The sequence below is a fragment of the Lissotriton vulgaris genome, chromosome 10 (assembly GCF_964263255.1).
Source record: "Lissotriton vulgaris chromosome 10, aLisVul1.2, whole genome shotgun sequence".
Classification (NCBI taxonomy): Eukaryota; Metazoa; Chordata; class Amphibia; order Caudata; family Salamandridae; genus Lissotriton; species Lissotriton vulgaris.
The window spans coordinates 768,771,599-769,059,956 of record NC_141698.1 but is presented as its reverse complement, the minus strand read 5'-3'; the positions used below and the strand labels follow the sequence as shown (position 1 = coordinate 769,059,956).

Here is a 288,358-nt window from a genome sequence, read left to right as displayed (position 1 = left end):
TGAAAGAAAAACGGGCTAATGTTAACCCCTTCCATGCTCATGACGAGGCTCGTCATGAGGCACACTGCTCGTGTGCTGATGACGAGCTGAGCTTGTCATGACCACACCCGTTTCTATTGACCTTCAGCACAGCAGGCAAATATCTCAAGCAGTCAAGGTGTTAAAACAGTTGAGAAACATTAAACGCATTAGAAGACTAATATATAAGCATAATTCCACTATTTTCATAGCATAGTCTAATCATATTTCATTAATAAACAGACAGCTTCTCCTTGCAGGTTCAGGGTTACATTTACAAAAACATAGCAAATCTCATTTCAATAGAGCATCCTTTCAAATCATTCATTCATTCATTGAGTCTTTATTTCGACAATTTCAGTCATAAAAGATTACAGTAAAAACATTTGTATAAAACCGAGAATAGATAAAATTATCACTGGGCGCTAGAGGGCGCACTGCGGAATGGCCGCACTGTCGTGAGGCTCCTGCTGCCCGGAGCTATTATCCGCCTAGGTATCCTGATTACCATCGCTGCGCCCTGAACTGACCCCACGGTTCGGTTGGGATATCGGCTGTCCACCCACGGTCCAACTCCTGAGCCATTCGAAGGTTGCTGGCCGAAGTTACGAGGGTCCCAAGTTTCTCCGACTCGTGCTCTGGAAGTCCGATGCCCTCTTGCCCGGCGTCACTGTTCATGCCAGTCCGGGGCTCTGCACGTGGGGTGTAGGCCTAGCTCCGCCCTTCTCCGCCAGTCCCGATCGCTGGCCGGGCGAGACGCTTGGCTCTTCCTTGTTGTCGGACTTATCTCTCGGCTCTCCCATCTGCCTGTCCAGATACCATCGCCCACGGAGGCGCAACGGATTTTATACTTGGATTCTGAGGGTTTGCCCCCTTGGGCTGGGAACGAAGACGGCCATTACTCGTCGTTGGGAGTGGCGGGGCGTGCTGGCCTGCTCGTGCCCCCACGATTCGAGCTGCTTTCTGCTTGGCCGGGTCCCTTGTCCGACCTGTATCCTGACTCCCATTTGCCTCGTTCCCCTACTGTACCACCGTTATGGGGAAGCCGGACACTAAACAGTCCAAACTGTCCTTTGACTCTGGAGGGGCCAGGCGTGGGGCGCGTTTGCTCCAGGAGGCTGGGACTTCGCGGTCCCCCCCCCCGAATGTCGCTGAGAGTGTCCCGCACCCACCTCCACCGGACTTCGCCCAAATGATGCAGGAGATGAGGCAGGGGTTCGCCACTATAGTGGACAAAGTGGACAAGATATCGTCGCGCATGGATGCGGTCGTTCAGAAATTGGACGTGCATGAGGAGCGCTTGACGGCGGCAGAACAGCGCATTTCGGACCATGATGACACGGCGGCCACCCATACCACCCAACTGGCGAGGATGGACAATATCTTGCGTGTCATTGCCGCCAAGAATGAGGAGTTGGAGGCGAGGAGTAGGCGCAACAACGTGCGCATTGTAGGTGTACCGGAGTCCACGAATGTGGGCAAAATGGAGACTTATGTGGAGAGGCTACTGGTGGGCGCCATTGGGACGGAAGTTTTCTCGTCCCAGTTCATCATCGAGAGAGCGCATCGGACGTTGGGACCTCGTCCGGCCTCTGGGGCTGCACCGCGTCCCATCATTGCGCGCCTCTTGAATTATCGTGATCGAGACGCTGCTCTTCAGGCTGCCCGCACTAACAGGGCTCTCTCCTTCGAAGGGGTGACTTTCACCATGTACCCCGACTTCACACCGATGGTGCAGGACCAGCGTCGGAAGTTCTTGGGGGTGAAAAGGAAGCTTCGGGACCTTCAAGTGGACTACGCCTTGCTTTATCTGGCTAAACTTAGAGTGACGCATCAGGCTAAACAACATTTTTTCACCAACCCACAGCATGCTGAGGACTTTGCGAAGCGCCTCCAGCGCGAGCGCGCTGCTGCGGATCGTGGTGACGATCGAGATCCGGAGGGTGAACATTCGGCTGCTGAGGAGGAGGTCGCTTGATTCTGGTGACTTTGGACTTTGTCTATCTTCTTTCCGGTTTTTGGAGCATTGTGGACATGTATCTTTTGTATTGAGACCTGCTGGCTTCCTTCTCAGTGTTTGCGGCCTAGCTATTGTCCGTTTTTGATTTTTTTGCTGATGCGTGGGTCGTGTCTGTATTGTGATGAGTGAGTGCGTTTTGCTATTTTTGTGGGGTTGGGGTGGCACCGCAGGATGGTGTTATGGGATGTCGCGCTCTGGGCACCCACCCCCCCGCGCTGCGCCTGGGGCCGCCTGATACTCGTTGGCGCGGACACTGGCGTGGCGTGAGGGAGTGGCGTCGTGCACCTCTGGAAGGTTCCCCGGAGGGTGTGCCCCATGTTTACCTTTTGTTTGGATTCTAGTCCTATGTTGGTTGACTGGATGTGTGTTGAGGGATGGGGGGGGGGTGTACGTGGCCTGATAGTTGGGGTGGTGTCAGGTGGGTGGATGGGGGGGGGATGAAGCTGTCCATGTCTGTTTGCCTGGGACTTCTGGTTCGCTTTAGTAGCTGCTACTGTTGTTTGAGTGCACGGAAATGTCGTGGCGCCCGCTATCCAGGCTGTTCCATTTTCCTATCTTACGGGACGGGTTCTGGGATCCGTGCTCCCGTCCATTTTGGGCCCGAGTGCGCCGGCCGCCATTTTAGGCTGCCACGTGCCGGGGCGCACTCTGCGAGCGTAGCACGTGTGCGAGATGTGGGCCGTGTGGGATGGCTTGGCGGCGCGTGGCGCGTAGTCTGTCCTGAGTGCTTGCTGCATGGATGGGTCGGCTGGGGGGGAGTTGTTGTGTTCTTGTTTGGTTGTTTTGGAGATGACTGGGAAATGTATGGAGTGTATGTGGGGGTCTGCCCGTGCCCTGGGGCGTGGACCTATCGTTGGCTGTTGCTGGTAGTTGGATGCCCTGTACTTGGTTATAGGGTCCCGAGGGGCCCTTACTTTCTGTGATGTCGACTGCTGTTGTAGATCAGATCTCGATTTTGTCCTGGAATGTACGGGGCCTTAATGATGCCAGGAAGTGTCGCAGTGTGATCCAGTATTTGGACAGGCATGCTATTCATGTTGCTTTTCTCCAGGAGACGCATCTGCGCCCCGCTCCCTCCCCCACTTTCGGCGGAAGGTGGGCTGCGGCCAGGGGGTTTGCTTCATATTCTTCTTATGCTCGTGGGGTTGTCGTCCTTGTTAAGAGGTCGCTTGCATTTCAGGAACTTGGATCTATGGGGGACCCTGAGGGGCGCTATGTGCTGCTGTGGGGACGGCTTGGGCAGAACACTATACTGTTTGTTAATTGCTATGCTCCCAATGTTGATACGCCAATCTTTTTTGTCACTCTGTGGGGTCATGTCCTTGCAGTGGATGCTACTCACATTGTGTGGGGGGGTGATTTTAATTTTGCATTTCAGGCCCAGTTGGACAGATCGGAGGGTAGCCCTCAGTACAATGTACAGGCTAGGGATGTGCTGCGGGGGATAGTGGAGGAGGCTGGGATGGTTGACAGCTGGAGGTTCACCCACCCTGCCACTAGGGAGGGCACTCATTACACCACACATGCTCGCTCATGGGCAAGACTGGACTATGTATTTCTCTCTAGAGGGTTGATGGCTGGCCTAAGGGGGGCTACACATTTGGCTCGGACGTATTCAGATCACTGTCCGGTGAAGGTTGATTTGTCCGTCCCCGGGTTACACAGGCCGCGCCCGCCTTGGCGTTTGTTTCCGACTGCTTTGCTTGACCCGGTGTTCAAGGAGGAACTCGGTGCGGAGGTGGAGGCGTTCTTCCCTAGAAACAAGGGCTCTGTGGAAAGCATTGAGGTCATTTGGGAGGCATTCAAGGTTACGATCCGGGGAGTCACTATTTCTAAAAGTTGTGGAGTACTCCGTCTGATTGTTCGGAACCTCGAGAGGTTGGAGGCTGATTTGCGAGACTTGGAGCGCAGGATGCAGGTGAATTCGGACCCCGCTCTTTTGGCACAGTTCCGCACTAAGCTCTCCGAGTATGAGGAGGAGGCTGCTCGAGAGGCTAAGCACAGGGGGAAATACTGGACGTCGAGGCGATACTGCGAAGGGGAGCGACCCGGTAAGGTCCTCGCTGCCCTTACTAGACATCCTAGGCATGGGTCGGACGTGTTGGAATTGGTGTCTCCGGATGGCACTCGCTGTCGAGACACTTCGGAGATTCAGCGCACTTTTATTGATCACTATGCACACCTTTACACGACACAGCAGACGGGTGAGACTCGATACGGTGGCTTCCTCGATGAGTTGGCGCTTTGTTGGCTATCGGATGGTCATCGGGAGTTCTTAGGCAGGCCCCTAGAGGTTGAGGAGGTCAGGAATGCCATCATGTCTCTTTCTAATGGGAAGGCCGCCGGGCTGGATGGCCTTCCTGCTGAATTTTATAAGTGTTATGTTGACATCATGGCCCCTGTGCTCCGTGAGGTGTTTGAGGAGTCTCTGGAGGAGGGACGCCTACCGGGCTCCATGCGGGAGGTCGCCATCACGTCGCTGCTCAAGCCGGGTAAGGATCCACTGGATGTGGGCTCCTACAGGCCCCTCTCATTGCTCAACTGCGATGTTAAAATTCTCGCGAAGGTCTTGGCGGTGAGATTAGCCGAACTCATGCCCGTTATCGTGTTGCCTGATCAGTCGGGATTTGTGCCCGGCCGCGCCACCTCTCACAATCTTCGCACTTTGTTTTCGCTTGTGTCGACCATCGATCCCACTGTCCCGGTTGCCGCTATCTTTCTTCATGCCACTAAGGCGTTTGACTCTGTCGAGTGGGGCTACCTTATTGATGTTCTTTGTCGGATGGGTTTCCCCAGGATTTTCATCTCTTGGGTTAAGCTTTTATATACTGATCCGGTGGCGAGGGTAGTGGTGAATGGGGTGCTGTCCCCCTCGTTCCCTCTCACGAGAGGGACCCGACAGGGTTGCCCCCTCTCACCCCTCTTGTTTGCTATCGCCATTGAGCCGCTAGCCTGTAGGATACGTCAGTTTCATCAGCAGAGTGCCTTTAATTGTCTTCAGCGGCAGGTCGGCATTTCTTTATACGCCGATGATGTCACACTCTATGTCAAGGACCCTGAGAACAACCTTAATTCGCTCCTGCGGGAGCTGGTCGCTTTTGGAGGTGTCTCCGGGGTTCATATCAACTGGCGGAAATCTCAATTTTTCCCCCTCACAGCTGCGGTGGCCAGGTTTCCCCTTGACTACCCTCTGGAATGGTGTGACTCGGAGTTGCGATATCTCGGTATTGTCGTATCCTTGGATAGGGGAGACGCGGTTCGGCTCAACTATGGTGTGGCCATTACTAAACTGGCGGATGATGTCACCAGGTGGATGTCTTTACCTCTCCCCATGGCCGGTAGGGCGTCTCTTATCAAGATGGTAGTTCTGCCCCGCTTTCTTTATCTCTTTCAAAACCTCCCATATCATCCTGGTGCTTATTTCTTTCGTAGACTTCGTTTTGAGCTTCTGCGATTGTTCTGGGGGGGCAAGCAGCCACGGGTGGCCTGGGCTACCCTTACGTTGCCTTATGCTGATGGCGGTTTCGACGTCCCTGACTTTGAACTTTATTATCTCAGCGCTCAGGCGCATTATGCCTATCATTGGATGCGCCCCACGCCGTTCATGCCCCAGATTGCTGCTGAGCATTGGGTCGCCCACCCGCTCCCACTGGAGGGGATGGTTTTGGGCAAGGTGTCAGATGTGGAAACGCCCCGCACGACGGTGACATGCACGGTGGATGCTTGGAAGCGGATGGCTCATTTGCTAGGCGTTTCCTTTCTCTACTCGCCGGCCTTGCCTCTGTCTTATCATCCGGATCTGTCGCTGTTGTTGGAGACGGGGTTTCAGCGAATGTGCAAGCGGCTAGGTATCCTCACGTGGGGCGACTCGTTTCATGAAGGTGCCTTCCGTACGCAGGCTCATTTCTTCGGTTCGGCTGCTTGCTCCCCTCTAGACCTGTTCTACTTTGTCCGCCTGCGGCAGGGCATGCGTGCTCTGCTACCGGACTACCCTTCGGAGCCTGGGGTAACCCTCCCCCTCCATGTGCTGCTGGTTTCAGATGGGCGACACCTGGTGTCGAAGTTATACGGGGCTATTCGCCGACAGCGATCGGTCCCGACCAATCGGGTCCGCGAGCAGTGGGTTGCCGAATTGGGTGCTCCTATTACAGACGAGCAGTGGAAATATTGTTGCGGGCTCACGGCCAATGTCTCTTCTAGTTGTCGCCTTAAAATTATCCATTACAAGTTTGTTCAGAGGTACTACTATACCCCGGCGAGGAAACTGCGGTTTCATCTGGCGGAGGATGATAGGTGTGCTAGGTGTCGGGCGGAAGGCGCTGACTTTTTGCATTTGGCTTGGAGCTGTGCGGGGGTTTTGGAATATTGGACTCAGGTTCATGAAGCCCTGCAGGTTATGGCGGAGGATGGGGTGGCGTTTGACCCCTTAGTGATGTTACTTGGCTTCTCTAAGGACGTACCTGCCTCTCACCGTAGATTTGTTGACGTGGCCCTGTTGTTGGCTAAGCGTAGGGTTGCTTGTTGCTGGGGTCGTGGTAGGGTGCCGCGCGTTCAAGACTGGGTGACTGACCTCATTTACTGTCAGGATCAGTATAATATCTATTCTGACTTGATGCCTGTTCGATGCAGACCAAAGGATTTTTGGAGTCCGCTCCAGGTGTACCTCCTGACCAGGGCTGCGCGGGACTCTGATTCTGAACCTGAGGACCGTGAGGGGATAGGTTGATGACAACGTGATGGGCTGGGATTTTACACGACACCTGCTGTTCTTCCGATATCGGGGGGGGGCTGACTGTCTCCTTTTCCTGCGAGCTATTGGGGGGTGGGAGTCTCCCTTCGGACAGGTATTTTATCGGGAATCCAGATTGTATCCCTATGCGGCACCCTTCTTTCCTGTGCTCCTCATACTTGTGTCCCCTCTGGCTCACGTGTTCTCCGCTAATGTACTGTATTCATATTGCACTGTCTTATTGGCTCGCCTGCCCATGCTGGATCATTGTATTTTATTATCTCCTGCACATTTCGTTGTTGCTCCTTGTATTGACTGATGCCCTGCCCTGTACTTCCTCGTGTCTCCTTATTTCTTTTTCGTATGCTTTCTAGGCTCTGACGTACCACTGTAATGGCCGAATGTGATTGTATGTTTTGAATGTACACTTCCCTTGTACCTGCTTGTCTCCAAATAAAGGTTTAAAAAAAAAAATAGATAAAATTATCACTTCATAAAAACAGATTTCATAGGAGAGGTTTAGCAGACAGGTTAACAATCACAGTGTAAAATCACCCCTGGGTAGCGCTCTGATGAGGGAACATCTTTTGGACCACATTGCTAAAAGAAACTTTGAGAGTGCAAAAACTATATGTGGATATGTATCCGTCTTTAAGACTTTCATTGCAACAGAGCATTTGTCAAATCCCATATTCTTACATAGGGGTACCAGCCAGTACTTTCTAGCTTTCTGTAAACAGGGCAAAAGAGGAGCATGTGCAATTCATCCTCCGTGAGCGCACCACACCCAAGACAGGATTTGCGTATTGAAGTCGACCACTTGCCTGCGAATGCCCCTAGTGGTAATGTTCCATGCCTCCATTGGATATATAACTTTCTTGCTCCTACTGGGTAAATAACATCCAGAAACTCCTCAAAGGCATAAGTGTGTTTAAATGTTAAAAAAGTTGTTGTCAAGGAGCCAGCTTTGGAGTCATGCAACCATATGTTCTGTTTGTGATCCATAAAGGACTTTGCAAGCATTTTGCCGGAGACACCACTGCATGCCTGTTCTGGATCATACCAGAGGTCCAATAGTCCCATTTTCCTTAGCTCGTTTTTTACGAATACAAGCCAGGGGATTTGTGCTGCACTAGCATGGCTCAGCACATCCTTTAATTCAGACCTGTAATTGAACAGTTCTTGGGTTATCCATAGCCTACGCCAAAACCTTAGGGGTTTCAGAGCTAGCTCATCCTGGATAGAGCTCAGTCCTAGGTCCAGTCTCAAAGAGAGGAGAGGAGTACTTTGAGGGAGTGCAAGTAACTGTCTCATGAACTTGTGCTCCACATTTGCAATTTCAGGCCGACAGGAATGTCCCCAGAGTTCCCCACCGTAAAGGGCCGTTGCTCTCACCTTAACTTTATAAATCTCCAGTGCAGGACTCACTGGTTTAAATGTAGATGAATTTGACATTTTGAGGATGCCACCCACTAGTTGGGAGAGTTTGAGTTGAGATTTGACCTGTTGGGGACCCCAGGAGAGATTTTCGTTAATCGTCACTCCAGGTATTGAAAAGTCTGTACCCTCTCCAATCTGACCTTGCCCAGAAGCGGTGTTGGGCGGGTATGTGCCAAAGGACTGAAAATCATAAATTTAGTCTTCTCTGCGTTGATTTCCAGTCCACGACAGCGGCAAAAGTTGATAAAGCCATCGAGCACTCGCTGGATCCCCATAGGGTATTTGGGTAGCAGGAGGGTGTCATCGGCAAACATTATCGCTGGCACCCTCCTGCCTGCCAATCTGGGTGCGTCGTTATTGGGAACCGCGTCCAAGTGTGATATGACACCATTCACATAGAGGAAGAACAGAGTTGGTGCCAGGACGCAACCCTGCCTGACCCCCCTGGAAACTGGGAACATGGACGACAGCACCCCGTCCCTCTCACATCTAACCTGTGCATAGTTATGTGCATGCAACCTCATCAGGGCCAGCAGTATTACCTTTGGGATACCCATATCCGAGAGCACCGCCCACAATTTGCCCCTGGGTACTAGGTCAAACGCAGACCGGAGGTCCACGAAGACCATGTAGAGGCTGCCACCCTCCAGTATAGTTGTCTTCCAGAATAACATTATGAGACGGAAAATCTGGTCCATGGTTGATGTTTTTTTCCTAAATCCTGCCTGGTAGGGACTGAGGATATCATACTCCTCAATCCACTCTAGGAAACGGTCCAGAATTAGTCGGGAGAAGATTTTTTGAGGGACGTCTATGAGGCTAATGGGCCGGTAATTGGTTGGGAGCAGAGGAGAACCCTTCTTAAAGATTGGCACAATCTCCGCTTCCAACCAAGTACCTGGTATCTCCATACCTCCCAAAATCGCGTTGAAGAGTACGCAGAGGTAAGGAGCCCAAATCATCGGTTGATCCCTAAATAAATCACCGGGAAGCCTATCTAGGCCTGGGGCCTTACCCGAGGCCAACTTCCCTATAGCAATATAGACTTCCTCAACGGAGAATTGCAGCTCATCATCATCCCCCAGTCTGGGTGTATGTATTAGCGGACTTTCTGCACCTACTGGTGCTGCATAAAGGGTCTTAAAATGGAGCTCCCAGACCCCGCCTCTATATTGGGTTCAATTGCAGATATAGGCTCACCTGACCCTGTACTGACTATGGCCCAGAATCTACGTGCATCTCTAGAGTCTAATGAGGAGGAGAGATTAGACCATTTGTCCATATCCCAATCCATCCTAGCATGGTTCATTGTTTCTTTGTATTGCAATCTTAGGGAGCGAATATTTATTTTATCTCTCCCATCTTTAATGGCCCGATAAGCTCTGATGTTACCTTCCTACATGAGGCTTTGTACCACGTGGATACGGGCATACTACGCTTCCTGTTCGGGCCCGGTGGATTAAGGAATTCTCCTAGACAGGCTACCAGATCCTGATGCCCACGCAGCAGATTATCATTAAAGTCTGGTCCCGTGTGCTGTGTAATTAAAGAGCCCACCTTCTCAAGGATGGGTACAATGGCACTATGTAATTTAGGCAGTGCATCCCGTGCTACAACCAGTTTATCCCACTTAACACTGCGCCTGTTGTTTGTTAGGACCAACCCTTCTGCCACATCCAGGCCAGAGTTCTTTCCATTTGTCCTTGGCCAAGGGCACTCTATCCTCAGCTCAGAGCATTGTGATCACTGTCCACCCTAGGCAATACCTCAAAGTCAACGACCTTTGGCCATAGACATACCTCCACCATAATATAGTCCAGTCTGGATTCTTAGCCCCTTTTTGTTGAAGGTACACTTGGATGGGGTGTCGGATGGCATGCGACCGTTGCAAGCCCTTATAGAATTATTCCGAGTTAGGGTCGTGATCTGGATGGCCAAGAGAGACCAGGACTTTGGATGTGGAGACTGGGGGATGGAATTCCCCAGTGTTCATCCTCGCCCGTCAGTACTCCCTCATTTAAGCCATGGAGTGGCTCATAATGACAGTTTAAGTCCCCGGCAACCAAATAATGTGTGTCCTTACTTAGGGAGCCAAGAAAAGATGACAAATCTTCAATGGTTTTGGACTCGTTTGCCACACTTGTCGGCCATGAATAAACATTCACAATGGCGAGTTTGTAGGGGTTAGGCCAGGACAGGAGAACACACTGAACGTCATCAGAGTGGGTCGGAATGATCTCGCCCGAACAGCCCAGGTGTAGGCCTACCCAAATTGTAAGGCCTCCCGAAGGGCGTCCTTTTCCCCCCCACCGTGCGACAATATTATATGATGCAAAACCCACTCTATGTTGATCCTCCCGGGCCCAGGTTTCTTGGAATAAACATATGTCGCTACCGTCCACAAAGGTGCCGCATTCTGGGCAGGCCAATTTATTAGGTAAGCCTGCCACGTTCCATGATAGAACTGACATACAATTTGTGCTCCCCCTGCTAGGCTGTGTGCGATTAGGCGCACTATTAGCTTTCCCCATTATGTTTTCAGCGCTAGTAGTAGGTAGGGATAATACTGGTAAGTGGATAAGGTCTGCCCTATCCAGTACATACGTGTTACCACTCCGAGGACTCCCTATTGGGGAGTTCTGGGCTCTTGGCAGCTCGCAAGCCTGGTCATTCTCCTCCATAATCTGGCCGTCCTCGACAACCACACGGTGGGTCTGAACCTCATCCTGTATATCTTGGTCGACCCTCATCAGTCAGTCGACCTGGTCCAGGCCACTGAACCTGTTATAGCATGGAATCTGGTTCTGGGCAAATGGTTGGTGGCCCGCCCAATTCTTCCCTCCCCTCCCCTCTCGATGGTGGGATACAAGGGACCATCCCTCATCTGGGTTTCTCAGTTGTTTACTGGGATAAAAATAAGAAAGTGATCTAACTTCAATCTTTGTGCCTACGCTAGCTAGATTCCAATTACGTATGTAGTCTTACATGTGTGGATCCCTGAAGTTGACCAGAACACAATCGCCAGTTAGGGTTTTAGGAGTACGCCCTACCCATCCCACCCTCCGAACCATAGATATTTCGGTGCTCATGTAAGGAGGAAGGGGTCTGTGCGCATTGAGCCACTGAATAACTTTATTTTTTAGAGTTGAATAGGATTCAACATTTGGCTTACTAATTTCTGGGACCCCTGTTAGAATGAGTATATAGGGACTGACATCAGGAGGGAGGTCCACCTGGGGTTCGGTTCGCGATTTCCTCTTTACCCCTAGATCCGAAGTGGCCCGCCCATCATAGGAAGTAGCGTGAATCCGTGCCCCTCCTACACCAGTGGGCACTGTGTGCTGGCCTCCCTCCCAGATTATTTAACAATGCATTTGCTCCCCCCGTGGATCATATTTTGCTAAAAACCCACCAACTGCATTGTTGTTTTTCACATTATTATTATATTAACATATTAGTAGTTTTTCTCTCTCTTATCGTATATGTCGCCACTTCACCAGTTTGAGACTTTTTAAGCAGGCTTTTACAATACAGTTTAAAAACTCTCCTTGTGCAACGAGATGGAATGTTCGTAAAAAAAATGTTACGTTGGTTTTAGTAATTCACACGCAATGAGCAGAATTTGACCAAGCAAATTCATTCTTAAATAATCATGCTCTATCAGTCCCTCCTCTGATGGCGAATCAAGCCATAACCCAATCTCCATTAATCTGATTACAATCTGATTACCTTAGAATGCACTTGTTTTCGTCTATTTCAATCTAACACCTTCTACATCCCTTAGCACATCATAATAAGCACCATTTCTATCTTCTAATTCTATCTCGTCCATTTTTCTACCTTTTCGTTTTGTCTCTTTTACTTTGCGTTTACAACATCTATATATCAGTACTACAATTATTATGCTAAGAGCAACAGCATTTATTGGTGTTAGTATTTGCCCTACTAAGCTGTCACCCTATGCTGCACACCAATTTCCCACGGAGGAAAAATCCTTGCCAAGTTTCTCCTATGCACTGTCAACTTTTAGTTCTGTGTAATCACTACGCAAATGAGTAATGCTACTGCTTTTGTAAGGGATATAGTGCAACATTGTTGATTGTTCAGCATGCTACAGACTCCGCCCTCTTTTGCCAATAATACGTCAAGTGCGAGATGGTTTTGTAAACCATTGATCTAATAGCAACAATTTCAGTATTGATTACTAAAAACCCACCAGTAGTATCCGTTGATAAATAATCATCCACTGTAGACAATTTTCTAATTTTATGTGAGTTCAGAATACCTCCCACTGAAGGTATTAATGCACCAAAAATTTCACCTACAATTTCTGCAGCACCTATTCCCTTTTACTCTATGGTTTTCTTTTTTTGGGTGGGATTTCACCACACTGGCAATGCCAGCTCTTTTTTAAAAAAAAATTCAAAAACCTTTATTGACAAAGTTACATAGACAAATTACATTCTTGAGTCAAAGCGCCTCGTACATGAGCACAATTGAAAGTCGCAGAGAAAACCATAGCACAGCACATCATATCACGACAGCGTAGCAAATGTTAAACAGGCACGTTTGGACAATGAGCAGTCAGTGGTGTAAGACTCACAGGTCTCGGGGGAGAGGGGAGGGCAGGCCCTGCTAAGAAGAAGAGGGGATAGGGAGGGGAGGCTGTTACCTAACCAACACCGGCGACCGCATTGGGAGGAGTGCCGGCAGGGAGTGCGGGAGAGGGAGCTTGGGGCTGGGGGGAACGAGCAAGGAGGTATGACACTAGGAGTCCCCATATGTCAAGTGGGCGAGATCTAGCTGGCATGAGGTCCCAAAATTCAGATAAGAGTGTCAGGCAGCACAATGCATCCTCGAGCCACTGAGCGAATTTGGGTGCAGTTTGCGGCCCCAACACATGTCAACCCTGCGCTGTGTGAGGACGAGCAGCATTGCAATTAGGCGGCGGGAAGCGTCTGGCAGAATTTAACACAACCGAGGAGGCAGAGCGGAGGGTCGGGCTGAACCGATCTGAAAGTGATCTCCTATATAGCGGAGCAGACCTCGCACCAGTAAGTGGAGACTGTGGGGCACAACGAGGCAAGATGTGAGAAGTCCACCACAGGACCTTAACAGCGCAGACATCTGTCGCTTGAGATATGTCCTAGATTGTCCAACTGAACGGGAGTGCGATAGATTCTATGCAAGTATTTAAAGTGGATAAGGTGCAAGCGATAATTAGGGGTCAAGCACCTAGTCTGGTTGCAACAGTAAAGCCAGTCGGCTTGGGAGATCTCAATACCAAGGTCCATGCCACATGGACACAATCAGTGGAGATAGGGGTGGCTGCCAGCGTGCGGGCGTAAAGTTTGGTTACCAATTTCCACGGAGAGGAAGACGAATATAGGAACTCAAGAGCGGTCATCAAGGGAAGAGGCGAAGGGGACGTGGAATGTAGTGCCCTGCAGATTTCCCGTAACTGATAAAAAAGCAGAGTATCCATGGGGCCGGAATCATCAGCAGGAGAATAGAATGTGTTTCCCGCCATGGTGTTCAACCCCAAATGGGTGTCATGTTTAACCATACCGGAGGGTTGAAAAGGAGGGAAAGCAGGGTGGCGAACCTTTTACTCCATGTTAGTTTCTTTTATTTGTTTTCATGATCATCTACATGATACATTTTTGGAAAAACAATTCCCACAAAACAAAACCCATACCAATGTTGAGGCAATGTATAATAAGCATTTTTACCACACTCAAAATAAACTCCAGGGACAACTGGATCTGTACCCCCCTCTTAACCCCAAACCCCCCGTAATTTGAAAAGTGTGTTCACACTCACTAGAACCAATGAAATCATTATTATATTCAGTCTTTTGTCTTAGTAAGCAACACTTTCTCTTGTGATGCCAATCCAGACTCATTGCAGCATATGTCTCACCCTTCTTGTAATCACCCTCCCTATGAGTCCATGGAGGTATTCTAGATTTCTGCTCTGCAGATTTTCTCTTAAATTATTGCCGTCTATCCTCTACAGTATTTATAAACTCTATTTCTACACTGCGTAAACTACATGTTAAGTTATATCTGTGTACGTATACAATATCAATAGGCTTAGTGGTATGAAAAACTTCTCCCATATATTCAGCATTCTTTGAATAAACCACTATATTCATGTTCTTTTTAACAGAAACTTCCGAAAAAACTAAATCATAGTTAGAATAAAAATATTGACACTGCCCTTTGCCATAGTACAAACTTGTTAGTACACTATATGAAATTCTATATGTTAAAGGAAGATGATGATGATAAGTCACCCCTTCCGAGACAGACAAAGGTAATTGCATGTACACATAACGATCTCTTGCATCCATAGTATCAACATATTAACACAAAAGTTTAGTAAAAACATTTAACAAAAAGTCATTATTAGATTTATCTTGGTGTAAGTCATTTACTGTTAGTTTTTTTTATATCTATCTCTGTATCCTCTTTTTGGACTTTTGTTATTTCTGTGGTTGTACCCACATATTCTTTAGTAAGTTTAGCAGGAAATATGAAATAAGTCACTATTAGTATTAACACCAACAAGACAAGTAGTAATACAAGGACACAAATAAAACAGGTGTTAAAACACTTTCGTCTTTAATAACTTCAATTTTGATTTTCAGTCTCAAAACTATCCATTTTAAAGAAAAATTAAATTTCAAAGTAATATTCAATCTTCCATCAGCTAAATTAGCAAGGTTTATGTATCCCACACTATCCAAGCTTCAGGTCATGGCCTTATTTTCAATCTCCACTATTGTTTTTTCTTCAGCACCCTCTTTTCTCAGACACAGTTCGTTTAGGGTGGCTCATATGCTGCTTGTCTTTCGAACAAAACGCAATGGATTCTATTTCCCAATCACTTGTGGCAGCCAAATATGTCCATTCAGCTGCTGCATATTTTTTACTTGGAACTCGTGCTCTTTTTGTTCTGCGTACTATGTTTTCGTCTCCGTCTATATCACTTTGTTCAGATTGACTAGGAATTTCAACTATAGTTGTTGGTATCCTTCTGCCCAAAGTATCTTTCAACTGCTCTGTTCTTCCAGGCCATTTATTACCTTTCCTTACTCATTTTCCAGGTACACTCTCTATTCCATTTGTTTCAGTACTTCACTTAGCTGATTCCCTTTTTCTCTTCCTCTGTCACTTTCAGTGACCAACTCTATTCCAGTTTCGACAGTGTCAGTATTACAAGACCCACTAAATTGTGCCCACTCTACCTAATTCTCAGTCTGTTCAGGCTATCTTTGTTCTCTTTGTTCACCTTCAACTGACTCTGTACTTTCAAGTGGACATAGGACTCGACGAGTATGTGCGGCATGCACCCAATTAGGCAGACCACCACGTTTAACTGCTGTTGTTGGCACCAGAATCACTAGATATGACTCACCTCAATGAGGTTCCAAACAAGACTTTCTCACGTGTTTTTTCATGAGTACGCCGTCACCTGGGCATAAATTGTGTGCTTGTTCTTATTGGACAGTAGTTGCGACTTCGCCAACCTGGTGAGACAGAACGCACGCGCGGGCCATATGAATCAAGATACCAATTAGCGATTCTGTAATAGCGATTTTAAAAAAATCGCTATTTCATAATCGCTAATTGGTATGTATCAAGAAAATCGCAATTTTTTAGCGATTTCTTGATATTCCTTAATTGCGAATTCGCAAATTGCGAATTCGCAGTTAAGGAATACTTTCCCATTCATTTCTATGGGCCTCCTGACCCATAGGAAGGAATGGGAAATTATTCTCAATTTGCGATTCGCAATTTGCGAATCGCAAATTGAGGATAATTTCAAGGGTGCAGGGGTGTCCAAAGGACACCCTGTTGCACCACCCCTGAAATAAGTATGGGTGTACATGTGGTGCACATACATGCCCTAAGGGCATGTATGTGCGTCACATGCCACTTTGAAAAATGCTGAAATGTGCAATTTTCAAGGAAATCGCAACTTACCACCAACTAGAAGTTGGTGGTAATTTGCGATTCCTTAAGGGCATTTTGGATTTTTTTTTGCTAAATACATTGCATTTAAGGAATCTCAAAATTTGCGATTCCTTAAATGCAAACGCAAAATAAGGAATCGCAAATTTTGCGATTCCTTATTTTGTACCCAAATTCTTTCATACATACCATTTTGAGAAAATGAGTTCGCAAACGCTGAAACTCTGCAAATTTCGGCATTTGTGAACCCAATTGGCCTTGATACATATGACCCTACGTCACCTAATCCTTTACAATAATCGAGCACTTAATCATCAGATATGTTCACAAGCTGATTTGTTAGGACTGTTGGCTGTCTCATAGCCTTCCCCATAACAATTTCACGAGGGGACCATCCTGTTCTTCTGTCTGGGATTCTTTTGAAACTCATCAAAACCAATGGTAAAGCATCAGGCCATTTTAGTGTTGTGGATGCACAAACCTTAGCCAATCAGGATTTATTGTGTCATTTACTTGCTAGATCATGCCTGATGCTTCAGGTCGATAAGCACAATGTAATTATTGCTCAATTTGTAAGGCAGCACATAGCAAATGCACTACTTCATTATTAAATTGCTTTCCTCTATCTGATTCCAACAAGACTATGAATCCAAATGTCGGTATCAATTCTTTAAGCAGCAATATAGCAACAGTTAGATTGTCATTACGTCTTGTTGGGTATGCCTTAACCCAACGTGAAAACAGACAACACAATTACCAGGACATATTTTAACCCATTGCAAGGAGGCATATCAATAAAGTCTAACTGCATATGCGTAAATGACCCTTCAATCAATCGATCAATCAATCATATTATTTGTAAGGCGCACTACTCACCCGTGAAGGTCTCAAGGCGCTGGGGTGGGGAATGCTGCTACTGCTTGAAAAGCCAGGTCTTGAGGAGTTTTCTGAAGGTCAGCAGGTCTTGGGTCTGCCGTAGGTGGATGGGGAGGGTGTTCCTGGTCTTGGCGGCAAGGTGGGAGAACGATCTGCTGCCGGAGGTCGCTCTTCGGAAGCGGGGACTAGGGCGAGGGCGGCAGAGCGGAGCTGGCGGGTGGGGGTGTAGAAGCTGAGTCGTGCTGAATTGCGCTCTTCCAATTTGACCCAAACTGACAGCTGTTTTTCTCCCTGCATTCTGTTGCTGAAATGTCACACATCTTTGACACAGACTCTCTGCAAAGACTCTGAATTGGCATTGTACCATGACTGTTTAAAAAGCCTTATCATAGCATCTCCGCCTACATGAGTAGGAGCATGGCAGACTCTCGCCATTGGTGGCAATGGACTATCTGGCAACACAGGTCTTCCATCTGTGTAAACCCACACATCTTCATCTGGTCTGCATGTACATCCTGCTGTGATCCACCCTTCTCTTGCTGCCTCAGTAACTGCATCTTGTAATTCTCTAATCTCTTCCAAAGTTTCAACAATTAAAAACATTAGTCTGCATTCTGTTTCATCAGATTGTGTTTGCAAATGTTCCCCATTGACAATATATGAATTTTGAGCACAAAAACGCGCATTTTCGTCGGCATATCTATTGCCAACGGTAACAGTCACAACCAGATTTATGTGCTGAACATTTTACCACTGCAATTTGGGCTGGAAATTGTAGTGCCATCAGTAGGTTCCTTATGTAGTGAAGGCAGGGCCCTGCTTCTACACATTGCTATGTTAGCATAGGCTTATTAGAAGTTTAAACGCCATTTTACCTTTTTGCAGATTTTGCACACAACACTGCATGTAACTGTTGTTGTAAGTTAGGCTGATTGAATTTCTTCCCATGAGAATGGCTTGTTTTCTACATCCCTAGACATACATTGTGACCTTAGTCTGCACAGTGAGTGCTGAAGCCTCCAAGGTTATCATAACAATGTTAGCTGTTATTGAGGCTGATCGGCTTACACTCTAGACACAACATGCACACAGCTGCAGCTAACTGAAGTTCTAGTGCCTTTAATATTGCACTGCATGCATGATTAAGATACTTGGAGAAAATCAGTTTCTAGAGAGAGAGAGCTTTTGCAGATCCTGATGTGATTCATCTCTACTGATCTTGGAGGTATGGGGTTCCCCATTCAAGCCTAAGAGACCTTCTATTATTATATAAAACCTAGTTCCTAGCAAGAGAGGGTGGTACACGAGGCACTATAGGACCTGTTTCCAATATCATTATAATATGATTTCTCTTTTTGTGTTTTATGTAATTATAGCAATGCTGATCGTATTATTTTTAATCATATGCCTGCTTATGTTAGCAAAAATACTGCATCTTGGAGCACATTGTTAAAATAAACATTTTAAACTTTTCTGTGTCTCTATTTACTCACGTTGGGGACTGGTATGAGAATAACAAACAAAAGAGTGTTCTTGATTCCCACCATTCCTGAGAGTAACCTAAGTTGCATGTTCTGGGTTGTCTAATCATTGGTACCTTTGCTATAGGATGAAGAGCTAATGAGACTCTGATGCTAGTCGGTTAGGGGTTCTAGGTGAGTTTTTTGGTCCACCACAATTTACTGAGATCCTGGGTCTCTGTGCACAGTTCTGTGTATGAGCAGAATCCCGCAACATGGCGCACCTAACGATGTGGTCTTATTTTGAGACTCTCGAGTAGTGCTTAAATAAGTCCACGACACTCTCACTACTGTTTCCGGTTGACGGTAGTGATGGATTAACCTACCTATATTTACATAGGTTTATTCAAGCTTGAAATTTAAAAAAAGGTTCTTACTTTTAATTACAACCCGTTTGTGCTACGATTCTTTTGCATTGTACTTGTTCTCTACTGTGTCCTTATGGCTGACGTTGAGATCCCACCGCGTAGTAGGGTGGCCGTCTGCAATCATTTGCAGACGTATGGTGTCACCTTGGAAGCATGGCAGTTGTTTTTGTGGTGAGTGCTGAAGCTGCGTACCCGTTTGAGCTTTTCCACTCATGGGTTACCTTTCCTGCAGTTAATGCAGGTACTGGTATGTTTCACATTCATACTCCCACGGTCGTGCCTATGGACTACACTCCATATAGGACACTAGGGATTCCTATTACTGCCTGCAGCATTGAGCTTGATTTATCTGAAAGAAACAGGTTGGTGTTAGATTTCTTACCATAGAATATCCCCAGGCGTAAAAAAAAAAAAAAAAAAATAGAATATCCCCAGGCGTCAGACTGGATCCGGAAAGTTTTGCGTAGCAGTACCCTTGTGTGCCGGTTGGCGTCGTCCGCGGCTCTGCGTCCGTCGTCGGCGTAGTTGGCACCGTGATGACGCCGTCAGAGTACTTCGACGCCTCCCTCGCGCGCTGACGTCAGTTCTTCTTATTTTTTCTGCGCCGGCAAGCGTAGATCCGGAAAAAGCAGTACTTTAGTCACTTTTTGACTAAACTTTTTTTGATCCTTTAGGATCTCTCTTCGAGTCTTTACGACTCTCGATGCCGGTAGGGATGCCTGGGTTCAAGCCCTGTACCGATTGCCTCCGACTCATCTTGGTTATCGATTCCCACCGCCGGTGCCTCTATTGCAGGGGTCTTCAAACTGTGGGGCGCGACCCCCAAGGGGGTCGTGGAGCGATGCACAGGGGGTCGCGCCTTCACAGTCATAGTTCTTCCCAGGCCGAAGGGCTTCAGGCCCCCTTCTCCCTCGCGTTGTCTCTCAGCCCGGCTGCTGCTGCAGTGTAACTCGAGCTGTGGGCTGGGCTGGGCAGTGTCTGGAGTCATCTCCAACACGCCCGAGTTTTTCACAGGTCTTTAAGGACTATTTGCACATTTACATGCCTTTGTAAACTGATTACAGAGGCTTAGTTTTTTTTCTGGTTTCAGTACCCCCTGGGCCCCCACTGTGCGTGTTCCTTACATTTGTATTTTACAATTACTGCTGTAGTGTGAAAATGTATTTAATGAAAAGGAATATAAAGTAGGGTTTGCCAAAAGAAAAATGCCTGCCTGTTTTGTTTAAAGAGCCTGCAAAGATCTCCTCTTGGCACTAAATAGACTTTTAAATTCAAAAGTATCTATGCATTAGTTATGTGACTTTTCTGTCTTTTTTCTCTTTGTCAGCCAGGGATCTTTGAGGCAGCCCTAGAACACAATTAAAAGTGCTTTCCATTTATATTTTTTGTTCGAAGTATGCACAGATAAGTGCTTATTTTTGTACCGACTGGGCCATCAAAATAATCTGCTGGCAACCCTAACCATAGGACTGTAAGTTTGTTGCAGGATCAGCACATTATTTGTTTCCTCCACCCTCGAGCCCTGATTAATGCTGCAGTAGTTTTACTTAGATCTTAAACCCTATGCCGCTGTCAAAAACATGCTGAGTTACTTCAAGTATATGGAAATGTACCCTGCATTCAGACAACTCGCTCCTCATTCTCGCCCTGCACTCACACTGATCACCATGCACTCACACTGATCACCATGCACTCACACCATTCACCCTGCACTCACAGTAATCACAATGCACTCACACTGATCACCATGCACTCACACCATTCACCTGCTCACCCTGCACTCACAGTGATCACTCTGCACTCACAATGCACTTGCGCTGTTTACCCTATACCTCACCCTGCAGTCACACGAGTACACTACTCATCTTGCACTCATTTTTTTTTGTAAATATATTTTTATTGCAGCAAAACAGGTAGTACAGACAGATCATATGTGCCAATCCAGTTGTTACCCAGTGTATATATGGTTCTCCATTGCGTCTATCACACAGCCATTTAGCTCACACCCCGGAGGTCGAGCAGCGCAATAGCGTAGAAACTTCTGTGCTGGGGAATACAGCGTGAATCAACGACAACCGGTTGTCTGGAAGATGGCAGGGCTGCTTTTCGGTCCTAACATTCCCCCCCATATTTGCAATGCTATAACAATTCCAACCAACCTTCTTCGCCATCCCCGAACAAACCCCCACTCTCGCCCAACCCTCTCACCCCCCCTAGTCCTACCCCTCCCCCCAACCCTCCCCTCTCCCCTCTCCCCGCCCCCCACCCTCCCAGGCGTGTCAGAGTACCACTAATGCGAGTTTGCATCCCACTCGACTAACCCAGACCCGAGGCAGAACATCAGGAGTAATCAACTAAAACTGTCAGTCATCACGTAGGAAGCAGGGAAACAAGGGAGGGAGGCTAGGCCACCACCACCTCGGGCGGCTATTCCACCGGAGCAGGGCTATGCACGGGGGTGTCTTCATCATCTAGGTCCAAGAGTGTGAGGTGGAGGACCAACCGCTCCCATGCTCTGGCCCTCTCCAGAGCTGCGTCATTGCCCGCCGTGAGCGCGGACTGCATGCGGAGCTCCCGCTCACACCGGGCCCATTTATGTAGCTCAGCCTTCCATCTCTCTACAGTGGGGCCCCTACTCGCCTTCCATTGGGATGTTATGGCACGCTTCGCTAAAAGTAGTCCTAGGTCCAGAAACTTGCTAGTGATTTTGTTCTTTGACATGTGTGGGAACCAGTGTAGGATGCAGTGTGCCATGGTAAATTGCAAGTCCCTCTCCGTAACCTCCCCCAGGGTATCCACTACCTCCCGCCAAAAGGAACGCAACTCTGGGCAGGACCAGAACATGTGCTGGAAGTCAGCCACGTCCGCCGGGCACCGCGGACAGGCCGCCGGATGGGTCGGGAAATATTTATGCAATTTGTTGGGGGTCAGGTAGGCCCTGTGCAGGACGTAGAGGTGCACCAGCTGGAACCTAGCGTTGCGCGTCCCGTTCCGGGCCCGTTCCACTATGCTAGACCATGCCTCCTCAGGAATCTGCGTCGTCAGGTCAGCCTCCCATCTCGCCTTCAGAGACAGCAGTGGGGTGATAGTCTCCGAGACCATGCGTCTATATAGGCACGTGACAGCCTTGACCGTCCCCGCCATCATCACTACGTATTGGCAGCCCAGCAACAGTGGTGTTCCGACATGCCCGTCTTCCAATACTTGCGGATCGCCGTCGTCAGCGCCGCATGGAGGAGGAAGTCCCCCCCCCCCGCCAGTTCAAAGCGGTCTCACAAGAGGTCAAAAGGCAGCAGCACTCCGTTCTCATAGAGGTCTCCCATGGACGCCAGCCCCTGCAGCCCCCAGCTCTCAAGTCGGTGCCATGAGCCTCCATGCGGGAGCGCCCCGAACAGCTTTAGCGGGATCTCAGGTGCAAATGGGACTGTGATACGGCCCCTCCATCGATATCTATTCCAGAATTTCCGTGCCGTCGCAAATTCCTGGGTGAGGTGGAAATCTCCCATCGGAAGTCCCAGGACAATCCGGGATAACACCTGAACCGGTCCCGCCGGCTCCCCTGATCCGTCATCCTCTCTCCTGGCTCTCGCGACCCATTGCGTCAGCCATTGCAGCTGAGCCGCCAGGTAGTATAGTTCATAGTCTGGCACCGCTAGCCCTCCTTCCGCTCTAGGACGGAGAAGTGTATTGTGCGCCACGCTGCGTCTGCCCACCCCCCATAGAAAGCCGATCACCATCGACCTCAGCTTCCGGAAGTAGCTCACCGGGATCCAGATCGGGAGGGTCCCGAAGAAATAAAGCAGTCGCGGCAGGGTCACCATCTTAAGGAGCACCACTCTCCTCATTATTGACAATGGGAGCGTGCTCCAGAAGTCGAAGTTCACCTTAGTGAGCCTTATTGCCGACCCAATGTTGCCCTCGAGGATGTCTGCCTTATCATGAAAGATCGAGGTGCCTAGGTAGCGAAGACTCCTCTCTTCCCATGTCACCCCATCCGTGGACTGAGAACAAAGTCTGCACCATCAGGATTCAAGCAAGCCGGGCCGAAGACGGCTGAAATGCCAGAAACCGGTCCCCGGTAGCTTGTTTCCTTCCCAGTGTAAGAATTGGCTTTTGTAGTTTGGTTTGCCCTGTTCCCATCATGCACTGGGACAGGAACAGACTAATTTGCATACAGCCAGGTTCTGAAACTGGGATGGTGCAGTGAGCTAAAAAACGGTGTTGGATCTAGCCCTGATCTCTTGACTGGGTGAGAGTATTCTGTTTAATTCAGAGACTCTGTCCCTCACCACCCCTTGTTGTAAATATTTTTGTCCACCCTAAGCGTGGAAGGGTATACTCAGATGTGAGTCCCTTGCTCATTGCACCATCAGGATTCAAGCAAGCCGGGCCGAAGACGGCTGAAATGCCAGAAACCGGTCCCCGGTAGCTTGTTTCCTTCCCAGTGTAAGAATTGGCTTTTGTAGTTTGGTTTGCCCTGTTCCCATCATGCACTGGGACAGGAACAGACTAATTTGCATACAGCCAGGTTCTGAAACTGGGATGGTGCAGTGAGCTAAAAAACGGTGTTGGATCTAGCCCTGATCTCTTGACTGGGTGAGAGTATTCTGTTTAATTCAGAGACTCTGTCCCTCACCACCCCTTGTTGTAAATATACAAAGTCTGCGTGGGCGGGTCGGGAACAGGTAGGACTTCGTCCAGTTCACCCGGAGGCCCGACACCCTGCTCAAAGATTGTAGGAGGGACTTGGCCCCACGCAAGGAGGCTGCCGAGTTCGCTAAGAACATCAGCAGATCGTCGGCATACAAGGCGATGTGGTGTACTTGTCCATAGACATCCAGCCCCTGATATGCCTGTCCCTGCCTGGCTCGCACCGCTAGGGGTTCGACCGCTATGGCAAATAATAGGGGGGAGAGAGGACATCCCTGGCGGGTGCCCCTGCACACCACACACACCTCAGAGATTATTCTTCCAGTTCTGACCCTTGCTGTTGCGTTCCGGTAGAGTAGCGTTGTCCAATCCACGAATCCCTCGCCTAGTCCCAGCGTGCGCATGACATGGAAAAGGTTCGCCCATTCCAGGCTGTCAAAGGCCTTCTCCCTGTCGACTGCGAACACCGTCGCCTCATCACCATCGTAGGTGTCAGCTTTCAAGACATGTAGGAGCCGTCGTATATTAAGCGCTGTGTTGCGGGTCGGGATAAACCCGGATTGGTCTGCGTGGATCAGCGTGGACATATGAGGGAGCAATTGCGTCGCCAGGATTTTACTCAAGATCTTATAGTCCAGATTGAGCATGGACAGTGGCCGATACGCCGCCCTGTCCCATGGCTGTTTGCCCGGTTTCAATAACGGGACGATAAGCGCTTCACCAGTGGTCACCGGTAGGCTGCCCAGCCGCTTCGCCTCATTGTAAAGCCACGTTAGGCGGGGCGCAAGGAGGTCAACGTAGGTGAGATAGAATTCCGTAGGGAGCCCGTCGGAGCCCGGCGTCTTATTTCTCGCCATGCTCTTGATGGCGACTCTCACCTCCCTCCCCTCAATTTGCCCCCGAGCAGCTTTGCGTCTTCCTCCACCAGCTCCGGCAAGTCTAGACCCTCCAGGAAACCCCGGAATTCGTCCACCGACGGCAGGACCCTGCTACGGTAAAGCTCCGTGTAGTAATCATAGAATATCTCATTAATCCCCTGCTGGTCAAACCGCGCCGCTCCCGAGTGATCTCTGAGCTCAAGGATGACCGAGCTCCGGCGTGCCGGATTGGTCAGCCATGCCAAGAGAGCTCCTGTCTTGTCACGCTCCGAGTTTGCCCGTGTGAGATAGGCCTTGTAGTCGAAGCACCGGAGGCGCTCCACCGTCGCCGCCACCAGCTCCCGCGCCTCCAGTAGGGCCTCATGGGTGTCTGGTCGCTCAGGTCTTGCTCTCTCCAGAACCCGGAGTTTCTCGTCCTCCCGTGTAATGTCTTCCAGCAGGGTCTTTCTAACACCCGATGCTGTTGCGATGCATTACCCCCGCACTACTGATTTAAAGGTGTCCCATTCAATCGCGGCTGAGCCCGCGGTGCCCGCATTGACCTGAAAGTACTCCTCGATGTTTGAGGCTATTGTGGTTCGGAAGAGCTGATCATCCAGCACCTCTGGGCGCAGCTTCCAGGCAGGGACTCGGCGGCGGCATTGCGACCAGCGCAGTTGCACTAGTAGCGGGTTATGATCGGAGATTGTGCGTGTGAGATACTCACTGTGGCACACCTCCGCATGCACGTCCTGGGAACACAGGAAAGCATCAATGCGAACGTGTAAGTCATGAAGGGTGGAAAAGAATGAGTAGTCCCTATCTGACGGATGGCCAGCTCTCCACGAGTCGACCAGATCCCATTGGGATTACCAGGCAGAACGCGCAAACGCCAGTTTGCCAGCCGGTGCATTCGATCTGTCCAGCGTAGTGTCAGTAACGCTATTAAAAGTCCCCACCGAGGAGCAAGGGTTCCACTAAGAAAGGGGCCAGCTTGTTGGACAGCAAGGAGAGAAAGGCCATTTGTTCCACATTCGGGGCGTATAGACAACCCAATGTCAGGTCCCTCCCATCTAGTTTGCCTCGCACCATAACATACCTCCCCTCTGGATCAATTAATTGCTGTGTTCATTGGAATGGTACCCCCGCCCGTATCCAAATAGCCACCCCCCTAGCATATGCAGAGTAGCCAGTATGATAGACTTGCCCTCTCCATCTCCTTTGCAGCGCCTTCCCCTCCTTAGCTAACAGGTGTGTTTCCTGGAGGAAGGCGAAGTGAATGCCTCGTCTAACTAGATAGGAGTGGATCTTGTGTTGTCTGTGCATAGTGTGCATCCCCCTTACATTCCACGTGAGACATTTGTAGCCTAGGTCGGGTCCCATTGCAGTACCCCTCGTGCTTCATACATCCTCCCAGCGACCCCCCGACACGCCCAGGTCCAACCCCCAGCCCCCCCCCCCAACCAAGCCAAGTAAACCCCCCCAACTCAAGCTCCCCAGGACAGACAACCAATGTGGAATCCCCATCCAAACTCTAGTAAAGTGAGTGTATCTCAACAAAAGAGGGCTAGGGTGGCCAGGACGCCGACCCAAACAGGTCCGAAGCCCCCCGCTCCCACCCCCCCCCCCCTCTGGAACATTCAGGAGGCCCCCCCACGGCTCGCCCCCCCCCCCCCCACAGTGCAGTGATAAGTCTCAGGAGGCATTTGCATCACACCGCTCAGCTTCTGGAGGCAGCCTCAACTCACAGCCCAGTACCTTATAAACGTGCCCAGTGTCCCCCAGGCCACATCAGCCAAGGATTCCGTCTGCTGATTGAGGAGAGAGATCTTGTACACTACTGGACCCAGGACTGAGAGCACTATTCTTTGACTGCTCCGACACACTACTGGAAGGGCTGGCGTCTCCCTGGCTGATGGCCACCACTGCCAGCACCGCCTTAGCTCTTTCCTGCTGCCATCCCGACGGGGAGCCAGATCTCCTCGTCGGCGTCGTTTCTGCAGAGCGCCTCCCAGGCGAGGTCGCCAGGGGGGCATCTGTGCCTGACTCCCCCCTAGTATCCAGCCAGCTCCAAGCCTGCTGCGGCGTGAGAAAAAAGTGAGTGTGTCCCCCAGCGATGACCCTCAGCCGGGCCGGGAACAACATGACATATGGCAGCTGCCCCGTTGTCTTTGTACGTCTCTTGTGAAGTCTGGGAAGACCATGACCTTGCTGTTGTCAATTCGCAGGTCCGGCAGGTTCCTGGCCCTCTGGAGAATACAGTCTCGATCTCGGAAGTGTAGGAGGCGCATCACTATCGGTCGCGGCGGACCACCAGGTTTGGGCGGTCGCGCTGGGACTCTGTGGGCGCGCTCTAGGGCAAAGAACGGGGAAAGTCCTTCTGGAGCCACCTCAGTCCGCAACCATCCCTCCAAGTAGGAGACCGCATCCTGGCCCTCCACTTTTTCTGGGACTCCCACGAGGCGGAGGTTGTTACGCCTTGAGCGCCCTTCGCTGTCCTCGGCCCTGAGCTCCAGCACCCGGACCCTCTGCGCCACCTCTGCCAACAATGCTCTCAGAGTAGCCACGTCTCCAAGCAGGTCTTTCAGGGTTACCTCCGAGGTCGCCACTCGCTCCTTCAACTTCCTGTGGTCGTCCTTCAGGAGGGACAGGTCTGAGCCGATGGTGTCCATTCGCTTTTCAAGAGCTTCCCGCGACGCTACAATCGCCTGCCATATGTCACCCAAGGATGGATCTCGCGGGCGGGTCGAGGCCCCCGGGCCAGGTGCCGGCGCATCTTCCTCCACGAGATGGCCCGGGTCATCCAGTTTCAGTGCGTCAAAGCCCTTCTTTCTGCCGCCTCGCACCATTCTGCCGAGTGCCAAGACTGGTGTGCGTCTGTTGCGGCCCCCAGTGATCCAAGGCACCGCTGTTCGCCGCTCCGGCCTTGCCGCAGGTGCTCGGCCCCTCTGCGCCTCCACGCTCCTCACCAGGTAGAGCACCAGCCCGCCAGCCAATCCAGGGAGCATGCCCCGCTCCACCAGGTCAGTGGGGTCCACGGGTTCTCCTCTCCAGACGTGGGGCGAGTTCCCCCCTCTCCGGGATGTCGCAGTCTTTTCCCGCGCCTCTGGGTGCGAGGCCTAGGTCGACCTCTGGTACGCGGGCGCCTAGCAGTTCGTCGCCCCTGGTCAGGGAGCCGACTCTCGTCGCTGACAGCCCGGGCCCCTCTTTGAAGTGAATGGGAGATCCTGTCGCCTCCGCGTGCCCCCCCACTCAAGTCCGCTCACCACCGACCTGTAGTGAAGGCAGGTGTCGCTCTTCTCAGGGCGCGGGACACCGGGGTCTTCGCCTCAGCAGCGGGGTAGACCCACCACGCAACGAGGCCCCGGGATCACCGCCGCCAATATAGCCAGGACAGCCCCCGGCACACGGGCGGCGCCAACTTGGGGTCAGGCAGTCTGCTACGTCCTCGCCCTCCGATCTCAGCGACGCCGCGATGTCAGGCGATGTCCTTTACCTCCCCCGGCGTCGGGGGGCCTCCGCCGCGATGTGGGCGAGTCTTCTCGCTCTCCTGGGTTCCCCGACTCCACTAGCGCCCCACCATCAGGCCGAGCAGGCATGGACAGCAGCCGCCATTTTGGGCGCTCCGCACTCGGGGTGTCCCACCTCGGGGTCGCTCACCTCTGATCTGCAGATGATGCGGGTGCCGGTCCTCCCAGGGCGAGGGGCATCAGGGTCTCTGCCACAGTAGCAGGGCGGAGCCGCCACTCAGCGAGGCCTCGCCGCCGATGGAGCCCGGGCCGGCTCCGTCATAATGGGGGCGCCATCTTGGGGTCAGGCAGCTTGCTGCTGCATCGTCCGCCGATCTCACCAGCGCCGTGTTGTTAGGCGAAGCCCCCTACTTCCCTCGGCGCCGGGGGGCCTCCACTGCAGTGTGGGCGATTGTCTCCGCTCTCCTGGGCTCCCCGCCGCTCACAGGATCCTGCCGTCAGGCGGAGCAGACAGGGACAGCAGCTGCCATTTTGGGCGCTCGCTGCTCCGGGCGCTCCTCTGTGTTTAAAAACGCTCGTTGCAGGCTGCTACAGGGACTCCAGGGCCGCTAAGTTCATCCCCTGTGCCCTCCAGACCCTCCCATGTGTGCCTGGGGGTCCGAGGTCCGAGCTGGGGGTCAGGATATACTTCGGAGAGAGGCAGGAGCGGAGGAGCTCCGGAGTCCCACTTCCACCTACATTGGTGCTTAAGCCACGCCCCCCCTCATCTTGCACTCATGTGACACTTCACTCACCTGACCTCCTCACTGCTCAATAAGCAACTCACTCAACCAAGCCCATCACTAATCATACATTTGTTCGGCCCATTCTGAACTTGCATCCACACCCAAATTCATAGGCCACCTCACTCACCCTGCAGTCACTTCTCTTACCCTACTCTCGCACTGTTGCATCGCTCACCGTACACTCACATGGGCACTCTTGTCACCCGCACAGTGTGCAGAGGTTTAATGTGCCTGATACAAAGAACTGAGTGTGAGTAAACTATGAGTATCGCTATAAAAAAATGAAATGTTTGTCAGAAAGGTGCTATAGAGCGATGAGGTGCATTGTCAAAGTGAGAGGTTGAATGGGGAGAGTTCAGATGTTGTAAAAAAGGGGTGAAAGAAAATGGCCTGCAAAGTGAGAGAAGGATCCGGGGTTAGGAGAGGAGAGAGGGATGGAAGGGAGGGGTGAGAGGAATGCTACATTGGTAAACTGCTTAACTCTGCACAAAACCGCCTATGTTTTTAGGGCCAGGCGAGCTTCTAATGTGGCAGCACGTATTCCTGCGGAGTGGAAGGCCCTTCTCAAAGGTTGACTAGAAATCTTTCTGATGTTAATTGATGTATTTTGGTAATAAACGGGTACTGATGGAGTGAAATCTTTCCCCAGTGTTACTGTGTGTAAAAAATGTCAAAATAATGAAGCAATGCTATCCTAAAATACGCGGCATCACATAACATTACTTACATTTTCTTCCCACACAATTTAGTCAAGCCTGTCGCGTAATTTGGTCCTCACTTGCCTCATAAATCTAATAGCCCAACCTACAGGTTTAGAAATTTTTGTCAGGAGGGGGTCCTTACACCTCAAAATGTTGACAGGGGGGGTCTCGGCATCCAAAAGTTTGAAGACCTCTGCTCTATTGCCTTGTGGCCGGCGAAGACAACAAGTTGTGCCCCGACTGCCAGGTTCTGACGTCAAAGGCTAGGCGGTCCCGTAAGCGCCTCGAGATCCGGCTGTCGGCCCCGCGCCGCTCACGGTCCCGGTCGAGGAGGGGGTCAAGGGACCGGTCGCGGGGCCACAGTCGTCGAAGCTCGGTGAGTCGTCACCATTCGTGGCGCTCCAAGTACTCAGGTAAGAGGCACAAGAAGCCGAATAGGCGACATCGCTCTTCCAAACCCCCCCCGACACTCGCGCTAAGCGGCCAGAGGTTCGGGCGACACCGCCCGAGCCGCAGGTGTCGCAGCCTGCCTCAAACCCGCCGGTCCCTGGGCCGAACGCGACGCCGGAGGAGATCGATGCTTTCTTCATGACCATGAGGTCGCTCTCTCCTCCGTCTGGTTCTGCGGTGCCTTTGGGCCCCACGGTCCCGGCTGGGAGCCCAAGCGGGCCCGGTGCTCCGGACCCGGCGCCGTCGGGTGCTTCGGCCCTGGCGTCGTTGGCGACTTCGGACCTGGCACCGCAGTGCCCCGCTGGATCTGGTTCCGGATCCGGGTCGCCGCTGGTCGACCTGAAGACTCCGCCGGCGTTGACCCCTCAGGTGTCGCCCCTGGCGCCGTCCCCGGACGGCGCCGTCCCTGGTTCTTCCCTCGGTCCATATTCGGCGTCGCTCAACGCTGCATTCGACGCCGGCAGAAGAGAAATTCTTCTATGATCCGGCTCCATACTTTGCACCTGATTTTCAGGAGATGGAGGGCGAGGGTGACTGGGAGGGGTCTGAGGACCCTCTGACACAGGCGTGTCAGTCATTTCAGGACTGGACAGACGAGCTAGGGGAAGCCAGTGGTCTCAACGCTTCACCTGACACTGGCTTTGTCTCCCCTTTGACCGTGGCTACAGAGGTGGGGGCTGCTTATAGTGTGTTGCTGATGAGGGCGGCCAAGGCCTTGGCTCTTGAGCTCCCCGCCGCGACTGTGAGGTCTAACATCCTCTTTGAGGTTCTTAAACCGCAGGCAGGCTCTCCGGAGCGTCTACTGCCGTTTAATGAGGCTCTCACAGACGTCCTGTTGGGCACCTGGTCCAGGCCCGCTACAGTTTCCCCTGTAGATACGAACGTCGCCAGGCGCCACCGCCCAGCTCCGGGTGACCCTAGTTTTCTGTCCATCCACCCCAGAGAGCCTGGTCATCCAGGCCTCTACTTCCCAGTCCGCATTCCCGACTGCACCTCCAGATCAGGAATCCAAAAGGTATGAACAGTTTGGCAAGAAACTGTTCTCCTCCCTCAGTTTGGAGTTGCGGTCAGTCAACACAGCTTGCCTTTTGGACCATTACACCCACTCTCCGTGGGATACGGTTGTGGCTGTGCTGCCGGAGTACCCGGAGGGGGCCTGGGCAAAGCTCGCTCAAGCCCTTGCGGAGGGACAAGACGCAGCGCGGTATTCCATTCGATGTGGGCTGGATACCACGGACTCGCTGGGCAGGTGATGTCAACGATGGTGACGGTTCGCCGCCACGCCTGGCTGAAGTCCGCTAACTTCTCGGCTGATGTTCAGAACACCCTCATGGACATGCCGTTCGATGGCAGCCACCTCTTTGGTGGCAAGGCAGATCATTTGCTTGAACGCTTCAAGGACTCCAGGGCTATGGCCAAGTCCTTGGGCCTGTCGGGCCAGCGTTAGCCATCTTCTGCCTTTCGCTCCTTTCGTGGCCAAGGAAGGGGCGCCCCTTCACGTCCTGCCAGCCATGGGCCACAGTCCAACATCCAGCGCGGCGGCGGACGTGATAACCGCTGTGGCGGTGCCAGGGGACAATGGCGAGGCCAGTCCACATCCACCCCTGCAGCACCTGCCTCAAAGCCCTCCCAGTCAGAGCTTTCAGGCCCATTTCACACCAGTGGGGGGCAGGGTCCGCCATCACCTCCTCAACTGGCGCGACCTCGCAGTACCACTGCGTGTCAGGGGATCACTTGCAACTTCTGCAAGAGGAAGTATCGGCCCTCTTGGCCAAGGGGGACATCAAGCGCGTTCGTGGGCCAGAAGTAGGGTGTGGTTGCTATTCTCACTACTTTTTGGTTCCCAAGAAGGGCAAAGGGGGCCTGCGCCCTATCTTGGACCTGTGGAACGTCAGCGGCTTCCTCCGGAAAGAGAAGTTTAAGATGCTGACTTTGGCTCAGGTCTTAGCTGCCCTGGACCCCGGAGACTGGATGGTAGCGTTGGACTTGCAGGACGCTTATTTCCACATCCCCGTCCTGCTGGCCCACCGGCGTTACCTGCGGTTCACAGTAGGCTAAGAGCACTTTAAGTTCACCGTTCCCCCCTTTGGCCTTACCAGCACCCCATGGGTGTTCACGAAAGTGATGGCGGTGGTCGCAGATCATCTGCGCAGATTAGGGGTGCCAATGTTCCCCTATCTCGACGTCTGGTTGTTAAAGGCGGGCTCCAGACAGTCATCAGCCACCTCCAGACTACGGCCGACTTCCTGCACTTGCTGGGGTTTTTCATCATTGTGCCGAAGTCACACCTGTGTCTCAAAAGCTCCTCTTCATCGGAGCGGTTCTGGATTCGGCGCAGTTTCGGGTTTATCTTCCCGAACAGCGGGTTCGGGATATTCAGGCTCTGATTCCGATCTTTCAGCCTTTATCCCGGGTCACGGTCAGGTTGACGCTGCGGCTTCTGGGGCTGATGGGCTCCTGCATCCTTCTGGTGCATCACGCCAGGTGGCGGATGCGGACTCTGCAGTGGGACCTGAAGTTTCAGTGGGCCCAGCATCAGGGCAACCTGTCCGACCATGTCCTGATCTCGGAGGGCACTGCGAGACAGTTGCAGTGGTGGCTCACGGACCACGATTGGGTCAGTCGCAGATTCCTCTCCCTACCCCAACCGGAGCACGTAGTTGTGACGGATGCGTCCCTCCTGGGCTGGGGGGCCACATGGGAGAGGCAGAGATCAGAGGCCTCTGGTCTCCGGCGGAGTCCCGGTTCCACATCAATCTTCTGGAGCTGCGGGCGATTCGGTTTGCACTGAAGGCATTCTTTCCCTCTGTCCGGGGAACTGTGGTGCAGGTGTTCACAGACAACACCACCGCCATGTGGTACTGCAAAAAACAGGGCGGGGTTGGGTCGTGGACCTTTTGCCAGGAGGCTCTGTGCCTCTGGCAATGGCTGGAACACCAGGGCGTCACCCTGGTGGTTCAACACCTGGCAGGTTCCCTGAACGCCAGGGTGGACGAACTCAGCCGTCGGTGCATGATGATCTCGAATGGCGCCTGAACTCGGACGTGGTGCAAGGTCTCTTTTGGCAGTGGGGAGAGCCTTGGCTAGATCTATTCGCCACAGAAGAGAACACGCAATGTCAACAGTCCCACTCGTTGGAATTTCCAAGGCGACACTCGCTCGGCAAAGCTTTTCGGCACGAGTGGAGTTGCGATCTGTTGTACCCCTTTCCACCTATACCACTTCTGCCCAGAGTGCTGAAGAAGATCAGACGCGACCGGGCCAAAGTCATCCTTGTGGCCCCTGACTGGGCACGAAGATACTGGTATCCCGAGCTACTCAGCATGTCAGTCGATCCCCCGATTCGTCTGGCTCTTCAGGAGGACCTTCTGTCGCAGCAGGAGGGGACGGTCCTCCACCCAAACCTGTCCAGCCTCCACCTCCATGCGTGGAGATTGAGCGGCGGCAGTTGAGGCCATTTGACTTGCCTCCTGAAGTCTGTGATGTCATTCTGGCAGCCAGGCCTCCCTCCACAAAAATGGTATCCGTCTGCAGGTGGAACAGATTTGTGGCATGGTGCACAGCAAAGGCTGTGGATCCCCTTTCTGCCCCTCTTTCAGAGGTTCTCTTCTTTCTTCTTTCTCTTGCCCAGCAGGGCTCTGCTCTGGGCACTATCAAAGGCTACCTCTCTGCCATTTCAGCCTTCTTAAGACTTCCTGATCAACCTTCTCTTTTCAAGTCCCCTGTTGTAAGATTCTTGAAGGGCATCACTCACTTGTTTCCTCCTGTTCCTTTTGTGATGCCTCAGTGGGACTTGAACCTTTTTCTAACTTATTTGATGTGCGCTCCCTTTGAGCCACTTCACAATTGTCCTCTCCGTCTTCTTACTCTTAAGACTGCATTCCTGGTTGCCATCACCTCTGCCAGGAGGGTGAGTAAGCTACAGGCTCATTCTTCTAAGCCTCCTTTCCTTTCTGTCTATCCGGGCAAAGTTGTCTTAAAGACACATTCCTCTTTCCTGCCCAAGGTTGTTACAGCCTTCCACATCGGGCAATCCATCACCTTGCCCACCTTCTTTCCGCCTCCGCATCCCTCAAAAGAGGAAGAGAGGCTCCACTGTCTGGACCCAAAACGTGTGCTCTAATTTTATTTGAACCGCACACGCCAATTCCGGGTGGACGGCCAGCTCTTTGTTGATTACGTGGGCGCTAAGAAGGGACGGGCTGTGCACAAACACATCATTTCTCGATGGGTCATTTTGGGCATTAAGGCCTGTTATTCTCTGGCTAAGAAGGAGCCTCTGGTGGGGCTGCGTGCCCACTCCACTTGGGCCACGGCGGCTACTACTGCCCTGGGTCGGGGAGTCCCCTTGCAGGACATCTGTCAGCCTCGCTGCACACGTTCGCTAGACACTACTGCCTGGACAGCCAAGTCCGGAGAGATGGCTTCTTTGGACGTTCCGTGATCCAGGACTTTCTGGTCTGATCTTGGTTCACAGACCCACCATCAGGGTTGGTATTGCTGGGGTATCTATTCTTATGTAAGGAATCTACCACTAACCTGTTTCTTTCAGATGCGCAAGTTACTTACCTTCGGTAATGATATATCTGTAAGAAACAGTAGTTAGTGTTAGAATCCTTACTGCCCCACCAATCCTCCCCGTTTTGCGAACCGATATTTAGGGTAAAGGTCATTCCTTTGAGGGCCCTAGTTTCATGGCACCAGTGTTGGTTTTTATCATGGCTCTGCGTTTCAGGCGCGGAAAAGCTATGTATAAGAACTGACGTCAGCACGCGAGGGCGGTGTCTAAGTTCTACGACGACGGCATCACGGTGCCAACGACGCCGACGACGGACGTGGAGCCATGGACGACGCCTACCGACGTGCAAGGGTACTGCTACCCAAAACTTTCCGGATCCAGTCTGACACCTAGGGATATTCTAAGGTAAGGAATCTAACACTAACTACTGTTTCTTACAGATATATCGTTACCGAAGGTAAGTAACTTGTGCAATGGTGCCCTTCCCCAATCGGTAACGGCGGTTCGGTTAGGCCCCTTGTCTATTCATGGGGACACGTGGCCGGTTTTGGCCGGTTACACACCAGATCTGCGTTATCTCCAAGTCACTATAGCTGAGTTACGTGTACTCTACGCCTCCTTGGTTGGAGTGCTCCGGGCTTTAGTGCAATATGTTTCATGCAACGCCCAGGTGGGGGCACCTAGTGCTGCAGCGCAACCAGTTGGGACGGGCGGGATGAAAATGAATTCCGTCATGGTGAATTTGGTTATGGGCAAGCGCCCCCAAGATAAGGATGTTATGTCTTTCTGGCTTGCTGAGAAATTTGACCAATTGGAAGTAGTGTTTCCTAACACGACTCCTGTTGAAAAACACAGCGTTCTGACCATTAGTTTGCAGAAAGACTTAATACAAGAGGTACCAGATTGTGAGACCCGGGGTAGGATATTTGAGGAAGTATATGCTAAGGGTTTCGGCACTCCGTCCATGGCTGTCCTGCCTTCCGTAATTGAGCGTGTGCAAGATGAACAAGGTGCGGAGGCGGCTGTTGAATTGGGAATGAGACTCGTTGGAGTGTTTGACGTAGTTTCCGATCTCGTCCTTGCTAATGTGAAGGGAGATGCGGTAAACTTCCAGGTGTCTAATGCTTTACCCAATGTCCCAGCTGATGATAAACCCCGGCAGTTACCGAAAATCATTGCGGAGGCTTTTAAGACCATTGGCCGCAATAGTTTGGGTGTTAAGCCTTTTGCTTAAACCACAGCACAGAAGCAAACAGAGGCAGCAAAATCTTCTAATGATGATCGCCCAAATTTTCCAAAAAAGAATTGGAATAATAAAAATCAGGGGATACAGCAACAAAAACAGGGGTCACGTCCTGCATCACCAATACCTGTGTCTACTGAGCGCACATATGATTTCCGCGACCGTGCTAATATAAAGTCACCTGATCGTTTTCAGGTTCCTGACCAGCGTTCTGCTCACTCTGTCCAGGATTTATCGGTCTCACCAACTGGTGGAGGAGACCGCGGCAGAGGTCAGGGTGCCCAACAAAGCTGTGAGCAGCACCGCCAGATGGAGGGTAAAGGCAAGCAAGACGACTATCCACCTCAGAAGTAGAAAGTTGCTGCTTTAACAGCGAGGTATGCCACGGATACTGAGAACACAGCTTCGGAACCTGACATGGGCGCTGACGCTGCTAGACAGCGCGGTGGAAATTACAGTATTTTTTATATTTTTGCATATTTTATATAGCGCGAACTCGACCCGAAGGTAGTGGAGCGCTTTACATGAGCACCGTATTTACATTACACATTAAGGCACGGGGAGATTAAGTGATTTGCCCAGAATCACAGGATGTGGACGCGACCTCGAGGCATCCGTATCTGAAGGCGACAGCAACTGACACATTTGTTCCTGTTGAGAAAGCTGACACTAAAGTGGCTCCCCCTGACAGACGCTTTGAAATAGTCTTTTTAATTGAAGGTGATGTACAGCGTACTATAAAAGGGATATTTTGGGAAAATCTGACCTCTACTTATGATATTGTGTTGGCGGAGGCAGATTGGCCCCCACCCTTCTTTCTGGCTGCTCTGATAGGGGAGGAGGTAATCCTCCCTAGTTTTGCACACACTGTGCCGAAAGAGCAGGCGCTGAATTTTGCAGAAGAGTGGGCTAAGGTGCTTGCACCGGCTTTGTATCATACTCAATGTGGATGGGACAAATTTTCCCCCCCGACATGACATACCTTTCGGTCTATGCCACAGCCTCAAACCCAATATGTCATTCGACGTGAAGCGAAAGCTCCTGTGACGGAAATCCTTGACCAATTGGAATATCAAGGTGTAATTGAAACATATGTGTCTCCGATGAATAATTACTGTGACCAAGCCTGATGGCTTGTACCGTTTGGTATTGGATTACCTGCACTTGAACTCTCATTGTCAGACCTGCGCGGTACAAAATACTCACAGCTCTGCCCTTGTGGATAGCCTTGTGCGTAAACGGTTTAAGACCACACTTGACATATCCAATGGCTTTTTAGCCATAACCTGTCCTCTATTAGTAGTCAATGGACAGCTTTCACCTGTGGCGGCAAACAAAAACAGTTCACAAGATTAGCGATGGGCTATAAGAACAGTCCAGGCATCTTTTCCGCTCGCATAGTCTCTCTTTTGGAGGGGCTCGACCCTGATGTGTGCTCCTACGTTGTTTACATTTATCTCACAGGCGCCGAATTGTAGACAAATCTGTGTCGCGTTTACCGCATCATTTGCATGTTTGCGGGCTTCGGTTACAAATTTAACTTTGCAAAATCACACATTGCAGAGTACACAGTGTTGTTCCTGGGCTATGAGCTCAACAATGAAGGTCGAGGGTTTGCACCTCACTTCCTGGAGAAATGCGCACAGCTGCGCACTCCTACAACTCTGAAAAAACTACAATCTTTACTGTTTTTTTTTACTTTGGGCGTACTTACATTTCCGAATATTCCCAGCGTATCATGTCTCTTTATGCTTTGATACAACCTCCTTTTACCAAATCTTGCTAGCTGCCTGAACATTGTGCCATTTTGATATCTTTGGAGGCTGATCTTCTAGAATCTAAGTTCTTACTGACTCTTGACAACCACCCCAACCTAGAAATAAGAATTGTGCCTGGGGCGGTGGGTTTCACGTACCTGACTTTTAATGAGGGTGACACACTCCCTATTGCTTACAAGTCACATTTGTACACTTCAGCTGAAATGTGTTTTTCCACTGTCGAGAAAGTCTTGACTGCAGTGCACATGGTGATTCTAAAGGAATAAGCACTGTCGCAGGGGAAACACATGGTGGTTGTTACACCGTATCCTGCCCAGAATGCAGTGACGAAAGCCAGTGTACCTAATTCAAAAGCTTTGCATCCCCGTTGGATACAATGGGCCACATCCTTGACATCTACGGATGTCACGTTTATCTTTGATTCCTCTTTGCAAACTCAGGAGTACTTGCAGTATGAATTTGTTCATCGTGCTCCTTTGTCCTTGCAACCACTGGAGGATTTCCATTGTATCATTTACACTGACGGTTCGACACAACCAGCGGCGGTTTCAAGGCATGCTTATTCAGCAGCCTGCGCAACTATGGTGAATGGAGACTTCAAGTCTGATGTCGTGCATACACAGACATTAGAGGGCTGTACAGCCCGGTTGGCAGAGCTCTGTGCTCTGGTGCTTGCACTGGAGTATGCTGACCCTTGTTTGACTACTCTTATTGTGAGTGACTCTTACTCTGTGTTCAGTCCTAAAATGACAATTTATTCTTTTGGACTCAAAATAATATCGTGATTCCAAAGGTAGCACAATCAAACACAAAATGCTATGGGTTTGAGTGGCGGAGCTTAAAGAACGGCTGCCACTCGTGTTTGTAATTCATACTCCTGGCCATCAGCGTGTAGGGGTACACGCTGTTCGTAACAGTCTTGCTGATGAAGCAGCAAAGACAGCAGTAGCGACATATGTAGTAGCAGCTGTTACACATTCCAAAAGTGAGACTGATGATGACATCTTGGCAGCCATTGCTGCAACAGAGAAGGGAGGTAATTACCTTAGAGGTTTCCCTTCCAGATAAGCTTATCATTTAAGTCCTGATAAAGTTCCATATCAGAAAATTAACGACGTTGGTGACAGATTGATTCCCAAAGTGGACCGCAGGTCATCCTTGATAACTCCCGCTCACAAGGGTATGGCCTCGGCTCATGCCAGTGTTTCTGCAACAGTATCTCTTCTACAACAGCGTTACTGGTGGTGCAGATTGTACAAATAAACACATAATTATGTCCTATGTTGTGACATTTTCCAGCAGATAAAACCTTCAACTGCTGCGCGGCTGCCCCAGATATAGTTGTACATATCTAATAAACCACTTGGGTGTGTTTATTTAGATCACTGCGGTCCTTTCTTCTAAGATACTGCATATAAGTACATCTTAGTTGCAGTGGATTGGTGCACACGCTTTAATCGATTCTGGCTGCAACGAAGTGCTGATGCCCGAACTCCATAAGGGATTTGCGTGTCTTTGTGGGAATTTTTGCATGTGGCACCCTTCATTCGGACCAGGGTCCAGCGTTCGCTTCTAAGGCGTACAAGGATGCCATGCGTTCATTGGGGTCTAAGTCAAATTTTCGTCTCCATACAGACCTGAGGGTAATAGTGTTGTGGAGCGGATGTACCTTGACTTAAAGCAATCCTTGTCAGCTAGGGTTTTAGGAACTGGCAGATATTGGCTAGCCCATCTATATAGCGTTCAACGTGCACTTAATAATCTCCCTAGAAGATCTCTGGGTGGGCGGACCCCATACAAAATGCTCTTTGCATCAAAATGTTTGTTTGTGACCTTGAGGGTCTAGACCTAGTGGCGTCTGCCGCACCCTCTGACGTAGATGATCATTCTACTCAGTGCTTACTTTGTAAAATATGAAGTGCAGGTGCTCACATGTTTGTCGGAGGCCACGCCTACTTTTCTCTGGCTCCACCCACATAGTCAACTGCCACTGCTAAAGGTCAGATGTAATATATACCTGATCTGAATTTCTGCAAGGGAGCCTTCTCATAGTAAGGTTTTGATAGGAGTTTACTCTGTCCTGTGAACATTTTGATAAAGATTAAATCAAAAGTGCATGTAAAGCACAATTTTGGAATAAATTAGCTAAAATCACTAATGCAGTGAAAATGTACAATTTCAGTGCTGTATGTGCTGATCTGGTACAAGGACAATACTGGGCTAGGGTATGCCATTTTTTTACAGAGTCTATGAGTTCAAAGGTACAACTTTTACATAGCTTATGTGGCAAAATAAACCAAAATGTTGTGAAAACACTCTAAACAGATAAAGTGAATAAAATCATGCAATACACTTGAATGAGTCAGTCACAGTCACTTCCAGTGGCCAAAGGGGTATGGGGTTCGGATATTCAGTATAGTAGAGTATTTCGTAGGCAGTGGCATGAAAAGTCAAAAGGCGGCCTGTGTCATCAAATGCTCAGGTGGTGGCTGGGGCGCGTTACAGATTGCTTTGAAGTTCAAATTAAATTCATTGAGGACACTGAGAGGGTCATGGCTGACCTACTTCTGTCAGTTTTTTTGCACATCATCTCTTTAATACATATTACATCATGCTACTACTACCATGCGGTGACGTGACCTGCTGCGACCGGCGTCATGCCACCATCAACCTGCACATTATGCAATATTCCTGCCCTTCGCAAAAGGTTACTTCACTCATGGCCGGCTTTAAAACTGGTGGCGGTGTTGCGCCCTGTGCGACGTTGGCGCTCCCAATGACCACACCTCACACACATTACCTCAGTACAACCCTTTAACACTGCCCTTCAAGTCTCCATAACATAACCACTGTCTCTCAGACTAATTTAGTTTCATGGCGTCTCTCAAACCAGTGTAAAGTGTCAGAGCACTTTGCATCATACACACATTGCATGGATACAAATATTACGTGTGTAAATCAGTATATAGGGAATTTTACATTAGACAGGACTACAAGGTATACGAGTCACATGTCATCCATGATTGTCATTGTGCAATATAGTTTAAGAGTTCTAAGTCCGGAAAAGCGCTAATTCAGAATATAAAACATAACAGCATTTTTAGGGGCTCTCTCCAATAAGAATTGATTTCTACCCAAATGAACCCTTTTTGCAAGATTAGGATAATGAAAGATTGGGCAAAAAAAACATATAGCTGTAATATATAACTTGCAGTTTGCATGCAGGTCTTTGATGACACAGACTAGTTAATAGCTTGCTGTTCTATGATAGGATTTTAACTTACAAACTGCAAGTAACAAAAGGATCTCTCTGATAGAAGCAGTAACACACTGACCTACTTTACATTTATATGCATTTTTTGATCTGCATGGTAAACGTTAAAAGCAGCAGGTACATTAACCATTTGTACGACCTTACAAGCAGTCACAACTTCCCCCAAACAAAACTCCTCTCTCTTTCTAGGAAGATGATTAATCAGCAGATTTATCTTGACATTTTAATTTATACCTGAATATTACTGAGACCCAGGAAGGAACTTGGCAGAACTGCAGCGGTGCTTTTAAAACAAGAATATATTGGCAAACTGACACCCCACAGTGTTACACGAAAGAATGAAACAGAGCTGAGTTACAATGTCAATGCACGCAGTATAATGATGACTGGACCCTGCAGTGCTCAGCCTGCTGACACCTTCCTTTGCCCTTCACTGTCCCCTCAGTCTGTGTGTCAGCCATGGAAGGAAGGGTCAAACTTAAAGCCCCCTCTTCCTTAAAAAAAACAGCAAACTGAGTTTCAAACCTGTCCTCCCTCCCAGGCAAGGCTAAATGACTTGAACGGCCGGGCCGTACACAGGAGCCCCGTTGTGTCCTTTGAACTGCCAGGCCGCCGCATACCTGTATTGTTGACCCCCAGGGCTACGGCACACACACTGACTCACACACTGCACAATAGATATTGCTGTGAACTAATTGTGATGTGCAGAGCTATATATGGTGAACAGGTGAAGGATGGTTAAATGACACTGAGCATATGCTGATGTGATGACGTAAGTGTAGCTGACAATAACGGAGAGTGTGTGCCGGCCTCTCAGGCCTCCACTGCCATTTGGGCTGGTCATTTTATCTCTTGGCCTGACTGAGGCGCTTTCTTCGCACTTGAGGATAGAGTGAAATGCCGCCCTGTGCATTTCTGTAGGGGGTGGGGGGATATGCTCCGTGTTATGTACTCTTGACGCTACTGCAGTGTCTAGAGTGAGAGTCTGAATCTGAGGTGTTCAGCGGCGCCTCTGTAGTATTAGCCCGGTGGGGCGGGCTGAATGAGCACGGGATTTATGAGGACTATCCTCACTTCCATGCCAGGATGAAGGCGCACAGGGGCTGTCTGTATGCTAATGCACAAAGGGAACTCCCTCTGCCAGGCTTCAGAGATTCCAGACAAAAGCGGGTGGCAGTGCCTTCATCCTACAGTGGGTTATTTAAACGCCAATATGAAAGGTTATTCGTATAGCACGTAGAGGCCACTAGAGCTTCCTCGAAGCGCTCGCTCCGAGCCTTTCGAGGCATGCAGGAGAATGCCAGTGTGGATGGGACGACAAGGAGCAATGCCAATTCTAGGAATAAACTGCTACTGTAAATACCCCTATGTGGGACTCGAGACAGTACTGGTGGGAAGGTGGCCCTGTCAGGATAGGCCATTAATGTGCATGGAGTGATGGAGGTAATGCTCAGGGATGTTTTTTTTTTATTATCAAGGGAGTCCGTGTAGCTGAGGGCTGTCGCAGGAGGTTGCATTCTACAGTCCCCTGTTGCTTGCCCCCATAGACGTAGGTAGCGTGCAGTGCACCGCCTGGGTGGGCAGTTGTACTTATGTACTGTAACTACTGTAGTGTCTACTTACTACTCCTCAATTCGGCTAACCCACTATCGTCCAGATCGCGCTGCCTGCCTCTCTCGTTCAGGGACTTTGAAAAGTGGCGGCTGTGATCCACTCCAGATCCACGATGACTCAGTGAGGTCAGGTGCGGCCGGGTATGCTGGGGCGTGGCAAAAAGCAGCGAATGCGTGCCTATTGCAATGATAGTCTGCGCACGCTCACGCTGCCGTGCACAGCCCCAACCCCCGCAGAAGACCAAAGCCCTGCCCAGGCCCCAGTTACTAGGCAACTTACTCAGTGTGTGCAACTCCCTCCCAGACCAGAACTAACTTGAACTTATGACTCGTGACTCTAACTGGTGAGAAAAGTAAACAGAATCGGAGTAGGAAAGAAACACACAGTAAGGTATTTTACTTTAATTTCTTCAACATCACTCAGTCATCAATAACACACTGCATACTGCAAGCAACCAGTACGTAACACTCATAACTAAACAGCAGCACTTACGGAACAGCAGAACTCAATCTGTGCCACCAATTACTATTAAATAAATTACGTGCACTAAATGCGTGTAGACCCGGCCCTGATAATTAAGTGCCGGTGCTAAGCACCGGCACAAATTAAGCACTGATTCTACTGTGTTACAGAACCTACAAAAGACTTCTGACAGTCTTGCAAAGGAACACTTGCCCTCCCTAAACTGATGCTGCGCTTCAGATTCCGGTAGTTGGCTGGCTACCCCGAGTTGGAGACCTCATCAGAGAAGGTGGAGAACAAGAAGGAGTTCGGCCCCTCATATCGTGCACCAGTGCCTGTGCTTGGGGATCAGGGTACAAGAACAGCCATTTTACCTCCACCTCCTGGTCGCAAGGAAAACAGCTACATCTCCATTGACAATGTCAAACTACATCAAGTGGCCGATTCTTCTTAGTATGACACCTTTGGTCTCTTGTCCAGCAATGCTGAGAAATTCTGTTTTGGCTCCAGCAACTACCAACGCACCGGACGTGGCCGTCGAGCTGGCTACAGTTACTAATTCTTTGTTGAATCCACCGGCTGGTGATCCCCTTGATGATACTGAGTATACTTACCCCACAGATTTGTCGATGCCTGATTTGTGAACAAGTGCAGTTAACCAGTCACGCTTTTCATTTGACACTGACTCTACCACGCCAAAATCCCCATCAAAAGTTTCTATTTTTGCTGTTTGGTTTAAAAGACATTTTTTGATCACCCCTTGGACTTACATTTGGCTGGTGCATTTTTCAATTTTTTTGTTCATGGCAATTCGATTTGTGGTTTATTTTTTCAGTTTTGTAAATGGACATTATGTTAAAGAAAGAACTTCAATTAGACTAATTGATGGAACTTTGGCACCCCACTCCTCATCACAAATCATGAAGAGGGATCAAAATTTTGTAAATATCACAGCTTCGTCTGGCTTAGATGGGGTTGTGTAGGATACTGTCAAATTTAAAATCCCCTACCCTACAGAGGTTATAAATGTTCACAATGTACTTCGTGTATCAATGGGGGATGTTGTAAAACAAAATATACACTCTGATGATTGGGATGTCCGAGCCGTAGAGGCTCTGTTTTCTGATTTAAAATATTATGCTGCCTTTGATGCTGAAGATTTGTACTTAGACTTAGCCAGCTATGCAAATTTATTCTGCTACCAACATTGTGGCAATCAACTTCTGCACACGGCAAACACATTTAGAAATGTGGTTAATTATACACAATGGGAACATTGTCCAGTACCAGTTGAGGGCAGCTCAAAAACTCTTTTGAAAAAGTTCACTTACTTTACTGATTTTAATCAATACAATCCTAATCCATTTTATTTTAAGAGGACTGCTAAGTCCTCTTCCAAAGTTAGACTCCCCCACACTAAATTACTATATTCGAAGTCCTTTATCGACCAATTAGCAATAGGGGGCTATGAGCTGTGGAGAGTTACTATTGATCTCAAATCTGTTTGGGGTTCAAAGAGCTGGTAAATGCAGGGCACTGAGGCTTTCCATCATGCATTTCTCATCCTGAACCATATGTTGTTTTTGAATTCGATTATTTCACAAACCACTTGCTTTGGATTGGCTAAGTCTATAAAATTAAATGCTCCTTCTCCTGCTTTGGGATAATACCTTACGTGGTACAATCACACCGATAGGTTCCTTAATGAATTACAGTCCTTGTCACTAATTTCCTACTTTAATATTTCCAGCTTGGATTCCCAAGGTTGGTTATTATGTCAAAAAATGTCAGATTCATGCCAACATCGTGTTCTGGGTGTGGCCCCTGGCTATACACAGGTTAGGGTCGATCCCCATTTTGAAAGCGACCATTCTATCACTACCTATTCAGTAAGCAAGTTATGCCAGAATTGGCTCAAACATTCCACTTTAGCGTGAGTCAAGTTCCATTTGTCCAAATTAACTGACAATGTTGATTTGAATGAATTTGTGAAAGGTCCTGCTGCGGGCAGGTAAAAAAGATGGATATATGCTATTTACAAAGTTTGGAAACTGTCTCAAATTGAAGCTGCTTCTAGATTAAGAGCTATTGATCAATCTAATTTAGAAAAAGTGCTTGCAGTTGTCGATAATAGCATTAATACCATGATACCATGGTCAAAATCAATTACGTTCCATTATGCAGTTTGCTTGGACATTACAAACCTTAAAGGCTGGTAAAGTGCCTTGGGACTATATGAATACCTCTTCTCTATTTTTACCATTTAATTTGACTGTAAAGCAACAATTTATGTCTATGAAGGATGCTGCTTATTCACTTTTGCATATTGAAAAGATAGAACCTTTACCATTTCCTGTGGCCGAAACAAATTCAGCAGTTTGGCTCATTCATGGGTTAATAACACTGCCCTTCCCCTTATTTACATTTGATTCATGTATGCAACACTATGCCATAGGTAGATATGAACCTTTGGGTTTGCCTATCTCCATGAAGTTTGGTCTCTGCCGTTTACCTATAGATGCCTGAGGGAGGGTAAAGAGGTTTATTTAAAAGGTGAAGATTGCACTTCAACACCCAATCACTCATTGGTTTGTAGGAACATACAATTGCATGGCTCATGTAACACTAACGCTCCGAATTTGGCCTGCATTTAAAAGGGAAATCCCGTCCCAGTAATAACACCTACTTTCACGTTACTGGCTAACGGTTGTTATTTACTTTTGAATAATGAAGATTGCTGTGGTATGCTGGCAGGGATTCCACACATTGTGACTGTCTTCCCAACGTGTAGTCTGTCGTAAAAATGTGCTGTTCCCGCCTCCGCATGGGAAGCTCGATGTGTCCATCTGGCCTTCCATTCCGACCTTGAAAGCAGAGTTCAACAAGATGAGTCGAATAAGGGCTCTATTGTCTCAGAAAGAAGTTGCCCTTACTTCTTCCAGTGAAACATTTGTCCTTCACGTGGCAAACACTTGCACCGAGGTGCATGCCCTTTTGAATACTGATCTCCCCCTGCATTTCAGTGCTTTCATTCACACTATATTCAATGCCTCGTCGACCCCAGGCTTGGCACACTTTTTTAAAGTCGTAAGTTCTGGCATTGTGACTTTATTCCAAACTATATTCGGTGTGATACCGGCATTTTTTCATTTTTTTTTCCAGCCTCTTCAGCGGTTTACCGTTAATTTTCACCTTGGCTGCTCGTGTACTGCTGTTAATTTGCGTGCTCAAAAATGGCTGCACAATCTTTGTCACACAACAACCTGCCCTGCCTGCTTCTACTTCGCAACCGAATACATGAATACTATGGAATGTGACCTCTGGCTACATCGAGTGTGACGTATGGATTATCTTTCCGGTTTTCATACTTTACATGCATGCAGCCTGTCTTCCATTGCCTGGATTGCTTTTTTGAATGGGCTCTGGATTTGTGTCTCTGCAATACGGTGTCTCCTAACCGGGATTATGATCAGCTGATGAGCCCCCTCGTTGCTCATGAGTTGTAATGTTCTGGCATCAGGATTATGGCCTGCGCAGCGGCACAAGGGGTCCTAGGAAATTGGAATATTTGTGCAGCGGCACATGACATCCTGGCACGCAGTTATATTGAAGAATACCTGAGTTGTCCTCTCATGGTGCTAGAGGCTCCGGCTATTAGGGGACATGTATGTTCCTTCCCGTTAGTGAATTGGATGGCTGAAATGTTTGCCGATAAGAACAACAACTTCCTCTTGGAGACAGTTGCAACGTACTGTGCCTACACGCTGTTGGATTGAAGTGGCATTGATCTGACTTCAAGGCGTACTGGACTAATAATTTTTCATTTATTTTGTTTCCTCCCTTCTCATTCCAGTGATGGACACAGTACAGCCCCTGTTTGGGTTTTACATTTTTTTGTGGTTACTGATTGGGAATTTTTACTCCCAATTATCACATTTGGCAAATTTTTAACTTGGTTCTGTCTCACTCGAACTTAAACTCTGCATTCCTAAATTGTCTCCCTTCTTGTGCGTGTTCTGATCAAGGAGGGTGTAGTGAAGGCAGGGACCTCCTTGCGCACATTGCAATATTAGCATAGGTTTATTAGAAGTTTTAACACCATTTTACCTTATTGCAGCTTTTGCACACAACACTGCATTTGACTGTTGTTGTAAGTTAGGCTGCTTGAATTTCTTCACATGAGAATGGCTTGTTTTCAACAACCCTAGACTTACATTGCGACCTTAGTCTGCACAGTGAGTGCTGAAGCCTCCAAGGTTATCATAACAATGTTAGCTGTTATTCAGGCTGATCGGCCCACTCTCTAGACACAACATGTACGCAACTGCAGCTAACTGGAATTCTAGCGCCTTTAATATTGCACTGCATGCATGATTAAGACACTTGGAGAAAATCCGTTTCCAGAGAGAGAGAGCTTTTGCAGATCCTGATGTGATTCATCTCTACTGATCTTGGAGGTATGGGGTTCCCCATGCAAGCCTAAGAGACCTTCTATTACTATAGAAAACCTACTTCCTAGCAAGGAGGGTGGTACACGAGGCACTACAGGACCTGTTTCCACTATCATTATAATATGATTTATCCTTTGTGTTTTATGGAATTGTAAAAATGCTGATCATATTATTTTTAATCATATGCTTGTTTATGTTAGCAGCAGTTTCTGCGGGGACTTTGTGTTTGTTGCCTGATTGATGGGACTGCGAGGACAAGCAGCCCGTGCCTGGTTCCACCTGTGTCCTCTTCCCGCCCTTTGCTGATACTTCAAATACTGATCGCGGCCACCGCTCCGCGGGAGCCGCTCGCAGCAGTTTCTGCTGGGACTTTGTGTTTGTTGCCTGATTGACGGGACTGCGAGGACCAGCAGTTCGTGCCTGTTTCCACCTGTGTCCTCTTCCCGCCCTCTGATGTTTGGTATTTACTTGTGCATACCACCCGATTTGCAGGACACGTGCGTACACGCGCCGGGCGAAGCCCGGGCCAAGGGCGGGCCCGTTTAAGCCCGTTGTAGCCCCGTGGAGACCGGACCGGGCCATCCCTCTAACGCCTGGTGAATATACTGAAGGCGCATTGTGACTGTAAGTACCTGTCCCACTTACTTACATCTGTACTAGGGTATTGGCAGGGCGCGAAAGCAGAGCAAAAAAACTACAATGGGAGGTCATGCTGCAGGGACCCTGGACGGTTTTATCTTGAGGGCGAATACACTATTGGACCATGAGATAACCCTGTTTGAGCGCCGGATCTCACAAGATATTGCCCTCACAAAGAGATCCTCGCTGGGTCACTGTGGAAGTGCGGGTCTAATATACAGGCGAGGAGGCTGAATGAGTTTGCGAACAGGCAAAGTTTTATTTTGAACAAGAGTAGGGTCAGGTAACACAAATGTTCGGGCGTCACAATAGTCCTCTTCCTGTGAGTCTTTTTCTTTATCTAGGGGTGCACAGGGCGATGGTCCAGGCTCCTTGTCTTCGGAGTCGAAGGGTGTTCCCCGGAGGCTCATAAAAGAGGAAAGAGAGGGAGCCGTCAGAACACTAGTTACCTTTTTATCAAGGAAGTTTTAACCCGTCACCGCCCCTCGGTTGTGTTCAGTACTAGGCAGATTTGGGTGTGAAGTCAGTGATTAAGCCAAAGTAGGGAATCAGTGAGGGTAAGGAATCATGGGAGGGGACAGGAGTCAAGGAATAATCAATAATCCAGTGAGGAGCCCATGCCTTACAGAAATGCCTTTAAACTTATTAAACATAGGTTCGGGTCAGCACATGAGATCAATAACCACTATCACGGGTCACAGCGAAGTTAGCGGAGGTATTCAATCAACAATACATGCGGTCCTTCTTTACACTCCTCTCGCCACCCTCTGGTACCTTCCCACCACCCTCCGGTTCTTTTCCCCCACTCTCAGGTCCACTTGGTAACCCCTCACTCACCGGCCCCTGCCGCAAACTCTCAGGAGTCCACGGCTGCTCTTGAGCGTCCTTCGGTGGGATCCACCACTCCTCACTCCAGGGCTCGTCCGATTCTTCGTCCTGGGTCTCTCTGCTCCTGGGCTTCTCCACGCAGTCTCCTCCGTACGGTTTCTCTTCTTGCGCCGCTCCTCCCGACGTCTTCTCCCGCTCTCCTGCTTCGTCTGGATGCCCGCCCCTGTCCTCGCAGTCCGCTGATTTCATTGGTCTCCTTTGACCATTTCCGGGGTTGCCGCCGTCCTCTTCCGGGTCCTGCCTCCCGGCTCTCTGTAGGGAGAGGAAAAGACGGCATGGATCCGGATTGGGAGTTGCTGTATCGGGAGTCCGCTCATGAGGGTTATCGGCCCACGGGACCGCATCGGTGAGTACTTCCTCACATCCCCTTTTCCTTGCTGTCCTTCTACTCGGGGTTGGATCCTGGGGAAATCTAGATAAAAAGTCCACGTTTCCTTGTTCACTTCCTTTCCTATGTTTGGTATGAAATCGGTATGGTTGTAGTGAAAGGAACCATCTGAGCACTCTCTCGTTGTGGCCCTTATTCCTAGCTAACCATTCTAGAGGGGCATGATCTGTATACAAAGTGAACTCCCTGCCTTCAAGATAGTATCTTAAGGTTTCTATTGCCCATTTGATGGCTAATGCTTCCTTTTCTATAGTGGCATACTTCTTTTCACAGGGAAACAATTTACGACTGATATACAATATGGGCTTCTCTCCCTGAGAAGTTTCTTGTGATAATACCGCCCCTAAACCCTGATCTGAAGCATCAGTTTGTAGGACAAAAGGAAGGGTATAGTCAGGGCTGGTTAACACAGAGTCAGATGTCAGGGAGTGTTTCAGGGTTTCGAATGCTTGTACTATCTCTTTGGAGGGGTATTGTAACAGCTCTTCTGTCTTGCAGTTTTTTTGGAGCAAGTCTGTTAAAGGGGCAGCCGTCTGGGAAAACTGGGGAATGAATCTCCTGTAATATCCAAGTAAACCCAGAAAGGCTCGTAAGTCCTTTTTAGTACGGGGTAAAGGAATCTGTGATATGGCTGTCAGCTTGGAAGCCTGTGGTCTGATTACACCTCCCCCTAACAAATAGCCCAAGTACTTAACAGTTTGAGCGGCTAGATGGCTTTTCGGAAGATTAATCCTTAAGCCATATTGTCCTAGAGCTTGTACTACATTGGAGAGATGACAGAGATGTTGTTCCCAAGTCTCGCTATTTATGACTATGTCGTCAATGTAAGCACCAGCATATGTCTCATAGGGCCTTAAGATTATATTCATAGCTCTCTGGAAAGTTGCTGGAGCTCCATGCAAGCCAAAGGGTAAAACCTTAAACTGGTATAGCCCATCAGGAGTGGAAAACACAGTTTTTTCTCTGTCTTCGGGTCTGAGGGGAATTTGCCAGTATCCCTCACACAAATCGAGGGTACTGATATATTTGGCTTGTCCTATTCTTTCTACCATTTCATCAACCCGTGGAAGGGGATAGGTGTCAAACTCTGAAATCTTATTGACTTCCCTGAAGTCGATGCAAAATACGCACCGACCCGTCTGGTTTTGGAACCAAGACTATTGGCGAATTCCACTCGCTTATGGAGGGATCTATAATGTCCATCTGCAACATTTTTTGGACTTCTTCCCGTATGGTTTGTCTCCGGGCTTCGGGAATTTGATAGGGTCGAAGTCTCACCTTCTACCCGGGAGCAGTCTTTATCGCATGTTCCATAAACGTGGTTCTACCAGGTTTGGTGGAAAAGGTATCTTGTACAGGTTTCAAAACCTGTGATAGGCTTTCTCTCAGGGCTTCAGGCAACCCAGGGTCTATACACTGACCAAATGGGGCTGACTAACTTTGGGCCATGTTTACATTTGTTGGAACAGGACCTTCCCATTTCTTTAGTAAGTTAAGATGATATACCTGGGATGTATGCTTAACTGGATCTAACTCAAGTCGATAGGTCAATTCTTCTGGCTGAGACCCACTTTCCTAGTATGAGTCCTGCGAAGTTTATGCCGTTCTTCAGGGCTTTGTATTTTATGGAAAAAGTGCAACGTGCTATTCACCATGGTCTGATAGGTATCTTTCTGAAGAATGAACATAGGCTAAACGATTTTTCATTAGATCAATGCATCCTATCTTTCGGCTAAACATTTTACTTTCAACAGGGTTTACTTGCAACAAGTTCTTTCATTTTTGACTTAATTCTAACTTCGCAAACATTATTCTAAATTCTACATAGTTTCTTACAACCTGGCTACTTTATTAAAAAACTCGGGGCTTGCGATGACTATTCAACTCATCCCTGGGGTGAGTGAGGTCTAATGGAAAATAACTAGGAATATAGCGAACTGGGGCAAGGGACATTTTTCAAACTCTCGTCCAGGGCAGCTGACAAAAAACTGGGGGCATTCTGGGAAAACGGGGATGTCTCGATCACTTTTACTGTTTGGGTATTGAGATAATTTCGGGACGGGGAAGGTCGCTTTTACCAGAGACATTTTATCATGGATGCCACTGACAAGTAGTTCCCTCAAAATGGGTCAGATTAGAGAACCTTAGTCGTCTTACCTGTCCCTTTCTTTTCAGCCAATCTAGGTTTCATCAACATTTAGCAGAAAGGGAGAGGTAGTAACGTGGTATTGATGTAATTTTTGTTTAAGACAAATTTGTGCAAATACCTGTGGTATTCGGAGCAAATCAGGTGGTGCACCAGGGGTAGTGGTTCGCCAATTAGGTGCCAGGCGCTAGGAAGAGTGAAAGTGTGGAGGAGAGGGAGAGAGAGAGAGAGAGAGAGAAAGATAGAGAGAGACAGATAGAGAGAGACAGAGATCAACAGTAGGCTAAATAGTACACGTGTGACATGAAGAGTGACCGTGTGCTATTTAGGCTATTCAGTGCATTACCCAACATGAGACATTTCGGGTCTGTGCTAGAACGTAGAAAGCATGCAGTTTGGGACAGAAGAGCATTAGGCCGGGTACATAAGGACATGCATTGAGTTGGGTATCTTTAGGTGCCATCTTGCAGTGTAGGTCCGTTTCATGTATCGGACGTGACGTTGCTCCAGATCTGTACTATACCCTAGTCGTGATTCCAATGTAACCTGTAGAGGGAGAAAAAGGAAGAAAGGGAGGGGGAACAACATTCAAGCATATCAAATGTACGGGCACAAAAGTTCTTTACTTACCACATACTCGTCTTATCTCCTCGAGATATAACCCCTAGGGTCTTGGTTTCTGAAGTCAAGGGGGGGGAGCGGGCAGTGTGATAGGTTGTTCATGGGGGGGGGGGGTTCGAGGGTGGCATTATAGATCGTGTGTAAGGAAACGCTAAAAAAGGGGGGAGAGAGAGATCAGAGGCGCCTAGCGCGAGGTATCTGGTTTGTAGATGTATCTAGCTATCGGGATCCTTAAATCATTCCCAACGCTATGATGTTCTAAGGTATATCAGTTCTTTGGCCAACCCTGTTCCTTAGTACCTTCGAGTACCCTACCTTTATAACATTCTAACATTCACACCGCTTCTCTTTACCCATTCTCAGAAGTCGAAGTCCTTCTTCATGCGTTAGTTCCTGAGCTTAGTCGCACATTTGGAGGCAGCGCATCATACCTTAGATTCGATCATCAATCCGGGGCCGAACAACCATTTTCTAATAACCTTAAAAAGAGAGCAAAAACGGTTGCACACAGAATAGCCCTCCCGCCAATTCCCACATTTACAAAAGTATGCGATACCTGTTCATAGTTTGGAAAACCTTTATTTGCATAATCGTTCAGTAAGTAAATATGTGAGTGCAATCGTATTTGGCCGGATACGGCGATGGCTGAAGCACATACAGTAGGGGGCTCTTTTGCAGCATTTTAAAAACATTGAAAAACGTCTACTTAGTTATTTGCGAGAAACTAAAAATGTCTATTAATAATTGAGGGATCAGAGGGTATTTATTTCATAAATTGAAACACAGTCAGACTAATTGTAATCACATTTCCTAGATGTATACCGTGGGCGTGCGTCATATGCTACGTTATGTATCGGTTACAATAAATATCATAATAAATCGTACATTGAAATCAACATTTTAACGGGATCCTTTCAAATGTTCGCCAAGTGAACCCTCCTCCCTTTTTCGTCAAGTGTACAAAGGTTCACATACATATCTCAGAACATCAAGTCTTGTTAGCTAAAGAACACCACGCGGTGTTCGTAAGTTCCTATTGATACCGGCGCCATTTTGGGCGATGTCGGGTTGGTTGCACCAGAATCCCTTTCGGCAGTTCAAAAACCTGTGCTAACAGAGGGGCTGGTAATGTGGACCGTCAATCAAAAGGGGAGGGAGGTAGAATCTTCCTTACCGGGTCACGTTGAGGTTCAGCCGGAACTTACTCGAATCCGTTAGCCCACAATATTTTTGGATGATTCAGACTGGAGCTGGTGCTGACACGAGAGCACCACCATCTTGTGGCTATGTCGTAGTCATTTCATTAGTGATCAAGGCAGTTGTTCCCCACCGGAAGCCTGTAGGGGCCGAGGGCTTCTGGGACTCTGGTAGAATCTTCAAAGCTGTGGGGATGTTGTCGGAGGTGGGGGCTCGTGCCCAGGCGGGCAAGCGCCCGAGTTGCAATACCGGACAAAGTTACTCCAGCGGCCTAGACCCGCCTTCCAGGGGGCCCAGACGCCATTTTGAGACCCTGCAGCAGCCGCCCTTCGTCGCGTCTTCAAGAGTGGAAGAGACTTCTTTGGGGCGAAAAAAATGGAACACCGTGCCGTTGGAGCAGGACATTTGGCTCAGGGCGTTAGGGTGCAGCTGTGGCGCCTCTACCTGGGGAGGTGAGGGAGGCTCGTTCACGCCGCCTCCCTCTCCCAGTGCACCCCACGCCGCTCCTTCGAATCAGGGGTGCACATGATGACCACCCTACACCCCTGACTCCGCGAGTACTCGCCGCTCCTTCGAATCAGGGGCGCACATGATGACCACCCTACACCCCTGACTCTGCGAGTACTCTGGAGGACCATTGTATGTCCGGTGCTGCGCAAGTATGCCCGTCGGACATTGTATGTTCTGTGCTGCGCAAATAGATCCGTCGGACATTGTATGTTCTGTGTTGCACAAGTAGGTCCGTCGGACATTGCATGTTCTGTGCTGGGCAGGTATGCCCGTTGCCCGGCTGGAGGGTTTTGGCGCCGGGCCGGGGCTGGGAAACCTCCTACCTGTGGAGGTGGAAGAGGCTCGTCCGCGTCACCTCTTCCTCCCAGCCCACCCTGCACCAGTTCAGCGGAGGAATTTGCGATGGCCGGACCAGGAGATACGAGGGAGGGGGTCATCTGCATCCGCCCCCTCCCTACTCGTGGCCCGGGCTGCGGCGGAGAAAACCAGGAATCTCAACCGCTAGACCATATGGGAGAAGAGGATGGGAAGACCATTTCATGCCGGGCCCGTGGAGCCTCCTGTACATTCTCGCCGGCGGCCTCTTTGGTCTATGGCTATCGGCAGGCCCCGCCCCACACGTGCTGTGTGTTTCACCTTCCGGATGGGCGGGACCGTTGACCTGTTACATTTTGGGGACTTCCGGGGTGAGCGTAATATGTTTTGTATTGCTCCTATTAGTACAGTTTTACTTTAAAGAATGTTTACTAGTTTTTTCTATTTATCGTTGGTTGTGTGTTATCTTTACCGTAATTAAATCTTAACTTATATAACAGAGATTTGGCTTCCTTGAGTCCTTTTTCTAACGGGGCGTTGTCTACGCAGGCCTGTAATTGCTTTTGTTTTTCAGAGTGGGGGGGAGTAATCAGTCCCAGAACTCAAACATGTCGTTGAAATTGGTCTGACGAAATCTGTGGCATCGGGCATAATCAAACGTGGTGGTTCTATCTGTCCTGTCCGTGTTAGTCTGATTCGTCTTTGTCTCGCGCCTTTTCCCTTTCTGGCGGCCTGTTATTTCTGTCGGCCCTCCGCTCTTACCTATGTTCCGTAGAGTCGGGCATTGGGCTTTCCAGTGCCCGAGTCTTTTACAAAAAGCACATTGGTTTTGCCTTAAGTCTGTTCGCCCTGCGCGTAGTGTCGGGGGGTTACTTTCGGGTCGTTGTGTCTCGGGGTTGTCCTGTCGGTACGTCCCTTTACACTGTTCCCTTTTTGTGCCTAATCCTTGGAACTGTGTCGTCGCTGCCCCTTTCTTTTGCCTACCAGACGCTTGGTAGGTCATCTGTCGCGTTTCTTTACCTACTCTGACTTCGTCTCTTTCCTTTCGTTGCATTGCTTCTTTGCGCCACATACCGAGACTGTCGAGCATAATAGGCGTTGTCTTGCTACGAAGGGCTATTTCTAGCGTCTCTATTTTGTCCAGATCGAAGGATCCTACCAGTGGCCACTGTTTCTCTTGATTTGCTTTGGTATACTTGTGCCATAGCTTACTATAGGCTATGGTAATTAATCCATACTTTGTGAACATTTCTTTATTAGGGGTGCCTTCCAGCGGAGCTAGATGGTCCACCTCTAATAAACGGTCCGGGCTGAACCAGCTATCTATCAGTGGGGAGAAGACAGGCATGACGGGTCACAATGGGGACAATAGTCAGCACTACCTATCTTATCACTGTGTGCAAAGACTAGACAGAATATTTCTATTCTACGTTGTTTGCAGGCAGTGAATACCTCAAGAACCAATATCAATCAAACAAAAATGGTCAATAAAATGGTCAATAAAATGGTCAATGGGGAGAATAAGTAGGCCCGCAAAGGTCTGCGTTACCTACCCTTTCACTATCTGCAAAGAGGGAACCTATTATTTCCTGTTTGCAGACAGAGAATCTCCAGAAAACAATCCGTAACAGTTAATCAATGGGGAGGGGCAATTGATCAGTGGGGGAGAAAGATAGGCACGACGGGTGCGTTACCTATCCTTCACTGTTTGCAAAGGGAGAGCCGGTTGTTTCTCCGTTTGCCGACAGTGAAACTCCAAATAAATTAACAAAGAGTAATACTAGTATTTTTTCAATCAATCAAACAATTTCTTAATTCGTCGTGTCTACACGACCTTACCCGGACCGCATGGACAGTTTCTTGTCTTCCGAATCCAGCACCCGATCGTCCTCTTTTCTTCGTAATCCTCGCGGCACTCCTGATGGTTCCCAGTCAGGACCGTAGATCACTCGAGAGAGGTCTGTTCGGAACCAGTGAAGTTCGGATGATCGGCTGTCAGACGAGGGTCTATCGGACAGGGTACCTCCCGATCCTTGCAGTCGTTCACTCTGTCGTCAAGACCTCTCCCACTGGATCCACGAGTCGCTGATGGGCCCCACATTTGGGACGCCAATTGTAAAAGGGTGGCTAGACAACCCGTGACCAAAGACCCTTTTGTGTTGCCCGGCGGTGTCGCCTCTATTACCCACAAAATATTAATCAATGAAGAAGCAGGCGCTGGAGACTGAAAGGCAGGAAACGAGGGTTTATTCTCTCCGGAGGAGAACACATCAATTCGGACAGCAAGTATCGTCACGAGGTGCTCTAACCTCATCTCTGAGGCCTGGCCTCTTATACCCAGGTTTATTGCTTTATTACATGAAACACATATTTGTCAATACTTTGATGTACGGAAAAGCATCTTAGGAATCCCCGCTTCAAGCCCGTTCCCACACGTTTACAGTTGAAATCCCCACCCCGGTCACAACAGGTGATGATTATCGCGCAGCTGGACATTCCGCCGATTCACGGAATGTGTGGAGTTGATCGGATCTCATGGGGTGAAGGGTGTTCGATCGACTCGAGGGTCCTTTGATAGGGGGAAGCTTCCTACTGTACGGGGGTGTGATAAACAGTATCCGCAGGGCCAGGTGGCGGCCTGGGAACAAGGGAGACAAACGGGCACACAGGAAAAGGGGGTTTGTATCAAAGGACTTGGGACCATGAAAGGGATGAAGGGAGGTGTCGCGCTGGGAACAGGATGGGATTCCGAGGCAGAGCTGCACTGAAGAGGGGTTTATGACCCAAGGCATGTGAGAGCGGGAGGGGGTTGTCAGCGTGCGGGGGGATGCCTGGGAGGTTAGGAGAGAGAGAGAGAGAGACGCGCTGGCTATCAGCAAGGGCAGGGAGGCCATGGTGCTTAAAATGGCTGCCGCTTACGCGCAAGGCATCTGGGAGCGGGAGTGCGAGGGCAGGGGGTGTTTGTGAGGGCGAAGAGCCGTGCTGGGGGTCAGGGGTGTGCAGAGGATGGTTCTGGTCAAGGCAGCTGAAATGGCGGGGGTGTACGATAAAAAGTGTGGCATCGGGGCAAAGGGAAGATGGCGCAGATAATGTTCACCAAACCGTATTAATTTTCCACACCTTAATGGTCCAAGAAGCAGTGCCACCAATCCAAATCCCATTATCAAGGACGTAGATCCTCCAGAGGTAGAGGAGCACAACAATCCTCTACAACAGCCAAAAACACCGCTAAACAATGAGTTTCCACTTCCTCTGATGCCGTGGCCCACTCCAGTGGGAGGAAGTATCTCCGAACATGTAGAAGAGTGGCACAACATAACCAAAGATCAGTGGGTGCCAAATATACTAAAGAATGGGTATGGACTACTTTTCCGTGCATCCCCAAAGAACATTCCTCCAAATCTTCACCAACTAAAATGTTTGCGTCTGGAGGTTTCTATCTTTCTACAGAAATTGGCCATAGAAAAGGTTCCTCCATCACAACGAGGAAAAGGGGTATACTCCAGCTACTTCCTAGTTCCAAAGAAGGATCAAAAACAAAGTTTCAGGCCTATTCTGGATCTTCGCTTACTGAACAAGGTCATCCAGAATGAAAAATGTTGTATGTTTGCGCTTCAACAAATATACCCACATTGTCAGAAAAGGGGTTGGATGTGTTCGATAGATCTCCAAGATGCAAACTTCCACGTCTCGATTGCACCATGACACCGGACGTTTCTGCACTTCATGGTGGGCTCCAAACATTATCAATACAGAGTTCTGCCATTCTGCCTGAAATCTGCACCGCGAGTATTCACAAAATGCATGGCAGTGGTAGCTTTACATCGCCAAGGCCTATTTGTATATCCATATCTAGAAGAGTAGCTTGTAAAAGGTTTGTCTCCCCAAATGGTGAAGAACCACTAACGGATCTGCCTGAACTTACTGCGTCGCTTGGGCCTTCATGTAAATATGGAGAAACGGTCCATCATCCCACTCAAAGAATTCATTACCTAGGGGCTACCCTGGACTTCAGCGCAGGAAAAGTGTTTCCTTCGAAGGAGAGAGTGTTATCAATCAAACGGAAATGCAATCTCCTCCTTCAAGAGCATCAACCATCAGTTCGACAAGTGGCATCACTTCTAGGGTTGATACCATCTTGCATTTTTCTTGTCCCCAACTCCAGGTTGAGAACGAGACCTCTACAGCAGGATTTGGAAGACAAATGGGACCAATCCTCAGGACGTTGGAAGGATCGGATTCTTCTTTCCCAATCAGCGAGAACGTCCATTCTCTGGTGGACTTGCCCGAAAAATCTCCTAGTGGGAGTCCCTTTCCATCAACCTCTTCTAACACAATCCTTGATCACGGATGCCTCACTTCAAGGATGGGGGGGGCACACATGGGTTGTCTACAGACTGAGGGCAAGTGGTCAAGCAAAGAACAAACCTATCATATAAACATGCTGGAACTGCGGGCAGTTCATCTAGCTCTCAAAGCGTTCCATTCATCGAGTCAGTCCAAGTCGATACAAACGGACAACACGACCACCATGTATTATCTAATCAAACAGGGAGGAACTCACTCTCGCCCACTGTACCTGGAATCTCAGGCAATTTGGTACTGGCTTCTGGCCAGACATCTCTCAATCACAGCAGTCCATCTGCCAGGAGAACTGAACTTCAGGCTGACTCTCTAAGCCGACAATTCGAAGAGCAGCAAGACTGGGTGCTACATGACGAAGTGGTGGCGTACATTTTTCATCAATTGGGTCATCCGTCCATCAACATCTTTGCAGATTAACTAAACAAAAAATGCCACACCTTTGCGTCAAGATTTTACCGACAAGAATCAAGAGGGAATGCTGTTTGATCGACTGGTCTAGAACATTTGCTTACGCTTCTCCGCCCCTTCCTCTCATTCGGAAGGGGGTAAGCAAGCTCTTTCGCTCCAGGATGAAAATGATCCTAAAAGCACTGGAGTGGTGGTATCTGACCTGTTACAGCTTTCAATGTGTCCACACAGGAAGCTTCTGTGCAGACCAGACCTTCTGACCAAAATGAATGGGAAAGTCCGTCATCCCAACCTTCCCTCATTGAACTTGGCAGCATGGCTCCTGAGGTCCTGCAATACAGCCACCTGAATCTCCCTCAGGACTGTATGAACATTTTGATAGATTCAAAAAGACCGTCCACTAGAAACTCTTACTCTTTTAAATGGAAGAGATTTTACTTGTGGTGTATGCATAATTGTTTTCACCCTACCAGTGGGCAGGAGGAGTTAATGTTACCTTATCTTCTACATTTGTCCAAATCAGGTTTAAAGTATACCTCCATAAAAGTTCACTTGGTGGCCATTACAGCCTATTGAAAGTCACCTGACCAACCTTCTTTCTTTCAGCTACAGGTGGTCAAGAATTTCCTTCAGGGTTTGAAGAAAGTTTTCCCCCCTTTCTGACCTCCTTGCCCACCTTGGGCGTTGAATCTGGTTCTGTCAAAACTGATGGATCCTCCTTTTGAACCCATTCATAAGGACACACTGCAGCACCTTACATGGAAAGTTGCTTTTTTAGTGGCTATACGTCAGCTTGTAGATTAAGCAAAATCCAAGCACTCTGTTCTAAAGAGCCGTACACAGTTTTCCACCACAACAGACTGGTTTTGAGGACTCACCCCACTTTTGTTCCGAAGGTGGTGTCTGACTTCCATGTCAATCAAACAATTTCTTTACCCTTTTTTTTCCCAATCCTGCTACGCCAGCAGAAAGATCTCTTCATTCTGTAGACCTTAAAAGGGTTCTCAAATTCTATTTAGATAAAACAAAGTCTATCAGAAAGTCTGATCAATTATTTCTAAACTATGGTGCCATCAGGACAGGTTTCCCAGCCTCCAAGTGTTTAATCTCCAGATGGATAGTGTCCTGCATTAAGCTGGTGTATCAATTGTCAAACAAACCCCTACTGGTTTCTCCAAAGGCTCACACCACTACGGGAAAAGCAGCTACAATAGCTTTTCTACATGATGTACTGATGGCTGAGATTTGCAAGGCACCAACTTGGAAATCGGTACACACGTTCACGAGACACTATTGTCTCAATTCTGATTCCAGAGCAGAAACCCAAGTAGTCCAGGTCTCCTTGAAAAATGTATTCCAATGTTAAGTTTGTTGGAATTGGTATTCTTGGATGTGTTCTGCGTGTTTTATGATTCTCATTTGCCCGCAGGAAGAAGGGAGGGCTTGCTACTCGATTCAAGTGCTTATGACTATTGATGAGGATCCCCTGGAATAGAAGATTAAGTTACTTACCTGTAATCCTAGTTCTCTTCCGGGGGTATACTCATCGAAGTCAAAAGCAACCCTCCGCCTCCCCGGGCAAATGATCCAAAAACTGTCATCTGGGGTCCTATGACTTTGATGAGGATAACCCTGGAAGATAACTAGGATTACAGGTAGGTAACTTATCCATCTGTGGAGTTTCCAAGACATAGTGCATGAGGGAAGGAAATTGATACAACATTAGAATCAACTCACTATCTTGAACATGGTCCTAAGGATATCAGTTCAATAATCAGAAGAATAGCAGTGAACTTGTTCTGAGGATAGCAGATGCATTTCATTTAAGGTGTGTACAAGACTGGTAGCTTAGATTCACTTCTCGGGCCTTGACAAGATTACATCAAGACTTTGAAGACATATCTCTTGCATTTTTGAGGGACTTATGTTAGTATGACAATTCAATCCGAATAGCTTTGGGAGTAGAAGATGAGAGGTAGATATATATGATAACTAATTTTTGCTTGTGATCATGATGAAATTATACCCGAGGAGGCTTAGCAGTGAGGTGTCTTTAACAGATCAGTAGGAAAGGATCAGGGTGGTAATATGTTATTATTATAAGACGGGATACACTTGATTCTCCAGTATTGGGTGTCTTTCATAGATTCACATGCCTGAATCATTCCCCATCGTCGGAGTGGGAGCCCCACAGTACATAAAAAAGCAATCATATGCAAATAATTACCAAAAAACCTTAGAAATAAACAACCGGGAAGTAAAGTAGCCCTAAGCTACAAGAGTAAAAACTTCCACACTCATGACTATCATAGTCATTTTGTATAGTCCAAACTGCAGCCAATCAGGCGACAGCACCCACTAGAATGTTGTCCCCAGAGGCTCAGGCTCTCAGATTTTTTTACTGCACGTCGTGTGAAGGGAGTCTCCCTGAGCTCTGCTTAGTACTTCACTCTTTTGGCTGGTTTTCACCTACCTTTAGAATGTCATCTTCTAAAAAAATCCCTCTTCAGGCCTTGTGAATCTTGTTGGAAGCTCCGGCTCTTTGCAGAAGATCCCCACAAGAAATGCCTCTACTGCCTGTACCCGGATCATGAGGTGAGGGATTGTAAGATCTGCAGGACCTTCCCTCAGAAGTCCCTCAGAGACAGGGAAGGTCGCCTTCTTCTGTGGCTGCAGAAGATCAAGGATCAGGACAACCCATTTTCTGAGGTAGGAAGTGTGGCCTCAGGGTCATCTGTATCCTCTAGGAAGAGGATGGCTGAGGAAGATTTATCTTCTCCTGGGGCTAAGGTGTCGAGAAAAGCAAAATCCACTAAGGGTTCTAGCTTGCCTTAATCATCTTCCTCAAAAAAGGCTTCTCCACCTTCAAAATCTAGACTTGTTACTCCCCCGAGAAAGTCTGGAAAGTCTCTGGCATCAAAAAGACTTCCTGATAAAGTTTTACCTCAGAAAGTTGCTCCGTCGTCGACGACGACTACTACGTCGACTATAATCATCGCTGACGCTACTTCGACGTCGACAGTCACCTTTTCGTCGCTGAGGCCTAAAATGAGAATGTCGTCAGCCTCTTCTCCGTCGACGCTGGTCTCTGTGACAGTTCGACCCATCTCGTCGACGAAAGTGATGCCATCTATCGTCGACGCTTCAACCATCGGCGATGAAGGGTAAGAAGATGCCGTTGACGGGCTCATCGTCGACGAAGACCACCTCGACGACGGCTGCCTCATCGACGAAGGCCACTCCATCGACGGATTCCTCGCCGACGAAGATCAGCTTTCCGTCGACGGATTCCTCGTCGACGAAGATCAGCTATCCGTCGACGACCTCACCGTCGACGAAGACTACCTCATCGTCGACGAAGGGTGCCTCGTCGTCAAAACCATTGTCGACCAAGATTGCCTCATCATCGACAACATTGTCAACGACGATTGTCCCGTCGACGAAGTTGACTGTCTCGTCGGCGGTCACTATCTTCACACCATCTTCATCAGCGGCACCATCGACTGAACAACCGTTGACGCCTCTTCTTTCGTCTTGTAAGGAATTACAAGTTTGGTCTGCCACACCGTCTATGATCTCCTTTGCCCAACCATCTACGGGAGCGTCTTTGTTGCAAAGACGAGGTTCTTCACTAGCGGCTCTCTCCCCGCTGAAGCTACCTGAACAGTTACTGGACTCTGAGGATGACGAGGAGCAGTCAGATGTGGATGACAGGTTCCGCACTGCGAGGAGTCCATCTGAGCTGCTCATCAAATATCAGGATGAAGATCAGAAAGAGGAGCAGTTCCTTGAAAATCAGGTGCCTGCTATGGTGCCTACATCACAGATGCCATTAGCCCTCCTCAACAACTTGCAATATATGTTGGACGACTACTATCGCCGGTTTCCTCCATCTGAATCGGCTGAGTCGCTTCCTTTGACGCCCAATCCTCAAGTATCTGTCTCTGCGTACAAATCCCCAAGACAACCTTCTTCAGCACCAGTATCGCAGTAAGATCTGCAGGTTCACCTTCTCCGGCACACTCTCTGATGAGGACAGGGAAGAAGGAGAAGTTGTTGACAAGTCTGACTTATCGGAGTGGGATGACTATCAAATACAAACTCCATCACCATCTGCTCCACCTGCTGCGGACTCTCCGCCTGTAGATATTGGTGGTTTCCATCTCATAATAGAACGAGCTACAAAGAGGTTTCTAATTCCTATGGAAACGAAAAAGGACGACTGTTTTCTTTACGATTTTAAAGATCAGCCGCAAACACAAGTGAGAACAATTCCCATCATAGACTTCATCTGGAAAGAGGGGCTGAAGATCATGTCAGCTCCCAATTCTCTTCCCGCAGTCTTGCCTCGCTTGGACAAAAAGTATAAGGCACCTAATACCTCACCTGCATGCCTTATAGGACACTCTAAAACTGATTCAGTCATCACCCAAGCGGCTCAGAGACGGGCCAGGAACCCCTCTTCACCGGTAACTGCGCCACCAGACAGGGATGGCAGACGTCTGGATTCCATTAGCAAGAAGGTCTCCATTATGGCGGCAACTTCAGTTTGTGCTGCAAACTCCCTAGCAATATTAGGAAGATACGACAGACAGATGTGGTCGGGCATCTAACCATATATTGCACTGTTACCAGAGCCTGAAAGACCAGAAGCTAAGAAGATCTTGCATGAAGGGGAGTGCACTTCTGCGGAAATGATCGACGCAGCAGTAGATGTGGCATCTACAGGTTTCAGGCAGTTAGCGGGAGCAGCAGTACTAAGAAGGCAGGGTTGGATGAAGTCAACATCTTTTCGCCAAGAGGTCCAAACTAAAATCATCGACATGCCGTATGATGGGGAATTTCTTTTTGGCCAGCATGTCGACAAAGCCCTACAGGCAATAAAGAAGGACACAGAAACGGCAAGATCTCTGGGTAGCCTTCAGTTTCGGAAGTCGTCCTTTCGTGGTGCCAAAGGACGTGGGCCCTTCTCCAATAGAGGGGGCTACAATCAACAAAGGTCGTACCAAGCTTCTCAAAGTAACCAGAGATATCAACCATACAAACAACAAACGTACGGACAGCGAGGTAACAACTTCTCACAATCAAAGAGGAGGTCCTCCTATCGTGGGAGGGATTCCTCCAAGAAACAATGAGATATGCGACCTGCCACCCTCTCTTCCTGTTCCCCAATCAAAGGTTGAAGGAAAAATATCCCATTTCTACTCGAACTGGTCCAAGATTACTACAGACAAGTGGGTCCTAGATATAGTGGCCGGAGGCCACACTTTGGAATTCATCAAAACCCCTCCAAATTCTCCTCCCAAAGGCCCACCTCCTGCTCATCTCAAGGAGCTGTTCTCCCAGATAAATTTAATGATTCGGAAAGGAGCGATTAAAAAGTTCTGCAATTGCAAAAAGGAACGGGATTCTACTCAAGATTCTTCCTCAGTCGCAAGAAGACAGGGGAATGGCGCCCCATCCTCGACCTGCGCGCCCTCAACAAATACATGCAAAATTGTCCTTCCAGATGTTAACACTTCAAGAAATCCTCCAGCTTCTTTCGGTAGGGGATCACATGACCACCCTCAACCTTCAAGATTCTTATTTTCATGTGCCGATTCTCCCCAGGCACAGAAAGTTCTTATGGTTCAGAGTGGCTGGCAGGGATTTTCAGTTCAAAGTCCTCCCCTTTGGACTACGGTCAGCACCCCATGTGTTCACAAAGGTGCTAGCTCCGGTGGCCGCACACCTTTGCCTGGAAGGCGTTCAAATCTTCTCTTACTTGGACAACTGCCTTATCAAGGCAAATTCCTTATCAGAGACAAAAGCACACGTCCAAAGGTGTCTGTCGCTGTTCCAGTCTCTCGGTCTTTCCATCAACTTTGAAAAATCTCATATTCTTCCGCCACAAAGGAAGACCTTCTCGTGAGCCACACTGGACACCCAACTCACGCAGGCTTTTGTCTCACGAGAGAGGCAGCACAAGATCCGAAAATTAGCTCACCTGTTGCAAGAAAAAGAGTGCGTTTCAGTTCGACTATTCAAATCTTTCCTGGAGATGGTTTCATCCTGCATCCCGTTGATACCAAATTGCCATCTCAGAATGAGGCCTTTGCAAGAAGAACTCAACCTCCAATGGTTGCAGGAGTCAGGTTCGTTCGACGACATAATTCTCATAACGCCTCGAATGAAAAAAGCACTGCTGTGGTGGACTCGGATAGAGAACTTACTAGAGGAATGTACATTCCTATCTGAAGTCCCAAGTTTCACAATCACGACAGACGCTTCCCTTGAAGGATGGGGTGCACACCTTCAGGGGATGACAGTCAACGGAAAGTGGAATGTGCAACAAAGGACATGGCACATCAACCTTCTGGCGCTGGGAGCCATTTTCTTGGCCCTAAAGTCTTTTCGACCAATCATACTAGGGACGTCGGTGTTGATTCAGACAGACAACACGACAAGTATGCACTACCTAAACAAACAGGGCGGTACAAGGTCGGCCCTTCTCTCTCTCAGCAAGCCCAGGAGATCTGGGACTGGGCACTACTTCACAGGATCACTATCAGCAGTCCATGTTCCAGGGATTTCCAATGTCCTAGCAGATTCTCTCAGCAGATCTCAGATGTCCAACCACGAGTGGGAATTGCATCAACCAACATTGGATCGAGTTTTCCGGGAATGGGGTAGTCTCGAACTGGACCGGTTTGCGACCAACCAGAACCGCAAATGCCTATACTTCACAAGCTGGCTCCCACACGGACTTGTGCGGGAATGCGCTTTCCATGAACTGGTCACAAATATATGCCTACGCCTTTCCTCAGATTCTACGGATGCCCAAGGTTATCTCCAAGATGAAGAAGCAGCCTTGTCGCCTCATTCTCATAGCCCCAAGATGGCCTCGCCAATACTGGTTCACCGAGCTTCTCCTCCTATCGGAGTGCGATCCCATTCAGTTTCCACCAATACTGAACCTTCTGTCCATTCAAAAAGGTCAGATCTTTCACCCGGACCCAGCATCCTTGAAATTAGCAGCATGGCTCCTCAACACCTTGAATTTGCGCACTTAGATATTCCAACAGAGTGTAAAGAAGTTTTAGCCAATGCTCGAGCACCTGCCATAATCAAGACATATAAGCTCAAATGGAAACGGTTCTGCACTTGGTGTCAATCGGTCAATTTACATCCAATTCAAGCCAAGCCAGAACAGATTTTGCCGTTCTTTCTTCAATTGGCAAAGTCTGGATTATCTCATTTCACATTAAAAGTGTTTTTGGCAGCTATCTCAAGATTCCGTCAAGATGGTTCTAACTCTCTCTACTCTACTAGAGTTATTCAACAATTTTTTAAAGGGCTGTTTCGTATGTTTCCCCATATTCGGCGTCCACCTCCATCTTGGCATTTGAATGTGGTGCTCGCTCAACTCATTCAACACCCCTTTGAACCTATTCACAAAGTGGACCTTAAGTTCCTTTCTTAGAAGGTATCTCTGCTGCTGGCGCTGACATCAGCAAGAAGGGTCAGCGACATTCAATCATTCATGATTAAGTTACCTTTTCTGCAATTCAAATCTAATTCAGTGGTGCTTCGTATCAATCCCAGCTTCATGCCTAAGGTTCCTTCAAATTTTCACCTTAATGAACCAGTAATTCTGAAAACATTTTTTTCCAAATCCTCAGACAACAGCAGAGAAAGCTTTGGATTCCCTGGACATCAGGAGATGTCTCAAGTTCTATCTGCAACAAACTGCTACAATTCGGAAATCGGATCAACTTTTTGTAGCCTATGGGAGGCTACGTCAGGGTTACTCTGTATCCAAACAGACCATAGCTCGTTGGAAGTCCTCAACGATTAGTCTGTGTCATCAACAGGCAGGAAGGCCTCTAAGCACCACACCAAGAGCACATTCTACGAGAGCAATCTCCTCATCCACCGCTCTCTTTGCTGGGGTGTCTTTCTACCAAATCTGCAGGGCGGCAACCTGGTCCAGCAGCACACTTTTACCAAACACTACTGTTTGGGCACTGCAAGTGATGCAGATACGTCAGTGGGACAAACAGTTCTCCGCAATCTTTTTCAATAAGGTGAGCCTCTGTTCTCCCTCCTCCACTATGCTCTTTTTTGACGCTTATTCATATAATGTTTTTATATCCTACCCAGTATGCATATGTAAACACTACTATATTTGAATATGTTTAAGAATTGGTTCATGATGCATTGATATGCGTATGTATATTGAAACTGTGATGCAACGAGTGTCTAACGAACATGATGGTTTTTACTGCTATCTACTCTGATTCAGGCATGTGAATCTATGAAAGACACCCCAATACTGGAGAAGAAAAATAGTTACTTACCTGTAATCTGTGGTTCTCCAGTATTGGTGTCTTTCATAGATTCACATGCACCGACGGTCCTCCCCTCAGAGGCTCCTTTGGCTATGATGTTGGCTCTACTCCTGTGCGAGAAAATCTGAGAGCCTGAGCCTCTGGGGAGAACTTTCTAGTGGGTGCTGTTGCCTGATTGGCTGCAGTTTGGACTATACAAAATGACTATGATAGTCATGAGTGTGGAAGTTTTTACTCTTGTAGCTTAGGGCTACTTTACTTCCTGGTTGTTTATTTCGAAGGTTTTTTGGTAATTATGTGCATATTATTGCTTTTTTATGTACCGTGGGACTCCCACTCCGACGATGGGGAATGATTCAGGCATGTGAATCTATGAAAGACACCAATACTGGAGAACCACAGATTACAGGTAAGTAACTATTGTTCTTCCCCCGTCGCCCTGCACATTATTTGTCTTAATTTGTTTTTCTCTTGTGATACTGATCAGTAGGGCAATGCGGGCCAAAAAAGGAAGTGGCTTTGACAGAATAGTGCAATTTTGACAGAATAGTGGCACGTGGTGGTAGTACACATGATTATTACGCAGACACAAAAGATAGGGAACATAGGTTTGATTCCCCACTTTGCATGTTATTTGTCTTCTTTTTTGTAGTGATAATGAGCAGTAGGAATGAGGATGCTAAGAAGTGATGTGGATCTTGCAAAGTAATGGGAAATGGATGTTATGGTAGTGCATGTGGTCATTACAAGGATACAAGAGATAGAGAACATAAGTTTAATTCCTCTCATTTTCTGCATTTTGACTTCCTTTTCTTTTTTGGTCTTCTTTTCTTTATCTTTTGCATAACACTTCTAATTCAAATATATCCGTTTTTACTCTTTTGTTAATTGATTTCGGTTTCTAGATGGCTGCTTTTATTATTTGGTCAAACTTTCTCCGAGTTAAAATGATTCGATGTTTAGAAAATAGAATGTGTTACTTAAATATTGATGCAATACTGGCTGAGGGAGGATGGATATAGTGGAAAGAATGTTTAAGACCGAATTGATCATGCCCCTCTTCCAGGTTGGACTGCATGGTTTTCTGTTTGGCTGGATTTCCCCTTGGTATAAATAGAACACCTAAGATTGGGATCACTCATTTGCTGAATTTATCATGAGAGATAAGATTGTGACTACGCTTAATCAGTATCAGTAAGATAGGGCTTTTTGTTGTACTTATGGATAGATATAGCTTTGTATTTTGCCAATTATATTTATATGTAGTAATAAAAGTATGTTTATTAGACCATTGGTCTCCAAACAAAATACATATTACAATAAATAGTTTAAAACATGTATAAAAAATTCCACAAATACTTTAAAAGAGGACAAATTTTCATACAGCACTACATCCAATATTGTAATCAGCAATACGGTGAAGCTTTAGTTTAGGGATAGCGTTCCACCCTCGACACAATTTTCTAGAGCGTGACCTACTATTACTACATGCCAATTTCTATCCAACTATATTTGGATCCAACAGAGTCCTTTTTACCGCCTTCATATATTTTGCCATGACGATTGCTATATCAAGATTTGGCATGTCAGTAAGTAGGTCAATTGCTAAGAGGCGCTCATTTATACCATATTTTAAAAACAAGGGTCGCAAAAACAGTTTCCGCTGTGACACCCATTTTTGACAGTCTAGTAAGATATGTAGATTATCACACTTGGTACCTAATCCACAGCGGCATTTACCATCCGGTTGTACCAATTCTGCTTTTCTGTTTCTCAGAGAAACCCAACAGTTAATCCCTATTCTCCATCGGAGCACCTCGGCTCTTAATCCAGCATTAGGTAGTGTATCCAAATAGGGATACCATGTATCATTCTCCCAGCTATTTATCATATAATGGACTGACACTTTCTTTTTCAAATATATCATATCATTATGCCTGGATATTTTTCTTCCTGTTGGTCTAAGCTCCGCATTTGAGGCTTCAACCGACAGTGTCGCCTGGTCAAATTTTACATTTAAGTTTTTACACAAGGCACACAATTTCATTCTGATCCTGCTAGCCCAATTTAATTCGCTGTGCAAGATCTCCTCTTTACACCATTGTGACACTTTTGTGACTTCCTCGGATCCCAATCTTTTCCAAAATCTTAAAAGGGCCACTTGTACCTGTATGTTCCATGAGGTCACGCCTAATTCCAAGCGGATTGCCTGAATCATGGAGGAGCCTGGTAGTGACATCAACGGTTTTACACATTTCCCCTCCTCAATGTCCCAATTATTCTTCCCACTGAAATATAGAACTTCATCTCCATACTGCACTTGTGGGGGTATCATTGCCTTATAGGCTTTCAGTAATGGTCTATGTGACATATCCCCGTAAACTTGGCTAAATTTCCTTAGCCCGCATCCTGATGTATGGGCTTTGGCAGTCTGGGCTACTAAATGGATATCCCATTTTAAAGACTTTTCAAACCAAATACCAAGGTATCTGTATTCGTTCACAATTTCTAGTTTAGTAGTTCCCAGATACCAATTAAAATTCTATGTTTTGTTCCCAAAACATAGAATTTTAATTTTATCCATATTTACCGTCAGGCTTTTAGCCAAGCAATATTTATTGAAGGCAGCTAACATCCTTTGCAATCCGATTTCTGTTTTGTCAAACATTACCAAATCATCGGCGTACAGCAGACAGGACAGATGTTTCCCATACATTTTGGGGCTAGCACTTCTACTCACTTCTAGAATAGATGGGAGATCAGCCAGGTATATTGCAAATAATAAGGGAGCTAATAGACATCCCTGTCTTAGGCCATTCTTAATCAATATTTTAGGAGTCAAGGCTCCATCTACATCTTTATTGACTTGCGGCCAGTTAAGTTTATGTAACTCCTGGATAATTTTCAAGAGCCCCTCGGGGATGTTACGTTTTCTTAGGGACTCCCACAGGCAATTCCTGTCTACTAAGTCGAATGCCGCGCGGAGTCTACGAAACAGCAGCATAACTTCCCCTCCTTTTCCACAAACTTTCTCGCAACCGCCCACAATGCGAAGCAGTGATCGATCGTGGAGTGCCCCTTCTTGAAGCCTCCTTGCTCCACTGGCACGATCGACCACCGCTCCGCCCAGTCATTCAAACTGCCCAAAATATATATTTTATATTTATATAGAGTAAGCTGTGCGTTATTTATAATTCCAGATATCCTTATTGTGAGGCTGAGGATCAAATAGAATTTAATTTGAGACATTATCAAGCTATGCCTACAAATAATACATTTCATATTTTGGGTGAGTGTTTGGAAACAGTTATTTAGTATTCCTTTTTATTACAGCAAGCAAAGTATGTACTAAGCCACTATTTTGTTTCAGTTTAACAGACACCGTTATCTTGGGGATAAATAAATACTCTGTAGAATTTACTACAAGAAGATATTTCGTTATTCCTACTAAGAACATATTTGACTACTTTAGGTAAGTGTTTGAGAATAGAGATATATCTAGCGACATTAACTATAGTCAGGTACAACTTGTGGGGAGTCTAGTGTTCCATTCATAATCTGACAATGATGTGTTGTGGGTGACAATAGTGGGTTCTTCTAGTACCTACAGATGAATGATCTGATCAAGAGAAAGGCCCTGTGTGAGAGTTTGTATATAGTTTCTGTATAAAGAAAGTCATCAGATTATCTCTGGTGGCTTAATACTTTAGAGTTTGTGCTGGGGTTTTATATTAAATACACTGTAGTTGTAACCAAACTTCTAGCAATCGCAAGAGGATTTAGAATCCTCATACTGTCTAGTTGAAACTACCAACTGATTAATTATATCACATGTTAAACGTTATTGCAGAAATGTAATGTTTCCAAAAGTTGTAACCGATACCATCATCTTTGATATCTAAATGTGGTCATTTCACTACTGTGAACAAGCTCAATGAAAGTTTTCCTGATGCTTTGAAAATGTAGAATCCCTTTTCAAGGGACATGAGCAACAATTCTTTCCTTTTGCTCATGACAACATTAGAGGAGGACTTGGGACTTTATTTAGAATTGTTCTCAATAAAATGGTGTTAATAGAGCAATATTATAAAATAAAGTTCATTAACTTTAGATGACTGTTGCTTTGATAGACATTTTCTTCATAACCTTTGTTGAATGAACCGGATGACTGATTCATTAGGTAAGTGTAAATAAGGATGGCTGGTAAAGTTGAAGAAATAATGGAGCACAACCAATGTAATCATAAATCTTTGACAAAGGTTAGTGATAGCAATGTATGGCTTGAAAATATGAATTCGATAATATTTCGGACTTTTTTATTTTTTACTATTGGAATTGAGATATAGGCGAGTAGTAGGACTTGAAATTAGTCTTGTTGAATGTAAAATAAAATGACTCAAAGGGAGGAATTTTGAGGATATTAGAACGAATTGAATCAACAAAAGTAAATTTTATGAAATGGGAAGCTGATCTTTATAACAACGTGCTGACTGGGGAGATAATGAAAGGTGAAAGCACACACCTCATATTTAATATATATTCATATAATTACTACATTGTGATATTATGGATTTAAAAAACAAACATGGTTTTAGAGACTTGGATTGTCAGATGTTACAAAGGGAAGTTTTGTCATTTTCTCTCACTTTTGAAGAAAGTAATTTATGTTTTTGTATGATTTTTATATTAAAAGCCATGAAGAAGCTACTTGTCGCAAGACACACACTGGCTGTTTGTCATGAATTGTTTTTATGAAAATTATGATTTATCAACATTCATGAACAAAAAGCACTTTTTAATTGTAAAAAGATATAAATGTAATTCTGTTGGTTCGTATAACCATGGTATGCTATTGTCACTGGCAAAGTCTGGATTATCTCATTTCACATTAAAAGTGTTTTTGGCAGCTATCTCAAGATTCCGTCAAGATGGTTCTAACTCTCTCTACTCTACTAGAGTTATTCAACAATTTTTTAAAGGGCTGTTTCGTATGTTTCCCCATATTCGGCGTCCACCTCCATCTTGGCATTTGAATGTGGTGCTCGCTCAACTCATGCAACACCCCTTTGAACCTATTCACAAAGTGGACCTTAAGTTCCTTTCTTAGAAGGTATCTCTGCTGCTGGCGCTGACATCAGCAAGAAGGGTCAGCGACATTCAATCATTCATGATTAAGTTACCTTTTCTGCAATTCAAATCTAATTCAGTGGTGCTTCGTATCAATCCCAGCTTCATGCCTAAGGTTCCTTCAAATTTTCACCTTAATGAACCAGTAATTCTGAAAACATTTTTTTCCAAATCCTCAGACAACAGCAGAGAAAGCTTTGGATTCCCTGGACATCAGGAGATGTCTCAAGTTCTATCTGCAACAAACTGCTACAATTCGGAAATCGGATCAACTTTTTGTAGCCTATGGGAGGCTACGTCAGGGTTACTCTGTATCCAAACAGACCATAGCTCGTTGGAAGTCCTCAACGATTAGTCTGTGTCATCAACAGGCAGGAAGGCCTCTAAGCACCACACCAAGAGCACATTCTACGAGAGCAATCTCCTCATCCACCGCTCTCTTTGCTGGGGTGTCTTTCTACCAAATCTGCAGGGCGGCAACCTGGTCCAGCAGCACACTTTTACCAAACACTACTGTTTGGGCACTGCAAGTGATGCAGATACGTCAGTGGGACAAACAGTTCTCCGCAATCTTTTTCAATAAGGTGAGCCTCTGTTCTCCCTCCTCCACTATGCTCTTTTTTGACGCTTATTCATATAATGTTTTTATATCCTACCCAGTATGCATATGTAAACACTACTATATTTGAATATGTTTAAGAATTGGTTCATGATGCATTGATATGCGTATGTATATTGAAACTGTGATGCAACGAGTGTCTAACGAACATGATGGTTTTTACTGCTATCTACTCTGATTCAGGCATGTGAATCTATGAAAGACACCCCAATACTGGAGAAGAAAAATAGTTACTTACCTGTAATCTGTGGTTCTCCAGTATTGGTGTCTTTCATAGATTCACATGCACCGACGGTCCTCCCCTCAGAGGCTCCTTTGGCTATGATGTTGGCTCTACTCCTGTGCGAGAAAATCTGAGAGCCTGAGCCTCTGGGGAGAACTTTCTAGTGGGTGCTGTTGCCTGATTGGCTGCAGTTTGGACTATACAAAATGACTATGATAGTCATGAGTGTGGAAGTTTTTACTCTTGTAGCTTAGGGCTACTTTACTTCCTGGTTGTTTATTTCGAAGGTTTTTTGGTAATTATGTGCATATTATTGCTTTTTTATGTACCGTGGGACTCCCACTCCGACGATGGGGAATGATTCAGGCATGTGAATCTATGAAAGACACCAATACTGGAGAACCACAGATTACAGGTAAGTAACTATTGTTCTTCCCCCGTCGCCCTGCACATTATTTGTCTTAATTTGTTTTTCTCTTGTGATACTGATCAGTAGGGCAATGCGGGCCAAAAAAGGAAGTGGCTTTGACAGAATAGTGCAATTTTGACAGAATAGTGGCACGTGGTGGTAGTACACATGATTATTACGCAGACACAAAAGATAGGGAACATAGGTTTGATTCCCCACTTTGCATGTTATTTGTCTTCTTTTTTGTAGTGATAATGAGCAGTAGGAATGAGGATGCTAAGAAGTGATGTGGATCTTGCAAAGTAATGGGAAATGGATGTTATGGTAGTGCATGTGGTCATTACAAGGATACAAGAGATAGAGAACATAAGTTTAATTCCTCTCATTTTCTGCATTTTGACTTCCTTTTCTTTTTTGGTCTTCTTTTCTTTATCTTTTGCATAACACTTCTAATTCAAATATATCCGTTTTTACTCTTTTGTTAATTGATTTCGGTTTCTAGATGGCTGCTTTTATTATTTGGTCAAACTTTCTCCGAGTTAAAATGATTCGATGTTTAGAAAATAGAATGTGTTACTTAAATATTGATGCAATACTGGCTGAGGGAGGATGGATATAGTGGAAAGAATGTTTAAGACCGAATTGATCATGCCCCTCTTCCAGGTTGGACTGCATGGTTTTCTGTTTGGCTGGATTTCCCCTTGGTATAAATAGAACACCTAAGATTGGGATCACTCATTTGCTGAATTTATCATGAGAGATAAGATTGTGACTACGCTTAATCAGTATCAGTAAGATAGGGCTTTTTGTTGTACTTATGGATAGATATAGCTTTGTATTTTGCCAATTATATTTATATGTAGTAATAAAAGTATGTTTATTAGACCATTGGTCTCCAAACAAAATACATATTACAATAAATAGTTTAAAACATGTATAAAAAATTCCACAAATACTTTAAAAGAGACAAATTTTCATACAGCACTACATCCAATATTGTAATCAGCAATACGGTGAAGCTTTAGTTTAGGGATAGCGTTCCACCCTCGACACAATTTTCTAGAGCGTGACCTACTATTACTACATGCCAATTTCTATCCAACTATATTTGGATCCAACAGAGTCCTTTTTACCGCCTTCATATATTTTGCCATGACGATTGCTATATCAAGATTTGGCATGTCAGTAAGTAGGTCAATTGCTAAGAGGCGCTCATTTATACCATATTTTAAAAACAAGGGTCGCAAAAACAGTTTCCGCTGTGACACCCATTTTTGACAGTCTAGTAAGATATGTAGATTATCACACTTGGTACCTAATCCACAGCGGCATTTACCATCCGGTTGTACCAATTCTGCTTTTCTGTTTCTCAGAGAAACCCAACAGTTAATCCCTATTCTCCATCGGAGCACCTCGGCTCTTAATCCAGCATTAGGTAGTGTATCCAAATAGGGATACCATGTATCATTCTCCCAGCTATTTATCATATAATGGACTGACACTTTCTTTTTCAAATATATCATATCATTATGCCTGGATATTTTTCTTCCTGTTGGTCTAAGCTCCGCATTTGAGGCTTCAACCGACAGTGTCGCCTGGTCAAATTTTACATTTAAGTTTTTACACAGTGCACACAATTTCATTCTGATCCTGCTAGCCCAATTTAATTCGCTGTGCAAGATCTCCTCTTTACACCATTGTGACACTTTTGTGACTTCCTCGGATCCCAATCTTTTCCAAAATCTTAAAAGGGCCACTTGTACCTGTATGTTCCATGAGGTCACGCCTAATTCCAAGCGGATTGCCTGAATCATGGAGGAGCCTGGTAGTGACATCAACGGTTTTACACATTTCCCCTCCTCAATGTCCCAATTATTCTTCCCACTGAAATATAGAACTTCATCTCCATACTGCACTTGTGGGGGTATCATTGCCTTATAGGCTTTCAGTAATGGTCTATGTGACATATCCCCGTAAACTTGGCTAAATTTCCTTAGCCCGCATCCTGATGTATGGGCTTTGGCAGTCTGGGCTACTAAATGGATATCCCATTTTAAAGACTTTTCAAACCAAATACCAAGGTATCTGTATTCGTTCACAATTTCTAGTTTAGTAGTTCCCAGATACCAATTAAAATTCTATGTTTTGTTCCCAAAACATAGAATTTTAATTTTATCCATATTTACCGTCAGGCTTTTAGCCAAGCAATATTTATTGAAGGCAGCTAACATCCTTTGCAATCCGATTTCTGTTTTGTCAAACATTACCAAATCATCGGCGTACAGCAGACAGGACAGATGTTTCCCATACATTTTGGGGCTAGCACTTCTACTCACTTCTAGAATAGATGGGAGATCAGCCAGGTATATTGCAAATAATAAGGGAGCTAACAGACATCCCTGTCTTAGGCCATTCTTAATCAATATTTTAGGAGTCAAGGCTCCATCTACATCTTTATTGACTTGCGGCCAGTTAAGTTTATGTAACTCCTGGATAATTTTCAAGAGCCCCTCGGGGATGTTACGTTTTCTTAGGGACTCCCACAGGCAATTCCTGTCTACTAAGTCGAATGCCGCGCGGAGTCTACGAAACAGCAGCATAACTTCCCCTCCTTTTCCACAAACTTTCTCGCAACCGCCCACAATGCGAAGCAGTGATCGATCGTGGAGTGCCCCTTCTTGAAGCCTCCTTGCTCCACTGGCACGATCGACCACCGCTCCGCCCAGTCATTCAAACTGCCCAAAATATATATTTTATATTTATATAAAGTAAGCTGTGCGTTATTTATAATTCCAGATATCCTTATTGTGAGGCTGAGGATCAAATAGAATTTAATTTGAGACATTATCAAGCTATGCCTACAAATAATACATTTCATATTTTGGGTGAGTGTTTGGAAACAGTTATTTAGTATTCCTTTTTATTACAGCAAGCAAAGTATGTACTAAGCCACTATTTTGTTTCAGTTTAACAGACACCGTTATCTTGGGGATAAATAAATACTCTGTAGAATTTACTACAAGAAGATATTTCGTTATTCCTACTAAGAACATATTTGACTACTTTAGGTAAGTGTTTGAGAATAGAGATATATCTAGCGACATTAACTATAGTCAGGTACAACTTGTGGGGAGTCTAGTGTTCCATTCATAATCTGACAATGATGTGTTGTGGGTGACAATAGTGGGTTCTTCTAGTACCTACAGATGAATGATCTGATCAAGAGAAAGGCCCTGTGTGAGAGTTTGTATATAGTTTCTGTATAAAGAAAGTCATCAGATTATCTCTGGTGGCTTAATACTTTAGAGTTTGTGCTGGGGTTTTATATTAAATACACTGTAGTTGTAACCAAACTTCTAGCAATCGCAAGAGGATTTAGAATCCTCATACTGTCTAGTTGAAACTACCAACTGATTAATTATATCACATGTTAAACGTTATTGCAGAAATGTAATGTTTCCAAAAGTTGTAACCGATACCATCATCTTTGATATCTAAATGTGGTCATTTCACTACTGTGAACAAGCTCAATGAAAGTTTTCCTGATGCTTTGAAAATGTAGAATCCCTTTTCAAGGGACATGAGCAACAATTCTTTCCTTTTGCTCATGACAACATTAGAGGAGGACTTGGGACTTTATTTAGAATTGTTCTCAATAAAATGGTGTTAATAGAGCAATATTATAAAATAAAGTTCATTAACTTTAGATGACTGTTGCTTTGATAGACATTTTCTTCATAACCTTTGTTGAATGAACCGGATGACTGATTCATTAGGTAAGTGTAAATAAGGATGGCTGGTAAAGTTGAAGAAATAATGGAGCACAACCAATGTAATCATAAATCTTTGACAAAGGTTAGTGATAGCAATGTATGGCTTGAAAATATGAATTCGATAATATTTCGGACTTTTTTATTTTTTACTATTGGAATTGAGATATAGGCGAGTAGTAGGACTTGAAATTAGTCTTGTTGAATGTAAAATAAAATGACTCAAAGGGAGGAATTTTGAGGATATTAGAACGAATTGAATCAACAAAAGTAAATTTTATGAAATGGGAAGCTGATCTTTATAACAACGTGCTGACTGGGGAGATAATGAAAGGTGAAAGCACACACCTCATATTTAATATATATTCATATAATTACTACATTGTGATATTATGGATTTAAAAAACAAACATGGTTTTAGAGACTTGGATTGTCAGATGTTACAAAGGGAAGTTTTGTCATTTTCTCTCACTTTTGAAGAAAGTAATTTATGTTTTTGTATGATTTTTATATTAAAAGCCATGAAGAAGCTACTTGTCGCAAGACACACACTGGCTGTTTGTCATGAATTGTTTTTATGAAAATTATGATTTATCAACATTCATGAACAAAAAGCACTTTTTAATTGTAAAAAGATATAAATGTAATTCTGTTGGTTCGTATAACCATGGTATGCTATTGTCACTGGCAAAGTCTGGATTATCTCATTTCACATTAAAAGTGTTTTTGGCAGCTATCTCAAGATTCCGTCAAGATGGTTCTAACTCTCTCTACTCTACTAGAGTTATTCAACAATTTTTTAAAGGGCTGTTTCGTATGTTTCCCCATATTCGGCGTCCACCTCCATCTTGGCATTTGAATGTGGTGCTCGCTCAACTCATGCAACACCCCTTTGAACCTATTCACAAAGTGGACCTTAAGTTCCTTTCTTAGAAGGTATCTCTGCTGCTGGCGCTGACATCAGCAAGAAGGGTCAGCGACATTCAATCATTCATGATTAAGTTACCTTTTCTGCAATTCAAATCTAATTCAGTGGTGCTTCGTATCAATCCCAGCTTCATGCCTAAGGTTCCTTCAAATTTTCACCTTAATGAACCAGTAATTCTGAAAACATTTTTTTCCAAATCCTCAGACAACAGCAGAGAAAGCTTTGGATTCCCTGGACATCAGGAGATGTCTCAAGTTCTATCTGCAACAAACTGCTACAATTCGGAAATCGGATCAACTTTTTGTAGCCTATGGGAGGCTACGTCAGGGTTACTCTGTATCCAAACAGACCATAGCTCGTTGGAAGTCCTCAACGATTAGTCTGTGTCATCAACAGGCAGGAAGGCCTCTAAGCACCACACCAAGAGCACATTCTACAAGAGCAATCTCCTCATCCACCGCTCTCTTTGCTGGGGTGTCTTTCTACCAAATCTGCAGGGCGGCAACCTGGTCCAGCAGCACACTTTTACCAAACACTACTGTTTGGGCACTGCAAGTGATGCAGATACGTCAGTGGGACAAACAGTTCTCCGCAATCTTTTTCAATAAGGTGAGCCTCTGTTCTCCCTCCTCCACTATGCTCTTTTTTGACGCTTATTCATATAATGTTTTTATATCCTACCCAGTATGCATATGTAAACACTACTATATTTGAATATGTTTAAGAATTGGTTCATGATGCATTGATATGCGTATGTATATTGAAACTGTGATGCAACGAGTGTCTAACGAACATGATGGTTTTTACTGCTATCTACTCTGATTCAGGCATGTGAATCTATGAAAGACACCCCAATACTGGAGAAGAAAAATAGTTACTTACCTGTAATCTGTGGTTCTCCAGTATTGGTGTCTTTCATAGATTCACATGCACCGACGGTCCTCCCCTCAGAGGCTCCTTTGGCTATGATGTTGGCTCTACTCCTGTGCGAGAAAATCTGAGAGCCTGAGCCTCTGGGGAGAACTTTCTAGTGGGTGCTGTTGCCTGATTGGCTGCAGTTTGGACTATACAAAATGACTATGATAGTCATGAGTGTGGAAGTTTTTACTCTTGTAGCTTAGGGCTACTTTACTTCCTGGTTGTTTATTTCGAAGGTTTTTTGGTAATTATGTGCATATTATTGCTTTTTTATGTACCGTGGGACTCCCACTCCGACGATGGGGAATGATTCAGGCATGTGAATCTATGAAAGACACCAATACTGGAGAACCACAGATTACAGGTAAGTAACTATTGTTCTTCCCCCGTCGCCCTGCACATTATTTGTCTTAATTTGTTTTTCTCTTGTGATACTGATCAGTAGGGCAATGCGGGCCAAAAAAGGAAGTGGCTTTGACAGAATAGTGCAATTTTGACAGAATAGTGGCACGTGGTGGTAGTACACATGATTATTACGCAGACACAAAAGATAGGGAACATAGGTTTGATTCCCCACTTTGCATGTTATTTGTCTTCTTTTTTGTAGTGATAATGAGCAGTAGGAATGAGGATGCTAAGAAGTGATGTGGATCTTGCAAAGTAATGGGAAATGGATGTTATGGTAGTGCATGTGATCATTACAAGGATACAAGAGATAGAGAACATAAGTTTAATTCCTCTCATTTTCTGCATTTTGACTTCCTTTTCTTTTTTGGTCTTCTTTTCTTTATCTTTTGCATAACACTTCTAATTCAAATATATCCGTTTTTACTCTTTTGTTAATTGATTTCGGTTTCTAGATGGCTGCTTTTATTATTTGGTCAAACTTTCTCCGAGTTAAAATGATTCGATGTTTAGAAAATAGAATGTGTTACTTAAATATTGATGCAATACTGGCTGAGGGAGGATGGATATAGTGGAAAGAATGTTTAAGACCGAATTGATCATGCCCCTCTTCCAGGTTGGACTGCATGGTTTTCTGTTTGGCTGGATTTCCCCTTGGTATAAATAGAACACCTAAGATTGGGATCACTCATTTGCTGAATTTATCATGAGAGATAAGATTGTGACTACGCTTAATCAGTATCAGTAAGATAGGGCTTTTTGTTGTACTTATGGATAGATATAGCTTTGTATTTTGCCAATTATATTTATATGTAGTAATAAAAGTATGTTTATTAGACCATTGGTCTCCAAACAAAATACATATTACAATAAATAGTTTAAAACATGTATAAAAAATTCCACAAATACTTTAAAAGAGACAAATTTTCATACAGCACTACATCCAATATTGTAATCAGCAATACGGTGAAGCTTTAGTTTAGGGATAGCGTTCCACCCTCGACACAATTTTCTAGAGCGTGACCTACTATTACTACATGCCAATTTCTATCCAACTATATTTGGATCCAACAGAGTCCTTTTTACCGCCTTCATATATTTTGCCATGACGATTGCTATATCAAGATTTGGCATGTCAGTAAGTAGGTCAATTGCTAAGAGGCGCTCATTTATACCATATTTTAAAAACAAGGGTCGCAAAAACAGTTTCCGCTGTGACACCCATTTTTGACAGTCTAGTAAGATATGTAGATTATCACACTTGGTACCTAATCCACAGCGGCATTTACCATCCGGTTGTACCAATTCTGCTTTTCTGTTTCTCAGAGAAACCCAACAGTTAATCCCTATTCTCCATCGGAGCACCTCGGCTCTTAATCCAGCATTAGGTAGTGTATCCAAATAGGGATACCATGTATCATTCTCCCAGCTATTTATCATATAATGGACTGACACTTTCTTTTTCAAATATATCATATCATTATGCCTGGATATTTTTCTTCCTGTTGGTCTAAGCTCCGCATTTGAGGCTTCAACCGACAGTGTCGCCTGGTCAAATTTTACATTTAAGTTTTTACACAGTGCACACAATTTCATTCTGATCCTGCTAGCCCAATTTAATTCGCTGTGCAAGATCTCCTCTTTACACCATTGTGACACTTTTGTGACTTCCTCGGATCCCAATCTTTTCCAAAATCTTAAAAGGGCCACTTGTACCTGTATGTTCCATGAGGTCACGCCTAATTCCAAGCGGATTGCCTGAATCATGGAGGAGCCTGGTAGTGACATCAACGGTTTTACACATTTCCCCTCCTCAATGTCCCAATTATTCTTCCCACTCAAATATAGAACTTCATCGCCATACTGCACTTGTGGGGGTATCATTGCCTTATAGGTTTTCAGTAATGGTCTATGTGACATATCCCCGTAAACTTGGCTAAATTTCCTTAGCCCGCATCCTGATGTATGGGCTTTGGCAGTCTGGGCTACTAAATGGATATCCCATTTTAAAGACTTTTCAAACCAAATACCAAGGTATCTGTATTCGTTCACAATTTCTAGTTTAGTAGTTCCCAGATACCAATTAAAATTCTATGTTTTGTTCCCAAAACATAGAATTTTAATTTTATCCATATTTACCGTCAGGCTTTTAGCCAAGCAATATTTATTGAAGGCAGCTAACATCCTTTGCAATCCGATTTCTGTTTTGTCAAACATTACCAAATCATCGGCGTACAGCAGACAGGACAGATGTTTCCCATACATTTTGGGGCTAGCACTTCTACTCACTTCTAGAATAGATGGGAGATCAGCCAGGTATATTGCAAATAATAAGGGAGCTAACAGACATCCCTGTCTTAGGTCATTCTTAATCAATATTTTAGGAGTCAAGGCTCCATCTACATCTTTATTGACTTGCGCCCAGTTAAGTTTATGTAACTCCTGGATAATTTTCAAGAGCCCCTCGGGGATGTTACGTTTTCTTAGGGACTCCCACAGGCAATTCCTGTCTACTAAGTCGAATGCCGCGCGGAGTCTACGAAACAGCAGCATAACTTCCCCTCCTTTTCCACAAACTTTCTCGCAACCGCCCACAATGCGAAGCAGTGATCGATCGTGGAGTGCCCCTTCTTGAAGCCTCCTTGCTCCACTGGCACGATCGACCACCGCGCCGCCCAGTCATTCAAACTGCCCAAAATATATATTTTATATTTATATAGAGTAAGCTGTGCGTTATTTATAATTCCAGATATCCTTATTGTGAGGCTGAGGATCAAATAGAATTTAATTTGAGACATTATCAAGCTATGCCTACAAATAATACATTTCATATTTTGGGTGAGTGTTTGGAAACAGTTATTTAGTATTCCTTTTTATTACAGCAAGCAAAGTATGTACTAAGCCACTATTTTGTTTCAGTTTAACAGACACCGTTATCTTGGGGATAAATAAATACTCTGTAGAATTTACTACAAGAAGATATTTCGTTATTCCTACTAAGAACATATTTGACTACTTTAGGTAAGTGTTTGAGAATAGAGATATATCTAGCGACATTAACTATAGTCAGGTACAACTTGTGGGGAGTCTAGTGTTCCATTCATAATCTGACAATGATGTGTTGTGGGTGACAAAAGTGGGTTCTTCTAGTACCTACAGATGAATGATCTGATCAAGAGAAAGGCCCTGTGTGAGAGTTTGTATATAGTTTCTGTATAAAGAAAGTCATCAGATTATCTCTGGTGGCTTAATACTTTAGAGTTTGTGCTGGGGTTTTATATTAAATACACTGTAGTTGTAACCAAACTTCTAGCAATCGCAAGAGGATTTAGAATCCTCATACTGTCTAGTTGAAACTACCAACTGATTAATTATATCACATGTTAAACGTTATTGCAGAAATGTAATGTTTCCAAAAGTTGTAACCGATACCATCATCTTTGATATCTAAATGTGGTCATTTCACTACTGTGAACAAGCTCAATGAAAGTTTTCCTGATGCTTTGAAAATGTAGAATCCCTTTTCAAGGGACATGAGCAACAATTCTTTCCTTTTGCTCATGACAACATTAGAGGAGGACTTGGGACTTTATTTAGAATTGTTCTCAATAAAATGGTGTTAATAGAGCAATATTATAAAATAAAGTTCATTAACTTTAGATGACTGTTGCTTTGATAGACATTTTCTTCATAACCTTTGTTGAATGAACCGGATGACTGATTCATTAGGTAAGTGTAAATAAGGATGGCTGGTAAAGTTGAAGAAATAATGGAGCACAACCAATGTAATCATAAATCTTTGACAAAGGTTAGTGATAGCAATGTATGGCTTGAAAATATGAATTCGATAATATTTCGGACTTTTTTATTTTTTACTGTTGGAATTGAGATATAGGCGAGTAGTAGGACTTGAAATTAGTCTTGTTGAATGTAAAATAAAATGACTCAAAGGGAGGAATTTTGAGGATATTAGAACGAATTGAATCAACAAAAGTAAATTTTATGAAATGGGAAGCTGATCTTTATAACAACGTGCTGACTGGGGAGATAATGAAAGGTGAAAGCACACACCTCATATTTAATATATATTCATATAATTACTACATTGTGATATTATGGATTTAAAAAACAAACATGGTTTTAGAGACTTGGATTGTCAGATGTTACAAAGGGAAGTTTTGTCATTTTCTCTCACTTTTGAAGAAAGTAATTTATGTTTTTGTATGATTTTTATATTAAAAGCCATGAAGAAGCTACTTGTCGCAAGACACACACTGGCTGTTTGTCATGAATTGTTTTTATGAAAATTATGATTTATCAACATTCATGAACAAAAAGCACTTTTTAATTGTAAAAAGATATAAATGTAATTCTGTTGGTTCGTATAACCATGGTATGCTATTGTCACTGGCAAAGTCTGGATTATCTCATTTCACATTAAAAGTGTTTTTGGCAGCTATCTCAAGATTCCGTCAAGATGGTTCTAACTCTCTCTACTCTACTAGAGTTATTCAACAATTTTTTAAAGGGCTGTTTCGTATGTTTCCCCATATTCGGCGTCCACCTCCATCTTGGCATTTGAATGTGGTGCTCGCTCAACTCATGCAACACCCCTTTGAACCTATTCACAAAGTGGACCTTAAGTTCCTTTCTTAGAAGGTATCTCCGCTGCTGGCGCTGACATCAGCAAGAAGGGTCAGCGACATTCAATCATTCATGATTAAGTTACCTTTTCTGCAATTCAAATCTAATTCAGTGGTGCTTCCTATCAATTCCAGCTTCATGCCTAAGGTTCCTTCAAATTTTCACATTAATGAACCAGTAATTCTGAAAACATTTTTTTCCAAATCCTCAGACAACAGCAGAGAAAGCTTTGGATTCCCTGGACATCAGGAGATGTCTCAAGTTCTATCTGCAACAAACTGCTACAATTCGGAAATCGGATCAACTTTTTGTAGCCTATGGGAGGCTACGTCAGGGTTACTCTGTATCCAAACAGACCATAGCTCGTTGGAAGTCCTCAACGATTAGTCTGTGTCATCAACAGGCAGGAAGGCCTCTAAGCACCACACCAAGAGCACATTCTACGAGAGCAATCTCCTCATCCACCGCTCTCTTTGCTGGGGTGTCTTTCTACCAAATCTGCAGGGCGGCAACCTGGTCCAGCAGCACACTTTTACCAAACACTACTGTTTGGGCACTGCAAGTGATGCAGATACGTCAGTGGGACAAACAGTTCTCCGCAATCTTTTTCAATAAGGTGAGCCTCTGTTCTCCCTCCTCCACTATGCTCTTTTTTGACGCTTATTCATATAATGTTTTTATATCCTACCCAGTATGCATATGTAAACACTACTATATTTGAATATGTTTAAGAATTGGTTCATGATGCATTGATATGCGTATGTATATTGAAACTGTGATGCAACGAGTGTCTAACGAACATGATGGTTTTTACTGCTATCTACTCTGATTCAGGCATGCGAATCTATGAAAGACACCCCAATACTGGAGAAGAAAAATAGTTACTTACCTGTAATCTGTGGTTCTCCAGTATTGGTGTCTTTCATAGATTCACATGCACCGACGGTCCTCCCCTCAGAGGCTCCTTTGGCTATGATGTTGGCTCTACTCCTGTGCGAGAAAATCTGAGAGCCTGAGCCTCTGGGGAGAACTTTCTAGTGGGTGCTGTTGCCTGATTGGCTGCAGTTTGGACTATACAAAATGACTATGATAGTCATGAGTGTGGAAGTTTTTACTCTTGTAGCTTAGGGCTACTTTACTTCCTGGTTGTTTATTTCGAAGGTTTTTTGGTAATTATGTGCATATTATTGCTTTTTTATGTACCGTGGGACTCCCACTCCGACGATGGGGAATGATTCAGGCATGTGAATCTATGAAAGACACCAATACTGGAGAACCACAGATTACAGGTAAGTAACTATTGTTCTTCCCCCGTCGCCCTGCACATTATTTGTCTTAATTTGTTTTTCTCTTGTGATACTGATCAGTAGGGCAATGCGGGCCAAAAAAGGAAGTGGCTTTGACAGAATAGTGCAATTTTGACAGAATAGTGGCACGTGGTGGTAGTACACATGATTATTACGCAGACACAAAAGATAGGGAACATAGGTTTGATTCCCCACTTTGCATGTTATTTGTCTTCTTTTTTGTAGTGATAATGAGCAGTAGGAATGAGGATGCTAAGAAGTGATGTGGATCTTGCAAAGTAATGGGAAATGGATGTTATGGTAGTGCATGTGGTCATTACAAGGATACAAGAGATAGAGAACATAAGTTTAATTCCTCTCATTTTCTGCATTTTGACTTCCTTTTCTTTTTTGGTCTTCTTTTCTTTATCTTTTGCATAACACTTCTAATTCAAATATATCCGTTTTTACTCTTTTGTTAATTGATTTCGGTTTCTAGATGGCTGCTTTTATTATTTGGTCAAACTTTCTCCGAGTTAAAATGATTCGATGTTTAGAAAATAGAATGTGTTACTTAAATATTGATGCAATACTGGCTGAGGGAGGATGGATATAGTGGAAAGAATGTTTAAGACCGAATTGATCATGCCCCTCTTCCAGGTTGGACTGCATGGTTTTCTGTTTGGCTGGATTTCCCCTTGGTATAAATAGAACACCTAAGATTGGGATCACTCATTTGCTGAATTTATCATGAGAGATAAGATTGTGACTACGCTTAATCAGTATCAGTAAGATAGGGCTTTTTGTTGTACTTATGGATAGATATAGCTTTGTATTTTGCCAATTATATTTATATGTAGTAATAAAAGTATGTTTATTAGACCATTGGTCTCCAAACAAAATACATATTACAATAAATAGTTTAAAACATGTATAAAAAATTCCACAAATACTTTAAAAGAGACAAATTTTCATACAGCACTACATCCAATATTGTAATCAGCAATACGGTGAAGCTTTAGTTTAGGGATAGCGTTCCACCCTCGACACAATTTTCTAGAGTGTGACCTACTATTACTACATGCCAATTTCTATCCAACTATATTTGGATCCAACAGAGTCCTTTTTACCGCCTTCATATATTTTGCCATGACGATTGCTATATCAAGATTTGGCATGTCAGTAAGTAGGTCAATTGCTAAGAGGCGCTCATTTATACCATATTTTAAAAACAAGGGTCGCAAAAACAGTTTCCGCTGTGACACCCATTTTTGACAGTCTAGTAAGATATGTAGATTATCACACTTGGTACCTAATCCACAGCGGCATTTACCATCCGGTTGTACCAATTCTGCTTTTCTGTTTCTCAGAGAAACCCAACAGTTAATCCCTATTCTCCATCGGAGCACCTCGGCTCTTAATCCAGCATTAGGTAGTGTATCCAAATAGGGATACCATGTATCATTCTCCCAGCTATTTATCATATAATGGACTGACACTTTCTTTTTCAAATATATCATATCATTATGCCTGGATATTTTTCTTCCTGTTGGTCTAAGCTCCGCATTTGAGGCTTCAACCGACAGTGTCGCCTGGTCAAATTTTACATTTAAGTTTTTACACAGTGCACACAATTTCATTCTGATCCTGCTAGCCCAATTTAATTCGCTGTGCAAGATCTCCTCTTTACACCATTGTGACACTTTTGTGACTTCCTCGGATCCCAATCTTTTCCAAAATCTTAAAAGGGCCACTTGTACCTGTATGTTCCATGAGGTCACGCCTAATTCCAAGCGGATTGCCTGAATCATGGAGGAGCCTGGTAGTGACATCAACGGTTTTACACATTTCCCCTCCTCAATGTCCCAATTATTCTTCCCACTCAAATATAGAACTTCATCGCCATACTGCACTTGTGGGGGTATCATTGCCTTATAGGCTTTCAGTAATGGTCTATGTGACATATCCCCGTAAACTTGGCTAAATTTCCTCAGCCCGCATCCTGATGTATGGGCTTTGGCAGTCTGGGCTACTAAATGGATATCCCATTTTAAAGACTTTTCAAACCAAATACCAAGGTATCTGTATTCGTTCACAATTTCTAGTTTAGTAGTTCCCAGATACCAATTAAAATTCTATGTTTTGTTCCCAAAACATAGAATTTTAATTTTATCCATATTTACCGTCAGGCTTTTAGCCAAGCAATATTTATTGAAGGCAGCTAACATCCTTTGCAATCCGATTTCTGTTTTGTCAAACATTACCAAATCATCGGCGTACAGCAGACAGGACAGATGTTTCCCATACATTTTGGGGCTAGCACTTCTACTCACTTCTAGAATAGATGGGAGATCAGCCAGGTATATTGCAAATAATAAGGGAGCTAACAGACATCCCTGTCTTAGGCCATTCTTAATCAATATTTTAGGAGTCAAGGCTCCATCTACATCTTTATTGACTTGCGCCCAGTTAAGTTTATGTAACTCCTGGATAATTTTCAAGAGCCCCTCGGGGATGTTACGTTTTCTTAGGGACTCCCACAGGCAATTCCTGTCTACTAAGTCGAATGCCGCGCGGAGTCTACGAAACAGCAGCATAACTTCCCCTCCTTTTCCACAAACTTTCTCGCAACCGCCCACAATGCGAAGCAGTGATCGATCGTGGAGTGCCCCTTCTTGAAGCCTCCTTGCTCCACTGGCACGATCGACCACCGCTCCGCCCAGTCATTCAAACTGCCCAAAATATATATTTTATATTTATATAGAGTAAGCTGTGCGTTATTTATAATTCCAGATATCCTTATTGTGAGGCTGAGGATCAAATAGAATTTAATTTGAGACATTATCAAGCTATGCCTACAAATAATACATTTCATATTTTGGGTGAGTGTTTGGAAACAGTTATTTAGTATTCCTTTTTATTACAGCAAGCAAAGTATGTACTAAGCCACTATTTTGTTTCAGTTTAACAGACACCGTTATCTTGGGGATAAATAAATACTCTGTAGAATTTACTACAAGAAGATATTTCGTTATTCCTACTAAGAACATATTTGACTACTTTAGGTAAGTGTTTGAGAATAGAGATATATCTAGCGACATTAACTATAGTCAGGTACAACTTGTGGGGAGTCTAGTGTTCCATTCATAATCTGACAATGATGTGTTGTGGGTGACAATAGTGGGTTCTTCTAGTACCTACAGATGAATGATCTGATCAAGAGAAAGGCCCTGTGTGAGAGTTTGTATATAGTTTCTGTATAAAGAAAGTCATCAGATTATCTCTGGTGGCTTAATACTTTAGAGTTTGTGCTGGGGTTTTATATTAAATACACTGTAGTTGTAACCAAACTTCTAGCAATCGCAAGAGGATTTAGAATCCTCATACTGTCTAGTTGAAACTACCAACTGATTAATTATATCACATGTTAAACGTTATTGCAGAAATGTAATGTTTCCAAAAGTTGTAACCGATACCATCATCTTTGATATCTAAATGTGGTCATTTCACTACTGTGAACAAGCTCAATGAAAGTTTTCCTGATGCTTTGAAAATGTAGAATCCCTTTTCAAGGGACATGAGCAACAATTCTTTCCTTTTGCTCATGACAACATTAGAGGAGGACTTGGGACTTTATTTAGAATTGTTCTCAATAAAATGGTGTTAATAGAGCAATATTATAAAATAAAGTTCATTAACTTTAGATGACTGTTGCTGTGATAGACATTTTCTTCATAACCTTTGTTGAATGAACCGGATGACTGATTCATTAGGTAAGTGTAAATAAGGATGGCTGGTAAAGTTGAAGAAATAATGGAGCACAACCAATGTAATCATAAATCTTTGACAAAGGTTAGTGATAGCAATGTATGGCTTGAAAATATGAATTCGATAATATTTCGGACTTTTTTATTTTTTACTATTGGAATTGAGATATAGGCGAGTAGTAGGACTTGAAATTAGTCTTGTTGAATGTAAAATAAAATGACTCAAAGGGAGGAATTTTGAGGATATTATAACGAATTGAATCAACAAAAGTAAATTTTATGAAATGGGAAGCTGATCTTTATAACAACGTGCTGACTGGGGAGATAATGAAAGGTGAAAGCACACACCTCATATTTAATATATATTCATATAATTACTACATTGTGATATTATGGATTTAAAAAACAAACATGGTTTTAGAGACTTGGATTGTCAGATGTTACAAAGGGAAGTTTTGTCATTTTCTCTCACTTTTGAAGAAAGTAATTTATGTTTTTGTATGATTTTTATATTAAAAGCCATGAAGAAGCTACTTGTCGCAAGACACACACTGGCTGTTTGTCATGAATTGTTTTTATGAAAATTATGATTTATCAACATTCATGAACAAAAATCACTTTTTAATTGTAAAAAGAAATAAATGTAATTCTGTTGGTTCGTATAACCATGGTATGCTATTGTCACTGCTCTAACCCCATGACAGGGATGGCAGTCCACTATCACTAATTAGGACAGGCATAATGTGGCCTTCCAGGTCATAGTACAGGTCAAAGACATCTCATAGTCGGGGACAGGGTTAGTCCTCTGTACACACACTTAGATTATGACGCCAGGGCCAGTACAAAGAAAATACCAGAGTTGCATGCAGTTAGAGTATATGAATGCGCTAATGTACCAAGCAGGGGACATTCCCAACCCAACATTAAGGGAAGTCATTGCATCGCGGGTAAGTATCCGCGCTATATAAATGCCTGATTGATTAAGAATCAAGCAAATGAGTGAAAGGAAAGCCCACCAGCGGTAAGCAGTGGGTTGGCCCACAGCAACCTTTTGGTATGGTGCACAAGAGGTCTTTCCACAACAGCTAAAATCTGTAAGTGAGACCTAAAAAAGGCGAGGCTGTGAAAAAATGCAGTAGGCATTGTAAATCCACGCAATGATCTGTGGGGGTTTTTCGTATACATTTCCGCATGTCCGTGAAAAATCGTCTATTTGCTTACCAACACAGCAGCGTCTGTGTCAATGTGGATATTTCTACACAGTGTTAGCAGTGCTTTCTCCATTTGAATTAAATACCTCTATATGTATTGTTTCTGTTACGAGATTAATACCACAGCCGTGTTTGTGCTGCTCCCACAGAGCAAGAGCAATCAGCCTTAAACCATAAAATTACATTTCTCACTAAGCTTGAAATGTACATATCGTCCACAGGCGTGAGAACATTTAGAAAGAGACTTCTAACAAACGTTTATATTGGTTTAGCGGTACGTTCCTTATGCCGCCACTGTGGATCTAAAAGTTTTTAGGGGACCGTTCATTGTGATGGGAGTCAGCCACATACCTCACGGTACTAAGCTGTCTGCATTGAAGTCTACTCGCCCCCCCCCCCTTTTTAGGTTTCGCTGGGGGGCGGAGCCGTTAGGCTCCTCCTCCAGAGAAATCTATTGAGTACAGTAAGGCACTATGGAACACGCCCCCCGTCCCATTGGCTAGCTCCATAAATGGAGCCTAGCCATTGGACGAGGGGCCTGTCCATCAATGCCGGACCAGACACGGGGGCGTTCCCGAGATTCTTTGGCTTTTGCCGACGTCACGCGACGCCGGGAACGCCCCCGAGTCTGGTCCGGCCCGGCCGTGATTGCTGCTGTCCTGGGCATGTTTTTCCCCGGCACGTTTCCCGCCTCCCTCCCGCCGTTCGTGTTCTCTTCCGCCCCCCTCCCCCCTCACGCCCCCTGTGTCCTCTCCCGCCCCCTCCCGCCGTCCGTTCCTCTCCCGCCCCCCCCTGTCCTCGTAGGCCTCCCTCCCGCCGTTCGTGTTCGCGTTCGTGAGTAAACGCACCCACTGTCAATTGGACGTGGAAGGGACCCCGCCGGCCGCTTCTGATAGCCTGCCCTCTCTTGTTTTGCCAATTATTCCTCCATGCCATTGATGAGAATTTTTTTTATGTTTTTCTTCTAAACAAAAAAGTGCCCAGTGCTGGTGCCGCCGGAGAGCGCTTTCTTCTCGCGCTCCAAGCGCAGAGCTTGAAACGCGTCTTTAAAGTCGACGCCCGGGTCTGTGGTGTCGGAGGTGAGCCCGGAACAGCAGGGGTGTTTTTGAACCGGTGCTGTGCGCTCCACCCAGGTGCCCTGTTACCACCGCCAGGCTTTCATCCGGCAACTAATCTAACGTTTATGACTGTGAGTGAAGATGCGGCGGTACAGAAAGGCGCTGCCATATCGATTTAACATCAACTGCCCCGCTGCCCTTCTGATAACTCGCCTCCCTATTGTAGTATTGATAACTTCATGTCAGTATTTTTTTTTTTTAAATCAAATGTTTATTTTTCGTTCCATTGGAGATATCGTTCTTCTTCCTAAAATTAAAGAGACTTTACATTCCACAGCTGGGTCAGTGGGCTTCAGTGGGTGTGTTGTTGACCTTGTGAATCATGCGGCACCCACATTCCATCACCAGTCATGCCCCCCTGCCCCCCCCCCCCCCCGATGCTTCAACTCGTCCGTTTGTTTGGATGCTAACACGGCACACAGTCAGTGCTATTGTGAAATGTCAGTGCTTCGTAGGGGGTCTAGCTTAAACTGCATTTCTGGTCGGACCCTTTCTTAGCATTCCTTTCTCTTTTTGACGGGTGATTTTAATGTCAGATTCGTTTTCCTTAAACAATTTGTTTTGACTTTGGCTAGAGTGTGTAACATAGCGCTTTGTTGTGTATGTAGTTGAACTTTGTAACATAGCGCTTTGTTTCTTATTTGGCTAGACTGTGTAACATAACGCTTTGTTTTCTATTTAATTAGATTGTGTAACATAGCGCTTACTTTTGTATTTAGTTAGACCATGTAACATAGCGCTTTGTTTTGTATTTAGTTGGACTTTGTAACATAGCGCTTTGTTTTGTAGTTAGTTAGACTGTGTAACATAGCGCTTGCAAGGCTGTGCCTCTCACGCTGACCCGTGTGAGTACCTACCGACCCAGGGGGGAGCGTCAGCTCTGCTGTTGGTGACGTCTACTTGCCCCTCTCTCTCACAAGGTACACAGAGTCTACTCCCCTCTCTCTGCGTCTCTTCTCTCCCTCTCTAGCTCTTCATCTCTCTTATTCTGCCTGTTTCCTGCTCGCTCGCTCTCGTGCTCCCTCTCTTTCGGTCTCTCTTTCACATTGTCTCGCTCCTGCTCTAGATGTGTGTCTCTCTCTCTCTTACTCTCACCCCTTTCCATTCTGCTTTTTCTCCTTTCTCTTTAGCTCTTGTTCTTTTTTTCGTTCTCACTTTATCTCCCCTCTCACTTCATTGCTATTTCTCCTTCTTTCTTTTTCTTACTCTCTCTCCATCCCTTCCTCTCCCTCCCTAACTCTTTTCTTCCCTCCCTTCGTCTCCCCCTCTCTCTCCCTCCCTCCTTCCTCTCTCCCTCCCAGCCTCCCTCCCTGCCTCTCTTTGTCCCTCCTACTCATCATCCCTCCCTCCTTTCCTCTCTCGCTCCCTTTCTTCCTCCCTCCCTTTCTTCCTCCCTCCCTCTCCTTCCCCTCCCTCCCTCCTTTCCTCCCTCCGTCCCTCTTTTCTTCCATTCCTCTCTCCAGTCCCCCTCTCTCAACACCTCCCTCCCTCTCCACCTCCCACCCCACCTCACTCGCTCTCTCCCTCACTACCTCTCTCCATCCCTCCCTCTCTCCGTCCGTCCCTCTCTCTACCACCCTTCGTCTCTCTACCTTCCTCCGTCCATCCCTCTCTCCCTCCCTGCCTTCCTCTCTCCCTCCCTCTCTGTCCCGCCCCCTCCCTCTCTGTCCCTCCCTCTCTCTCCCTCGCTGCCTCCCTCTCTCCCCCTCGCTGCCTTCCTCTCTCCCCCGTCCCTCTCTCTCTCCCTCCCTCGTCCCTCTCTCCATCTCTCCCTCTACCTCCCCCCTTCCGTCCCTCCCTCCCTCTCTCCCTCCCTCTCTCCCTGCCTCTCTCCCTCCCTCTCTCCCTGCCTCTCTCCCCCCTGCCTCCCTTCCTCTCTTCCTCCCTCACACTCTCCGTACCCCCCTCTCTGTACCCCCTCTCTCCCTCTCGCTCTCCCTCTCTCCCTCCCTCTCTCTCTCTCCCCCTCTCCCCCTCTCTCCATCTCTCCCTCTCTCCCTCCGCCCCTCCCTCTCTCCCCTGCCCCCCTCCCTTCCTCTCTTCTTCCCTCACACTCTCCGTACCCCCTCTCTCCCTACCTCTCTTCCTCACTCTTTTGCTCTCATTCGCTTTCACCCTCTGTGTCTCGGAGACTCCCTCATGCTATCGGTCCATAAGCCTGAAGACTACTTAAGGAAGCCTGGGACCCACAATTCCCTGGAGCTCGTGGGGGATCAGTACCACTGAACCCCCTGAGATGTGAAACCGAACCCACTGCACCCTCTTATGTGTGAGCTGCTGCTATGTTACGATATTCTAAATACACCTCACTGTCTCCGAATATTACATATAAACACACATTTTGAATTTGGACGAGTGCCCCTGTGCACTGTCAGTGATCTGGCCAAAGAGGGCACGAACTACCTGAAACTGGATCATAAATCCAAGACGTTCCAAACAGGGTCCCCAAAAATACGTTTGGCCCAGAGCCCCCAAAATCCTTAAAATGTCCCTGATGACAGCGCTGTAGTGATGGACTTCCATTCCTGGAACGTGCCAAACCTGGACCATAGGGCATCCCGACTGACCATACATCCTCCTCCCGGTGACGGGATCAAGTTCCTTCATAGCTCATCCTGCAAAGTGGTTCACTTCAAGGCGTTCAGGTGCGTTCATTGTGTCTGGTGGTTTTGAAAAGCGCCAGATTAGGAATATTGGGGTTTTAAGCGTTGTACAATACAGCGCCCCTACACTCAAATCACACAAGGTCAGGTAGGTGAAAGGAGAGATGAGACTTCATGCCCATTCAATCCACAGGGTTTATTCTAATACTGGCAGCGGGAGGAGCTTGTGTACCAATTACATAGATGCCGCCAAAAGGGAACAAGCATTTACAATGCAATGGTCTCGGCATTCTTAAAGTTAGAGCTATTGGCATTGCTCATGACATTATTTTTATTTATGCTTTTGTTTTTAAAACATAAATAAATGGCATTGTCATTTACAATGCCTATAGCAGGGCAGGAGAGCAAGCACAACGAACAAGGGGGCAGGACAGCAAGCACAACCACGAGGGGGCAGGACAGCAAGCACAAGCAACGAGGGGGCAGGAGAGGCTCCTCCTCCAGAGAAATCTATTGAGTTCAGTAAGGCACTATGGAACACGCCCCCCGTCCCATTGGCTAGCTCCATAAATGGAGCCTAGCCATTGGACGAGGGGCCTGTCCATCAATGCCGGACCAGACACGGGGGCGTTCCCGAGATTCTTTGGCTTTTGCCGACGTCACGCGACGCCGGGAACGCCCCCGAGTCTGGTCCGGCCCGGCCGTGATTGCTGCTGTCCTGGGCATGTTTTTCCCCGGCACGTTTCCCGCCTCCCTCCCGCCGTTCGTGTTCTCTCCCGCCCCCCTCACGCCCCCTGTGTCCTCTCCCGCCCCCTCCCGCCGTCCGTTCCTCTCCCGCCCCCCCCCTGTCCTCGTAGGCCTCCCTCCCGCCGTTCGTGTTCTCTCCCGCCCCCCTCCCCCCTCACGCCCCCTGCCCGGGAGTGAGCCGAAGCTCTGCCTGGGCTCCTGAGCCGCTGGTGGAAGCAGCCGCGGAAGAGCTGGCTTCGTATCTGCTGAGGAGTAAATCGGTACGTTGAGAACTGGTGTATAGTTATCATTTATAAATCCTATGCTTTAAAGATCACGTTAAGCTGTTCTTTGGGATGTTCTCCCCTGCCAAATACGTTTTTGGAAATGTTTTTTAATCCAATGTATCTGTCCTTACTCGGTGCTCTCATCTGCCCCCTTAAACTGTTCAAAGTGATTGGCAAGGTATGGGGCGGCCCCTCCCTGAGCGCGGCTGTGTTTTATCCTTTGATAAAAGGAGATGTGGTAAGTGTGGCTGTAATCCGGGCTCCAGTTTCAAAGGGGAATCCAGCAGCCAAGCGGCGTCATCGTTCCAAACCCGGGCAGGCGAGGAGGGCGGGAGGGAGGCGCGCGCGCGAGGGACAGAGATGGAGAGAGGGGGAGAGGGCCATAGTATGCGAGGACCGTCGCAGCGAGGAGATAAAGTACAAAATGTAGGGCCAGGGATAAAGGGGTGAAGTTTGAGGGATGAAAAAATACGCATCAGGGGTTGATGGATACGAGGGGTGAGAGAGTGTAGAGTGAAATGAGAAGGGGGGCATGTGGAGGAGTGGGAAGAAAAAGACTGCAGTCGCGGAAGACGGCTAGGGAGGCGGAAATAGTGACAGGGAAACAGCACGTGTGGGGGGACGGACGGGTATTCGATCGTCCTGGTCCCGCATGGTTGTATCCCGCTGTCCGTCCGTCCCCCCTAACGCTGTCCGTGTCTTTGTTCGCCCTCCCCCCTCCTCCAAGCCCCCACCCGGCCTTGCCATTAATCTTTAGTTTGCTTCGCATTGACCACTCTTTCATTCCTGTAACCAACAGCCTCAGACTAACGTTCATTCGAGGACTGGGACTACGGCTCCCAGAATGCACCGAGCCGCTAATTAAACCCCAGGACTGGCACAGGTGAGTCTGTCTTGTCATGAAACGTCACCGCATCGATATCAAGTGCAGTAAACAAGGCATGCACCTTACGGAATCTCCTCTTTCGCTCGTTTTCTGTCCTCTTCGTTGTTGCCTCGGGTTTCCCTCGAGTGTCCCAGATAAAAGCCCGCAGCACCTCTTTTTATAGCTCTAAACTTGGAATAAACCTAAGTTTGTGCCTTCCGCTGATTGGCGGATGAAAGTGGGGCAGTTATGAGGCCCCTTCATCCGATCAGAGAAGGGGCGGCTCCGAAGAGGCTTTCACTTTCTGCCTGCCCTGCCCTGGGATCCCCTTCATTTCATGGAAAGCCGTGATTTACAGGAAAAAGAAACTTGAGGGATAACAAGCATTGGAAAAGGCAATTGGCCACGCTTTTGCGAAAGATATTGACTTTGCCTGTTTGACAATATCTTTAAGCTAAATTGTAGAGCAGTGGGACTGTGCAGCATGCTAAAAGTAAAGGTAGTAAAAAGGCACAATGATGGGACACATCGTTTGTTTTAAAAGGAGGGTGGCTGTGTCAACAGGGACAATGGGAGGGAAGGAACAAGAAGGGGGTGGGAGTTAACAGGCAATGAGGCAGTGAGATAAAAGTGCTATTATGCAGTTGGCGCTGGCCACCTCATAGCGCTAGTTAAACATTTGGGGGGGGGGGAGCGCGGAAGGAGCAACACAGGAATCTCGTCCTTCGCTCGTTTTGTGTCCTCTTCGTTGCTGCCTTGGGTTTCTCTCGAGTGTCCCAGATTAAAGCCCGCAGCACCTCTTTTTATAGCTCTAAACTTGGAATAAACCTAAGTTCGTGCCTTCCGCTGATTGGCGGATGAAAGCGGGGCAGTTATGAGACCCCTTCATCCGATCAGAGAAGGGGCGGCTCCGAAGAGGCTTTCACTTTCTGCCTGCCCTGCCCTGGGATCCCCTTCATTTCATGGAAAGCCGTGATTTACAGGAAAAAGAAACTTGAGGGATAACAAGCATTGGAAAAGGCAATTGGCCACGCTTTTGCGAAAGATATTGACTTTGCCTGTTTGACAATATCTTTAAGCTAAATTGTAGAGCAGTGGGACTGTGCAGCATGCTAAAAGTAAAGGTAGTAAAAAGGCACAATGATGGGACACATCGTTTGTTTTAAAAGGAGGGTGGCTGTGTCAACAGGGACAATGGGAGGGAAGGAACAACAAGGGGGTGGGAGTTAACAGGCAATGAGGCAGTGAGTTAAAAGTGCTATTATGCAGTTGGCGCTGGCCACCTCATAGCGCTAGTTAAACATTTGGGGGGGGGGGGGGGGCGCGGAAGGAGCAACACAGATTTTGTGTGGGTGCAATGTGCAGAAGGGGTGGCTGCAACCAGGGCACGAGTCAGGGGTCCACGCGGGTGGACGGATTCCCCCCATTTATTTTCACAGGGTGGCTGCCGTCCACCCTGCCAAGAAGTTGGTCCCCACAGAAAAAGATACTGAATTCGTCCCGGTGTAATTTCCAAACACCGGGACACTCTCAGCAGCGCCTGCACGTTGTTGTCTGCTTCCGATCACAACAAAGTGCAGGAGGGGACAGGGCTCTCTTATTTCTATACTGGCCATAACAAAGGCCGAGTCTTAGGGGTCATAAGCCTCCTTTTGTTGGAGTCTCCTGGCTGTCAGCAGTCAGGAGCCTCACACCTGATGCAAATGGAGCGGAGGGCTCTGTGCGTGTGTTTGGGGAGCTCTTTGCGTGTGTGTGGGGGGCTCTTGTGTGTGGGGGGCTCTTGTGTGTGGGGGGCTCTTGTGTGTGGGGGGCTCTTGTGTGTGTGGGGGGCTCTTGCGTGTGTGTGGGGGGCTCTTGCGTGTGGGGGAATCTTGCGTGTGCGTGGGGGGCTCTTGTGTCTGTGGGGGGCTCTTGCGTGTGTGGGGGCTTTTGCGTGTGTGGGGGTCTATTGCATGTGTGGGGGGCTCTTGCGTGTGTGTGGGGGGCTCTTGCGTGTGTGTGGGGGGGCTCTTGTGTGTGTGGGGGGGCTCTTGCGTGTGTGTGTGGGGGGGCTCTTGTGTGGTGTGTGGGGGGGCTCTTGTATGGTCTGTGTAGGGGGCTCTTGTGTGGTGTGTGTGTGGGCCTCGTGTGTGTGTGGGGGGCTCTTGTGTGTGTGTGGGGCTCTTGTGTGGGTGTGTGTGTGTGCAAATGCAATACGTCTCGCATTTGCGACAGAGTAAGCTATTGGCATTGTAAATGACAATGCCATATATTTATCTGTTTTCAAAACCAACACATAAATAAAAAGTTTGTCATTTACAATGCCAATAGCTCTAACTTTTCCGAAGGCGAAACCGTTGCATTGTAAATGCTTGTTTGTTTTAGTTGTCTCTCCGTGCCCTGACCTTCACCTCATCCTCTTCTCCGCGTTGAGCGAACCACGCCCCTTTTTTTGCTTACCTGCTTATGCCGAAAGGTGGCCGTGTCCGTGGCTCCTCTGGCACTTATGTTTCAGACACTGCAAGTGTGAGCTGTGAGGTCGAGTTTGACGCATATGCTTAGCTGTGGGCGGTGCAAATTCTCCGAACTTCTCCCCTCCCCCTGGGGAGGAGCAAGGTGGAGCTCGCGTCTCAGCATGATCTACTGACCCTGGTGCGACCCCTGATTCAAGGGGGCGCGGGGGCAAGGGGTTAGTACCGGAATGGGCTTGTGGCTTACTTCGGGGTGCCATCTCCCGCCAAAACAAATTAAGAGACCAAATAAACGGTCAAAACATACGCCATGTTCTGGTTCAAATGAGTTTTCGTTTTAGAAATCCTCAATTAGATTACCCAAGTGTCTTTTGTAAGACCGTCAACCGTAACTTTAAACTCAGACCCCCGATACAGGAGGGGTCTGACGCAGGGCCATCTTAAGGATTTCGGGGGCCCTGGGCAAAATATATTTGGGGCCCTGTTCAGAACAGGCACACCGGTCCGAATTCTAAATGGATTATATCTTCTATTCAGGGATTGTGGCGTGTGTTTTCTATAGTTGAATACAGCAGTAGCTCGCTATTTCTCACAAATGAAGTCCTGTTTTGATATAAAATAAACATTTATGGATATTGCATGGTGTTAAAATAAAATTCTCAGAAAAAGGTCTATAATTGACTCCCATACACACACATTTAATATGCATTAAAGATTGACGGTAAATAAAACAACCTGTTTAAGAATTATTCAAGGTCATCGGGTAAAGACTGCAGAACAGAGCTGGCTGTATCGGGGGCGCTCTGAAAGGCTGGGTCCTGGGCCAGGTCTACTTTGTCCATGCCTGAAAACGTCTCTGTTATGACGAGCGTAAATGCATCTTGTGTTAAAGTTGGGGTTGTAGGCAGTGGGTGGGTGGGAGGCCCTTTTAACCGCACCCCGATAATAGTTTTAAACCGCAGTATCGGAATAGTACCAAAGTCAACAAGGTTGCGCCTACCTATTGTATTACCATTTATATAACGCTTCTTCCTTCTGGCAAGTGGCAAGACTTGGCCGAAGCACAGTACGCTATGCCGTGCGTCCCTAGGAGGCGCCCGAATTTTAGTTAGAATGAACCCTGGCCATTCCTCAGACTTCATCATCTAAAGGAGTTCAAATACTAGGAATGCTTCCATCATGCTTCTGTGCCGAACATTGAAGCAGGGCACCGAATCAAGAAGCTACGCTTAGATCGTACCCTTTTGACATTAACATTTTTTAGGGGATTTTTCTTTTGAGTTATAAGTTATTTAATATCCTCCGATTTTTTTCCCGTTCTTAGCACCCGAGATTATTTCTTGTACTCACTGAAGTGTGGCCGTGGTTTCCGGCTCCTACAGCATTTGAGAAAAGTCAGAGTGCGGAAGAGGCTAGACGCAGGTCTCCACAAGATATGTTAAACTGCGCCCCCGAATAGCCCCGATCTGTCACAGTGACATCTTTATGCACCCTGCCTGTACCGCCAATAGCAGGAGCCAGAACGACTCTCTCGGGGCACTGGCTTCCTGGCATTCCTCACAGGAGCAGCAGAAACACTAACCGCGCCCCCTTCTGGAGGGCATGCTACGTGCACACCTTTCTCACCCTCAGTTTCTGACGCTTGCTTCCTTCAGAAGCTGAACGTGTTTGTTGCCTTTTGTCCGGGTACTCTGTTTGCACTAAGGCAGCACGAGCCTGTAATCCAGTTACTGAAGCGGAGTGTTTTCTTCTAGGGCAGCGCCTGTCCCTTAGACCCCAAGCTTCGGACAAATGGTACGAAACAGTTATTTGGTGCTGCGAGAACAAAATGCATTACATCGCATTCATGAGCCGTGCATATACCATCATCACACATTAAGAGAATATTTGTAAGGACAATTGGATTTAAGGACGTCGTTTTTGTTTTATTTTTGAAGAAGTTATACAGCAGGCAACTATCCAATTAAGGATTTTTTTTATGTATTTCGTGGTTATTCTTTAAGTTTTTACATCTGAAGAAGAATCCGGTGTGACTGTGAAATCTAATTCACCATTCTATCTCCTTATAATTTTCACTAAATCAAAATTATTAGTAAATATGTTCATATATATATTTTTTGGGGGGCGGGGTCAATGATGGGATAGACAACTCGCAGGATGAGAGGAATGAATACGTAGAAACCCAAAATACAAGCTCATCAGTCATCGCTTACTTTATAGTATGTTTATCTCATGTGTGAATTAATTAATTCAGATTAAAATAAAACCAGTTTAAAGTGGTCATTGTATTTCACATAAATCGTTTAGCTCAAACACAAATTTCACATGTTCTCTATGCTTTGAGAACATTAGCTAGGCAGTATGAATCCGTGGCCGCGAATTTATCACTGGTGCGTACTGCTCGATAAACAGATGATTCTTGTCATGTTTGTTTTTATTCGAGGTGGCCATCCTTACCACAGCACGCATAGTTTGTTAATGAAACTAAAGAGTTAAAACCCGCTATCGGAAGACGGAAGATAAATACACGGACAGTGCTTGCAGCTAATCGATCTGTTTGCCTGCTATCAGTGTCCTGTTAAGCAGTTCAGATCTCTCCTTATGCAGTGACATGTACATATAATAACCCGTATTCCCTCGTTGGCCCACTCAAGGAAAGCTGGTATAGCACTTCTCTTACCCAATGGAACCCCAACATACATATGGTATTCTGTTATCCATTTTTGTTGGTCATTGCTGGGGGCGCGAAAGATTCAAAACGGTAAACTGCGTGATAGACATATGTTCAAGTAGAACTATTGTTTCCTTGTTTGACTTCATGGCGTGGCCCCGTCAATTAAAGTCCCCCCCCCCCCTTGCACATTTATGAACAGCAGCACATCACGAGTCCAAATCCTGTCACGGCAGTCACAGCATTCCACCCTTCGCATTTGGAGAAATGAGTGCCATTACATGTGGTACCTCCTAGATGCGACAGAACTGCGGTTTGTATTGTTAATAGAATTTAGTGCATATTCGCACACGAGCTCAAGCTTGGTATGAAGAAAAATGGAAAAACTGAATTATTTGTATGCCCAGAACGCATTTCTTCATGCGTGGTAACCTATGCCACACTTTCAATAGTGCCGGAAATAACGCATTTTCATATGAAAGGCATTTCTTATCTCCTCATTCCGGTGTAACGTGTATCTGCAGCTATAGATGTGGGTATATAAAGTTAAGGGATGTGGCATAACGGCCAGAGCAACCGACTTTGGCGCCGGAGAACCAAGTTCGAATCTCGGCGTTGGTTCAACATCCTGCGATTCTGGGCAATTTAACTTAATCCCCCCGTGCCTATCTAAAAAATAATGTGTACTGTAACTAACTGGTGCTCATGTAGGGCGCTCCAATACCTAAGGGTCGAGGTTGCGCTACACAAAACTGCACACAAAAAAGTGACACTATCCGACATGTTGGAATTTGGACGGAGACAAGCAAATCAATTCCAGTGGTCAAGATAGGACGAACAGCTGCGTAAAACACATTCAGGACAATTAACTCTTCTGGAAATGTTGCTCTCAAGCACACTTTTTCTTCGCTCTGGAGACTAGTTTATTTTACTTTTATGTGAATTTTTTTTGCATTTGAATTTATCAGCTTTCCTGGATGCTTCAATTAGTTCTCACTTACAAAACCCTCCCCACTACACTTTGTATTAATAGTCTTGTTTTAATGTGTAAATTCATTGTTACATGAAGTCCGCGAAACAGTACACAAAATGGTTTTCGCCTATACATTTTGCTGTATTATGGTAATCAACTCGAATTTAGTTTGGTGTAGTAAATGCCTGAATGCATGTTTGGTATTACATTTGCTCGAAATAACCTGCCCCGTATATTTTTACTGGCGTAGGACATCCACTCTAAAGGGTTTCTTCTGGTGGCCTACTTAAAATATATGGTGGGAAACGGCTTTATCATTCTGTTCTGTCTTTGGTTGTCACCTCAAAATAACTGTTCAGTTCATGTCACTTGTTTGAACAGAGGCTTCCTTAAGGACTCCCGGTGATTACAGTCGGTACCGGAAAAGCACTGCACAATCTTTACAGTCACGCTTGACCTTCATATTCTTCACATCACTAGTCAATCGAAATCTATGACGCTAAGGGTGACCAGCTGGTACTAGGTGTACTGAGATTAACATAACGAATAGTAACACCGCATCGGCTAAAATCTGTAGCGGGTGAAGGAGGCAGAATGTGACGGGACTGCAGAGCCGTGAAGTGAAAAATGGTGGATCTGGCAGGTGTTGGCAGCAGTGTGTGGAGGTCGTGCATAGTGGGGTAGTTGATCACTTATTGTAGTGGTTTTGGAAAGCAGGGCTTGTGGAGAGTAGTAATGGTGGTGACCTGAACACTAGACACCCCCAATGCACGCCTAAGTCCAAGTCCTAAAGAGATCGGACTGTAACAATTCCACCAACTTTGGCGGGTTATGCTCAAATTGGTAATTGAAGAAACGATTCCTTTATCATATAGCAGTCTCTTTATCCGTGGTCTGCTCAAGAGACCGCACAACAATATATTTGGTCTATTGGAAACCAACCCCATAAGTTATAAAATAAACGGATGCCTACGTGTAATTATCGATGGGGTGGAAGAACGCCCGGATGTCCACCAGAGAGAGGGCGTCAGATGTGTATGTAGTATAAAGGCCGCGTGTGCCTTCAATAAGGTTTTAATTTGTCACTGTTCTTAGTTTGTGAATTACAAGGATGTGTCTGGACTCTTAAAATACAAAATACAGCGTAAAAAGAGCCACTCCTAGCATGCCTTCAAAAACCCCAGGTGACCAAACAAATTACGTATAATTAACAAATACAGCATAAGAGTTCATGCGTTGTTTGACTGTAACAGTAGTGTATTTCGTGTGTGACTATTTCAAACATTTGTGCAGCCATGATCTCAAAGACTGGAGACAAAAAGTAAACAGTGATTGGTGTGTGGATGTTTTTGTACTCAATGGTATGGAATCTGTGGCGTTTGGGGACCACATGGTTTTTTACACCTGTGGGATCGGTATCAGCTGTCGCGAGTAGAGCCTGGACAGTAACTTTTACAAAAGGATAAATATTGGCTAGGCTTTGTCCGCGACATGTGGTTTATCTGGAATGGACATTAAAAATGTAGTCTTTGCTCATTTGTGATTGTAAGGCAATTGTTCTACCATACTGGGGCTGCATATAAAGAAACGTGTTCAAAATAGGTTACTTTGGGATTTCTTCTCCTGAGTAAGCGTACTCTTTTGATAGGTAATGTGGCTGGATCAATTCGTTGACCTTTTCCGGGACTTGATGGGTCTGACCTGTTATTCTGAGGTCAGGCGAGAAGGATAACGTACGCCAAACCTCGCAGTGCACTCATTATCGGTCTTCGCCAAAGCTAGAAACGAATTGTATATACGCTAACTGTCCCAACTAAGCGCTCGAAATAGATCCTCGAGGCACTTGCCGCGACACACTTGACTCACGTCGTTGCGAGACAGAAACTACTTTATTTTCATGGCAAACAACGATTTTCCTTTTTGGCCGCGGATGTATTAATTGCTCCATAGTGTTATGACACTGCTGTCGTATATGCAGACCTATGCAGACGCTGCAGTGAATGGCCCTGAGCAGCTGGGGCCGTGGACATACGCGTTGAAAGGCCGACTTTAGCTTAAGTGTATTTCACTGGGTAGATGGTTAAGACGAGACACTTTTAACAACCGGAAAATAGAGGGCTCATAAAGGGGCGGACCTTGACGGGATATTCAAATGAGCCTGCCGAGTAAGGACTGCGCACATGGTACAGAGCTGGCTGTTAATGTACTACGGGAGTTCACGGTTTAAAAACAGTCCGATAATTTGGCGTTACAGAGTATTTATTTCATACACCGACTGTATAAAGAAGGTGTTGCGTTTTAAACCGGCAGTACGTATGTCAATATTCAAAAACTACTTAGGGCAGAAAGGTCAGTTCTCGACAGATGTGCTCTCGAGAAAGACCTGCTTCGGAAGTGCGAAAGAAATACTGGCAAACGGCTGTGCATGCTGCATCGCTTGCGTTTTGTTGTAAAATACGAGGTGCAGAACGCAGCTGTGAGTTAAAAGGTGCGCAGTCTGTATCACAACTCTGTAAAGAGACAAGTTTGACTTTACATGGACTCTCTTTTGTGACGCGACCTCGGTCACCGCTGTAAACAAAGTCGCGTTCCGCAGAAGTGGGATACACGGAAGCAGAGTTGCCGAGGGCTGTGCGCTACAGCGCCTGCGCAAGATGGCGTCTGCGCTAACAAACCCTCCTCTGTTCCAGAGCTAGACCAGCACAAAGACAGCCGTTCTCTTAATGCCGGCCCTACTCAAAGCCCTCGGCAGAAGGCTGCCACGCGGCCTTTCAGTCAAGGTTAATAATCACTAACATAGCATCGGGAAAGCGCATCACCATTCTCCCCGTCCAGCTTCGTATGTGCTCGCTTGCCTGAATCCCCTCCCCAAATCTAACCAGGTCCTGCACACGTTGTGAATACTAGCCCAATCCCCCAAACGTGCCGCTAGCAACGGCACCGCGATAAAGGAAGCTGAAAGAATACACTGTGTTGATTTATTGACTGGTCTTGATTGGCGTCAACAAAATGATTATGGCGGTCATTGTGGCACAAACAAGCTTTACTATGAATCAAGATTACAAGTGCACCAACTTCCATTCAAGCGATGCAGTCTTCTCGATGCACATAAATGGCTATTTCTAGGTGTTTCGAATATTCCATTCACACATTTCGCATTCCCGTTTGCATTTATCGGTTTCCGGTAATCGCTCTAGACGGTCAAACCCGGATCACGGTTAGGAAGCACTGCAGTTAGCTGTGGCTTTTAATGTCTGACCCGAGACATAATTGAACGGTGAATATGCAGAGATGCTATTTTGATACAACTAAAGCACATCTTGCATTGCTTCCAAAAATGCGTATATATAAAAATAAATGACAGTTGCATCAGTTTACAGTTCCTGCAAGCGCAGAAATGTACGCTGGCTACTGAAATACAGCGAATTTACATTTGCAAAGAACATTTAATACGTAAAAAACGCCAGGGGCTGTCAAACGTTTTCAGAAGGGGCGTTTTGCAGAGCTATCAAAGTGAGCGTTTAAAAAATGGCCAGGGGAAAACGAGAATCGTTAGTCTACATTTTTGGAGTACACAGCAACTTGCTTTCACAGGTCATCGCACCCGCATCGACTGCACACTCTTCGTGCCGGATTATCCGTAGTGGACATTGGTGAACTCTTCCGAAATGTCGAATTCAAATTAACGCCTGGCCTGGTGGTGAAAGGCTGAACTGCAGCGCTTCCCTTTTCACTCAGACCTTCACTGCTCCTGCACAGTGAGGGACAGGACGCAAATGTACCAAGTCTATATAAACTACGGGCAGCAGGATCATATACCATGCTATACTTAACTCCGCATTTACATTTTTTTCTGGCAATGCTCTCTACGAAGAGGCTCGAGTCGAACGGGGCAGCAATAAACTATTGAGGTGTGGTTGGTTGGTGCAAAAAACAAACGAAGAAAGAAAGACTGCCATCCGAATATTCGACTTAAACTGCTAGTAATTTTAGAGGAATACGTTGAGGCGGGAGAAGGCGCAGGGCGTATGATGGTAACTACGGATCATACGAACACGTAATGATCATTAGATTGCACGCGGTGGTCATATATATCACAGGCAAAGTAAAACACGTGATCAGAAGCATGTAAACCGTCAAAACTTCTGCTTTCACTGAGTGCAAGGAAAACGTTTGATTAATGATATGTTACACCTTTCAATCAAAAGAATAAACGATTCTTTCTTCAAGGTCCACTGACATCTGGAATCTTAAAAAAAAAAAAGTAACATTGCATTCTGAATTTATTTAGCGAATTCAAGGTTGTCATCTCACCCATTTTTTAAGACACTTAAGTAGGTTTCTGTAGGGAGAGTTTTAGAACGCCTCCCAACTCTACGCATTTGATGCGAAGGTGTACAGTGATTTTACACGACTGCTGTTTACACATCTCGCTACGGTAAAGCACGATTCGGCTCCCCGGTGTTCGGTTCTTCGGAATCCTTAAGGGGCTGTGCAATACCACACTTATTCGATGGATGATTTATAAGTGTACATCCGCCGAATCAGGTTCTTGGGTCTGGAGTCAAGTGCAAAGTCCACATAATACCACTCTACAAAGAAACACTGCAGTCTTTTTGGTTTGCAATATAGTTTACCTTAATCTGTTAAATAAGTCGGCAGGCAGATGAACTGAACGTTATCTGGAATACATTGTTGACTGGACGGATTGGGTCTATCAATTGTGAACTTTCATTGTTCCCATGACTGTATTCGAATTCTAAGAAGAGGTCCAGTCTGCAGACAGTGCTCTGTTAAAATTGGGATTACCGCTAACCAGTGGCATGTGCAGGGCCCCCAGCCTGTCGCGCTACCCACTCTCCATAGACCAGTTTCCTCTAAACACAAGCGCAAGACACAGATGACTAAAATGTATGCTTGGTATGGAGAAGCCTTGTTAAATGAGAGAGGCCGTGCCACCCCAACCCCACGTTCCTCCTCAATGGGGGTATGTGGTGATGCGAATTGACGAGCCACGGGGTACAAAGATGACGAACACGATTCGATCTCATCTGACCACCCATTTGGCCCAAGGGCAGGAGACATAAGGGTTACACAGAGGTGTCTCAAATCTAGGAGCCAGTGAATTTCTTTTTCATTCTTTTCCAGCCACTAACTCAGTAGTACAACTATTGATGCTGCCGCCCTCCGAGTGACATGGATCAGAAGTATCCCGGGAGCTCATTTTATGTTTTTTGTTAACTCTCTCAATGCTGGACATGCTTATTCGGTTACAGCCCATCCTTTAAAGTTCTGCGAGACTGGAACTGATGAGCAAACAATTTTCAGGAATACACAACAGGCATATAAATGTGCTGGAGGGTGGGTTTTATATTATTATTTTTTCCTGTGGAGAAATGATCAAAACAGAACAGCGTGCACAGGTGAGAACATTTATAATTGCACGTAGGACCATCCGCTAACAGCCATGGCCGAGTGACGAGTAATTCCCATTTATCTGTTACAGAATAGAAAATGCGTTCATTTAACAAAAGTCGATTTCTCGTGCGTCATGGTACTTCTGAGGATCATCTGGTTACCTCACATTTATGTGTGACCATACAGGCAGAACATCTCTTAAATTGGAAAAAGCAGCTCCGTCAATACTTATCAGGACAATCCACCAAGAACAGATATCACACGTGTATATTCAAAAGTAATTATTTAATAACTATAAGCAAGACAAAGCAATAGAGTTGTGCTTCTTTTTCAGACTGGAGGCAATGAAATGTTTAGCTATACAATTTATCGTATAAACATGAAACAATATTTTTTATCATAGAATAAATACCCTCACAAATGAATAACTGACTGGTGGTGAAGATGCACAAAGCTCTCGGCCAAAGCATAAGCTGAAAGGGTCTTGTGCTCTTCAGTGCGACAGGACTTGCAGTCCTTTCATGTAGTTGAATACTTCACAAGCTTACCATAGCTCCCCTTCCAGGCCACCAACACAAAGAACACAGACAATCCGTGTGTTATGTACATGTTTAAATACATTATTGATTTCCGTTGTTTTATTACTCTATCTCTGAAGAAAAAAAAGCTTATACAAAATGCCTTCGCAGAGAGACACGGCTTCAAATTCTACATTTCTGTCGATCCTCAGTATAAAATAATGTCAACACGTTTAATCAAAAAAGTAAACTGTTTGCATGCTGATTGAGAATTTTCAGTTGGCGATATTGGAGCATAATATTTCAACGATTAGTGAACGGTTCTATAATAAAATATAAAGTATCCCCTTAAAAACAACCCCTCTGCAAGGCCGACTTTACATTTTTTTTACATCTGTATACAAATTAGATCTTCAACTCAGAAGCCTGCGTTTGCCAGATCACTAATGTGAGACATTTATGGACGTGACATCTGCAAAGGCTGAACAATCTTTCAGAATTTAACAACCATATTAGAGTGCTTGAAACACAATATTTTCTTTATAGTATTTATAAATATATCATACAATACTGTTTCCTGTTATGTTATATACCAATATGGCATTCTTTAACAAGCATAATGCCACCTGATTCTTCAAAAAGCGAATCATAAAAAATAAAAAATAAAAGTCAGTGAAAGGAACTAACAACGCGTTCTAAGCATGGAGTTGATAAAATTGAAATTGATATTCCCTTTGATCAGTTCTGGCCAGATGAAAAGGTGGAGAAACATAACCGAGATGTAACACAATATACTATTCACAGTGACATGGCAGCATAGAATGTTTAATTCTATTCACATATTGTTTAATACAGTTTCGAGATTAAAACGCTAGTACTTTTTATGTATTCACAAAAGTATAGCAACAGGAAGATTGTAATCCAAAAACATTCTGGAAAACAAACGGCTAATAGATCCACTGCAAAAAAAAATAAAACTTAAAAAAAAACTCGCATATCCAAGGATAGAATCTGCGGCTCCCCCCATTCAGCATTTTCACGTCAGACTTCGTGTTTCTTGCCAGTTGACTGACACATATTCTTTAAAAAGCAGAAGTCGAGTCAGTCATTATTAACCTCCCTAGTCTTCCACGGCCAAGGTCCTGTTGAACTACAAGTAAGCGCGTAGTTGGACAGTCACGTTTGAGCATCTATAAAGCTGTAACTGCATGAAGCTAGCTAGGAAAGAGGCTGGCGACCAATGCGCAGGCTCACGACCCTTCACCCGGACGAGATTGCCGAGGAGCCGTTCACTGCCGCCGTGCGTGCCCTGTTGCTGAAGGCGCTGTGCAGGCCGTTTCCTGGTGCGCCGCCGGTGCCGTTCATTGTGCTAGAAATATGCGGAAACTGCGGGTGCGGGGACTGCACGGGGGTGCTCGGACTTGGCAAACAGGACGACGTGGAGGGAACAGCGCCGGCCGGACTGCCGGCCTTGTCGCTGCCAGAGTCACTCTCCATCTCACCGCTGATGTGGTTTAAAGCCGGGTGGCTGAGCTTCATCCGTTTACAGTTCGGCCGCACGCGGTACTTCAAGGGAAGAGGCCCGTTCTGCAAAGGAAGGAGAGTGCAATGTAAGCACATACCGAATCCAAGCAAACGCAAACACAGACAGCCACAGAGCGCACACACGCGCGCACACACACACCCACCCACCCACCCGATACTCACCCTTCTCCAGGTGTAGATATAGGCGATGTCCATCAGGGTGTAGTAATCTTTCAGCGGCTCCTCTTCGTACATGACATCGATCTGTGCAAAGAGACAGTTTCGAAACTTAGGCTATTTATATGTAATGGAGTTCGATAAAATGTTGTGGTGGTTGGTAGTTGTTGAATGGTGTGGCTTCTCTCCTCGCCTTCAGAAACCTCTATTGCAAGTCTGGGCCACAAAACATGTTAATACAAACAGCACATTAAAGATCCCACCTCATCACTTCAGAGAATTGGACTGCGATACAAAAATAAAGCACGCAGCATAACTTTGACGGCCTACTTAACTAATGTCAAACCCTTCACAACGGAGAACAATCAGTGAAAGAGGTACCATTGTAATATTACCCCAAACAGAATTAATACATTTAGATCAGCCGTATGCATTTTATTAATAAATACCAAGGAACTAGAATAAACACTAGTCCCATCAAACAGCCCTTGTGCGTCCGAAGCAGGTGAAAAGCATTCAACATTTTGCCGTTTTAAATGAGTGTTTAATTAAATAACAGACAACGCTTGCACTTACTGCCAGGAAAAAACACACCACACAAATTGTATTTTAACACCGAAAGTCTGAGCGGTTATTAGTTTTCTGCATTTCACCTTTTACCCATCAGAAAAGTTTCCAATTTAAGAAATGCGACAGAGTTTAACATGAACCTCTTTAAATCTCAATTGTAACACTTCCCACCTGAAAAGAGTCATTCAGTGGATGGAAGTGAGTAAATCTCGAGAGCAGCATATGTAAAGTCAGTATCCACTAGACTGTGAAACAAGTGCGAAGATTACCTGAAAACTACTGGGAATGTCCATTTTAGTTCGTAGAAACTTTCGTAGATGCATGACAGTCATGGCTGCCGGGCAGCGAAGGTATCTTTTGTCGGTCACCTAATAATGCATTGAAAGAGACGCCTCGGTGAGAGAAGACAATGCTTCGAAGGACAAGGTAACAAGACTGGACTATGTACAAGAAGCTCAGAATGCATTCAGTAGAAAAATCAAGTTCAAGGGTAAAATCATGAGTCCACTTGAATGTAGTACTAATGAACAGCTAAAGAGCCACCTTGGCATGTTGTTCCTTCCTAGTACTATACCATTTTTGCCATATATGAACACTTAACTACCGTAAGTCCTAACTTTTGCGCTAAAACCCGATCAGTTTAGTCAACATAAACAGACATTAAACAAACTAACTCGTTGCTGCTGGGTATACACGGGAGCCAACACGTTTTTGACATACAATTTCGGATTGTGTAACATTCCTAGGGGGACAGATACTTGCCTCCTCCTTTGACTTTTCCTGGTCTTTGCTGTATCCTTCGACTTCCGATCTAAGAGAAATATCAGTAGAGGTCTTGTTTAGTAAAGAAACTACTTGAACCACTCAAAGTGCATATTTGCAAGGTCGGTAGCTAGCAGACAATGCTTTAAAACGCACTATCTACGCAGGTCAGATAATACCACTGCAATGTAATGTGACTTACTAAGGTTAATCAGATAACTGCACCGTTTTTGTTGAAAAAGAACCATATACAAACACATTCTAAATTGATTGCGATTTATCAACGTATTAACGCTCATGCCGGCTTGTACTGTAAAAAAGGATTTAAAAGCTTAAACAAAATATGAGCACAAATAAAAAACAATAGCAGTGATTGGGAAGCACAGATTCAAAGTGGGAGACGAAAGAAAAGGACAGAACAAGTTAAGTAGGCAATGTGAAGACCGCATTCATTCCATAGGTTTGAGAGTCCAAAATGTAATGCCATTAAAACCAGAATACGCGTTGTTGAAAGGATGACCCCAAACGAATTATTACATGAATTGCAAGTTTAATTCAGGTACATCGCTGTACTTGCCTATTCTGGTCAAAGAACTCAATGGAGAGGCTTATGATCTCATCATCGGTTATTATTCGTTTGTCTTCATCGGCAACTTCGCCCCGGTCTTCGTTAGACCCGTTAGCAACTGAGACAGGAGGAAACAGACAAGACTCTATAAAGTGAACTTCTCATGTTCTCAAGTGCCTGGCTCCAAGCCAAGACCTCGTTCTCTGCGCTGTAGGCCTCAAGCCATTTTAACAAAGGAATCACACCCCCAGACTTCACCTCAGTTTACATAGCTGACAGTCCCGACTACATCCCCACATTTTAGACAGTATTACTAAGCTCTAGCAGCAAGATTTAACGGGGAGAATTACATCTGCATGCATTTTTAAATGATACTAGATTTCATGTCAAGCTGTGCTTTTCACTGAATTCAGATAACCGAGTAGGCAACGTAAGCTTAGCGTTGTGGCACAAAAGAAACAACGTTTACCGTCCGCCGAAGGGTGAGCTGCATAGAAATCCCGTCTTCTTTTCATTTCATCTACAGGAGGAAAACACCTCGGCATTAAACTCCTCAAAAACAGCAGACTTCACATGCAGACAAAACTTGGATTCAAAACAACCTGTCACTTACTTTTAAAAAGACCTGGAACCAACTTGTACACAATGTCTTGGAGAGTTTTGTCGGCCCTGGCAAGGGAAAAAATGTCAATCAATTACGAAGTCCCAGCCCTCGAGCAGATGCAGGTATATTTAATCACATACATTTGAAACAGACATGGTCACAAGGGCATAAGATCAATTACGTCGCGATAAATATTCATATACGCATCCAATTTACTGTAATCACACATCTAGTAAACGTTTCGTCCAGTGCAAAGGCACTGTACCAAGGTTCTTAAAAGACCAGACATGAACAGCCCCTGAATGCCCCATTAGGAGCAGGCAGCAATAGTTATACTCATTGAACCGCATTTTAATATGCACGATAAGCACATTGCAGAGCTCAGTAATGCACACTTAAAATGTGGTCTTGTAACGTAAAGGGGTTTAAATTCCACAATGTGAGCACCACCCAATAAACAGTAAGCTTGACGGGTCAAGCTTTAGCGGGAAATAAACATGTTTATTACATTTCAACAATAGGACTGGATAAGTGTGGACCACGGAGGGATTGCATTCATCTTCGAGATGTTAATTGAAGCCATTACATGTTTTTTGACTTACTTGCACCGAAGTATTTTTGCCGAAATTCAAGTAGATAAGAAACTCAGAACAACTTGACACAGAATCGGTGGGGTGACAATAGGATTAGAGTATTTTGCATGTAATTTCCATCAAATATTCACAGATTTGTTCCAATACACACATTTACTGTTGCAGGGAGAGTACCCCCATTGTGTAATTGTGGCCAAAACGCTTAAACCCATGATTACATCGCAGATCTCTAGATTCGGGAATCAGCAATTCGGCCACTAGGCTCGAACTAAAACTGGGTTAGAACAGGACTCCGACCCGGACAGGCCTATTGAGCACTCAGGCAGTGCCCGATTGTCTGGTCTGACAGGTCAATGTGCGAGCATTTTCTTTGACTGTTTTAAGGTTTGATGGTCCATCTGCTCCCTTCATTTCACTTAGATTAGCAAAAACGTTGCCGCAACAAGCTCAAACTAAAAAAAACAATTTTAAAACATGGGCCACTTTTTTGGCATCTAATTCACTAATAGGGTCATTTAAATTTTGGTGCCTTGGCCTATTTTCTGTCTCAGTCCGACCCTGGTTACAAATGGTTATCAACACCAGGAAGCCAGAACTCTCTAGTCCCACACAAGGCAGGTTTAATGTCCTCTTTATGTGCCAAACAAGAGCGCCAACGCACAACCTACCTGATGTTGAGCAGGGGCCTGGTTTTGTGAACCTGGACATCGCATATTGGACAATACTTGCTGGTCTCCAAATATCGCACGATGCACGTTTTACAAACTGAAAGGAAAAAAAAAACACCAACACTTTAGTCCGGGTAGTAAATTGTTTACTGTGTGCGCTAATAAACAACGCCCCAGCTAGTTCAGTGCCTCTCCTTGAAAGAGCTGCAGAAGAAAGCATTACATTAAAACGGCGTTGTGCATAGCAGGAATCTTTTTCCAAAATAAGTATAGGCAACTATTACAGGGCAGATCACAGGAAGACACACAACATATGTTAGTTGCTGAATGAGGTTTTATAACAGACTCCTGGTTTTATGAAATGTGTGTGGAACTCTACCACACATTCCATTTCAGTTTGCACACACAAGACCATCTAGGAGATAGTCGGAAAACCATGTGCTCCTGCAGTTGGCGTCCAGTACACTCGGGTGTAAGCACCAGGTGTTGGTTATTTGATACTTCTAAAAGGAGGAGTTCGACTGAAATAGGTAGTTATTGGTTGAGTGTGTAGGCCGCAGGGGCGCACGGCTAACCACCAAAATCTCGTACAGCGGATGTAGGCTAGCGATATTGACGGAGTATTCAATCCATTATGGACCTTATTACAAAGAGGGTGGGAAGCCCGCGGTGTCACAGGGATGTAGGCACTGGGTAAAGGTCGTTATGTAAATAAAGGCGGGGGCGGAAGGTCCCCCGCGGGTGTACACAGGCAGCGACGGTTATTGCAATAAAGGCAGAGGCCGGGTACTCACAGGAATGAAGGCACTCGATGATGGTAGTGGCGTCTATGAAGTACCCGCCGCACAGCACGCACATCAGATGCGGATTCAGCTCCGTGATTTTGATCCTGGTGGTTCGATGCATGTTTGCTTCGCAGACAGACCTGGAAAGTAAAGCGATATAATTGGTCGTTAACAGGTTTTCCGCGGACACCTGCCCCCCCTTCCCCTTCCAAACGCTAGCCCCGCCTCTCATGCAGCACCCACTGAGGTAGGTGGAGAGTAGCCAAACACTACGGTAGAGCGGTCCTTCTGGGGTCAGATTTACACCGGGACAATGCATGCGCACCCACCGGCGGTCACACGGCAGCCTCGACATACAGCAGAGTTCATGCAAACAACCCTTTCTACCCAGGAGTAGGGACCCGTCGTGTGCGGCGCCGGCCGCTCACCGGACACTGCAGAGCTTTGTTCCCCGCCATAAGCTTTTCCTCCCTCAGAAGGTCGCCGCGGCCCGTCGGTCGCCGGTAGGTTTTGTTTTTTCATGCACACACACGAACCTATCTTGTGTTTTTTTTATGTGACGCGGCTCACGTTCGCTCGGCACCTAGATGGCCCCCAGCCACGAGAAGCAGCTCACACCGGCTCGCTTGCAGAAACCTCTCTGCCTCCCGCACAAAGAGCCGGGGCGCACACAATAACAGACACCTTTTCCAATACATCGCCACGTACATTTCTGGCTGCTTTTGGTTCCTGAATGTTTACCACGCTGCCAGTCGCCGACCCAAGCCGTGCACACAACACCAGGTAACAAAAGGAGGGACGGGAACGAGCCTTGCCCGGCCACAGACCCGTCGCCACGCACCTTAATGGATCATGGAAAGACATTTATGAGCACACATTAAAATGCGAAATGTGGAGGCAGGGACCCTGGCCGGCTGACTGCGAGGCAGGGACCAGCGGCTGTAATGTTCCGGAGACGCAATTTTATTTATTAAGGAGCACAACAAAAATTGACGTCTGCTGGTGCCCGAGCACAACCATTCCCGGGGTTGCCATGGCAACCCCTTTACACTTGGCATCTCGCCAGAGCCTGGAAATGAAGTGAGGGGGGAGGGGAGAGCAGCGCGCACAGGCAGGAGAAACAGAGCAGACCAGCCAGCGCCTGCCAGGAGGAGACCGAGGGTCACCGAGGAGGCGTTTATGGAAGATACCCCAATGGGTGCAGAAGTAGTAATGGTGCGATGCTGGGAAAATAGATAGTGGGTAGCCAAGGAGAGGTGTCAGACTGAGCTGAAGAGAGCAGCCCCAGGGTCGCGCGAGCATGCGGAGTGGCAGAGGTAGACCCGGAAGAAAGAGAGAAGGCAGCTAAATGGATATTTCCAAGAGCGGGAGGAGTGATGAGAAGTGGTACAAGGACAAGGGATAGTGAGTCGCAACGGCTGAGACATTTAATGAGGAGCACCCCCTGCGCCCCCCTCCCCCGAGGAATAGCGTTAACTGAGGATATCCCAAGACAAGCTGACTCTAGAGGTGGGGGCCGGTTGTGTGTGGTGAGGGTTAGGGGGGTCACACGGAGAAGAGAGGGGGAGGAGAGAACAGGGCAAGGGTGAAACAGAAGCTGAAGAGACGACGGAGGGTCATCTCGAGGAAACGCAAATCCTAAGGAAGGAACACGGGACTACTAAATGAGGAGTTCCCAAACTTTCGGGGCGGAGGGGGCACGCTGGAGTTGGGAGAGAGTGGAGCCGTAGAGGGAGGTCAAGGAGAAGCTTACGCGGAGACCGAGGTCGACCTAAAACATTTAAAGAGCCAGAAGAGCACGTTGGTAAACGGGAAGGTCTCCATAAATGGCGATCCTTCTAGTGAGTCCAGACAGAAAAGTTACAGGGTTGTACACAAGATTTGCCAGATGTAGGGTAACCAGGCGTCCCGGTTTCACCAGCTATCCCGGCAAATTTCAGCAAATATAGCTCATGTCCCGGTTTTTATAGAGGGTTGACAGAAAAGGGTGGGAGGTATCTGTTTTCTGTTTTGGAAAGCAGGGATAGTTAGCAGCTGTTATAAGAAAGCAATTTAATGAACAGGCATGCTACTGGCTTTAAAAATACAAAAGAAACAATTGATGGACAGAATGCTGGACAATGCAAACATTTTCCCCCAGTCACAAAGATTTGGGTTTAATCCATAATTCTTTTGCTCACCACCCCACCCCACCCCAGTTTGGACCCAGCCATATACAAATCAGTCTTGACCCTTTTCCTTATGGGAACAGTTCAGTCTGAACTGCCAAACCAGGTCCTCCCTGGACCGGAAACAAGCATCCTGGTACCAGTTTCAGGGCATCGCCCTTAATCAGCCAGGCTAGCTTGAATCCAGTGGTGTAGTGAGCACAGGACCCACGACTGGGCACACCCTTCCTTAGTAACAATGGGGATCCTTGGGAATCTTCTAAGACTAATAATTGCACTCCATTCTTCGACGTGGACAAAAGTTCTGTTGGGGGGGATACAGGGCCTTTCAAAGAAAATATGCACACACAATGTGTTGAAGCAGGGGTGCCTCCTGGCCCCTTTACTCTTTTCTATTTACATTAATGATTTGCCAAGCCGGGTAGGGCATAGTAAAGGGGACCCTCCCCAAGTAGATAACCTAAAACTGAGTTGTCTGTTAGATGCAGACTATGCAATAGTAATGGACTTACAAACAAGTCGTGTACGCACAGAGTGCTAATACATCCCCAAGTGAGGCACACCGTACATGATCATATCCATGATTCAAAAATGATTGTTCAAAGTAGGATTTTATTTTCTTGAAACAATGTTGATTGAAAGATAATTCGACGATATTAATTTCATATCATTCCAATGTTGAACTCATTAAGGTTGCCATGATGCGATTGAACTACTCCAATGCATTTCGGGCGGAAAGCCCTTTTTCACGGAGAGCTGAAAGGAAGACAGGCGAAAATAAGGAGTCGCAGTGGTACGGGCGTGCTTTATAATGTGTAAAAGGTGCTCGTTGTTGGGGATGATAAATGTGGGATGATGCCGGAATGTGAACTATACTATGGTGATGAGGGGCGTGAACGGGTTTGAGGCAACATGCAGGACGTGCATAGTTTTTAAAATATTAGCCAAGTGAAAGGCGCGATTTGCATCAAGCTGCAGGAGATTTGTGGGATAAAACTTACTTAGTATCGATGATGGTGGCAGCCGCTACCTCAACGAGTCTGGGCAAACGCGCAGCGTTGTGACGATTACTGAAGGGTGTGTTGTGAGATTTGAAGATCGCGCGGGGTGGAAAAATGAACGAAGGACTACGGTGTGGGTGGGGATAGCAGAATCGAAGTGGCGCCATGTTATAGCGGTGTTAGTGAGCCACTGTGGGAGGGTAAAAGGAATAGAGATTGGCAGGAGTCACAGGGGTAAAGGGTTCAAAGAGCAATGCAGAGCATATGTACAAGTATATACAATAATATTACAGATAACAACTATATTCAGTGCGGTCATTTAGACCGAATGGTTTAAGAGTCTGTAGACGGTAAGTCCATTCAAGTTCTCTTCTGAGTAGGGTCTTTCGGTTATCCACACCTTCTTTGGGGGTGATGGTTTCCAAGATGATGAATTGGAGTTGCGCAATCGTGTGGCGAGCTTCGAGAAAGTGTGTGGCAATGTTTGATTTCTCCTGTTTAAGACGTATGTTTGATATATGCTCATTCAAACGCGTTTTAATTTTGCGTTCAGTTTTGCCGACGTATAATTTACCACAAGGGCATTTTAAAGCATAAATTAGGTTGGCCGAGTCACAGGTAGCATTGACTTGAAGTTGGATTGCATGTCCCTTCATAGGGTGTCTGATGGTGTTGCCCTTAATTATGCAGTTGCAGTGATTACAATTAAAGCAAGGTTGGGTACCTTTGTACGGTTTGGGCGTAGGAGTGGGTTTGGAGAGGATTTCTTTGATGCTTTTGTTCCTGGTGTATGCGAACAAAGGAGGACTTTGAAACATGTCCCGAAATCGGGTTCCATTTGTAGTATGGGCCAGTGTTGGAGCATGATTCTTGTGTAGGCCAGGCTCGCTGTCGAGTATTTGGAGACAAGTACCATACGTTGTTCCGTGTTTTTGGGAGTTCTAATCAAACTTTCTTGTCTGGTGATTTTAGACACTTGAGTTTGAGCTTCCTTGATGATTTGTTCAGCATATCCTCTATCCAAAAATCGTTCTTGCATTTCCTTAATGCGTTGGTGATAGATTTGTTCATCAGACACTATGCGTTTGACACGCAGCATTTAATTGTAATCACTGCAACTGCATAATTAAGGGCAACACCATCAGACACCCTATGAAGGGACATGCAATCCAACTTCAAGTCAATGCTACCTGTGACTCGGCCAACCTAATTTATGCTTTAAAATGCCCTTGTGGTAAATTATACGTTGGCAAAACTGAACGCAAAATTAAAACGCGTTTGAATGAGCATAAATCAAACATACGTCTTAAACAGGAGAAATCAAACATTGCCACACACTTTCTCGAAGCTCGCCACACGATTGCGCAACTCCAATTCATCATCTTGGAAACCATCACCCCCAAAGAAGGTGTGGATAACCGAAAGACCCTACTCAGAAGAGAACTTGAATGGACTTACCGTCTACAGACTCTTAAACCATTCGGTCTAAATGACCGCACTGAATATAGTTGTTATCTGTAATATTATTGTATATACTTGTATATATGATCTGCATTGCTCTTTGAACCCTTTACCCCTGTGACTCCTGCCAATCTCTATTCCTTTTACCCTCCCACAGTGGCTCACTAACACCGCTATAACATGGCGCCACTTCGATTCTGCTATCCCCACCCACACCGTAGTCCTTCGTTCATTTTTCCACCCCGCGCGATCTTCAAATCTCACAACACACCCTTCAGTAATCGTCACAACGCTGCGCGTTTGCCCAGACTCGTTGAGGTAGCGGCTGCCACCATCATCGATACTAAGTAAGTTTTATCCCACAAATCTCCTGCAGCTTGATGCGTAAGCGCTTGTACTTTCGCAAATCGCGCCTTTCACTTGGCTAATATTTTAAAAACTATGCACGTCCTGCATGTTGCCTCAAACCCGTTCACGCCCCTCATCACCATAGTATAGATCACATTCCGGCATCATCCCACATTTATCATCCCCAACAACGAGCACCTTTTACACATTATAAAGCACGCCCGTACCACTGCGACTCCTTATTTTCGCCTGTCTTCCTTTCAGCTCTCTGTAAAAAAGGGCTTTCCGCCCGAAAAATGCATTGGAGTAGTTCAATCGCATCATGGCAACCTTAATGAGTTCAACATTGAAATGATATGAAATTAATATCGTCGAATTATCTTTCAATCAACATTGTTTCAAGAAAATAAAATCATACTTTGAACAAGCATTTTTGAATCATGGATATGATCATGTACGGTGTGCCTCACTTGGGGATGTATTAGCACTCTGTGCGTACACGACTTGTTTGTATTAATTCACGTGTTTTGACGGAAACACCACCCACGAGAGCACCCTAAGCTTTTGAACTTTCGAAATAAACTGAACCAACAGTTTATATCCTTAACATAGCAGTGCACCACCCACATCTCTATTTTGATAGTAATGGACTTAACAGCGATTGGGCTGCAAAGACGTTTGACTGAGCTGGTTAGGTACACAGAAGAATATTTTTTAAAAATAAATATTTTAAAGAGTAAAGTGATGATTTTTAGCTACCACAGATGTAAGGTTAGAAAACATTTGAATTGGTTTCTGGGAAAGGAAAAACTGGAAGTAGTAACATCCTATCCTTATCTTGAAAAAATATTTACCAACAGGTGTTTTGCTACCAGACACATGGACCACTGTAAAGGTAAAGAGATTTCACAAGCAGCTGCAATTAATCGCCTGTATATTCAATGTGGGAAAAGACATTTCTCACATGTTATTTCAGTCTATAAAATAAAGATTTCACCGACTTTGAATTATGCAAGCGAAACAATAGATGCTAGTGAGTGGGCCAAATTTGAGAAAGTGGAAGCAAAGATCTGGCGCCAAATATGTAACCTGAATTATGCTGCGCCGATCGCTGCACTTAGGCTCGAATTTGGTCTCCTCTCTACATTCGTGGTTTCTATGGCCGCCTGTTTAAGATGGTGTAATGCCTTAGTAAATGGATGCGAAAATTTAATAAGGGCAGCATTGTACAAGGAAATATTTGAAAATATGTTGGGGAAAAGTGTTATTTTTAGAAATTATGTAAAGGCATTAACCATGTTTGGTTTAGATATGGACGGGGTAGCGACATTATGTTAAACGTCTTTAAAATAGATAATCAAGAAGACAATATATGTGGGTTCTCGTGAAAGAGACCTGAAACTATGCGCATTGAATGGAAGGATGGACTGTTTTACTGGGTGTTCCATAGTAAAAAATCCCCAGCCGTATGTTTTATGGAACTTGGAACACTGAGTACGTAGGGTGATTTTGTTACTAAGAATGAACTTATTACCTCAAAGAATCGTAACAGGTTCCTGGGAGGGTATTCCCAAAAATGAAATATATTGTCATCTATGTAACTATGGTATACAAGATCTGAATCATGTTTTGTTTGTGTGCCCAGCACTCCATTCAATAAGACGTAGATATTTAAGGATTCGTTTCTTAAAGTATAATATCTCTACAGCAGAACAGGCCCGTAATGGTCTTCTGTCCCCCCCATCTGAACGGATGTGTTTTAACATTTTTCGTTTCTTTAAAGAATTTTCAAATATATATTAAGAATGAAATATTTTAAATATGATCTGAGTGTATATAATATTACTATGTTAGACCATCAACACTGCTGCTAGGGGGAGCTGGGAAAGCACTCGCACTTTAGCTTGATACGTTAGTTGGTCTTGTCTTTCCTACGTGCACTTTACGATATACTTTTGCCGCCAGTTATCCATGGGGCAAAATACTGATATCTTTTGTAACTTTGGTATATAAGATCCGTATTATGTTTGGTTTATGTTGAAATAATGTGACTGCATATAATATTATTATGTTAGACTATTAACACTGCAGTTAGGGGGGGTTGGGAAAGCACTTGCACTTTAGTTGGATATGTTAGTTGCCTTCGCTCTCTCTGTGTGCACTTTAGCAGATACTTTGGCTTCTACTTATTCATGGGTGGGTAAAGAACGCCCCGTATAAAAATCTTCTGCTACTAGTCTTAATCGGGATCATTACTGTAAAGGAAACTTTTTAAGTATGCAAGTAGCTTGTTATGCATATATTGGATTATAACCATATTTTTTTCGCCTGTGTATTTTTATTCTTCTGTGTACCTTTTCTAACCTTCTCTAGCTGAAAGAAGTCTGTTTACAGTGTAAAGTCATCTGCATTGAAATGAAGTTGGCCTTTGTAGAGTATACACTAGTGAAGAAAATAGTGCTTTTTTTTAACTGTATGAGTTTTTAGAATTGTACCTGTAATTTTACAAATGAACTTTCATATGTACAGAATGATGTTTTAATTATGTATTTTATGTGGAATTCTTTGGAATTCTAAATCATAATAAAATTGAATTGCACAGTGAATTGCACACCCTTCCCGCTTGCGGAGACATATGCAAAAGAAACAAGGGGGCAAAAAACACAATGGATTTAGGTCCAGATCTCTGTACTGGGGTGAATGTATGACACTGTTCTGCATTCTGTCCATCAATTGTTCTTTGTGCAACTGGCTTTAAAAATGGCATTTGATGTATGTTCTTAGTTCCTCTTCTATAATTCTCTGCTAAGGAGAACGGTCATTCTGTGCGCTCGGTTGAAGTAAAATTGTAGTCCTTCTATTTTTAGGAAATGTCTCGTTTTTTGGACTTAAAATTCTGGTCACCCTAGTCAGATGGCCTCTTAAGAGAGAGAGACACCAAAACAGAGGTGTAAAAACCGGGTATAGGAAGCCCCATATTTTGGGGTCAGGCACAGGGGAGCAGGGCTGTCTCAATGAGAAAACAGAGCAGACTGCTTGAGACTACTTACAAAAGAAATGTGATTCAGGGCCATACGAAAACCTTGCAATTAATAAGATTGCAGAGTGAAAGTGAGGTATTTTTTTATCTTTGGAGAGAACTACACAATATGGACCGGAGAAAGGCGGCAGGGGTTAACTGATAGCAGGCGAAAAAACAGGAACAACATCAGAGCAGAAAAATAGTTAAGGGTATAGAAGGATGCGAGGAGCAGATACCCAAAGGAGAATCAAGCGTTGGCAAAGCCAATAGGCCTAGGTTTAACGTGGTACCATGCAGAAAGTGTGTATGTGTGTGTGTGTGTGTGTATGTATGTATACACACACACGTATACACACACACACACACATACACACAAAAGCCAGACTTATTGACTTTGGTTTAACATTAAAACTGAGGCGGAAGAATAATGATTAAGGGACAGATGTAGGAACCAATGGGAAGTCATACAAGAGAAACACCAGGAAACACATGAAAGCGACTAGAAAGACACAGGGAAAAGAACAGAAAACAAGAAAAATACAAATAAGTCCTGACTAAAACATTAAAGAAAGACTGCTTCCTGGGAAACAAATAAAGAACATTGCTTTCCGTATGTAATAATCATATGAAATACATTATTTTAATGTGTGATAATTCAGTGTACTTTTGGGACATACAAAATCTATTATGTGTTACAATGCACACACTCCAAAAGAGGATGATACACCAAACAGACAGACAAGAGCACGAGGTGAAAAAGAATACCTCTTGGGTGAAAGCAAGGCCCACTATGTAGTTTATACAGAATTAATAACCATAAGTCTTCAGAGAGCTGCACTGTAAAACTAGACTTAAAAAGTGGATTCTGAGACTGTAGGGACCAATATAAAAAAAGCTAGAGGAGAAATTCAAGGAGGGGAGCGGTCAGGAGCACACCTGGTAGAAAGTTGAAAAAGGCAGATGGAAATGAGCAATCATACGCTGGAACAACCCAGGAAGAGGAGTGTACATGCAGTAGACCCCACAGAATAAGATTGCACAGTAAAGATTAAATAGAGGAAGGCAAAACAACGGGGTGTATGTGGATCGGTATAGGGTGAAGTCATGTTGCATTAAATTGAGTGCAACTGCTGGCAAATGAGATTAAACCAGGTCATAGGGGAAACAAACATCATTGAGCAGAGCCATACAGGAGAACTTTGGACACCAACAGGTAAGAGTAGAACAAGTAACCTACTGGACGAGGCGACCACAACTGAATGTGGCAGTCGTGGAAGGAAGAAGTAGAAGCCTAGTTAAGGATACTTGGCAGTTAAGGAATTACGTTTTGCGCTGTCTACCACCAATTTGGAGTCTTGCCCCATCCTCAGAGAAGACCCTAGGTAGGAAAGATGCAGCTAAACAAAATAGTGTGTCCAGTAGGGTTGGTGAAGAACGGTAGAGATACATGGATAGACACAATAGATTAAAACAGAAGTGATGGTGAAAAGATCTGTTATGCATGAATAAAAGAGTCCCTAGGTGACATTACAGCATAACTTTGAAGCAGAGCACAAAAGGGGAGGAAAGAGATATTATGGTCTACCTGGCTCTGGGAAGATAAGGAGGTCTCTGTGAAGCATGGGTTCTTAAATCATGTACTTTGTTCAATAAAAGCAACAAAAGCGTATACCCATCTCATTTACTCATAGCCCAATTACGAGTATATTCTGTGAGCAGGAGCAGTAGAATGACAGAATTTCATTAGAACTTTCTAATATTATAGGAACATTTTTTTTTAAACAAAAGTACCATTTTGTCGAAGCTGTTCAACCCGTACTGTAGACAGTATAATTAGCTTATGATATGCATGATTTGTACATGGTCTTACACAGTTTCAGGTATGTCAAATGTTTGAGTGAGCACTTGTAGGTTGAGAGAATAAAGTTACGCTAGACTGCCATTTAAACGTTCTGGTGAGGCTATATACCACATGGCCAAATCCTGAATAGTCTGCAACCAGAACACTAACATTGGTCCGTTTTACGTGTTAACCTTTGTTTTTTATATTGCACATGCATTTTGGGGTAGTCGGCTTGCAAACAAAGTTTTTAAAGCCAGGGAAGGTTTGCTGAAAACTGGACCAACTATCTGCTTACTTGTAGGAAAAAAATACAAGAAAATACCTGATTATGTAGATGAGAATGTAGAATAGTAAAAAAAAAAAAAAAAAAAAAAAAAAAATCACTCTTAAAAAAGAAACACTCTGTTGGGTGGAAGTGATGGTTAAAGTTGTTCTCGGCAAGGTGCAACTAACAATGGATAGTGACTGGAATTTTCAGATTTTGTTTACCTTTAAGTAGAACATGTATTGCCCTAGTATTGGAACTTTCATAGATTTCCATGCTTTTGTATCATTCTCAGTCGTCGGAATGGGAGCCTCGGTAACAAAAATAACATAGCAGTGGATACAAAAGAGAAAGAAAAAGGCCTAGGCCTCATTCCCTTTTGTAGCATATCCGCCTCTTTTTGTAAAAGAGACCAAACTAAGCATTAGCCAATCAGAAGAGCCTCACCCCATAGAACCCTCTTGAAGGAACCTCAGAGTCTCCGATTTTCTACCGCACGTTGTGTTTAGGGAGTCTATGAGCTCTGCTCATTTTATACTCTTTTGAGGTTTTTCTTCAGTTTTTTCTTCAGGATTGTTAGGTATTTCTTCTGAAATGTCTGACAAGGAGAAGAAGTCATGTTCCACCTGTGGCAAGAAAAGGCTGTATGTGGAGGACAGGCATAAGGACTGTATATATTGCCTGTATCCGGATCATAAGGCTGCAGACTGCAAGATCTGCCGCACCTTTTCTACATAGACTCTCCGGGACCGCAAGAGGGAGTTATTAGGATCAGGGAGCATTGATCCGATCTGACCTTCTGAAGGACTCTCTGAATCATGGCGAAAGGAGGAAAGGCATAACCCAGGAAGTGGGACCAGGGTTGGAGAAACGCGTTCACAGCAAGAGCGCCCGGGTCTGGCATCCAACTGAAGTAGTTGGGAAGTTGGAAGGTAAGCCTGCTGGCGAATAGATCCACGTCCATGGGACCCCAAAAGTGGGAGAGGGAATTGAAGACGTTCACATCGAGTTTCCAGTCCGAGAAGTCTATAAGGAATCTCGAATTCCAGTCTGCTGAAATGTTCGATTTCCCGGGAAGATATTCCGCCCTGAGGGAGATTTTGTGTTCCAGACAGAACATCCAAAGTCTCCTTGCAAGATTGGAGAGATCCGCAGATCTCGTCCCTCCAAGGCGATTGATATAGGCCACAGCGGAAACGTTGTCCATCTTCAGAACAACGGACCTCCCTTGGATGGAGTGTTTGAAGCTCATAAGAGCGTATAAGCCAGCCGTTAATTCCAGAAAATTTATGTGTTGGGAGGATTCCGATAGGGTCCAAACCCCACCGGTGTCCTGGTCCCCCAAACGAGCACCCCAGCCATGAAGACTGGCGTCTGATTCTAGGACAAAATCCGGGGATGAGCCGAAGATAGCTTTGCCGTTCCAGGCGTCTAAGTTCTCCAGCCACCAAAAGAGCTCTGTTCTCGCATCCGGATCCAGAGAGACAAGGTCCCCATACCACAGACCTGAATTGAGAGCATTCCTCTTTATTCTCTGAAGTGCACGGTAGTTCAGAGGGCCGGGAAAAATAGCCTGGATGGAAGAAGAAAGGAGCCCAAGAAGTCTGGCTAGTTCGCGGAGAGTTAAAGACTCTTGTTTCAGAACGGACCTGATTTCCTTCCGGATCTTGGCAATCTTCTTGGCCGGAAGAAGGAGGAGACATTTTGTGGTGTCTAGAGTGAAGCCGAGGAATTCTATAGTTCTGCAGGGAGAGAGGATGGATTTGTCTCTGTTGATGATGAACCCTAGGCTCTCTAACAGGTTCATGGAGGTTTCTAGATCTCTTAGGAGGTCTGAATGGGATTGGGACATGATAAGAATATCGTCCAAGTAAATGATGAGGCGGATACCTCTCTCTCTTAGAATTGTAACGACACACTTCATGATCTTGGTAAAGCACCAAGGGGCAGAAGAGAGGCCGAAGGGAAGAGCTTGGAACTGGTAGAGATGTTCCTTCCAAGCAAATTGAAGGAAGGGTTGATGTTCCTTGTACATGGGAATCGCGAAGTAAGCGTATTTCAGGTCTAACTTGGCCATCCAGTCCCCTTCCAGAAGGAGATCCCTCAGGAGGTGGATACCCTCCATTTTGAAATGGCGATAAACTAGGAATTTGTTGACTTCTCGAAGGTTTATTACGGGTCTCCAACCCTTGTCCTTTTTCTGAACGAGAAACAGTGTGCTTATGAATCTGGCATCGGACCAGGGAACCTTCACTATTGCGTCCTTTTTGAGCATGGAAGCGATTTCTTCCTCCACGATCTTTTCTTGATCTTCTGAGAGGACAAAGGGGCGGGGTAAGTGTGACTGGACGGGAATCTGTAAGAAATCTATCTTGAAACCCATGACGGTCTCTAAAACCCATGGGTCTTGGGTAATTGAATCCCAAACATGATAAAACTGTTTTAGCCTGCCCCCTACTATGGGAGGGGTAGAAGAAGGAGTAGTACTTACTTGTAGAGTTGGAGGTGTTGGGAGTACCTCGACCTCTTGAGCCGCGGTTTCTCGGGCCTCTTCCTCTCTGGGGAAAGAAGGGTTGTCTAGGGGGGTAGAAGCCCCTGCCTGTTCCTCTGAAGGATGAATAGGGTCGTTGGTTGCCTCGGCCGGAAGAGCGACCCCTTCTACCGGCCTGGCCAAAAAGGTTGTTGTTGAACACCCGCCTCAGGTTACTTTGGGCTCTGTCGAGGGCGGTGAAGGTGGAAACGTATTTGCCAATTTCTTTGATAATGTCCTCTCCGAAGAGGAGGCCCCTGGGGTTTTGGGAGGGCTCTTTTTCAGCCATATCACCTAATTTAGGGTCAATCTTGTTCAAAATGGACCTTCTTCGTTCAATATTTAAGCTCGAGTTGGCATTACCAAGGAGGACGATGGCCCTCTGGCTCCATCCTCGGACAAGATCAGTATTTAAGGGTGTGGAGGAGAGGTGGGATTGCTCGGCCATATCGAGGATCCTAACAAGGGGTCCCAAGACGTCCAGGAGGCGGTCTTGGCAGCCTTTAAGGGCTCTTTCCAATCCTTTTCTGGGGTCTCGCCCTAATTTAAACAAGAATTTGATAAGACTAGGATCTAGGTTGGGGGTTTGACAAACCCTCTCATCGATGGTAGGTCTGGGGGATTCAGAGCTCATAGTATTCCTGGTGTTTCTGTCTAAAAGGTTTCTCAACCAACGAGAAACGAATTTAGAAACATGATCCTGCGGGAACCATTTAGAACTGTTGGGGTGAGAGATGTTCAGGGGAGAGAACATCTCCTCTCCGACAGGATTGAGAATAATATTCTTAGAGGAGGGTTCCGGGTCAGGTTGGGAGTTAAAGTCATGGTGGACCTCATCCAGGTCGAAGACGAATTCGTCTGAAAGGTTTTTGGAGGCATTATCATCAAAGGAGGATGAGGAGGAGTCAAGACCAACATTCTTCCTTTTTTCGTTAGCACTATCCCAAAGTGTGTCGCGAGGGACACCATACACATTTGTGCCGCCATGGGCACCGATCAGGGTAGTGTCCCGAGGGACATCAGGTTCAAGTGGGGCGCGATGGCCACCCATCGCAATGTTTGGTCTTTTTGGGTCTCTTACCGTGTAGGGGAGGATCCTGAGGATCACACGGTCTTTTGGAGAGCATAACTTCTTTAAGAGAAGACATCATACATGCTTTAATTTCCTGCTGAAGGAATTTTTTGAGGGAGTTGTCAAGGGGGGCCGGTGAACTAGCCGTGGCGTCGTCGGAATCCATGTCAGACATGGTGTAGTAGGGTCAGAAGAGGGTATTAGCAGGTAGAGTAGCAACTTCTCCTCTTTATCTCCTCCTTCCTCTATCACCACTTCTTTTTTAGGTATTGTTTTTTTTTTTTTGGTTTGTAAGGGGTAAATCTATTTATAAGGGACGTGTAAATCTAATCAGGGAATATATCACAGGGTAAAGGGGGGGGTTTAAGCATGAAAGGGCAGTTACAGCATGTAAGGGCAGTCAATCCGGTTTAAGTACTGTTAATCCGGCTTTAGTATGGATTAAAAGAGCCTTGGGGGATGTTTATAGCGTTTGTAGCACTAGCGCAATGTGTGGAAGTCTCTCCGGCGGCTGGAGCGGAGCAACTGGCAAAATTGCCGAGGAGTGCTCGAGCTCAGCCGCCGGGGAGAGGAAAGTCGCTTGGGAGGAAAGGCACGCAACGCGGGCGTTGCTAAGGTGCCTTCCTCCAAGCGGCGCTTGCTCCGGGAAACCGGAGAAAAGGAAGCAAAGCAGTCGGGAAGGCGAAAGTGCCGAGAAAGCAGTTGGAAAGGCGAAGTCTCAGACGGGTGAGAGGCGGGCAGCGAAGGGGACGCTGCGGGGTCAGACAGGAGAAGGGTGTGAGGGAGAGCGAAGGACGACCATAAATTGGAAGTCCATGGAGGGGGGGGGGGGTGGGGGAGGTAGAACCAGCGCCACCCGGGTGATAACAAGTACGTCCCTGGAAGGGGCAGGGCGCAATAGGATTAAAAACTACATAACAATTCAACAATTAAAATTAGCAAAACGACATTAGCGTACCCCCTCAACACAATATGAAAAAGGCATTAGATAAAGATATAAGCCCAAAATAGCTTAAATAATACAAGAAAATTGCCATAAAATAGCGTATCAAGTAAAGATATGAGAGAGAAAGAAAGTAGTGACTTATCTGCTGGCGAGCCGCTTTTAAAAGAGGCAGATCATCTCCTAGATACATCCTTTGTTATGACTCTAGAACTTTATCCTTTGTGATGTAGTGCGGCTGTGTGAGTTGCTATTAAAGGATAATGCATAATGTCAGCCTCCGTGTCTTTAATGAAATCCAGATTCTCTGGTCATGTTAATAGGAGAATCGCAATTCATCTCCTCACTTGGCTCCAGAAATTGAAGTCCAGGAAAGAGACGGTGTCAAGCGACAGTGAGGATTCATCTTCAGCTACATCATCCAGAAGGTCAATCAAGAGGGGTAGGGTTTCCCCCTCACCTTCTGTGGAGCGTCCAGCTAAGGCCTCAAAAAAGACCCCCATGAGTGCCAAAGTCCTGTAAAATCTCCTCACCACACTGCAAAGGAGAGGGAAGGACCATCTATGCCTTCAGGAGTGTTGAAGGCTGCTACAGCTTTCAAGAACCCATCTTCTCTGTCATCTGTGAAGTCAGAGAAAAGCTACAAGTACTCGACGGCGCTACAAAAGCCTCCGTCGACTAAGGCGGCGAAATCCAAGATGTCTAAAGTGGTACCGTCGACGATACAGGCGACGTCGACAGGATCGTCGACTATGGTGACAGCGACGTCGACAAGAATGTCAACGGGGATATAGACGACGGCAGCGGCGACAAAGACTTCGTCGACGGTGAGGACGATGACGCAGACGAGTGCTTCGATGATGACAACCATGACGACGAGTGCAGGATCGTCGAAGGTCACGTCAACGACAGTGTCGACGACTCCCATCTCATCGTCGGCAATTCGTTAGTCGACGGTGACTCTTCAGTTGACGACATTGAAGACAAGCTTACCTGCATCTTCACCATATTCATCGACCACAGTACCGTCGACGATGCAGTCGTCGGAGAAAATCACTATTTCCTTCAGAAGGATAACTCCGTACATGATGTCTCCAAGGAGGGTTGCCCCCTTGCCTCCAGCTTTATTGCTGGAAGAGGAAGAAGAGGATTCTGATGAAGAGGATCAGGACTCTTTTGGGTATGCGAACAGCCCATCTCAACTACTAGTAAAGTGTCAAGAAACAGATTCTGAAGGCGAGTTTCTTTCTTTTTTTTTGTTGAAAACATTTTATTGCTTTACAGCACAACATTCAGGTGATTCATTACTCATTTCCACCATGACCCATCCAAACCCTCCATGGTAACAATAGATCTTCATAGTAAACCAATTGGTCCGCCATATTCATGGTTTAGCTGCAACTATAGCCTATACATTCTGCTTCTAGTTGTAAAATATTCCTACTCAGTCATATTAAACAGTTCCAACCATCAACTATTCTGGAAATAAGCATGTCTTAGCCCAATTCACCTTTAATCCAGAAATGCTGCCAAAATCTGAAAGCAACCGTGTCACCCCCGCTAGTGCACTCTCCACGTCTGCCAAAAACATCAGCAAATCGTCCGCATACAGCGAAATAGATTGTTGCTCCCCCCTGAACATCAGGCCCTCGTACCATTGTCCTAGCCGGGCACGCGCTGCGAGAGGTTCTATAGCCAGAGCAAATAGTAGCGGGGACAGTGGACAACCCTGCTGAGTCTCACGAGCCACTACATACTGGGGCTAGATCATCGTCCCCACCTTTACTCTCGCCACTGCAGAAGTATATAACACTGTTGTCCATCCCAGAAGGGCGTCTCCCAACCCAAAATACCCCATTGTTTTATAGAGAAATGGCCATTCTAAGCTATCAAAAGCCTTTTCTATGTCTACTGACAGTATCGTGGCCATTGGCGAATAATGCAGGCCTCCCCTAAAATTCCCACTAATCTCCGTATATTTGTGGTGGTATTCCTAACCCGGCTTGATCCTCCAGGATTAAACTGGTCATATGGTGCAGCAGGAGTGTAGCCAGAATTCGACTGAGGATCTGATAATCCGTAGACAACATTGACATCTGGCGATACGTGGCCGTATCCATACCTTCCCGTCCCGGCTTCAACAGTGGAATAATGAGTGGCTCTCGCATCGACATCGGTTGTTGGCCCAACTCTCGGGCTTCACTGTAGACCTTCAGCAGTTTTGATGCAAGCAAGTCTATATACTGCAAGTAAATGAAATCGGCAATATGCCTACCCCTGGGGTCTGAGAGGTGTGGCTCACTGGTTAGAGGCGGCAGACCCGAGTGCAGAGAACGGCCCGGGACCAGGGTTCGATTCCCGACGCGGCAGGGTCTTGGACCAGGATCAGCAGACTGATAATTCTCGCATCGGTGCCTACTCCGACCGGGGATCACACTCGGCAACTCTGGGCATTAGCTTGCCTCATCTGCACAACGGCCCCACACAAACGCCGGGGATGCCTGGTTTCACCTTGGAGACCCCCAGGAGGGACTATCTCACAGGGAAAGCCAGGACGGGTTCCCCAGCGGTCTATAGCGCTACGAGGCCTCCGGGTAGCAGTGCGCTTTACAAGACACAACACAACAACAATTTACTACGTGCCATATGTTTGACTGCACCTTGAACTTCCTATATCGTTATATCCCTACCCTAGTGCTTCGCCTGTTCCTCCTCCAGCTGTGGCAACAGCACGCTCTCCAAAAAGGCGTCTATATCCTTCTCCCCGGCTTCCAACTTACTCTCATTCAGCGTCTCGTCATACTACTGAAACAGTCATAATCGCTCTCTGCGTGTATACAGCGCCCCCATTCCCTGCCGCCGGTGCCATAATCTGGGAACCCCTCGGAGTCGGATTAGCCAGCCACGCCAGCAGCATACCCACTTTATCTCCCTCCGCATGGGTCTTCTCTACATAATTCCTATAGTCAAAGCAGCACAATCTCTCTACTTCCGTGGCCACTGCTTCCTTAGCTTCCTCCACTTCTGTTTGCACATCCGGCCACTCTGGTCTTGCCTGTTCTGCCAATCTTAATCTAAGTTCTGCTCTGTCTACGTCCTGCAACAGGACCCTCCGCACTTCAGCATATTTATTAATACAGAGTCCCCTTACCACCACCTTAAATGCATCCCACTCCACCGCTCTGGTAGAAGCTGTGCCTGCATTTTCAGTAAAATAATGCATTATCCCTTCCTCCACTTTCCTCTGGAATACTGGGCCCTCTAATGTTTCGGGGCGCAGTCTCCGAGTAGAAATGTCAGGCCTCTCCCTCGTCCAGTGCATGGTAACCAACAACGGGTTGTGGTCAGATAGAGTCCTAGTAAGGTACTCTTGAGTGGGCTATGGCAGACACTACCGTCTTGGAGTATAATATTGCATCCAGATGAACATGAAGTTCGTGCAGCGCTGAAAAATAGGAGTAATCCCTGTCCTGCGGATGATGCGACCTCCACACATCCACCAGGTTCCATCTGGCCTGCCAATCCAACCGATATTTGTATAGCCTGTGTACAGGGGAATCCGGCAAGGGAGGATGTAACCCGTCTCGAGAGGGATCTACTATGGAGTTAAAATCTCCCCCCAGCAATATCGGGCCTGCCAGACAATGCGCCAGACATCCGATCTAGGAAGCGCGGCCCGATCCACATTCGGCGCGTAAATACTACAGAGCGCGACATCCCTACCATTCAAATGCACTTCACCCGCCACAAAACTACCCTCAGAGTCTATTGTTTGCCTAGTCACCTGAAAGGGAACCCTCGCCCTGATCCAGATCAGTGCCCCCCTCGCAAATGCTGAATATGAGGTACTGAAAACCTGCCCTCTCCATCTACGCTGCAATGCCAGTCCCTCCACTTTAATAAGGTGTGTTTCGTGAAGCAAGGCTGCATGTATACCTCTCCTAACTAAATATGTATGGACCTTGTGGCGCCTTGTCATCGTGTGTAGTCCCGGTACATACCATGTGACAACGCAAATCAGGTACTGTCCCAATCGCCATACCGCAATCGATCCATCCTCCTTGCAAAAAGCTGAACACACCGGTGAACATCACTCCCCAGCCTTTCCCAAACCCCCTCTCCCCCCCCCCCCCCAAGAACAGGACCTAGAACAAAACTGCTAGTCCCCATCCAAACCATTCCAACTCTTAACACACACCTAAGCCTATCAGTAGTCACTGCAGGCATGCCTTATCGGGTGTGTGTGTGTGTGTGTGTGTGGGGGGGGGGGGGTCCCAGCGCCAACGGATGGCCACTTGCGTTCAAATAGTAACCCGGCCTCCATCCCCCAAACACAGCTAACTCCTCTGACCCTTGCACCTTACTATACATCCACAGGTTATTGCTTATAGTGGTGCTGTCCCACCTAGACGAAGATTCTTGAAAAACTACACAGGCCCTCCTCCCAACAACCTTCCATAACTGACGCAGGGTCTACAAGCAAGTCTCCTTCATCTGACCCACATCTCCCTCCATCAATAATTGTAAAGTAGACCATCATTCAACCAGGAGTCCATCCGCCGTTGCCGGGGTAACCTGCGGCATTTTTAATACTCTCCGCTTCCGAAGCCTCTGCATCCGACTGCGTTTTGTCCATCTCGGAGTCTGTACTCCCGGGTGACTGAAGCACCAGTTCACCTAACAATGCCATCACTGCGTCCAACACTTCCTGTCTCTCCATCTCAGTTTGTGCCTGCGCTGGCTTCTGTCTGTCCTGACGCTTGCGTCGAAGGCGCTGTGACTGGCGTTGGGGGGAGGCCCCCACGGGACTCCTGAAGGCGCCGCTCCATGTGGTCCGTCCCAGCTCTATAAGTTTCCAGCCACGCCTATGCGTCTTTCGGAGTGTTATGGAAATGCGTGCCACCATCCAACATTATTTTCAACTTTGCTGGAAATAACAGAGTATTGAAGGCCTTCCGACCGCAGTTATTTATTAATGGTCAGGAAGGACGTGCGACGGCGCTGAATTTCCAATGTATAATCTGGAAATATCGTCACTTTACTATTGTCAACTTGATAAGGCCCATCTGTTCGTGCTTTCTGGAGCAAGAGATCCCTGTCCCTATCATGCAGGAGCCTAGCCACTACCAGGGGGGAGGGGGGGGCGCACCGGTTGCGGCGGTTTAGCTGGTACTCTGTGCGCCTGTTCCAGGGTATAGAAGGTCGACAACCCCTCCGCCGCCACTACTGTGCTCAGCCAATGTTCCAGGTACTGCACCATGTCCACCCCCTCTACTTTTTCAGGCAGGCCCACCACTCGGATGTTATTTCGTCTATTCCGACTTTCCGCATCCTCCGCCCTTTTCTCCAATGCCTGTATACGTTCTAGTGCGTTCGTTATTTTGTTGCCCAACAGTGTGGCCCGGCGCCACCTCCTGCAATGTAACCCCCACCTGTTTCACTCTGTTCACCAACTTAGAGTGCTCCGCTCTCAGGAGCCCCAGCCCTGTTGCCACCTGTGCAATGTCTTGTTGCAGGGCCGTGCGCAAATCCGCTATTGCCGCGAGTATCCTGTCAAACTGCTGCTGCATATCAGGGACTTGAGATGCGCCCGCTTCATCTAGTTCAGCTTGAGATCTCGTTTCGCCATCCGGCGGTTGATATACCGCTCCCGGCTTCCCACGGGGGTTTCCCCATGTCCTGGGTCTTCAGAGCATAACCAGACGCAAGTGGACCTGCCACAGTGCTTTGATTCCTTGGATGACTGTCAATGTCCCAGATCTACACGGACAAGCCCAGGAGTCCTGCCCGCCGGAAAAGCTCCCCTCTCCTTCACAAATGTCTAAATGTACTGGACGCCCGTCTCCATTGATAGTGCTAGCCAGAGGTCCCGACCAGGACCAGGCCCAATGCTCTTCAGCCCCAAGCAGCAATAGATCACAGTTCCACAAACGATCCACTGCCTGCGCAAAGGAGCCACAAGTCAGATCTCCGCAGGTGATGAACACTCCACTTTTCTGCTGGCTTTCACACCTCGTTCTACGTGTTCCTCCATACATGTCCTCTCAGGGTTCGCTCCTTCAGTCTTGTATCGCTACAGCGAGAGGAGACGTTGGGATCCACACTCCCCTCATCTGGGCGACCTGGAGCCTCCTCTGATCTTGCCCGCTCAGCGCTGCACCAGTATTCAACTGCGGGCGCTCGCCTCCCGTTGGCTGCTCCTCGTTTGTACCCTCCGCCTATTCCCTTATGGAGTCTGCAGCCTCAGGAGCCAGGCGCGAGTCCTCCCACCATCGGGGATACTCCCCACTCCAAAGCACCAGTCCTGCTCAACTGCTTCAGTGGGCCCCGTAGCTAGGGTCCCCTCCGTCTTCCGACTCACTCCGCCCACCTCCACCGCAGTTTGTAGGTCGCAGCCGCCCGACTGCGCCCTTCCCTGCCAACGCCGACTCGATCCACCTCCAGCCTGATCGTCGCCATTTAGAGCTCAGACACCTCTAGGGCTCCCGGGCCAAAAAACGCAGCCCGCAGCCCGTCAGTCGACGGGCAGAAGCCGGGGCAGCAGGATCTTGAGATGGGCCCGCTTCATTAAGTTCAGCCTGAGACCTCGTTTCGCTATCCGGCGGTTGGGTTCCCGCTCCCGGCTTCCCCCTTGGTTTCCCCATGTCCTGGGCCTCCGGAGCGTGATCAGGCACAAGTGGGCTTGCCACGGTGCCCCGATTCCCTGGGGGACTGCCAAATGCCCAGGCCTTCACAAACAATTACAGAAGTCCTGCCCGCCGGGAGAGCCCCCCCTCACCTTTGCAAATGGCCCAATGCTCCGGATGTCCGTCTCTGTTGACAGTTCTGGGCCAGAGATCCCAATCAGAACCAGGCCCAACCCTCACCAGCCTCAATCAGCAATGTACCACAGTCTTACAAACGAGCCGCTGCCAGCGCAAAGGAGCCACGAGTCGGATCTCCACAGGCGGCTAATATTCTACTTCTCTGCTGCCTTCGGCACCCCGCTCTGCGTGCTCCTCCATACGTGCCCACTCAGGGTTTACTCCTCCTGTCCTTTGTCGCTACCACGGGAGAAAACGTTGGTATCTGCACTCCCCTCTCCCGAGCAACCCAGAGCCTCACCCGATCTTCGCCGCTCAGAGCTGCACCAGTACACAAAGCCGGGCACGCACCTCTCGTTAGCTGCTCCTCGCCATTGCCCGTCGCGCTCTTCCCCAATGGAGTGTGCGGCCGCAGGGGCTAGGCGCGAGTCCCCCTAATACCGGGTGTGCTCCCCACTCCTTATCACCAGCCCTGCTCAACAGCTCCCGCGGTCCTCGCAGCTGGGGCCCCTTCTGCCGCCGGATCCTTCCCCGGGCCCCCACCACAGCTTGCAGGCCACGGCCATCCCCACGGCCCCGCGACCGCCTCCGCGGCCTGTGGCCACAGTTCAGGCCGCCCCGACTCACTGAGGCAGGTTTGAGGTCGCCTCCGTTCCGCCGTGTATTGCCCAGCAGCCGCTCTCCGCAGTTCATCCCTCAGCTTCAATGGCACCACCGCCTCCAGGGACCAGGGCTGCAGGCCTTGCGCTGTCCTCGCCCGCCTGCCACTGTCTGCAGTCGGCGGAACTCCTCGAGCTCCACGACACGGCAGGTCTGAAGTTCCCTCCACACTGCCGTATTTCACCCAGCAGCCGCTCCTCTCCACACGTCCCGCTGCTTCACTGGCGCCGTCCTCTAGGGTCAGGGCCACAGGCTCCGCACTCTCCCCATTCGCCGGTTACCTTCTGCGGTCCACCCTCATGCCTCGCACCCGTGACGCCAGATGTCTCAATCCACAATCCCTTTGCACTCCACAACGGGCAGCCTGCCAGCCGGTCCCTCAGTTCACCAGCGCGCCGCACCCTGCTGCGCTCCACCCCTCCAACAGGCAGGTCCCTGCAGCCTCAGTGGCAGACCCGATCTTCCTCCAGCAACATCGCCGCCATTTTAAGCTCCGTCACTGCCAGCGCCCTCAGGCCGAAAATCCGCCCAAAACTCGCAGCCCTCGGCCCATCCGTCGTCGGGCAGAAGCCGGGGCAGGCCCGCTCTCCTCTATTATCGCTCGGTGATATCGGGCATTCCAGAGAGCTGATTTAAATCAGGATTATGCGGGGATGGAAGCGGAGCTCAACGCTCACGCAGTCAACTCCATCGGCCTTCAACCCACGCCCCCTAAGGCGAGTTTCTTCATGAATGTTTTTACCAGTACTCTTCTCAAAGTCAGGAGTCTACAGGCCAAGAGATGGTGTCTGTTCCTTCCTCTCTCTTGGCGGATCTCCATAGAATGATGCAGGACTATAGAACCAGGTTCTCTCAGGTGACATCTCAGCCTGCCTCTATCCCAACAGTTCAAGCTTTGCCTGCCCCTACCACTCCAGTGGTCGTGTCTCCAGAGTTGCCAACCCAGGTGTTCTCTCAGCCACAAACACCTGCTCAGAATATGCCTTTAACACAACCGGATGTACAGAATGAGTCCTCGGATGAGGACCAGGATATTGATGGCTGATCTAATCAATCAGAGTTTAGAATGGGATGAGTATGTAATCCCGGACCCAGCGTCACCTTGTCTAGACCCAGTGGATTCTCCCCCAGCGTATGTCTGGGGGTTCCATAAGTTAATGGAGAGAGCATCTAGCAGTTTCCAGCTGCCTATGCCTTCCGTTCAGACAAAGTGTTTTCTCTATGACTTTAAAGAGCCATATAAGAAAGTGACCTGATCTATACCCATTGTGGAGCATGTGTGGAGGGAGGGTCTCAAGGCTATGAAGAACCCAGCGACTGTTCCGGTCTTGCCATGCCTGGAAAATAAGTTTAAGGCACCGGAGGATGGTCCGGCGTCCTTGACTGGACACCCAAAACCGGACTCTGTGATATCACAGGCGGCACAGAGGAAGTCCCGCAACCCTTTGGCACCCCTCCTGATAAGGAGGGCAGACGACTCTATAACGCTGGAAATAGACTCTCTTCAATGGCTAGTCTCCTGGTCCGGGTGGCAAATGCTTTGGCGATACTGGGCAGATATGATCGCCAGTTATGGTGTGACCTTTCACCTTACTCGGATCAGCTTCCCCAGGAGGCAAAGGGTGAAGCCAAGAAAATACTACTAGAAGGGGAAGCAACATCGGCTGAAGTGATGGATTGTGCCATGGACATTGCCACTACAGCTTTTCGTTCACTAGCGGGTGCAGCGGTTCTTCGCCGCCAAGGATGGCTCAGAGCGACATGGTTCAGGCCGGTGGTCCAGAATAAGATCTTGGACTTCCCTTTCGATGGAGAGGCATTGTTCGGTAAACACATAGATGATACTCTCCAAGAAATAAAGGATACTGAGACGGCTAGGTCTCTTGGTACGCTTCAATACCGGAAACCTCCTTTCAGAGGTGCCAGAGGGAGATGTACCAACACATAGAGGCTCATACCAACAGCAAAGGTACCCTTCTTATGGATCGACATCGCAATCATACAGTCAGCCCTATCACCAGAAACAAGGTCAAGCCTCGTCTTTCTCTAGATCGAAAGCGGGAGGAAAGCAGAACCGCCAAGGACGTGATGCGTCCAAGAGGCAATAGTGGCGTTCTGGCTCTGCCTACTGTACCCACCTCCACAACAACATCTGTAGGAGGCAGGGTATCTCAATACCTCAACAACTGGTCTCAGATAACATCGGACCATTGGGTGCTCAACATCATTCGAAAGGGCCATACTTTGGAGTTCACACAAATCCCACCATCCAAGCCCGCTGCTGCCATTCCATCAAAACATCTGTGTCTCATGCAGCTCGAAGTTTATCATATGCTCTTAACGGGAGCTGTAGAGCTGGCCCCCTTCTTTCAAAGAGGGGAAGGATTCTATTCTAGGTTCTTCCTGGTAAATAAGAAGCTAGAGAAATGGTGCCCCGTTAGACCTCAGGGAGCTCAACACCTATCTCATTTCCCAATCCTTTCGGATGGTCTTGCTTCAGGACATTTTGCGTCCCATCAATCCAGGGGATTTCATGGCCACGCTCGATCTCGAAGATGCGTATTTTCATACACCCATTCACCAAGTTCACAGGAGGTTTCTACGGTTTACAGTAGCCAAGAGCCACTTTCAATTCAGAGTTCTGCACTTCGGACTTCGCTCTGCCCCAAGGATCTTTACCAAGGTGCTGGCGCCGGTGGCGGCTTTCTTACGGAGAAATCACTTTCAAGTCTTCCCTTACCTGGACGACTGGTTGCTGATGGCTCGGTCCAGGGAAGCTGCGATGGAAGCTGTCAACGCTTGTACAAACCTATTTCAGAATTTGGGTCTTACTCTCAACCGGGAAAAATCATCTCTGATTCCGTCCAGGAGAGCGCGTTTCCTCTGGACCATCTTGGACACAGATCTAAACAAAGCTTTTCCATCCCTAGAAAGATAAGCAAAACTACAATCCATGGTGCTGCAATTAAGGAAAAGAACGTCTCTTTCAGTTCGCCGTTACAAATCCCTTCTGGGGATGATCTCCTCTTGCATCCCCCTCATACCTCACTGCAGATTGTGGATGCGGACTCTCCAGGAACAGCTAGACAGACAATGGAAGCAAGTTCAGGGCTCATTAGACGACAAAGTGATGATTACTGTTGCAATGAAAAGAGCAGCCTTGTGGTGGACGAGGCAAGGAAACCTTTCCCAAGGTTCATCTTTCGTAAGCAATCCAGCTCCGCAAGTAGTAACAGATGCCTCACTGGATGGCTGGGGCGCAGTGCTTCAGGATCTTCAGGTCAGCGGGCATTGGTTGCCCCAGCACCGTCTTCTTCACATCAACCTCCTAGAACTAAGGGCTATCAGGCTAGCATTGCAGGAGTTTCTTCCACGATTGCAGGGGTCGGCGGTTCTCGTCCGGACGAACACCACGGCCATGCATTACATAAACAAGGAATGGGGTACCAGATCTCGGCTGTTGTCTCAAGAGGCCCAGAAGATTTGGGAATGGGCTATTCTTCACAAGATATCGCTACAGGTAGAGCATTTGCCAGGTATTCTAAACGAAAAGGCGGACAGACTCCGCAGGATGTCGTTTGTCAACCACGAATGGGAACTGAACCAGGTGGTTTTGGAGGAGATCTTTCAACGATGGGGCAAGCCTTCAATAGATCTATTTGCCACTTCGATCAACAAGAAATGCCGGTTTTACGCAAGCAAGCTTCACCATCGAGGGTCATTGGGGAATGAACTTTCGATAGCTTGGTCGAAAGCATTTGTGTACGCCTTTCCTCCTGTTCCATTGATTCCAAAGCTTCTCAGAAAGATCAAAGCGGAACCGTGCAAGATGATTTTAATAGCCCCTGCTTGACCGAACTTCACCTACTGTCTCTCGTCCCTCCTCTTCCATTGCAGACGATTCCGGATCTTCTCACGATGTCCCGAGAGCGGATTTGGCATCCGGATCCAGAATCCTTGCACCGGACGGCATGGCTCCTGAACAGCGAGAATTCATGAACCTTCCCATCTCAAATGAAATAAGAGGTTTTGTCCCAAGCTAGAGCTCCTTCTACGAATAAAACTTACAGTTTAAAATGGAAGAGATTTTGCATTTGGTGCAAGAAAAGAAAGTCTGGACCCTTTCTCTTCTCAGCCTCATCAACGTCTACCTTATCTCTTGTCCTTGGCTAAAACAGGATTGCCTCATTCATCCATAAAAGTTCACTTAGCAGCGATCTCTCGCTACAGGCGGTCTGCATCAGGACCTTCTCTTTGGTCTTTAAGAATAATTAAGCAGTTTCTCAAGGGCTTATTCCGAGTTTTTCCACCGGTGAGGCCTCCGCCTCCCACTTGGCATTTGAATTTGGTTCTTCAACATCTTATGAAAGAACCCTTTGAACCAATTCATCAGACGGACATGAAATTTCTGTGGTGGAAATTGGCTCTCCTTCTTGCCCTCACATCGGCGAGACGCATTGGGGAATTGCAGGCTCTCACAATACAAGAACCTTTTCTCCAGTTCAAGAAAAATACATTGATTTTAAGAACTAATCCGAAGTTCATACCTAAAGTGCCTTCAGACTTTCACCTAAATGAACCTGTGATTCTCAAATCATTCTTTCCTCACCCTTCTACACCAACGGAGAGGTCACTCCATTCTCTGGATGTGCAACAGTGCTTGAAATTTTATTTGGATCGCACCAAAGAGTTTCACAAGTCTTTACAAATATTTATTGCTTTTGGTGGGCCACGCAAGGGCCTTCCTCTTTCAAAGCAAAGTATTGCAAGATGGATCTCCAGTGCCATTATGTATTGCCACTCAACAGCGGGCAAACAGCTGGATAGAAGGATCAGAGCACACTCCACAAGATCCGTTGCTTCATCTACAGCTCTCTTCGCGGGAGTACATATCAGAGACATTTGCAGAGCTGCAACCTAGAGCAGCGTACACACCTTTACGAAGCATTACTGCTTGGAATCCTTGACTCAGGAGGACACGGCTGTGGGCCAGGCAGTCCTGAGGAACCTCTTCCACCACTGATTGGTGAGCTTTCCTTACTATCCCTCCTTCCTATTTCTGCACATTTTGTATCTCATGTTAGTACGAATGGCTTTTCCAATGTGTATATACTTATTCTCTTATGAAAGTATACTTGCTGAGATATTTATGCCAAAAAATTTGCTTTATTGCTTACTGCTAGCTACTCTGATACAAAAACATGGGAATCTATGAAAGTTCCAATACTGGGGCAAGAAAACAAGTTACTTACCTGTAACTTTGGTTCCCCAGTATTGGTAACTTTTAGATTCCCATGCGCCCACCCTCCTCCCCGAGGAAAGCTCAGCCTTCAGCAGCTGTGGTTACTGTTACACAACGGCTACGAAAATCTGAGGCTTTGAGGTTCCTTCAGGAGGGTTCTATGGGGTGAGGCTCTTCTGATTGGCTGATGCTTAGTTTGTTCTCTTTTACAAAAAGAGGCGGATATGCTACAAAAGGAAATGAGGCCTAGGCCTTTTTCTTTCTCTTTTGTATCTACTACTATGTTATATTTGTTACCGAGGCTCCCATTCAGACGACGGGGAATGATACAAAAGCATGGGAATCTATGAAAGTTACCAATACTGGGGAACCAAAGTTACAGGTAAGTAACTTGTTTTCTTAAACAATGATGGTCAGCAGTGGTTTGGGGCTATCATTATGATGAAGAAACCCATAGATCACACAAAGCTGAATTTTGTTTCTAGATTTCCCAGGTCTTTGTGAAGCATGGGTTTTTAAATCACGTACTTTGTTCAATAAAAGCAACAAAAACGTATACCATCTCATTTACTCATAGCTCAATTAGGAGAATATTCTGTGAACAGGAGCAGTAGAATGACAGAGTTTCATTAGAACTTTCTAATATTATTGGAACATTTTTTAAGCAAAAGTACCATTGTCGAAGCTGATCAACCCGTACTGTAGACAGTATAATTAGCTTATGATGTGCATGATTTGTACATAGTCTTACACAGTTTCTGGTATGTCAAATGTTGGAGTGAGCACTTGTACAATTTGTACATTACAATCAGAAGGCAGTTTTCATTTTAAATTGTATTTATATACAGCTTACTACCCCCGACAAGCCAGTGAAGCACTCAGCAGCAAGTAACACTTACTCTGCAACCCAAGGTTGGAAGTAATCAGGTTAGTAGTGTATGCTTCCTTTTCCTAGTAGGATTAGTTGTGTTAAGTTTGTATCCTTGAAATCTCATGCATTTACTCTAGTGTTTTGACTGGAGATAAAATAATTGAAATTGATTAGTAAAGGGAAGATGTGAGATGTTATTGAAAAGTTGTGGACATGTGTGCCTTGGATTAAAAAGAAGGAAAAGTCATAAATGCATGTTTGTGAGCTCATAGTAGACAAAGGTTCAGAATGATTAAGAGTGTGGATGAAAAATAATATATACAGACACATATTTAGTCAGGTCTTTCTTCAAGACTTAAACATATATATTTATACGTATCCACTCCTTTAACAACTAAGAAAATACTACAACAGATTCATATCTCAGCTGCCAGACTACTCTTGCATATAAAATTTCAAGCCCACATCTCCCCTGCCTTGAGAGCCCTACATTGGTTACCGGTTGCCAGAAGATTCACATTCAAGCTGGTTTATATCCCCCACAAAGCGACACATGGAACAGGGCTGCTCTTCATCAGGAATAAAATCACAATACTTTCAACGAAGGATCTCCACTCAAGAGTGGTACCTCACCTCAAAATCCCACCATACAAGAAAAAAACATGGGTGGCACATCCTTCTCTGTTCAAGCAGCTAAACTATTGAACTCTTTACCTGAACCACCTCATCTTCAGAACACTACTCAAGAATTGATCCTTCCCCACATAACCACCATACTCGAACATAAAAATACAACACATCCCTCTGTATATAAGCATTTATTTAGACTAAAGATCTGTACCTACATATGTGTATTGCTTTGTATAAACATGAATCATAATTATGGTTTTCAAGGTCTAGATATTCGTTAGTTCTGCTTAACAAATGTACATATTACTTCTAGTTACATTATTCTATGTTTAACATGTATATAAGTGATGGCATCAATAAGTAAATCTTATAATAACTACTGATCTACAATTGCTTCACTACTGAATTACAAAAACAAAAAAAACACAATAATTTAACGTACAGCAACACTTGAAAGTCTGAGTTTATTAAATGCAGCTTAAATCTACATGTATTACTATATATATATATATATACATACATACATACATATACACACACACACACACACATATATATATATATATATACACACACACACACACACACACACATACACACACCTCTTCCATGTACTTATGTATCTTTATTGCCTTGCTTCTAAATCAGGGTATCCAATGCACTTACGTACATCCCACCCTATACCACTCAATATATCCTCTACCTCCACTCTCCCATTAATTCCAAACCCCATACAACTACTATGATGCCCAAAATAATCCTTTCCAGACTCTTCCCTCCTCTATCCCATCTTGCACCATCTCTTGGCTCTTACTAATCAGATCTCCGAAACAAGCCTTTCTAAACCCTGCTCTCTGACTTTTCCCCCTTTAACCTCCCCTTCACTCATCCCAAACCCCCTCCTACTGCTATGAACTAAAAAAAAAAACACTTTCTAGACTTTTCCTTCTTGGATCTTTGATCCCTCCACTATTCCTTTAACAATCCAAATAAACAAACATGTCCACCGCTCAAATAAAATTAATTTCATTTTCCCTACACTAATTCACCACTGATCCTTTTTGGGTTCCAGAGTAGCCTGCTACTCGCCGAAAAGTGCTACAACAACTCACCTCATTAGGGGAGCAAGCACTATATAAATGCAAACCGTTTTCACTATCCTTTTTAATCCAAATAACACACTAACATGTCCGCCACTCAAATTATATTTTCATATTTCCCTATACTAATTCACCACTAATCCTTTTCTGGTTCCGGAGTAGCGTGCTACTCGATGAAAAGCACTTCAACACCTCACCAGTGTAGGAAAACAGGAGTACAGTAATAAACCGTTGGTGTGTTAAATACTGTAATATGTGCACAATATGTGTTTTCACTTTATGGAAGAGGCGCTATCATCGCAGTTAACAGCATCACCACGCCGTCCTCAATAACCGCGAAAACTGAAAATAGGTCTGAGAGATTGTTTATAAAAAAAAACGTAGTACAAAAAGCGGAGTTTAAACATTCTTTGAAAGAAGTATATATATGGTAATATGTGTAGGGCAATGTTCAGAATGGATTTTGTAACATATTTTTGGATGTTTTGGTGGTCACTACATGTCTGCTTTTGTTTTCCGTTTTTGTGACGTCACTATTGGTATTGCAACATTGTCGCGAACATAAAAAAGGTAAAAGAAAAAAAAACGCTCATTAATCCACTGAACAAAATACAAGCTTATAACAATACCTCCTACAGAGCCAATTTAGATAGAATATACAATTTAAAACCCTTAAAAATTCAATAAAGAAATAATAGGTTACATGGACGTTATAGTTGGGAAAGAAAGTTGGAAAAACCTGAAAAAACAAGGGTTACAGGGACGTTATAGTTAGGATGTGTTGGTTGTCATTGAATGTCTACTTATAGTTAGCTCAGCTAACCATAGCTGCTGAATTTCACTTGTTTTGTACAAGTGAAATGTCAGACTGGATCCAGAGATTTTTTTCACTTAGCAGTACCCCCTGTGCGGCGGTAGGTAGCGTTGGTCGATTCCATGGTTGCCGGGATGATGTCGCTGTGCCTTCTTAGATGCCGCCCCTCCATGTTGATGTCATTTCTGACAACTTGCCACGCCAGAAGCTCTGAGCCATGAAAGACACTGACCACTGGTGTGCCAAAACTAGGGCCCTGTAAGGGAGTCCCTATCCCTAGAAATCATTTCGGGGAGCATGGGTGGGGCGGTAAGGAATCTATAACTAACCTATGTCGCTTACAGATACATCATTACCGAAGGTAAGTAACTTGTTCATCTAAAAAGGACAGTTATAGATTCCTTACCTTAAAATAGAAACCCCATAAATACCATCCCTGGAGGAGGGTCTGCGAACCAGATTCACACCAAAAAATTCCGGAGGACAGAACGGGCAAAGTAGCCATCCCTCCGGACTTGACTATCCAGGCAATAATGTCTGGCGAACGTGTGCATAGATGCCCATGTTGCCGCCTGGCAGATGTCAATAAGTGGGACTCCACATGACAAAGCAGTAGTTGCTGCAGTAACTAGAGGAATGAGCCCGCAGCCCCACTGGAGGTTCCTTTTGCGCTAAAGCGTAACAAATATTTATACAAAGGACAACCCATCTGGAGGTGGTAAGCTTTGACAACCTGAACTTTCTTGGCAACCACATGGCCAACGAAGAGTTGATTGTCCACTCTGAAATCTTTAGTGCGGTCAATGTAGAAGGACAGTGCACGTTTTGGGTCCAGACGGTGGTGTCTCTCCTCATCCTTGGAAGGGTGCGGAGGTGGGAAAAAGTGGTCAGAGTGATAATTTTTCCTATGTGAAAAGAAGTAACTACTTAAGGGAGGAACAAGGGTCTCGTCCTAAGAACCACTTTGCCCGGATGCTTAGAGAAGAAAGGGGGCTTAGAAGAAGGAGCCTGAAGCTCACTCAAACTGCGAGCAGAGGTGATGGCAACAAGAAAGGCAGCCATCAGAGTAAGGAGCCTGAGAGGACAGTTGTGAAGAGGCTCGAAGGTAGCACACATAAGGTAAGTCAAGACAAGGATGAAGTCCCACTGAGGCATTATGAAAGGAGACTGAGGAAAGAGGTGCCTAATGCCCTTAAAGAACCTATTAACAATAGGGGACTTTAACAAAAAGGGCTGATCTGGTAGCCAAAGAAAAACAAATGCCTGCCAGATAGCCCTTAAGAGTGCCCAGATCAGAGCTCTGCCGGTCCAAATAAAAAGAAAAAACAAAAGAACCTCAGAAAGAGGGGCGGAGAGGGAATCCACACAGCCTTTGCTGTACACCATGCCACAAACTTGTTCCATCGACAGGCGTATACAGCCTTAGTGGAGGGACGCCTGGCTGCCAAGTTGACATTACAGACTTCGGGTGGAAGGTCAAAAGCTGTCAAGTGTCGCCGCTCAATCTCCACGCAAGGAGGTGGAGGCTAGACGGGTTCGGGTGGAGGGCCGTTCCCTGCTGCTGTGACAGAAGATCCTCCCGAAGGGGAAGTCTGATCGGAGGATCGATGGCCATGCTCAGGAGCTCGGGGTACCAAACTTCATGCCCAGTCAGGGGCCACAGGAATGACTTGGGCCTGGTCTCGCTTGATCTTCTTCAGCACTTGGGGCAGAAGTGGCACAAGCGGAAAGGCGTACAGGAGGCCGAAGTTCCACTTGCGATGAAAAGCGTAGCCGAGCGATTGATGCCTTGGAAACTCCAACACGCAAAAACTGCTGACATTGCACGTTCTCTGCGGTGGCGAACAGATCTAACCAAGGTTTTCCCCACTGCTGAAAGAGACCTTGCACCACCTCTGAGTGAAGACGCCACTCATGATCCACCAGGCACCAACGGCGCGTTCAGAGAACCTGCCAGATGTTTAACCACCAGGTTCATGCCCTGATTTTCCAGCCATGTCCAAAGGCGAAGAGCCTCCTGACAAAAGGTCCACAACCCCACCCCGCCCTGTTTGTTGCAGTACCACATGGTGGTTGTGTTGTCTGTGAACACCTGCCCTGCCTTCCCCTTGAGGGAGGGAAGGAATGCCTTTAGTGCCAAGCGAATCGCCCAGAGATCCAACAGGTTGATATGGAGCCAGAAACCAGACTCCTGTGATCTCAGCCTTTCCCTGTGGCTGCCCCATCCCAGGAGTGATGCATTGGTCACCACCGTGATGTCTGGTTGGGGAAGGGAGATGGATCTGTCTGTCAATTAGCCACCACTGCAGTGATTGCACAGTTCCCTCTGAGATCTTGACGTAGTTGGAAAGATTCCCCTGATGCTGCGCCCACTGGAACTTCGGGTCCCACTGCAGAGCCCGCAAAAAATTATGTTTAGCGAAAAATGGCTGAATTTCCAAAATATATTTAAAGCTGATATTTAAGTGATAAACCATGTGGCATTATTGGAGATGTATTACTAATATCAGAACCTTGGTGCCAGGGGCACTGCAGCTATGGCTGCTATGTCTTACCCATATAAAGGCATTGCAAATTGACCAAGCCTTTTTAGGTCGAGCCTGGGCAGCGTATGCGCTGATCTGCGACGTATGCTGTATTAGAGTATGGAGTTGAAACTCCATACAATCTCCGTCCATATTTTTCATTTGCTTGTGTCATTGTCCTTTGTAAAACGCTGGCTTCTGATTAGTTATTAGAGTTGTGAGTCCCTTCTTGGTACTGCCTGGTCTTCATTTGTAACCTCCCATGATGTCTGGCCCTTTTACTTTGGTTGTTACACAGTAAGTCTTATTTAGTCTGTAAGCTCCATTTTCTTTAATGAGTTTTCGGTACTGCAAGCATGACATGCTTTCCTGCAACATGCAATGCTTTCACTTTTATTTAGTACATTTGATTTGTTTATGCCTACATGGGTCACCTTAGTGAGATTTGCAATTTTTCCGCACTCTATCTTTAAAAAAGGCGGTCACCTGGTTTTATATTCTTCTGCAAGGCGCAGCATATTTTATCCAGCTGTAATCACGTTAGGTGAGTGCGATTTCGTGCTGTCCTAGTTAGTATGGAGCTTTCATGCCCAAAAGTAGAAAACAGCTAAGGTAACCATCTAAATTATGGAATTCACATAAAAAAAGCTTGTGAGGTTAGGTACTTGGCACATTCCGAGTCCCGATGTCATTTGATTTCCTCCCTTCTGCCTCTTAAGTCCGATTGCAATCATCAGCTTAGTTTACACACCCCCCCTCTTCAGCTGCACGCTCGCCATTTCGAGGAGTTTCGCAGACTGTACCTCCTTTGAGAACCTCTGTGAGAATACTTTCTCCTCACTCACACTGCCCCCTCCTCTGCCTAGAAAGCGCTATGCCAATACATCACGGTTGATGCCCATGCCTTGCAATAGGTCAATGGCAGATGAGCTGGTACAATACTTGTAACCAGTATTTTTTGTTTAAATTTGTACAACTCAGTAATACAACGCCAAATAAAGAATGAAAGGAACATGGAACAAAGATTTGGAATGCGCTAGGTCTCGCATTTCCTAGAGTTTAAGAGGTCAGCTTTGTAAATGACAATGCCTTTTATTTATGTTTTAAAAACCAACACAAATTAAAAAGTATTGTCATTTGCAATGCCAATAGCCCAAACTTGTTTAAATGCGAGACCTATTGCATTGCAAATGCTTGTTTACATTGCTTCTGGCAACCCTGTCTGATGCACTGAAGTGATCACTGCTGGCAGCACTGCACAGAGGTGATCACCGCTGGTAATCTTGCATATGGTGGCCACCAAAGTGATCTCGTCTGATTTGGTCATTAGTCCAACACTAATATTAGTAGCTTTGATTTTCATTGAGAATAAGTAGCTCTTCTTACAGAAAAGGATGGAAGCCCCTGCTTTAAACTATGTTATTTTGCAAACAGTCATACTTGGGTTAAGGCAACATTAATAGAAGGAGTTAAGTGGCTCCTTTCACATGCATGTTCGTCCGTATTCTGTGGCGGGCTAGTTATTTTGTAGGGAAAACAGGGTTTCTTTGCTATAATGTTTTGGCAAATTGTACAGCGTTAACGAATTATAAATCTCCAAGGATATAGGTGCTACATTGTAACAAACTCCATTAAAGGACAAGGGTGCTGTGCAGTCTGATCATATGCTCCTGATGGACTGTTAAGCCAAAACGACATGCGTCATTTAATTTTTAGGGGAAGTGCAGAGACCAGATAACACACTACCTGTATCCAATCTTGATTGGATGGCACAACATTTTGAAGTGCTTGTGCGTTAGACCTGCATGGTCACTCATGTGGGCGTCGCATTTGTTAATACTACTGAATACTGTTAGTTGTAGTACCCTTTCAAAGCAAGTCACTTGATTTTGAACTATTATGAACCCTATGTTATGTTAAATGTTAAAAAGTTTATACTGCGCACGTACACCGAGACGGTTTCTTGGCGCTCATAACAAACATAGCTAGCCAGGGCAGAAGTGTTACTCAAAGGCCACCTTGAGATGGTGAAGCAGTAGTAAACTTAAAGGATATGTGCAGAATCAAGTTTATCCTCTATGAATAAGAAGGGTACACTGTTTTTGGATGAGGTGCAGGGATTGTCAATTGGGAACAAGTCGAGAACCTGAAACTGGTCAGGTTACTGTGGGAAGGGGACAGAATACTCAAGAGAAAGTTCAAGGAGCAACAGAAAAAGCATACAGAGTCACTCCAAAAGTAGAAATAGTACTGAGGGACAAAGAAAGGTGAGCCATTACTGGGAATCTCTCAGAAAAGTAACTCAGCCAGGAAGCGAATATGTTTAAAAAAAAAAAAAAAAATAGTCTGCCCTGTCCAACTTCAAGTTTTAACTCAACAGATGTGGTCATCTATTTAAATTTATGAACATTTAAATCAAGGAAATATTTCGCAAAAACCGGAAAAAAGAATGACAAGGGCACAGAATGTACACACTTCGCCTACCCATAGTAGACGACATACTCCGAGGAACTATGTACTGACATAAATCACACTGTAAAGGCCTGAACAACAATAAAAGCTTCACAAGGATCCACCCTCCTGCACTCCCTGTTCTGGGAATGCCATGGACGTTCCTCCTGTCCATCAAACAAAGCTCTAGGCAAACCAGAATAAAAATATTTAGAAATGAAAAGTTTTTACCCACCCGTCTAATAGACGTTGCGAATCAGATATTAGAACCAGTCGGACAGGAGAAAGACAAATAAGCGTGCAATGTTTGGAACATGATAATTCAGAACACAAGAGATTCCCTTAAGCTTAGCCAATCAAATAATATGGAAATGTATACTGATGTGCTCCACACAGCCATCTGATACTGCAAGCACAATTAGAAAGCAAGAAGGCAGATAACCTCATGAAACAAAGAGGAATGCCAATTCTAAGCAATTAAACATCAAAATGCATGTCTTCTACCCACTCCCAAAAACTGACTAGCCACCTCCCCACTAGGAAATGGAAACTGGATCACTGACTGAAAGAGTTCATACAAACGGACATCAATGCATTAGCAATAAACATTGTACCCTCATATAAGGGATTCGACGGGCTTAGTAAACAGCCTACAACAGATACTATGTGACCCCTACCACTTACGTGTGATGATGGCTGTAAACAGGCAACACACACACACACACCCATCAAGCATGAAACAGCAAGAGCATTCTTGTACGCACATTCATATGTTTGTAATAGGATCATGGGCCTGACCGAATTCACCTTAAAAAAAAAATGCTTTAAACTCCAATGGAGAGTTGGATAGAGGAAGACAAGGAAGCGCCATCAGCTTGGCCCCCTCTTACGTCAGCGTCTTTATAGCCTAATAAAAGAGGGAACTGAGCTAAAGATGTTGTTCTAATTATCTGGAACGATGTAGACACACTATACACTTTACATCAAATAAAGAAAATCTGGAGTTAAAAATATTACGCAACTCGGAATTGAAAAATAAATCAAATGGAGCCTAGCCACCACCGAAGCCATAATGACTTCTTACAATTATCTGCAGCATGGAAATCGTGCAAAACAAGTAAACCGCATTTATCTACTGTGGGTTTAATTCCTCCGAATTACAGGATCAATTCTAAAGCCATACCTACGGCCTACATACTACAGTGTCGATGTTAATACATACTAAGCACAAGGCAATTTAATATAGGGCCACAGGAACAAACGAAATCCGCTTACCGGTACCATCAATGACCACTCTGCCAGTATTACCAAGAGTCAAACACATACAAGGTGATGGTAGGATCCTTACAATAAGTGTAACCACTGGCAATCACTCTGGGTAGCATTCCAACGCATCGTTCTTCTGTCCAGCATGCCACCTCCGATTAGATCCAGCCATACGCAAATCAATTTTGATCCTGCTCCATCAGGAATTATCAAGTCAAGTCAAAAGATTTATATAGCGCGCTACATACCCGGAGGGTCTCAAGGCGCTTGAAGAAGGGTGGGGAATTACTTGTCGAATATCCAAGTTTTAAGTTGCTTTCTGAATGCTAGGTGGTTCTGAGTGAGACGAAGGTGAGTGGGGAGTGAGTTCCAGGTTTTAGCTGCGAGGTAGGAGAAGGATCTACCTCCCATGGTGGTTTTATTGATGCGAGGTATGGTAGCAAGCGCTTGGTTGGTGGATCGTAGTTGGCGGGAGGGGGTGTAGAAGGAAAGTCGTGTGTTGAGGCATTCGGGTCCAAGTTCGTAAAGTGCTTTGTGTGCGTGGGTTAGGAGGCGGAAAGTAATCCTCTTATTGACGGGGAGCCAGTGGAGGTTTTTCAGGTGACTGGAGATGTGGTCTTTACGCGGGATGTCTAGTATGAGTCTAGCTGATGCGTTCTGGATGCGTTGGGAGTTTTTTCTGGAGTTTTGCGGTGATACCGGCGTATAGGGTGTTTCCGTAGTCCAGGCGGCTTGTAACCAGTGCATGGGTGACCGTTTTTCTGGTTTCGGTGGGGATCCAGCAAAATGTTTTTTTGAGCATGCGAAGAATGTTGAAGCAAGATGATGAGACGGCGTGGACTTGTCTGTTCATAGAGAGTGAGGAGTCCAGGATGACGCCCAGGTTCCGTGCGTGGTCCGTCGGGATGGGTGCTTTTCCAAGGGCCTCTGGCCACTAGGAGTCATCCCAGGCGGAGGGGGAGGTACCTAAGATAAGGACTTCTGTTTTGTCTGAGTTCAGTTTCAGACGGCTGTGCTTCATCCACTCGGCTACTTCTTTCATTCCTTCATGTAGGTTGGTTTTGGCGGTGTTAGGGTCTTTGGTGAGTGATAGGATCAGTTGAGTGTCATCCGCGTAGGAGATGATGTTGAGGTTGTGTTGGCGTGCGATGGCCACGAGGGGGCTCATGTATACGTTGAAGAGGGTGGGACTGAGGGAGGACCCTTGTGGCACGCCACAGATGACTTCGGTAGCTTCTGATTTGAATGGTGGGAGGCGGACGCTCTGGGTTCTTCCGGTGAGGAACGAGGTGATCCATTCCAGTGCTTTTCCTTGGATTCCGATGTTTCTGAGGCGCTGTAAAAGGGTGCTATGGCAGACTGTGTCGAAGGCTGCGGAAAGGTCTAGGAGGATGAGGGCTACTGTGTCTCCATTGTCCAGTAGAGTTCGAATGTCGTCTGTTGCTGCGATTAAGGCGGTCTCCGTGCTGTGTTTGGCTCGGAAGCCTGACTGTGAGGAGTCGAGGGATTTGTTGGTTTCGAGGAAGGTGGCGAGCTGGTTGTTGACGGCTTTCTCGATGACTTTGGCCGGGAATGGAAGGAGCGAGATGGGGCGGTAGTTTTTGAGTTCGGTGGGGTCCGCTGTGGGTTTTTTCAGAAGGGCGCTAAGTTCTGCGTGTTTCCAGCTTTCCGGGAAGGTGGCGGAGTTGAAGGAGCAGTTGATGACGTCTCGGAGGTGTGGTGCTATGATGGAGTCTGCTTTGTTGAAGATGTGGTGAGGGCAGGGGTCTGTGGGGGATCCTGAGTGGATGGAGTTCATCAGGTGGATGGTGTCCTCAGTGGAGATAGGGTTCCAGTCATTAAGGATGTTCAAGGGGGGTGAAGGTTCTGCAGAAGGTTGGGTGGGTTGGTCTCCGGGTTGGTTGTCGAAGCTGTTGTGGATGTCTGCGATTTTGTTGTGGAAGAACGAAGCTAGGGAGTCGCAGAGGGTTTGAGAGGGGGTGATGTCGTTGGAGTTGGCTGAGGGGTTGGTAAATTCTTTGACGATGTTGAATAATTCCTTGCTGTTGTGGGCGTTGTTGTCTAGTCGGTCTTTGAATGCGGCTTTCTTGGCAGATCGGATAAGTTGGTGGTGTGTGCGGGTGGCGTTTTTGAAGGCGTCCCTGGTGCTGGTGTTTGGGTCTTTTTTCCAGGCCTTCGAGGGAGCGACAGAGTTACTTTGATTTCTTAAGGTCATTGTTGAACCAGGAGGCGTTTTTGCTGCCTAGTTTGATATGACGTTTTTTCAGCGGTGCTAGGATGTCGGCGCTGTTGGATAGCCATTGGGTGAGGTTAGTGGCTGCTTGGTCGGGGTTTGAGGAGTGGGCAGGGGGTTTTGAAGAAGCGATGAGGAGATCTGGTCGATGGTGATTTTGTTCCAGTTTCTTCGCAGAGTAGGTTGAGGATGGTTGTGAGTTGTGGTCTTATTGTAGATAAAGTGTACGCAGCTGTGGTCCGTCCAATGGAGAGTAGTGGTGTGACTGAAGGAGACATGTTTGCTGGAGGTGAAGATAGGGTCGAGTGTGTGACCTGCAATGTGGGTGGGCGTAGTGACAAGTTGTTTGAGTCCGAGGGTGGCGAGATTGTCCAGAAGGGAGGTGGCGTTGCTGTCATTGCTCTTTTCCAGGTGAAAGTTGAGGTCTCCCAGTAGAATGTATTCCTCGGACGGGAGGGCGTGTGGGGTGATAAAGTCAGTGATAGCGTCGCTGAATTGTGCACGGGGTCCTGGAGGTCGGTAGAGGAGTGTGCCTCTGAGTGTGGTCTTGGAGTCGGTGTGGATCTGGAAGTGAAGGTGTTCGGCGCTGGCAAGGTTGACGTCTGAGCTGGTTGAGATGCGAATGGAGTCCTTATGGATGATAGCGATGCCTCCTCCTGTTTGGTCGGTGCGGTCCTTTCGGATGATCGTGTATCCTTCCGGGATGGCAATGGTGATGTCTGGGGCTGATGAGGCGTTCATCCAGGTTTCTGTTAGGAAGGCGGCGTCAGGAGAAATGGTGTCTAGTAGGTTCCAGAGGTCGATGGCGTGTCTGTGGACCGAGCGGGTGTTGAGCAGGATGCATTTAAGGTGGTTGGTGTCAGGTCTCTGTTTGGTGTTAGTGGATGAGGAGTTGGTCTTGGTGCCGTCAAACTTGCAGGAGTTGCATGTGAAGGGTCCATGGGTGTGTCCGGGGGCGGCTTGAGCGCAGGTGGGGAGTCGGCTTGGGTTAAGGGCTAGGAGGGTGGAGGCGTCGTATGTAATGCGGGAGGGCTGGGCATTGCACGGACCAGGGGGTCTGGCGCTGGGCGCGGTCCAGGCGCGGATGGGCGTAGACGGGCTTACCTTTGGCGCACCTTCGGCGCGGCCGTAGCGCGTGGGGGCATCTGTCATTAAATGGACATTGAGGGGGGAGGGGCGTGGGAGGGGCAGCAGGGAGGCGGGAGCGGGGCGAGGAGGAAGGGCTCTGGGAGACAACAACAAACAAAATGGAGGCGGTGAAAAGTCGAGTGAGGCTGGGGCACTGAGATAATATTCACAAGCGCTTTTAAACAGGCAGCGTTATTGTGCACAGATAGAGCGCAGTTCCGTTTCCGTCGCGGTACACAAGTAACCCAAGACTGGTTTTTCCCAAATTGGAGCTGGTCAGTCGGTGTAGTCTGGTTCCAGTGGCAAGTAAGCGAGGGACCCACATCTGGGCATACCCATGGTCACTTAAAGAGTCACATCAAACACACAAAAGGTGATGGGAGGATGCTTGCAATAAGTCTAAACACTGTCGGTTGCTCAGGCAGCATTCCAACCCATTGTTCTTTTGCCCACCATGCCACCTCAGTTTGGACTTAGCCATATGCAAGTCAGTCTCCAATCGGACAGTCGAGCCCGAACTGCCATGCCTCTGACCCAGGAACTATACGATTTCATCCTATTAACATAACTGTATGTAACCTCCAAAAACAAGATCATAGGAATACTTCCAACAGCAGTAACTTTACGTAGCATATAAACTCACATACATAATACTTTATCACATTACAGAACTGAAGAAAACATGCACACAAAATATTAAAAATAATCGAGTAATTAAACTATTTATGACTTGTGGAAAGACACCAAAACAATATTTCCCTGATCAACTGGACAGGGACTATTAAGTCAGAAGCATTTTAACACAGATCATGCAAACAGCCCTGACAACTATTCCCATATCAGATACAAAGTATGATAAAAGAAAAGCCAAAGACTGCGAGAAGTTTATGAGAGATTTTAACGTCAAAGAAATGCTGGGCGAACATACAATAATAAAAAGTACGGCTGAAAAATTCTGGGTCACCACATAGGCTTTATAATTAAGAAAACGCCTTGATCCTTTTTAAGCTGGCTGACACATACTTAATGTGCAGGTGGTGAACAAACGCATGGGTGCGCAACTCATGATTTCGATGCAACCAGGAACAAAGGATACACATTGACCTATATTTTTGTAACAAGAATTGAATTTAGGATGATCCTTTAGAGTCACCACTACTGTGGATAGCTAAGATTCGCAGGGGTTCCTCTTCCCTCGTATTTATCTAAGATAGCATTAAGTCACTTCTAGAAATAAACAGGGCGCATGGTCTTGTTACCACAGTTCTTACCATATATTAGGAAATAACTTGTCTGCAGCATTATGGTTAACCCATCTACTGGGAATAGATACAGGTGGAAAACAAACACAATTTCCCCCCCACCACCCACCCCCCCCCTTTCCCTCTTTATAGACTTTGAACTACATTGTACCGTGCAATGCGATTAGTGAAAACGAATGGCTCTATAAACGTGTAACACAAACAATTTAACACAAACAATTTTGCACTTTTAAATGCGACATAGCTTTGAGTCTCTGCATTCCCCAACTTGCATATGGTGCTTATTTTACAATCACTGTTTATGTGCAGCCCCCACATGGTGTACGTTTACAAAATTGTACTCGAGAAAGAATGAAGAAAAAAAAGTGTTTGTGTACATCAGAAAAGTGCAGTTCTATCAGCCAACCACGTCTAGTATCTTATCGGCCCCTCCAGGGTAAGACCAGGAGCAATTGTGCCTAGCCAAATATTTTTAAAGATGTAGCATACATAGTAATGAACATTTAATTTTTGTTCTCTTTGTAAATACATCCCCTTTTGCCACAAAAACAATTTAACCTCCAGTTTAAAGCCTAGGGGACGTTTATATGTTGACCATCACCCACTACATAGGGTGAACAATTGTTAGTGGAGAAAGAATTTGTCCTGAAACACAATCGAAGGAAGACCATCTGGTTTTTGAATTATGGTTTATTACATTTTGGTACAGAAAAAAACAAAAAAAAACAGGGAAGGCACTGAGAGGGTGCCTTCTTAAAAGAATTTAGTACATCATACCGGACGGGAGGTTAACTCGAGAGGAAGGTCACACGGACTCCCACAACTGGAGCATGTAGCACACAAAATTCACATAACCTCTTATTTAAGATCGAACCTTTTAACGGTTGCAAGCCTTAGAATACAAAACATTGATGCAAAAGTATTTGCCAAACAAATAGTTTACTCACCATGTCACTCTATATACACACTCTTTAGGCCCGCATTGCGCCTAACTTGTCTGCTTTAAATTCACCCTGTAATTTACAATGGGGTGACAACCCATTTTGATGAAACTTTCCATTCCTCACTTTTACCCACCCCGGAGCAAGCCTTTAGATAGTTATCATTCACCATGAAAATTCATAAAGGTACAAAAATTCTTTATTTGCAGAGTTACTTAAAACCATTGCAATACATACAAAATAAAACCTTATTTAAAATATTCGTGCTCCATCATAAATGTCATGGTATTGAAAATCTAAAACACTTACGTAGCTTTGCAGTTTTAAAATGCAGATTTAGCCATGCAGTAGCAACCTGTGAGAAAAGTTCATAAGGCAAATGGACATTGGTACTCTGTGGACTTATTCAGTAGATCCACATGAATTGTAAGGTAGGGAACGCACCAGGGCCCAATGTATACACTCCCCGAGAATGGAATTAAAATATTTCATTAGACAAATAATAATGAGGATTTGACAAAGCAGTATTGTGGTAATTAATGCCAATTCCACTAGAAGAGCCCTCATTTCCTGTCAGCAGACAGTGGGTTGTCTGCAAGGATCCTGGAGATCCTCGTGCTTAATTCATGCCTCCAAACCCCTTGTGCATATTTTGATATAAACAACAATGTTGTATAGCGTCTGTAAGCAGATCAATATCAAGATTACAAAGGATCAGGGCAGCCGAGTCGACCACTGCATCCAAGATTTAGATGAATCTTTGAGCCAAAGCCAGCATTGACTCACTCAAAGGAGAGACAGATATTTGTGCTCCATAGCTGCAAAGGCCCTGGTGCTAACATTAGATGGCTACCCCACGGATGTTTACTCAAGCTTTCTCATGAAGCATCAGAAACCTAGTTTTCTTTGACTGAGTTTACCTAGGGCTTCCTCTTCTGCCTAGTTTGCCTCGGGCTGTCTGTCAAAACCCTAAGCAGGCCATAAGGAGCCAAATATTTTGCTGACTGCTTCATACTTAGCTTCGGAATGATCACATTTTCTATGCCAAGGAGTCTTTATTGGCTGCCTATAAAGCGGCATCAACTTCAAAATCTTCTGCTTTGTTTACAAGGCCCTACACAATGCCCCTCTTAAGCATCTATCTAAATTGGCACTCCCGCCCCGAAGGATGCCCAATGTAGTCATTTCCAAATCAATTATTTTTGCCCCTATGAAGATATTCGCAATCTAGAGAAATCCCTGCTTCTTCGAGAGGAGACAGACTACAGAAAAAAAACAATGATTGAAGGTGTTCTGCTTCCACCAAGTACGTGTATGGAACCCTGTCTGATCTCTTGATATTTTGCATCCTCTCTTTCTTCCCTCCACTTGAAGTGACTGTTCCTTTTACACTAGAGCTTTAAAAATATATTTTTTAAGTAAATCCTCTGCTCATGCAAAATTCACCCTACTGTTCCTCACCAAGGTCACAGGGGTGCACTCCTAGTGACTACGAACTGGAAAAACCAAATAACTAACCATTGAGGAGCTATCAAGGAATTACATGTCACCGCACAGGGAACACTAGCCCTCTCTGGAAACTGAGAAATGCTGCCTACCATTTAAAACACTGAAAGGACCCACACAATGAACACCCAAGCCTTAGCTACGGACTCCTTAGGAAGGGCCTCTAGTGCTCCACGAACCAGTTACATGCGAGGGTTTCACATCACAAAAACAGTACAATACTGGAGGTGCAAAGGGTGCAAAACACAAATGCAGAATTTTATTTGTGTCCCACCTAAATCTGAGAATGAACTATCACCGATTTATGTGCTCTGAAATTGACAAGACAGTATTTTAGACTTGGCTTACTGCACAAGTGAAGCCTCCGGAATGCTACAGTTGGTTAGTATGAAACAACATTTCCTCCTTTCATCAAAGTAAAACTGCACCAGATTCTTATAGGACTCCTTCGTAGGGTTAGAGGAAAATCCTAACGGGAACTTGGTATACTATTAAAACAGACCTAGAAAATAAACCAACTCCAATACTCGGGAGTGGGAATATTTAACACAGCATATACCAAGATAGGCCTGCTCTTCACTCCATCAGCAGCAGATATTCGACTTCTTGCTTGAAAAATATGCACGTATTCTTACGCAATACAATTTATTTTTCAAACAAGGGGATCGGCAACACCTTCAACTGGTCCAAACAATAACCTTAAATCATTTTGTTAGATACCAGTAGGTCGTCCTGGAATGTAACTGCTCCAAACACCTTCCTAAACAACACATTTACATCATGCTGGAACAGTGCTAAAGCAGACATGTCCAAAAGCATGCTAAAAAAACTGGAACATACCCTCCTTGGTTATGAATAGCAAAGGTGGTTGATCTGCATGAGCAGTTTGCTATCTGCTGGTTAGGAGACTTCCAATATAACAAAGCACCTTGCCTCTTCCAAAGCGGTGACCAGTCACAGATAATGGGAAGCAGATAGTTCACACAAATTCGGGTTAAGAAGGTCGACGCAATCTTTGCCATTTTTCCCATCTGATCTCGTGAGGAACCCAAAACACAGAATTCGTAGCATCAATAATGCAGCCCTTACACATGCCTGGAAGAACTGATAATTTGTTACATACTCCTAATAATATATATCTCAACTTTAGGACACGCTGAAACAACCAGCGTCTGATTGGTAACGCGGGCATTCGGGCAATGCCCGAGGGGCCAGTGTCCGAGGGCTGCTGTGGGCCTCTTTTTTTTAGCAGTCTGGGGGGCCATTTGGGCGCTATCTCTATTGTCTGAATACCGCCAGCGGCCCAGTAGGTGTCTGAGTGGCCTTTCTAGAGACAGATGGGCGCTCGTTACCTCAGTTTAGCAACAGGTGTCACTCCCTTTGTCTCGCTGGCCGGCCCATGAAGTGGCCTAACTTGTTTCACCACTGTAAAGAAACGCGCGCAGCTTTTTTACCCCCCTCCTAAAGTTTTTTTTATAAGATTACGCCAAAGCAGATTTGAGGAGTGATTATGCAAATGTGGGCCGATTTCTTTTTGCGTGCCCGGGCCAAATTTACAATCCCAATCCAACCCTGGAAACAACACCCTATTTAAATTAAATACATTACTTGAGGCTCTTTTACTGAGGTGCACACTAAAGGCCGGTTTGATCTTCACCATAAGGTGTTGGATGGCTTCATCAACTTCATTATCATCAGCACATATTAGCAAAATTAACTCAGAAGAACATCTTTGAATCTATTGAAATTGGAGTTCACCTCTTTTTAGTGACATATCAAAATACCTACACTTTGGCTTGTCCATGGACCAAGATGGCCACAGAGTAGAAGAGCTCCGGTCCAAGCCCAAACATCCGTAATTATCCTGCTCCCTGGAAAACACAATCGCCATGAAACTGCATCAGATATGGAGGCATCCACCCAGCACCCCGATCAATTAATTTTTTGTCCCTTAAATTCAGTGAGACATGCTAAAAGTGCCGCCCAGGCCCTGAGGGGCGGCCGTGAGGAACACACCTGAATCAGATGTAGCTCGTGCAGGAGACGCTGGGACTTGCATGGCCGGCTCCCGGGGGATTGACAGGAGCGTATTAGGAGCTTCGTAAAGTTTTGGCGACGCGGCAGGGCTTGCCGCCTCCATAATCAATGAGGCGCGAGCCGACAGTGCAGAAAGGAGCAGCGGTCGCTGTAGCAAACAGAAACCGCCGGTGGACAGTGGCCTGATCGTGGAGGTGAGAGATGGCACGGGGGTCATCCAGCACACATTAGGAGGCTAGGCCCGAAGATGGAGGGGCCGTTGAGGGATCAGTGCGGCCCCAATGTGGGAGGTGGAGCAAGGCCAGCGAGACGAGAAGCAGAGAGAAATTCTACCGCCCCTAACCCCCCCCCTGAGCAGCGGTGCGCAGCCTACCTAGGAACCAGTGTGCCATAGGCCGCACACGCATTAGATTTTCAAGCAAGACGCCATGCTCACATTAAGGCCCCTGATCAATCGACGACAGCAACCCTCAAGTGGCAGTAGAGCGACTCGCATCATAGCCAGTGATCAGAGGTCCGGACTAGGATCCCTGTGGGCAGAATAAACCACTACTACGCAGAAGTAGTACCTGGGGGAGGGGGGTGCACCAGATGGCCCAAAAATAACTTTTTAAGGGGAACAAGTAAATGAGGAAGGCCCCCACAAACAAAGTGCTTGAGGAGTGGGTATGTAGTGGATCCCCACCCCTGGAATCCTAGCAGCAGATAAGGATGGGGAAGCTTAAAGGTGTGAGCCCAGTCCAATCCAACAATATGGATAATTAAGCCATCACGAGGCCCACAACAAATGCAGAGGGGGGCGGGGGGGCCGGGGGGGGCAGAGCCCTCGCTGGCTGCAATAATGGCAGCGGTTCGAGACGTCAAGCGCTCCCTGGAACAAAAAAATAGATTCAGAGTCCACAGAGGTCACCCGGATATGGGCGGATCCCTCCAAATTAAGCAATAAGGTGTCAACGGCCAAGACCCACATTACCCAGCTCAAGTCAATGACAAAGCGTCTAGAAGAACAGGTACATACACTAATTGCAGGCTACGCATATGGCCGCACGGCTGGAAGATCAGGAGGGGAGAGCAAGAAAGAACAATATATGGGTAGTGGGGGTCCCCAAAGGGGCAGAGGGGCCACTGTTGAATTGTTCCTACAAGATCTTTTTATCAGCAAACTACGGCCCACACGTTTATCAAAGTTCTTCTCCATCGAGAGGGCGAAAAGGGCGCCGGTGCCTCCTAGACCCAGGGCCCTGCTGCGCATGATCATTGCTAGAATATTTAATCACTGCGACAGGGATGTGATACTAAAGGCAGCAAGAGTGAAAGGGGACTTACAATCTGAAAACACCCCGATTAGGTTATTTCCAGATTTCTCTCTCCAAGTACAGCAACAAAGGAGGAGTTTTGAGCCTGTGAAAAAGAACCGAGATTGAGACTTAAAATACATGATGCTCTTTCCGGCTCAGCTGCGGGTGATAGCCGATGTAAAGATCTGGCACTTCACATCCCCAGAGGAAGCCTGGGAGTGGTTGGAGGGATGGCCCACAGTTGGCAGAGATAAGGGTAAAGATCCCACATGGAGAGGTGGACTCAACAAAGGAAGCAGAGAGACTGGAGTAGTGCGAGGCCAGCCGGCCCCATCCTCAAGACCGCTAGTTTACCCGGAGCAGAAGCTGCACGAGAATAACAACTGGTGAGACCGGGGCGGAGTTGAGACTGGAGAGATCTGACTTTAGTCCCGGTGGCAATCCAGAGCTGCAAACATAAGTATTAAGAATTTGGGACTGGCCCGAGATTACTCCTATGAGACTCAGAGGCTAACAGCAGGCGTTCTATGGTGGAACGGAGCTTACTGACTGTTGGGCTGAGCATCTCCCAATTTATTAGTTAGAACTGTTATGCAAGTTCAGGGGCGACAGGCACTCTGCGGGTTGGAGAGTTGGGTTTTCTATAACCTAAAAAACAGGGTAGCAGGATGGGGGGTGGGTGGGGGAGTTGGGGGTGGGGGTAAGTTCTTGGTTAGGTGTGGCATCAGATTTATATAAAAAGGAGCGAGCTGAGATGAGGGCCACAATATTAAGGTGCCACCGACCGAGAACCTACATGTAGATGGCGGCCCATAAATGGACACAGTACTCAGTTAAGGTATGGTCCTGGAACGTTAATGGTCTCAATGGTAAATTAAAGAGGTCAACAGTGTTGCAATTTATTATAATGTAAAGGTCCAACTAATGGTTAGTGGTAATCGCACTCGCGTTTGTGGTTCTAGTTTTTCTGTGATTCTTGATTTTGTATGTTGTGGTTGGACAAAGCAATAGACAACGGTACATTAACAGGAAAAGAAAAAGAATATCTAATAAAACAAAATCCATCAATACCATACATCTACATCATTCCAAAAATTCATAAACATCCTACATTCCCTCCCATTGTATCAACTATCAATTCAATTCACGAACCTGTCGGCAAATTCATAGACAGACTTCTACAGCCACTAGTACAAAAACTACCTACCTATGTGAAGGACACAACACACTTTCTGAATCTATTAGAGGAGCACAAACTCAAACTCACCACAAACATGATTAGGGGAACAATTGATGTGAAAGCATTGTACACCTCGATTCCACACGACCTAGGAATGACCGCCATAGAAATGGCGTTGATCAACAGTGACAAAGAAGACAATGTTAAAGTACTACTAATGGAATTAATGCATTTTACACTATACCACAGCTACTTTCAATATGAAGATCAATTCTTTGCCCAATGCTCTGGCACTTCGATGGGCAACTGTGCGGCACCATTGTATGCCAATCTCTTTATGAGTCAATATGAAACTGAACACATTTTATCCAACAAAAAATGGCAAGACAACCTAATCATGTATAAAAGATACATAGACGACATATTCATACTATGGAAGGGAACCTCAAAAGAACTATCTCAAGCCATTGAGCATCTCAACTCAATAAACGACAGGATTCAGTTCACACACAACACAGCATAAGCGATACATAATTACTATTCCTGGACGTCCTTATCATGAACAACAATGGAGACTACATTATCACAGTTTTCACCAACCATCTCTAAAGAAACATCTTCCATTTTCACAACTATTAAGGATTAAACGCATCGCATCCAACTCACAACTATATGAAGATAATGAAACCAACATGATTAAAAAATTCATCAATAGAGGATACCCAAAGTCAACGTTGGTACAGGCTGCCAATAGAGTAAGTGGAGTAAACCGTGAACAACTACTAGTACCTACGCGTGCTAAAGAGGAAAGTCGTATGGTGTTTGTATCAACGTTTTCTACCGGAAGTCAAATGATCAAAAAAATCATCGTAAAACACTGGCCCTTATGGAAGATTTCAAAGGCATATTTTCAAAGAACCGCATATGCGCCTACGAGCGAACCAAAAACATCAAAGAACTATTGAACCGTAAACCTGAAATACAAAGATCCAATTTTAAAGGTACACTCCCATGCCATAACTGTGGAAATTGTAACTCAATCATCAAAGGCAATGAAATTACTCATCCACTGTACGGAACCAAAATCAAATTGAGAGTCACAGGTACATGTGACAGTACAAATCTGATTTACATGTTGAAATGCCCTTGTGGCCTCATTTATGTGGGGTAGACCACAAGGAAAATTAAAACACGCTTAACCGAACACAGAAGCAACATAAGGATGAAATCAACCAAATCTACAGTCTCAGTACATTTTCAAGAACGAAGCCACAACTTGAGTCAGTTGAAATATTGTATCTTAGAAATGGTTCCCACATTACCAGGCAGAAACAATGACCATTCCTTTTAAGGAGAGAACTTTATTGGATTCACCGTTTATCATCGGTGCAGCCCAAGGGGCTCAATGAAAGACTGGAATTTAGCCGTTACTTATAACGACCATCTGGGGGCCCCCAGAACATTACACAGTGTATTACTTTTGATTTATGAAGTTAAGACTGTAATTTATTGTAACTATAATTGTGAAGCTAACCATGTACACATTGGAGTATTTTTAATCGAGAAATAGTCATCAAAATCGATCGATTAGTACCATATACACGTCATCACCCATATGAGCAAAAGAACACAGATTATCCATTGCTATATTTTCCTGCTTTTCCCATTTCTCACGATCACCCATTTTCAGGCACCGTACTCCCGTCACACTCGTTATTTTCTTTAAATGCACGCATTCACAGTAACTAATAAAGTTTTGCGTCGAAAACTCAGACACCTTGGTGTATTCCTGAACAACCGATCACCTATCATAAGACTGCTTACAACGTAAGTCACCATGTGACCGGCATTACCCTATCAAAATGAAACGTAGTTTCTTCAAGAATCACGGAACACCTATACGGAAACTACGGGTTTCCAGACACCCTACTACACACTTCCGGACGCCACATCGAGACTCTGAATGCCGAGAATTACTTGGTAAGACATTCCCCTAGCTAAATACTTTTTCTTCCTATTCAACTTTCGGACGTTGCGGTTTAAAAGACCGCTAATTTTTATTATAATATCATTACAGAACCAACGCGAAAGCGATCTTCGAAGCTAGATTCTTGTTCAAGCTTCAGGTTAGTGGATTCTCATCCACATGCATGTACCCTTTTAGTCATGCGCACTTAAAAGCACGAGTAACGTACACACCGGTTAACGCAGCATTGCGATGCTGAATTATATTTCTCATTTTGCATGGTTAATTACCCTCTCGAACCACCGAATCTTCTGCCTAGAGCACACTTAATATAGGAGCACCTCACACTCCCAAGTTACCGTTACACGGCTATACCGAATCGTATCTCACATTGTGCATGGTTAATCACTCAGTCTTTGAAAACTCTCACCCTACGCTCCTCTTAAATCATCGTAACGCTCAGTCATGATGCACAAACTGATACCAACATCTTGATCAGTACAATCACATTATACTTATGTTTGTATAATTCTGGATTAATTTGTAGGATTAAGTCCCCTGAAGAAGGGCTACAGCCCGAAATGCATTGGGCAAACAAGTTGATATATTATGAAAAGTTAATAATGTATTGAATAAACATATATGAAGAAAAAACCATGAAAATAAACATCCATTGTTGACGAAAAAAGAGTAAGAAGAATTTTTTCAAGACTGCGCCAAAGGGACGTTACACGGGTCACGTGTAACGCACATTTTGAATTTGCAATTTATTACAAGACATGCACCAGATGTGCTTTCTTACAGAAAAAACACCTTAAATGCAATTACTGCAAAGCACTTGATAGATATGGCAACACTCTGATAGCACACACAGGGTATACCTCTGGTTCCAGGGGAGTGCGAGTTCTGACCAGAAAGGCATTCCCCTTTCTCCAAGGTACAGACACTCTGGGGACATATGCAGTTGTAAGCGGCACATGGGAGTGGAAAAGACTTAGCCTTTGTTAAGTGGAGACACCAACTTCCTGTAGCGAAGCAATACACTCCTTTGTCGACAACAACCGGAAGCCTCTCTAGGGTCCTGGGTTGGGGGAATTCAGAGATGCCACATGTGGCGCACAGGGTATCTGACTACTCAACGGTCGAAGCAAAGCTATCAGGCCCAGTTAGGAACCACACACTGCCACAGCGGATAGACCCGTGGTTCTTCAAGGAGGAGGACATGCGGGAGGGGCGGAGCAATACTTTGAGGACAATGTGGTCTCCAAGGTGACCCTCTGGGAAGCATTTAAAACAGTACTTAAAGGTAAAGCTCAGGTGAAAAAAGGCACCATTAAGGAAGAGAAACACCTTAAATGTCTTGCCACTGAAAAAGATAGAAAAAGATAGATTACTCTTGGAGGTCCGAGCATTAGGAACGGACCCTTGAGCAATAAAAAGATAGACATCGCTTGAGGGTGCGGCAAAAAGAACTCCGGGATCCATCAGAGGACAGCGCCAGGGTGCAAGCACTGGCCACGCAGGATAGACTTTACGAAGTAGGTGACAAGGCAAATAAGCTGCTGGCCTGGTTAGACAAGAGAGGGACGAACGCAGGTTGGGTCCCAGGACTGCTGGATGAGAATAGGGGCAAGTATGCAACAGGGGCAGAGATATCGGAGGAACTCACCAAATACTACTTAGAGATCCACACATCCCGCTCGACATTCAAGGAGGAGGACTGTAAATACTTTTTGAGGGACATCTCTCTACCATGACTCACCGAGGGAGATGTTGGAGGGTGATTTGACGGTCGGCGAAATTAAGTCGGCATCCCGAGCTCTACAAAGCAGCGGGGGCCAAATAATTGCCAGTAGAAATGTATAAGGCCATGCTGGATGAAACAGCAGAACACTTGCTTAACATGCTCGGTCAGGCACAGAGGGAGAACATAATACCCTCAGACCAAAGGATGGCAGTTATAACAGTAATCCCAAAAGCAGCTAAACCACCCACGGAGTGCAGGTCTTGTAGACAAATCTCGCTACTTTAATTATGAGGTAAAAGTGCTAGCTAAGCTTCGGTGCACGCGTTTAGCTGGAGTGATCACCACCCTTATGCACCCAGACCAATCTGGGTTCATGCCCCACAGGAGCACTAGGTTAAATCTTCGAAGGCTGTTCGGAATACTCCATAGGATAGATAAATACCCAGGAGAGCAATCAGCCCTTCCTGTCTCTAGATGCTAGAAAGGCTTTCGATAGCGTGGAATGGAATTACCTCTTCGCAGTCCTCAAACAGTTCGGTAATGGTCCCAAATTTATAAGATGGGTTAAACTTCTTTATGAACAGGCATTACCCAGAGTGCGGGTTAACACCACTGTGTCCTGCTTGTTCACCCTACAGAGAGGCACTAGACAGGGATGCCCTCGGTCTCCAATTTTGTGTGCGCTGGCCCTAATGCCACTTGCAGCATGGGTATGGCAGGACCCACTGATCTGGGGGATACCGGTAGGGGGAAGAGTGGGAAGCCCAAATATCGCTGTACGCAGATGATATCCTGCTAGATGTGAGGAAACCGAGACTGTCAGTAGACCTTATATATATATATATATATATATTGCTAGGGATACCAAATTAATTGGGACAAACTGCTGCTATACACCTGTCTGGGGATTGCGCCCACCCCGACATCCAGATGTGTAGTGCCTATAGAAAAACATGGCTTTAAGTACTTCGGGATCCACATAACAAGGGATGTCTAATAGTTCCATAAAAAGAATGTGAGCCAACAGCTTGATAGACTCATAGCAGATGCTAAGCATTGGCGTGTGCTGCCCCAGACGCTGATGGGCCGGGCAGCAATGGTCAAAATTATGGCTCTCCCCGGCCTATTATATGCATTGCATAACACGCCATATGAGGTGCCCCCCTCCTTTTTCTAACGAGTGAACCTGGCACTCTGTGCGCTACTGTGATGCGGATAGGCCGTGTGCATAGCCCTGGGTAAACTTCAAAGAGGGATTTATGATGGACGTCTGGCGGTACCCAATATCCGTAGTTACTACTGGGCAACCCACTTGGCAATCGTGAATGGATGGATGTGCGGCGACTGGATGGATCCAGCATATAGGGTTGATAGATTGACATTGGAGCGAAAGGTCCACAGGCAATACAATACACCAATCAATTAGGCAAGGACCTCCCAAATCACACCAAAACAGTAGTCAAGGCATGGTCTGCAGCGACAAAATATTTGGGTTGGGCGGGCAAACTCAGAGATGACACCTTTATTGGCGTGACCATTTGAAAGGAGTATGCAAACTGAAGGACTTCGCCAAGTGGTAGTTACAGGGGCTGGAGACGCTGGGAGACATATTGAGAGGATGGGCATACATTACGTTTACAGACCTACAAGAGGAATACAAATTGGTGAAGAGGGATTGGCTCAAATACATCCAATTAGGACATTCTCTGCTGGAATAGATTAGGGAAGGATAGATTGCAAACTGCCGCACCATTAGAAGATAGGATACTGACAGAACATCTAAAGTACAAAGTCCCATCCATACTGTACAAAAAGAGAATTAATAAAGCTCCAGACCGCATGGGCGCCCTGAGAACGTCCTGGGAAGAAGACTTAGGCTCCCTGGATGAAGAGGAATGGGTGGAGGTGCTCCAAGGCCCAAAAGAAGTGGTAATACGTGCAAGGTTGTGATTTATACAACTGAAAGTGTTACATAGGGTAAACTATCCTAGATGAGTGCTACACTGAATGGGATGTAGTGTAAATACATTGTGCCATAGGGGATGCGGGTCAGAGGAGACCTACAATCTCATTTGGGAATGCCCAGTCCTGCAGACGTATTGGCAGAAAATAGCCGAGGTAATGGCTAAAGTGGTGGGCATGGAAGTTCCGCTTGTACCGAAATGGTTCCTCCTGATGACTGCAGGAGAGTAGGACTGGAGGAGGCGTGTAAAACAATGGCTAGCGCATGCAGCAGCGATTACAAAGCGGAATGTACCAAAGAAATGGGGGACAACCACCATTACAACTGTGGATTAATGGGAAAATGATCTGGACTGGTGCTGGAAAGCGGAACTTATGATATATAAAAGCAGGGGGTCAAAAACTTTAGGGGGCCTTGCACACATATCGAGGTTTATAATATGGACACTGAGATGTAACATGATTATTGCTAGTTAAGATTGAAGTAAGTCCTAACCTGTCCAGCACTCAGAATGTGAAAATAGGGAATTATGTTACAATATAATTGCTCCTTGCATGTACAAATTATCATACACGTACCAATAAAAAGAGTTTAAAAAAAATCTTTCCTCTAATGAACCTTCATAAAAAAAAGATGGGCAGCACACACCTTCACATCCCTCCCCAAGTTCCAAAATGAATCCTCGTGATAATGGATAGACTTCACAAAAAGCCCAAGGAACAGTGCTAGCTCAAGCGCTCTGCACTGGAGAAATGTCCATATTACTTTACATTCAGCAATAAAAAATCCCTCATCAAAATCTTCAACACCCTCGTCCTTTCACGTTTGTGTGCCACCTGCAACAGTCTCATCTTGTCATGACGTAAAATGGCAAAGTAGTTTTTGCCAAATGCCTTGCAGGCCCTTCCTACGATAGGGTTCTTCCTTCAACTATATACCAAGTATCTTGGACCGGCCCACGGCATACCCCATTAACTTTGCGCTGTTTTGCCTATTTGCCTGCCCTTTTGCACCATGTGCATACACAGATTTTGCTAAGAGCCTGAACACAGCAGAGTACTTAAATATCTTGAATATCATTTGGTGCAACACAGGATTCCTACACAGAAATTGCTCATGAATCATGCAATTTAACAGTATGTCTGTATTGGTATCTATATAGTGCAAGCCTAGCTAGGACGCAAAAGGGGAACGGGAGACAATCTACAAGAATGCAAAGTGGTGATTACTCAAATACACTTCAAACATCCCTGACTCGTCTATTGCTTCCACCACTTGTTCTCGCCTAATCTAAAGTAATTTCTTCTAAAAAGTAGGAGTAAACTCCCGGAACATGACCCGGTTTCTCAAAACTTGAGCATTTGAACCTTTGCAGACGTGTACGGAAGGAAGATGTAGATCGATGTGCTTAGAGGGATACTGCAAGTGCATGATTTGAGATTAATGAACAAGTCTGGACGCTATGAAAGGTTTATATTCGCAGCTGACTACACTGGACATACCACATTGGTTGAAGGTCAGCAGGCCATGAAAGGAATGTTTAAATGTACAAAGAGTTAGGCGTGCACATACATAGGTATGTGTGTGCAGACAACACACTGAAAAGAGTGTAAACAGCAGATGGAAATATCGATTTGCTGAAAAAGGTCCCACAACTTCAGCAAACAAGCATTGGCATAGCCAATAGGTCTCGCCTTTGGGACCTTATACGCGTTTAGATATCCAGCACGATATCCTTGGTGCAACAACATCAAGTGTTGCATGGCTAAACACTTATAAGGTACCAAAGGCGAGACCTATTGGCTATGCCAATGCTTGTTTTGAGTGAGTGACTCGTGCAGGTATGCCACTGTGAGGTAGAGATACGGAGAGTGTTTTTACAGGAGACCCTGTGACATTGCTCCTTTTCAAAATGCATCTTGGGTCTGGTGTAATACTTGTAGCACCTATTCCAGTCTTCGCGCACCCAATGCATCCTTAAATGTCCCATGTACAACCGGGGTTGACACTCCTATTACCCCTGCCCTCCAGTGACACTTTACCTGTCATGGTTGGTGGAGGTGGAGGTGGTGGTGGTGGTGGTGGTGGTGGTGGTGGTGATGGTGATGGACGACGCTCGTATCACCCCTGCCCTCCAGTGATACTTTACCCGTCACGGTTGGTGGTGGTGGCGGCGGTGGGGGTGGTGGTGGAGGACATGGTGGATGTGGTGGACGTGGTGGTGGACGACTATTGGGTAAGAGGTGGCTGGCAGAATGCGGAAGGAGAGGAGGATCTCGAAGGGGGCACAAAGGAGAGCAGAAAGAGGCCGAATTTTAGAAACAAGCCACAGCATCGCTCTGGTTTATGCTTGGGAGGGGGTAGGGGCGTTCGGTGTAGAAAGGCATTACGGCGCTCTAGTAAGTAAATAAATAAATAAATAAATAAATAAATAAATAAATAAATAAAACGAGTGTGGTACGCGAAAGTGAAAGCGACAGCGTTTGGAGCAGAAAGTGCACGCTGTGCTTAGTGAGTCAGGACGAGGGAGGAAAGCTGTGCTCGCTCCCACGGACCCTAGGCTAGGGCAGAGAGTAGGCGGGACTTGCACCCGCCTTTGGCCAACTGTGTGCGGTCTTTCTTAGAAAGACGCATGCAAAGGCCAATAGCAGGAGAAGAAAAAAAAAGCATACGCACAAGTGTGTGCTCCTAAGTTTAAAGCCCTTACTAAATGTCTTGCAGAGCAACGAATGCGCACTGGCTCAGACGAGACCTAAAAAGATTGACAGGAGGAGGAAAAAGGGTCCATTATTTACCCTCTAGTGCGAGGACTACTCCTCCATAAAACAACTTCTTATATGGAGAACGATAAATAACACTGGCCAGCTTCTCTGCATGTGTGCCCTAACTACCGATACAAGACAAAGATCATGCTGTATCAAAAATCTACTCCAGTGTTTCCCAAACTGTGGGCTGACAGCTTATTTTTGGTGGGTCTCAAAGTCAAAGCAGTAAATAAAGATGCCTTTAAAATCTGATGCACAACAAATGTGACAAGATAAATACAAAGACAGAGGTGAAATGTTAGCTTACATCTTCTGACAAACTGCTTTTTTAAAGAGTTGTTATTTACAAAGTCCTCTCATTTTACAATCAGTGAAAGAAAAGTACTGTGACTCATGTAACAATTTTGCTGGGGTACCGGTATGTGAAAGAAAAGGCTGTGGGATGTCTTTTTTGTAACACACAACACAATATAAATAGCTCTAAATGAACTGTACACTTTCAGCAGTTAACCTCATCAGAGCTTCGAACGTTCAGCGGCCAGTGCTGAACGTTCGAAGAACGAATGCTGGCCCGACGGCCAACGGTCGTGCGCAGCACTGGGGAGGTAGTGCTCGTGACGACCGTTGGCCGTCGGCAGCAGTTAAGGGGTTAGGAAAGCAACAACATCAAAAAAACAAGAACTTTTTTGTAATTCTGAAGTTATGGTAAAAAAGAATCAAAATAAATCAAAACGCTTTACTTGGTGATCTATGAATTCGAAATATTCACAGAAACCAGATTTCCACAAATAATTTGTGTGCTATAGAGTTTCATCAGGAAAGCTGTGTGTTTGTGCAAATTTAGCAGGCATTTCAATGGAAAATGTGCTATATGTAAATGACTGTGCAGTACCATAAACTGCTTTAGTTACATAAAAAAAATAAAAATAAAAAAAGAACGCCCACCTCGTGTCCATTAAAGCTAGTAGGATCGCGAACGTTTGTTGTTCTAAAAACTGTGTTGTAGTCCTGAAAAGATTGGAAACCATTGGCCTTCTCTATGTTCCTAAAACGTGTATGATAATTTTGACCGGAACTCAAATCTTTGGATTGTTAACTCTCCTTTTCTTTAAATGACCCGCACTTTACTTTCCATCCTTTGCATGCATCCTCCCTCTTACCAGTAGCGTTGGGCTCCGGAGCAGCAGCGTCGGATTGCTAACGCGGGAATTCGGGCAATGCCCGAGCGGGCGGTGCCCAGTTCCAGCTGTGGGCTGCTTTTTTGAGCAGTCTGGGGGCGATTTGCCGGTTTCTATGTTTCTATGTTGCTGAGTTGCCTTTCTGGAGACAGATGGGCCTCAATTACCTCCCTTTTATCAAAGGGAAAAGGTGTCACTCCCTTTCTCTCGCTGGTGCCGGGCCATTAACATATGCATATTGAGCGGGGGGAGGAGGCTGGAGCAAAACTGGCCTCACTTTTATTCTGGTGTGTTTCACCAGTTTAAACTAATCTGTGCATTTTTTATTTAACCCCCCCCCCCCCCCCTTTATAAAAATTTTTTTAAAAAAAGACTTTGCTGAAGCAGTGTTTTGCAAAGGCAATATGCAAATGTGGGCCACTGTTTTTTTTGCGTGCCCGGGCCTATTTCTAATCCCAACCCAACCCTGCGGAGCAGCATGCTGTCAGGCGTACAATGCTTTAACACCTCATCAGGAGTAGTGAGCGCTTTATAAATGCAATACAATACTGCAAGTTTGGGTCCAATTTTACCAGCACATTGTCGTATCAGACAGAAAAGCAGCAAACAGGATAATACATAAATTAAGTGGCTCTTTCATGTATTGCTCTTTATCAAGGGGTGGCTTCACCACAATTACAGCTTAACCGGTTAGCAAAGTGTGGAATTGCCAGGGCTTTAAGTGGGCCGGGTCTCAAGGGGTCTGAGCACCGGCAGTTTTTTAAAGGAGGCCTCGAAAGGGGTCCCTACCGTGCTCTGTTTTATGTGCTGGCACAGGTGGTCCGTTTATTTCCGGACTGCAGTGACAGCAGTTTGCGGTCACTGCAGTCCTGAAACAAGTGCCAGGGCACAAACAGCCCGAAAGAGACCCATTTCCAGACAGCAGGCACCTCGATGTGCGTGTTCTCACTTCTCACTATTGGAGAAGTTACGGTAGGACGTCATGCCAGGTGAGCATTGTAGGGAAAGGGAAATCCTTTAAAGAGTAATTTTCTTTCCGGATTTCCCTTTTCTTTCTGAAACGCAAAAGCAGAAACATTGTGGTAGGGTCACCAGGGCCTTAATTGGAAGCTTTTTCAATATTATATGTAACAAGCCAAAGTTGCAGCTTATTTATCTTATGCAACTAATAACCATTGACAAAGCCAATAGTCCTTACTTGTTGTAGGTATGAGGTTACTTGTTGTATCACATATCTGGATGCAATGATCGCGTGTTTTAAAGCCACGCTGCTATTTACACGGGCCACGCTCCTTTGAGAGACCCTCCAGTTTTTGCATCCCACTTAACCCCTTCAGTGCACATGACGAGCCTAGGCTCGTCATGCAGCACGGTGCTCGTGTGCTCATGACGAGCCTAGGCTTGTCATGAGCCATGGAATGCTGACCCGCGGGGCTAATTTCCCTGCCGTGCTGAGCGTTCCTTTGCGCGGGTGGGTTCATGACGAGCCCAGGCTCGTCATGAGCACACGAGCACCATGCTGCATGACGAGCCTGGGCTCGTCATAAGCACAGCGGCGCCGTGCGCGGCCCCCCTCCCCCCCCCCCCGCACCGCGGGGAAATTAGCCCCGCAGTGAAGGGGTTAAAGCCCAGGGAATTGCTATGCACAGGCGAACCCAAACAGGGCCGCCAATAGCAGCCTGGAAAGGCACGGTCTCCAAATGGGGAGCGTCGAAGACGCCAGCACGAAGAAGTAAGAAGAAGTTTGAGGCATTCGTAAGCGCAGCGTCTCTACGCAGACTAACACACATGGCTTAAACAAGCAGTATACACGGATAGCCCTCTCTGGACTCAAATAAAACCTAAATCCCTGCACCCGACCCGCACAAACATAAGCATTGAAAACTCTGTGTCGCTTATCCATACACACTCCACTGGGTCCCCATCCACTCAGTATTTCCAGTTTCAGATTACCACCCTCCCCCCGTTCATTCACAATTACATCCCGCCCCCACGTATTAACCCTCACATCCACCCATACATGTGTGAGATACTGTCCAGTTGAAGTCAGATACAACAAAAATGAGTCCACACTTTATAAGACGGCTGGGCACAAATAGGACACCGGTTAGAACACCAGACCTACCACATACCAACAGATATTATATGGCTGAAGTCAACTGTATGTACAAGTATCTATGTGTATCTTGATCGGTAATGATATAACATTGTACCTAAAAATGATAAAAATCAAATACAAACTTTTGAAAAAAATAAATAAATACAAATCTTACTCTGTTACATAAGAAAACGGGTGTCAAAAGGTAAGTGCTGCAGTAGAACTCATGGAGTTGGCTTGATCCTGTAAGTCACAGGATAAAGGCTGGTAGTGAACTAGGAGGATGAAATGGACAGGAAGGCTTCTGACGAACATGAAGTCATGGAAGAAGAGGGGAGACTGCAACAATTCTGTGAAACTCAGACCCCCCAGGATATAGCGGCATGGATTAGCAAATTTAGCGGCACACAAATGGAAATTTAGCAGCAAAAATATGGAAATTTAGCGGCAATTTAGCGGCATTTTATTTGGCGGTTTTTACTACAACAAACACAGATATCGTGTGTGTTGGTCCCTAGTGTGTGTGTGTGGTCTGTGTGTGTTAGTCTCTGGTGTGTCTGTGGTCTGTGTGTGTTGGTCCCTTGTGTGTTTGTGGTCTGTGTGTGTTGTTCGCTGGTGTGTTTTATGGTCTGTGTGTGTTGTTCCCAGTGTGATGGTCTGTATTGCGTTGGCGCCTGTGCCGCCGGGCACTGATGTTTTCCTCTTGTCCTTGAACTATCTGAAGATGCTGCTGTCTGCGGACACTGAAATCCCCCTTAGGGCCCTCAGGGGCCCGGGCAGTGCATGTCTCCAGACAAGGGCCCGTCCGGGAGCCTGGAGAGTGAAGGAAGCCGGAAAAAGGGAAAGGGGGGGAACACTCAGTGTTGTGTAAAATACCCCTCACACACCAACAGGCCCCTTGGTGTCATGCTTCATCATCGGGGTCTTCGCACCCCGCTAAGGGGATGCGGCACGCTGCGACCTGCGACTACGCGGGAGCGTTGACAGATCAGACTATGTGTGGTGTGTGTTGAGTGCAAGTGAAGGGATTCAGATGTGAGTGGGAGGTGTAGTGAAAAATTAAAAAGTACCTGGCTAGTGGGTAAAAAGAAAAACTTTATTTCGTACCCCTGGCTGGTGCTGTTAAAAAATGTGCAAAGAAGCGAGGTTTTCTGTCTTAATTAGGGACAGGACCTCTGGTGTGCGTCGACATGTTTCGGTACAGGTGTACCTTCTTCAGGACGGGGCACAACTCCCAACCCTACTCACGTTTTTCTAAAGAAATTGGATTTTTTCTAGTTTTTCTAAAAAGTGAATACACTCATTAAGGACGGCTACAATGTGCCTACAGCGGTTCTCTGGAACATGTAATTACATGTCCTGAAAAAGAAAAACCCATTAGGTTTGGTTACCATACATGGTTGGCTCATACAGGTGCAGTCACCTGGAGCCCCAAACAGTTGACCTGTAAAGGAAAATAGACATACAAAACACACACAAACACATGTAAGACACATTTAGGATTTGGTGTTTTTTTGACATACTTATGGTCTGGGTTGTATATTGCCTCATGAGCAAGTCCTGAACATCAAGGTAGGTAGGTGGATCCACAATCTATAGGGGTAGAAGAGTGGACTCAGTATTGCTGTTGCTACTCACTTTTTAACTCCATCATACACCTACAGAGGTTGGACTTTGTTGCTCAAATACTCACGAAATCCGCCTATATTGGCCTCCTTCTACCACCCTGTGCTGCTCCGCCGTAAATGAAGTACGGATGAGCTTAGCGGTATTTAAAGGAGGATAGGATGTATTTCCATTGGTTAATTAGCGGAAAAGGCAGAGGACCATGTATGGGCGATACCTGTGTTGCCGCCCCTTCCACGTATGTGGTTAAGTCACATGTAACATGGAACTCACTGTTATTCGTTAATTGCCGGGTTTAGTCTGACCAAATATGGACTTTCCGCTTGTCAGCCACTCGCATGTTGTTTCTTTCATTCTCGTTAGTCGAGAGTCCGAGCGCTCCAGCTGCCGCCTGGTTGTCCCCCGTTCGCGCATGAGCACTGCCGGTTCTCCGGTTTTCCTGGGCGCATGCGCAGAAGCCGGAAGTCGACCGCGCATGTGCGTTGACGTAGTGTTGGCGCTAGTCATTGATATTGCATTTTTTCAATTTCGCCAGAATGTGTCCTTACTATTGGGATATTCGTTGGTTGAACAGGCCTGCTTCAGAGGTTGATTTCCCAAATAGTTTTAGAAAATAATGGGTGCATAAGTTTGAGATGTCCATGTCTGTTTCCTATCACAGACGATTTAATGCCATATTTTTTGGGGAGATTTCCTTTCAGTTGTTCTCAGCACCGTAATGACATGTTTATCTATACAGAGGGTTGTTTTGGTATACTCAGCACTGTAACGACATATTTGCCTGTACAGAGGGTGGTACATGTGATGGTCCACCAGATAGTGTTGATGGCCACCCTGGTATATTCAGCACTATAACGACCTGTTTGTCTATACATAGAGTGGTACATGTAATGGTACATCGGATGGTGTTGATTGCCATTGGAGTGGGTACCTGTGCTCGCACTTTCTATACTTTCGTATTCTGAGGGTGATTAGGAGATTTGGCTCCACGGTATGTCATCATTAAGTCCCGTGACATGAGTTGTCAAACGGAACACCCAACATTGTTCTTTCTGAAACAGGCCTGCTTCAGAGGGTAATCGTTCGATGACGGTCCAGCGTAGATCGTTGATGCAGTGCTGGTGTGACAAAAAATGTGATGCCATCTTGGTTGTTGTTTTCTTGCAGCGAATATTGCTTTTGTGTTCCCCTATCCTTATTTTGACGGGGCGAGTGGTCATGCCAACATATTCTAGTCCGCAAGGGCAGTTTATTAAGTAGATCACATTTCTCGTGTTACAATTGGAAAACTGGCGTTGCTCCCAAGTCGTGCCATTCCTGAAGGTTAGTTTTTTACTTTTCTGGGTTTGGTGGCAGCAACTGCAGTCCCCACACGGGAAATGACCCTGTACGCCAGTTACATTGGGTCTCTCCATCCTGTTTGTCCGTGGTCTGGTGTGGACCACAATGTCCTTTATGTTTTTGCCCCTCCTATGTGCATGCATCGGTTTCTCAAAGCTTAGGTCTCCACAATTCAGTATGCCCCAGTGCTTATTAATGACCTTTGACACCTGGTTTGATATGGTGGAGTAAGTTGTTACACAGATCGGCCTTTTATTTGTTTCTTTTTCTTGGAGATTTTCTTGTATGAGTGCCTCCCTGTGATTATTTTTCGCGCGTTTCATCGCCTTCTCGATGGTCCTGGTGGGGTATTGCCTTTGCATAAGTTTGGTTTTTAGATCCTTTGCTTGTTGGTTGAATTCACTCAACTCTGTGCAGTTTCTCCGTAGTCTTAGAAATTGCCCGTAGGGCAGATTCTCCCTTAGATGCCTGGGGTGGAAACTGTCGTAACGGAGCAGACAATTTCTGGAGGTCGGCTTGAAGTGGGTAGTGCTTTTCAGCCTTCCGTCTTCACTGTAAATGTTTAGATCCAGGAAGACCATTGTTGTATTTGAAACGGTGCTGGTGAATTTTAGATATGCATTCTGGTTATTTAACCAGGTTACGAAATTCATGGCGCTGTTGACGTCGCCATTCCAGATGATGAAAATGTCATCAATGTACCGTTTCCAGGTGCCAATCTGTGAACGGTACGGGTTGCTTTCGTGTAGAACTTTCTGTTCCTCTAGGTGGTGGACGTATAGTCCCGCTAAGCTGGGAGCAAAGGTGCTTCCCATGCTTGTTCCATGGGTTTGTAGGTATAAAGTCTCTTTGTACTGAAAAAAATTATCTTTCAGGGCCATGGTGATACACTCTAGGACTAGATTTCTTGGTGTCTGGTATTTCCAGGTGTGGCTGAAAAGTACTTCTTCAATGATATCTAGTGTCTCTTCATGGGGCAGGCTTGTGTACAAGCTCTCTACGTCGAGGCTTACCAAGAGTTGTGTGGTAGGGTCAAAGGTTGTATCTTCCAGGAGTTGTAGTACCGACTTGGTGTCCTTCAGGTACGTATTTGTTGCTTGCACCATTGGTCTAAGAAAAGCGTCTGAGAATTTTGATAGAGGCTCTAGGATAGACCCGATACCTGAGACTATTGGTCTTCCAGGCGGGTTTTCGATGTTCTTATGTATCTTGGGGATACAATAAAAAGTATGGTATCCTAGGGGTGGGTTGTTGCAGGAACTCAGCTTCCTTCTTGCTGATCCAGTTATGGGCTAGTCCTTCCTCCACCATTCCTCCAATCCGAGTTCGAAGTCGTTCTGTTGGGTCACTCTCCAACACTCTGTAGTTCCGTTCGTCGGATAACAGACGTTGGCATTCTCCGTCATATTTGTCAAGGGTTTGTAGTACTATTGCTCCCCCTTTGTCAGCTGGTTTGATAACAAGCTCGTTGTTGGCCGTTAATTCTCGAAGGGCTTGCTGTTCCTCTCCACTGGTATTGCAAAAGACATTCCTCCCTTGTGTATTCAGCTTGTTGACCTCTGTGATCACCGCTTTTTCGAAGGTTAGGATCTCTACGGGGACGCCTGAGTCGGGAGGGGTGAAAGTCGACTTCAGCCTCAAACCCGTGTCTGTCTTCTCTTCCGGCAGAGGTTTGTCCTTAAAAAATGCCTGTAGTTTCAGTTTCCTGAAGAAGTCTTGTAGTTCCACATTGAGTTTGAAAACATCAGGTTTATTAGTGGGTACGTACCCTAATCCTTTATTCAGGATACTTTTCTGCATCGTTGTTAATGTCATTGGTGTGAGGTTGACCACTAGGTCCCCTTCTTGCTGGTTGAGGGTTGATTGGGTAGTGATCCTGTCATGCTCCGGGTTGTCCGGGCATTTGGCTGCTCCTGGTCTTCCCACACTACATTGTTCCCTTTCCGGTTCTTTCCTCGTGCATTCTGGCGCGCCCCTAAAAAAGGCTGCTGTTGCCCTCCATAGGGTTGTTGCTGCCCATAATAACCATCGTTGTATTCCTGGTTCCACATTGGTCCAAACTGGAAGGGGTTGAATTGCGGTGGACCCATAAACTGTTGAAAATGGTTTGATGGTTGATATCCCCGCCATCCCCTCTGTCTTGGGAACTGTTGGCGTCTGTCGCCATCCTCCCCTGCGTTGTCTATTTCCTTTATTTCCGCTCGAATTGGAGCCTGACGAGCCAGTGTCTGAAGTCTCACTGTCTGCGTCGCTGTAGTTGGTTTTTGAAACATAATCCGCTTTTGTGTAAGGATATGCACTCTCAGGAGTAAACTTTGCCACATCTTTTGTCAGTTTGTTAGTCTTGCTCTGTTTTAAGTTGAACTCGAAGTCAGTCATTTGTTGATTTAGTTCCTCGAGTCTGGTTTTTAGTTCTTCGGGTGACATATATGTCTTTAATTGGACCTCAATTTTGTTTATTTCGATTTTGAGTTCCTGTGTAATCCTGGCAGCTGTTTTGATTATAAGGACCAACCAATCTCTTGAGCAGTGCCAAGAGATTAGTGACCACTCCTTTTTGAAAATCATATCGTGCTGAAAAATTAATGGTTCATTTTTCACAATTAGGCCAGGGGGTGCCATTTTGTTACGTAGGTATTGGGTCATGAACAGTCCATGTAATGCTGCTTTTATTTGGTTACGCCTGAGGTTCAGTAGTTCATTCCAATCGTTGGTTTGTGGGCCTGTATCTTGATTGCACAAGCCTTCAAATAGGTTACTGTCTGCTAGAATTTTATCAATCTCGTCCTCTGCAAAGGTGAGGCCATGTTCATCTTCCATTGTGGGTGGACCGCTGGCTTCTTTTTTATACCTAAGTGTGTGTCTTTTAAATGTGTGTGTTATATGGTATGTCTGTAGGGAAAACTCCCGCAGCTGCGCGCTGCCTATAGACTATACTTAACAAAGAAGGGAGGTAGAGTATAAAGTAGGATTCAGGCCCACAAACCAACGATTGGAATGAACTACTGAACCTCAGGCGTAACCAAAAAAAAGGAGTGGTCACTAATCTCTTGGCACTGCTCAAGAGATTGGTTGGTCCTTATAATCAAAACAGCTGCCAGGATTACACAGGAACTCAAAATCGAAATAAACAAAATTGAGGTCCAATTAAAGACATATATGTCACCCGAAGAACTAAAAACCAGACTCGAGGAACTAAATCAACAAATGACTGACTTCGAGTTCAACTTAAAACAGAGCAAGACTAACAAACTGACAAAAGATGTGGCAAAGTTTACTCCTGAGAGTGCATATCCTTACACAAAAGCGGATTATGTTTCAAAAACCAACTACAGCGACGCAGACAGTGAGACTTCAGACACTGGCTCGTCAGGCTCCAATTCGAGCGGAAATAAAGGAAATAGACAACGCAGGGGAGGATGGCGACAGAGACGCCAACAGTTCCCAAGACAGAGGGGATGGCGGGGATATCAACCATCAAACCATTTTCAACAGTTTATGGGTCCACCGCAATTCAACCCCTTCCAGTTTGGACCAATGTGGAACCAGGAATACAACGATGGTTATTATGGGCAGCAACAACCCTATGGAGGGCAACAGCAGCCTTTTTTAGGGGCGCGCCAGAATGCACGAGGAAAGAACCGGAAAGGGAACAATGTAGTGTGGGAAGACCAGGAGCAGCCAAATGCCCGGACAACCCGGAGCATGACAGGATCACTACCCAATCAACCCTCAACCAGCAAGAAGGGGACCTAGTGGTCAACCTCACACCCATCACATTAACAACGATGCAGAAAAGTATCCTGAATAAAGGATTAGGGTATGTACCCACTAATAAACCTGATGTTTTCAAACTCAATGTGGAACTACAAGACTTCTTCAGGAAACTGAAACTACAGGCATTTTTTAAGGACAAACCTCTGCCGGAAGAGAAGACAGACACGGGTTTGAGGCTGAAGTCGACTTTCACCCCTCCCGACTCAGGCGTCCCCGTAGAGATCCTAACCTTCGAAAAAGCGGTGATCACAGAGGTCAACAAGCTGAATACACAAGGGAGGAATGTCTTTTGCAATACCAGTGGAGAGGAACAGCAAGCCCTTCGAGAATTAACGGCCAACAACGAGCTTGTTATCAAACCAGCTGACAAAGGGGGAGCAATAGTACTACAAACCCTTGACAAATATGACGGAGAATGCCAACGTCTGTTATCCGACGAACGGAACTACAGAGTGTTGGAGAGTGACCCAACAGAACGACTTCGAACTCGGATTGGAGGAATGGTGGAGGAAGGACTAGCCCATAACTGGATCAGCAAGAAGGAAGCTGAGTTCCTGCAACAACCCACCCCTAGGATACCATACTTTTTATTGTATCCCCAAGATACATAAGAACATCGAAAACCCGCCTGGAAGACCAATAGTCTCAGGTATCGGGTCTATCCTAGAGCCTCTATCAAAATTCTCAGACGCTTTTCTTAGACCAATGGTGCAAGCAACAAATACGTACCTGAAGGACACCAAGTCGGTACTACAACTCCTGGAAGATACAACCTTTGACCCTACCACACAACTCTTGGTAAGCCTCGACGTAGAGAGCTTGTACACAAGCCTGCCCCATGAAGAGACACTAGATATCATTGAAGAAGTACTTTTCAGCCACACCTGGAAATACCAGACACCAAGAAATCTAGTCCTAGAGTGTATCACCATGGCCCTGAAAGATAATTTTTTTCAGTACAAAGAGACTTTATACCTACAAACCCATGGAACAAGCATGGGAAGCACCTTTGCTCCCAGCTTAGCGGGACTATACGTCCACCACCTAGAGGAACAGAAAGTTCTACACGAAAGCAACCCGTACCGTTCACAGATTGGCACCTGGAAACGGTACATTGATGACATTTTCATCATCTGGAATGGCGACGTCAACAGCGCCATGAATTTCGTAACCTGGTTAAATAACCAGAATGCATATCTAAAATTCACCAGCACCGTTTCAAATACAACAATGGTCTTCCTGGATCTAAACATTTACAGTGAAGACGGAAGGCTGAAAAGCACTACCCACTTCAAGCCGACCTCCAGAAATTGTCTGCTCCGTTACGACAGTTTCCACCCCAGGCATCTAAGGGAGAATCTGCCCTACGGGCAATTTCTAAGACTACGGAGAAACTGCACAGAGTTGAGTGAATTCAACCAACAAGCAAAGGATCTAAAAACCAAACTTATGCAAAGGCAATACCCCACCAGGACCATCGAGAAGGCGATGAAACGCGCGAAAAATAATCACAGGGAGGCACTCATACAAGAAAATCTCCAAGAAAAAGAAACAAATAAAAGGCCGATCTGTGTAACAACTTACTCCACCATATCAAACCAGGTGTCAAAGGTCATTAATAAGCACTGGGGCATACTGAATTGTGGAGACCTAAGCTTTGAGAAACCGATGCATGCACATAGGAGGGGCAAAAACATAAAGGACATTGTGGTCCACACCAGACCACGGACAAACAGGATGGAGAGACCCAATGTAACTGGCGTACAGGGTCATTTCCCGTGTGGGGACTGCAGTTGCTGCCACCAAACCCAGAAAAGTAAAAAACTAACCTTCAGGAATGGCACGACTTGGGAGCAACGCCAGTTTTCCAATTGTAACACGAGAAATGTGATCTACTTAATAAACTGCCCTTGCGGACTAGAATATGTTGGCATGACCACTCGCCCCGTCAAAATAAGGATAGGGGAACACAAAAGCAATATTCGCTGCAAGAAAACAACAACCAAGATGGCATCACATTTTTTGTCACACCAGCACTGCATCAACGATCTACGCTGGACCGTCATCGAACGATTACCCTCTGAAGCAGGCCTGTTTCAGAAAGAACAATGTTGGGTGTTCCGTTTGACAACTCATGTCACGGGACTTAATGATGACATACCGTGGAGCCAAATCTCCTAATCACCCTCAGAATACGAAAGTATAGAAAGTGCGAGCACAGGTACCCACTCCAATGGCAATCAACACCATCCGATGTACCATTACATGTACCACTCTATGTATAGACAAACAGGTCGTTATAGTGCTGAATATACCAGGGTGGCCATCAACACTATCTGGTGGACCATCACATGTACCACCCTCTGTACAGGCAAATATGTCGTTACAGTGCTGAGTATACCAAAACAACCCTCTGTATAGATAAACATGTCATTACGGTGCTGAGAACAACTGAAAGGAAATCTCCCCAAAAAATATGGCATTAAATCGTCTGTGATAGGAAACAGACATGGACATCTCAAACTTATGCACCCATTATTTTCTAAAACTATTTGGGAAATCAACCTCTGAAGCAGGCCTGTTCAACCAACGAATATCCCAATAGTAAGGACACATTCTGGCGAAATTGAAAAAATGCAATATCAATGACTAGCGCCAACACTACGTCAACGCACATGCGCGGTCGACTTCCGGCTTCTGCGCATGCGCCCAGGAAAACCGGAGAACCGGCAGTGCTCATGCGCGAACGGGGGACAACCAGGCGGCAGCTGGAGCGCTCGGACTCTCGACTAACGAGAATGAAAGAAACAACATGCGAGTGGCTGACAAGCGGAAAGTCCATATTTGGTCAGACTAAACCCGGCAATTAACGAATAACAGTGAGTTCCATGTTACATGTGACTTAACCACATACGTGGAAGGGGCGGCAACACAGGTATCGCCCATACATGGTCCTCTGCCTTTTCCGCTAATTAACCAATGGAAATACATCCTATCCTCCTTTAAATACCGCTAAGCTCATCCGTACTTCATTTACGGCGGAGCAGCACAGGGTGGTAGAAGGAGGCCAATATAGGCGGATTTCGTGAGTATTTGAGCAACAAAGTCCAACCTCTGTAGGTGTATGATGGAGTTAAAAAGTGAGTAGCAACAGCAATACTGAGTCCACTCTTCTACCCCTATAGATTGTGGATCCACCTACCTACCTTGATGTTCAGGACTTGCTCATGAGGCAATATACAACCCAGACCATAAGTATGTCAAAAAAACACCAAATCCTAAATGTGTCTTACATGTGTTTGTGTGTGTTTTGTATGTCTATTTTCCTTTACAGGTCAACTGTTTGGGGCTCCAGGTGACTGCACCTGTATGAGCCAACCATGTATGGTAACCAAACCTAATGGGTTTTTCTTTTTCAGGACATGTAATTACATGTTCCAGAGAACCGCTGTAGGCACATTGTAGCCGTCCTTAATGAGTGTATTCACTTTTTAGAAAAACTAGAAAAAATCCAATTTCTTTAGAAAAACGTGAGTAGGGTTGGGAGTTGTGCCCCGTCCTGAAGAAGGTACACCTGTACCGAAACATGTCGACGCACACCAGAGGTCCTGTCCCTAATTAAGACAGAAAACCTCGCTTCTTTGCACATTTTTTAACAGCACCAGCCAGGGGTACGAAATAAAGTTTTTCTTTTTACCCACTAGCCAGGTACTTTTTAATTTTTCACTACACCTCCCACTCACATCTGAATCCCTTCACTTGCACTCAACACACACCACACATAGTCTGATCTGTCAACGCTCCCGCGTAGTCGCAGGTCGCAGCGTGCCGCATCCCCTTAGCGGGGTGCGAAGACCCCGATGATGAAGCATGACACCAAGGGGCCTGTTGGTGTGTGAGGGGTATTTTACACAACACTGAGTGTTCCCCCCTTTCCCTTTTTCCTTTCACACTGGTAGTAGGATTCTCTTTGTTTATGTATCAGTGCCCGTGGAGTAGGAATCCTACTTTATACTCTACCTCCCTTCTTTGTTAAGTAGAGTGAAGGAAGCCCCCAGAAGGGCTGGGGCAGTGTCAGGCTTCTGGCAGGGACGGATCCCCTGGTCTGCAGCTGCATTGAAAAGTTCCTGTAATTACAGACACAGCTTTCTTTGAAAGAGCCATCATTATTGACAGCACCCCCCCCCCGCGCACAGGTCGGATGCACTCCATTTGGCGGTTTTTACTACAACAAACACAGGGGAGAGAGAATTACAATGCGCCTCTCTCTCCCCTCGATCGTGGGATTAGCAGAGAGCACCCCTGGAGGGTCCCACAGAGTGGCCGTCATCATCTAAATGAGTGTTTTGGCAATCTTTAGCAGATAAAGGCATGGATGCAGGTGCCTCAGGTCATTGAATATCCTGGTGTTTGTTAGGAGATATGATCCACTATGAAAGGCAATGGCCAGATCTGGCTGTTATATCTTTTAGTCATTTTCTCATGATGTCTATCGGCGCACATGCCTCCTTTTAGAGAATGTGTTAAATCAGTGGTGTCCAACGTTGTCCAGGAGTTCCGGATACATTTAATATTTTCAGGATATCTACATAAGCTATATCTGCATGCTGAACTTTCTCATCTTTATTTCGACAACATTTGTCATAAAAAGTCCCATTACATTCATAATATAAAATTGCACAGTTCAATTCAACTCATTGGAGTTAAAACATCAATCGGGGCATAACCATTGAGCTCTATCAACACTATAAAATACAAAATCCATAAAAGAAACATTTAAAAACGTGATCATCACAGCAGCCCACCATTACTTTGGATACTCATTGACTCTCTAAGGCTATATAGAAGTATCTGCCTTCTACCACTGGACTAGACCTTCACATAGTTCCGTCTCTTATTCCACATTGCTGCTAGGAATTTTGTTACAGCAAAAACGATTATTGTAGAGAGGTCAGTTTTTAATATCCGGAATGATTCGGAACACTGTCTGATCCCCAAATTTTTACAGATTGAAAGTATCCACCTTTTCCTTGCGATCTTGTATCCAGGACAGAAAAAGAGTATATGCAATTCATTTTCTGCATCCACAGTGCAGCCTGGGCAATTCTTTGGAATCGGTGGGCACCATTTACTTGTTCGGGATCTGATTGGCAGAGAGCCATGTCTCCACTGAAGATAGAGCTTCCTAAAGCCTGGAGGGCTGATGTCATTCAGAACAGTCTCCCGTTTATAGTAATCTTTCGTGATTAGGAATGAGTTAGATAGAGTTCCTGTTTGGGCATTCGTTAAGCGGGCAGATAAATTATATTCAAAATACAGATTAGCCAACTGCTTGCGTGATATACTTGTACATGCTTGCTCCGGTTTACTCCACATAAGAGGGAGGCCCAGCCTCTCAAATTACTGTCTTATGTATTTTAAACACGAGAGCTTCCACGCATTGGGCAGATTTAGAACCTCCATTAGCTCTTGCCTGTAGTTGTTGAGTTCTGGAGTGACTCAAAGTCGCCTCCAGAAGGTTAGAGGTTTGAGGCCCAATTCCTCATTTAGAGGTCTAAGGCCCAAATCAAGTCTTAGGGGCAGCAGTAGGGTACTTGGTGGCAGTGAAACCAACTGCCTAAGGAACTTATTTTCCGCGATAACCATCACAGGTGCACAGTTGTGACCCCACAATACGCCGCCAAAAATTACCGCCCCTCGTGCCTGCAGTTTATAGATCTCTAGCGGTGGACCAATTGACTTAACTGTAAGGATGCCCCCTGCCTTTTGAGTGAGCTTTAACTGAGATTTTATTTGATGTTGAGCCCAGGTCATGCTTTCATTGAGAGTGAGACCCAAGTACTCAAAGGTCTGCACTCTTTCGAGCCTAACACCTCCAATCACAGGACTTGGGCACATTATTTTCGGGGGATTAAAAATCATAAATTTCGTTTTGGAAGTGTTTATTTCCAGCCCCCGATCGTAACAGAAGTTGACAAAACCGTCCAGGACTCACTGAATACCCATGGGAGTGTTCGAGAGCAACAGGGTACGATCCGCGAACATGATCGCGGAGACCCCCAACCCCAGCAAGCCCTGGAGCGTCTCTGTTGGGGACCGCGTTCAGGTGGGCAATTACCCCATTGACGTAGAGGCAAAACAGGGTGGGCGCCAAGACGCACCCCTGCCTCACCCCTCTGCCAACGGAGAAGCTAGATTACATTTTTCCTTCTCTCCCACACCTGACCTGCGCAAAATTGTCCGTATGGAGTCGGATTATATTTTGCAAAAGGGGGGCGGGGATGCCCATGTCTGAGAGCACACTCCACAATTTCCTGCGTGGGACCAAATCGAAGGCCGCACGGAGGTCCACGAAGACAGTATAAAGTGATCCGCCCTTGATTTTAACAGTTTTCCAAAAAAACAAAGTTAGTAGGAAAATCTGGTCCATGGTCGAGATGTTAACTCCTCAATCCAGCCCTCAAGGCAGTCTAGGATCAGCCTTGCGAAAAGTTTCTGTGAGACATCTATTAGGCTGATCGGCCTGTAGCTGACTGGAAGCAGAGGTGATCCCTTCTTGTAGATAGGGACTATCTCTGCTCCCAGACAAGTACTTGGTACCGCCATACCCCATAGAATAGCATTAAAAACCAGCGTCAGATAAGGTGCCCATATCCCAGGTTCATGTTTAAAAAGGTCACCAGGGACCTTATCCAGCCCTGGGGCTTCGCCAACAGGGAGTCTAGCAATGGCATTCATGACCTCCCCCTCTGTGAATTTGTACTCCGGTGCATCGGTGGCAGAAGTAGGTTCTTTGCCGCATAAGGGCAAATTCCCAGGTGAATTCTCACCTAGATACAGGGTATGAAAGTGATCTTCCCAAACCTCAGGAGTGATATTAGGTGCTACTGCCAACTCTGGTTCGGGTGAGCCCGTACTTCTAATTTGCCAAAACTTGCGAGCATCCTTCACTGCTAGGGCAGATGTTAAGTTTGCCCAGTTATCATTCCCCCACTCAATCTTGGCATGGTGGATAAGTTGCCGATATGTTGTCCTCTTGAGTTTAATACGTGCCCTATCATTGTTTTGTTTCAGTGCCTCAACAAGTTCTCTCTTCGCCAGTCTACAGGCCCTGTTATACCAACTGGGCTTGCTACATGCCCTGTTCCCTCTATGATCAGGTGGGTTTAAAATTTCGGCCAGGCTAGCAAGTAGTTCCCTATTTAGTTCTGACAGCCTTGGGTAAGTTTCATGCGTAGGGTGTTGCGCCTTTAGGGCCGCGGCAACCTCGAGTGCAGGGACAAGCCGAGCATATAGCTCCGCCACATCATCTAGGTAAGTGACCAGCTTGTCCCATCTAACCCTGCGCCTGCTGTTTAGAGAGTAAGGCCCTGTTGAAAGGACCAGCCTCAGATGTAGAACTGCGGTTCGACACAGTGGGAAGGGCAAAGTCAAGAATCAGTGCATTGTGGTCACTCTCTGCCCTATATACCACTTTAAATTCTAGAACCCTGTGCCAGGCACTACATTCGACTAAGATGTTATCTAGGCGCGCCTCCCTCCCTGATTTATTAAAAGTATTAATTATAGGGATGTCTGATTTCACCCTGCCATTACAAGCCCTGATTGAGTACTTCAACGTCAGGGTAGTTATTTGTATTGCCAGGGGCGGCCATGAATTTACCGGCTGCCCCGCCACTTGAGGGATTTTCCACACATCATCCTCCTCCTGGTTTACACCATCTATCAGACCCACAAGTGGCTCGAAGTGAGAGTTTAGGTCTCCCCCATCACAAATGTCACTCCGTCCGAGATCTCCCCTAAAAAGGAGGCAAGCTCCTCGATAGTTCTGGACTCTGAAGTAACACTCACAGGTCTGGAGTAAATATTAACCAGGGCAAGTCTGGCACCATTCCGCCACACCAGGATCACACATTGCACATCCTCTGATGCTGTGTCCATGACTCTGAAGGTGCAACCTAGGTCAGCTCTTATCCATATCGGTAACCCTCCCGATGGTCTGCCCTTTCCCCACCACCTTGCAGGGACTGAGTATGATGCAAACCCTATTCGGAATTGATCTTCCCGTGCCCACGTTTCCTGGAAAAGACAGACTTCAGTCGTATCTATGAAAGAGCCCCAGTCAGGACAGGCCAGTTTGTTACTAAGGCCTGTCACATTCCAGGAGAGTTTTTATTACAGTTGGGCCAGAGGAGTGGGCCTGAGGTTGCGTTGAGGGTTCCTTAATTTTAAGATATATTGGGTCAAGATTTGTGGTTACTTGCTGCGTGACCTGGATATCTGTGGCGTCTGCCCCTGCTCCCAGCTGAACTCTGCTCTCAGAAACGGTTTCCCGGATATTAGTCGGGGTTGTTAGGACTGACCCCCCAGTTCTACCCCGGGAACCTTTTTTCCAGTGGAGTCAGTCTACCTGATCGAGGCAACTGTACCTATTGGTATTAAAGTAATCGATAGGCTTCGGAGTTTCATAGGGATTTGGCCTAAACCCTCTTGTATGACCCCAAGAGCCCACCCTCTTACACCCATCATCAAGCTCTTGATCCCAAGGGGGATTTAGGGGTGGATAGAAAAAGGACAACAGGAGTGGCTGAATTGCTGTATCCCCCGTGCTACCTAGCCAGTTGCAGATGTGAGACTGTCATTCAAGTCAAGTTTCTAGATCCCGTCTTCTAAGGAAAGCCTATGCCTGGAAAGTGCTTTAATCAAACAGTTGTGGTAAAAATTAAGGTCCATCAACCAAGCATTCAGAGCTTCAAGGTGGTCTAGTAAGAAATATTTTTCAGCACGTAGCCCATGAATCTAAAAAGGAGAGAACTTAATGCAAAACCCATATCCTAAACGGATTAAGTTAATAAGCAAAGCCACCCGAAAGAACTGCCTTTTCATATATAGTGAACATCGTTTAATCTGCTTGTGACCAAAAACGCACAAGTTGCCTATACAACCCTCCAAAAATGAAAAGTAATTTTTAATGAAACCCAGAGTGAATTTATTTATTTTGAAGGTTTTATATAGAGCAAACAAGACTCTTGCGAGTATCAGAGATCTTTACAAGTCATAAGTAGAATGCAAGATATAATATACAGAGACCTGAGTAAGGATGTTATACCTGGAACAAAATCAAAAGAAAAACAATACTAAGCTAGCGCAAAAAAAAAAAAAAGGACGAAAAATATTGCCAGGAACACATCAACTAATAAAATACGGAAAATAGACAGTTCACGTGAATTTAGCCATGAGGATCGCTTTAACTTCACTTTTGAAGTAGGCAGTGAAAGGGATCATTCTTGTTTCACTGGGCACAGCATTCCATATCCTCGGTGCCATACTGGAAAATCTTTTATTTCTTGGCACAACGTGGAGGTTGTAGGAGTTTTGGCACTCCTGGAGGCTCTGCTGCCCGCGGAGAGCACCAGTTTCTGAGCTAGGTAGTGTGGGGGCGTTGTGATAGAAGGCCTTGTGCGTCCTACAGGCGATTTTTAGATGAATTCTGGCTTCAAACGGTATCCAGTTGAGGACTCTCAGGTCAGTTATTGTTATTGTTAGTTTCGATTTGTATAGCGCCAAATCACCGACAGGTCTCTTAGCGCTTGGAACCAGGGGAGAAAAAACAACTAACTGAGTAGATGGAGAAAAGTGCAGATCGTAAGTTAACCTACACTTAATGCTTCTTTAAACAGGAGAGTTTTAAGTGATTTCCAAAAATGGAGCAGGTTGGGTTCTTTGCGAAGATGCTCAGGTAGCTTATTCCAGAGCTGCGGAACCAGCACTAAAAAGGCTCTCCCGCCTTTTGAAGAGAGTTTGTCCCGGGGGCATTACAACAGTTGTGCCTCAGAAGATCTTAATGAGCGTCCAGGAGTGTAACTCTCAAGGAATTCTTTTATGAAGACAGGTGCCAAGCCGTGTATAGCTTTATGGGCTATGCAGAGGCTCTTGAATTTCACTCTGTTTCACAGGGAGCCAGTGCAATTTGTGTAGCAGCGGTGTGGCAAGGGCCAGTCTCAGTAACCTGAAAATTAATCTCGCTGCATCATTTAGGACTACTTGTAATCTACTTGCCAGTGTCTGGGGGAGACCCAGGTAACTGGCATTCCCGTAGTTCAGCCTCGAGATTATGATCGCTGAAACTATCGTACTGAGTGTGGAAGAAGAAAGAAGGGGGACCAGTTTCCTGAGCCGTCTAAATAGTCCCGTGCACGTACCCACCACTGATGAAATTTGGCTGGCCATTGAAAGTTCGTAATCGATTTTTATGCCAAGGCTTTTTACGGTTGGGCATGGTCTAGGGGTAGGTCCTAGTTCCTGGGGCCAGAAGAGGTCACTCCACGGCGATTCTGTGGCAGGAATGACCAGGACCTCTGTTTTGGCCGGGTTAATTTTTTGTGAGTTGGCAGTCATCCAACTCACAGTAAAACTAAGAATGTTTTGGGCTTGAATCTGCGCAGGTCCCGTGTTGTCAATGCTGAGCAACAACTGAGTATCATCTGCGTAATTAAAAATTTTGCAGCCCATATTTACAAGAGTTGTTATTAAGAGTTGCAAGTAAACATTAAAAAGGAGTGGGGACAGTGCAGATCCCCGAGGGACTCCACACTAGAGTGAACCCAGGTCAGATGTTACATCACCCAATTGGATCCTTTGTGACCTACCAGTAAGAAAAGATTCAAGCCATTGGTAGGCTTGATCTTGAATACCTAAGGCGGTCAATCTGCCCAGTCGAAGAGTATGGCTGACAGTATCAAATGCTGCTGATAGATCTAATAATATCAGGGCACAAGGTTTTTTACTGTCAGCCATAACTCTAAGCTCATCAAGCACTGAGAGCATCACCAGCTCAGTGCTATGATGTGCTTGAAACCCAGCTTGGCGTCCCTGGAGGAGGTGGTGAACCTCCAGGAACGACAAGAGTGTTTTCAGTATGTGCTGTTCTAGGATTTTAGCCAAGAATGGTAACTGTGATATCGGCCTATAATTTTTAGGTCTCACCTGTCAATGCGCATGCACATTGAGCGGAGCGAGACTATAGGGGCTTAAACAGAAGTTTAACTAGACTGGCGATTTACTGGCGATTTGATGCAGTGCATGTGCGCTTTTAGCTCAATGCGCAAGCGCAACGAGTTAAAATGCGCGTGCACAGCATCAAATCGCCAGTCTTCGCCATCTGTTGCCCAGCTTGGTGCCGCCAGCACCTCCCCTCTCTCTCCACGCACACAGCCAGGCTCGCATTTCTCCTCCCCCCTCCCCAGCCGCCAGCACCTCCCCTCTCTCTCCCTGCAGTTTCACGGCCGCCAGGCTCGCATTTCTCCTCCCCCTCCCCAGCCGCCAGCACCTCCCCTCTCTCTCCCTGCAGTTTCGCCAGGACGTGTCTCCCTTTATTTTACTTTTCTCGTTTAACTGGTTTGTTTGTGTGTGGGGTGTAGCGTCAATTCTCCATATTTTTGAAGCCACGTTTTCGCAATGAGGTTGCCTCCATTCTCTTGTGTTGATTGTTTTTGGTTTGATCACACGAAAAGGTGGGACATTAGTAACTATATTCATTAATTGTACGGCCGTCCTTTTGAAATGGGAACATATTCGGGACAGTGGTTCCTGGGCTTTAGCCGACCCTGGAAACGCACAAAATCGTCAGCGATTATGCTTGCATCTCTTAAAACAAGAGTCCTGAATTCAATATCTCTGAATGCTCTTTTAGTCTGGTCTGAGTATTTCCTGTCACCTCTGGATACTGCACGGCTTTTCCGCAGACTCTTCGTCAATGGTCTTCCCCTCTTCTTGCTGTATGGTATTCGGTGCTGCCGGCACCTCCCCTCACTCTCCACGCATACAGCCAGGCTCGCATTTCTCCTCCCCCTCCCCAGCCGCCAGCACCTCCCCTCTCTCTCCCTGCAGTTTCACAGCCGCCAGACTTGCATTTCTCCTCCCCCTCCCCAGCCGCCAGCACCTCCCCTCTCTCTCCCTGCAGTTTCACGGCCGCGTCTCCCTTCATTTTACTTTTCTTGTTCAACTTGTTTGTTTGTTTGTGTGTGGGGTGTAGCATCAATTCTCCATGTTTTTGAAGCCACGTTTTAGCAATGAGGTTGTCTCCATCCTCTTGTGTTGATTGTTTTTGGTTTGATCACACGAAAAGGAGGTGGGACATTAGTAACTATATTCATTCATTGTACAACCGTCCTTTTGAAATGGGAACATATTCGGGACAGTGGTTCCTGGGCTTCAGCCGACCCTGGAAACGCACAAAATCATCAGCGATTATGCTTGCATCTCTTAAAACACGAGTCCTGAATTCAATATCTCTGAATGCTCGCTTAGTCTGGTCTGAGTATTTCCTGTCACCTCTGGATACTGCACTGCTTTTCCGCAGACTCTTTCTCAATGCTCTTCCCCTCTTCTTGCTCTATGGTATTCGCTTCTCTGCGCAGCGTCTGTTTGGACATCCCTCTCGACCATTACCTCTGTTCTGCACTTGGCGTGCTGCTGGAGATTCTCTCATCTGTCGCATCCTATGTGGCCATTCTTCATTTAACCACACCATGAACGCAGCCAGCTGTTTGAGAGTCTTACCCTTGCCACCCATGCCTTTCCATTCTTTTCTATGTCTGTCCCCTCTATACACTGACTTCCTTGTTTAAGAATCTTTCACCAACCATTCCCCACCTCAGCCTTCTAGTTCACCATCTTGCCTCCATCCATTCTTTTGCCACAACTACTGTCTGGTTTCTACCACAGCCTGCCCTAAACACTGGCTTGGGGTGTTCTCAGAGCTAGGTATAAACGATACATTTGTAGAACATAGTTTTATATCAGTCTCAGTTTTCATAAAATATGTGGTGGCGGGGAAGAGGGAATGGCAAGCTGGCTTATATTTTTACATATTCTAAAATTTCCAAGTAACGGAAAATGTGTAGTATTGAAGCCCAACTTCACTCAGTTTTGCTCCTTTTTTGTATGTAAACAACTGAGAATTAAGCACAGATGTTGCGATTTTTTTTTTAATATATACGCATCGAGTCCTAAATACATTTTACACACCGAGCACGTGTCCTTTCACTACGGTTTCCCTTCCTTAGCGGGCTTCTGATTTCAAGAGGCAGTTTTCATTCTAGCAGTTGCATCATGTCATGTGATGCTGTGTGCAACGTAATGTGCGGTTTTCGCACCTAAAAATAAGACTAGGTCGAAGGTAGCTCTCTGAAAGGGACGGGTGGGTTTTGCTTGGTCATTTTCGTTAACCAATCAGTCTTTTAACATCAAATGGCCAGGGCGTTTTTCTTTATTTCCTGCTATTGTCTGGATTGTTTCTAGGTTTCAGTAACTACTTGTGAAAGGTACAGGTAGTATTTTTTTCTTACTAAAGTTTGGAAAATACATAAATGAGGCAAAAGCTAGCACTTATGAGTTATACGTAAGAGCATTTTCTTGGCTAGTAAACAAGCCTAACACTATGGCTCGAGCGAAATAAGTGCAGACTGGCCAAATGTGTGGCAAGGTCTCGAGTGACATTTCTGATTTTATGTTGAATTATAGTTTTGAAAACGGCCATGATGTTAATGGTAAAATAAACCAGGGCACGTGTAGCCAGCCTGTTCTTATGAAGAGTGCTGTCACATTGATAACCTTGGTAGATTGCTGGCAAATTACATTTGTCCGAAGCCAGACATAGTATGGTGTGTGCTTCCCCCAGGTACTATGTACAAGGCTTTTCGGTGGGATTGACACCGTAATGTGAAGACATGTTTGTGTAATAGGCCTGTCGATCATCTGCGTCAGTTGTTGATGGCAACTTCTGCTGTGCTTAACTAAATTATGTGGTTTGTATATCGGCCTTAATTGTCTTCATGTGAAATGGCTAAAATGAAACTGGAGTTCTTTTACTTCTGCTTGTCACACCACTTAATGTAGTAGTACTCTGTGCTGCAGGTAAACCGCAGATGTGGCCTAACTACCAGAGCTGCCATCTAAGTCACGTAAATACAAAACATGTTGCATTACAAATGCTATAGGTGTCACATTCTCGAAAGTTATAACTATTGGCATTGTAAATGACAAAGCTATCAATTTAGGTATTTTAAAAACCAACACATAAATAAAATATGTGTCATTTACAAGACCAATAGCTCCAACTTTTCTAATGCGAGACCTATTGCATTTCCAATGCTTGTTTAAGTTGGTTACATCTGCCCCTGGCTTTTTTTAATAGGGGCTTAACTTGTGCCTCTTTAAGGCTGGATGGCAGATATCCAATATCTATAGAGTTGTTAAGCAAGGAGATTATGTGTCCCTCTAAACCTGGGAGAGCCATTCGGAAAATTCTAGGAGGGCATGGATCTGATGGGGAACCTGTTTTAATTCGGTTCATAAGCTGCCTGAGGGAAGCTATATCCAGTTGTGGGAAACTGGAGAGAGCATGATCAGAAGGGGAGGTTTGAGGGCAGGGCAGTAATGGATAACTAATAGGAGTGTTATTGATATCTGAAAGATTGAGCCTGACTTTTTCAAGAAAGAAAAATTTAAAGGTATTACAATCAAAAGGATCTTCTGCTGTTATGCAGTCTGTTTTTTTACTGAGCTCAGACATGATTCTAAAGGTTTCTTTCGGTTTATTTCCTGCATTATTTATTCTAGCTTCATAGTATTCAGCTTTAGTTGACAGAATGCATTTTTTATACGAGTTAAGCGATGACTTATATTTGTCTCGATCTGCGGGGTCATTAGTTTTACGCCACCGTCTTTCCGTATAATGGAGCTTTCTTTTAGATTCTCTCAGTGAGGGGTTAAACCATGGGGCTCCTTTAGCTTCTTTTTTAATTTTCTGTTTCCGCTCCGGTGCTAGCTGGTCAATGACCGAGCATAGGTTTTTCATGAGGTTTTCACAGTCTTGATCTAGATTCCCTTGTTTGCTATCAGGGGGGATAGAAGTGAGAAGAAGGTCTGCCAAGGTTACTGGGAATATGTGGGAGTTTATCTTAGAACCTGTGATGAGTCTCGCAGCTGAGTTGATTGTGGCTCTTAGAGGGGCTGTCAAAGACTTTGGGAGGCCGCATAAGGTTCCTGCCCCAAATTTTATGGCAGATCTGAAAGCAATGTGCTTTTCTTGAGGGGAGGGGGGGCGGGAGAGAGAATATAATCGATCACGTTATTCTTTGTGCAATTGAAAATAATAAATAAAATTCAAAAGAGGATTTGCAAAATTCCTTCTTATCCTCTTCCATGCTCATGACGAACTCAGCTAGTCATGAGGTACGGTTGAGCTGCACTCATGAGGAGCTGAGCTCGTCACGGCCGTTGGATACTAGGGGATACTCCTGTGTCAACTCTGCCACTTTCCCAAAACATACCTCTACACACACATCTAGTAGCAATGAAAATCTTTTGGATACCCCCTTTATCCCATCCACGTCTCAACGAATCCCAAATAAATTGATGGAAAAAACCTGCATTACGATATGTTTTATGTCGCATTACCTTTATCATTTATTACTTTCATCATTTAGTACTCCTATTTCTCCTTTTTAAATATTTTGTTCATTTCACTTTTATTTTGGAATTGTTAACCTAACCCCAAGTCGTGTTGACTGCCAGCCTTTCTCCAGTCCTGCACCTCCCCTGTTCTCATAAGAATAAGTGGAGTCTCCATTGCTGTTCTCACCTTACCCTGGTCACAATCAGTGCCTTAAACATAGGGCTTTTGTCCCCAGTTAGGTGGAGGGGTTCGGTTACTAGTGTGGTCAGCTCCACAGACACCCCCCCCCCCCCCTTGCAACAATTTTTTTCTGTGGACTATTTTAACTATACTCCCTCAGCCCCCACAGATTCTACAGTTGGTTTACAGTCCATCTTTCCACTCACTGTGCAAAACTCCTTGACCGCCAGTGTCGGTCTGCAGGTGTTTACTAGGGGTAGGCAGTAAACTTTGCGGAATTTGCCCACTCAGTTCCTGAAAAACTCAGTGAACTGTTGGGTGGTGGAGTTGAGGACTAGGACAAGTCCTGCGATGATTTCTCAATGTGGGCGGTCAAGGCAGGTCACTACCGTTCGCATTAGGAATGCTGCCACTCAAGTAGAAAATCTACTCTAGCGGCATAAGAACTAGTGCCCTCTGGTGCAGCACATGATGCTATTCACACTGAACAAGTTCCTGGCACTAAAAATCCGCACGAGCAGTGCGACGTACCAAAGATTCGCCACTCGTGGAATATCAATGAGGATCAGTAGACCGGGAGAGACTACTGACCAATGGCTCAGACATTCCTAGTGCATTGAAGAAGACATGGATCTCTAGAGACTAGGAGGCATGCAATGAAAGTCTAATTTAAGTAACTAGGGAGCTGCAAGTCAGAGAAACCGGTCTGTGGAGTATGCATATATGGTAGCCAACCCCAATAGATGTACAACTTTTTTATTCTTCTTTTAATGAGTTTTATATAGCGCGAACATGACCCAAAGGTATTGGGTATCGGAGCGCTTTACATGAGCAACAGTTGCGTTAGACAAAGACACATTTATTTTTGTTAAGTACGGGGAGATTAAGGGATTTGCCCAGAATCAGAGGATGTTTAGCATAGTTTCCAAGCCTAGAACACGGTTCCCCAGATTTGAAGTCAACTGCCGCCTAGCCGTTTGGTCACATCCTCTCCCCCTCACAACTCATGAAGCTATGCATAAAAAGTGTGCATGCACCAGAAAGCAAATGTACAGAGGGCAGAATACATTGCTTTACGCTGCACTTCAGAATTACAGCTAGCAAGATTCTGACTTACTTTACAGTGGCTCATGCCTGGGTAGTTACTCTCCACTTTCCTGCCAGGTCAAGTCAAGCGTTAGTAAGGGCATGTAATGGCATATAAAAGCCAGATCTCTGCCAATGATGTCCTTACTTGCATTCCTTTGTTACAGGCCTGATGATAATGGGTGCAAATAAGGAGTCTGGCACTAGAGGTCTTATCTTTTCGGCTAGGTGTTCAAAACAACACTGAAGCAGTCAATAATAATGCCATGCAGAAGTACATTTTATTGGTTTGGTGTAATAACCTTCTGTTCACGTGTTATCTCCTCTATTTAGATCACAAAAATAATTCAAGTTATACCCTCAATTTAAAGACACTAGTCTGCAAACTTTAACATAAGTCAAAAACAGTGAACACGGGAACTTTCAATGTTAATTTTATTTAATCCATGGCCGACCAAAGTCTTATAAACAGGCTACAACCTTTCAAGTCCTGCGTTGATAATGGGATGAATACATTCAGTAGTTTACATAGAGTGCAAATTGAGGCCATGTGTCTTTTCAGGGTGAATTTGGTTTTAGCTATTCAAAGAAAAGCTCCCTTTAAAGATCCTGGATTCTTGGGATTTTATGTTTTTTTCCTTTGAAAATTGTGTTTTTTTTGCTCTTGGGCGTAGGACAATCTCTCTCCGAGAAGAAGATTTACACACCCACTAGCCCTCCACAGAACATTTCGACATCAATTATATTATTCACAAAACATGTTTGACCTTGATTTTTCGCGTTGAAGAAACACTTTGCTATCTGGATATAGAAACTCAGGTTTCACTTAAGACAATCATTGCCAATAGGTCTCGCCTTTGGGAGCGTCGAAATGTTTACACATGCAGCACATTACCTATTACATTAGCCATTAAAGACATCAATGTTTGTGGTAAATAAATGGCATGAGACATAATTCGTATGCTGTTGAAATAAAAAATAAATGAATATTTAAGCACATTAGTAATTGTTTTGCCATAAATTGATTGATACCTTGATGAGTTGTCAGAAGGCATCGGACCAGGTGTTAAGTATGTGCAGATTTTCTTCAGTGTTCTGTCAACCTCACGCTGCATGGAAGGCAGAGCCATAACCATTTATCACTAATGTCTCGCCTGTTGGACTTCAAGCATTGCCAGAAGAACATCTATAGCACACAGAAGCAGCCCCTGCAGCGTACTTGAGCAAGCACATTCCGTGCCCCTTGCAGCCTAGAGGTGGGACGAATTAATTTGAATAATGGTCAAAGTTGGTTGTCCTTTCTATGTGGGGGTGTGGGTGGGTGGGGTCCCACTGCCTTTTTTTTTTTAAAGAAGCTTGTGTTTATATATCCGCTTTTGTGCTTTTTCTTGGCTTCGTAGTGCTGTGAGTTAGAGCGGTATTACTTAAGTGAGGTAACTGGCGACAGGCGAGTGGTAAGAGAAACGTCTGTGTGTTGTATTGTGGACAGTTAATATATATGTGTGATCACTGGAAGTTGTCACGTGCTGCGAAAAGTGAAAAATGGGCAGGTACAGGTTTAGGTATCTGTGACACGCTCTGGAATAAATAGGAGCCTTGAAGAGCACGAGTGTTGCCTGAGCTTGCAGACTAGTGAGATATTCATCTCTACATATAGCCATTTATAGCAGTTCATAAATGTTGCTATTTTTAGCAGATAAAGCAACTTATTCATACGTGCATTATTCGAGGGGCCCAGGATCATATTGCTTGGTGAAACCTGGAAGAGAGGATACGAAGCTGTGTTTATTTCACAGTTGACTGGTCCCGGAGTCAAATCTTTTTCGTATCTGGACTATCAAAGATTAAACCACTGAGATCCCCCACTAAGCTTGTGTGGTGCAGCGCCTAAAGGAGCTGCATTTTGCTCTGTCACCCATACTCATTGCCATAATGCTTTCATAATCATTTAATTTACTCTTCCGGTGCATGTGCCTGGAAGTGTTGTTGAACAAAGAGGGGAAACTACTGTATTGCTGTGGTTTGAATGCCTTGTATGTGGTGTCAGGTTTGTTTGAGGTACATGTATTTAACACTATCGCACGTTTAAGAGTAGCCAATGAGACTTCCAGAACCAACTGCATCCAGCATGCACCAGCTAGGGTCATTGTAAGAATGGTGCACTTGCGCTCGTATCGGCAATCAGTGGTTCCAACACTATTAATGGTGATGGAAACCATCACTGTGCCATTATTTATTTACAGGCTGACATATACGGACAAGACCTGAAGGAAAAATTAAATAAAAGTTAGACTGAGCCAACAGCCCTGCGTGACGTGATCTATAGCAGAGAGATGTACTAGGATAAGTAAAGATATTCATAATAATTAGGAAGAATCCGGATGACAAATCTGATATTTATTTCGCCCAATTAGAGATGTGAGCCACGTCTAACTTCTCAGAGCCATTCTGGACAATGACACAACAACAAGGATAATACAGCCAACACGTGTATCGACCCCTATCGGCCCATAAGGGTCACCCATAGCAGTACAGGGACGGCCGTGTGCAGGGTACTGGATGCAAAACAACAGTGGGATGAGAATGCTCAGACGTGAGTCCCATGCTCTCCACACTACTGGAGTCAAGCTATCCTGGCTGAAGACGTCCGATAGCCAAAAACCGGCCCTAGGATGCTTGATTCAGGTCCAGGAAAGACATTGCTTGGCAGTTCGGGCTGGACTGTTCCCATGAGGCACAGGGTCAGACTGATTTGCATATGGCCATGTCTGAACTGGGGTTGTGTGGAGTGCAAAAAAACGATGGACTTAGGCCCAGATCTCTGTACTGGGGTGAATTTATGACATTGTTCTGCATTCTGTCCATCAATTGTTGTTTTTGGGTAATGGATCGGCATCAGGTGCCCTGTTTTCAATGGGAGATCACCGGTCGGAACAAACACTGCAGGTTAGGGCAAGGAGGCCTCCTGGAAGCGATCACGAGTTGGAGAGGTAAGTTTGGGCACAGTTGGTTGGGCCACCCAAGGCCGTGGGCCATAGGGATGTCTTGAGGTGTCAGGTTTCTTTACCAGCTCCGGTCACGGTCACGGGGACCCTCCAGATAGAGGCTGCAGGTGTCGTTGTGAGGCTTGAGGTAGGTCAGGAAACACCAGGTACCAGGTCAGGGTCGCTGGTGGGGGGACCTCCCCGTGGTGTTGGGTCTCTCGAGCTGTGAGAGTCGGGTGCAGACTCATAAATTCGGCAGGAGCCAAAGTCTGGTTCTTGAGCAAGACTGGTGCTCACAGGGGAATTCTTTGTAGGGATGGCAGGGTAGGTCCTTGGGGACTGTAAGACACACCAGGATTCCGCTGGAGGTGGTTATGGTCGGGACAGGATGGTAGGGCTGAGGCCAATGGCGTCCTCCTCTTTCTTTAGTGCAGCTCTTCTGTTCTTCTTGATAGTCTGAGGAGCAAGGTTCGGGGTGGACCCCAAATACAAAATTTAGGTTCATTTCAGGTAGGTACAGGTCAGGACCAATGGGTCCCTCCCTTGGGGGGAGGGAGGGGAGGAGTAGACCCCTATTATGCCATCCTCCACTGGGAGGGGAGGGGGCATAAGCCTCACTCTGGTTGGCTGAGTCCCCCATCTTCAAGATGGCAGGGACTCGGCTCTGCTTTGCCTACCCCGCCTTATAGAGGTGGTTGTCAAAGGTAGGCACACCTCTCCTCCTATCTTGATTTTTCCGCTGATTCTCTCTTCTAAAGTGGGGGTTAGAATCGGTGGGGGCTAGTTGTTGGGAGCAGCAAATGGCTGGGTCTGCTCACAAAGGCGGAAAGCTTTTGAAGCTTCCCCTTCATGGAACCTGCTCATCCTGGGGGTGGAGGTTGGCACCTCTACCCAGGCTGTGCTTTGTTTCTGGACCCCCAAGAGCAGGAGGCTCTCGACCAAGGGGTCCAGAAACATGTCTGGGGTAGCAGATGGCTAGCAGCCAGTCAGCCAGGACACTAGGGTTAGGTAGTTTTTCTAAGATGCCCTCAGAGTGCATTTGGCATTAAATTCCACACTGGAATCAGTGTGAATTTAATGTGCTGAGAAGTTTCATACCAAACTTCCCAGAATTTAGTAAGTCCATTATGGTGCTGTGATGTTCGTAATGACAAACTCCCAGACCATATACTCTTTATAGCTGGACTGCACTTACAATGTCTAATAATGGACGTAGACACTGTAGGGTACAGGGCTTATGCACCTGTACCCTCCACCATTGGTGTAGTGCACCCAGCTAGAGGGGTGTCTTACCTATGCCACAGGCAGTGGGCTGTATGCATTGCACACAGGTATGTATGCTATGTCGACTCTTCACTTTTCTCAGCACCAAACATGCAGCCTTCAAGGCCAGTGTGTGTGTTAAGGAACAGGGCATCTAAGGATGGCACTACAGGCCCTGCATTCCTAGAGGCCTTCCCTGGTCACATTGCCCTTTCTATCTATGGTACCTTTAGAAGGGACTTACATGTGGCCAGAGAGGTGCCAATTGGGGTTGCAAAGGTACAGTTTTAGGGAAAGAACATAGGCTCTGGGTACCTGGTAAGCAGGAACCCGGGGCACACTTAGCGAAAGAGTATCAACATTAGGCAAAAAGTGAGGGGCAACCATGCAAAAAGAGGAACTTCCACCTTCTCTTAGTAATGTGTGGTTTCGTTTGGGAGGTCTTGTGGTAGCTACATCAATGGGTAGTTCAATTTTGAGGTTGCCACAATATGAATGTTGTAGGAGTCCACCCTTTGGGATAGATGCAAATCTCTGCCAAAATTGGTTGTCTGCAGAAGGGCAAAACGTCTTATTAGGACTATTAGGAGGCCTATTAGTCAAGTACATGCCATACATCAATTTCAGTCAACAGTGGCAGTGCCACAAACTAGTAATTGCTGTGTCTTTTCTTGGAAAATCTCTAATTTCTGCATCAGTCTTGGACCACTCTTGAGCGGAGTGTTCAGTTCTTACCTCTTAGGTTGTGCCGTTTTGTGGTATAAAGACTCCAGTTTGAACCTGCTTCCTTAAATCTGAGAAGACAGTTTCAAGTTCAATGCAACATAATCTGAAGTCAAGATTTCTGATTTTAGATATTAAGATAAAATGAATGCATCTATGCCTTTACATTCAGCAATATGACAAGTAAGATTTATCGGTTACTGCAATTAAACCCGCAGACAGCAAATTTGTCTTATCAATGCTATTGACCTTAGTCTTAAAAAGCATCTTTAGAGTGTTCTTTACCAAAGGAAAAAAAATCCACGTGCACCACTGTGGCCCAATGTGATATACGCCAAGACCCAGCACTGCCTCACAAGGGGTACCATAAGAATCAATAGTGACACCAATAATTGTAGACTTGTTTGGTAGTTTAATGTTAATTCATAGCGTCTCCACCTAATATGCACAGTACGCAACATTACTCATAACTATAAACACTGCAGAAGGATGAGAATAACTATAGACACCTGCTGTTGCACTTAGTTCACCTATGGATAGCACAACTTTCCATCTTATTGTTAGGCACAGGAAAACTCTAGGATGAACATCCAGTGTTCGATCGAGTTAACACTTGGGCAAAGATACGCAATAACAGCAATTTGGATGTGAAGGATACAGTTTGAGCCCCTGGAGGTGCCCCAGTAAAGAAACTGCAGAACTGCATGTTCAAGAGGAACAGGTAGCTTTCAACAGATCCTGCCAAATGTAGATGATAACCATATGCGCAATTAGTGTCATACATCACTCTGAAAACAGGCACTAAAAAGACACAAACCCAGCACTAGAGGCCAGTTTAAAGTCAACTAGTTGTAGTAAAAAAAGATAACCAAAATTACACTCGGAGCATGCGTGCTAAAGAGGGACAGACCCAAAGTCCATTGAAACAACCATAGACACATATTCCAAAATTCCTTTGCTGTGTGATAAAAAAACGAAACCCATAAATGAGTGCCTCAGAGTTCACAGCAAGACCGGTCCTTAACAGCAGGAGAAAAAATTAACAAGGCAATATTATTATCCTTCTATTTAAATATAGATTGGGGATGTATAGAGACTTCGTGCAGCTCCTGTAGTGTAGTAATGCTGGCTAGGGGTCTATTCTTGGGCGCATTTCCAGACTACAAGCAGCACACCGCCATTAGACCTTAGGGAGAACATTAGACTTGGTCCTACGTCTAGACTGACAGTCAGTTGTTTTCTTAAAGTATTTATTTTAAAGCTTTCAATGGCAGTACAATATACAATTCAGAAATTAATAAAAAAGGTACAAGGTACAAAATTCTTTATTTGCAGAGTTACTTAAAACCATTGCAATACATACAAAATAAAACCTTATTTAAAATATTCGTGCTCCATCATAAATGTCATGGTATCGAAAATCTAAAACAATGAACCAATAAGGAATTCCTTAGCAAGTAATGTAAACATACAGTCATTATCCACCAATTAATGTTAACCACTAATTAATTAACGTTCCATTCCCCGGACTGACCATTCAGTTGATAGCTGGAGTCCAGAAGTACCAATGGGCCCGACATATTCCCTTCAGGTGCAACTGTTCATCTTACTGAAGTCTGATCCAGGTCATGCTCCCTGTCTGTGCCAGCAGGGAATCATTCAGCTGCCAATCAGATGGAGCTTTTTCAGGTTCTCTTAGTCTCTAGGGGGGTATTAGAAGTGGTCTTGATCGAATGCATATTTCAGATCTCTGCTAGACCGAATAAAAGGCACTCCCTGCGAGTAGCTTCCATCTGGCTATTGCTGGGCAGATTAATCAGACTCCCTCTCAGTTGAGCTGCCTGGGCAGAAAGGCTTGTGTATTCTCAAGAAGGAAGATTGAGTGGCATTTGGGCTCAAGGCCGAGTTAGATGGAGAATTCTTCCCAAACCAACAAGAATTCAATGCAACCTGGGTTACTCCAAATGCCCAATTGATACAGGTAGCATTGGACGGGGAGGCCTACATTTTTCAATAAACATCCACAATTTTATCTAACAGCCACATTTCACGTGGTAGACTATAATGCGCATTTATACAGTAGCCTCAAACACTTGGGTATGGAAAAAAAGGTCCCTCTTAAGGGGGCACATGGACTTCATATGGGAGAGAGTTTGTTAAGGAGCTACACCAAAAAAAAGAAAAGATAAGTCCACTGCCACAAGCCAGTGCATCCTCCAACTAGTGGGGTCTATGGTGGATACCCGCTGAAGAACAAATGTATGGGGTGGGTCTCTGAGATTCTTGTATTTTACCAGTAGCAACTGAAAAAAATGGAAACAGAACGGTACAGCTTTTACTAAACTTTTTTTTTTTAATCTCCACAGCAATCATAAAATAAAGGGGGCAAGTGAATATTAGGATCTGATGGTGATGCCAGTAGACGCCCAAGAATGCGAGCAGCCTAAAGGCAACAGACAGAAGGAGCAAAAAGGTACAGTTGAGATTTACATATTTAGTTAATTTGATATAGTAATAACTTCACCAAAACGACAGGGGTTGTTGACAGCATAATGACCAATAACTGGTATATACACACAGATACAATGCCAACCAAAGTTTCAGCATTCAATTTGAGAGATTTAATTTTTAGAAACACTTTTTGTGACTTGGAGAAAAACACAAAGCGGTTGTGGAAATCTTAAACGTATTGTTGGTGGATTAAAAAATAACTGAATTGACACGTGTGTCTATTCCTATGAATATCAAGCCCAGCCAGACTTTTAACCCCTTCGCCGCGGGGATAATTCCCCCGCTGTGCTGGGGGGCACGCACAGCGTCCCGGTGCTCGTGATGAGATCACCTTGTCGCGCAGCAGGGTGGTGCTGTGCTCATGATGAGCTGGGCTCATCACGGCCACACCAGTTTCCTCAGAAAGTTCAGCACAGCAGGGGAATTATCCCCGCGTGTGAGCGCCGCGGCCGTTATGACGATCTCAGGTCGTATTGAGCACAGCGCAACCGTGCCTCATGACGAGCTGAGCTCGTCATGAGCACGCATGAGGCTAAACATTCTCCCTACATCCCAAAAGCAACACGCAGTTTGGATGAACAGTATGCCAATTACTTGGTTGTCAAAGCCTTATATAGAATTGAACCTAATTATCCTTTACTCAACTTGCACCCAGTGTAATGCAATCGGAACAGAGGGTATTATTCAAAGTCCTTAGCTCCGCTAGAAGAGCAAAAAAAATAGAACATTTGTTGTAGGGCTCTATCACATTTTGGAACTGCAGCTAGCACCATGCTCTCTTGGTCAGCAGCTGGACCGAAATTTGCAATGTCACACAGATCTTTTTGGCACCAAATCATCAGTGTGCAGTACAAACCATTACAAATAGGTGGAAATCATCATAAGAGGGTCATGCCATGTACTACAAAGAAGGACATTGTGGGCTTAGTAACAGAGCCCACTGTGACCAGAGTAAGTACCGAATATTACATGAATTGAATTTAAGACTATTAGAGGCCTCCCTACCATTGCTGGGTGGTTACTCCACAAGGCATGTTACTCTGTAAATACCTTAAGATAGAGCCGAGTGTGCTCTGCATACTGGAGAATAAATACAGTGAGCGGACTTGTTAGATGCCTTAATGGCACCAGGAAATTAGTTACTACAGGAAACGAAATGGCCACATAACGCACTCTGCAAGCTGGAATAAAAAGGGCCTGAGGCAGGGAACCTGAAAGATATCATTTAGACAAGTTAACTAATGCTAATAATTGTGTCCAAGAGAACATATCTAAATTGTTGTAAGAACATAATCATCAAACCGGTAAATGAAGGCAGAAGGAAAGGAGCCCATCTTTTCAAAACAACCAACCTAGGGATTTTGCAGCACCAGCCGAGAAGCACCACCTCCCCAAGCATCGGGAGCTTAAAGGAAGACCTGCACAACTTTAATAGTGGCCTTATGTGGTAGCTACAGCTAAACCCAAATACAAAATTTAGCAAAGACTGAAATGCCAAACAGAAGTTTGCATTTGAAGGAAGTGTTGTTTAAGACAATCTTGCATAACAAGGAAAACTTAACAGGTTGAAATATACTTGATCCTCAACGATCCAGAGTTACTTTTGTTGGCAACCACAAAAAGCAAACCCGCTTGCAGATGGGCAGGGAAAAAAGGCCTGTGAAAGTATAGCAATGCATTATGTAGATACAAACGTTTACGCTCATGGAAGGCACAGACAATATGGCGTTTAATAAGTAGAACTGGGAGCTAACAGAAAAACAAAGATATGCTCAAATATGCCTTTATCAAAGGCAAAATAGGAAAGAGGGCTGGAGACAGGAAAATTGGGCATGAACAGAACGCCTGGGGTGGGCAACCATATTCAAGCTAGCATTGACAAAGTCAGTAGGTCTAGTGTTGGCTGCACCTGGTGGAGATACATCCATAAGCGCACTAATGGCGAGTAGGTCACATGAGAAGTCAGGCTAAATTATTGGAGTATGGACATGAATAAAAGAAGCCTAGTATAGTAGGATGCATCATGAAATAAAGAGGAGACATGGGAACCCAGGCTGAGGAAGGGGTCGAGGGGAGACACGATAATCAGATGCCAGAAATAGACTAATTGAGTGGAGGATATAGGAAAATGCACCATAGACTGCTGAATACAGAAAGATATTAGTTCAAGCAGAATGCCAAGGAGACTAAGCCAAGGCAGAGCAATACATCGTGGGGAGAGCCTCGGATGGGTAACCATAATCGGACAACAGCTGATCAAGCGCTAGGGGAGATGATGAGCTTAGAAGAGTGCTACAGGAGTGGAGGTCAAGTCGCATGAGAAGCCAGCCTAGACCACTAGAGTAGATGTTGCATGCTGATATCCAGGAATAATACAGGCGACACACTGCGAGTATTCAAGTTAACAAGGCATCATTAATGTTTCACAAGTAGAAAGCCCACGATTGACCTCCAACAACGCTTGGTTCGCCTGCAAAAAGAGGTATCATTCTAACCACAAACCAAATGGGCAGGAATCCAGAACGCAAAAACAAACATATTCTATAACTAACAATGTGACCTGCACATTTCATGACGACAGCACAAGATGCACCTGTGTATTAGCAACACAAGTCAAAGCAACAGTATATATCACACACATATATACACACGCATACACATATATATATATATATATATATATACACACACAGCACCACCCTTCCCCTTATAACAAGAAAAAAAGCACAGATGAGCTTAAAAGACCTAGTATAGAATACTATAAAGTGCACAAGAACAGCAATTATTGCAAGTAAAATTCTTTGAAACCTGTGGGATCAGAAACATTGTGAGAAATTACTACTGATACCTAGAGGACAAATGGCAGTGTTGATATTCACACCGGATGATCAGAAGCAGAAGTGAAATCAACCATTGAATTTCAATCAACATAAATATAATCTCTGCTGCAGGAACTCCCAGACTGGCTTCTAGAATGACTGGCAATGTCTCCTCCCATATCAGAACGAGACACCTCAGTGTCTCCAGAAAAACAACATGCATCAGCAGAACAATCATAAGAAGTTGCTACGGCCCTTCACCTCTTAAATCTTTCTGGCTTATTCAAGTGAAGCGTTTACCAAACTCCTTCCACTCCACCACCCTTTACCCTAATCCAATATTTGGAACTTTAGAAATTCTGAAAGGGAGAGAAAATGTAGACTCACTTTTCTTAAACTTTTGGGGGTTTTTGATAATTACCCAATCCTCCACATTGAAGTCAACAACCTTAGTGTTATGTTGGTTATTCAAATATTTCCTTCACCACAATTTGTTTGTGTTTGACCCTCTCTCTCAAGTCAAAATAAACATCAGAGCCAGTGTAAGCCTGAACCCAGTCAGGACCCATGTACACCATGGTGATCTATTGCGGAGCAACTCGCATGGCGACAGTGTGGGAATCACCAAATAGGTGCATCTTTTTTCCGTATAAAACTCTTAACCTGCATCCCAGTTGACAATGCTGCTTGCGCCCATTGTTTAAGAAATCTATAAACCCGCTCCATAGGGTCATTGGATGTAGGCGAGTACAATGCAACCTGCATATGTTTGATGTTGAGTTTGTCCACAAATTGTCCTATGTGATGAGACTTAAAATGTGTACGATCATCAGTGAATAATTCCCTGGGCGGGCCTTCATTCTCAAAAAGTTTCCATAAGAAAAAAAGGACTGTGTGTGGTGAGGAAACAAAACCAAAGTAGAACCACTGTGAAAAGTTGTCAACCAGAATGATCACATACCTTTTAGAGCTTTTGAGAAGACCAAAAGGCCCTGCAAAATCTAGGGAGACCTTTACCTAAGGACCATCAGGCAAGGGAATAGTATGTAACTTGGTTTCTGACTTCTTCCAATGATTATCAGAAACCAAACATATTTCACAATCAGACACCCATTTAATAACTTGGGAATCCCTGCTTGGCCACCAATAATATTGTTCGAGGGTACATACATTTCGCGATACGAAGACCGTTTGGGTGAGGAAATGCGATAACTTGACTTATGTGCACCAACTTATCATGGTTGTAAACTCTACTTCTCTGAGAACACCAGCTTACCTTCGAGTGTTCGTCCTTATGAACCAAATATTAACAGACGTGTACTGACCCATCGTATATTATATTGCTAGATATTAAGTCTCATCCCCCAAGTCACGGTTCATTCTGTTCAAAACGTGATGCTCAATATACATCTCAGTTCGCCGTGTTCATGCCTTGAAAAAGTCCTTGTGTAGGACGAAACACGTGTTGGTGATATCTATTTTTGCTGGGAACATCTGTTTTATGGAATTGAAAGAATAAAGATTGAAGAAAACAAAATAAGTGGACTATATCGTGAAACCCTTTTGTTTTGATATCTCTTACTGAATATAACCTTGTCACTTGTTTCCTTTTTGAAATACTCTATGAGCAGTAGAGTTTTGATATATTGAGGGTCCACAACTTATGCCCTAACTGTTAGAATTACTAGCCCACAGGAGTGCTGTTATAAGCTTCTCAAAAATTTGTTTGAATTTATGTGACACACTTTTTAGTGTGTAACTAACGACACCTTCAGGTGGTAGGTGTCCTGAGTTTCTGTAGCACCCTATTGACTATTATTTTTTCTTATAAGAAATAGACCATTTGAAGTGTACCAAATATAGAAATAATAAGACTGTTTTGCAGAGTGTGTGCGGACGTTTCCCTTTGGGAACACTACCACCTATCTTTTTGTGAGGGTACATACATTGACTGTTACTCATAGATGACCTTCAGGCGAAATAATGACTTCCTCAACATTACATGTGGAACAAGAAGATCATGTCTCATCAGAAAACCTACTGTGATGGACAATTTATTAGCCACCTGGACAAGGGTCTTCAAACTGGACTCCCGCTTCCTTACTCTTAATCAGCCTTCTTTAACATACTTAAACACTACCATCAAAAGTGTTTTTTTGCAAGGCCCTAAATCAATTTTCTTTAGAATTGGCACCATCAACATTGAAGCTTTCATCACCCACAAGTGCCACAACACACTACATTATCCCCCCTACTGTCAAACACATCTATCTAAAGGCATCCAGGAGAGACAGTCAGCCCTACCATTCTTGCCTCCAGCTAATGCTCAAAGCAAAGGTTGTACTCTTGAAGCCTAAAAAGAATTCTCACTAACCTAGCTGACACCATTCCAGTCCCGTCCCATCAAGCAAGTAGATCAATGGCTTGTGATCGATCAATACCTCAAACCTAGTGCCCCAGAGAAAGGTCTCAATGTTTTCAGCCCAAAACCAGCCAACGCTACCTGTTCAATAGTGCTGAAACTACACTCATTTGTGAAGGAAGGGGAAGCAAAGCTGATTGTATGCTCTTTTATGTTCACCCATTGGGACAGTACAGCTACAACACCAAAAGGCTGGCATCAACTGTTACCAAACAAGGCTCCCCAGTTGTAAATGCTGAGAGAATCGGAGCACAAGTAATGAGGGCTTTTATTTTCAAGAAAGCCTCATCAGCTTCACCAGATCAAACAAACTGCTACCCTTTCTTGAGAAGGAGCCTTAGGGGTTGTACTGGTAAGGCACACCCATCATCAATGGAGCACGAATAATATTCACAGAGGCATAAAAATGAACAGAGTGCATCTTTACTATCAGGTGGATTGGTGACTTGAATAGCTTTGACTAGAGACATCTGCTGTTTGATACCTTGATTTGATTGGATATGCAGTGCCCCATGTAGCCAACTTGACTCACCAAGAACTTACATTTTTCCTTGCCTAAAGTGATGTTAACATCTTGAAACTTAGCACGATCTCAAGTATTAGATTGTGCTTGCTAACTGTCACAGCAGAGATAAGAACATCGTCCTGAAATGCCCGATCCCCATCAGTATAGTGTCCATAAACTTCTGAAACACAATTGCTGCAGATGCCAAATCAAAGGGCATCCACAGGAATGTATTTGCAGCAAATAGGGTGATCAAAGTGGTGAGGTCTTGGCTCCCTGCAGTAAGCGGTATTTGGCGATACATGGATCTGATATCCAACAACTTAAACAAATTTGTCCCTGCCCAAATATGACAAAAGTTCATGCACCTTAGGTAAAGGGTGGCAAACTATAATGATGTCCTTGTTCAAAGTGCGACGGTCCACACACAAACGGATCTCAACAGCCTTTTTCCTAACAATTATAACTGGACTGACCCATTCTGAGGACTCAGACTGAATAACACAATCTGCGCAGAATTTGTCCAATGAAGTTTTTAGCTAGGCTCTCACGCTCATATGGACCGGCCTAACTGTGTACAATTGGGACAGCTCAATCCTTGAGCTGAAGGATATGCTCAAATTTCGTGATGTTACAAATGTCAGTGAAATTACTTGAAATTTGCCACAACTGTCAACAATGGTCTCATCCTCAGATTCAATAAAAGAGATGTGAACATCTGCTAACACCACAGGATCAGACCCTGGGACCAACATTATGCCCAATCTGGCTTCATCTTTCCAGCCTATGATGTTGCTGCCCTTTAATGCCACACATGTTTTTGTGACCACTTTCTGCTCAGACACATGAGTATCTCAATAAAATACCCCAGCATGACTATTCCTGTTCCCTAAAGGCTTTCGGGTTGATATACGCTGCAGTTATAGGAGTATTACTCCATTTGTCGTAGAATAAGGTGTCTGAGATAATCGTGATTGGTGCACCTGAATCTGACACCATATTCAAAAAGACACCACCCCAAATTGAGTCAGGCACCAAGGTCCCTTAGCCTTGCCTTCAGAGTTGGATTCAGATGAGATCATCAACACAACCTTAGATAAATCTTCCTCACAATCTAACTCAGCAGAGTCTTCGCATTCCTACAAACACTCTGGAAGTGTCCAGCTGTGTTACATTTAATGCAGCTTTTGTTAACAGCTGGATAATTTGAGAAGTTAACTAAGTAAAACTTAGAACCACAACTGAAGCATACATTGGACCCCTTCACATTCAACCCTTTCCTTTGGTTCATTTTTGCCACTCTGCTCCTCGTAGAAATTCCAGTCACCGATTTAGACTCCTCAGCCACATAGACGGCAAAAGCACCTTTTGAAACATTCTCAGAAGCCATGAGCCTGCTTGAAATTATTTACCTTGCTAAAAGGTATAGGGTCTATCATTTCAGACAAAGTGGGATCACACAACTCAGAAGCCTTTCCTGTTTCTTGTTTCCATAATGAGGGTGGTTTACCTTTTGCGATGAGTTACTAGGTGCAGTGATTCTTAGTTATACAACAATAATGCAATTAAAAAACAAATGCCTAATAAAGATGCACAAAGCATGTAACAGGGCAGTTACTGGAGCAACATTAGCCACAAGCCCAAAAAATATAACGACAAAGATGAGGCAATATGATCCCAAATGAAAAGTCCAAGTTTCAATACACAGTTCCCAATGTGAAAAGGAAATTCTTTATTCAAATTTTTTCTATATAATGCAGGCACAGCCAATGTGTTTTGCCCAACAACAAGGGCGTCTTCAGGGCACTATTAAGTAGTATCAATAAATGTTAATTATGATAGAACAAGCCAGATTCCTGCCACAACTATTCAGTTCCTCTTAGTATTTCCAAATCGGTTGCCCTTCCAAAAACTGTAGATGCGTAGGTTAGATAATTGCATCTCAGTTTTACATGATATCGGGTATTCAGCAGCCAGCGCAAGTGAAGGAACAGCCATAGTTCAAAAATTAATTTTCAAGTATTGTTACACGGTTTCTTCAAATCGTACGAGTGATTCCTGAGATCAGGAAATCCAGCAGACAACACAGCAATGAGTAGCAGCCTGCTTCTGTGGTGTGCATAGATCAGAGTGTGCATAGATCAGAGAGGCTGTTCGGTGGGCTCAGGAATGCAACAAATCCCATCCTTGTCGCCAATAATATTGCATGCTGACATCCGGGAATAACACAGACGAGATAGCGTTGAGTATTCAAGTGAACAAGACTTTATTAATGTCTCATAAGTAGAGAGCCCACGACTGACCTCCAACCCAGCTTGGTTTGCCCCCGAATGATCAATCTAACCACAAACCAAACATGCAGGAACCCAGATCAAACCAAACATATACACATTTTATAACCAACAATGAGGCCTGTGCGTCTCGTGACGCAGCACGAGATGCACCGTGGATTCAGCAACATATGTCAAAGTAACAGTACAGTATGTATGGACACTATAGTAGAACATAAATGAAGAAAGATATTAGGGGAGGCAAAATGAGAAACAGGGCGAGAAGGCAGGAAAATCCATCAAGGAGAGAGCCTCAGGTGGGGGAAAGGCTAGTCAGACAACCGCTGATAAAGCTGCAGTCACTTGGTGGTGGTGGTTGTTAAAGTAAACTGGAGCAGTGCTGTCAGGAATTTGCCAGTTGGGGCAAATAAACTAAAAGCGCACCAACGAAGGTAGTGATAAAATAAGAGTCGAAACTACAGCAAAAACCGAACTGCACCAATTGTGTGCTAAAGTGTGAGTGGAATTTTGTAAGCAACCATCGTAGAAAAATTACATGGAATAAAGCCATCAGGAAGACATCAACAAAGAGAGCAAGGCATATACAAAAATGCAGGACAGGTTAAACTGCTACTTGGTGAAAGGGGGGGGGTGAAATAGAACAGGATGAAACTTGAAATAAACTGCGTAAAAATACAGTTAAAATAAAAGTATTAATAAGCATGACGATAACCACATGGTAATGAAAAAGGGTGGAAGCGACAGATACGGGGTATGAAAAGGCTGTAGTAAAGGAAGTGTTAAATATGGAAACGACCCCGGAAATGTATGATTAAAAAAGGCAGAAAAAAGCTTTCTGTGCATTGAACGAGTCAATAAGCAAGTGGCAAGGGATCTGGGTGGAGGAGAATAGAATGAAAAAGACGGCCATTAAATGCGGGGGCGGGCGCAGTGCCACGAAATATTAAGAGGGGTGCAGCTAACCAAGGGGACAGTTAACACAAGAGGAGCAGAAATGGCTAAGAAAAGAAGCAGCATGTGAAACGGCTATGGTGAATCCAATCGTTGTAGAGATTTGAAGAAAGGAAGAAAACTGGAATGACCACGCGTTATGGACGCTTAGTAAAAAAGCAAGTGAGCAGAAATAAAATGTCCAATGCAAAAAAAGATGTGGGATACACTGCGGCCCCGCCCTAGGTAGGACGATACACGTCACCTAGTGGAGTACAAACGTTTGCAAGAGAAATTACTGACACCAGAAAGCCGGCTTCAGAGGGAATAAAAACGGTGAATCAGCAGACATTGAAATATAAGTGCAATGAGCATAATGTTACCTATGGACAGCACGGCTTGTAAAGAGGTCGCTTATTTTCAGCCGGAGTGTGAAAAAGGTGAAACGTGCAGTACATTGGAAAAAGGTGAACGTGCGTGGGGTAATTCGGAGGTGGCTGGAGAGCGCACGCTGCTGTAAAGTCACCAAGTGCGCAGATACGCGTCTAGTTCTCTCTTTTGCATGCCAGAGGACCGGCAACTCGGCCCCCTACATAAGTCGGGGCGAGGGATGACTAACAGGTGTCCAAAACTGTCACCCTGCCTATCAAGAAGCACTAGCAGCGAGCCAAGAAAGGGATCCCGGAAAAGCTAGTAAATACTGAGGACTGTAAAAAGGTACAGAGAAAAAACCCTACGCAGTGCTTTAATAGGAAATATAGCATCGCAAGTACTCCGTACGGAACAGTACCTGCCCATATAAAGCACTCATTCCCTAGTGAAAAAACTCGGGGGACTAGGGGATCATTAGAAGGTGAAAGGGTAGTCTAGAGAAAGACTGGCACTCGCTAGGAGTGGTACCAGCGACCTACTGAGCACCCGGTGGAGGGAGAAGTCTGTTCAAGACTGGGGTTCAGACGACTTCTGTGCCTGTGCTCAGGCACCCTCGGACAGAGAGAGGCAGGACGATGCGAGCAATACAATTCGATAAAGGGGCCCTCTCCGCTACGTCCTCCTCGGCTCCACGAGTTTTTCAAACGAGCACTAATGCATTGCTGTCTCTGTGCAGAAGCTATACACCTCCCCCCCCCCCCCCCCCTCTCCGGTGCCACATTTAATAGCGCCCTGACCAGCTATTTAGCCGACGTTTTGGTTTTCTCTAAAGGGTTGCATTGCTTATAGAAAAGTCGAACACAGCCTAAATAATGCCCGAGCTAATCAAATTCCGAGAGCCAAAAGTTTCAATACATAGTAGGGGCGCGGAGCAGAGGTGTGGTACCCGCACGCGTCTAATAGCTACAGCAACGACTTGGCGGACTGACAAGAGGAACTTGGGCGCCCGACCCTTGCCAGGGACAGCCGCCGCCACTGCGAAGGACTTGGATTTCGAGGCGCGGGTTTGTTTTAACGAGGAGAGGGACCAGGTTAATTAACAAATCATAACTTGACACATTCGCACAATAAGGTCTCTGCAAAGCACTTTAGTAGGCGCCAATTTCGTTGGCACTCCACACAAGCCAAATTATATAATTTCTGATTAATAACTCCAGTGTATTGCCACGCTCTGGGGTGGACATTCCTTGAAATTCAGTCGTTTACCCATGCACCGTGTTCAACTACATATCCACAGATGGTCCTTACAATATCAACTGAAATACAGCGATGCGCAAAGAATATTAAACGACATTTAAAACATTGGATTTTGGGGACGTTTGTCGAAATAGCAGAATACCAAACCCTTACTTTAATCGAACTACTACGACTGAGCAAGAAAGTTATCGAAGCCCCCTCCCGTCAAAAGGTACTACGAACACCAGGCGTGTGTCTGGAATCCGCCTGACACAACAGGCACTAACCCCCGGAGAAAATTCGCAAGAAGTCAAAAAACACACGCATGGGTCAGAATAGGAATCGAATCAAAACTCCACCAAAATGCTTCAGGCACACGTTAAATGGCAGCAGCAAGAACGTTAAATGGCAGCAGCACACACGTTAAATGGCAGCAGCACACACCCAAAACTTCACCAATACCCAAGGTCGTATCTATCTATCTGCTGAAAAAAACTGCACGTATAGACATGAGTACCGCCAAAGCACAGTCGCAAAATGTTACCAAATTAAAGGTTCAAGAGGCTATGGACCACGAAGGCAGCTGACAGGTTTAAAACTCTACCACTCAGTTTTGGAAGGACAAGATGCAACAAACAGCTCAGAGATCACCTGCGAGCCTGCCTTTTTCAATGAACGCTTCTTTCTTTGCAGACCCGGTAAATAGGCTGGTCTGATTAAAGTACAACCCTGACGCGACAGTAACTAAAAACAAACCTTAGTGCCGGTTACATGGTTAGCATCTGGGTATCCTTTACTACCTGAATGTGTTAGAGCCGCGATATGATTTTTAAACGTCCCAAGAGAAAGAAACTATGTATCTTTTAAAAATATGCAGGTAAACATACCAGTACACAGACTTTGAGGCGTACATACACACACTTGCTTATGGGTACGCCTTCTTCATAAATATGAACAACTCGCAGTCGTAATAGGTTCTAGGATAGACATCTCCATGGAGAACGAGTACCTGTAATTTGGAGTCACTCCCTTATTGCCACCGATGCGCTTGAAAACAGTATGGTGTGGCTGTCTACGCTTCGTGAAACTTAGGGTAGAAGTTCCTGTGCTGAAGTAATGTGACGGTATTATTTAAATTCTAAAACTGACCGTGCGGTAGTTGCAGCATTGTACATTTACACCGTTAACAGAAGTTTAAAAAATATATCCATGCATGTTTTCTTAGAGAACACCTGCTTCACATTTCTCCTCTTAAAATTTGCTTATCGTTTTACCACAGTACATACACAATTGAACAAGTGTAGTACAACAATGGAATAGGATGACAAACATAACAATTAACGGCACTCGTGTAACATGATTCTACAAGGCCTTACTTACGTCTGAATGTTGAAGCCAAAATAAGTGAAGGCGCTCACTGTAGGTAGTGAGAATACAGAGTCCTCAAGTAATCTGTCACGCATCCTCTCTGCTACAGAAACCATTTATCAAGAGTGTGCAGTTCAAACCCCAAGTCACAGCAAATGTACAAATTCAAATCTCCGGTTTCCCAGTAAAACGCAAAAAATGTTTAAAGGTAAGAGCACGCACGCAATCACTCAGAGCAACTCAAAACTAACTCCACAAATGGCATCGCCCTGCAAACTGTCCACTTATAATGAAATGCATTGCTGCCAGGAGCCTTTCTGGGTGGGACAAGTAAAATGAGCGTTGTCAACAATGGTACGTGGGTTTAAAACCGTGGTTGCGGAAAGATCAGTGCGTGGAAATGCATAGGTTAGATACAACACTACGATGCTCTCAAGACACGCATTCACAAGAGCAACTGCATTTTCCTAAAATGTCCAAATTGCATATTGTACAAATGGCACCGCATTAACTTAGTTATGAAGTGTGCACTTGGCAAAGAAAACGGAGGGGTTACATGCAATACACAAAGTCACACAACATAACGTCCCTTAAAATAACTTACTAAACCAAACATAACGTCCCTAAAATAACTTACTAAACCAAATATGAAGACTTACAACTCTTATTAACAATGCCGAATTCGACATATATATCACACATAACTTTAGACAAGATGTTGATTTTTAGCACTCCGCTTGAAGTGTAATGCTTTCATGTAATCTGACATTTGTTGTTCTGTTACACGCATTTACCACCGCCCAAAACTCGGCATTCATGCTTATCTTCTGACAAGGCCATTCTTTACACAAACACACGCAGTCTAGATCTCTTGACAGATGCGTTTTCTGCAGCGAGTATCCAAAGAAACAAACATGATGAGATTTGCATTAAAAGTTCCCAGGGTCCAGGACCATTATTAACAGACTCCTAAACACTGTCTCTGCATGCGTGCAGCGGGGGCACTGCGTGCAAATGACAAGTGCAGAAGAGGTCACACAGAGAGGGAAAAGCTTTCACCTTAATTGATCAAGAGCCGCCGAAAATCTGCACAATGTTCAGATTCATAACTACCTCAAACATGTGCTGCATCTGTTAACCACCGGGAACTCAACATAGGATCTTTCAGTAAGAACGAGCCGAAAAGTAGGGTAGCCTCCGTTAAAAAAAAACAACAACCGGCACCCGCCATCTTAAACAACTCAATTTCCACTATGATCCCTCTGAATTAAGTTAAAAACACAGGCGCTGAGCGGCCCATCTGCCCCCAACACCCCGTTCTGAGGTCGCCCACTTTCCCGGGTCCCGTCCCTATTTTAACAGGCCACCCCAGCCATTTTAGACCCCCATCCAGTGGGTTTGTTTAGAGCCGACGCCTGCTCGAGCCCTAGCGCTGCCCGGGGACCCGGGCAGTCCGCGACCTTTATGAGAAGATCGCTCTCCCAGAGGACACGTGCAGGAGCCTGGGGGCCGGTGACCAATAGGGTAGATACCTAGCGACCTCCGGCCCAAAAAGCAGGAGGAAAGAGGCCCATCCGGCGGCGAAGGGAACTAAAGTCGCCCGGGCAGCAAGAATGAGAGCCGCGCCGCTCCCCCTCCTCCTGCTGCCTGGCTCTCCTCGCTGCCTGCGGGCGCCTGCCAGAAAACCAGCCGCCCACCAACCCTCCGCTCCCCAACACCCCGATTCATGGCCTGCCCCTGTGCCGAGACCGACCCCCAATCTGGGTACTTACCCGCAGAGCAGCCGAGGCGAGGGCCGGGAGCAGCGGCCGCGCAGACAATGAAACTTGAAAGTCGTTTAACAGAAAATGAATGTGAGCCAAGCGGCCATCTTGGAGCGAGCTGCAGACGCTGTCACTGGCCATGATCCCATGGCTGCACCGCGCGCACCATCGCACAGAGCCTCCCAGGCATCCGGGCTCGAGCGCCACCGAGACCCCCTGGCCGCACCACCCGCCTTCTTGGGGGGCTTGGGGCGGGGGAGTAGCACGATTACCGGCCTCGCGGTCCGGGCACAGCGGCGACCCACGGATCTCCAACGCGCGCGATCCGTTCCAAACGTCGTCTGTCTCCTGCCTAGGTCCTCCCTTTGCCCGGGTATTTCTTCCAGTGAAATATCCGTCCACCAGAACCGTTGGAGGCGGTAGAGGAGCGAGCAAGGAGCAAAAGGGATAACACGCACCGCTGAAGCCCTGTGCAAACTGACACCGTCCCCAAAATGGCTCAGAGTTCGCCCGCCCCGCGTGGTCACGTGTCTACCTCATTCCTTAAGGGCGGTCTGGGAATTAGTGTCGGTGTAGTCCGAGCCCCCTCCCGTCTGCCCCGCCCACTCTCCCCCCCCCCCCCCCCCCACACCTCCTTAACCCCCTCCACCCTCACAGGAGCAGGCACGGAAGGTACGGTGGCGAGTTCCTAGCCCATTCATAGTGCCAACACTTCATTCCTGCTTGAGCCCCTCGGATTCTATTTTGCCTGCAGGCACAACAAAGAGCCCCTGTCTGGTCTCCCTACGTAGGTGCGTTTACCTCGAGCAGGCACACTGGGCAGCCGAGCACCGTGTCTGAATCGGGGCACCTAAGGCGTTCTTGACAATCAGTAGGCGATTGGTGGATCAGTGCGCACACATGGTTTTGTGCCCAGGGAAACGTTATCGCATGTTCCAAAAATCTGAAATGTAGGAATGAGTTTGTCTATATTGTCCAAACCATACACCTGGAAAGCCTCTCTATAGTTCCATGGGTGACTGACTTCCTTTGCTACTTTGGAAAATGGATATTTGAGCGTTGTTTTTTTCTTTTGTACTGCTGGTGTTCTTGCCCACTTTGTGAAAGGTTGTTGGCGCATTGCCAGAAAGCTGCACATTAGACTTGTTTAAACTCTTTTTGAATTATACATTTCACATCCAGTGTTCCCCTCGCATTCACGTGTTTCTGTCAAACACACTGGTTAATTTCAACAACAAAAATAATACCTTTTATGGCCTCGTAAATTACTATATAATATCCAGATGAGAGACGCGATAATGTTCACCCTCATGATAAAAATAAAATGAACATCAACGGGACGCAGGTGGCATGCCCTGTCGTATTGCAATGGAACTCTTATTCCCCTTTAATGTTCTAGTCTGGCTCTCCAGTGGTGGGTGTGTCCTGATGTACGGGTGAATTGCACGAGTGCGGGACATTAACTCCGTCCACGGAAACTTTCAAGCGTCCTCCACGTTTGTCGGCGTACTGGAGTAATTCAAGACGTACCACCTTTTATTTTAGGTTTAGATCGCCGAAGCGGAAGGGTTTGCGCGCAATAATGGCTTAAAATTGACTTAAATAGGTTTTGTGTTTACTATATTTCGTGAAGCTACAACACCGGATAAGTATTTCCGTATGAATGCACTATTTTCGAAAGTAGGTTAGATTCTTTATACCACCCATTCCGAACAAAAAAAGACAGAGGAATGCAAATGACCATAACTTTTATTAAAGAAGCATATATGCATGCATACAATAGGACGAGGTTCATTAGTGAGAATACGTTGTTTAATTCAAACAGGAAGGCAGTCGCAGCTTTCACGGGAAAAGACGACGTTGAGGGAAATGGGAAACACTTCACTGAGAAATCTTGCAGTCCATTGGAATTTACATCTGGGAACAAGATACAGATCAGGCATCAGCCGGTAATACTGAATAAACAGACCGCAGCCAATAAAAACACATCTTGAATCAGCTGCCATGAGAGTAACTGGGGTTCGGCGTGACACCTCTTGGAGGAGGGTGGCCACTCTGCTGGTCTCAAGGAATGTGGATGCCTCTTGTCTCACATTTGACTTGTTCTTTCCAGACTTTTTGCGGCATCTTTAAGCTTCCCGACCAAATCCTAGGACAGAAAGAAGGCAATTATAAAGTTTTTGTATTCTGAAAAAGGCGTGTCAAGATAAGTGTGCCACGTGTACTTAAAAAACGAATTTCTTGAAATATAGCGTCTTAATAATTAGAAAATACACTCTAATACACTTTTTTGTTTTTCGGTTTATACATTGGTTTGCCAGTTTAAACCGCTTACAACTTTCAGAAGTAAGGAATTTTCTCACAGCAAGATGGTTGAATTGTGGCAGCCGGGATTTAAAATCAGGGAGTCCTCCTGCATACAGCCCCAAGCAGAGCTGTTACACGTGCGATGCACCGCTCATTCGAGGTAATCGAGATCGGTTTGGTTTTGACGCATTCTCTGGGAGAACGCAAGTAGGGTGTACGGGTGACTGAATTTCTTACACTCTACACAGAAAAACTGCCACACATTACAGTACATCGTGTATATCTGGTAAGCGGGAGTATGTCTAACACTTCCTAAAATAGTGTTACTCCCTTTCCAGCGCGGCTTTCAAATACAAAGTCGCACATTTGATGAACTGATTGTTCTGGGACGCAGCCACTCCTGTTAATTACACTCGCTGTAGCTGGTTTTCCACGCAAGTTGTTTGAACCACTAAACGTATAATTCATAAATCAACTCCCCACCCCTCCTCCCCCTTTATGCTCAATTCATCTCAACATTTTTACAACTAAAATGCATGATTCTTAAACGCAACTTCCTGCAAGGACACCATTGATGTGACGACAAGAGTACACCATATCTATTTAGGCCCTGTCCATAGATTTGTCCTGGACCTACTGTTGAACTATTTGTAAATTATTTTGTTCTCTCGCATACAATGCAGTTCCCACACCCTGTGTAGATCATATTCGGCTACAAATGTAACAAACAGCAGTCAGTGCCAGGTCCTTGTCAACAAGGCCCAATTCGAAATTAATCAGGGAATGTGACTCAAATGTTATTTTTCAGCTAGGTGTCCTAGTACACGCGTTCCAGATGCAGAGTTTGAAGCAGATTACCTGCAACTGTTCCATGGAGCAATTAAAACTAATATCCGGATGAGACCTTGAATCAGCGTTCTAAAAAACATAAAACGGAGGTTTCACAATCCAATAGCATAAAATCCAGATCATGTCTTGACGTGTCAAAATTAGGAAATAAAATAATCAATACACGCACAGTACCTCTACATTTAAATTCACCAGATAAACAGGTCGGTGTGCTTTATGAGCCTGGCTGGTCTGTAAGAACAAGCATTATTTACGTAAGTACATTAGCCATGAAGCAATTATGAATGTACGTACTTAGGAACAGATACAATCGTGCTACCTTTAGTTGATACTGCAGACTCCAGGACACATCAGTTATATGTAGAGGGCAGCTCCCGATACTGAAATAGTGGTAAAGTAAAACAATCACAACGTCATACATGTTTGTCTGGGCCTGCAAGAATAGCTGCGAAGAATATCGTCACCACCGCCAAAGAAGCGTGCCAAGTGTACACGGGTTCAAATCATCATGTTAAGCTCTCCATTTTGTGGGTCGTGGGTCAAGATATATTAAGCAACATAAAAGACATTTATCAAAAAGGTTCAATTTGAGCCACTCATTTTTGTGTCCTTACATCACAGTTCGCATAACCTAAACATGAAAATGAGTTACCTTCCTAGTAACAGGTCCAATACATGCTTGTTTTTCTGCAGAATGAAAAAAAAGTAATTGTTGTCAACCCTTATTGATTGCTAACAGATCAATACCAAAGACTAGTTCAACGAGTCGGTTAACACCTGGTATTCTTTGCAAAAATGTTCTAGTCGCTCTTTTTCAAACTGGCAGTCTTCGAGATAAGCGCTGGTTGAAAAAAAAGAAACACAATATTACTAGTTTGGAAATGTCATCAGCTTTTCCTCTATATCAAAAGACGGTCCGCTACTTAGTATTGGGCATACCTTAGTGTTGATGTGTCTGCATTCTGTTTCCCAGCCTCCAAAAGACATGTGGTGATTGCTGCATGGCAATGTTTTAGTGTCATCGGATCTATGTGGTTCAGCTCTGGGCGATCTAAAGAAATACAAAACATTCCTGGTTTTAAGACAGTCTTCAAAGTTTGTTGTGAAACCGCACAAACCCCAAAAGCTAAATTCATAAGCAGACGGTCGTGAATTTCATAAGAGGAAGTCAATTAAAACACAATAGGGATGGATGTACAGGAAAATAAAAAATAGATGATGAACTCAATCCAGTAGCTCTATTTGGGTTCACGTCGATTACAATATTTCAATGCAATGAAATATCCTCAATTTCCACAGCTACATCGCTATAAAGTGGCATGATAGTCGGGCCAATGGTATATGTTCAAACTAGGCTGCCAGGCTTGGCCTACTAGTAGTACCAGTGGTTAACTACCAATGACAATTTGAATACTATACTCGCTACATCCATGTCCTATTTCCGGTGCCTGTCGGGAATACACATAAGCTTTTTACAGTCATTATTCTGAAGTGTAAAAATGACTCAGTCTGCATTGCATCCACAGAGTGTAAGAACAAACAATGCAGTTTGCCAAACAAGGGGGTGCTATGGAAACAGAGGGACGGGGGCAGATTCACTGCCACATTATAATCCATAACCACTTAGCCATCCTTCTGTTGTCTGAAGCTTTTAGAGCAAGACAGGCGGTGCAAAAACACACAGGGTAGCCAAGCTTCCTGAAACAACGCTCACCAGTCCCTGGTAAGTAAATGGATAACGCAGTTGCCTCATTTCGCTGGTGTGACAACAAAGATATACAGTAACGTTTCGGCGGCAAGGCCTGCGTGTAGAAGCAGCAGAGAGCGACGTGTCCCTTCAAAAGCGTTCAGTGTCGGCGTAGGGCTTTCTGATCCGTCACAGAGAAGCCCTCGGTGCCTCGCGCTTGCTGTAAACAAACACAGGCTCGTAGCCGGCCTCGCAGCGTGGCTGCTCCGGGGAGTGGGTGTGCACAGGTGCCCTTTTGACCCCTCTCCTGCTCGTTGACTAATACGTGTGGTTATAACTTCGACTTTCAACAGCAGTCGAGGGTTGGAGGGCGGGCGCCAGGGGAAGCACGGAAACGCAGCTGCCTAGGCCGCCGAGGGTGGCTTGCAGGCGCCTGTTTCCTCGCAGGCCCCAGGCGGCGCTCGGCGCCATTACGTGGGCTCGGGCGGGTGGGCCGGCCACAAGCAGCCCCTCGCTGTGACAGCTGCACTCCCGGAGCGCGCTAGGGGGGGGGGCTAAGACTGAGGCTTGTCGCGCGGGCCTGCTTCCTTCCGGTCGCAATCTTACCCAGGCTCGCGGCGGCATCCCGGCAGCCCCCGGCCAGGCCTCGCAGCGCCGCTTCCAGGACAATGGCGAAGGACTTGGCGTCGAAGCGGCCGGGCTCGGCCAGGAGCTGCAAGCCGCGGCTCGCCGCCTCCGAGAGCTCCATTGTGAGCCGCGTTGACCTTCGACACAAGCACGTGACGCGCTCAGCTGATGCGGCGGCGTCGGCGTCTGCAGCGGCGGGGGCGGCCTGGGCTCCCCGCGCGCGCCTCCCTGCTTGCACCCGGCAGCAGATCCTGCCTGCTCTGGCTCCCCAGCCTCGCGCTCCCTGAAGCCCCCGCCCCGCGAGCCAGCAGCAGCTCGACGCCTCCGTCTGAGCTCGGCCGATTGGCTGTTCGAGCCTGCACACAAAAGCCTATTAATTTCCCGGCGGATCCCGCAGGCTCTGCCTGCCTGCTCCCGGAACCACCCCCGCCCCCCGCACCGACCACCACACAGAGCAGTGGCCCTAGCACGCCTCGCTGTAACACAGCGGGTTCTGACAGTTCGCTGGGAAACGTGATTGTTTTGACAAAACTGGAAAGCAACGTGGTTTATGTGGAAGCACCCCAGGGCGTCAATTTCATGGGCAAGGAGTAAAGTGCAGTAGTGCCCCTGCTGGGGTTGGTTGGTACGTGGCACCAATGCCATAGCGAGGGTGACTTGGGTGCTAACCCATACAAAACACTATTTTCCCTAAATGGGTACAAAACAGTGAGCATTGCGATGTGTTCCCTTGTGCCATCGTACCCCTGCTCTAATTTTAACTATATACACATGCGTAATGATAGGGCCTATACCGGGTGCCCGATGGCACACTTGCTTTATAGAGGTTGGCCGACAGTGGCTTATTATACTGGTCTCATTCTCAGCCCTATTGCTCTTTATTGTTTTTGGGCCGGGGAAACTCCCAATTTTCTGAAGGGAGCATCTCAGGAATCAGTACTTTTCCATTTCCATTACCTATAGCTAAACTCAGATGAAATCTGCCTCTTTGAATTACAATCAAAGCACTCCCCAAGTTAATAAATACAAAAGCAGTTTATAGAGTCAATTGTATCCCATTTACTTTTGTCGTAGAATGCCAAACTCAAGGAAAAGAGTACTGTGACGTTTTAAATAAAGTTTAAGTTCCATTCTGGAATACATGTATGTTCGTGGGAGTTTCTTTTATCCCAAAGATCATATAACACGAAAGAACAGAAGCTTTCTTAGTTTGTACACGTTATCATGTACCTGGTGATGTGTGTGTTACACTACTGAGGAATCGTCTACTGGTTATTAGAAATTAATGATATGCACTTTGTATTCTGACAGGTAGTTAAACTCACAGGACATGAGGCAATAGTAAATATTGCCACTCATTTGAACTGCGAGTGTTACTTTATTAGTTGTCTACTAAAAAAATCATGTTTACAGATTACTTGCTAACCTGTATTTGATCCGTCCTCACCCCTAGATTTGTGTTTGCACATTATTCAACCCCCCCCCCCCCCCCCCCGTTTTAATTGTTTAGGCCTCTTAATCCTTCTTGGGTGCCTCGTAAAGCGTTTGTTTATTTCTTTACCCCTCACTCGTGGAACATCGCCAGTTTTTATTATTGTTAATTGTGCCCATAAAGTAAAATGTGGGGTTTAGGTAAACAGAGTACAGCTTGAAGTTGCAGAATGCGAATTAATCATATGTACTACCCATTGGTCCTTCATGACTACAGTCCCACTTTTGGGACCTGCAAGTGGAATTTTGTTTTTGTCACCCTTTGAAGTAAAATCTGCCTACTGCATTTGAGTGAGGAGTTTGAACCTGGCCTAGGGGGTCAATTAAATGTTCATTTACAGCGTTCATATATTTCGGGCAGATGCTGGGTTAACCACTTTGAGGAGTTCACCAAGCTAAGAGTAGAAGTGTTCCCTTGCATTTCCTCAGAGTTGGCATCTTTTATGTTGTATTGATTATTTGTTAAATCACAAACTAAGTTCAAGCATGCTTTCCTCTGTCACATGTCTTTGTACTCCCGAAATTGGTTAGAAAGTTGAAAGAATACTGTAATGGCCTACTATATTAAACCGACGGGTAAAGACATATATGTACACGTTTTCTTGTTCGTATAGTGTAAAACAGGCTTGCACACACAAAAAATCTTAGCTTTGAAATGAAAAAATTCAGAGAATTACCAAACATGAAATTAGACCATTCTCAAAACTGCCAAGTACTGCCTTATACACCTAATACGGATTTCAGGCATATCCCTAGAAACGTTTCTGTAAGCCTGGCTACATTTGGGCCTTCATGAAGAAAACTGTAAATTACAAGCACACTCAACGTCACCGCACTGGCTGATGCTTGAGGAGTGGGTAAAATATAACGCCTTCTTTATCTGCAAAAGCACCGAAAGGCAACAAAGGGTTTACGTTGTTTATACACACTGCTTTAAGTTTGTAGAAGATACATTGAAGAAACCAGGAGGCTCTGTCTCTGAAAAAATATACCGAACCGTGACACCATTTCCAAAGCTCTTTAGTTCCATATCGCAGATGTACAGTTCCCGTCCTCAGTCACAAAGGAATGGGCACTGGGAGGCGTTGTTTTCGAGACTGGTTAAAGTAGCTCTACGGGTTAATGCGCCTGCTCCGCCAGAACTTTCACTGCCTACCAAAGAATTGGGATATTTCAGGATGAGGCATAGATGAGGCTTTTTCCTTTCGGCGTTTAGGGGTTAGACGGGCGGCTTGGTGGGTAATTTATATCTAATTCCGAGATTTACTAAATTGAGGCGGCTACGTTTGCAAACTACACAAGGATGTTTCTATTAACGACTAAATCGACTGCATAATCGAGTATAATTACCCTTCTTCGGCTATAAAATGAACCAATTTACACGAGTTACTATTACGAATTACTATTAGTTTTTACATTATTTTTGTCAGACACCAACATGACAGTTCCATTATGTTGAGAAGGAAACTGCTCAGGGCCGGCTTTAGCGCAGGTGGCGCCGGGTGCGAAAGTCAATTTTGGCGCCCCCACGTCCAATGAGCCCCTCCTCGGATTCTCTCACTACCAACGGCAAAAGAACCCCTCATCTCTCCTATCATAATATATTGCTAAGCACAGCACCCCCCCCCCCTCCCCAGGTTACAGCGCACCCTCCACAGGTCAGCACCCAGTGCGGCCGCACCAGTCGCACTGCTCTGCAGCCGGCCCTGACTGCAGTTCTATGACGAATTATGAAATGCATAATGTGAAGTATTTTAAGGTTACTTTAGATTTTTTGATTATTGTTCAAGAACAAATTCTAATACTATATGAAACACCAGTGAAGATAGACAGGCTCCCGGTAACCTGGTAGAGTTACCAGTACAGTTCCTGTGCTATGTGTAAGTCGATTTGTATAGCGCTGCGAATAGCGCTAGGCTGCTTCTGGGTGCTCAGCAAGTTTTCTTGGTTTACAGTTCCTGCCATTGCTGGTTAGATCAGCCTAATGCTTTGTCAAACCAACAAAATGATATTATGTGTTACATTTTACACGAAGCCTGTTTGGTACTAATTTGGATAAAATATGCCTCCCTGTTGGCACGAGCCGGCATGTGTCGGTGCAGTTTCAGAAGAGGGGCCAGAGTCCAGGAGTATGGAAAGACAGAACTTCCAGTCTTCTGCACTGTAGAGGACTCCAGAATCCGGAGTCTCGGGATGACTTCTTGAAGGACCGCCTACTCCAAGACTCTAACACAGGACCCTAAGGCTGACTTCTTATTACGGACTTTTCCAAATCTCTGCCCCCACCCAGTCTTTATTTCTTCTTTCTCTCACCGCATTCTTTTCTCGTCTGCTTCTTTTCTATGTTTACTTCTCTCACCCATATCGTTTTCTCTCACTCACACTTTGTTTTTGTTTTCTCTCTCCACACTATTCTTTCCTACTTCCCCATGTACACTCCCTCTCATCCTCCTTTCTATTTCATCTCCCCTCCCCTTCCCTTGTATCCTTCCTGCCTCTCTTAGGCTCTCACTTCGTATTGTCGCGTCTTCTCCGCCCTCTCGCCTTTTCTCTCGTTTGTTCTCTTTCTCACTCTCTCTACTGTCGTTATCTCTCCCGCTGCTTCTCCTCTCCCCCTTTTCTCACTCCACCTTTTCCTGTATTCTGTCTCGCTCTCTTTCTTTTCTTATCGAGAGTTCACGGATATATGCGAGTACATTGGACATTAATTAGCAAATGTGTTGTTTTGAGATGTATAGTATAACTACAGACACGAGGGCGTGTGATTTGGCCTTAATGTGTCCTGGATGTTTAAAAAAGAGATACAAGCCAGACCGCGGTACAGCCTGCCCTGGCGCAAACTGGTACCTTGTTATGCAACAACACAGGGCACTTATGAGAAGCATACGTACGCCTCTGTCTACAGGCTGTGCTACCGCAGTGTGGAAATTGTAACCATTGAGCAGCATTGCAAGTGCCTGAAAGGGTCTGTACTGACACAGACGATTCTATAGAAGTTGGAATTTTCTGGAAAACCCCACTATAAGCTACAACACAATGCATTTAAACCTGCGAGGATTGTATTATTGTCCTCGGGGAGACAGCGATAATTGCCGGCTTTGCCTTTCTGCCTTTGCCCTTTCATGAATACGTGCCCTCTTTTGTTCTGTTTCAGTACGCCACAGTTGTCTTCTGTCTGTGTACACAAACGTACAAACAAATCAGCCACATGAATGCACATGAACAAATGCTCCCAGATGCAACATCTCCGATACACATCTAACACGCAAAAACACACACGCACACACCTAAACAACCAACCACACAAACACACACACACGCAACTACCCACTACATACACAGTTACACAGACAGACGCAACTACTCAAGTACACGTATCTGGGCACGCAAATACACCAGACGCCTCACAGATACAAACAACCATATAAATACACCTACTCTGAGAAACGCGCAAACGCAACCACAACAATACATTTAGGTACACATACAAATATATCCACACGCACAGACGCAGCTACGCAAATACACATACGCACACAATCATAAGCTTCCAAATACACACCTACCAGCACAACCACATAAATACACACAGAGACTTACATAAGTACATAAGCAAATATACCCACGCGCGCACAGACGCAACCACACAAATAAGCATAGATTACACCCACGCACACAAACGTTCATAAACAACCAAATACACATAAACCCCTACACACAAACGCCACCACACAAAATACATACGCGCACACATATGCGCGTACATACTCACACACACACTAAAACATGCACACATATACACAGATATGCTCGCATGTACACGCATGTCTACACGTATCCACACACACATGCATACACATGCATAAATACATTCATGGGTTCAGTTGTTTGATTACGCGGTAGTCACTGAAGCAACATCCTCGTGGTGTTTAGTAAATATGTATACTATCTGCCCGTGACGTTTCTCTGTGCTCACATAGCTAGACCAAGGAATGTAATGTTTAGGAAATGTGTGAATGGCCTCTCCACTGTTTTCCTCGTTAGAGTCAACAACAAAAAAACAATACAGGGTTATACCTGATGTTTATGAAAACACAAGTCCTGTAGCAGGACCCATGGGAGTCAGGAGAGATACACGCAGAGCCTACGCTTTAAATGTCATTGTCTAATCAGACTGTTCGATCTTCACCCTCATTGATCGCATTAGGACACAAGTAACTGGAAACAGATAGGGAAAGGCTGGGGATTTCGAGCACATAGCAGGCAGTAAAGGCCTCTGTAGCCAGAACTCGGATATATATATATATATATATATATATATATATATATATATATATATATATATATATAATGTGTATATATATATATGTATGTATATATATATATGTATGTATATATGTATATATATATATATGTATGTATATATATGTATGTATATATGTATATATATATGTATGTATGTATATATATATATATATATATGTATGTATATATATATGTATGTGTATATATATATATATATATATATATATATATATATATATATATATATATATATATACACACTCGACCCAAAGATATTGGAGCGCTGTACATGAGCACCGGACGGACACATTCAATTTTTTGGTAGGCGGGGGGGGGGGGGGGGGGGGGGGAGGGGATTAAGTGATTCGCCCAGAATCACAGGATGTTGAGCCGATGCCGAGACTCGAACCTGGTTCCCAAGCTCCAAAATGATTTGAGAACCGTCACCGCATTTCAAAGGGACCCCGGCTCCTTTCAGCTTGTCTCACGCATTCACTGGTTTCGGGGCGGGGTACTAGGCGGTAAGGGGAAGGCCCGATTCCGAACAGCAATGTATTTTTTTGTACAAATTACGGAACTATGATACTGCATTGGCGGGCATCGGGCAAGTGGAAAACACGCATCTCTGGCCAGTCTGGAAGGAGAGAGTGTGAATGAGAAGAGGGCGCTTAAGTAGTGCTCATTCACCACGACAGCAAATTAAAGAAGCATTGATCTCCAGCCAAAGACACGAGACTGAGCCAGCTGCGCGGTTTGACTGAAACTCGCTGTCAAGTGCACAAGAGAGGGGAAACCCAAGAGTCCAACAGCAAAGAAGCTCATTTTGCGCCTGAGATGACACGTTGTTTACAGCGCCTAGAAACAACAGCAGTGCGGTATTAATCGTTAAATGTACAGACAAGTACACTGTCCTTGCTAATATTCGGTATTTCGCACGAGAGGGAACTTAAATACACTATTGTTTAATTTTGTTTAGGATACTTGGTATTGCTATTGCCTCTTGGCACTTAGTCCACCGACGATTAGAAAAAAAACTATGATTGTAAATGTGTGAGAAACTGAACAACCCCCATTATATTTTTAGACGTTTGAGTTTGGCCCCCACACACGTCAACAAACGAGGCAGTGGCAATTCTTTAACGGCGAGGTAGCAAGGCTCCAAATACAAGCAAGCAGTTATCATCTTTTCAATAACGCTAACACGGTTATGGCTCCTATACTCGTGGACTTGTTCTGTGCTTGTTGCATCTTGGCTTCTGTCTTGAAGGTCAGAGTAAACATGCGTGCGTTGGAGGTTTTTTCTTGGGCGAGGAGCGTTGTTTGGGGAGATTGACAGCTGCGAGACACCCCAAGATTCTGCGGCACTGATGATGAAACATGCTTAGGCCGCCCAACCTGGGAGGACAGGTGAAAGCACACGCCCTCTGTCGCCCCAGGCAGAGCCAGCCCGGTGCCCTGCCCGAACCTGCCCGCCTTTGCTCTGAAATTCAAAATGACAGCACAGAGGGTTCGGGCTCAAGCTGCAGTGACGCAGCGTAGTGCGTGACGTGGCAGGGATGGTGTGAAACACGGACACACGCACGGCTCACGGTCCTGCCTGGAGCCACCCGTTAACTCCGGTTAATAAGCCGCCTTTTAGTTGTTTACCTATATAAATAGTTGCAATAAAACAGCATACAGCAGGGCTGTCCAACGCTACTTGAGTTCTGATTTACATTAAGTAATACATTTTCCGTACATTGTTTTGTCCCACATCATTAAATACAATAACCAACAATGTGATTTGTGAACAGCCAATCCCATCGGAATATCAGCCCAGAGAGTCTTTCCAGGCTTTTCACAATATCCGTTTATAAAGAGTCTTTCCAGTGAATGATTCCTTGATATTTCCCAACCCCCGTCAAACATTATGAAACAATGGGTCATTCTAACATCCTTATTGTAGGCAGTGGATGATAATGCAGGGTGGACAGAGCGAATGTATGTTTCCCATTGGGCACTTCCAGCAAGTGGCTCCTCTTGTGAACGGTGCCACTCAAAGAATGAAGAATGTCCACAGCATATCAAACAGAGGGGCATTTTGAAATCTGAAAAATTGGTAGTTAAAGTTGAGACGGATTGACTCAAAATAATCTTATTACCTTTTTACCCGATGCCCCCTTTAAAGGGTTCATCTAGTATGTAATGTAAGGTGAACTGTGAAGCCCACCCAAGCGAGATCAAACAAAGGGGCATGCTGGTTTTCTCATTGCTGGTGATTTTTGATGCAGGAATTTCTAGCGAACTGGATTTTTGTTTTGTACGCGCTGGATACCCCCTGAAAAGAGACAGCTAGTAAATCATGTCAGTGTGGACCCAACGCCCATTCAGACATCATCAGATGAAGGGCGTTCTGGAATTCTTATTTTTGATGAATTGTGGTGTTGTAGGAATTTCTCAGCGGACTGAGATTTAGTTTTCTTTTCACTTGATGCCCCATTTAAACGAACCCTCCCTCACTAATCAGGAACGACAGGTCACATCGCATATCCATAACATAGGAGCATTCTGGAATTCTTGTCATTGGTGAGGTAACACGTTGACTCAAAATATGTTTTTCCTTTTCACTGACTGCCCCCTTTAGCGGACATTTCCATTAAATGACGCCACAGTGGGTCCCATCAAACGAACTAACCCAGTGCATTCTGGGATATTTCTTGTTTGTGATTATTGATGCAGCATTGACTACAATGAGCTGGATTATTCTTATTTTTACTGGGTTCCTCGTTTTTAGTAACTATGCCAGTATATGTCAGAATCCACACTCAAACTACCCCAAAGGGACAATCTGACATATGTATTGGTGGTGATGTACGAGTGGATAGAGATCATTGTTGCTTTTTGCACTGGAAGCCCTCTTTAAATGAGCCATTTAGTGAATAATGTCACTATCACCAGGGGGAAGTATGTAAAGGCAACGCACGTCCAATTATATATAATTGTATTATTACATTTTTTTAGGAGAGGGTTGGGGAAGGAACCTCTCCAACACCCCATTCTCAAGTGCCCCCTTTTTTAAAATGTACTCCTAACTTTACTTTACAACTACCCACCCCTAAACCTTAAACTTACCTTACCACCCGTTGCCACTACTCACCTCTAAGCCCTAAAATGTCACTTAGTACCCCTAAAACCTAAAATAACCCTACCACCAGCTAGCCCTAAACCCTATCTATCTATCTATCTATCTATCTATCTATCTATCTATCTATCTATCTATCTATCTATCTATCTGTCTGTCTGTCTGTCTGTCTGTCTGTCTATCTATCTATATTACGTTACCAAAACTTATCATGTGTAGTAAATTCCCCTGTCAACATGAAAAAAAACGATAAAAAGCCAAATTACTCTAGTGTCATTCGAAAGAGACATTGCTAGGCTTTCCAAAAACACTCCTTACAGCTCTGGATTCCTCGTATATCAAGGGGAAACCTTAACCATATTTTAATTACTCTCTTCAATCACAGACTCGTAATAACATTATTTATATGAGGCTGCTAGTCCTTCCAATTCATGATTTTAACCCGTTTTGGGCTCAGAGGACTGGTCAGCCAACATGCAGGCTTTGCAATTATCCACATGAGTCCTGGTTACACCTGCTATGTTGTTACCCTCATCTTGCCAACGCTCGCCAACATCTACTGGTCCCAGTCTATCGGGAATAGTTACTGAGACATTGCAGGGAAGCATCTGATTTGTGCTTCAGTAATAATTCATCCCAAGTTCTAGCAAGGGCTGGGAAGTTTGTTAACATTATTTTAACTGCACTGCAAAATACCCAGCACTTTTTGCACAAATGAACGCTGATGAAAGTTAACTATCATTAATAAGCATTGTGACATTTTTGTCATTGTCTTTCATACTATACTCTTCCCTTTTGGACTAAACAGCTAATTGTGATATACTGCCATCAACCTGATATGCTGCTTTTGGAATTGACATGTATTTCTTATTGCCAGGTTTTATAATTGTGTATACAATTTTTAATTCTTAAATTTTATTAAGAATCAATATGATGTTTGTATGTTACGGTTTTAATTAACTGTATAATAAAAGATTGATGATGTGTGGTAAAAACACAAAAACGTACCTGCGTGATATAAGCATGTGTGGTAAAGGCTGCATGGAAAAGGCATTACGTGGTAAAGGCAGCGTTGTAATGACTGTTCCCCTCAGCAGGACCATTATAATAATGAAGCAATGAATGGCCACATTATGTAGCAGTGGTGACTGAATTGTCAACAAAGGGAAATAGTGTTGTATTATGTATTACTTTCAATGACAGTCTTAATTTGATATTTTGTCATTTTAACCCACATTGGTGCAAAATGTGCAAAACACATTTTTTTAATTGTCATATTATTAGTCAGTGTAATAGACTCCACAGAAAACAAACACATATTTACACACTTCTCTTAATAAAAGTTGTGCCTCTTTTATTCATCGTATCTTAGTTATGCTTTGGAATTGGTCTTCATGTTGTCTTTGTCTCCATACTAATGGCATTTAGATGAGACCCTTTGTCATTAACACGAGTCCTTCAGAACAGTAATGTTTATTATGTATGTAAAATTCAAGTGTCTCACTAAGAGCACTGTAAAATTGAAGGTATCATACCTTAAGCATTGACAAATCTGGTAGATCTTGTCTTAGCAAGAAGGAGTAGTGGTCACTTTTTATTTGTAAACATATGCCACAAGAATACGAAGGAAAGCAGAAAGCATGCATCCACCTAAATGTGGGCACCATGCTTGCATTAACATTTAAAAAAGACACTCAGTGGTATGTTTGGTATACTATTTTTATACTATTTTTTTTAATAACATGTCTTTCAGATCTGCCATGCATCTAGGATTAGTCAGGGAGAAAAGAATAAAACACCACCTAACTAAGCACTCAATATGCAGGTAGCTTTGATGTGGGAGTATCACTTAAATATTTGACAATAGCAAATTTAAATAGAAAACTGAAACTATGTCACCATATAAATGAGCATCTGATATGCAGGCAATACAAATAGTTGGTATTTAAAGATAACATGCAAATACATAAATTAAAACCCTCGTTGAAAGATATTTTTCCACCAAAGGATCTATTTTAAGCAGATGTGAACAATGTGCACAGGCTTTGTGCAGACTCCCACAATAAAGAAAGCCAATAGGTAAAGTGGACTGACCCAGAAGAAAATATGATTGACTGTCTGCTTGATCAACAGATGAAACCAGCTAAACAAAAAACCCTCTGTGTGTGTGTATATTATGCATTAATATTTAAGAAAACACAATAGACACGTGAAACAGCTATATCTGTCTCAAAAGAGAATTACAATATTTCTGTAGTCTGAGTGCTCTCACCAAATAACTGCTGCTTTGAGAACAGTGTATGTGCCCTAGCCTATATTTGCATGAATATCGGAGGAGAACATTATCATGACAGAAACAGTCACTATCTCCACCCTGTTTGAATTAAATAAAAAATGGGTGTCTTTTTCACACTGCTACCTATAGCCACTCCATATCCTAGCAAATGGGAACATTAACATGTATAGGCAAAGTTCGTACTCGTTGGTATCTGTTTAGTACCCGAATTCAACAGCTAAAAAACAACGTGTTCATTTGTTCATAGTGTTTGCAACTGGATTGGATCATGTGTGTGTGTGTGTGTGTTTTTATTAAAAAAAAATAATTTGTTACGTTTGATCTATTTGAGCTAAAACATTTCTTTTTTATTTTAACATGTTTTACTGAATTTTTACATTTCTTAGGACATTTTTTATGTTGAAACACATACAATTCAGCTGATGGTGGAATGTGCCAAGTGTAGTAAAATCCATAATTATGCTCACTGCATGCGTTGCAGGATCGCATAATTCCAGTGGCCCCGACTAGACGTGCCAAACCCCACCCAGCCTTCATCACACAACAGGTCTTCTGGAATCCATATGCCTGGTGATTGCTGATCGTCCGGGTCTGAATAGAGAACATTTTATTCCTTTCTCTAGATATCCCCTGTAAAGAGCCCAGCTCGTGAATAATCTCACTGAGAGCCACAGAGGGAACCCAGACGTCAGCATCAAGGCTCATTTTGGAACTGTTGGCCTTGCAGAGCTGAGTAAAGAGAACTGTTTTTTTTTTTGCACTGGACGCTCCTTGTAGTAAACGATGTCTCTGCAGAGCACCCCATCCACTCAGACATGAAACAAATGAGATTTCAGGGAATCTTACTGCTGATGATTGTTTTTCAGGACTGGACACTTGTTCGCTCTTGCCTATGAGGCAACCAGCAGTGCCGGAAGGGCTGGCCTCACAGGTCACTATATAGGATGCCTTGGGGCCGTTTGTGGGACTGATTTATGCTCTGGTTTTGCTGTTGATTTCTCTGATATTGCCATAAACGTGTCTGCAGCAAGCATAGTTGCATGCAGTCTCTCCTGCCTTGGGAACACTTATCAACCGACTTCAGAAGTTTAAAACTGCCCTGTTTTGCAAATGTGGGCCACATTATAGTAATTTATTGATTCGCTAATAATGACCGCTGTTAATTTGGTCCTCAGGCCAGTCCGACCCAGACTGGACATTTATTTCTTCTGATCACCCCCCTTCAAAGGGGCCACCTCGTGAATGATTTCATCGTAGGCCCCAAAGTGCACCCAGATTCTGCCATACAAGGGGACGTTCAGACCTAGCTGGAGAGAGCGTGTCTTTGGACCCATTTAAACTGGCTGTCTGCGCAACGGTGGCTGCACCCAGCTGGGATCCCGCACAAGCATCATCAAACCAAGCGGCGCCCTCGCCTCGGGATTGCTATTGTTTATGGTTGTTTACAACGCAGAACTGTGTACACAGAACTGGACAGCTTTTCTGTGGGTTTCCCTATGTTCTGTGTATGAACAGTATTTGGAAACGTTGGGGCACGGGGGCACTTTCCTTTGGGAGGCGTACATTAAGACGGTGTTAATGACATATATACTCGTGTGGAATAATCGGCCTTTAAAACGACGGAATCGTTTGCTTTGCCCCAGGGGTACACCGCGGTAAAGCCCATCTGGAATAGTGGTTAAAGACTGGCTTTGAAAGGCCTCTCCTTCTAAAAGTTTCATTAATCACGATCAATCTCTGGCCTGGGTGGCGAGGGGGAGCCGCAGTGACGCGGCGAACAGATGCGGACCCGCGGCGAGCACGGGCGTCCCCTACAGGAAGAACCCTTTCAAACAGAACCATCTTAATTTGTGCATATTAACTCGGAATAAGGCAAACCACGAGTTAACCTGACAGGGAGAAATGCATCAATGCCAACGTAAACATGGGAGATACATCGATTCTTTATGTCAAACACATAGAACGTCTTCAGTCTATAAGACAAAGAAACAGAAAAAAAAAAAGTGATAAAAAACGCCCGGGCTTAAAACAAACTCTTTTGTTTTTTTTGTTTGAGGGGAAATGTGAGGGAAAGAGAATAGTCTCTGAAGTCGGGTTACATTTGTTGAAAATACCAGGGAGCGGGCGGTGATGATGAAACATGACATGGCGTCACAAGCACAGTGACCGATGCCGGGCACCGCAGATCACAGCGACTGGAAGGGCTGTCGCTTGCACTGGGATGCCCACAAGACAAAAGACAAAAAAGCCCATGTTCGGATCAACCGGATTAAATGCGTGTTTAATGCACATCTACTCAGAGGACGAGATTTTAAATGTCACGTGATTCTGGAGACCGATGCAATATATTATACAAAATTGAAGAAGAGAAGGCTGTAAACAATATACTGAAGGAGAAAATGCAGATAGTATATGGGGGATGTTGGACTGGGTATTTGTGTACCTTGATTTTTTACAAAAAGATACATGATCATTTCAGTTCGAAATAACGATTTCCCTCTAAAATAAATATACAAAGACACATTTAAGAGAAGTATTTGATACCCAGGCGTAGAATCTGACTAAACTCAGATTCAGAAACAGATTTTTTGTAAAGCGATCTCGCAAGATTATCGATCGCGTATAATACTGGTTACGCCTTTGTATTCACATTTTACTATTTTAATACCACTGTTGCAACTTTTTTTCAGTTTCACACGTCTGTAAAAAGGCAATCATGTCATCCACTCCATGCGGATGAAATAGTGAGAAACCTGCAAGAGTAAGAGCGTTCTCACATCTCTCCGGCGAGGACAGCGACCCACTGAGCTATCTTGATGCTTCCCTGGCCGCCGCTCCTCAGACTAGGATGAGTAATGCAGCCGAATGCTGGATTACTTTCTTATTTTAGCTGATCACGCCCGTCTGTCAGCTGATTGTGCAATGCTCGCTGGAGGCGGATTCATTCCCCCGTGTACCTCCTTTGTGTAAACTTCACATTGTCTGAGAGCTGCTTCCAAAACACCCGGCAGCTATTAGTGAACCGTCGATAAAGAAATGGTAATGATTATGCACCCCACATCATCATTTATCCGCGAGTATTTCTCCCCTCTTCCACTTCACAGTTTAATTTTATTTTGTTACATCAGCTGAGCATTTTGAACTGTCTTTCGATCGGGTTAAATTTATTCCCGTTTCTATTAACGTATATTTTAAATCAGTTACAATGTTACTGCGAAGCGGTACACTGGTAGACAAGAAATGGATGAAGGCCCAGGTTGTCTTCTCTTGTTCGTTCTTCTCGGTCTTTTTAGAAATGCCTCACCTCAAGGACTCCTTTCTACAATGTTTCCTTGGACCACTGTCCCCTCTTTCTGCACCAGGCCTGCATTTTTAGTTCATTGACTGCTTTAGTCGCCACGCTTTGATGGGAGATTATTCCATGCGGTAACACCACTTTCCAATTTCAATCTCCCATTTTGCACCAATTAAAATATAAAAACATTACATCACATAAAATATTGAATCAATTCAAGTAAATACACATCTCAGTACTAGCTGTATTCGTTAGATTTTCATGTCATTTCTAATAAATATGCAAACCATAGGCTAAAAAATACTATTTAACATGTTTCACCATGGGGCACATACATAACACACTCCTGTGTTTCGACCTCTAGGTTACACAGTCTATAATTAACGCCCAACCTTCCATGGGCCAGACCACGGGCCTAGGCCTGGAATCTAATTTCAACAGAACCTGATCACCTCTTTAAACCCAGACAGCTCACTTCATATCTATGCACATGCCCAGCTGGAAGAACGGTAACCACTTCAGTAGCAATGACATTTGCCCTAAAATACATAGGTCGTCATGAAATACATCTATCTTAAATCACCTTTTTATGCTGTTGGTATAAGGCTCGTTTGCAGTCCCTTCTGCTTGATATCAATCCTGTATTTGGATTTTCTTTGGCCTAAGCCACCACGATTGACCCAATTTAATTTTCCTCCTCAAGTTCCACTTCTGCATTTCTTTGCAATACACTCTAATATGCAATATCACAGAGAGATACAGACCAAAGGTTGGGCTCATTTCTCAACAACATTTGCCTGCACTGTCTCCTTTTCAGTTGTTACACAATCTTTTCAAAAGACCCTCTATCTTGTCCTTTCTCCAAGCACTTAATGTCACCTGAGTCACACAAGGCCCCACTGTAAACTCTGAACAATCTTCACAGATTAGGCTCTTCTGAAGGGAACAATAATATTTCAGTCACATTTACAATGTAAATTACTTCTCTCTAGTCATTTCAGGACAGGAGCCCGACTCATTCTTTTATCAAATTCAACCCCCAAATATAACCGTGACCCAACAACAACATACATCTTTAATAAGGACTAGTCAGATAAAGCTAGCTCATGTATACCACACTTTAATGCACAGAGCAGTGCCATGTAGATTCTTACAGGGCAAGGAAGGCTGCTTAGAATACCATTTGCATAAGCCAGGCTATCAAAAACTGACCATCCAGTTTACTGCAAAATGGCAAAGTCCTTCTGCAGCCCTATCCATACACAGAACGCACTACAAAGATATTTACCAGTACCAATCTCACTTCGATATTACATTAACCAACACGAACCCGTAATAAACTTGATTGACTCTTATGAAATCCATACTAATTTCAAACAACTAAGCAGAAAATGATGGCCAGATTACGAAAGTGCTACTGTGACATACTAATGGTAGAAAACGTGATACAAAACATAACATAACATAGTCTTTTTTAAACAATCATAGCGTCAGTTCTGCACTATCTCAGATATTTGACCTATGACTCCAGAATACGAACATATATCTTATACATTTTGCATACATTCTATTTCTAATTTTATATCGTAATGTTTAGGTTTTATGATTAGCCTCTATTTTTACAATAGTATGTTTATGTTTTTCACCTATGCATTCTAATATTATGTGCTAACAATGTAAAATACCTCCTCACTATTATCGTGTGGATGAGACAAATATAATAGATACGAAAGCCCAATTAGTGAACAAACACCCACAGGCAAAGTTCTTATGCTACTACTATCACATACGTTTTTAGGATGACAGCTTCTCACAGACCTTTTCATTTGATGGGAGCGATACAGAACGACTATGATCCTTTGTCTAAAGCCAGAAAGGACTGAACCATCCAGGAAGCCCCATCTCCAAGGACATCTGGCAACTTCACTGTCTGTAGCCCACCACAATTCATTTGTAGCAGCCTCAGGCCTACTCGACCTTGGCTCCCCACCCTATTCAGGAACCTTTGAATGGTGAAGGTTAGTCTTATTAGGTCAGGCAAATTATAATTTTGGAATAATATTTAGGGTAATCCCTTTGCTGAGTAGCAGAATTTAAGGACAAAGGGGATGTATTAATATTAAGAATGCCAATCTGCATTCAACAAAACCAAAAAAGCTTTTACTGTTTTAACAAATGGGAACCAGAAGATATGCTTTCATAGTGTCTTTAACTTGGATAGCATATTACAAGCAACTAGTAAGATAGATCTATGTAAGGGGGAATTTTTATGGCCAGCAAATAAGCTGCCTTCAAGGCCACTTCATATGGGTTGACCCCTTCTCTTTATTTGATTGCAATAAATGCGTCATTAATTTTCTCCAGACTTCTTGTTTCCATTTAATCCCTCCTCTTTGATTGTTTTTCAAAGCATGGTATTTCTACCCTTTATATTTTTTAGTTTCGATTCCTTGTGTATATCCAATCGGAAAGAGAGGCATTTTAATGACATTCTTATTGTTTTTCTATTTTCTGCATTCCATTTTTGGTGCAAGATCGTCATTGTACCCTACCCTTAGCCTCAATTCCTTTTTTCTGTTTCCTCTTGGCCTAATCTGCATGACTGCATTTCAATTTTAATGACTTCTACTCTTTGATCCTGCTAGGGTATTTCTGACTTTTTCTGGTATAACATTTACAAACATCAAATATACTGGCAACATCTAGGGCACTGCTTTTCCCGGAATGCTTACTTTTATTGGTTGGTTGGTCATAGGCACAACTGTGTAATGCCCTCAGTGGTCTCAATCACTCAAGATACTTGCCCCAGTATTGGAACTTTCATAGATTCCCATGCTTTGTATCATTCCCCGTCGTCGGAATGGGAGCCTCGGTAAATAGAAAATACCATAGTAGTGAAAAAGTGAAAAAATAGGCCTAGGCCTCATCTCATTTTGTAGCTTATCCACCTCTTTTTGTAAAAGAGACCAAACTTTTGCAGTAGCCAATCAGAGCAGCCTCACCCCATAGAACCTTCCTGAGAGAAGCTCAGAGCCTCAGATTTTCTACCGCATGTTGTGCAAGGGAGTCTCCATTGAGCTCTGTTCAGTTTCTTCAATTTCTAACTACTTTTTTCAACAACTTGGATTTCTTTCAGTCATGTCTGACAAGGAGAAAAAAGCTCTTTTTAGAGCCTGTGCTACCTGCTCCAAGAAGAGGTTGTTTGTCGAAGACAAACATATGGACTGTATATACTGCCTGTATCCGGACCATAAACCTACAAGCTGCCAGATTTGCAGGACCTTCTCAGCGAAGACCTTGAGGGACAGGGAAGCACGTCTCCTCACATGGCTTCAGAAGATGAAGGACCGTAAGGACATTGTGTCTTCAGACAGTGAGGGCTCCTCGTCGATGGTGTCATCTAAGAAGTCTCAGAAGAGGGGTAGGTCTCCCCCTTCTACTTCAGGCGAGTCCCTTCACAAGGCCTTACCAGGGACCTCTGATAGGTCTGACAGGCCTGCTTCCCTAAAATCTCCTCACCACGGTGAAAAGGAGAGGCAGGGTAAGCCTGAGGAGTCGCAACCCTCAAAAAAGGTGAAAAAGGTTACAACTATCTCTTCACCTCCCTCTGAGAAGGATAGAGGGGTCAAGAAGCCTTCGACTTCAGTACAGGAGGTCATTTCGGACAAGAAACAGAGGTCGTCGACGGTGAAAAACTCAGGTACGTCGACGACGGCTGTAAAAAAGGATATCTCTGTGAAAGTTGCCTCGTCGTCGGGCTCGTCGATGACGGCTGCGTCGACGACGCCTGCACCGTCGACGGTATTCAAGGCACCTGATACCTGTTCGTCGTCGACGAAGATCACCATCTCCACGTCGACGACGATGACAGCAAAGTTGGCTGTCGACGACTCCTGTTTCCATGCTGCTGACGACGAGTTCGTCGACGATCCCGTCGACGCTCCTTCCATCGTCGACGATGAGTTTCTGTTCGTTGCCGACACAATCCTCGACGACGAGAGCAGTATCTTCGTCGGCGCTTCCATCGTCGACGCAGTCCCATAAAGAGTTACTGTCAACGACGACGACGACCTCGTCGACGATGTCGTCGTCGACGGAATCATCTGAAAAACTTGTTTTTTCGCACAGAAGGAAGCTGATAACACCAGAGATGACGTCTCCGCGACAGATTCAAAAACTTCCACCTAATCTTCTGTTGGATGACGACTCTGATGAAGAGACTTTTAGTGAATTTGGACAAGCATATAGCCCATCGGACCTACAGGTTAAGGTTCAGGATGTTAGTTCTGAGGAAGGAGAGATGGAACACCAACACTATGTTCCAGATCATTACTATGGGGAAGAGGACACTACTACCAGGCAAATGCCTTTACAGAAGCCTTCACGTCAGGTGCAAGAAGGGATGGTGGCGATGCCATCCAGTTTGATTACGGATCTACAACTTATGTTGCAGGACTACCGGAAGCGTTTCCCTACTCCCCAAGAAACTCAACGAGTGCGTCCTCCGATGCCTCCGCCTCAATCGTTACAGCCTGTGGCAGAACACTCTTTGCCTCCAAAAGAGCGTACCACTGCGCCTGAAGAGCGCCCACAAGAAGTGGTGCAGGTGCATGATACAGATGATGATACTGCCTCTTCTGATGCGGACCAACTGGTGGATCCTGACCAAGATCAACAAGTGGATTGGAATCCAAATGACCCACGGGATCCAGACGTCGCTGATCCAGATAACGCTACCTCGCCTCCAGCGGACGTTGGAGGTTTTCACAACCTGATGGAACGGGCTTCCAAAAGATTTGGTCTCCCAGTGACCACGGTTCAATCCGAATGTTTCTTATATGATTTTAACGAACCATTCAGGAAATCGGTACGATCCATACCAATCATTGAGCATGTCTGGTCTGAGGGCCTGAAGGCTATGCATAACCCGGCCACAGTCCTCCCGGTGCTACCAAGACTAGAGAAAAAGTACAAAGTACCTGATGGCAGTCCACTGTGTCTTCTTGGTCAACCAAAACCGGACTCGGTCATTTCTCAGGCCGCCCAGAGCAAATCTAAAAATCCCTCCACACCGCTAGCTACACCACCAGATAAGGAGGGCAGGCGCCTGGACAATGTGGGTAAGAGATTCTCAGCAATGGCCAGTCTTCTTGTTAGGGCAGCCAATGCTTTGGCAATTCTGGGACGTTACGATCGCCAGATGTGGTGCGACCTTGCCCCATTTGTGGAGGAATTGCAGGATTCCTCTAAAGAAGAAGTGAAGAAGATTTTGCTGGAGGGGGAGCGGGCCTCTTCGGAGGTCATTGATTGTGCTATGGATATAGCAACCACAGCATTTCGAGCACTAGCCGGTTCAGCTGTTCTGCGACGCCAAGGATGGTTAAAGGCCACATGGTTCAGACAGGAAGTGCAGAATAAAATCTTAGATCTGCCATACGACGGAGAAATGCTGTTTGGCAAACACGTTGATGACGCCCTACAGGGCATAAAGAAGGACACCGATACAGCCAAGTCCTTAGGAACATTGCAATATCGCAAGGTACCCTTCAGGGGAGCAAGAGGTAGAGGATTCTCCACTTATAGAGGAGGAAATCAGAATCGCTACTCTTCCGGCTCACAATCTAGCCAGGCATATAAACCTCAGTACACTCAGAGGGGTTCTTTCTCTCGCCAACAGCCCAGAGGACGACAAGGGCAGCAAAGGAGAGACAACACCAGGAAACAATAGCGGCCAGGTGGCTCTTTCCGCTGTTCCTGTTCCCTCATTAACACCAGTGGGGGGCAGGATTGCCAATTGCCTCAACAACTGGAAGGTCATTACATCGGATCAGTGGGTCCTACAGATCGTCAAAGAAGGACACACGTTGGAGTTTGAAGACCTTCCTCCAACAAGAGCGCCAGACGCCTTTCCTCCCAAACATCTCAAACTCCTTCATCTCGAAGCCCACCAACTCTTCACCAAGGGGGCAGTAGAGCCTGTACCCCTTTCTCAGAAGGGGAAAGGGTTCTATTCCAGGTTCTTCCTGGTTCGGAAGACAAAGGACAAGTGGCGTCCAATTTTAGATCTACGGCAGCTCAACACTTATCTCGTCAAGTTGTCCTTCAGGATGGTCACTCTTCAGGACATCCTCCACCTTCTCAATCCAGGGGACTACATGGCGACCCTAGATTTGGAAGACGCTTACTTCCACGTTCCTATTCATCCAGCTCACAGGCAATATCTTCGATTTACAGTGGGCAAGAGCCACTTTCAATTCAAAGTACTGCCGTTTGGTCTCCGGTCCGCTCCGCGGATCTTTACAAAGATTCTGGCTCCAGTAGCAGCCTTTCTCAGAAGACAGGCTATACAGGTCTTTCCATATCTGGACGATTGGCTGCTGAAGGCTCCGTCTGCCCAGGAGGCGTCCAGGGCAGTCACGTCATGCAGAGAACTGTTCGAGCAACTAGGTCTTCGGCTCAACAAAGAAAAATCAGTTCTATGCCCCTCCAGGACAGCGAGGTTCCTAGGGGCCATCCTGGACACAGAGTGTTGCCTAGCCTTTCCATCGGAGGAACGCCAAAGCAAGCTGATTTGTTCAGCCCGCCTTCTTCAAACTCGAAAGTCACTGACAGTTCGCAAGTACAAATCGCTTCTCGGATCGATTTCATCCTGCATACCATTGGTTCCACACTGCAGGCTCAGAATGCGTCCACTGCAGGAACAGTTGGACAAGCAATGGCGTCAGGTCACAGGCTCCTTCGATGACAGGATTATCGTTACCCCGGAAATGAGAAAGGCAAGCGGCTGGTGGTTGCTGAAAGACAATCTTTCCAGGGGTTTATCGTTCCAACTTCCACCATCTCCCATAGTTTTGACAACAGATGCTTCCATGGAGGGATGGGGAGCGGTCCTCCAGGAGCTGAAGGTCAGTGGCCATTGGAGTCCAGTCCAAGTCAAGTTCCACATCAACCTCCTGGAACTTCTTGCTATAAGTCTGGCTCTACAAGCTTTTCTTCCGAGGATTCGCGACCGTGCAGTGCTGGTTCGTACAGACAACACCACAGCCATGCACTACATCACGGGTACTCATAGTACGGCCCGCGGGCCGGTGGCGGCCCTGCAAGCCTTCCATGGCGGCCCGCGGACCATGAGACATTGTACCCGTGTTTAAAATAAAATAATTCCAAGAGTGTCTGCAAACACTGCCGGTTGTAGAGACACTCTGAAAGACTCTGCTGCTCTGTGCTGCGAGTGATTCATTCCAGGAGGCCAGAGTGGAGCTGCAGGGGCGCTAAAAGGTGAACAAAGCCCCATTCACATGCAAATGGTCTTTTTAAAGACGTGTGACCTGCTCGGGTGGGGCTGTGTGTCTGTGCGCGCTGGGGAAGCTGGCTGGGGAAGCTGTCTCAGCCCGGTGACACACAGGCAGGGTGAGATGACAGAGGGAGTTAGATGGACAGAGACAGAGGGAGAGGGAGGGAAAGGGAGACCGAGACATGGAGACAGAGAAAGGGAGACAGACGGGAGGAGGGCGACCGAGGGAGGGAAGGGCAGTGAGGGAAGGGGAGTGAGGGAAGGGGAGTGAGGGAAGGGAGTGAGGGAAGGGAAGGGAGTGACGGGAGGGAGGGAGTGATGGGAGGGAGGGAGTGAGGAAAGGGGAGTGAGGGGAGTGAGTGAGGGAAAGGAGTGAGGGAAGGAAGGGAGGGAGTGAAGGAAGGGGAGTGAGGGAAAGGAGTGAGGGAAGGGGAGAGAGGGAAGGGAGTCGGGGAAGGGAGTGACGTGAGTGAGTGAGGGAAGGGAGTGAGTGAGGGAAGTGAGGGAAGGGAGGGAGTGAGGGGAGGGAGGGAGTGAGGGAAGGGGAGTGAGGGAGGGAAGGTGAGGGAAGGGGGGTGAGGGAAGGGAGGGAGTGAGGGAAGGGGAGGGAGGGCGAGAGTGAGGGAAGGGGAGTGAGGGAAGGGGAGGGAGGGAGCGAGGGAAGGGGAGTGAGGGAGTGAGGGAAGGGGATGGAGGGAGTGAGGGAGTGAGGGGAGGGAGTGAGGGAGGGAGTGAGGGAAGGGAGTGAGGAAAGAGAGTGAGGAAAGAGAGTGAGGGAAGAGAGTGAGGGAAGAGAGTGAGGGGAGAGAGTGAGGGAAGGGAGTGAGGGAGGGAGTGAGAATGGAGTGAGGGAAGGGGAGTGAAGGAAGGGGAGTGAAGGAAGGGGAGTGAGGGAAGGGGAGTGAAGGAAGAGGAGTGAGGGAAGGGGAGTGAGGGAAGGGAGGGAAGGTGAGTGAAGGAGAGAGGGAAGGGGGGTGAGGGAAGGAGAGTGAAGGAAGGGGAGTGAAGAAAGGGGAGTGAAGGAAGGGGAGGGAGGGAAGGGGAGTGAGGGAAGGGAGGGAAGGTGAGTGAAGGAGTGAGGGATGGGGGTGAGGGAAGGGGAGTGAGGGAGGGAAGGGGAGTGAGGGAAGGAAGGGGAGTGAGGGAGGGAAGGGGAGTGAGAGAAGGGGAGTGAGGGAGGGAGTGAGGGAAGGGGAGTGGGGGAAGGGGAGTGAGGGAGGAAGAGAGTGAGGGAAGGGGAGGGAGGGAGAGAGGGAGAGAGTGAGGGAAGGGGAGTGAGGGAGGGAGGGAGTGAGGGAGTGAAGGGAGGGAGTGAGGGAAGGGGAGTGAGGGAAGGGGAGTGAGGGAGGGAAGGTGAGTGAAGGAGTGAGGGAAGGGGGTGATGGAAGGGGAGTGAGGGAGGGAAGGGGAGTGAGGGAGGGAGGGAAGGGAGTGAGGGAAGGGGAGTGAGAGAAGGAGAGTGAGTGAGGGAGGGAGAGAGTGAGGGAAGGGGAGGGAGGGAGAGAGTGAGGGAAGGGGAGTGAGGGAAGGGGAGTGAGGGGAGGGAGAGAGGGGAGGGAGGGAGGGAAGGGGAGTGAGGGAAGGGAGGGAGTGAGGGGAGTGAGGGAAGGGGAGTGAGGGAGGGAGAGAGGGAAGGGGACGAAGGCGTCCGCTGCAGTGACCTGTGTTCAACCTCATGGTCACAGTCTTTTTTGTTTCGCTAGCCCCGCCCCCTCCCCCACTGACCCCGCCCCCACCGGTGCGGCCCTCTGACACTAACCACACTGTGAATTTGGCCCCTGAGAGAAAGTTTGTGAGTACCCATGCACTACATAAACAAGCAAGGCAGAACGAGGTCCTCCACCCTCTCAAGGGAAGCCCAGACACTTTGGAATTGGGTAATCCAGAACAATATCACCCTTTCAGTGGAACATCTAGCGGGGACACTCAATGTCAGGGCGGACGCTTTGAGTCGCCAAAGGACTGTCTCACACGAGTGGGAACTGGACCAGACCGTTCTGGAAGAGCTCTTTGCACGATGGGGGACACCATCCATCGACCTGTTTGCAACTCCCCAGAACGCCAAATGCCAGTCCTTCGCAAGCAGGGTTCACCATCGGGAATCCTTGGGGAATGCGCTTTTGATGGCTTGGTCCGGCGCCTTTGTTTACGCCTTTCCTCCCATTCCGCTGATCCCGAGGTTGATCAGCAAGCTCAAGGTGGAACCTTGCAGGATGATTCTGATCGCTCCAGCATGGCCCAGACAGTTTTGGTACTCAGAACTTCTCCTCCTCTCCCAGGACCAGCCAGTTCTCCTGCATCCTGTTCCAACACTGTTGACAATGGCTCAGGGACAGGTTCTACATCCGGACTTGAAGTCTCTGCGATTGACAGCGTGGCTCCTGAGTTCCGAGAGTTCCAAGGTTTAAATCTCTCAGGGGAATGTAGAGACATTTTGGCCCAGGCCCGTGCGCCTTGTACCAACATGACCTATCGGGCTAAGTGGAAGAGATTCTGTGTTTGGTGTCGGAAGGAAGGTTTACATCCATATACTTCTGCACCGCACCAACTCTTGCCTTACATCCTTTCTCTGGCAAAATCTGGATTGGCTCAGTCTTCTGTAAAGGTACATCTAGCGGCCATTTCTAGATTCAGACGTTCATCTTCAGGTCCTTCCCTGTGGTCAGCAAGGATTATCAAACAATTCCTGAAGGGTTTATTCAGGGTCTTTCCTCCAGTCCGGCCTCCACCACCAGCCTGGCATTTGAACTTAGTCTTGTCATATCTCATGAAAGCCCCTTTTGAGCCTGTTCATAAGACTGACCTTAAGTTTCTCTCGTGGAAACTGGCTCTTCTCTTGGCCCTGACATCGGCTAGAAGAGTGAGTGAACTCCAGGCTTTCACAATTGAGGAACCTTTTCTGCAATTCAAGAATAATGTCCTCATCCTAAGAACAAATCCTAAATTTATCCCGAAGGTGCCCTCAGAATTCCACCTAAATGAGCCAGTGGTCTTAAAACCGTTCTTTCCACAGCCTTCCACACCCGCGGAAAGAACTTTGCACTCTTTGGACATTCACAGATGCCTGAAATTCTACCTGGAGCGGACAAAACAGTTCAGAAAATCTTCACAGCTTTTTGTTTCATTCAGTGCTCCTCGCAAGGGGTGTCCAGTTTCTAAGGCTTGTATTTCCCGCTGGATCTCCAGTGCTATACATTTTTGCCACCAGGCAGCTGGAAAACCGCTGCAGCGAGCAGTTCGTGCTCACTCTACAAGATCAATGGCTTCATCGACGGCTCTATTCGCAGGTGTCCCAATCAAGGACATTTGTAGAGCAGCGACGTGGAGCAGTGTCCACACCTTCACTCGCCACTACTGCTTGGATTCTTCTGTGAAGGAGGGTGCGGCAGTGGGCCAGGCGGTTTTGAGGAACCTTTTCCAATAAGTCGGTGAGCTTTCCTTTCTATCCCGCCTTCCTGTTTGCATATTTTGTATTGCTGTGTTATTGTCATGCTCTATGATTCTAATGTGTATCTAGTTTTCTGATCAGAAATATGTGTGACATTTTCAGGTTCACAAATTACAAAATATGCTTTTTCTATTTACTGCTGGTTACTCTGATACAAAGCATGGGAATCTATGAAAGTTCCAATACTGGGGCAAGAAAACAAGTTACTTACCTGTAACTTTGGTTCCCCAGTATTGGTAACTTTCATAGATTTCCATGCGCCCACCCGCCTCCCCTGGGAAAGCTCAGTCTTATTGTCTTGTGGGATAGCTGTTCACAACGGCTACGAAAATCTGAGGCTCTGAGCTTCTCTCAGGAAGGTTCTATGGGGTGAGGCTGCTCTGATTGGCTACTGCAAAAGTTTGGTCTCTTTTACAATAAGAGGTGGATAAGCTACAAAATGAGATGAGGCCTAGGCCTATTTTTTCACTTTTTCACTACTATGGTATTTTCTATTTACCGAGGCTCCCATTCCGACGACGGGGAATGATACAAAGCATGGGAATCTATGAAAGTTACCAATACTGGGGAACCAAAGTTACAGGTAAGTAACTTGTTTTCTTTTCTTCATCCAAGCTTTTTACTGTGTCATGAGGAAAAATTGAGTGTGCCCCCAGCCTTGTAAATGGAATTCTTTTACTCTTTTTGCTGTTAAAAACAGCGATGTCTACCATCTTTAGGGATTTTTGCTGGCACAACTGATTTGACAATATGCTACTAATTCCATTAAGGGATTTTAAAATGAATCTTCTATTATTTGAATGTATCTAGTTTTATACAAACCTTTTTACGTTTAGCATACTTGGGGCAACAACACTGATTGAGTAGGTTCCGAAATGATCATCACAGTGTGATACACTGCAATAGAATCTTGAGCCTACTGGTAACAGCCCAAGCCAGCAGAGATAGCGAGTGCCAGTGATTTAATCTTATGTCCCACCAAGAATTATATTCCTATTAACGGATGCAAGGAAAATAGCCTAGCCACTGTAATCAATATCATTAATTGAAAAGAAGTCCTCTGGGGCCAAATTGCAAGACACAATTTTGAGCCAATGTCATATGCTCAGAAGTCGGAACTTTCTGGTGGCTTCAGATGCTCCAGAAGCTCAAGTACCCTACTGCTGAAACCACAGAGATTCTTGAAGAAGAAAGCCTACAACCAAGCTTTCTCGGGTATCACTCCGAGAATTTGGAATGCCTTGTCCCCTGAAATCAGGCTGAATCCCTCTTCTTATGAACACATTTATGCCCTAGATCATAGGGTCTTCTTTCTTCGGACCATTCATGACATGTCAGTTGCATTATGACTACTGCTCTCCTCTATATTATTTTTTGTTCTACTGATAATGACATTGTTTTGTACCCTCCCTTTTCAGGGGTGCTGCCTCATCCTTTATTTTTCGTGACTTTGATATTTTTATTTGTATTTGTCTTTGATGTATTGTAAAGCACTCTTATATCGCAGTGGTCATGTCCGAGCTATATAAAACTCTCAAAACAAAAATAAATAAATAAAATAAACTATGCATCTTCTGTGCCAAACTTAACCTAGTGGCAGGTTATTAGTTACTAACTATTCTGGGTTACAATATGGAGGTTTAATAATACAAATACAAAAATTAAATATTTCATAATTCATGTTCCCTGTTGACTATGTAATCATGATCTTTGCTACCTTTTTGATACACATATCGTGAACGTAGTATATAACAAAAAGTCCTATTGTACACAGATGCAGGCATATAGATTTAGATGTAATCTGGAAGAGAATTTTTGCTGCAGATTCCTTATCTTAGAATTATGCCTAGGCATCCGATTGGATCTGGAAATGTTTCATGAGCAGTGTTTCTGTGTGCTGGTAGGTGGTGTGGTTTGGCTTCATATGGCGTTGTCGACACCATCCATACAAGAAGTGTTGTGCACAGTGCCAATATAGGCGCCACCCTAGTGCACTGATGTCATTTCTTTTCTTTCAACACCAGTTAGGGCAGATCCGGAGAGAGTTATCCTTAGTATTTTCTGACTGTCCTTTTTCACCTTTTTGTTGACGTTTTTTGGTATGGCAGGGATGTCAACAAAGAAGGCTGGATTCAAGCCCTGCAGCGCATGCCACCAACAAAAATCGGCGACGGACCCGCACCTTATCTGTCCATGGTGCCTTGAGCACGATCACAATGTCAAGACCTGCGTCAATTGTCGCGCCATGCACCTTAGGGCCTTGAGGGAGCAATTCCTCAAGCTCCTTGCCAGTTGAGGTGTGACGCTGCAGAGGTTGAGAGGAAGGTCGCAGACCGGTCGCGGAGCCATCAATCATTACAATAGAAGTCATCTCATTTTGGTACGTCCCACAAGAAAAAGAAGAAGAAGGAGTCAAAGAGTACTTCGACTTTGCCCAGCCCATCAATGCCATCTGATGAGACGAGGGAATTTACAACAAGGGGTGGTGAGGGACAGAGTCTCTGAATTAAACAGAATACTCTCACCCAGTCAAGAGATCAGGGCTAGATCCAACACCGTTTTTTAGCTCACTGCACCATCCCAGTTTCAGAACCTGGCTGTATGCAAATTAGTCTGTTCCTGTCCCAGTGCATGATGGGAACAGGGCAAACCAAACTACAAAAGCCAATTCTTACACTGGGAAGGAAACAAGCTACCGGGGACCGGTTTCTGGCATTTCAGCCGTCTTCGGCCCGGCTTGCTTGAATCCTGATGGTGCAATGAGCAAGGGACTCACATCTGAGTATACCCTTCCACGCTTAGGGTGGACAAAAAAATTTTCTGGTGAAGAATTGGCTTGGTAGTTTAGACTGCCCTGTTCCCATGATGCACTGGGCCAGGGACAGACTGATTTGCATATAGCCAGGTTCTGAGCTGGGATGGGGCAGTGAGATAAATAACGGTGATGGATCAAGCCCTGATCTTTGGACTGGGTAAGAGTGGTCTGTTTAACTCAGACACTCTGTTCATCACCACCCCCTTTTCTAAATCTGATGAGACGAGGGAGCGTTGACACTTGAGGCCTGGCTCCATGGTTGAGCCCGTGTCTTGGCATTCTCTGTGCCTCCCTGAGTTTCTGGTTGCTAGAGGGACTCAAGCCCAACACAGAAAATGTTATGAGGTCATTCCCCTCATATTTGGGCAGCCCATCCCAGCTGGATCACCTTCGGGCCCTGTGGGTTCAGGAGGGGCCCACTGGTCTTCCGCAAGTGGGCTTACACTCGGTGCCAGTCAGGCCAGTTGGATCCATAAAGGGATCTGGACTGGTGCCGGTCAAGACACCTCAACAATTACCGGCATCAGCACCGCTGCCGACAATCTTGGTGCTACCAGTGCCCTCCGGCGGTGTTATCGTCATTCTTATCCCAGTCTCTGACACAGAGCCAGATGAGCGTCATACAATGCTGACTCCAGTGTCAGCTGGAGCCTTGCCATCCAGGTTGGAGCCTGAGCCCTATTCCTATGGGATAGGACTTGGAGAAGATTGGGAGGGGCCACTGGACACGTATGAATACCAGCCCCTAAACACCAATGAGGACACCTGGTGTTAGGATCTGGAGGATGCAGGTAGACTGGACACCGCCCAGATACTTGCTTGGTCTATCCTCCTACTGTGGTTATGGAGGAGGGAACCTTATTTGCAATGGTGGTGAGGAGGGTAACTAATGTCCTAGACCTTCAGCTGCCATCCATGACTGTCAAGACAAACCTTTTGATGTAGGTGCTTTATCCAGGAGTCAATGTGTAAAAAACAAGGACCCCCTGATATGGATAAAGTTCCTGGGTCAGGGTAAACAATGTATGTAAAGTAATTCACCCAGGCAAATAATATGACTACTGGCACAGGTTAGATGGCAAACAAAACAAAATTAATGATACACAACTGAATGAGGATATAAAGTACATTTTAATAAATTTCATAAAAGACGTCACGAGTGAGATCATTGACATAATGATAAAACATGATAAAAAAATATAAGTTCATTATCACATATGCATTGATTTTTTAAAAATTATGATATAAGTGAGGGATGGTTTCCTGTCTACGCGTTTCGACACGTTGAAGGTGTCTTCCTCAGGACTTTACCATCATGATGCTGTAAATAAATGAACAATCTTTAACATTTTGTCTTTATGCTAAACAGTTGATAACGCTAAATAAAATTTGCCAGATTCTAGAGGCCAGTGAACTGTTCAAATTTCATGATATACCGCATAACATTTGGTTCAACATACCAATGAATATCATAGAGACATGCTTACATTTGCATTAATAAAATTAAAAGTTCTTCCAGCCACGCCCTCGCCACTGTACCTCGCATCAACAAGACCACCATGGGAGGTAGATCCTTCTCATACCTGGCAGCTAAAACATGGAACTCACTCCCCACTTACCTTCGCCTTACCCAGAACCACCTAGCATTCAGAAAGCAACTCAAAACGTGGATATTTGACAAGTAATCCTCCTCCCCTCCCTAAGCGCCTTGAGACCCTCTGGGTATGTAGTGCGCTATATAAATTCTTTGACTTGACTTGACTTGACTTGATTTTCGGTCTCAGACTTCCGGCTATCTAGAGTTAAAAATAGCCGTATATAGGTGTTACTATTACGGAATACTTAATAGTTTTGTCGTTCTAATAAGCGCAAGTTTCTATTTAGCATCTTACCTGAGACGAACGAAAAAACGGCGTGCCGGATTAACACGATCTGACGGCTGAAAGCTCAGTAAGAGAATCTGAATTGATTGCGTTGGTTGGTTTATATAATGTGTTTTGCCATTGGTTATCAGGGTTACCTGATCTCTTAAAGGTGTATAACGTAATTGGCCATGTGTTTAGTCAATACGGTATCCCGAGTATGGATAGCAGGTCAGGGCTGGTACGATACAGGGGAGGAAGGGGGGGGGGGCGGTACTAGGGTGCCTATATACGGCTATTTTTAACTTTAGATAGCCGGAAGTCTGAGACTGAAAATCGCTATCATTTGGCTAACAACGCAATTTCGGCACGGCTTTACTTCGCCACTCATGGGTAAGAAGTAATTAATATATTTGCGTTTTCAATCACCGTGCAACTAGTGCTCCTATCCTTATCCGCCTATATAACTATTTTAATTTCAGATAACCGTTAGTCAACTAACCTCGACTAGCTCCAACAATCACATCACCCTGTTTGATAACATTTGTTAATCGTTTTGATACATAACGGGTAAGAAGCAACAACTTTGCACCTTTTTCTCGACCGTTGCAATACACAGTCTCTCATGTACAATTATTTAATTGCAGATAACCGTTAACTTGCAAACAATCTTTAACAGCAACCGCCCGGGTAACTACGTAACCCTGAAACATCCCTGGTTTGCCCTGAACAGGTAAGAATTAGATATGAAACTCACGTAATTAATAACCAACCACCTTGATATGTATCGTACTATACCCACATCTATACACGGCAACTTCTATGTTTTAGAGAGCCGGTAATCTGAACAGGACCATACCACAATAAGCCAGATAACCAGGTGACTCCGTCACTTCGTTACTTCATTACCCTGAGCAACATAGGTAAGAGAGAAAAAAGTAATGCTTTATTCACCGCAACTATTTAAAAGCAAGCTCCTTAATTTTAGTCCTATCTAATTTCAGATAGCCATCCACTGAAACCTCAATCGGCTGAGAAATTGCATGGTTCCATATACGATTACCCATAAGAATTGCACACTAAGCAATCGTCAGAACTTTTAAAAGACAGGTGAGAGTAGAGAGAAATTGTCACCATCGTTAAGGAGGTTAACCTGTCAAATATCATACCAAAATAGAGCCCACGTTCATTTCTACCCTATTAATTTATAGATAATCGTTATTCAGAGACCACACAAGCTACCGCAGTGTTATATCACCAGTCTCTTCACCACAAATGCAGGTAATTTGCCAAAAATATTATCGTGATGATATACTATGTCCCCACTTTGATGTATAAATAGGCCTCCCTTCCGCTGTGTACATATTATAAAATAGAATAAACTCAACTTTCAACTAATGTAACTCCTAAAATGAGTAAACAAACACCCTTTTACTCTTTTTCTACCCCGATGATTACTACCTGAAGGGCATTATTATTATTTCACTTTATGTGCTCTAAATCTTGTCAAATGTTATATGAAATGTCAACTGTCTCTTCATTAATGTAAATGTAAGCAAATGTAAGCATGTCTATTTTTCTGCTCTATGTGTTTCAGTCGTGACAAATATTAGATGAAATGTCAACTGTTCTGTTTTTTTATTAATGCAAATGTAAGCATGTCTCTGTGATATTCATTGGTATGTTGAACCAAATGTTATGCGGTATATCATGAAATTTGAACAATTCACTGGCCTCTAGAATCTGGCAAACTTTATTTAGCGTTATCAACTGTTTAGCATAAAGACAACATTTTAAAGATTGTTCATTTATTTACAGCATCATGATGGTAAAGTCCTGAGGAAGACACCTTCAACGTGTCGAAACGCGTAGACAGGAAACCAACCCTCACTTATATCATAATTAAAAAAAAATCAATGCATATGTGATAATGAACTTATATTTTTTGATCATGTTTTATCATTATGTCAATGATCTCACTCATGACGTCTTTTATGAAATTTATTAAAATGTACTTTATATGCTAATTCAGTTGTGTATCATTAATTTTGTTTTGTTTGCCATCTAACCTGTGCCAGTAGTCATATTGTTTGTCTGGGTGCGTTACTTTACATACATTATCCAGGAGTCAACCCATCAGAACCACTTCTCTCGTATAACGCAGCACTCATGACGTCCTGGCCTGTCCAAGCCCTACACAGGGGCTCCTGTGAACAGGACAATTGCCCGCCGCCATCGACCTGCCACAGGGGACCCCAATTTCCTCACACAGCACCCTACCCTGGAGAGCTTGGTGGCCCAAGCCTCCACTTCCTGAGTAAATCCTGCCGCATTCCCTCCCACCACACCAGATAGGGAATGCAAAATGCTTGACACCTTAGGCAAGAACATTTTTTCTTCCACAAGCCTGGCACTGCGATCAGTGAACAGAGCGTGCCTTTTGGGCTCCCTTTCACTCTGGCATTCGGTTGTGCAGGTGCAGTCCTATGGTCCTGGAGGAGTCCTGGGCCATACTCTCCCAAGCTATTGCTGATGAGAGAGACGCAGCTAAGTTCACAGCCTGATGAGGGCTGGATCCTACTGACTCACAAGGCAGAGTGTTTTCTTCTTTCAGTGGCGTTACGGTGCCACGCTTGGCTGAGGTTGACTGACTTTTCTGTTGATGTCAAGACTTTGCTCATGGACATGCCCTTTGATGGCTCCAGTCTCTTTGGTGACAAGGCAGACTCAGCGCTGGAGCTCTTTAAGCATAGTAGGGCTATGGCTGTGTTCTTGGGCCTTTCCATGGCCCCTCGCCAACCTGGGTGTTCACCAAGGTGATGGTGGTGGTTGCAGCTCATCTGCGGGGATTAGGGGTGGCAGTCTTCCTCTATCTCAACTACTGGCTGTTAAAGGCGGGCTCATCCCTGGCCGTCGTCTTCCACCTCCAGACTTAGGTGGACCTCCTGTATTCACTTGTGTTCACTATATACAGGCCAAAGTCACACCTGAGCCCTTCTCAAATGCTCCCTTTCATCAGAGCTGTTCTGGTCATGGTCCAGTTTCAGGCTTATCCTCCCGAACGGCGAGCCCAGGATATTCAGGCTAGGATACTGATGTTTCAGCCTCTAGCCTGGTTTTCAGTTAGACTGACTCTGAGGCTGATGGGCCTCATAGCCTTCTACATCCTGCTTGTGACACATGCCCACTGACATATGTAGGCTCTGAAGTAGGAACTGAAGTTCCAGTTAGCGCAGTATCAGGGGAATCTCTCTGGCATGGTCCAGATCTCAGAGAGAAAAGTAAAAGATCTGCAGTGGTGGTTAAGGATCCCCAATTGGGTCAGCGGCAGACCCCTCTCCCTTCCCAACCAGATCTGACAGTAGAGATAGATACATCAGTCCTGGGATGTGGTGGCTATCTGGGAGAGGTGGAGTTTAGAGGCCTCTGGTTTCTGGCAGAATCCAGACTCCACATCAACTTGATGGAACTCTGAGTGATCCGACTGGCATTGAAAGCCTTTCTACCCTCTTTCAGGGGAAGGCTAGTGCAAGTATTAATGGAGAACACATCTGCCATGTGGTACTGCAACCAATAGGGCAGGGATGAGTCGAGGACTCTTTGTGAAGAGTCCTTGCACCTCTGGACATGGCTTGAATATTAGGGCATTTCCCGGTGGTTACAACTGGCAGGTTCTCAGAACGCCAGGGCACATGATCTCAGCCGATGATGCCTAGTGGATTATGAGTGGCGTCTCCAGATTTGGCACAAGGTTTCTTTCAGGCAATAAAGAGAGCCTTGGTTAGATCTGCTCACCACTGCTGACAGACAGCTTTCAATGCCATAAGTTTTGCACACTGGAGTTTCCAAGGTGGCTCTCGCTCAGAGACGCTTTTCATCACGAGTGGAGTTCAAGCCTCCTGTGCGCCTACCCACCCATACCACTCCTGCCCAGAGTTCTCAAGAAGATCAGGAATGACTGAGCCCAAGTCATCCTTGTGGCTCTGGACTGGGCTCAGAGTGTTTGGTATCCTGGGACGTTGAGTATGGCCCTCGGTCCTTCGATCAGGCTGCTCCTTCAGGAGGAACTTCTGTCACAGCAACAGGGTCAACCTTTCACCTTCATGCTTGGAAATTGAGCAGTGACAGTTTAAAGCCTTCGACCTTCCAACTGCAGTTCATGATTTTATCTTGGCACCTCAGTGTCCCTCCATTGAGGCGGTATACGCTGGCCGTTGGAATACATTTGTGGCATGGTGTCCTGAGAAACAGATTGATCCCTTATATGCTCCTCTTTCCCAGGTTCTCTTGTTTAGCCTTACCCTGGGCCAGTAGGGTCAGCAGGGGTCTGCATTATGCACTTTGAAGGGTTATTTATCTGCCATCTCTGCTTTTCTGTGGCTGTCAGATCAGCATTCTCTCTTCAAGTCCCCTATTGTAAGTAGGTTCCATAAAGGTCTACAGCACATGTTCCCCCAGCTCCCTTTGTTATGCCTCAACGGGACCTTAACTTGGTTCTTAATTTCTTAATGTGCACTCCCTTTGAGCCACTTCATTCTTGACCTGTTAGTCTCCTCACCATCAAGACTGTCTTTCTGGTGGCCTGGAGGGTCAGTGAGCTACAGGCACTGTCCTCTCAGCCTCCCTGCATCTAGTTTTTCCCTGAGCATCTTTTTGCCAAAGGTAGTCGCCCTGTTCCATGTAGGCCATTCCATCAATTTTCCTACCTTTATTGCTACACCTCATCCATGTAAGGAAAAGGAGAGACACCACCTGCTGTACCCAAAAAGGACGTTGTCATTCAACCTTGATTGCACAAAACCATTCCGGATAGATGGTCAACTCTTAGTGGAGTTAGTCAAGGCCAAGAAGGGGAAGGCCATGCAGAAACAGCCCATCTCCTGATGTATCCTGCTCTGCACACATTAGCCAAGAAGAAACCCTCCAAGGATTTGCATGCTTATTACACTAGAGTAAAGGCTGCAACCACTGAATGAATGAATGACTTTTTTTATTTGTGAGGTTAATCAAAACCATTACAAAACACATCATATTTTAAAATACAACGGGAGAAAAAACACTTTTAGAAATGTAAAACAATAAATATTTGTTCAAAAATATTAAAAACCACCATTTGTTTTTGTTTATAAAATAAGCCAGAAATTTGCAAAAGACCTCTTATGGGCAAAGCAAGTCAAAAGTTCAGTATTGTTCAAGCCTCCACAACCCGGGCCCAGCTTTCTACGGAACTCCGGAGGGTGCTCCTGACTTGGCGTGTGGAGAGTTGCCCTTCAATAGTGTGCGAGTATGGTAAACAAATTTCCCAAAGTTCGCCATGTGCTTTACAATGTCCAAAGTATAAAGTTGTTGGGCTGCCTCTTTTGCGGTACCGGTGCCCAGTTGAAGGAGGATTGGTCTAAGATAAGTTCTACGAGCTGGCTGAAGGGCTGGACAGCAAAACAGAATGTGGGCCAAGGATTCTCATTTGTAATTGCAGAAGCGGCACTCCCTAATACACGGCCTTGGGTTCGCGGTTGGATATAGTTCTTTTAAAGGAAGTGGGTGTAGTCTGGCAGCTAAGATCCTGTGTAAGGCTTGCCTCCCCACGGCCTGCCTATGGTGGAGTTTCTGGCTGGACTGTGTGTGTGGGAGACTTTGGGTCCCATGAAAGCCTCTTGCTGCCAGGGATTCCATGTCCAACGTGCGAGAGCGTAGCCACAATTGCTTTTTTATTGTTGCCTTGATGATAGCCTAGTTGGTTAAACTGGGGTCCCAATTCTCTGTGGCAAGCTCAGGGGATCTTTGGCTAAGGCAACACAGGCAGACCATGGGTTGCTGGTTTGTAGGAAAATTGATTTTAAAACAGCCTTCATAGAGTTTATGGGGGCCGCCTTTGTTAAGAAAAAGTATTTCGAGAGAGTCCCCAGCTCCTCTAGCTTTTGTTGATTGAGATCAAATTCCAAACAAATTAAGGTGTTCCTGGTGCAAGCTGGTAGACGGAATATCTTTTTGTAGGCGGAGCAATGAATTTTTTTCAGGTCTTGGACTAATTTCCCTGGGAATGCCTGTTGCTAGTAATTGAGGGATGGTAAAAATTTGGCCCTCAGGACTCTTTGTATGGCCATTGTTGTGGGGCTATCCAGTGCCACGTATAATTTGCAAAGTGCATAGGTGGCCATATTCTCCATATGCTGCAGTTTGTGGAGGTGCACCTGTGGGCGGCCCGATTCGCAGATCTAAACCCCCAGGTAGTTGTAAGATTGGACACAGTCCAGAGTCAGCGTGCCCAACCGCCACCTTGCCACATTTTTCTAGGGTAATGGCAAAAAAATACTATTTTGGACTTCGTTGAATTAGCGACCAGCTTGTTCTGAGTGTTGTATACAGAAAGGGCCGTAAGCGCTTTTTGAAGACCTATTTTAGTATGGTCAAGAAGAACCAGATCATCGATGTACTGCAGCAGCTGTATCTTTGTGAGGCCAAACCTGGGCGTGGCTAGTGAGGCTCCATACAGTGCCCGGCCCATGTCCGCAGTATACAGATTAAAGAGCATCAGGACCAGAACACATCCCTGCTTTAGTCCCCGGTCCGTAGTAATATTCCCTGTGGCGGACTGACTGGTGAGTTTGACCCTTAACTAGGTACGCAAGTATAGTGATTTAATGGCTTGTAATAGGGTGAACTGATGTTCCAGTGAGCCAGTTTCTGCCAAAGGATGGATCGGTCTACACCATCGAAGGCCGCAGAGTAGTCGATGAAGCAGGTAAAAAGCTGCGGGGTGCAATGAGACACCACTTGATGGGCTAGATATGACAGGGAAACAATGTTATCCACAGTTGAGGCCCCTGGTTAAACTTCGTCTGATAAAAGGGCAGAAGTCCTTGCGCCTTGACCCAGTCCACTAATTTTGCCAAAAGTAAGCTTGCATAGGCCTTGCTCTCGATGTTCAGGAGGGCGATCATTCGGTAGTTCCCAGGGTCAGAGTTTAGCCCTTTTTTATATATTGGTTGCAACAGTGAACCCCTTTAAGAATCTGGGACGTCCCCCTGTAGCCTACATTCCGCATATAATTGCACCAAGGTGTCTGACCGGAAGTCTGTATCATCCCTGAAGAGGGAACCTGGTAAACCACTAGGGCCGGGGGCTCCATTCTGTCGTATCTTTTTTAGAATTAAATGGACTTCCCCTTTGCTTGGGAAAATTGAAGCGGCTGGAGGGACTGCCAGCTCTGCTAGGGTGTTTCCATTTCCCTCTCCAGATGTTAGGGCACTGTTCTGCGGAGTGCCGTTCAGGTCATCGGTATACAGCCTTTTTACATGGGCTACCCATGTAGCTGCATCAAGAGGATTCTCTCTGTTTGAGGTCCTGTGGAATAGTTGGTTTAGATATCGCCAGAATTCTTGGGATTTACATGGTGCCAAAAGATCAACATTTTTCAGCCATTTTGCCTCAGAGAGTTCACGTTTTCCCTTCCAAACCTGTTAGTAAATGATTTTTAGCTGATAATTTGAGTTCCTTTTTGGCAGTCTCGGACCTATTTTTTTGATAGGCCCTCCGTTTAGCCTTTAAGTGTTTAGCGCATTGCTTTATCCCTGGAACTTGACCCAGGACGTATGTTGGATTTTGGGGGATACTGTATGTGGTGTTTCCCCACAGCAGTGGGGCCAGTGGGTATGCAAGTTTGTCCCATTCCCCTATACGACCACAATTATTGGTGCCGGTCTGAAATCCAACCCATGATGTTTTCCATAAGGCAAATTCATTGGTTGTGTTTGCCCCCCATTTAATACTTCTAAGGGGCCTATACTGTTTTTCACCCTGGGATGCTCCGATACAGGGGACAGTATGGCGGATGTCTGTTCTGATGGTTAAGTTCAGAGTTAAGGTGGCATGATCACTTTAGCTCCGTGGAAGCACTTCGAAGTTTAGCATGTATTTTTGTAGCCTCTCACATAGTACAATGTAGTTTATGGTGGTCTGGTTGTTGTAAGTGGGTGCGTGAGATACCCATGACTTGACCTTTATAGATAGGGAGTGCGTGGTGGCCAGGTTGTGTGCCCGCATAAAGGCGTTAAATCTCCCAGCGCTCCCAACGGAATGACTTCCCGGCACATCCTCTCCTATTTTATGCATGTTGAAATCCCCAAGGATGATAGGTTCCATAGAAGAAAACTGTGTGAGCAAAGTCTCAATCTGTGCAATCAGTTGAGTAAGCTTGTCCTTGGGGGCTGGCACGTGGGGGTTGTTATATACATTGATTAAGAGAAGGGATAGGGGACCCTTGCCCGTATTAAGACCTTTCAAGATCCCGGACAGGCTGCGACCACTGCTTTAGCATGTGAAGTCCTGGTCCTGGAAATCTGCCAGGCAGCAATGGAGGCATCTCTTCACGTGTTTATCAAGCACTACAGATTGTACAGTAATGTCCTTAGGGACGGGCACTTTGCCTGTCGGTCCTGCAGGACTGTTTGGTGTGAAATTGTTCCGCAGATTCTTTACCAACCCACCTTCCCCGCTCTACGAACGGATCTAGGGACAAAGGCACTCAACATTAATAAGAAAGCAACATTCATATTTGATTATAAAATATATTAGTGCACATTATGATATACAAATGCAAAAAGACATTTACCTTAAAGCGATAGGAATACAGGATTATGTTTTTGCCCCCCCCTTTTCTTGCCTGGAGGGCCAATTTCTTTACAGCAGTTTAATCACAAACAGTCTCAGTACTTCTACTTTTATATCTACATTAGCAAAGAGTAGCAAGCGGGAAAGTATTTGCATTGCCTTTATTTGCGCAAGTGCGCAGGATGATGCACATTAATATTTTTATCAATACATACAAAACAACCACAACAAAAAACTGCAAAGATTATTTCAAATATTGTCACTCCCCAATGCCCAGAATATGCCACCCTACTGTGTTCAGATGTCATTGATATTAAAATGTAGCTTGTTCTGTAACGCATGCAATTTAGTATTGGAATCCTTGATGTGATCTGTTTATTCATGCATGCTCAGTCAGGTGTGGGGAAGATAAGTGTAGCATTTGGAACCCTGCCCATTTGTTGCTAATATGTAATATATGCCACATTAGTCTGAACCAGTATCTTGGCATGGGCATCTAATTGATCTACCACTGATCATAAAGGCTGATGAAGGAGAGTCAGAAATTTCTTCCAGGATCTCTGCATTTCTTCTCTCCTCAACTAACACAACTGATTTACAGTGTCCTGGGATTAAAGCAGAAACTAAAAGTAGTATAAGCAGCCCACCTGCCACTCCTTCGCTGCAAACAGTGTTCACCAAAGTGTCTCATAGCAATGGTCACCGGGAGGGGAACATGGTGGCCACCAGCTAACGGGCCGCTGGTTAGCTCATCAATCACTCTTCTCACGCGAAGGCTCACCCTCCCCTACAGCTTATTCTAACCTCTTTTTTTTTATGCTCCTCGATGGCTCCTGATTTCCTTTGGTTCGCCGTCTTCCGGTCCCCCCTGCTGGCCGAGAGGCCAGGGATGGTGTTGGCATCGGGTAGCGGCTCGCCCTCATTGCGGGCACCGCTCCGCAGGGAGGGTACGGCAAGAGAGCTGCATCAATGCTGCAGGACTGTGTCCCTCTTCTGGGTCAGCAGAGGCAGAGCCAGCATATGCTGGGATACGCTGGAGACGCAGAGGACTCTCTGCCAAACGAGGCATCCTGCTGCAATTCTCAGCGGTGGACAGGCTTCTCCTCAGGAGGTAGGAGGGGCAACTTCCTACCAATGAAGCGTGGCTGTTTGAGTGGCAATTTAATCATGCTAGATACTTTTTGGCACATTTAGATCACAGTGATTCTTCCTTTAGTGTCCTCCAATGATAAGGTTGCTGGGGGCCTTGCGGATGGCTTTAGCTCACTAGGGAGGGGACAGGCTCCTCTGTGTATGGAGAAAGCTGAAAACTACCAGATTAGGAACCTCTTGCCTATGGGGAGAGTGTGCAGATATACTCTCTAGACTAGGGGGCCCCTATCACTTCAGCACTTGGCTACCCCAGACCCTTCCGTCTAGTGAGCTGGCACCTGCAAACACAATAGCTATTTCTACTAAGGCTCAGAGTAACCCAACTGGAAGGACTGGTAGAAAAAGGGGATTAGCTGGAAAATGGATAAATTTGACTGGGCAGGAGTGGGCAAGGGTCCCAGGACCAGAGGCAGGGGAAGGAAGACACCACAAGCTAAGGTGAGAGTCACCCCCTCTTTGAAGTCATACTATAAGGTACTTGCCTCCCCATCCCCAGCCATGGAATTCATTGTTGGTGAGGATACTAATTCTACAAGAATTGTTCAAGGGGGCATGTTTAATCACAGAGGTCAGTGCACTGTCCTCCCACCCTCCCCTCTCCTGGGGGCACGGACTTTCCCGTCAGCCAAAGGGAGCTGACCGTTAGCTGCGATCCCAATGTCCAACAGGTTCAAAATTTTGGAGCAGCATGAAGAAGACAGGTGGAATGAGCAGGAGAGGTCTCCACACTTAGATCTGGACACTGGTAGTTCTTCCCCGGCAGTCTCTGAAGACTCTTTGGCCTCTATCCTTTTGGCCCTTAAAGAGGAAATGAAGAGAAGGTTTACGATATCAGAGCAGAATCACGCTGCGATACAGGTCTCTTGCACTGCCTTAGCTCAGAAGCTCAAAGAAGTCTCTGCCAGAACTGACATCCTAGAGCAAGAAATCCCTAAAATGAAGCAGGCCATTGACTCAAATACGGCTAGTGTCAGCTGGCTCGCCAAGCAGAACAAGAAGCTGTAGGAAGACCTGGAACGCTTTGAACATTATTGACGAAGGAATAATCTTAGGCTTCTTAATGTACCCGAGTCTACAGAGGGTTCAGATATCAAGGCCTTTGTGGTTTCGTTGTTGCAGGGCACGGTTCTTGAAAACACGCTGAATATTGATCTTACCTCTGAGATTCAACGGGTTCACCGAGACCCCTTCAGGAGTAATCCGGGGAGACAGAAACCCAGGAAGATCCTAATCAACTTCCTTTCTTATACAGCTAATGAGGCGATTCTGACTACGGCACTAAAAGAAGGCCCTTACACTAATGGATCATACTCGTTCTCTGTGAGATCAGACGTTTGCCATGCTAAGGCTCAGAAACAGTGGGAGCTGGGAAAGAGGAAGGAGAAGCTCAATAAACTTGGAGCCAAGGCTCAGTTAAAATTCCTGGCTTCGATCCGAGTAATGTGGAATAACCACATGTAAAACTATCATTCTGTGGATGAATTCCATGCCTTGTTTGACGATGTTAGGAATGGAGCAGGCTCTTAGAATTTGCGGGGGTGGGGGCAAGGGTGGGCCCCTTATACTATGCATTACACTCTTACCAATGAGCAATGACCACTAGGCTTTATGCCTATTATGTTAGGGAGGGTTTTCCAGGATTGGGGGGGAAGTCACAGGGGTGGGGGGGAGGCAGTGGAAGGGTGGATGGGCACAAGGTGGGGAGCAGTGGAAAAAAATCAAGAAATAATGTCCTCTATACCACTACAATGTATGCACTATCTGGATTACAGTGCCGGCTCAATGCAGGGGTGTTTTAACATCCTCATAATGAGGGGAGCTAATGAGCTTACATTCCTATTTTGGAATGTCGATGGGCTTAGGTGTAAACGTAGGCAGAGGTTGGCAATGAAATATCTGGACGAGAGTAAGACTGATGTATGTCTGCTCCAGGAAACCCATTTGGAGACAAAGGAAAGTCGAGCCTTATTCTCAAAGTACTCCTGGATAGAGTGTTTCTCAGCCTCAGACCAGGTATTTATTTAAGAGTTTGTATAGCGTCTGAATCACCCCCAAAGGGGTATGTCTGCGCTTGCGGACATACAGGAGGGAGCTGGCACCAAAAAAAGTATCTAGAACAGGGCGGTTTTCAGGGATTTTCTGAATTGAAGATTGTCCGGGCGTTGCTACAGTGAGATGGGGAGCTGATTCCAATACCGGGGGCCACATACAAGAACGCTTTCCCACCTGTCCTTGATTTCTTAATCCGGGGTACCTTGAAAAGGGATTTGAAACCCCGGAGTGGAGATCCCTAAGGGAAAAGGTAGTGCACTGTAAAGGGATTTCCAATCTAATAAGACAGGGGGCAGGATATGTCATTAAATCCTCTAAAACTGACAAGGCCGGGAGGTGGATAATCGTAACTCTGGGGTGTGGAGGGGCAGATCTAGTTTGCGTCTCCTTTTACCGGCCTAATATTGATGATTCTTCCCATTTATCTGATTTAGAATGGAATCTAATGGAAGTAACTTCTCCAATAATAATAGGGGGGACTTTAATGTTCTTTTAGACCCAATACAAGATAGGTCCAACAGACAGAGTCATGATTGCGCCCCCTGTGTGCGTCAGACATTAAAGAATACCAAAGTGTCTCATAGTAGTAATAATATATCCTGATAACAAGGCCCAGTCCAATTTAAGATCAGACTATCCGCATCAACAAATCAAGTATGAATGCCACCCACGCTGATGGCCCTTGTGAAATAACAATCCATGAGGAAGGTGGAAGTCTTAAGTGGTCAGTTTGAAAGGAATGTTCTCTACAACAAGGTCACATATACTGCTCCCAACAAGAAAAACTGAAGATATTTGCCTTAAGGCGCTCACAGATAAATCCTGACTCAGTCATTACAAGAGGAGTCATACCTGGCATGTTCCAGTGAAAAGGATGGTTAAACTTTTCCAGGTCCTGATAAGAAAGTGAGGATATGTCACACACCCTGGTAGTCGCTACGCATGGTAGAAGAGATCAAGGCAAGTATTGCTGTAACTGAAAAGCACACAAACTACATGGATACTACCTTCTCCATTCCCTGGCAAGTACTTGTAAATCCACCAAGAAGAAAGATTAAGCTTTTTTCTGTACTATTCTAGAAACTGCAAGTATGACTTGTTTCCACAGGTGGAGTGGCAACTCCACACGAGAACAGGCTCAATGGAGTTAGGCCTTGAAATGATTCATCACTCTGCAGCAACAAATGTCCCCCACCTCCAGCCAGACACTCAAGTTGGTGGCAGAGATAGCAGACCAGACTCACAGAGGGTTTAGATATCAAGGCCTTTGTGGTTTCGTTGTTGCAGGGCACGGTTCTTGAAAACACGCTGAATATTGATCTTACCTCTGAGATTCAACGGGTTCACCGAGACCCCTTCAGGAGTAATCCGGGGAGACAGAAACCCAGGAAGATCCTAATCAACTTCCTTTCTTATACAGCTAATGAGGCGATTCTGACTACGGCACTAAAAGAAGGCCCTTACACTAATGGATCATACTCGTTCTCTGTGAGATCAGACGTTTGCCATGCTAAGGCTCAGAAACAGTGGGAGCTGGGAAAGAGGAAGGAGAAGCTCAATAAACTTGGAGCCAAGGCTCAGTTAAAATTCCTGGCTTCGATCCGAGTAATGTGGAATAACCACATGTAAAACTATCATTCTGTGGATGAATTCCATGCCTTGTTTGACGATGTTAGGAATGGAGCAGGCTCTTAGAATTTGCGGGGGTGGGGGCAAGGGTGGGCCCCTTATACTATGCATTACACTCTTACCAATGAGCAATGACCACTAGGCTTTATGCCTATTATGTTAGGGAGGGTTTTCCAGGATTGGGGGGGAAGTCACAGGGGTGGGGGGGGGGCAGTGGAAGGGTGGATGGGCACAAGGTGGGGAGCAGTGGAAAAAAAATCAAGAAATAATGTCCTCTATACCACTACAATGTATGCACTATCTGGATTACAGTGCCGGCTCAATGCAGGGGTGTTTTAACATCCTCATAATGAGGGGAGCTAATGAGCTTACATTCCTATTTTGGAATGTCGATGGGCTTAGGTGTAAACGTAGGCAGAGGTTGGCAATGAAATATCTGGACGAGAGTAAGACTGATGTATGTCTGCTCCAGGAAACCCATTTGGAGACAAAGGAAAGTCGAGCCTTATTCTCAAAGTACTCCTGGATAGAGTGTTTCTCAGCCTCAGACCAGGTATTTATTTAAGAGTTTGTATAGCGTCTGAATCACCCCCAAAGGGGTATGTCTGCGCTTGCGGACATACAGGAGGGAGCTGGCACCAAAAAAAGTATCTAGAACAGGGCGGTTTTCAGGGATTTTCTGAATTGAAGATTGTCCGGGCGTTGCTACAGTGAGATGGGGAGCTGATTCCAATACCGGGGGCCACATACAAGAACGCTTTCCCGCCTGTCCTTGATTTCTTAATCCGGGGTACCTTGAAAAGGGATTTGAAACCCCGGAGTGGAGATCCCTAAGGGAAAAGGTAGTGCACTGTAAAGGGATTTCCAATCTAATAAGACAGGGGGCAGGATATGTCATTAAATCCTCTAAAACTGACAAGGCCGGGAGGTGGATAATCGTAACTCTGGGGTGTGGAGGGGCAGATCTAGTTTGCGTCTCCTTTTACCGGCCTAATATTGATGATTCTTCCCATTTATCTGATTTAGAATGGAATCTAATGGAAGTAACTTCTCCAATAATAATAGGGGGGACTTTAATGTTCTTTTAGACCCAATACAAGATAGGTCCAACAGACAGAGTCATGATTGCGCCCCCTGTGTGCGTCAGACATTAAAGAATACCAAAGTGTCTCATAGTAGTAATAATATATCCTGATAACAAGGCCCAGTCCAATTTAAGATCAGACTATCCGCATCAACAAATCAAGTATGAATGCCACCCACGCTGATGGCCCTTGTGAAATAACAATCCATGAGGAAGGTGGAAGTCTTAAGTGGTCAGTTTGAAAGGAATGTTCTCTACAACAAGGTCACATATACTGCTCCCAACAAGAAAAACTGAAGATATTTGCCTTAAGGCGCTCACAGATAAATCCTGACTCAGTCATTACAAGATGAGTCATACCTGGCATGTTCCAGTGAAAAGGATGGTTAAACTTTTCAAGGTCCTGATAAGAAAGTGAGGATATGTCACACACCCTGGTAGTCGCTACGCATGGTAGAAGAGATTAAGGCAAGTGTTGCTGTAACTGAAAAGCACACAAACTACAGGGATACTACCTTCTCCATTCCCTGGCAAGTACTTGTAAATCCACCAAGAAGAAAGATTAAGCTTTTTTCTGTACTATTCTAGAAACTGCAAGTATGACTTGTTTCCACAGGTGGAGAGGCAACTCCACACGAGAACAGGCTCAATGGAGTTAGGCCTTGAAATGATTCATCACTCTGCAGCAACAAATGTCCCCCACCTCCAGCCAGACACTCAAGTTGGTGGCAGAGATAGCAGACCGGACTCACAGAGGGGTCTGATGTCCGGGAGAGGGCCGCTTAGCTTAGACAGATGCGATAACAATGAGAGTCTGCAGGGGAGGCATTGCGGGGTAGTGGTGGAGCAGGGAGAGAAGGTGGACAGAGTGGACTTGTCCCACTGGCAAACAGCAAGATAGCAACTGTGACAGGTTTGGATGGATCCTAATCCGGGGTCAGACACAGATCAAAAGCAGAAGCAGGAATGCTGTGGTCTTTTGGAGAAGTAGCTAATTTGTCATGAGATGACTGGATCCATATCACAGGACCACAGCATTTAAAGTATATTTTGGTACACAGCAGGACCTGATGTTGTCAACGAAGGTGAGGATGCAACATGGTCTTTCTCTGGTGTACGTGTATGTACACCCAATCACTAGGCTGGAGTGAGTGGCAGGCTTCAGTCAGGCTCTCAGGTAAGGTTGTTTGAACCTGAGAATGGAAACTGTAGACACATTATATAAGCATTCTTCAAAAAAGGAAAATCAATCAATCAATCAGGGGTTGGTAAAGCGCGCTACTCACCCGTGAGGGTCTCAAGGTGCTTGGGAAGGGAAAGAGGGTGGGGGGCTGCTCCGGTCAGTCGAAAAGCCAGGTCTTAAGTGCCCATTTGAAGGTTTGCAGGGTTGGAGAGCTTCTTATGTCTAATGGGAGAGAGTTCCAAGCTGTGGCTGCAGTGTAAGAGAAAGCTCTACCTTCAGCTCTGCTCCGGCGAAGGCGGGAGACCTCTGCCAATGCGAGGTCGGCTGAGCGGAGGTTCCTTTTGGGAGCGTGGAAATTCATTTGGTTGTTGAGGTATTTAGGTCCGATGTTGAGGGATTTGAAGGCGTGCGTGAGTAGTTTGTAGGTAACTCTCTTCTCCACGGGAAGCCAGTAGAGTTCTCGCAGGTGTGGAGTCATGTGCTCGTGACGTGGTAACCCCAGGATGAGCCTGGCGGGCGCGTTTTGGATGGTTTGGAGTTTGCGTAATAGGGCTTTGTTGATTCCGGCATAGAGTGCGTTGCCGTAGTCGAGACGGCTGGTGATGAGCGTGTGTGTGACGTCTTTCTGCAGTCCGGGGGGATCGTCTTGAAAGTTTTGCGTAGGATCCGGAGGCAGTTAAAACTGGTTGAGGAGATGGCGTTGATTTGATGGTTTATGGAGAGGGAGGAGTCGAGGATTATGCCCAGGTTGCGAGCGTGATCCGTCTGGGTGGGAGAGGGTCCAAGGGCGGGAGGCCACCAGGTGTTGTTCCAAGTGGATTGGCGGGGCCCGAAGATGAGCACCTTTGTCTTTTCGGAGTGGAGTTTGAGGCAGCTGTCTTTCATCCATCTGGCCACATTTGTCATTCCTTCCTGGGAGCTGAGTCTGGTGTCTTCGGGGTTGCTGGTGAGGGAGAGAATGAGCTGGGTGTCGTCCGCGTAGGACACAATGCTGTTATCTTCTATGAACGTGGTCAACTGGGTGTTTACGAGCCTTTCTGTGACTTTGGCACCGAAAGGGAGGAGGGAGATAGGTTGGTAGTTCTTGAGGTCAGCTGAGTCTTCCGATGGTTTTTGATGAGGGGCTTCACTTCTGTGTGTTTCCTGTCCCCTGGGCAAGTGCCCGATGCCAGGGAGGAGTTGATGGTACGTGCTAGTTTGGTGGCGATGGCCGCGGAGGCTCTGTGGAAGATGTGCGGGGGCAGGGGTGCGTCGGGGCTCCTGAGCGAGTTTTCTTCATGATGGTGGTAATGAGTTCAACGGATGCTGGGGTCCAAGTGGTGATAGTAGGTTTGGTGGTGGTGGTAGTGGTAATGGGGGTGCATGTCATGATAGGCTCATTGAAATTTTCGTAGAGAGTCATGATCTTCTGGTGGAAGAAGGTGCTGAGCTTGTTGCAGAGATCTTGGGAGTGTGTGATGTCCGAGGCTTCGCATGAGGACTTGGTCAGCTGTTTGATGACATTGAATAGTTTGCTAGTGTTGGCAGCGTTGTTGTTAATTTTTTCTCTGATGAACGTTCTTTTGGTCTAACGGATCAGCTGGTGATAGTTCTTCTTGGCGATCTTGTGGTCGGTGTGGGCTTCGGTGGTCTTCTGGTTCCTCAAAGATTTCTCGAGACACCTGCAGGTGCGTCTGGACTCGAAGAGTTCGGTGGTGAACCAGGCGGCTTTGACCGGACGTGTAGCGGAAGACTGCCAGAGAGGAGCCAGCTTGTCTGCACAACTGGCGATCCACCGGTGGAGTTCCTTGGCAGCGACGTCGGTGCTGGCGGTGTCTGAGGGGGACTCGAGGAGGAGGGTGGCGTTGAGAAGGTCTTCTGTAACCTTGCCCCAGTTCCGTCGGGGCGGGCGCGGGGCTTGTTTGGGTGCGGTGCTGGATGTGAAGGTAAAGTGGATGCAGTGGTGGTCTGTCCAGGAGTAATGGGTCGTGTGGGTGAACCTGATGTTTGACCCTTCGGCGAAGATGGGGTCCAGCGTGTGCCCAGCGATGTGGGTGGAAGGATTGACCAGTTGCTTGAGTCCTAGGTTGGCAAGATTATCAAGTAGTGCGTTGGAGTCAGGGTCCCGGAGGTTTTTGAGGTGAAAATTGAGATCTCCGAGCAGGATATAGTCCGTGGACGTGATGGCGTGGGCTGCTGCGAGTTCCGTGATGGTGGTGGTGGGTTGTGCGTTGTGCGCGGGTACCAGGTGACCTGTAGATAAGCGTGCCCCAAAGCGTAGTTCTGGGTTTGGTGTCTATCTGGAAGTGGAGGTGTTCTAGGTTGGGAAGAGTGCTGCTAGGACTGGAGGAGGAGAGTTGGATGGAGGCTTTGTGTGTAATGGCGATGCCTCCCCCCGGGCGGTTAGGGCAGTCTATCCTCTTGAGTTTGTATCCATCTGGTATGGCTGTGGAGATGTCTGGCCCGGAGCGGGGGGTAGTCCAGGTCTCAGTGAAAAATGCGACGTCCGGGGCGAGGGTGTCGAGTAGGTCCCATATCTCTATGGCGTGCAAATGCAGGGATTGTACGTTGAGGAGGATGCAGTTATGGTGTTTGCAGTCTTGGCGGTAGGCGGTACTTTGCTGGCTATTGGCATGAGGTCGTTGGGGAAGGTGCTTCTGCAGTGAGCGCACCAGAAGGCTCCATGTGTGTTGTTAGGTGAGGCTTGTATGCAGTCGTCGAGGCGGCTGGGTTGAAGTGCAAGGAGGATGGCGGGTGTGTAGCGGTGGTGGACTGGAGGACCAGGGGTCCTGGCGCTGGGCGTGGTCCAGGCACAGATGGGCGCAGACGGGCTTGCCTTAGGCGCGCTTTCGGCATGAAGGGGAGGGGGGCGGGCTAGAGGAGGATGCGGGCGGGAGACTGGTGGCGGGGGGGCTACGAGGAAAAGATCACCGGGGCTCGGGGGCGGGAGGAGGCAAGGCCTACGGCGCTTAAGACAAACAATCAGGCAGATGAGGCAGAAACCTGTAAAAGAAAAACAGACACGGAGCACACAAGCACACAACACAAGCTGTCAGAGCGCGAAAACCAATTAAGCTGAAAATCTGTTGCAGAGTCGGGCGCAAGGCTCAAACTCTGCTGCTGGGCTGGATGCGGCGGAAAACTTCAGGCGAAGCTGCCGGGGAGAGTGCTGTCTGGCTGAGGTCAGAACAGCACAAAACTGCTTCATTGTTCAACTGTAAATCCATCTTAGCAGCTACAAGTAGGGGATTCTAGGGAAGGATCACTAGTCAGCCCATGACTTTGTTATATGGGCTCAGTTTTGTGTTCTAGGTAGGAATTGTTGTGAGGGACCATAGCATTAGTGGCAGGGCATCGCAACATTTTAGTTGAGTCTCTGACCATATCTTAGCTATCTTGTTCTTAGGGGTACCATTGCTCATCTCCACCAAGCTAACTCTGGGTGATATGTATGATGGAAATATTGGTCTATTCCGAAAGACTTGCAAACTGCCTTCAGTTCTGCGACGCAAAGTGTAACCTACAGTCACTTGAGATGCGGTACATTACTCTGAACAGAAGGATAAAACCTCTTAGCCACTGTAATGGCATCTGTCCGGACACCGGGGTAAACTTCCACCCATTCTGAAACCATAACACAGGAAGACCAAAACATATGATTAGTTAGTACACAGTTTTGCATCTGAATAAAGAAAATCTGAAAGTGCACAAAGGGGCCACCTATGAAAGGTGAGGAGTGGGGGTTGTCTTGATACTCTTTCCAACATTGAGTGATAGAAAAAGAGCACAGGATTGGCAAAATAAATTGGGGTCATGGAAGAAAAGAAGGGTGAGTACAAGTGGGTTCAGCAGCATGTATCATGCCGCCCCTACTGAAATGAGCTGCTCCATGATACAACCTGGCAAGGTTGGGGAGTAGAAATTTTGGTGCAGTCACGTGCCCAATGCTGCCTTTCCACACCTCCTAAGGGTCTTTCTTACAGTTCTGCTTGATACAGAACTGTTTTCACTTTTGGAGGTTTGCTTCTGCAATTGAGACAAATGCTTTAGCTTTCCATACAACATCATAAGTTTAATAGAAAGCAGCATTTTTAGTAGCAGAATCAGCTAGGGTGTTACCCCTTGAAACATCATAATGAGGATGCTGGTGCACAACCACTTTCGGCCGCCATATTCTCAGGCAATTGTAAGGCATTCAAAAGATTTTAAACATACTGTCCATTTTTAATATATGTTCCAGCTTAGTGTTAAGAAAGTGTTGGGTCACTCCAAAAATGTAGGCTATTGTGAGAACTATTAGCTGGGCAACCTGATCAGATCTCACATGTAGCAAAGTTCAAATTTTCACAGCCTGATATCAGGTGCATACAGCATGACCGGCGACCAGGACACTATCATCATTTATGAGACATGACCCATCAACAAAATATGTTAACTCACAGTCAGAAATAGCCACATCTGTTAAGTCCACATGGGGTTTGGTTACATGAGCATTAACAATGGTATAATCATGGGGTTCCCCACCTTCACTAGTGGGCATTAAAGAGGCAGGGTTCAAGGCTGGACACTGGGTCAGGGTAATGTGAGAAGGAGATAACAATAAAATATCATACTAGGACAATCAGGCTATAGAAAAGTGCTAGGCTTTTGTAATCAATCAATCAATCAGCATTTGTAGAGTGCTGCACTGCCACCCCTTGGGGTAGCTGGGCGCTGAGGTGCATGGTCTCTGTCAAAAAGCCAGATCTTGAAGAAATGGCGGTAAGAAAAGAGCAGAAAAGGCAGGAAAATGAGCAAGCAGAAAAGGCAAAAAAGAGGGCAAACAATTGAGCAGAAAAAGGCAAAACAGAGGACAGAAAAATGAGCAGAAACTCAAAACAGGGCAGAAGAGGGCAAAACTAGCAGAACATGCCAAACAGAGGGCAGAAAAACAAGCAGGAAGGCAAAACAAAGGGCTGAAAAAAGAGCAGAAAAGGCAGCACAGAGCAGAAGAGGGCAAAAGAAAGGTCAGAAAAATGAGCAGAAAGGCAAATCAGAGAGCTGAGAGCAGAGGGCAGAAAAACCAGCAGAAAAGGCAAAATAGAGGGCAAGAAGGCGAAACAGAGGATAGAAAAACGAGCAGAAAAGGCAAAATGGAGGGCGGAAAAAAGGCAAAACAGAGGGAAGAAAAATTAGCAGAAAAGGCAAAAAAAGCACGAAACAAGCAGAGGAGGCACAAACAGAGGGCAGCACGTAGATATGCAGCAGAATGTAGCAGACTTCAGGCAAGCTGGATAGGAGAACTGCCGTAGATAGAGCTTGCACGAGAACCTGTAATGAAGAACCACAGAATGAAGCAACGGTTAAAGGCGAACTCAGCATAATATTTTCTGATGCTTCAACAAGATTTGCGGCAGCTGCTACAGATCTTAAACATTGTTGGTGCCCCGCTGTGACCAGGTATATAATTATAGAATAATAAGCTATGGGTTTCTTAAGTTCATGATAATACAATGTATAAGGTTTGGCAAAATACCAGGGTAATAATGATAGTAATAATATTAATAATAATAATAATAATAATATTAATAATAATAAAATGATGACGATGATGATTATAATAATTATAGTAACAATAAAAATAATAACAACAATAACACCATTAATAATAATAATAATAATAATAATAATAATAATAATAATAATAATAATAATAATAATAATAATAATAATAATAATACTGTAGGAGGCTGGCTTAGTGTATGGTGCACACTTATTTAAGTGAAACACCTTGCACTAATCCAGACAACCCTTATGGTGATTTTAGTGGTCTTAGACAACCATAGAAACCTCTCTACTTGGTAGCTGTGAAGCCTGGAGGGCAGCCTTGAGGCTTAGTCGAGACAGAATGTTAAGCAGCTTGTTTTACCAGAACTAATCATGAGCTCAGCTCAACAGCAGGAGGGCAGAATCGTGGCAGCAGCACTAGCTTGCTGGCAGACCCTGGAAGGCTGTTACCGGGAGTACTAGGGGCTCACCGACAGAGCCCCCTGTGCATGGAATCATACCATCAACACCAGTAACAGTGTTTAATTATGATTCCAACATGTTTGATACCAAACAGGCCCAGGTTCGGCTCAGCCAATATATAGTTAGCCATTGCATAATGATGCAAGGCCACTAAATGTATCAAATGGCTGACTGCACCTACATAGCCTGGAGAATCGACTCCGGGGTTTGTAGGGGTGCCCTGCTTATGCAAGACACCCTCACACTTATAACCTAGCACCCTGCCTTCAAGATTGAAAGGCCTGCCTTTGGGGTGACTTGTAGGTATAAAGTGCGGTGACCTCAGATATAAGGAAACATATCTGCCGTAAGTGGTACAAGCACCTACTCACATAGGCTGCAATGTGCAAGTTTCACTATAAAAATATCCGAAAAGATATCACGGCCCAATAATTTGATAAGAAGCTGCTTAACGAAAGTCTCCATAGCACCAGTGACTGTGGACTCAGCGAGACCAACAATAAGGAAATTATTCCACCGAGTGTGAGCCTTTAAATCCTCTGCTTTAGTTTGCAGGGCCATCAACGTCTCTCCATCTGCTTCTGGCTGCCTGTTGCTTTGGTTTGGTCGTCCTCCACTTCCGACACACGTCTCTTCAGCTTATTTAAACGTTCAGCATGCTTATCAATGCACTCCGACATCCTGTCCATTTTATACGACAGCAAGTCAATCTTACTGTAGGAGGCTGGCTTAGTATATGGTGTACACCTATTTAAGTGAAGCACTAATCTAGCAACCATTATGGTGATTGTAGGGGTTATAGACAACCATAGAATGCTCTCTAAGTGAAAGGTGTGGAGAGCAGCCTTCAGGCTTAGTCCAGAAGGAGTGTTAAGCACCTTGGTTTACCAGGACTAATCAGATAGTGTAGGTTAAACAGTCGATAAAGAACCACACAGTGTAGTGATAAAGTAGGTATATTTATTACACACACTCATTAACACATTGGTATATCTCCTACCCGGAGTTATGAACACAATACACACAATACTTCAAATGTAAACAGGTAAGTAAGCAGAAATACACCATGGGCTCTAGGGGTAGACCAAACCACATACTAAAGAAGTGGAATACAAACTGCAACTGAAGTCGGGACTTGGACCTGAAGACTCAGAAGAGCTGGGGACACAAGGAACCACCCGAGGTAAGTACGCAGGAACCCCACAGAGGCTGTGTGTAGAGTGGAAACACAATTGCGTACTCAAAGCTAGTCAATGGGTAAGTCGCAATTGCAGTTTTCATGAAGAAGGACCCTTCCGAGTGGACCCTGAGGAAACCCAGTGGAAGACAGAAGGTTTGAGAGTTACCCCACCCATGGATACCCCAGGAACCAGGATACCTACACCAGGGGGAACAGGTGCATAGGAGCAAAGTGACTTTGGAGACCGCCCTAGACCACAATGGGGGACTTCAGGAAAAATGCTGCTGGTGAAGAAGGCGGTAGAGTCTGGTGGAATCCAAGGATGGATTCTTGAAGAGAAGTACCTGCAAACCGAGGGGACAGACACAGAAGTGACCAGGGGGCACAGAAGACCAATGACCACCGATGACGGAGGATGCAGGAGTGATGACAGTGACCTTGTCGCTGCAGCTGTGAGTACCAGGTGATGCTGTGGAAGACCAGGAGCCATTCATGAGCTGTCTCACGTCGGAAGTCGAGAACCAAGGTGTCGGTGTCTGGCAGGAGCACCAACAAGCCTTGGCAGCAGCAACAGACATGGTAAAGTAAAAAGGAGCTGCCTTGGGACCAGCAAGGTCAAGGGACTCACCAATTGGAGGAGAGTCAGAGCAGGCCTGAGCAAGCAGGGGAGCCCACTGAAACCAAAGAAGACACTCAAGAGGACCCACAGGCCGAAGGTACAAGAGTCGCAAGAGGACCTCAAGCAGCTCACCAAAGATGCAGGGCCTCAGTGCAGAGGATATGGTAAGGACTAAGATCTTTGCAGGAAGAGATGCTGTAGGCTGGAGCTTCCCGAAGATCTCTGGAGTACAGAGCCAACAAGCCTTGGCAACAGCAAGTCCACGCGGTGCACAGGGATTCTGTTCCAGCGGTTCTGACGAGGGATACTGACCTCAAACTTTCTGAGAAGATGTGTCAGGCCTTGAGGGAGTAGCAGAACCACCACCTGTATTGCTGAGCCTTTCGAAGTCCATGTGATGTCAGGAGCAGAAGACCATACACTGTCTGCAGATGCAGGGGAGTAACTCCTTATCTCCAAGGGAGATTCCTTCTGGTGTCTTTGATGCCCACAGGCCTGTAAAGGAACCTGGATGAGGCACAGGCATAGACTACGAAGAAGACTTGCAGAACAGCGAGACCAGGAGCAGCAGGAGTCTTCCTTGGTGCAGTCTTGGTTCCAGTCGAAGTCCAAAAGTGCCCGGAGGGTCGAAGTTGAAGTGGTTTCGGGTTTGAATCTTGTCCCACAATGAATCTGAAGAGCCACCCACAGGTAAGCCCTTAAGTGCCCCAGGAAAAGGGTTGGAATGATTCAAGGGTCCCTCCCAGAGGAGAGGCTGGACAGAGAGGGGAGGATACTCCCATGTTATTTGTCCAGTTTCACACCAGATTGGGAGGCAAGAGCTTCTTGAATTGGCTCAAACTGGAAAATGCAAGGAGGGCACCAAATGTGCCCTTCAAAGCCTTCTGGTGGCGCTGGGAAGAGCCCCCACCGCAGCCTATTACACCGTGGGCCAGATGTAGGTAGTCCAATTCCGGTCGGTAACGGACGAAATTACCGAATTTCGGCCGTTACCGACCGGTATTAGGCTATTGAGATGTAGGTGGCTACATTTCAGATTCAGTAATTTACTGAATCGGTAATTGAAGGAATCAGTAAATTACAGATTCCTTAAAATACCGAATCGGTAAATTACCAGATCTGAAATGTAGGGAAGCACTCAAATGAGTGCATTGCATGGTTAAGGATTCGGTATTTACCACCAAATAAAAGTTGGTGGTAAATATCAAAAACCTTTGAAAAAGCAAATTTGTGCCTTTTTCAAAAGTGCCATGTGGCAGACATACATGCCCTTAGGGCATGTATGTGTGCCACATGTGCACCCATGCACTATTCAGGGGTGCAACAGGGTGTCAATGTGACACCCTGCCACCCTTGAATGTGTTCCCCCATTACCGAATCGGCAAATACCGCTTCAGTAATTCCCATTCATTCCTATGGGCGAGGCCCATAGGAATGAATGGGAATTACCGAATCGGTATTTACCGATTCGATAATTACTGAATATTACCGATTCAGTAAACTTGACCATATACTTACCTACATACCATTTACCGATTCTAAGATACCAAATCGGTAAAATTCGGTATTTTAGAATCGGTAAATGGAACTTACCTACATCTGGCCCTAAGTTCTGTCTGGGAGGTAGCCACTCCTCCCTGTGACAGGAAACCTATTATTCTATCTTTCCCTGCTAGAGCTCCGCTCAGCAGCATGGAGGGCAGAATCGTGTCTGGAGTCGGCAGCAGAACTAGCTTGCTGGCAAATCCTGGAAGGCTGTTACCAGGAGTACTGGGGGCTTCCCGGAGGAGCCCCCCCAGTACATGGAATCATACCTCCAACACTGGTAACAGTGTTGGGGTATGATTCCAACATGTGTGATACCTAACATACCCAGGTTTGGCACAGCCAGTATAAAGTTAGCCATTGCGTAATGACGCATGGCCACTATATGTATCAAAATGGCTGACCGCACTTACGAAGCCTAGAGAATCGACTCCGGGGTTTGTAGGGGGTGCCCTTCTCATGCAAGGCACCCTCACATTATAACTTAGCACCCTGCCTTCAGGAGTGAAAGGCCTGCCTTAGGGGTGACTTATAGGTTTTAAGTGCAGTGACCTCAGATATAAGGAAACTTATATCTGTCGTAGGTGGTGCTAGCACCAACTCACACAAGCTGCAATGGCAGGCCTGTAGTCACAGTTTGAGTGATGAGTGGCATAATACATGCTACAGCCCAGGGAAGACCCCTGGTGTACATATGCCCTGGTACCTTAGTACCATATACTAGGCAGACCCTCCAGCATTTCGCGATTCACGAAAAAATCGCGAAATCAGCCGATTACCGCGATGGCCGCTATATTTACAATTATTGCCGCGATATTTACAAAAAAGTGTCAACAAAACAAACAATGCTCTTTCATTGGCTGTGGGCGCACACGTCACTACGTGCCGCCGTCCAGCCGTCCAATACCTGCTTCCTCCTGGCCAAGATCCAAGCCTTTAGCTATCCTGGAGATCTAACAACACAAGTCTCAGAGAGCGGCGTGCTTTATTCTTCAGCTCCGGGAATGTGCTTTTCTCTGTAGGTAGTACTGTACAGTGAATAGTTTTAAAAATGGTAAACACTCCGAAGTAAGGCTTTTTATGTAATGCAGGCGAGCCCAGCAAACTTCGGGAACTTGTTACGGGAGCAGGCAGTCCTAGCAGACGGAGCCCGGGGCTGGAACTGTGGGAGCTGGCGGGGCTGGAGCACGGCAGCTGAGGGGGGCTCGAAGAGAGGCTGAAGCACCGGGGTATTTAGAAAACAAAATTGTGCTTTGGGTGAATCTAACTTGCAACTGTGAACTGGTAGACGAGGAAAGAATAATATTATCGAAGCACTGTACTTTACTTATAAACTTCAAAGAGGAGTTAAGACGGGCTTTGCAAGCTTCTTTTAACATTTAACTTTGCTGGCTCACCGCAAGTACTGCTCTCAAATACAGTGTTGTTTTAAAGGAGTAGAGGTATAAGCAGCGTCGTGTTATGAAAACTTCAGCCCGGCAAAAGAACAGAAGGGAATGCATGGTTTCATTACCATTACAATAGCGGCCGCCTAGCGGAAAAGAAATGGTTATCTCCTATCGGTTATTCAGAAGAGAGCGATTTTTGACTAGTTGGAGCTAGCTCAGCAGCAGTCCCCGCCTTTCATGCATGAGGTTGAGAGTTCGAGTATGCAAGACGTCCAAGCATGTCAGGCTGACTCTGTACCTCCCGTGCATTACATGCTTTCTAGATCATATAATGGATCAAGTGCTCGCTTTCTAAATTGTAGGAATTGTGGGTCCATTTACATGTTTTGTTTACTTGCTCCAGGACATAAGTCCTAAAAAATAGAAGTGTGATACCAACTAAGTTGGGCAGTATGCAAGTGACATGATCTGTGGCATCATACAGCCCATGACTTCGCAGGAAGTGATATCACAAGTGACATCAGATCTTCAGACCTCACACATGTTGAGCAGGTCTATCAAAAGTACATGTAAGCGCATTAGGAGATTTTGCGTTGAGTTTTTGCCAAAAAAGTGACGCAACCCAGACACAAAATCTAGGCCTCAACTTATACATAAAAAAAAACTCTGCAACAATTAAATTGGCAACAAGAAGAATTGTGGTTGTAAATCTGTTCTGTTCAATTGGTTGCAAAGTCTGGATATTAAGTTATCTTTTGAGGTTAACACACCTGCTGCAGAGGTCTTTGTGTGGCCAGTAAATCCCAGGGAATAACAACGAAAAAACTCTGGAAGTTAACCACTTCGGCGCTGCTGAATAATGCTCCTGCTATTGCGAGATCAGCGTTTTTCATGATAAAATAGGGCAGAGGATTGTTATGCCTTCAGCAAAGTATGTGAATCAGGTTACAAAGGCACTTGGCTAGTGTCCTTCCATTTCTGGTACTTTGCTGCAGTTTCAATACATTCTTAGGGTTTCTAATTGCTCAAATGGCGGTAATTTCTGATATTTATCTGTTTCCCTAGACTTCATTGCTTGATTTTGTTCAGGAGAAAATGTCAGTCATAGTCCGTGAATGTCACTCATATTTACACTGAATTTATGAAAATGTCACACATAAGCAATCTGAAACCCTGGCAGTTATGTACCCTGCAGCAGCGCTTCCGAACTGCTGGGGATATTTTAATGTCCCTTATAGACCATTGGGTTTCGGAAAAGAGGATAGTTTTTTTAATGAATTTCCTTGCCTTTGTCCACTCACAAAGTGTCACTTAAATTGTCACACTTAATTTGCTGCATTACTTTGTAGTAAAGCGCTCAAGCAGCAAAGCAAGACTTCCTGTATGGGTCATATTGGTGTTATCAATATATTTTCAATGTTAAAAAGGGTGATAGAAATGACTGTTTTTTAAAATGGACGGGTCGAGGAGGTAGCTGTGCCCCGGCAGGGGTGCATACATGGGTGCTAGAAAACCCCAGGGAGAAATGGGGCCCCCTCTCACGAGGTGCAGAGTGGAGCTGTGCTTCTGTAGAGCCGCAAACACTTTAAACTTGCCAGTTTCACAGTGGAATACCTTGCTAAATCAGTTTACATTGATTTAAGGCTGAAAAGGAATGATTATGAGTAAAATAAAGTGCCGCTATAATGCCGCTAAATTTCCATTTTTGTGCCGCTAAATTTCCATTTTTGTGCCGCTAAATTTGCACATCTATGCCGCAATATCCTGGGGGGTCTGACTAGGGACTTACATGGATATGCCAGTAGCCAATTGGGAAGGTACCAAAGTACTTAGCACTGTTAAATTTAGGGAGAAAGCACAGTGACTTGGGTCCTGATTAGTAGGATCACAGTCAGACTTGTCATAAAATAGAATAAAACCAGCGAAAAGTGGGGGTAATCATAAAAGCAGATTCTACCTTTCTACAAATACTAATAAAAATACATTTACAGCTTCATAGACCACTGCAAGGGTGCTTTTTCTGCAGTGGCAGCTGCAGCAATACTAAAGTGGGGGGACAGGGGATTGGGGGAAGACTTTTTTTTGTTAACTTACCTAATAACGTGCCTGCCTCAGTCCTCTTCTCTGGCTCTCCTCCTAGCATGCACTGGGGCACAGGCTCCCCCACCAATCCCGGCACTGCGCTCCTGCTATACCTAGCATGAGAGCAGCACCAGGATTGGTATGAGCATCATGGTTTGCCGCTCAGACATTGCCTAGAAGCCTGTGACGTTTCTCTAACCCGGCTGTGAAACACAGCCAGGTCGGAGAAACTTAAGTGCACATGTCTGTTTGGCTGCCCTAAGACGGCCGGGCAAACAGACAAGTACACTTACAGTGCACATACCACTCCTCCCTGTTATGTCTTGCCCCGCCCCTCCGTACACTGATGGCATCGAGTCAGTCACTCAGCGTTCATTTTATTTTGCGCTTGACCACTGACTGACTGACTAGTGGGGGGATGATGGTCCTGTATTACAGAGGAGCTGTCCCAGCTTTTCTGATATAATTCTGCAAAAGCTTCACTTGGAGTAGCCCTGGGCCCCCTGTCTGTAATAACCAGCCATGCCCAGTAAAGTATGTACCCAGGAGATAGTTACAGGGCAGGGCAACTTACAAATGGCTTCAACTTGTTCAGAGGACAGGTGGTGCCTGGTAACAGAGATCTCATGTCCAAGATATTGTGCTTGGGGAAGACATAAATGTAATTGCTCTTTTGAAGCCTTATGCCCTTTATTAGCTGAATCAGTGAGGCGATAGATGGAGTCCTTCTTTTAATGATCCGGAGTAACAGATGTCAAAAGCAAATTTTCAACATATTGGAATAAAGTAGAACTTTCAAGTGAAACCAATATATATAGACCCTTATTCAGTGCCTGAAAAAAAGTTGAAAGGAACCTTGTAAATCATTGAGGAAGCCAGGTTCATGAAAGTTGAAACCCTCAAAATGTGAACAAGAAGAGATACTGACTCTCCTCATGTACAGGGATGGAGAAAAAGAAGTGGAGCAAAAGTCAACCCCAGTAAACCATTGAGTATTAGCGGGGATGCTTGAAAGGATGGTGGCAGGATTGGGAACCCCAGGGAAGCTTGGAATAACCATGTTATTAATGGCCTTAAGGTCCTGTACAAACCTTGCAACAAAGTGCTGGCTTTCCCCACCTTGTATATCAGGAAAATCAGGGTATTGCATCTACTAAAAATAGGTTCTGAAGCCCCCTGCTTAATTACATCTCCTATTATAGGATGGATCCCTTCCTTCAATTTAGGTTTCAATGGGTATTCGGTATTCTGGGAAGTTTCTTCGGAGGGTCAACCTTCACCTTCAGGGATGCCATCGATGATATGAACCCCACGGTACTGGTCCCTGTAGACCACAGTGTGGTACCTGTGCAAGTAACTTGGTTAAATCAGGAGACATGGCAATATTATTCACATTACTTGGGTGATTTGCGCTCTCACACATTAGTGCAACTTCTTTGGGCCAGATGTACATACGTTTTTTGCTGTCGCATTGGGTTTTAGGCCTGTTTGCAACTGCAAAAAACGTGTGGCCAATGTACTAACCTTATTTTGAGAGTCACTAATCAATTAGCGACTTGCAAAATAGGGTCAGAGACTCGCTATTAGGAAGGGGCGTGCCAAGGGCGTCTGTAGTGACCTCATTAGGATGAAGAAGCAGGAAACAGAGAGTAGTTGTAGGTAAGAACAAGTATTTAATCCGGAGAGAGAAGGAATGCATGCAGCTCCAGTAAAGGTACATCAAGAATACACAAGATCCACCAGTTACTGTTGCCCAGCATCCAAACATTCCAATTACATATATAACATTCCAATTAAAGGAACATGCCATCACTACACATCCTCCTTCTTAATAAAAGAAACAGAAAGAACATAAAAATCATAAAAATCATAAATAAACTATAAAGAATTCATAACACTCTGAACCCAACAATTTACACACTAAAATTAATTTTAGTAAATTCCGCATCTTCCTGAGTGAACAGAACATAACATGTGAGAACACACCAAAATTAATTTTAGTAAATTCCGCATCTTCCTGAGTGAACAGAACAGAACATGTGAGAACAGAACATGTGAACTCACCCCCAACCATCCCCCCTTTCCAAATTCCGAACACAATTAACTTGAAGATGACTAACAATAGACTTAGAAAGAGATAAATCATCTTCATCCTGAACAAAAGTAACTATTTTTTTCCTTAGAAAATTTCTTATTTTTTCAGTGCAAAGTCTTGAGAAATGACCCACAAATCCGCACTCTATACACTTTGCATGCTTAGCAGAGCACCTCTCAAGAGTAGCGGCATGTGAATAACTCCTACACCTAAAATCACTAAATTTCTTATTTGCACCACCCTCACTAAATTTCTTTCTTTCACTACCCTCCCACACCTTCCTAACACAAAATTCACCATTTCCTGCCTCCAACTTATCTTTATACCCTGCTTTCTTCTCAACTACCTTGGTAACTAATCCCTTCTCCATCTTGTTATCCTGCGACAAAGTACTTTTGCACATCGGTCAGACTCAAATTAAACACTCAACTAACCACAACGTGAAAGAAAAGTTAATGAATAAAACCACTTCGTGAATGATGAACCAGCAAATATAACTACTACGTGAATGAAACGTCAGTAAAATAAACTACTCCTTCTTGAAATTAAAACACCTCATGAAATTAAGACACTCAAATAACCACAACGTGACATTAAAATATTCACCACGTGAATGATGAATTAGTAAATAAACAAACACTTCAGGAACTTCATAAACTAACACCTCAAGAACTTCCTAAACCTCCTGAAACCTCTGCTACATACATTCCCCCTCCCTTTTTATGTAACACTTCATGAGCCTCGTGAAATTTCTTCTGCTAGCATGTCTCTTGTACCATTAGAGAAAAAAAAGAATATGACCACATAAAATAAAAAGAGAAAATTGTAACTTGAATGCTGTGCGCACCAGCGGTGAGCACTTTCCTGCTTGAAGGTTGTGCGTAGCAACGCAAAGTTCCTTTCTTCCAGTAATGTTCCCCACATCCAACTGCTGTACTGAAAGTACGTTAAACTGAAACTGTTCTCCTGGGTTCGATGTAATCGAAAACTGTATTTTCCAAGTGTACAACAGAGGGAGATGTGCTTTTTCCACAACAAAGAAGGGAGATGGTCAAAAGAAAGAAAAAAAAAAAAAAAACGCTCGAAATGGGCTCAAACCCGTGAAATACGATCTTCGTGAAGGGTTGCTATGGAAACCCAATACAGCACTTGCAAAGATGGCCGCCGCCGTCAAAACTGATGATGTCAGAGGTGCGCGATAACGTCAGCCGCTATGCGTGAAGACGTCCTCCTCAGCAAAACTTCTGACGATCCCAATAGAAGGCGGCGTTCCAAAGCTCCAACAGGTGTTCCGAAGTGGAATCCCGGTGCTGCGTGGCTCGAGGATGTCAACGATGCCAGGGATTCAAAGGTAAACACCTTTTGTCGAATTGATTTGGATTCAAAGGTAAACACCTTTTTTGTCGAATTGATTTAGTTAAATCCAGCAATCCCGGCGAAGTCCTACACTCACTAGGTTCCGGTGCTCCCCCAGGGCAACTCGCGACCTCTCGTGCCTCAGCCACCCAAAAACTCCTCTCTTGTAGAAGCCAAACGAAAGCGAGCAGCGCGAAAGCTCCACAAATCACGTAGTGCGTCCTGCCAGTCTCCTTTTATATGAAAGAGTTAATCCACAAGAAGTTTGAGAACAGAAGGGCCACATCAAAGTCCCCACGAAAAAAAAATCATCAAACATAGGTCTTTAGTGAATCAAATCGCCATCCATGTCGCCAAAATTGTAGTGACCTCATTAGGATGAAGAAGCAGGAAACAGAGAGTAGTTGTAGGTAAGAACAAGTATTTAATCCGGAGAGAGAAGGAATGCATGCAGCTCCAGTAAAGGTACATCAAGAATACACAAGATCCACCAGTTACTGTTGCCCAGCATCCAAACATTCCAATTACATATATAACATTCCAATTAAAGGAACATGCCATCACTACAGCGTCCCTTCCTAATAGTGAGTCCAGACCCCATGTATGAATGTTTTGCAACCTCAATTGTGGTCGCAAAGCGCTCAAAGTTTACCACCCTTCTCAAAAGGGTGGTAAGGCATACGCAAACAGGAAGGGGTTCCCAGGGGACCCCTATACCTTTGGGAATGTATGCACAAATAGGTAAAAAAAAAATATCCTGTTTTCCTTTAAGGAAAACGGGCTACATTTAAAAAAAACTGCTTTATTGACAAAGCAGCCCCAGACATGGTGGTCTGCTGACCCCAGCAGTCCACCATCCCTGGGAGGGCTAGCCAAAAGGAATGTTTATCGCTAATGGGTGACAGACAAATCGACTAGAGTCAGAATTATTCTAAGGAACTCACTGATTGGAAATAATGACTGTACTTATGGACATGTAAAGTGGGAAATACAGAGGTGTTCAGAGCTGAGGGACCAGCACCCGTTTCAGTGAAACAGGCAGTAGCGGTCGGTGGTGGGAGTGCAGCTGGGCGGTGACGTGGGGCAGGGGAGGGTCAGGGTGGGGGGTAGTAAACTACGGAATATGGCCAAATACAGGTAAGTAAACATGTAAATAAATAAAATGAATTTTGCTGCGCGCACTGCATCGCCAAATGTGATGTAGTGCACACAACAAAATTAGTTTGATTTATTTATATGTTTACTTACCTGTATTTGGCCGTATTCTGTAATTTACTACCCCCACCCTGCTCCTCCCCCACCCCACATCACCGCCCGGCAGCACTCCCACCACCGACCGCTAGTGGAAACAGGTTATCATTAAGGACACAATCTACACAGGGTCCCTTTTGATTGACCGATATTAAGTATTAAGATATTCATGGCACAGTCAGTAACTCTCGAGCTGTACTATAAAATTCAGGATAAGAGTTGTGAGTAATGTAATGAAACCCAGATTGTTCAGGGAATGCTGATATGTTAGATAAATTGTTGGGACAGTTTCTTTTCCGATGCCCCAGCTATCCACAAGCAAAACATGACTCTTATGCTCCTGGGACCTCTTCCTGGCCCTTCTACATCCTCTCTTCAGTTCTCCATGCTCTCTTTCCCTCCCTCCTTTGTTCATCTTGTTGTGGGTCTTTCCGACCCATACCCTTAACAGTTCTCTGCTTGTTCTGTAAGTTCAATGACATGAGTTTTGGTTGTACATGCTCTTTCTTTCTCTCTTTTGGCACTAAGCAATGGTTAGCAACCATCATCAATTTGGTCTCCTTAGTCTGCCATCC

At 45.7% G+C, this 288,358-nt stretch overlaps 1 protein-coding gene across 3 annotated transcripts; it reads right to left on the bottom strand.

Annotated features, from left to right (window-relative positions):
• Nucleotides 1-107,699: 107,699 nt before the first annotated feature.
• On the bottom strand, nt 107,700-224,973 carry BMI1 (BMI1 proto-oncogene, polycomb ring finger). Of its 3 annotated transcripts, XM_086941680.1 has the most exons (14): nt 224,622-224,926; nt 223,268-223,379; nt 223,106-223,169; nt 222,981-223,015; nt 222,338-222,397; nt 114,208-114,338; nt 113,414-113,510; nt 112,162-112,217; nt 112,018-112,068; nt 111,558-111,666; nt 110,981-111,029; nt 110,488-110,586; nt 109,655-109,735; nt 107,703-109,534 (listed from the first exon to the last, which is right to left on the bottom strand). In XM_086941680.1, the coding sequence occupies exons 1-14, from the start codon at nt 224,761-224,763 to the stop codon at nt 109,208-109,210; spliced, it is 1,413 nt and encodes a 470-aa protein (XP_086797806.1). In that variant the 5' UTR covers nt 224,764-224,926; the 3' UTR covers nt 107,703-109,207. The 3 variants fall into 3 exon arrangements, with proteins under 3 accessions (XP_086797804.1, XP_086797806.1, XP_086797805.1); XM_086941678.1 differs by lacking the exons at nt 222,338-222,397; nt 222,981-223,015; nt 223,106-223,169; nt 223,268-223,379; nt 224,622-224,926 and adding an exon at nt 219,182-219,684 and having other exon boundaries at nt 107,700-109,534; XM_086941679.1 differs by lacking the exons at nt 107,703-109,534; nt 109,655-109,735; nt 110,488-110,586; ... (4 more) ...; nt 113,414-113,510; nt 114,208-114,338 and adding exons at nt 220,904-221,321; nt 222,503-222,559; nt 222,648-222,708 and having other exon boundaries at nt 224,622-224,973.
• Between the last annotated feature and the right edge of the window lie 63,385 nt (nt 224,974-288,358).

Excerpts from the sequence above, each read along its gene's own strand:
- BMI1 (XM_086941680.1), bottom strand. The coding sequence starts at position 224,763 with ATGGAGCTCTCGGAGGCGGCGAGCCGCGGCTTGCAGCTCCTGGCCGAG. Across the intron at positions 110,587-110,980 it reads AGGAAAAGTCAAAGGAGGAG|GTGACCGACAAAAGATACCT; the intron begins GCAAGTATCTGT and ends ATGCATTATTAG. Across the intron at positions 109,535-109,654 it reads ATATCTACACCTGGAGAAGG|AACGGGCCTCTTCCCTTGAA; the intron begins GTGAGTATCGGG and ends CTTCCTTTGCAG.